The sequence below is a fragment of the Vipera ursinii genome, assembly GCF_947247035.1.
Source record: "Vipera ursinii genome assembly, chromosome: 3".
NCBI lineage: Eukaryota > Metazoa > Chordata > Lepidosauria > Squamata > Viperidae > Vipera > Vipera ursinii.
This window is the reverse complement of record NC_139516.1, coordinates 86,760,402-87,048,759: the sequence shown is the minus strand read 5'-3', so window position 1 is coordinate 87,048,759 and position 288,358 is coordinate 86,760,402. Positions and strand designations below refer to the sequence as shown.

At 39.0% G+C, this 288,358-nt stretch overlaps 5 protein-coding genes across 12 annotated transcripts; 1 reads left to right on the top strand and 4 right to left on the bottom strand.

Annotated features, from left to right (window-relative positions):
• Positions 1-25,927: 25,927 nt before the first annotated feature.
• On the bottom strand, positions 25,928-36,292 carry DNTTIP2 (deoxynucleotidyltransferase terminal interacting protein 2). Of its 4 annotated transcripts, none has more exons than XM_083358084.1 (7): positions 36,191-36,292; positions 32,292-33,928; positions 31,498-31,648; positions 30,008-30,103; positions 28,930-29,094; positions 27,185-27,294; positions 25,928-26,373 (listed from the first exon to the last, which is right to left on the bottom strand). In XM_083358084.1, exons 1-7 carry the CDS (start codon positions 36,251-36,253, stop codon positions 26,280-26,282), a joined length of 2,316 nt encoding a protein of 771 aa, XP_083214210.1. In that variant the 5' UTR covers positions 36,254-36,292; the 3' UTR covers positions 25,928-26,279. The 4 variants fall into 4 exon arrangements, with proteins under 4 accessions (XP_083214210.1, XP_083214211.1, XP_083214212.1 ...); XM_083358085.1 differs by having other exon boundaries at positions 31,498-31,633; XM_083358086.1 differs by lacking the exon at positions 36,191-36,292 and adding an exon at positions 34,646-36,003.
• Positions 36,293-36,772: 480 nt separating this feature from the next.
• Positions 36,773-50,271, bottom strand: GCLM (glutamate-cysteine ligase modifier subunit). 2 transcript variants are annotated; one of them, XM_083360382.1, is made up of 7 exons: positions 49,774-50,271; positions 44,089-44,154; positions 42,364-42,448; positions 41,767-41,823; positions 40,517-40,719; positions 40,320-40,434; positions 36,773-39,428 (listed from the first exon to the last, which is right to left on the bottom strand). In XM_083360382.1, exons 1-7 carry the CDS (start codon positions 49,897-49,899, stop codon positions 39,274-39,276), a joined length of 807 nt encoding a protein of 268 aa, XP_083216508.1. In that variant the 5' UTR covers positions 49,900-50,271; the 3' UTR covers positions 36,773-39,273. The 2 variants fall into 2 exon arrangements, with proteins under 2 accessions (XP_083216508.1, XP_083216507.1); XM_083360381.1 differs by having other exon boundaries at positions 36,773-39,446; positions 49,774-50,265.
• Positions 50,272-59,146: 8,875 nt separating this feature from the next.
• LOC310637185 (very-long-chain enoyl-CoA reductase-like) lies at positions 59,147-96,087 on the top strand. The gene is made up of 13 exons (XM_083357513.1): positions 59,147-59,735; positions 78,107-78,157; positions 78,384-78,435; positions 79,487-79,531; positions 81,173-81,276; positions 82,995-83,110; positions 83,231-83,336; positions 89,455-89,527; positions 89,602-89,645; positions 93,037-93,094; positions 94,256-94,344; positions 95,795-95,840; positions 95,930-96,087. The coding sequence occupies exons 1-13, from the start codon at positions 59,709-59,711 to the stop codon at positions 96,055-96,057; spliced, it is 939 nt and encodes a 312-aa protein (XP_083213639.1). The 5' UTR covers positions 59,147-59,708; the 3' UTR covers positions 96,058-96,087.
• A 3,189-nt stretch (positions 96,088-99,276) lies between these two features.
• ABCA4 (ATP binding cassette subfamily A member 4) lies at positions 99,277-215,795 on the bottom strand (the record flags this gene model as incomplete). Its single annotated transcript, XM_083360249.1, has 49 exons — positions 99,277-99,506; positions 100,729-100,978; positions 101,126-101,218; positions 102,808-102,911; positions 103,761-103,895; positions 105,472-105,613; positions 106,451-106,557; positions 106,651-106,713; positions 108,435-108,555; positions 108,722-108,851; positions 111,463-111,586; positions 112,285-112,432; positions 114,911-115,026; positions 115,391-115,568; positions 116,131-116,300; positions 123,938-124,012; positions 124,136-124,241; positions 126,000-126,032; positions 127,599-127,693; positions 130,259-130,448; positions 132,788-132,886; positions 134,836-134,960; positions 136,890-137,101; positions 137,648-137,696; positions 138,209-138,414; positions 139,562-139,655; positions 142,415-142,605; positions 144,386-144,523; positions 144,957-145,096; positions 146,458-146,589; positions 149,461-149,638; positions 153,206-153,418; positions 158,241-158,327; positions 162,677-162,881; positions 163,364-163,585; positions 167,216-167,438; positions 171,626-171,802; positions 173,122-173,327; positions 180,004-180,201; positions 182,096-182,212; positions 182,783-182,922; positions 185,711-185,951; positions 186,440-186,529; positions 194,230-194,427; positions 199,314-199,441; positions 202,488-202,624; positions 203,308-203,449; positions 206,694-206,787; positions 215,730-215,795. The coding sequence occupies 49 exons, from the start codon at positions 215,793-215,795 to the stop codon at positions 99,384-99,386; spliced, it is 6,951 nt and encodes a 2,316-aa protein (XP_083216375.1). The 3' UTR covers positions 99,277-99,383.
• A 14,462-nt stretch (positions 215,796-230,257) lies between these two features.
• On the bottom strand, positions 230,258-285,419 carry ARHGAP29 (Rho GTPase activating protein 29). 4 transcript variants are annotated; one of them, XM_083359050.1, is made up of 24 exons: positions 285,133-285,419; positions 281,341-281,682; positions 256,968-257,111; positions 251,572-251,668; positions 250,820-250,892; positions 250,352-250,412; positions 249,042-249,179; positions 248,744-248,808; positions 248,233-248,343; positions 248,042-248,122; positions 246,456-246,641; positions 246,139-246,276; positions 244,418-244,608; positions 242,547-242,737; positions 241,243-241,371; positions 241,039-241,140; positions 239,364-239,527; positions 238,616-238,804; positions 238,389-238,526; positions 236,832-237,064; positions 235,113-235,416; positions 234,917-235,010; positions 233,759-233,863; positions 230,258-231,918 (listed from the first exon to the last, which is right to left on the bottom strand). In XM_083359050.1, exons 2-24 carry the CDS (start codon positions 281,600-281,602, stop codon positions 231,029-231,031), a joined length of 4,086 nt encoding a protein of 1,361 aa, XP_083215176.1. In that variant the 5' UTR covers positions 281,603-281,682; positions 285,133-285,419; the 3' UTR covers positions 230,258-231,028. The 4 variants fall into 4 exon arrangements, with proteins under 4 accessions (XP_083215176.1, XP_083215177.1, XP_083215179.1 ...); XM_083359051.1 differs by having other exon boundaries at positions 241,039-241,137; XM_083359053.1 differs by having other exon boundaries at positions 241,039-241,137; positions 242,574-242,737.
• Between the last annotated feature and the right edge of the window lie 2,939 nt (positions 285,420-288,358).

The following is a 288,358-nucleotide window of genomic DNA, read 5'->3' as shown; positions in this document are numbered from 1 at the left end:
TATTGCAAGCAATAGATTAGAAAGCCAAATATATAATATACACCATATAAACCAAGCATGTTTAACACATTCTTTTATTTATTTCACTAATTTCAGTGGGATTTACTTTACACATACTTGAAATCTAGTCCCATCAATGTTTCTTGGAAATAATTCCCAGTAGGTTCAGTAAGAAGCCAAATATTCCTTGACTAGTTACAACCATACACTTAGTGATAAGTTATAACAGCACTGAAAAAATGACTTATGACCAGTCCTCACATTTATGACTGTTGTAGCATCTGTCATGTGATCAAAAATTGGGCATTTGGCAACTTGCATATATTTACAATAGATGCAGCATTCTGATTACCATTTGCAGCTTTTCCAACTGGCTTCTGACAAGCAAAATCAATGGGGGAAGCTGGATTTGCTTAATAACCTTTGTGATGCACTTAACAACCATGGCAAAAATGGTTGCAAAATCGGACACATCTCACTTAACAACCACCTTGCTTAGCAATGGAAACCTGGTTCTAATTGTGGTCATAAGTCGAGGACCACCTTTATGCTAATTTAGATTTTATATAAATTATAATGTATATATTTATGCGTCTAGTACCGGTATAGATGCATTGATTTGAGTGGAAAGAAGTCTAGCAAATGCTTAATTCTCCCATCTGAAATCAGCAAGATTAAAAGCTACATAATTACTAATTTAATCAAACCCATACACTGATGATGTTATAGTTTAGAATCTCAGATTAATTTTAAATGTCACCTGTTTATGAAAAAAAAAAATTCAGAAGAAGACTGTTTCCTTTGTGTAGTTTCCCCGGCCTAAGACATGTTAGAACGAAGCACTTTTACTAACTTGACTCAAAGCTGAATTTTCTATAGAGATAATAAAAATGGGGAGAAAGAAATTGAGTAATTTGATTTAACATGCCTCATAACTATAAAAATCCTAAAATAAGAAATTTTTCACAACCAATATTAAAAAACAACAATGAATAATTGTGTGAACCCCAACTTTTTTAAGGCTACATAGACTTTCGAATGGCAGATGAAATCTATATGCCCAAAAATAGAATGGATCTAGGAGATGTATTTAATTTTTAAACACTTAAAAATACATTGAGATGATTATTCACAAAATATTCATCATTTTCCCTTTCTGATATATTAAACTTAACAACTTAGCAGCAATTTGTGAAATTTATTCTAGGGCAGCACCCAGTGGTTTGTGGGGGGGGGGGAAGGGCAGATTCATGTGTCCCGAAGACCTCAGATTGTAGACTATCCTGATCCTAAACCTGCCAAAAAAAATGTCTCAGTAAATTGCATGTATAAAATGAATGAGATTACATGATTAAATGCTGTAATACGAATGCATTGGTTTGTATACCATTGTATTGTATTCCACTGATTGATGTAATCTGTTCAAAATCTTATACTTGATGTAGTGTACAAATTTTATAAATAATAATTGCTGTAAATAGAACAACTATGGCAAAAGAAAGCAAAGGTAATACTAATAATAATAGCCACCTTGGGTGCAATCCCAAAACATTGGCAGCACTACCTGAACACCACTGGCATTGACAAAATCACCATCAGTCAATTGCAAAAGGCAGCTTTACTCAGAACAGCTAAATCCTGCTAGGATAACATCAAACATCCACATCTGCCTATCCCAGGAGAAATGCCAAATCCAGTCTGAACGTCTGGCTAACTGTGTGAAAAATCACAATGAATAATGATAGATACAGTTACAAGTGGTTATTCTAGCTGAACAATCAGATAACTGTATATATTGTCAGTGAAATGACATGTGACAGGATTCCAACAAATGGGAATGTCAGCAAAGGTGAATATAATTCTTACTCCTCAGACTGGCAATGCCATCTCACAAAAACCCTGGTCAAGTATTCAGGAAATTGAAGCTTCCCTCACAGGGATGATTTGCTGAAACTTCACTCTTACTAAGTTCACAATCAAACATTGATTGCCTCCAGGCTTTCAACATTCAGCCTGACTGTCTGTGGGAAGAATATTTTCACAGGTATCTGCAGCTTGTCTTCCATGAAAACAAGGACTCCAGGAAGCCTGTGTGGGCTATGTGTCAAATGTGAGGGATGTATGACAGGGAGCTGATGTCATCTGAGTGATGTAAGGAGGGTGTGGCTTAAACCAGAGTGGTCACAAGGTTGTCTGAATGGGATTAATATCTTTCAAAAGGGAATAATCTCTTATTAAAGGAGACACTCCAGACAATTCTAGTAACCAAACAATCTCACTTGAACAGTGAGGACAGAAAAAACAGAAAAGTGTATGACTTGATAGATTTATACTCTATATTTTCTCCAGGTGCTTATCACAAGTTATAAACCATTCCTACCTATACTTTTATTTTCATAAAACCCTGTGAGGGACGGTGGCCTGAGGGTGGCCAGCCACTCGGGAAAAGGAGGGCCATGAACTTGGATCCCCTTGGACCAGGGGTGTCAAACTGCCGGCCCGCAGGCCGGTTTCATCATACTGAAGCCGCGCCCACTCCATTGCCGGCAATGCAAAAAGAGTCACGAAACATCGCGACATGTCAGGTGACGTGGTGAGTTTGACACCTATGCCTTGGACCATATGCACGAATGGTGATCATCACATTCAGCCAATACTGTCTTGAACGAGAGTGCCAATATTCACAAATTCACAGCTTATTCACGCTCACACATCTCCTATAATAAACACTGCACTTGACAATATCATTTGGTCATTTAAACAATGCCCATGGACTTGTAACATTTTAAAATAACAACAACAATCCAAGGAACAATGGGCCGCTTTATTCCAGGGTAATGTTACAATGTAGAAATATGACATTTTGCGAGCACATTCAAAACAAAAATAGTCCTTTCCTTTCACAAAAAGAAGCCCTTGTTGCATTGCTGTCTACACAGAGATGCTTTGAATATGTTTCTGAACTGCCTTGTATTGTTGTTTCCACAGACCAATGAATTGCAGTGATTTTTTTTTCCTGGAGGAAAATTAAGAAAAAACTTGCTCAGAATTCAACATGAATGCCTTTGTTTCAGACTGGTGGAGTGAAGCAATGACAGAATGCTCCAGATACAATCTGGAAAGTGATTTTAAAAAATATCTTCTTTTAATATAAGAGACATTTTGCCAAATCATAGAAATAATGCCTCTGTATAAAATAACTATGTACGTATTTTCATATACTTGGTATACTTTGCATGGGGCCACCAGATCCGGAATCATGCAGAACACCTCGAGATAGCCACGAAGGGTTACAGCTTTCTTTCTATTTCTCTTTGCTCCCAGCCCAGATTTTCTTCTTAACTGCGCAGAAATATTTACAGATAGTTCTCAACTTACAACAGTTCATTTAGTAACCATTCAAAGTTACAACAGCACTGAAAAAGTGACTTAGGCCCGTTTTTCACACTTACAACCATTGCAGCATCCCCATGGTCACGAGGTCAAAATTCAGACACTTGGCAACTGATTCATATTTTATGACCGTGGCAGTGTCCCGGGGTCATGTGATCACCTTTTGCGACTTATGGGGGAGCCAGGTTCACACTTAATAACAGTGTTGCTAATTTAACAACTGCAATGATTCACTGAACAACTGTGGCAAGAAAGGTAAAATGGGGCACAACTCATTTAACAAATGTATCGGAAAAATAAGTTTTGGGCTCCATTTTGGTTATAAGTTGAGGACTACCTGTACCACTTTATTATTTTTTAACCAGGTTTATACAAGTTAAGGAGTTATATACATCTCCCTAAATCTTGGGCAAGATTCACACAAGGTTGCCACTGAATTCAAATGTCTAACCAATGTAATAGATAGTGAAATGTAAAGGAAATGATAATATTGTGTCCACGTAATTAATTTAATTGTAGTTGCAAGTAATTTAAATCCAATTGAGTTTTGGATATACTTTTTGAAGTCCGCCCCACAGCAGGCCACTCAGCCACCAAGTATAGCCTTGAGGTTGGGAAAGGTTTGGGGGAAATACTAATAAATCAGAGTGTGTTCAAATGGAAATGTTCAGAGAACACTCTAAATATCTAATGAATGCAATGTTAACCAAAACAAAGGCATCTCAACCAAAATAGAAAAATAATTGTTAACTCTTTATAATAATGCAAGCTGCCTTCTTAACTGTTATAATTTCAATGCGCGCAAAATAGTGATCAAGTCTAAATAAGATAACATAGGATGGCATGGGCATACTGTATTTCAGACTTGCAAGATCAACATTGTACTTTACTAAATTTTGGAGGTCCAACAAACCAAGTCCAGATGCAAAATTGTGATGCCACCAAGCAGACATACTCTATTATTTCACTATCTGTGAACACAGGCTGAGCCCAAGAATTTTTGATTGGAACCAAAAGCAAGCTCACACATTATTCCCTACCAAAATCCAGGCCTATTTTCCCTCTGGCATTCTATTTTCAGTAGGGTAATCCAGGGAAGAAAACAAGGATTCCTTAAAACTGCGATCCTTGATGCTTTCCGAGCTTGGTTGTTTTCTTGCAGACATTTCGTTACCCAAGCAGATAACATTATCAATGTTAAAAGGGAGTGGGGTTTGAATTACTCTGCAATTTTAAGCCTATGAAATTTAGTCATAACAGCTTTACTTGGAGTTCTCTCTTCTTTGCAATGTCTTTATGCAAATTTGACTTGGGTAGTCTGCCTAGTAACATATTACTTTTATGTTCCCCTGTTTTCTTAGGGTGCTAGAATTGCTCAGACATCTCTTTCGGTTAAAAATAATATCGCCTGCTAGAAAAATGAATGTGGGTGCTTATGTTTCTGTCTCTGTTTACTCATTCTTCTCAAACAAATCTATTGTATTATCATCTGGGAAACAAAGCATGACCAAGTTTCACATAATAGATTAAGGAATTTTTGTGCTTCACGGTTTGCGGTTTTAAAATGGTTATCTCCCTATTTATTGAATTTTCAGTATTCAAATTACTGTGTAAATAGCACTTAGAACATGAGAGAGAGAGAGAGAGAGAGAGAGAGAGAGAGAGAGAGAGAGAGAGAGAGATCATATGTAAGTTGGAAGAGAAGCCATGGGAAAGACACAAAATGGTACAGCAAATAATGAAGGTTCTCACTGCTAAATTGGTGGTATCTACATAATCTTTGAGAGCTAGTTCAGTGTAGTGGTTAAGAGATTGGGCTAGAAACTGGGAGATCATGAGTTCTAGTTCTGCATTAGGCATAAAGCCAGCTGGATAACCTTGGGCCAATCAGCCATGGGAAGGAGACAATGGCAAACAACTTCTGAAAAACCTTGCGAAGGAAACTGCAGGGGCTTGTCCAGGCAGTCTGTAAGAATTGAAAAGAAGAAAAAAAACCTACCCCTTTAATTAGCAGGACTTTATACCAGCATGAAAGTTGCTGTCTGCATTATATTCTGTCTCTTTGCCTGTTTCAATTCACTGCTAGATAATGGGCAATATATAGGTGTTGTGTAGTGGGTTTCTTGCAAGTAGGAGGCGAGAGGAGAGGTCTCAAACAGGAACATTGCTTTATTGTACAACAGGAACAGAACTGAGAACAGAGGCTTCTACGCAGCTACTTATACGGTTGGCCACTAGGCGGCGACCAATAGGTTTAAAGGAACCTATTCCCACCCCAGAGCCAACCAATGATCGTCCTGGAGACTGCATGTCTGGGCAGCCAGCTACCGTTACACAGATACCCTAATTAGGCAATCTCAAGCAGCATTCAAAGACACATGAAAAAAGTTCAAGTAAAAAGGCCCAATACATTACACCGGTCGTCTTTGACTTACAACCACGATCAAGCCCTAAATTTCCATTTGCTAAGCAAGGCAGTTGTTAAGTGAGTTTTGCCCCATTTTGCGATCTTTTTGACACAGTTCTTAAGCAGATCGCTGCAGTTGTTAAATGAATTAAGTGAATCTAGCTTCCCCCATTGCCTTTGCTTGGTGGAAGCCAGCTGGGAAGGTTGCAAATAATAATAATTTAATTTCTATACCGCCCTTCTCCCGAAGGACTCAGGGCGGTGTACAGGGCAATACAATAAAATATAATATATAAAAGTTAAAAAAATATTAAATATTACAGCCCAATTCAATAAGTTAATACAATAACATTAAAATACCCCTAAACCCATCAGACCAGGCCGGCTTGTTCAAATAAATATGTTTTTAGGTCACGTCGGAAGGAGCGAAGGTCGGGAGCCATCCGGAGCTCCACCGGTAAACGGTTCCAAAGGTCTGGCGCACCCACAGAGAACGCCCTCCCCCTGGGGGCCGCCAGTCGGCACTCTTTGACCGACGGCACCCTAAGGAGGCCCTCTCTGTGGGAGCGCACTGGACGAAGGGAAGTTGATGACGGCCGCAGGTGCTCCCGTAAGTAACCCGGACCCATGCCATGCAAATGGTGATCACATGACCCTGAGACACTGCAACTGTCATAAATACCTGCCAGTTGCCAAGTTCCTAATTTTGATCACGTGTCCTTGGAAATGCTGCAATGGTCATAAGTACTGTATGAAAACTGGTTCCAAGTCACTTTTTCGGTGTCATTATAACTTGGAACAATCATTAAACAAATGATAGTAAATCAAGGACTACAGTATGCCTTAAAGCCCCCTCCCCCATGGAGGTTGTCAGAAAAAATCCTAAATAGGTAATGACTATTAGGAAGAAAACAAGTATCCTTTACTACTTGCTTACTTATTACTACTCCTCTTAAGCAGCATTAGGGATACTGATACTCAAAAGTAGGGATTTGGGAGGCATAAAAGATAAGAGGATAAGTCACGTTGGTCGAGCATCTTGAATATTAACGTCAATACATCCAGAGGAATATGGTTAGGGAAAATGGACAGAGTTGCTTGAAAAAAAATATTTTTATGAATTTATCTTTCACAAGAAACTGTCTTCTTACTCCTTTCTTCCAAAGGAGTAAGCAATACATGCAGTTTAAATGTTGTAATCTATAGCAAAAGCCTGGTGACTTGCATGGAAAACTAAACCCTTGAAACAATTTGAGAATCTCAGTATTTGCCTTGGCTGTGTATCGAACGTGTTTATGGACCAATCAATGGGGTTTTAATCAATGTAAATTTCCATCAGTGGCACTGAGAATTAAGTTTCAGATGCTTGATCAAAGGTGCCCTGTTCATAAACAGCAAATGCCAATTTTTACTAGATTGAAAATTTCTGTTGCTCAAAATTGCTCCAGTATATGATGTTCATAAAAAGATCTATCTAAATGGACGTTAGGAGTTAACACTGATCTATTGGCACATAATCAATCAACTAATCTTACACACTCAAAACACTGATATTTAGTAGTTATTACACCTCCATTTACTAACCGGAGATTAATTTACTAATTCTTTTTATTCCATGCATTAAAAAGACAGGTAAATAGCTGTTCCTACAATTTTCTACTATGACTCTGTTTTATTAAAGTTTAGGCAATAAGAATGAGGAATATTGAATTATGTTCTACTATATGTCTTTTCTTGCTTTATCTTTTAGATTGATTGATTGATTGATTGATTCAGGTCATTGTTGACTTCCAGCAACTTCATGGACTTGTCTCAGCAGTTTTCTTTTTTGGAAGTGACTTACCATTGCCTGCTTCTTAGAGACAAGAGAAAGTGACTGGCTTAACATCACCCAGTTGAGACTATAACTCATGATGCTTCCCCCTATTTTTAGCCAATTGCTTTACCTACTACAGGTAGTCCTTCACTTATAACCAATCAATTAATGACCGTTTGAAGTTACAATGTCACTGAAAAAAGTGACATGACCATTTTTCACAGATGTGAATGTTACATCATCCCCGTGGTCGCGTGATCAAACTTCAGGCACTTGGCAGCTGGCATGTATTGAAGACGGTTGCAATGTCTTGGGGTAGGGATAGGCTAACTTAGCTCTTTTATGTCTCATGGACTTCAACTCCCAGAATTCCTGACCCAGCTTGTCTGGCTGAGGAATTCTGCGAGTTGAAGTCCACAAGTCATAAAAGGGCCAAGTTTGAAGACCCCTACTTTAGCTTGTAGCTTGGAGTCATAAAAGAGCCAAGGTTGCCTACCCCTGTCTTGGGGGAATCATGTGATCCCCAATTGAGACTTTCTGACAAGCAAAGTCAATGGAGACGCAAGATTCCCTTAACAACCCTGTTATACATTAACAAATGCAGTGAGTCACCTAACAACCGTGGCAAGAAAAGTCATAAAATGGGGCAAAAATCCTTTAACAGCTGTCCTGCTTAGCGACAGAAATTTTGGGCTCCACTGTGGCCGTAAGTCAAGGACTACCTGTAAACTAAACTCACTCAAAACGTTTATTAACGTAAGCGAATTGCGTTGTCCCTAGGAAACAAAGTGTGCCTCCGGCAATAGCTTTTGATAAACTTTGAATTTCTCAGGAAGAAACTGATTTTTCTTCAGGATACTCAAAATTGGGTCTTCATTCTTGTTACTGTGCATGGGGCATCTGGGTGAGGAGAATTCCCATGCTTGAGCAATCTGACAAGTGGCGTTGGTGTTCCTCAGCAAAGCGGAGGCTGGAAAAACAAAGCTAGGAATGCATTTCATGTGTGTGGGGCGGGTTGGAAGGAGAGGCAGGGAGAGAGCGTGGGCGAGCCAGACAAAGGGAAGCATTGGAAGAAATGCTGGCAAACACCAATAGGAAGAACATACAAGGTTATAAATCCACCTCACGAAGTGAAGAATATGAATCCCAAAAGGGGTTGCTGTGTGCCCTACTTCGCAGAGGAGCTCGTATTTGATGGAGTACTAGGAGAAGATGTCTGTCTAAAGGCCTCTCTTATTTACCGTTGAAAGATGAGGAACGGTGGAGCAAGGCCTGTGAGTCCTCGGAATTGAACAGCTCTTTAAAAACAGACTGAGCAGGCACACCAGTCAGCAAGTCAGTGCTTCCTTCTAATCTGCTGTACACTGCATATAGAGCGTGTTTCTCCCTAAATTATATTCATTCAAGTTTGCATCGTATCGGAACGGCACGTGCATATTTTATGCAAGGCTCTCTCTCTCTCTTTTTGTTCTCATTCTTCTCTTGGAGGAAACATATACCAGGAGCCTCCCTGAACACTTCGACTTTTTTTGTTTGGAATGAAAGGCAATTTTTATCATTGTTACTAGCAGTGCTTTTTTTGTAAAAGAAAAAGGTGCCGGAACTCACACATGTCATACAACCCGCCTTGCCTATCCTATAAGGTTCCATCCAAAAAAGGTGCCGGAACTCCGTTCTGAGCGTTCTATGAGAAAAAAAGCCCTGGTTACTAGACAACCCTTGATGCATGCAGTAAGCCATTCTTCTTTCCAAGAATATAGGCTCTGGCTGTTTGCTCTCCCCTCACTACCACCCAGGTGAAGTTACCTCCTCCTCCTCCTCCTCCTCAGCTGACCTGCGGAACTGCCTGCCACTCTGCTGGGGAGAGGGGAACAAAGGGAGAGGAAAATTGTTATGTCCCCCAAGGCCCCCCCTCCTTCCATGGCTGCCACTACTCCTCCCATCTTCTTTTGTGCCAGGCAGTCTACAGGTTTCTGGGATGTATAGTTGGAAGGTACAGCGCTGAAATGGCCACAACTTTGCCGAGTTTCAATCTCGTCGGAGTCATGGGTTCTTGGATTAATTCTGTAAGTTAGCTCATTTGAAATACCTGGATTCAAAAAATGTTGCTCTACGATGCATCACTTTGCCCAGTTGAAGGTATTACAGGAACAAGAATTTTAGGAATATATAGATAGATGATTGTGTGGGAATTTCTTTCTGATTGCTGCCACTTCAAGCTTATCATCGTTTATTTTCAGGAGACTGAGGAACCGACAGGAAGTGCTTTGGGATCTATAAAGAATTGAAATCCCCTATGGGAGAGGAGGCTGTAGGATCCTGCATTTACGAACGGAAGAAGGAGGAGAAGAACCAAGGATTAGTTATTTATTTGTTTGTTTGTTTGTTAAATTTATATGCCCCTGATCTGGTGGTTTGAGGCAACTCAGTGGCTTACAACACAATATTGTTGATGATTTTTTAAAATCCCACTTTCTGGGACCAATGGGCTTCAGTTGACCCGCTGGAAAGTCTACCACTGCCAATTAACAAGCTCAGTTCTGTGAACTTCATTACTGTAGCTGCGCCTCACTTACTTTGGCCATGTCATCCGGGGGAATTCACTGGAGAAAGTAATTATCTTATGAAGAATTAGCGGGAAAAGGAAACCACTCTGTCAAAGATCATGGTGGATGGACATTATCAAAGCTGATACCAGCCAAAACATAGAAAAACTCGAAGATATAGTGCAGGGGTGTTCAAACTTGGCCCTTTTATGACTTGTGGACTTCAACTCCCAGAATTCCTCAGCCAGGCACGCTGGCTGAGGAATTCTGGGAGTTGAAGTCTACAAGTCATAAAAGGGCCAAGTTTGAAGACCCTTGATATAGTGAAAAATTGGAAGTTGTGGAGAGACCTGGCCCATTGAATCACCAAGAGTCAGTCAGACTCGACTGAACAGATCACATCATCATCAATTACTGTAGTTGATTAGTCCCTTCTGATGGGCATGATTGCTGCCTGAAATTGATAAGACTTGTTACGTGCTGAAGGCTTTTGTGTCCTAACCTCTCTAGCACATTCCTGCAATTGAAAAGCCAGTCTTTCTGATGCTAGAAAAAGTAATTTCATATACATGTGGGTCTAGGAATATTTTTTGTGGGTTTTGTTGTAATTTTTGTCGTGGGTGGCAAGATAGTTAAATCAGTAAGTGTGCCCTTCTCCCCCAGTTCTCCTTTTCAATTGTCTCTCTCCTCCTTTGCCTGTTCAGATATCTGATAACTTTACCTAAATAAAACTTATACCTGCAGAAGAGCTTCTGTAGAAATGCATCCTTTTTCCTATAAGTCTTTCTCCTTCCTCTGTCGTCCCTCCCCACCCCCTTCCAGGCTAATTTTAGATTGTGTAGTCGTTGGAGGTACTCATCCCCTTTTTGTACTATACTACAAAATAAAAATAGCCAACAAAAGTTTTGCTTTTTGAACTGAAGGACAAGATGACATTGCCCCTGACCAAATATAACTTCACAAGAAAAGCTGACTGTATTTAATCATCAATACTGTATGATGAACATCTTTTACAAAGACTGAGACAGCACAGGACAGTTTGCATGCCGTCCACAGGGTGTAGTTAGCTTTATACAGAGTTTCTCCACCCCAACAACTTGAAGGTTGTGGGAACATCTCCCAGAATTCTCTAGCCATCGTCCTAGGGAAACCCTGCTTTAACAGATGGGGATGGGGATGGGAATGGATAGGCAGGCAGTTGCACCTACTGCCCGGACTGTCCTCATTCTCTCCCAACTGAGATAGTGTCTCCAAGGGGAACTTCACATAGTCTTCGACATACGACCAAAATTGAGCCCAAAATTTTGGTTGTCAAGTGAGACATTTGTTAAGTGAGTTTTTGCCCCATTTTATAACCTTTCTTGCCACCGTCGTTAAGTGAATCGCTTCAGTTGATAAATTAGTAAGCCGTTTGTGACGTGAATCTGGCTTCCCCATTGAATTTTGCTTGTCGGAAGGTCACAAAAGGGGATCTCATGACCTTGCGACACAGCAACGGTCACAAATATGAACCAGTTGCCAAGCATCTGAATTTTGATTATGTGATCATGGGGATGCTGCAAAGGTAGCAACTGTGAAAAATGATCACGAGTCCTTTTTCCCAGTGCTGTTCTAACTTTCGATGGTCACTAAACGAACTCTTGTAGGTCGAGGAATACCTGTATAGCAGGGGTCCCCAACCTCCAGTCCGTGGACCAGTACTGGGCCACGGCATACCAGCAACCGGTCCGCACAAACAAGGAAAGCCCCATCTGCAGGATGCAGGCAATGCACAAAACCATGCCCCCTCCGGTCCGTGGAAAAACCTCTCTCCACGGAACCGGTCCCTGGTGTCCAAAAGGTTGGTGACCTCTGCTGTATAGAGCAGGCTGGCTCCCGGATCCTCAGAAACACTGACAGCAGTATATAGAGCAATGGATGCATGTATAAAGAAATAAACTCTCATAGATGCCTTACTTCAAACAACCAACCATATTCCTTCCTGGAGGTAAAATGTGCCCTGAAATAAATGCTGCAACTGAGTCCCATCCGTTTTATGCTGCCCTCAGTCAAGATGTAATTGAGGGAATGTAGCTGAACCAGTCTGATCGCGGACTGTTCGCTTCACCCGTTTCACATCGCTGATCCAAACGGCTCCTTTTTGCTCGCCGCACTGCACCACTCACTCCATCCCAGTCCCTGCTTAGTATGTGCCAACTGTTCACAGAGCGCATGGATGAAGGAGGGGAAGAGAGAGCCTTGCCTTGGGAAAGAAGGTAAGCGTTCGCCTCTGTTCCCAGCTGCCGTCTCTTTCTTCGCTGCTGTTTTTGCATTCTGCTGCTCATTTTGAAGGCGGGGGAAACTTTCAGCTAGCCCATTTTATGCAAGTGTGGTGTAAAAGAGGCAGGGGACCCTTTCTGCTCATTTGTTATACTCTGCAAAACATTGCCTGCCGCCCCCTGCCATTGTCCACTTGCATTTTCGCCACCACATGCTGACCTAATATAATATATTGATCAAAGTGTCAGGAGAAAGAGAGGACAGTAAGCAACCAGCTAAGAGTAATTTTTGGAAAGATTTGCCGAATGTTTCTAGAGGAAACTTGATCTCTGAGTCCCAATTCCAAGAAACGTGGTTCATCTACAAGCTGTGTATCCAATTCTGACATCCCACGAGTTTCCAGGGAGCTTTGACTGATCCTCAGCTCCTCCTTGACACTTATATAAAAGGGAAGATGACTGCAAGTGGATCTCTGGGGAGACATATCCATCTTTGTGAAGGTCTGTTAAGAATCCTTTAGTTGGGGGGAAAAACAAAATAACAACTGTTTTTAGTGGTAGAGCTATCAGACTGCATATGATGGCTTCAGCTTCAATTCATGGCACCTCCCATTTAAGAACCATTCCCTCTGACTTGGAACTGATTGCCACTTACAGTAAGCACAATCTTTTTTTTTCTTTTCTGCCAAGGCCAAAGTCTCAACCAGCATTTTATTTATTACTACGTCTCCTTTTTCCTCTCTCTTCTCTGTCCCTTTGTGTTTGGTACCTAATTGCTTACTTTTCGAACGCTCTCCCAATGCAAGAATATTGAAAATTAGCCTGAGTTGCAGCTAGCCAGAGATTTGCTGGCTATTCACCACTGGCCAAGATGGATCTAGGTAGGGCTGACCTATGCAGTGGCTTGATTTACACACTGCACTAAGTCAACTGGTTGGCTTTGCTTGGTTTGTGTTTAGCTCATATTGCAGAGAATCCAGCCATTGTGGCTTGTAAATACTGTGTTTTGGCTTAGCTTATTGAAGGAGTTCAGCCAACTGAGGTTTGTTAAATGAATTGTGGCTTACCGGGATGTATGAACTGTGTTGTTCATGTTTCTAAACACACACATACACACACACACAAACACACACACAGAGAGAGAGAGAGAGAGAGAGAGAGGGAGGGAGAGAGAGAGAGAGATTTTAAAAGTCTTCTTTTAAAGAAAAACAACCTGGCCATGGGGATCTCATACTGTTGATCTACAATTTCATGAGTGGAAAAGAGGTGGGGTTTGAATCATGATGTTGTAATGCTGCTTTCGTTAGACACACACACACACTCACGGACACAAACTCCACAGAGTTTTCTCTGGCAGACACTACTGCCCTTTGCAGAACCTTTGTTTGAAAATATCAGCTATGCAATTTTCATCAGGACTCTGATTCTGGATCAAAAGCTTCCCAAACCTGCTTTTCCTTAAAAACATAAACAGCAGTGTCAACCAAGCCTATTTTTTAAAAAAATATACAATATCTGAATACTGTTCCCCATAGTTCAGCACTAACTCTGTTAAATAGTTCCACGTGTTTCTGAGTATTTATACTGGTGTTATGTCAGGAAGTGGTTCACTAACCTGCATCTCCACAGCACATCGTAGAACTAAATTCTTGGAGCTGAGTTATCTGAAGTGAAATTCTGCCATGTGCAATTGTAAAATAAAGTAACATTGAGTGCCACTGAACTCAATGAGAATTGCACTATTCTAGTCTAGCAAAAAGGGACGCGGTAGCTCAGTGGGTTAGGATACTGAGCCTGTCGATCAGAAGGTTGGCAGTTTGGCGGGTCGAATCCCGAGTGCCGAATAGCAGAGTGAGCGCCTGTTACTCGTCCCAGCTCCTGCCAACCTAGCAGTTCGAAAGCACGTAAAAAATGCAAGTAGAAAAATAGGGACCACTACGGTGGGAAGGTAACAGTGTTCCGTGCGCCTTTGGTGTCTAGTCATGCCGGCCACATGACCACGGAGATGTCCTCGGACAAGCGCTGGCTCTTCAGCTTTCAAACGGAGATGAGCACCGGCCCCTAGAGTTGAAAACGACTAGCACGCATGTGCGGGGGAACCTTTACCTTTACCTAATCTGTTCACTCCTCAGTTCGCACCAAAACAAATACCAGGATTGCTAAAGATGAATACATTTATTAAGATGTTTCTCTGAAACCCAGCCAACTACATTGGATAAAGTGGCTTGCACGCCACAGGACTAAAGTCTTTTAACCGATTACTACCATTTTAACTACTGCTTAAATTAGTAATAATACTTGTGGCAATTAAAAACAAACTGCATAAAAATAACTCATTCTGTTTTGTTTTTTCCTTATAAAGTTATATATACTTGAAAACGTTGTGAACTAGTATGTTTTGCTGATATTTTACTTTTGCTATGAAAGTCTTGGAAATACTGTGTGGGAAATAATGTGCGGGGGAACCTTTACCTTTACCTTAGTCTAGGAATGTTCAGGAATTAAGACAGCAGCCACAATAAACAATGGAATTAGGATTATTTAAGTACTATACATTTCTTTCAATAGGACTACAGCCAGCTAAACAAAATGCTTCGCAAGCAATCGATTTTTATTGACTTGTGAAAGGGATACAAAATTTTAAACACTTCTGTAATTAATTGATCTGTCCACAACAATAAAAAGAAAGATGGTATCAGAGCTGTGCTTATACTCCAAGTGTTTATACCACAACTGGTGATCATATTCAATTGTACCTACAATGCAATATTTGAAAGACTTTTCAAATGAAGTTGCTTTAAATGTTTGAACACCTAAGTGCTATTAGCTTCCTTTTTTTAGGAACAAAATAAACTGGCATTGTCTATGACTATGTGTCAAAATACATCAGGCATACAACCTGATCAAAATTATGAGATATGTTGCCACTTTGGTTTTTCCTTTGTAGAAATGTGTCTTTGAAGCATTTGGATGTATGCTTTCTGGGCTGCAATCCTGTGCACAATCTCTGAGGAATTCAGCACCACTGAATTCCACAGGACCTATATTTGAGTAGACAAGGATCTCCCAGGGTCAAACTGACAAAATGAGAAACTTGGAATGGAAGTTAACTGCTAATAATGCTTTTGTTGTGAATGAAAGTGATTCATGGAGAAGTTCTAAGAAAGGCTGAGACAGAACAAAATTTCTGTGTTAACAACTTGCTTCCAACTGCAAGCATTCAGGTATCTTTGGATGCTCTCAAGCAAGTCATTGTAAAAACAGAAACCTGGTTTACACAACATACAACCCACATGTGCTCCCCAACATCCAGCCTGCATCAATCCCATACTCAGACATTGTGTGCTAAAATTTAGGATAATTGGTAGCCAATTTTCAAGGGGTGTGCAGATATATATTTAGGAAAAGAGTTAATTTTGAGGACAGTAGTAATTTGCCATAAGTCTGCTCACATTCATACCCTTTTAAGCTCCCCAAATGGACTGACTTTGACAGTATTTCGGATATTTTAGAGCTTTCAAAAATAAAAATAAAAAACCCTTACACCCCATTTGGGGATCTCAATCATTTCACTGGATTACCTACTAATAGTTGCACCCCGCAGCTCCTTAGAAATAATCCAGTCTGTTAAGTGATTAGATGGCAAAATCCAAATCTAGTTCATATATTTTACTTATTTAATGTATTTATTAAATCCAAGTTTAGATCATAGATTATTAAACAGTGGTTAATGTGGAATTTTTAAACCAAATGTTGTACGTATGGTTTGTTGTGGCTTTAATGACCTGATAAAAAGGCTCTTGTGTTTTATTTAAATTTGGTAATTAAGGTAATGAATTGATCTTAATGTTATCTTCTACCAGAGTTTGGCTGTAGAGATGGGAAGGTACAGCTACAAAACGGGACAACTACAATGTTTCCACCTTCTTGTCTATTTTATTCCTCTCTCTGTCCCTACTTAACATAATCATATAGGAATTAAGGAGAAATCCAACTAAGCTACTGTATTTTTCCCCCTCAAATAAATTTAAAATCCCTATTTGTCTCCATAAGAATATGAGGAGGAAGGGAGAACAGAAAAATGTATGAATCTGGGAAGGTAAAAATAAAGTAGGTTGAGCAACTTCTAATGTAATGTTTATATGCAGAGTATATATAAATAATACATTTTGGTAATATGAAATAAGGATTTTATTTCTTTCTTAAAATCATTGTGTGCCTTTCTGGAAGAAAAAGATGAATGCTTTGCTATTTATAGAAAATCAAGATACAAAAACAAATGATCACTGATCACTCATAGAGATGTTGTCTCACTGACCAGATGACAATATTAGATTTTGCTACAGTTGCGGCTCTTTGCATCCCAGTAATATAAGATGAATTTGTAGAATTTAATTTGTATTTAGCCAGACTATCAGTCGTCCTAAATGTGCATACACACACACACACACACACACATGGTGTGCACATACGCATATACATAGATATCGTGGTGACAATCCGGGATTGGATGATTAAAAAAACCACAGTTAAACAGTCCACTAAAAAATTCTCCTCTCTCTCCATTTCTGTAGCTTAATCCAGCAACAATTATTGTTATTATAAATTCTAGACTGTTCTCCTGTCTTCCATAGAAGTATTGTAAGCGAATGATGCTCTGGAAAAGACAGCAGACTAAGTATCTGGTTTCAATTAAAATTAAAAGTTCTTTCTGCAGCCAAAATGGTCACTCTGAACTTACACTTATCTCTGCTGGAAAAAAATGCACTGATGAAAAATTGTGAGGCCTGGTTTATGGTTGCCTGATTAGGCTAGACAGCTTGGAATCAGAGCTAGATAATTTCAATGTCTCTTCTAGGAAACTTGGCATCTCTTCAGGCAGAATATCAGCAATTATGAGCAATTCTTTTGAAAAGACGATGGGGTTGGAGGCCATTTATGCAGATGCTAAGAAATGTGTAGCTAAACATGAGAGAAAAATCCTACTGAAATAGGCAGGTTAGAACAGATCTAATAGAACAGACCTATTGATCCTGAAAGGTTTAGACTGCGAGCAATTTTATTGCGCCTGCAGCAGCGCCATCTCCTGGTGGGACATAAGTATTGATTTTAAAAATTAATTTATTGAAGATTTTTTTTAACAAGATAAAAACAATACAAATATTAAAAAATAAAAAGTAAATAGGAAAGAATAGTGAATAAGTATGAAAGAAAATAGAAAAGGGGATAGAAAAAGGAAAGGAAAAGGAAAAGGGAAGGGAAGGGAGGGAAAGGAAAAAGGAAAGAATATAAAGAACAACTTTTGATCTTTTTGACAGCAGTTATACATGCATTTATATTTTACCCTTTATGTATCACTTAAAATAAAGATTATTTTCCCATAAACATGATGAGACCTGAATAGATTGACTGGATAATTTGTGCATGGATATATTTATAAGCATCCTGGGCTGGAAGAACAACATTATGGTAGTTAGTGAAGCACCCTCAAACCTACATGAAAGGTGTATCTCTGGTGTGAAGCGTTTTGTTTGTTTTTGTTTAGATCAGAGAGACTTGAGGATTCTTTACTCAGTATTGGCCAGAGGTCTTCTTCATGTGACCCAGAGAAAATTGCATCAAGTAATGCATGAAAATAGGAGATGCAGCTGAAGATCCTTAGCTGACTTTATCAGACTTAACTTAAATCCCCTGCTTCTGTTAGCCTTGAGCTGAGTAACTAACTGGTCTATATAAATCTGAACTATAGTGCTCTCTGGCAGTGTTTACTGTTCCATAAAATGGATGAAGCGTTGTTGGCATCTGATTGTGGAATATGCAAAGATGCAAATTAAATAACATAAAAATAACATTTAGACACGCTCAACTATTATCACAAGAAATGCAGTTTGTAGAATGTACCTAAATGCTCACAGCCGAGTACTCCAAGCAGTTTTTAAATATTTGGGTAATATGAATCAGATCCACAGCATTTTTTGATGCAGAAACCTCCTATCTAAAGTTAGTTGTGTGGATTGACACGCAAGTTATTAATGCCTGAAAGAAAGGTCTAAAGAGCAAGTATGACATTATGTCTATATGATAAGAGTTCAACTGGAACACATGGAAACCACATTTAAGCCAACGTCTTGTTTCCATGATGTTAACAAGATGCCTAAGTGGTGTTTATAGGCAAGATTAAAAAATAATGGGATCCTTGATATGCAGGTAGTCCTCAACATAATTGATTCCAAAATTTCTGTTGCTAAGCAGGACATTTATTAAGTGAATTTTGCTCCATTTTATGACCTTTTTTACCACAGTTGTTAAGAAAATCACTGCCTTTGTTAAGTTAATAATACAGTTGTTAAGTGAATCTGGCTTCCCCATTGACTTTGCTTGTCAGAAGGTGGCAAAAGCTAATCACAGGAACCCGGGACATTCAACCATAATAAATATGAGTCTGTGCCAAGCACTTGAATTTTGATCATGTGACCATGCAGATGCTGCAACGGTTGTGTGAAAAACTTTTTTCAGTGCTGTTGTAACTTTGATCATTAAACAAACTGTTGCAAGTTAAAGACCACTTGTAGTCATATGATAATTTAGCACCTTTTTGATACTGTGTGTTACTATAGTGTATATTGGTAGATTTATGGAAAACATTTTAAATGTTAGAGATGTAATGTTGAATTATATATCAATGTTTTGGAATTTTACTGTTTATCAACAATTTTGACTGTATTGAGCATGAGGGAATAAAAAAAATAATATTAAGAAATTGGAAAAGTAATATTATTCCAGATGTCAAGGAATAGTTGTCAGAAATATGTCATCTATCTGTGATGGAAAAGACAACATTTTCTAATCAAAGGATGCAGCAATATGCCCGATTATGGCAGAGATTCTGCAATATTTTATAAGAACATCCTGCATTGTTCATATTGTAGTAATTCATTGGTAAACCAGGGTCTACGGATAAGCATAAACATAAGACATTTTTTTCCTTTTTCTGCCTAATTTGTATTTTTAATTTGCATTTATTTTTATTTACTTTTTAAATAATGGTACCATGTTTTTAAATAATGGTACCATGTTTTTCATGTTAGAAAATGAGATATACTGAAAATGAAAGTAATGAAATGAAATGAAGGTAGCATTTGTTCATGATCCAGATCTCACTAAGAGCCACATCCTTCATGTCACTAAATAGTTCATCTGCTAACAGAATTGAACAGCCAGCATGGACATCAAGGCTGAAGACTCTGGAAGCTAAACTTCACACATCTGGAAAGTGCTCAGAGATATAAACCAACTCCATTGTTGATATCAGTATCCTGGATCCAGTTTTGATAACTGTTGGCTAGTCCAAAATCTTAAATATAGTTTTTCATTCAAGGCTTTCAGGATAAGACCATTATGATACACTTAATGAGTCTAAACAGGGCTACCAGATACAGATAATCACTAGATGCCATCAAAGAGATGCAGAAAAATCTAAATCTTTGGCGTTTTCTTGGTGCTGGTGATAGCCTGGTGATCATTTGAATTTTGCAATCCAAATCTGGCACCCTTAAGTCACTTGCTCCCTATCCCCCCAAATCATTGATTTGCAGTTTATAAAATGATAATGAAAGGGATAAAAGTATTATTCAGAAATTTCTAATGTGTGTAACGGTTGAAGCAGAAGCCAACTGAAGATCAGAAATAATATAGTGCTCAAAAAAATAAAGGGAACACTTAAACAACACAATGTACTGTATTTAATAGTAGGATGTCTTATTTTCTGTTCCCTTTATTTTTTTGAGCAGTATATTTTATTTAAGTATTGACAGGTACAAATGTGAAAAGCAAAAGTTACAAATTATAAGAGGAAATATCGAAACAACTGTAGGAGACGGACTGTGGTAACAGAAAATTAGATGGTGAAAGGATATGGACAAAGGGGCTTCCTGGAACATGGGAAGGAGAGTGGTTTTAGGCGGTCCGGAAAGTTTATCGGATGATTAGGGAAGGGGCGTTGAGTGCAATAGGGGAGTGGGAATCTGCATCGGGGATAGGATATAAAAATGTGTCAAACAGCTCTGTAAGGTGTGGCTGAACTCCTGTGTGTGTTTCAGTCCACCAAGCCTTTTCAAACGCTTCTTTTGAAATAAAACTTTGTTGCTGGAATTCCAAGTGAGTTTTTTTGTTTTGGATCTTGAGCCACGTTCCAAACAATAATTCCTGCTTTTATCTTGGTATAACTAGAAGGAAGCTTTTACATTAGAAGAAAAAAAAATCTTATTCATTAGTTGGGGAAAGATTACTAAAAGCACTTTGAATAAGCAGATATGTTTATAATAAGTATTTATTACAGGTAGGCCTAATTTAACAACTGGGTCATTTAATGACTGCTCACAATTAGGTCAGTAATGATACAGTAACTTTACGACCAGTCCTCATATTAATTTACACCCTTTGCAAGTTTGTAAAGCAAAGCGACGTAAGATCATATATACAGTGAGGGTTTCACTCAGCAACCACTTCGCTTAATGACAAAGTTGCTGGTTCCAACGCTGGTTGTTAAGCGAGGACTATCTGTACTGTCTGTCATTCAGGCACAGCTAAAATATTCACTACAGTCTTGCAACTTTTTTCTGGATTCTGACCATATTTTTCCGTCCCGTTCTATGGAAGTGAAAGTTGAACTACGGAAGAAGCAGAATAGGAATTGAGTCCTTTGAACTTTGGAGAAGACTTCTGAGAATAGGGTGGACAGCCAAGAAAATAAACTGACAGATCATCGAACAAATCAATCCAGAGTTCTTATTTGGGGTACAAACGACCATGCTCAAATTATTCTACTTCAGACACATCATGGGAAGACTCGGCTCTGGAAAAAGTTCCCAGGAACAAGATGGATGGACTGGGTGACCAGTGACAACGAATGCACGATTGGGTGCCTTGTTGGAAGAGATGAAGGACCAGGTTAGGGACAGATCAACATGGAGAAAGTCTATGTTAGAGTCGAGAAACGACTTGATGGCAATAATCAGCCAACACTTGAAGAATTATTGGCAGTTCAAAACCTTGCAACTTACTATAAAATCTTAACTGGCCTAATGAAGACGCGGGCTCTTTATCGTTTTACCTTCCAATGTAGCGGTGCTTACTTACTCCAGCTGAACGTGCATAGGATTTAAAGAGGGGCGCGGCACCCCCCCTTTTTTTTCTTGCAGGGCGAGTTCACAGAACACGCTAAATAAACCGCGTTTGTGTGAATGCAACCTCCAGATTGCAATCCCTCTTTCCTAAGGAAATGAGCCTCGCAAGCAGGCCTGGGGGCGCCCTTCTAATTAAAGATGCCGAGAAAGGAAAGGAAGAGCTCGAGAGGAGTTAAAGGCGGGCGGGAATAAGCAGCGTCTCCTCTTCGCAGCTTCTGCCGGAAGCGAGTCGGAAATCTTTAGAGGGCAGCGCGCGCAGCTCTGAAGCCGAATCTTGGCAGGATCCCCTCGGCTCCTAAAACGGAGGGGAGAGTCGATCTCCGAGTCGTATAGCAAATGTGCCAAGAATCCAACAGGTGGCTCCGTGGCGCAATGGATAGCGCATTGGACTTCTAGAGGATTGTAGACATTCAAAGGTTCCGGGTTCGAGTCCCGGCGGAGTCGGGAACCCTCTTTTTTTTTTTTATTCCCCTTCCTCTTATTTTTAAAAGTGCTTCCTGGATTATCGGGATCCGGAGTCAATATTTGCCGAGTCGCCGAAAAAGCGGCGACTTTAATCGCTGCAAAGCGCGACGTGGAACTTCCCTCCTCCCCCCCCCCCACAACTCTTTTGCAAGGCCGTTCTTTCCTGCGGCGCGCGCCGCCTGCCGACTCGGCAGGGGAGGCGTCCGGGTCTCAGGGGCGGGGAGATGTCGGAGGGGGGGCGGGGCTGGGAGGGGGGGCGGGGCTGGGAGGGGGGGTGGGGCGAAGGACGACCGTGATTGATGGATCGTACTCCCCAGGGCAGGGGTCTTCAAACTCGGCCCTTTTATGACTTGTGGACTTCAACTCCCAGAATTCCTCAGCCAGCAAAGCTGGCTGAGGAATTCTGGGAGTTGAAGTCCACAAGTCATAAAAGGGCCAAGTTTGAAGACCCCTGCCCCAGGGCCTCCGAAAGCACCCGGGAGAGCGAGAAGCGTGTTTCTCAACCTTAAAGCAACTTAAAAGAGGTGTGGACTTCAACTCCCAGAATTCCTAGCTGGCGCGTTTCCCTCCCCCTCTGACTGGGAAGGCATTATGGGAATTGAAGTTTCTACAGTACGTGTTCTGGGAAGAGCGCGTGGAAACCAGTCAGGTCGGCGGGATTTAACCTGGCCTTTCTGAATGCTTCCAGGAAGGCCAAATTCCAGCGTCGGTTGCAAGCAATTTATTCCGATCTCGCTCGGAAAGACTCGTCGCAATTATTTATTTATTTATTTATTTATTTATTTATTTATTTATTTTTGGGATTTATATGCCGCCCTATCTCCCGAAGGACTCAGGGCGGCTAACAACAGTAACATATAATAAATACGATCTCGCTCGTCGCAATTATTTATTTATTTATTTATTTATTTATTTATTTATTTATTTATTTTTGGGACTTATATGCCGCCCTATCTCCCGAAGGACTCAGGGCGGCTAACAACAGTAACATATAATAAATACGATCTCGCTCGTCGCAATTATTTATTTATTTATTTATTTATTTATTTATTTATTTATTTTTGGGACTTATATGCCGCCCTATCTCCCGAAGGACTCAGGGCGGCTAACAACAGTAACATATAATAAATACAGAAGTTAAGATAAAAATTAAAATTAAAGGCCTCTGTACAATGAATCAAAATTAAAATTAAAATAAAAGTTACGAGTTAAAAATTAAAAACGTAATTAAAATCCCTGTCAGTCCAGGTCAGCCAAGCATTCTTCAATTATTTCACACCGATAATTCAACATTTTAAAAAGATTTGACAATTCACGCGAGGTTGTTTGGCTGTACGGCCTGGACACAGTATTTCATGCTTGATTGAAAGGCAGTGGCATTTTATTTCACAAGAAGTATCCAGTCGCCCCGACTCTACCCCCGAATACAGACTACAAGATCGTAAAAGGGGGATTGATATGCAATGATATTACGAGGGCAGCTTAGAATCCTCATCCTGGATAAGAAGGTACAGACAGTCCTCAATTTACGACCACAATTTCTGCTGCTAAGTGAGACATTTGTTTGACCCTGAAACGACCTTTCTTGCCACAGTTGTTAACTGAATCTGGCTTCCTGGCTGACTTGGCTTGTCACAAAGTCGCAAAAATTGGTTGTGCGCCCCCAGGACATTGGAACTGTCATGAGTCAGTTGCCAAGTGTCTGAATTTTGATCACGTGACCACGGTGAAGCTGCAACGGTCGTAAGTGTGAAAAACAGTCGTAAGTCATTTTTTTCAGTCCCTTGTAATTATGAACAGTCACTAGATGAACTGTACTTCAGCCGTGTTGTTGGGCTGGGCCCTGGGGTTTCTGAAGATCTACATTCATAAATGATTATCAGGAACACGTGGCACAACTCATTACTGCAAATAAATGATTAAGGCTGAACACACTACCACGGTGGCCTCCAACCTTTTGGGCACCAGGGACCAGTTCCATGGAGAGTGGGTTTCCTGTGGAGCGGAGGAAGCGTGGCTTCGCGAGCTGCTTGCGTCCCCCGGATGGGGCTTCCCTTGTTTGTGCAGCCCGTTTTCTGGCAAGCTGCGCAACAGTGCCAGTCCATGGACCGGGGTTTGGGGACCCCTGCACTACCAAGCAAAGTGTTCCATGTTCTAAGATGGCCTTTGTGAGTTCAGATGGATTATTAAAAGACAATGCTAGGGAGTTAAGGCTCGTTATGCAAACATCCCATCTTTGTTAATCGAAGTATTTTAAAAATAAAATCATATGATAGAAGAGGCCTTTTTTTCAGTTATGGCAGGATACATTTTATTTTGTATTCTTTGTAATCATTTGTATTTTGAATTGTTTATATTTTATGGTTTATGTAATTTATGCAGGATCTAATCTGGGTCGGCTACCAGGACCAGAGGTTTTGGACTCGTGCTGGAGCCTATCCTCAGGGAACGTCTACCTGCTTCTGCGGTTCTGATAAGATGGCATTGTTTAATTGATGGAATGCAGAACATACCAACCCTGCCAGATCAAACCAGGCAGGTAAATACTTTCGGAGACAAGTAATAGGGCCCTCTGCCACCCAGGTCTTTATAGGTAAAAACCAGCATCTTGAATCTCACTGGGAAGCAAACTGGCAACCAGTGCAGCTTGCAAAGCAGGGGTGTTACATGGGCAAACTGAGCCAGGCCCACCACTGCCTGTGCCATTGCATTCTGGACCAGCTGTAGCTTCCAGTAGTCTTCAAGGGAAAGATGTTCCAGAGATGAAGCCTATTTAACACTATTCAGCATGATAAACAAAACCTATCAATATGGTTTGTATGACTTCTACGTTTATTTTTTGCACAACACCCAAGGGGACCGTGCACAATAGTGTAGAGAAGAGCAACAAAGATGATTAGGGGACTGGAGGCTAAAACATATAGGGAACGGTTGCTGGAATTGGGTATGTCTAGTTTAATGAAGAGAAGGATGAGGGGGGACATGATAGCAGCATTCCAATATCTCAGGGGCTGCCACAAAGAAGAGGGAGTCAAGCTATTCTCCAAAGCACCTGAAGGCAGGACAAGAAGGAATGGATGGAAACTAACCAGAGAGAGAAGCAACCTAGAACTAAGGAGAAATTTCCTGACAATTAGAACAATTAATCAGTGGAACAACCTGCCTCCAGAAGCTGTGAATGCTGCAACACTGGGAGTTTTTAAGGTTAAAAGCAAGACTGGTATTTGTACATTCAGAGACACACAGTTTAAAGAACAATAGAGACTAAAGTGCTAACTTTCTCAGTTGTTTCCTAGAGTTACAGAATGTAGCTCTCAAAATAGTAATGAAACTGCTAACTAAAGAACATTTTCTGTGTCATTCTGATTTGAGCTAAAAGAGTGTTAAACTGAAAGCTTCTTTAATATACAGGTAGTCCTCGGCTTATTTACAATTGGGTCTAAAATTTCTGTTGCTAAGTGAGACAGCTGTTGAGTTTTGCCCCATTGACTTTGCTTGTCAGAAGGTTGCAAAAGGTGATCACATGACCCTGGGACACTGCAATGGTCATAAATAAGAACAAGTTGCCAAACATCTGAATTTTAATCGAGAACATGAGGATGTTGTCATATGAAACAGTCATAAATCACTTTTTCCTGGTAACTTCAAACTGTCACTAAACTAACTGTTGTAAATTGAGGACTACCCATATGCATTTTTACCCCTTACAGATGCACTGCTCCAAAAGCTTTAGACACGTGGGTGCTTCTAAAATTTAGATTTCTAAATTTTCTTAATAGTAAGATGTTCCCAGCCCACACAATCATTTAAAAAAAACCTATCTTTAAAAAACACATATATTAAAGAAAGTCTATGAATTCTTACAAAATATTTTACTAGATGTCCAGAGGGGATATACAGCAGCCATATTTCAAATATAACTTTATATGATTTTTTTTTAAAGTTACACTCATTGCTTTAAACCGACCGTTTGATTTAAAACTAGTTTGTTTCTTCTAAAAATTTTAATGTCATCCTCTCTGCTGCATGTTTTCATCAGTACTTAACATAGAGTTTCATGTTCAGTTCCAAAATCTTTTTGGAAAAAGCCCTATGCCTTTTCTTGTCTCCTTGCTGTTAATGTGATCAATCCTAGCCGACCATTTGTGCAAAACTTCAACTCATAAATTCACCACTGAAAGCTAAGTTCAAGCGTTTTCCTGTCAAAATCTATTTGTGAAATTTCTTCTTCTTCCGATTTTTCTTTCCTGCTGAAAGGGCTGCTTTCTCGGCCATTATGTCTTGGTACTTCCTTTTATTGTATCTGAAGAAAAGAAACATTTTTTGTAAAGAACAAATGGAACCAAACACAGAACCCAAACAAAACCCCCATCATGTGTACAATTGTTGTTTAAAAGATTCATCAAATTAAATTCCAACGCTGCGAAATTTAATCATGGCAATTAAATAGGGCTACTAAACGACAGCACATCTAAAATCCAGAAGCATAAAAGAACCATCAACCAAGTTTTTGGTTAAGCCATCCATTTACAGGTGGTCCATGACTTACGAGCACAATTGACTCCAAAATTTATGTTGCTAAGTGAGACATTCGTTAAGTGAGTTTTGCCCCATTTTACGACTTTTCTTGCCACATTTGTTAAGTGAATCACTGCAGTTGTTCAATTAGTAACACAGTTGTTAAGTGAATCTGACTTTCCCCATTGCTTGTCAGAAGGTTGCAAAAACAAAACATGACCCCGGGACTGTCATAAATGTGAGTTGGTTGTCAAGCATCTGAATATAAATCAAGTGACCATGGGGATGCTGCAATGGTCGTAAGTGTGAAAAATGGTCATGAGTCATTTTCCCCCCAGTGCCATTGTAAGTTCAAACTGTCACTAAATGAACTGTTGTAAGCCAAGGACTACCTGTATGTTTCTTGGCTGACCAAAACTCCCCCAAACTTATAACCCAATCAGGCCTTTAAAGGCACTGCAACATATTACAGGGACTTCCATATGGGATGAACTGTATCGTATAGGATGGAAGAACTCATTCGGCTATATCTAGCAGCAATGAAACACGTTATTTTACAACACCCAAATTACTGTATTTAAAGCAAAAGTAAATACCGTCTAAACTCTGAATCAGTCAGAAGTTCATCCACAATTGTTTTCTTCCTTTCTTTCTTGGGAATACGAGCATGATAGAAATCTGCTGGAGAATCCACAATAGTTCCAACCTGAAAAAGAAAATGGAAGATGAATTTATTTTTATTTAAAGTGTGTGTGTGTGTGGGGGGGGGGGGGTAACAGGTGAAAAATTACTCTAAGGATCCTATCTATTAATACTGAACTCATTTGGGTTGCTCATCCTCGTCTTTTAGTATACAGAACCTTAAAAATTGCCCTATTCACCTAGAAAAATTTCATCAATATTACAGGAGAACAAGAACTAATTTTAAAACAAAAATGGGGTAGGGAATCAAAAGACAGTTTATTGAGGAAATCCAGAGGCCAGGAATTCCTCATTTACTGATGAGAGGAGGAAAAAAAATCAATAAGAAAAACTAACTGACAACATACTGTTCTAAAAAGAAGTATCACTAACAAATATTTTAAGCAGGAGCACTCCATGTTGCCATGCTAAATATTATGATATATTAAAAAAAACCCTAAATACTGTATAAAGAACAGCAAAGAATTTAACATTCCAAGAAAAATGTCTACACAGAAACGAACAGAGAACAAGGCAGTTCTAAGCAGTATTAGCTAAAATAGTGATTCATAAATCTAGCGTCCATTTAAGCGTGTTGACATTTTTTTTTGTAAAAATATTAATGTGTCTAAAAATCTGCAGGGGAAAATGATGACACAACTGCGGTCCATTCTGCCCTCCTCATGAGGTCCCCTGACCTGCCTCTTACAGTATTTTGGAAGGTCTCCCAACTCTCCAGAATATATTTTCGGCAGGTACAAATGGAAAAGAACTGATTAATTAAAATCAACATCCTTATTTCTCTGCCATGTTAGTGCTTCTCCATCAATTATAGAACAAGATGCAATCCACGTGCTGCCTTCAAAAATTGAAACACTCACACAAGAAATGACTGAAGCAGCAGAGACTGTGCAGCAAATAATATAAACTAGGAAACACGTGAACAATTAACAAAAAACTAAAGGACGATCATTTTTTCCAAGCCCTTGTAAAGTATTTCCAAGACTTTCATAGCAAAAGTAAAATATTAGCAAAACATACTAGTTCACGTTTTCAAGTATATATAACTTTATAAGGAAAAAACAAAACAGAATGAGTTATTTTTATGCAGTTTGTTTTTAATTGCCACAAGTATTATTACTAATTTAAGCAGTAGTTAAAATAGTAGTAATCGGTTAAAAGACTTTAGTCCTGTGGCGTGCAAGCCACTTTATCCAATGTAGTTGGCTGGGTTTCAGAGAAACATCTTAATAAGTGTATTCATCTTTAGCAATCCTGGTATTTCTTTTGGTGCGAACTGAGGAGTGAACAGATTAGGTAAAGGTAAAGGTTCCCCCGCACATGCGTGCTAGTCGTTTCCGACTCTAGGGACCGGTGCTCATCTCCGTTTGAAAGCCGAAGAGCCAGCGCTTGTCCGAGGACATCTCCGTGGTCATGTGGCCGGCATGACTAGACACCAAAGGTGCACAGAACGCTGTTACCTTCCCACCGTAGTGGTCCCTATTTTTCTACTTGCATTTTTACGTGCTTTCGAACTGCTAGGTTGGCAGAAGCTGGGACGAGTAACAGGCGCTCACTCTGCTACGCGGCACTCGAGATTCGACCCGCCAAACTGCCAACCTTCTGATCAACAAGCTCAGCGTCCCATCAACATTCTTACCTGGAAATGCCTGGGAAGACCTTTCCTGTCGTTCTTTTTGTAGAAGCGTTTAGGATCGATGGCAGCTCTCATCTTCAGAGCCTTAAGGTCGTTTTTCAATTCCTCCGTCATTTCTGGAGCTTTCATTCCAAACCAACCATCACCCGCTGTTTTTGCTCGCTCTATCTATTTTGGAAAAAGTTACAAACACATTATTTCAAAGCTTGTCAGGGTTATTCAATTCTTATGCCGTAAAACCACTGGATCAAGAGCAAGTTTTTTTATGATCCAGCTTCCGAGGTGGAAATACCCAGCCCTCTGTAATGTGAGCCTTTACAGCTTTATGTTCGGATAATTTTCAAAGTACTTATAAATATTCTTACCATTTTAAAATGTACTTTAAGGGACCAATACCCAACTTTTCCAGCAATGCAGACCAATGCCGGGGAGGGGGGGGGAAGAAGAGGGATGGTTTTGCACATATGCACCGCTTACGAGAATGCAGCTTCACACACTTGCACTCTTGCCTGACATTTGTGCAGCCCGGTTCCCAATGGTCCATGGCCCGGTACTGGACCATGGACTAGGGGTTGGGGACCTCTGCTTTAAGGAGCTGTTCTGATTTGAATGGCCTAGATTAATTTTACCAAGGAAACTCTGAGAGATCACGAAGTCGTTATTTTGAAGTCAAGAAAAGATGTTGTCACATACTGTATCCAAATGTTATTTATAAAAGGCCCATTTTATTCTCTTCAACAGCTTCTCTGAAAGCAAGTTCATGCTAGAGAAGCAACTTCATAGGGAGAGGTGATTCTTTGTTTGGATCACTGCAATGCATTCCACATGGGGCTGCCCTTGAAGACCACCTGGAAGCTACAGCTGGTCCAGAATGTGGCAGCGCTTTCATTTCTATTATATTGCACTTTCCTTTCAAAAGACCACAAAACATAGGGCACCATGTTATCATCCCATTTTATACTCATAACTATGAATGAAGCAAGTGAGGAATACACCAATAGATACGCACCATCACAGAGAATTGTGTTAAAGGCAAACTTTAAATATGGCATGATCGGTACTGCAATGGCGTTTCACTTACCCTACGTTGCTTCTTTAGCTGATGGACTGATTGTCTTAAAGGTGGAACACATTCCTTTTTCTCAAAATCGGGCGTTATAATACTCTTCTGCAAAAGCTGCCAAGAGATATTTGATTAAGCGAGGCCACTACAAACACAATGCAAACAGGACTGTAAAGGCCTTTGGAAAACACAGAGTTGTAAAATGCCCAATGCCCAAGTAGTTCTGGAAGGGTTGCTTGCAAGCTGTGATTTTCAACTCACTCTTTATTAGACGAATGCCTGGGAAACTCAGTTAATGAGCAGTGCAGGAATAGCCATTCATATACTGGCATGTTAAAAAATGTCAATAAAGCTGCACAAATTGAATCTGTAGGTACTACACTAAGTACGGACAACTGTACTTGATTCCTAAAAAATGCTCAAAGAAAAAGATTAGAAAATATAGACTACAGAAGAGGCTCAAGTAATGGTGACATCATTTTGAGGGGGTGGGTGCATAAGGAGGTTGGGACTACTAAGAATTTAACTATGGCCTAGCACCTGAGTACCTTCAGCATTGCCTGTTCTGGCTAGATTTGACCCATCTTAAGCATCTGTTAATAGTTCCTATTTCCAGGAAGTGACAGAGACTAAGGCCTGCACTTGCTGTTTTTCCAGCCCTTAGAGCAGGCACGTCCAACCCTCAGCCCAGGGGGTCACATGCAGCCCCGGACAGTAATGCAGCCCCCAGAGGATTGTAAAAAAATAAAGGAAGTTTGTTATTTATATACATCAATTATATTATATATATTTATATGTGGCCACTCAGTGTGGCCCGTGGAAGCCGAAAGGTTGGAAACCCATTGGTTAGAGCAGGGATCTTCCAACTAAAGTGAGACTAAAATTCACATTATCCAGGTTTCTAGTCTGGTCCTACAGCAAGCTGGTTCTCTAGAAGACGGGTCTTCAAACCTGGACCTTTTATGACTTGTGGACTTCAACTCCCAGAATTCCTCAGTCAGGTACACTGAGTCATGAAAGGGCCAAGTTTGAAGACCCCTGGGTTAGAGGCAATACTGGTGCTTTCACTAAGCATCTTCCAGAAATGTGTAAAATCTGAATTATCCTAGAGAGCTTTGGATTCTTCATTAATTGTATTATATTTTAATTGATATTAATCTTAATATTTCATTTATTAAATTTATATGCCGCCCCTCTCATCAATAAGGTGACTCTGGGTGGATTACAAGCAGTACAATATAACTTAATTTTAATTTACTGGAAACTACTTTTTTTACTCTGTAACTGATGTGAACCACTAAGTGCCCCAATGTATAAATTAAATATAAGTATATAAATATTTTTTTTAAAAAAAAAACATAAATGCACTGAATTGTGGCCAAAAGAAAAACTTCAGATCTTCTTACAAAGTGTTTGCTTTTTAAATAGTCCACATATTTACAATGTTGCTACAATGACATTTAGGATTTAATTCTAGTTTTCAATTTAATTGCTATTTTGACAATTACCTCATCTCTTTTTTTCTCTTTCAGTGGTGCAACTTCATGGGATCCAGACTTCTGCTTTCCTGAATCAAAATTAATATATAAACCTCCAAACTGTTTAATGTTTAGGCCAGGATCAATACTGCTTGAAAATGATACTCTAGAAGAGAAACAGCTGATTACCTAAAATTATTGACATATAACCCAATCAACACACGTTTGTCTATCATGAGCATATTACATAAAATACTTTTTAATTAAACAGTAACAAATTTCAACACTGGGCACTTATGTTTGCATATCCACTAACTCCTTTTACAGGGGACTTAAACATATAAAAAAACAACAACTCTATAACCATTTTCTATCCAGTGACTTTATACACCAAACGTAAGCCAAACAAACCACAAATTACAGTGCCCCATGCCACACTGTAACATAATGTGATTTGTTTGGATTTGGTTTATAGTTTATTGCAATCCTGCCCATGGTTTGTAAGCAGTTTAGATTCAGCATGTAGTATGAAGCCAGCCAACTAAGCCTTGTTAGAAGTGTGATTAAATGACCTTTGGGTTAGTATAAATTTCCGCACAAGTTTTATAAAACTCTTTATCTTATTCTTTGCCAAATTCACAATCAGATGCAAGTGGCTCTTAGAAGAGAAACACTTCTAAAACCTTAGGCAGCCATCTTGCCCTTTTGTGGTAGGAACTCAGGTCTTCAGGACCTAGAGGTTTTGCACCCACTACACCTTGGTACACAACATCCACTCCAACCAAGTCATTACCAAGCATATGAAGTCCCTTCAAAGAACTTACAATCCACTGTTTGCATTTAATTCATCTTCATCCTCATCCACGAACTCTTCTTCACTTTCTTCTACCTCTGATGAGTCTTCACTTTGTTTTTCCTCAAAATAATAATCTTTGTGAGAATCTAAGCCAGGAGTTTTATCAATGACGAACAGCTCTTGACTGTTCGACTGATTTTCTCCCACGGGGCTTTCACTACTTCCTTCAAAGTCTCCAGTGACTATTTCGCTGCTTTTCAGTTTTTCTAAGTTATTATTTTCAGATTCCTCACTTGTAAGAAGAGACATAAAGAGGTCTTTCTCATCTCCCCTGGCTTTGGTTGCACATGAAGAGGATTCAGCAATTACTTCTTCTAGGCTTCCATCATTATCTCTGTTTGAAGGTCTGCAGTCATCCCTATTAACAATCTGTGATGTGATCATTTTGTTGGTGGGGCTACTTACTTCAGAAACGTCATCATTATCTATTATTTCTTCTATTTTATGTAAACAGCTCTGTCTAACATTTTGGGGTGATAACTTCTTGTTTTCACTCACTGTTGCTTTTCCTGAAGGCTCACTAGATTGTTCAAGGTTTTTTGGATCACACCGAGAGCTTCCTGAATTCTCTGAAGGCAACTGATTTTCAGATACCTGTATGGGTTTTTCTGAAGATTGATCGTGTATTTCTTCTGGACTCTGAACTATTTCAATTGTATCCACTGCTGTTTGTTTTGAATGCTCCAATTCATCATCATTGTTCTTTAATATCTCCTGCGCAGGCAAGTTTTTATTATCTTCCCTTGTTACGTCCTCAGTACTGCTTGAGAAAATCTGTTCCAGATCATTGCTGGCCACAGGTTCAGAAAGACACTTTGTTTTATTGGGGCTAAGGTGCTCTTTTATCCAGTTTGAAGAAAGAGAAGGTGCTTCTTTGGCATTTAAATCAGACACGGTGGATTCCTCCGAATCAGAGATTACTATTGTCTCAGATGCATTTATACACTCCGTATCCTTTCCTAACACATTGCTTTTTCTTTCAGCCTGGCATGTTGATTCTGCTTGCAATCTCAAACCCATACTCCTGGTCACTCGTTTAAATGGGGCAGAATTTTCAAAGGAAACACCCGAGCACCACGATTCAGCATCAGAAACCTCTTCAGCTTGAACCTCACACACTGGTGACACATTACCCTTGACCTGTTGGCGCCTAGACTTTCTCACAGTTTTTTGGATCCTTGTTCCTGATACACCAGAAGAACATGACTCTGCTTCTGAAATGTCATCCTGATCTTGGCAATTACTACTTTCATTTGTAACGTTTTTTCTGCTTGGCCTGTTTTTAGCTGAAGTCTCCGGGGTACAAGGAACTACAATTTGCCGTCTTCTGGTTATTCGTATAAATAATGGTGTCTGAAGACCAGATACCGAAGAACAGGTTGATTCTGGTTCTGAAACATCTCCATCAATTTGCGATTCTGCCAGGGGCTCAGCTTTACCTTTACTCAAGTCTGTGCACACTTCTGAAGGCTCTTCTGCATCCAATTTTGTCTCAGAAGTTTTCATATCTGCCTTCTGAGATTGAGAAATGACTTGTGTATGGGAAATCCTTCTCGTTCTGCTTCTAGTTACCCTCACAGAAGGGCTGTCTTCCATTGCAGTCTGCTGTAAGAATGAAAAAAATGTCAGGTAACAAGCAAAAAGAAAAGAAACACATAAATAAATCCATGCTCCATGAGAAACTCAGAAATTCTGAACTATTAACTATTGTAGTTAAGGAACAAAGTTATGCCGCCATTGCAATGTTTTCTAGGTGTCAGCTTCTTTATAAAACCATGTTTATTAGGAACAGTACTAGTTTCCGACATACTTGCATTGTAGATTTTATACTGCTGGACCAAAAAGTCAAGGTTAACACTTTTTCACTAATAACTACTTTTTCCTGCTTCATAGCTATAATGAGAGATGCCCTGTGCCCAGCATAGCTTACGGGGCACGGTCCAGCAGGAGTTGCCACAGACAAGGAAAAGTAAATTTGGTTTGCTATTCAATTTCCCAAACGTAACCTAAGCATTTCATTTGCTGTTCTGCATTTCTTGCCAAAACAGGAGAGAGAATACTCCTCTCTCTCCTCTAACACTTGCAGCAGATTATTAAATCAAAATGTTGTACTGAAGACAAAGTTCTTGGCTAAGAAAATCGTAACTCGTGTTTGCAGGGGAGGAAAAACTAAGGAAAGATAAAAGAAGAAATATCTTACTTAACGTTATATCCCAAGCCAACTGTCTTCCCCCCCCTCAAAAAAAAAAAACTTTTAAGAAGGGAACTTTTACTAATTCAATTTTTGCAATGAGAACAGTGCCCAATGATCAGTCTCTCTACCTAGTACTGAAATGAATGGATAAATGACCATGTCTGCTATCGGCTTTGATAAACTGATTCATCACAGAAGCACAGATAGGTGAGACGTGAGGCAGATAGCTGTTGTACTGCTGAACACCTGCAGTATGACAGAAAAACACTGCAGAAGCCCTGTGCCTTCTGAATTTTACCAGTGTGATTTCTAAGAAAGAGAACCTGTAAATAAAACGAGAAGGAGAGAAAGCAGATGATCAATCGGTCCTTTTAAAAAAAACAACACACAAAACAAAATAAGTTAATTAAAAATAGAGAAAAAATATGACAAAGCTACATACAGATTTTGTGGCTAAGGGGAGAAAGGCAGACAGATAGGAACAAAGAAAAACCTTCTCACGCTTCTTGGTAAAATGTTATTACATAAACATTGTTAATTTGACGGACGAATACTATTCCCCATTTCTTTCAGTGCGCTTTAAAATTCCCATAGAAACAACTATTCTCAGAGTTGACAGGATGAGATCCGGCCAAAATTCAAATTAGAAAAAAATGTTAATACTACAGAGAAGTCCAATGCACTGCTCTCTCTAGATCTATATAGCAATATATCTATATATTTGCTCTCTCTATCTCTATATCACATTTCCCCCACGATCATATTCCAAAAGGAATAAAGGCACTTATTTTTATTTTATTTATTTATTATTTTTAATCCCATTTATATCCCGCCCTTCTCCGAAGACTCAGGGCAGCTTACAATTTAAGCACAAACCAACGTGCTTAGCAATATTTATTTTATTTTATTTCCATTTATATCCCACCCTTCTCCGAAGACTCAGGGCGGCTTACAAGCTTAGCAGTAGCCTTCATTCTGTGTATAGGCCCGCTTGTTAGGGCTTTCACACACACACCCAAGCGGCATTATTACAAAGTCAGCTTAATTGCCCCCAACAATCTGGGTCCTCATTTTACCTACCTCAGAAGGCTGGAAGGCTGAGTCAACCCTGAGCCTGGTGGGATGCGAACCTGCACTAATTGCAGGCAGCTGGTGTTACTTAAGGAGGTGTTAACTTACTTATTCTTTAGGATTAAGACCTCTAGATTTCCACCAGGTCAGAAAACGGCGGCGACCGTGCTGTCGCCCCACCTTTTTGCCCAAGCCAGAAATGAGTTTCTAACAAAAATGCACCGTCACAAACCGACGCGCTGCATTCGGAAGCTGCCCCTCGCCCTCCCTTTTTTCCTCAGCCGACCTTAAACGTTCAGAGTGAGGCACTCTCGGCGTCGCGTCCCTTTGCCAATTGCGCCGACACGCAGCAGGCACGCTCTGGTTCCCCCCCCCGCCCCCCCACACACACGAGCGCCCCAAAGGCACAAAAGCCTCCCCGGCTCGAGGCGTCCGGCTCTTAAAAACACCGCGCGCCCCAAACGCGGCGCGCGCTCCCGAAGGGCGAGAACGTTCCAAGTTCCGAGCGCGTGCGCGGGTCCAACTCGACGGAGATGAGCTTGCGTGGGGGAGGGGAAGACGCCTCCGCGCCTCTTTTTTCCGCCGCCCCCCCCCACTCTCACCTCCTCAGCCGGGCATTCCGCCTTCGACTCACTCCGCCGCGTTACCCGCCTGGTGGCCACCATCTTTCCCGCGTGTGTAGCAGGAAGCGATTGTTCGGGTTCGCTTCCAGGTGGGGGGGGGGCATTGCGACTCCGAAAGAGGTCCGTCCGAAAAAACTTCCTGCCCTGCCTCCGCCCAGCATCTTGGGAGGGACGGCTTGCGAGCTATTGGTGGATGAAAACTCTTCGCGGAGGCGGAAGTGGGGATGAGAGGGGAAAAAAAAAATGGAAGTCTCCCGTGCAAAGTCCGCCTCAGTCTCAAGTCGGCATAGCTGCAGTTAGGGGTTATTAGCAATTAAAAGAATGCGAGGAAGCTGTATACCAGGGGTCTTCAAACTCGGCCCTTTTATGACTCGTGGACTTCAACTCCCAGAATTCCTCAGCCAGCATGCCTGGCTGAGGAATTCTGGGAGTTGAAGTCCATGAGCCATAAAAGGGCCGAGTTTGAAGACCCCTGCAATTCTTATCCGTTTCGGGTTATTTAGGAGTGCGCTCACCAGCAGCAATAAGTGACTACAATTCTTCACGCCTTCAGTTGTTGCTCGTTCTGGATGATGAATTCAGATTCATTGAAAGGGAAATAGGTTTGGGTATAGTCCTGGAATTACAGGCAAACCTTCCAGATAAAATGGCAACAGAGGTGGCCATCACTTTGTGCAAATAATAATTTTACCTAAACCTGAATATGAAAAACCCAACATTTTTAGATGATTTATGTTTCAAGGCAGTGTGCTTCCCAAGCCTTTTCCTTCATTATCCAAATCGCTTATCAGAAAGTTTTACTCAATGTAGATAAAACAGTCACTTAAATGTCCCTGTTGTGATTGTGTAAGGTGTTTGTGTGTCGTTACCTAAAGCAAAACCACTTGTACTTGATTTTGGGTAACAGGTTCACGAAGCACTGTTTTAAGGTAGTTGCTTAGTTAAAAAAGATTAAACGCAATTTTGAAAAAAGTCACAAATTTGGATTTTTATTCCCCTACAAGTACATATCTCTACATATATACTTTCCTTAGTTCTGAAATAATAATCCTAGCTCTTGTGTCAAAAATGATTAGTTTTTACTAATATTTACTTTTCAGAATAATGTTAATAGATGTTTAAAGGAAAATATTACCTCAAAAAGAAATTCTTTTTGCACCACTGGAAACATCTTTACAAAGGAGATTTGGAAACTACCAGCTATGTCCTCAATGTAAAATGAAAACCTGGTAGCCATTACAAACTTAATTTCAAATTAAACAATATGCAGTAGTTATTTTACCTATTGCATGAGACTTAACTCGAAAGGTTCTGCCTGGAAAAAGATCCCTTCTTTCCTCATTCCTTTAAAATAGATTAGAAAGATAAGTTATAATAAATTATATTTTATGTGAACTTTTTAATAGCAGAACTTAGGGAAGACTAGTGGAGAACTAGATAAAAAAATCTCCCCAACTTTCCCCCCAAATTTATTAAGATTCAAACAGTTATCTGCATTTTTTTTGGATCAAGATTTCTTTTAATCCATAACTGCAAACTAATAAAGCATTCATTCACTATAGAAATTTAAAATCTGACAAACTGCCGAAAACAGCTGCTTTCTACAGTTCAATGCACTTTATATTCCAACCCAAATTTTACAAAAACAATACTTATTTTATATATTCAATAACTATTTTTATCTGTATATTTATTTAAAGCAGCACATCAAAATTTACTCCAGAATGTTGTCAGATAAATTTTATTTCAGTTGATGTATTCAATTTTTAAGGACTCCTCCCAACTAACCTGACGCATGGCTTCAATGTATTATCACTAACACCCCAACTCAATAGCATCTAATTCCAGGTAAAAGCTGAAATTTGAATTAAGAACACTTTTTCATGCTTAATATCGTGTGGAATCCAAACATCACCACCTGCTAAAACCATCTTATGCAAAATTATTTTAATATAAAGTATAAGAGGTTTCCCTATTGGAATGTATCCAAGTATGGGAATATGGTATGAAGAACATTATAAAACATTTAGTAAAGCTACCTACAACATTATTTTCATTTATAAATTAAAAACCTAAAATCCAGGTAAAGTTTGCATCTCTTACATAACTTTCATATGTGCATTATTAACAGAAATACACATTAAAATGGCAAAATTTACATTGTTGAACTACTGAAGTCTCAATAAGCAAACCTCTTTAGAGTTAATCTAAATTATTCTTTAACTGCAGCATTTTTCAATTAAATTAAGTACTTAACAGCACTGAATCAATTTCTTTTGAAGAATCCACAAATTTCAAAGTAACTTAACTGCACCTCAGGTTATTTTTAAGAATTCCTAAAAATGCCTAAGAAGCTACACTCAGTGCAATACTGAAATTTATATATATATCTTTTTAAGACTTTCAAAATATAAGTATGTTTTAACTTCAGCAAAACAAATTTTTAAAAAGTTAATTCTACTCTTCCCTGGAGCCATATACCGGTAATTCTGAGTTAAAAACAAAATCCTGAACATATGCCAAGAGAAAAATACAACAAACATAATAAAAATTGTCCATGGCTAGTCAAATTCTGGTAAGATGTTTGAGGCATAGTGAACTGATTATAAATTCATGCCTCTATTAAATATTTTACATATTTTTTACCACTGGTGAAATTATCTGCTTATTCCACCAAAATGTGGTTTATTTTGTCTTATCAGCTCAGCAGCCACAAAGCATACCAAGTCAATTATGCCTTACAAATAAAAATATTTCAATCAAAATATAGCTAGCTAGATTTTAATTTTAATCATTAAAATATCTCAAAGATTACATACAATATCTCTAAATTAGTAAATTTTAATGAAACACAATATTGTACATGTGAGCCAATTGTTCTCAACATAGATCACCATATAGTATGTGAAAGTAGTAAATGACATTGAAAGAATGAGCTCAAGAGGGCCATCCCACTATGTAATCTGGGTTTTATGATAACTTGCCAATTAAAAAACTACTACTAGGTTCAATATGTAGTAGAGAAAGGGTCTCTCCGAAGTAGCTAGTTGTCAAGATCGGTCTTAAGAAGAAGGGATCCTTTTAGCTTGCAAGATGTAGCCCTTGGATTTGATAATTCCTCTGCTTTTAACAATGACTGAATACCGCAGAAGCCAGAGGGGGGTCCATTCGTGCCCGTGGCAATCTGGGAGGCTTTCTCGAAGAGCTTCTTGGAAACCTGTTTCACAAAGCAATTCTAAAAGTTGGACAGATCATAAGAATAGTGTTTTAATATATGGGCTACCAGTATTACTCAATAAAACAAATGTATACCCCCCCCCAAACGCACTTCATAAAACATAAGGTAGCCTCCTTGACTTAGAATCTTTTGTTTGGCGACCGTTCAAAGTGACTTTCACACTTATAAACACTAAAGCATCCCCATGATCACAAAATCAAAATTCAGGTGCTTGGCAATTTGCTTATATTAATGATGGTTATGTGATCACCTGTTGTGATCTTTTGAGAAGCAAAGTTAATGGGGAAGCCAGATTTGCTTAATAACCCTGTTACCAATTCAACAACTGCAGGGATTCACTTAGCAACGGTGGCAAGAAAGGTCATAAAAATGGGACAAAGCTCACCTAACAACTGTTTCACTTAGCAACAGAAACATCGGGGTCTATTGTCAAGGGCTATTTATAATTTAAGTGTTTAAAATTAATATCATTTCCCCCACCCCCAAATTGGGGCAGAATTTTTGATAACAGAGCTGGTATTTTCAAGATGCTACAGCTTCATCTGAGACTTCTGAGATTGGAATTCTGTAACTGAAAATAACCAGATCAGGGGAGGCATTGCTGGAGCTTTTCAATACTAAAATCCACTTCTACACTATGCATAATAGATATCATCTCATGTAATATATTACGTTTCATCTAATGTATTGGTATTTTGCCTCTATTCCTCCCAATGTAATGGAAACAGGTTTTTTCAAAAGTTCTCCAGGGGTCGTTTTCCTCCCACCAACCCACAGTCAGAACAGGTTTAGAAAGTCTTCAGGCTCATTAATAGAATTGTTCTTATTTATTCTAACAAGGCAATCCTGAGATTCTTAAGGTGATATTACCTTTTGGGTCATTATGAGTTAACAGCTGAATATCAAATTCTTTTGCAAATAAAGTCAGATCTGGTGGCATTACGCAACAAGAAGCAAGATTCACTTGGTTACTACTTGGTTTCACCTAAAACAAATGAAACATTCAATATGTAATAAAGTTTGTGTCTTAATGGATTTGAATTCATAATGAGCAACTTCTTTCTTACCTGTGCCCACCTGAAGAGCTGTTCTAGCAACGTTTTATCTAGATCAGAAGTCCCTATGGCAACAATCTTTTTGTTCTGGACTAAGTTTTCAAGTTCTGCCCAGTAAGGTTGTAAATATTCTAAAGAAAAATTAATTCCATCTTCAGTTGGAGGGGGAGAAATGATCACAGAATCTAACTGGTCAACACCAAGAGCTGAACATGCTAAAAATAAAAAATAAAAATAGACAAGGAAGAATTTTATACAGACTTTCAAAAAGCAGAAACAATTATATGTAATTCATTTACTCAGTATATTTATTTTATAGCACATGCTATGCAATGCATCTAGAAAATGTAAAACATTAAGAATAGCTATAAATTAAAACAACCTATAATGAAATTTGCTTTAAAAAGATGAGACATAAAAACAAAATCAAAAGATACAAGTATCTAACAGACTTAATAATTCAGGAACGGATCAGTCTATAAAATTCTAGAATGTTCCCTTCATATCATCCTCTGAATATGAGAGTTCAGTATGGTCTGGAAGGCAAGCAAAATGATCTGGAGCTCAAGTATAATTCACTCACAAATCAATATTTGCACATTCCTTCAGCATTCATACAGGTACAACATTTTGACAGTTGTAACAAGTATGTCATAAAATACATGGTAAAGTATTTTAGATTGCAGATGCCGACATAGAGCAGGCCTGTGAATCTATAGATCTTTAGAATTGTAAAGATCAGCAAAATCATTTTAACTTACAATGAAGTATCTTATGAAAAGAGGAGAGAAATATACTGAAGAGTAGGGAAAAAAACATACAGTTCATAAATAGGCTTTGAAATTCAGCTGTAAAATTTAACTGAAAAGTTAACATGTCACCCAGTACCTTCCCTATCCTTTATATACTTTTCCTCTTTCTACATCCACGCTTTTTTTTCTCAGTAGCCCAAAATAATTTTCAGCATGCTATAAGAAAAATAAATGCCTAATTATTGTCAAGGGGCATAGGAGACTTCTAACTTGCTTTGCAAGAGCACTCGAGTTTACGAAGTCTCTGTTTCCTTTAGTGACACAAGTTTGCCTTTATTTCTCCAGAACAAAAGGACAATCTTTGTTCTTTACCAGCTGTAGTTCAAGGACAAAGATGAAAGGACATGAAAGTCTTTAAAAAAACCCCAAAACCTTGAGATAAATCTGACGGCTGTTTTAAATGTACAAAATATAACTGGGCAGTCACTCAAATTTAGATTTTGAACTTACTCATATTGACTGCTTCTCTGATTGATGAGGAGTTTGATCTCGTGACAAAGAGTTTTGCTGAAAATGAAAACGCAATCGTTAACAAGGATGCAGGCAAAATGCAAGATCATGCTTTTCTGGCTAAACATAAAAGCTCAGGATATATTAAGGGATATTTTTCAGTGGCATATCACAATTTTTGTGAAACAAAAAAGCATCTTTGGTGAATGGTAGGGAAAAAGTTTGAATCCAACCACCTCCAAAGATATTTGGTTCCGCTGTCAAATTGCAATTACCATTAGTTATTTTATCTAACATTCTTTCTTCTTAAAGTGTGTGGCTCAGAATTACTACTTCTCATAGTTTGAAAATTATATTTGTTTTGCCACATCTAAAACTGCATCAGGATCATTTTATAACCCTAAACTTTGATTTAATGTTCTACAGAAATGCAACTGGTTTTATTAGACATAACTATGTTAAATAGAATTCCCATTCACCAAATGACCTCCATTTCAATCTCACTTTTTGATGCTCTGTAACCAAGGAGCTTACAAGTAAAGCTAATAAGGAAAGATTATTCAGTTTTGCAACATAAAGCACAAAACTGATTTTTACCTGAAACTTTCAATTCTTCTCTTTCTTCAGAATTAATCTTTTCTACTGCTTGTGGGAGAGTGCAGTCAATAATGTCAGGAATTTCCTGAAATAAATATTTAAATATAATTTGTATCATGAAATAAATAATCATGAGCAGCTTTCTTCTTGGGGCAGCTAAGCATTTCTAATACACTGTCAGCTGCAAAATGCATAATGACACTTCAAAATAAATGTTCTCTCTATGTTCAGTTTTTAAAAAACAAAGTGGGCATCAAGATAAAAGTTATGACTCCCCTTGGTCTACTCCAGGGGTAGGCAACCTCGGCTCTTTTATGACTCATGGACTTCAACTCCCAGAATTCCTGAGTCAGCATAGCATAGCTGACTCAGGAATTCTGGGAGTTGAAGTCCATGAGTCATAAAAGAGCCGAGGTTGCCTACCCCTGGTGTACTCTAAGGTTATCCCCCTGCTCCAGAGGGATAACCTCCAATTTGTTTATGCTCCTATGTGAAACTGGCATTATTTGTCAGGAAGGGCAAGACAGTGATGTGCACATCATTTACAGGTCGTACATTCATTCTCAATTCCGAAGACAGGCTTACAGTACTGTTAAATGGGCAGCAATCTCCCTTTCCAATAATTCACCTTCAAAGTACTTTTTACAGATCTGTGTTGCTGGGTATTTTTTTTTTGAACACAAAGAGAACTTGAACATCCCTAAAATCAATTTCACAAGTTTGCTTTTTTTTAAAAAAAAACAACAAATGAGGATGGGGTGGGATACCAACAGACTGGCAAACAGAGCCCACAGGAACGAAAGAATCTAACCTGCACGTATGGATACTGCAAATAATCTACAACCTCCCCATTAACTAAAATTGTAATTTTCCAAAGTTATCAAACCTCATCAGATTTTGATAATTTTGCAGCTTCTTTAGTATTATTTGTAAAACTGCCCGAATCTATTAAGATTTAACCTTTGGCCTGTTGAGATACAAGGAAAAAAAATATTCAGACTGCACAATAGTGTTATAAATAGGAAACACTGCCAGTCCTGCTCCACACAGGCTTGATGTTCTTATTGTATCTTCAATGATTTGAATATAGATGCAAAAAGCATACTGAAACAATTTTGAAACAACCTGATCAGCATACACCTGACATTTCTTGTTTTATTTTTATTTCAGGGTGCATTTTGCTGATGGGTAAAGACAGGTCTACTTTCATGCATGATTCTTAATGAGGTACTTTCTGTTTACATTTTATCATGTAAATCTCAACGGACTAGAACTGATAACAACTCAAAACTGATTTATTTTACACCACAAGCAGTTGTTTTTTTTTTAAAAAAAAAGCAAATAAATGATCTTATTCCGTGAGTGAAATATTATTTATTTAAATAATTTATTCTTATTTTATCAGTAACAATCTTTCTGCTAAGTTTGTAGAAAGCTTATTTCTAGGTCAACAATTCCTAAATCTTTTTCAGATGATTTTACTGTTTTATTTAGTGGCTCTTATATTTAATTTTTAGGTTTCATTTTTATATTATTGTGACTTCCTAGTCTTAACATTTTCTGTTTCTAATATTCTTTTCAGTTACCCTTTTATTTACATTTAATCTTACCTGTCTGGCCTTTGTAATTTGCTTTGTAATTTGCTTTGTAATTTGCTTTGTGCTGATTAATGCTTATAATGAAGACTGACGCTAATGATTAAAGAAATATGAAAGGACTGCTTACTTGCATCAGATCAGAGCTGATTTTTGAATTCCATTCATTTAAGGTTTTCTGAATGCAATCCCGCAGCTGCAAAGAACATGCCAGTATTAACATTTGGTTTCTGTTACTCAACATAAGAAATAAATTAAACAATAAACCGTGTAAAAATAACTTTCCAGTATTCATTTGTTTCTTTTGCCCCTATATATAAGTATATCAGTTATGGATGTCATAGCTTACATAGCACAACAAACATGAGAACAGATGGCACACTTCTAAACTGTTATTCATAGGCTTTATTAATGAAGTGTATGTACTCTTTTTAATGCCAAATGGGGGCAAGCACTTAGTAAAGTGACTAATCATAAAATAGGTATGGTACTTGCTTACATTAGTACTTGATGGTGAATCACTTGGGAATACCAGGGCTCTGGGTTTACCACAGGTATCTATTCTTGAGAAAGGTAATGGCAATCCACTTATGTACTGTTGCCAAGAAAATGGCATGAATATAGCTATGAAATTACAAGAGGTTGAATTTGACTGAAGACTTCAGTAAAGGAAGCAAATGAACTGTCCACTTGGGGAACTACGCTCTGAATCAAAGATAACATACTGCTTTCTATAATCTTCTTCCATTTTTATCAAGAAGTATTATCAACGTTAAGCCCTTCCTTGTGAACTTCCTGAACACATCTGGTTATTTATGGCTGTCACAGAATACTAGACTAAATTGCCCATCTGCCTGATCCATTACCACTCTTCTTACATTTCTAAAGTCCCCATCTAGATCATGAGTTTTGGTACACAGAAGATAAAAACATCCAAATTATCAAAAGGTAAACAACTAGTGAACTGAAATTATTTGATCTCTTCCTCACTGTCATACTGGAGAAACTGTAGAAGCAGAAGCTTCATTGTGTAAATCAGGGGTCTTCAAACTTGGCCCTTTTATGACCTATGGACTTCAACTCCGCACGCTGGCTGAGGAATTCTTGGAGTTGAAGTCCACAAGTCATAAAAAGGCCAAGTTTGAAAACCCTGATGTAAATCATGGTTAACCATAATGTCTGTCTCAACCATTAAGTATGTATTCCTGCTTAAAAATATAAGAAATACCTTAGCCTCATTAGCCATAGTTTACCTTTTTATATCCCACCAAACTAACTCTCCCCCCTCCCAAACTGCTGAGTATCTGAAGACAAGTTGAAGTTTATTTATTGTAGGTAAATCTATTAATTCTCTTCTCAGCTGACACAGGCCAAAATGAATTTTGACATCTCTTTTTAAGAGGGAAAGACCTGTCACCTTATCTTGCTACTAATTGGTTGTTGTAAAAGAACAGTTCACAGGTGCTATAAATACATCCAATGCGAGCTGCACTGGTTGCCAGTTTGTTTCTGAGTCCAACCCAAGGTGCTCATTTTAACTTATAAAACCCTTCATGGCATGCAATAGGGTTCCCTGGTTAAACCAGCCTGCCCCACTTGATCTGGCAGAGAAGGTATGATCTAGGTACCATTGGCCAGGGCCTTCATTTGATGGGTCCTAGAAGACCTGCCTTCTCTGATGTGGTGCCCCGCCCTATGGGACTTTCTTCCCTCCAAAATGAGACTAGCTCCCTTATAGTATTCTCCAAAGCCCTCAAGTCTTGACTATGTTGTCAGGCCTGGGGCTCACAGGTGTCCAAGGACCTTCTCAGATGGCTCTACTGTTGAGGTGGCCATTTTATCATCCCTCTCCTGTGGGTTGTATTTTCACTTTTTGATAAGATTTTTTTATATTGCAATTTTTTTTGTTTTTATTTATTGTTCCTATTAGCTCTTGATTGCTGCCCAGAGTTCCCTCTGGTGAGATAGTTATCTAATTTGATAGATAAATAAATAAAAATTCTAAGCTTCAAATTGGTAAATTGACAATAGGATGGTTTTAAACAGCACATTTGTCTATTATTTATTGATAGCACTTTGGGCTCTGTAGATTCCTTCAGTTGGAAACAAATAAACAGTACTTAAAGCCACAGCTGGTTGGGGGCTATTATTTTATTTATTCATCACATTTCTATACCACCCATCCCTCCAAAGTGACTCTGTTGTTTCGGGCCAAGATTCCATTAGATTATAAATAAATAATAAATAAATAACACCTCTGTACTTCTGAGTTATATCTCATATTACCACCCTTGTTTTAACTGAGTCTAATGGTATTTATGTTTATTTATCAATCTTATACAGCTGACCACTTTACAATGTGGCTCCAGTCTAGCAGTTCTCCACTGCCTTACAAAGTCTCTAAATAGTAATGTGGATTAATATCCACAGAATTCAATGTGTTTGTGGATAGTTCTCTTAGTTGTGGAAAATACTGCCAGCTTTGACTGGTGATTTTAAAAGTACAGAATTTGGGAGAATCTCCTGTTCATACAGTCATCTGTTGAGAAGCTTCAACAAATTAAAACAATTCCAGGATTACACTCAGCTTTTGAAGACTTGGACAAAGCATTCAGCATTGATTACTAGCTTGCACAAACTGAAAGAACACACCCAAAAAAGAGACATATCCAAAGACTGCCCATTGCAGGTCAAGATTAGAAGTGTGTAATACTCTGGCAGGTCTCAAAGAACACAAGGTGTTCTCTAAGAAATGAAAGGCCTCATTTGCATTAGCTAATGTCAATGTTCATGACACCGCCATCACACGACCAATAAACAACAATGGTTTGTATGGCAGGGTTGAATGGAGAAAGCTACTATCTTCCAAAAAGAACACTGCTGCCTGTCCACAGTTGGCAAAAGACCACGTGGATAAGCCAGGAGACTATTGGAAAAATGTTCTGTGAACAGATAAGGCCAAGATAGAACTTTTTGGCTTGAAGGTAAAGTGTTAAGGTTTATCGAAAGGTAAACATTACATTCCAGCATAAGAACCTTATCCAATCTTTGAAATATGGTAATGGCAATATCATGGTTTGCTGCCTCTGGACAAGGATACGCCTTGCTATCACTAACAGAACTATGAATTCTGAATTGTACTAGCAAATTCTACAGAAAAAAATGTCAGGGTATCTTTCTGAAGCTCAGGAGAAACTGGGTCATTTAGCATGATAGTGACCCAAAACCCACAAGATTAGTTAAAGCAGAAGAAAGTCAGTGTTTTGAAATGGCCAAATCAAAGTCCTAAGCTTAATCCTATAGTAATGCTGTGAAAGGACTTGAGGCAGGAAGTTCATGCAAGGAACTCTTCTAGCACCCCTGAGTTCTTGCTACATTTGGATCATTTTCCTCAATAAATAAATGAACAAGTATAATGGTTTTGAGACATTTAACTGAGTTTTCTTTATCTAGTTTTAGGACTTGTATGGAAAGCAGACTGTGTTTAAGGTCATAATTATGCAGAAATATTAAAAATGCGAAAGGGTTCACAACCCTTACGCATCACTACCTACTATAAAATAAGAACCTTAAAATTTCCTTGATTAGTAAGTCAAACTTTAATGAGTTTTAAATACTGGGCCAGGAGGAGGTTTGCTGTAAGTATAAGATACTTGAGCATAGTTGATGAAGTAACTTTGATCCAATTTTGTTTGCAGCTTTTGTTCTTAACTGTAACATGCCACATTTAGATTTTTTTTAAAAAAAACCCAAGTGTCTCAAATGTTAGCATCTCACAGTAGGTCATACTTCCACATATGACCTGAGGCTAGAATATGATTTCCTGCTTTAATTATATCAGGATTCCATCCTGCAATTAGAACCAGGGTGAGGCAAAGATATTTGGCTGATACATGCTGCAACAAAACTATTATACAGTTCAAGCTGCTCACATTTTATATTAAGCTAGAAGTACATTAGAACATTTTAAATGAAAAATAAAACAGTAAGGTTTATCTTTGCAGGTGTTATTTTGAGTGTAACAATCTAACCTGAGTCTTAAAAGAAGAGGGGAACTGTGTTTTCCCAAATATTATTGGAACATAACTCTCAGCAGTCAATGGGGCTTGGTACTAGGAGTTATCTTTGGCAATGTTTATAGAGCCCCAGATTCAGGCAGACTTTTTCACTTTCATAACTGCTGATCAAACTTTCAACTGTTCACATTCCTGGCTTAAAATATAAAATTCCAAAATCAACAATGTATTGGAGCTTTTTCCCCATTGCCGGGAATGGGTGGCCGTGGTTTCTTCATGACGTGTCCGCAGTTTGACACCCCTACAACTCTTCTTGCCCAGGCATCTTGCAGCAGTGCCAAAAGTCAAGCCTCTGTATTTCTCCTACAAATAGTATAGCAAAATTTAAATAATTTATTTTCAAGCTCAAATTTTTGAAAACATTCAGATTAAGGATGGCATGCTGGAGCAAAAGAGCTTCAAGTCGAGGCTGCAATATGGAATACTCCACTATGTTTTAACAAGAGATTCAGTTTTGAGACCTGAACAGGGATAAACTATTTTCAATCACACCCCATGTAATCAGCTGTACAACCATGCAAAAGAAGAGAACTGTTAAGTAAGTTTATTACTACTACTATATTCCTACTATTGCTATATTTTTTGTGATGATTTCTATCCACAAACACTGGTTTGTTCATACAAGTATATTGTCCTGTAATTGGTGCAACACTTTATGAACCTGGACTCTGTTCTTTAAATACTTATGCCATAATAAATGTTAATCTTTATGGTGCTCGAAGTCAATTATTTTGACAGTTACTACAGTCAGACCTTTGTAAAAATTCTATACATCTATTACACAACCAAGTCAACATAAATATAAATAAATGTATACAGTGTATTTTATTCATCTCTTGAAGGATGAATTTTGATTTTTTAAAAATAATTCACACCCCAAGCGTTTTAGGCTTCACAGCAATTTTGTGCTGCTCCTTACCTTTGAACTCTACTCACTTGTCCCTACAAGACTTTTCTGTGTCATAGTTAAGTCCAGAGTTCTTTCCCTTTTGACTTTTTGCTAGGGAAGGCCCAAACAAAAAATACTGTATTGCAAGGCAAAGCGTTTTATATGGATGGCTTGCTAGATCAGGCTTAAGAGACTTGAGTTAGCTGACTCCTCAGTGAGAGGTACAAACCTACATTCAGCTGCCTCTTGAAAAAAAAAAGCACCTTTGGGGCAAACCATGACCTGGATGACTTAAGGCTCTCCACGGACATTAAACTACAAACCACTTTTATCATAGGCAGTAAAGTCGGTCACAACCCGAAGGTTTGGCTTTGGCGTAGCAGTAGATGGGGAAAATCAAAACACGAGGCAAATAAGTAACACCAGCTGCCTGCAATTAGTGCAGGTTCGAGTCCCACCAGGCTCAAGGTTGACTCAGCCTTCCATCCTTCCGAGGTAGGTAAAATGAGGACCCAGATTGTTGGGGGCAATTAAGCTGACTTTGTAATAATGCCGCTTGGTGTGTGTGTGTGTGAAAGCCCTAACAAGCAGGCATATACATAGAATGAAGGCTACTGCTAAGCTTGTAAGCCGCCCTGAGTCTTCGGAGAAGGGCGGGATATCAAGGGAATAAAAATAAAAATAAATAAATAAAATAAATGCCCTTCCGCAACAAGCGGGCGTCCGCCTCCGTCCATCGTCTCGTCGGCAAAGGCATCCGCGGGACGACCCCTTAATCGCCGCCTACCACCCTCACCCCCCATACACACACACACACACACACACGAGCTCGTCTCTTCTTGGCGCTCACCTCCTCGCTGGGGGTGGCCGGACATTTCTTCCGCAAGCGGCCCCAGTTGAGCAGGTTGCCGGTTTGCAGGTTGAGGGTGCGCGCTTGTCTCAGCAGGGCGGCCGCCCGGCCGCTCTCGGTGCCCATTGCCGGCGCCCGGATCTCACGCCTCTCTCTCGGCGAGGAGGAGCCGCTGTGCCCGGTCGGAAAGGTGGAGAAGTAATATTACCGCCCTCGAGTCGCCTCCTCAGAGGGCGAGGAGCGATGACTAAGCAAATCACAGTGCTCGGTCACCCTTCCCGATCACACGGCTCGGGGACAATAGGGGCAGGTGGCCGGCTAGGGCAAGGGGAAGGAGCGGCGGAGGCGATGGCAGCGCGCTGGCAGCGGAGGAGGCGCGTTGCCGGGAAGAGCCTCCGGCGCTGAGCGCCTGGCTTAACCCCTCCCAAGAGAAAGCGCAGCCCCGCCGCCGAGCCCAACGTCTCGCCATCGGCGCATGCCTGAACATCCCGAGCATGTGCCGTGGTTGCCGCGGGTCCCGCCGCTTTCCGGGAGAAGCGCGTTGACTTGGCGGCGCCCTCTGCCGGCTGCCGGAGGTATTTACGCGTCGCCGCCACCCGTACCGCAGCGTTTCCCAACCTTAGGAACTTGAAGATGCGTGGACTTCAACTCCCAGAATTCCCCAGCCAGCTACGCTGGCTGGGGAATTCTGGGAGTTGAAGTCCACGCATCTTCAAGTTCCTAAGGTTGGGAAATGCTGCCGTACCGTACTGTGTACAGTAGGTATTGAATTTCGGTTTTTAAGTTTGAGGGGTTGTCTTGGGGCGCGGTTCCGCTTTTGCTTCTCTTCGGCGTCCGTTCTCATCCTTAAATCTTCTCTTCGGTCCCACGGGCTTTCGGCAACAGTGTGTTAACCCTAGAAGAGAAACGACACCATAAGGAGGGAAGCTTTTTGGCACACCTTTGGATGTTCTTCCAGAGTCTCGTTTCGCTACTTATTTATATCGCGCCTTGAATAATTCAACTCGGCGACCATACCTCTTTCTTTCGATGGGCTATATTTGCAAGCATGGTTTACTCCAGCTTCCCGTAATGAATGCGAATGCGAGCATCTTGAGTTTATTTATTTCCTAGCAGTTATTTGTGCTGTTTATCCGATCGAGAACCTGGAGGAGCCTGCTTTTACCAAACTCTGCATCCAGCCCCACATATCGATGGGAGTGTTTTACTTTGCGGAAATATAGTACTGTAACGTGGTATTACCAATAATTGGAAAGACAGGAGACGGTCGAAGTCCTAATTTTGCTTACTGTAATGATCAAGTCGTTGCTGAGTGTTTTTATTTCTCAGCCTTTTTGGAAAATGAGTTCTGAATAATTACAGAGTTATAAACAAATTCAAGACATTATTATTTTCTTTTTTGACAGACTAGGTTATTTATATTGCTGTGCAACCCAGGATTACTGTATATCAGCAGGGCTGACATGGTGCAGTTAATTCCCAGTGCTAGGTCTCAGCATTCCTGAAATTTGCTTCAGAATAGAAAGGACTAATCTGAAATGGTTGCCTGATGGTTGCCTGTTGCATCCCTGAATGGCGTCGTGCCCTGTCCATCTTCCAACAGATTCTGTTGGGTAAAGGATTAGCTAACAATATTCTTGCTCACCTTTAAAAATATTTTCCATTTCAACTCTGCATGAGTTATTGTTCCAATTCTCAGAGCCACACTCTTGTTTTAATTTGTTAAAATGTAATTAGGTATCAGAACTTTAGGCCATGTTCTGTAAACTGATTATATTATATGGGAATTCAAGAAGTAAAAGCACCTTCCCTGGCATAAAATTTTCCCCCACCTCTTTATTTTTGTTTTTTCTCAAACAATCTTTTTTAAAAAAAACACCTCAAAAACATACAGTATGTCTCACAGGATATACACCAATTAATCCAAAGCCAAGCCACTGTCTGACTGTCTAATCATTAACCCTCTGCTATACTATTTGTATAAATGGCACAGAAAGATCCAAGATTGCAATTCCTTCATATACTCACTTTCTACTCAAAAGTAATTACCACTGAATACAGCAGGGTTTATTCTCAACTAGAATAATACAACATTGCAGTTTTGAGTTGTATAATAAAAGCTATTATTTAATATAATAAACAGCTGAAAGAATGGGATCAATTATATAACAGCCTGTATGAAATGTAAACTGAAATATTTTTGATACTTGGGTTGTATAATCCCCCTTTTGTGTGAATTTGATACACACAGAATGCATTCTGAAGTTTGGAATTTGCTGCTGCAGGCTTTTATTTCTCACTGTCTATTGGTCTCCAATAATGGTTAACAAAATCTTGGCTGCTTCCCAGAGTGCTGCAGTAAAAATGGAGTGAATATATTAACAAGAGCACAAGGTGAGAGGATAACATCTCATTCTGATGATATACCAACTATTTGCTATTTAATATTAGCATGTCATTTCAAAATGAAGGAACATAAAAGTTACCTGGTGAACACGGAATACGGTTTTCTGTGTACATAAAAGCAAGATGTGAAACTTTTTTTGTGACCAGGAGACATAATTTTTAGATCAATTTTATCCCAGTGGTATAAAGTTATAGGAGAATTGCAGTGATATGATGTAATCAAAGGGAGCGGAGGGTTTTTTTCAATCTCATTTTGTGGTTGGCTTTTATAAATGTGGAAAGGTATATCAAGCCTTCCAGAATGAGAACAACTGAGAAGAGAGTGGAGCAAATGAGGTTTGGAAGTTGCATGCATCTCACTGATTTTTCATCCCTGCATTCAAAGTTTTATACTGGCGCATTAATATGCGTGATCAATTGCATGTTAACGCATAGGGACACCGCAGCCTCTGATAAGTTTAAGTGATTTTAAGACTTGAGATGTCAAACAGAATGTTGCTGTTAATAATGAGGCTAATAATGTAAATTGGGGCAGTACCTGGAGACAGCAGAATAGAAGGGAAAGAACTAGACAAAGTAACAAAATACAGAAACCTGCAATTATAAGTAGAACAACTGTGAGAGAAGAAAGCAAAGACAATACCAACAGTACTGTAATAGGAACCTTGGGCACAACACCACAGACATTACAAAATCACCACCAGTCAATTGCAAAAGGCAGCTTTACCTGGAACAGCTTACATCCTGTGACGATCCTTTCAACATATCCACTTCTGCCTATCCCAGGTCCTTGGGAATGTCTTGACAGTGGGACAAAAATGCCAAATCCAGTCTCAATATCTGGCTGGCTGTCCAATGAACCATAATAATGTCGGTTCAAAAGAGGTTGCAGTGTAAATAAACAATAAAAAAATCACCACAGTCCTTAGAATCTGAACATCCCAACAAACAACATCAAATCAGCAAGAGATCAACAGCAACAGAACATAGCGTCATTAGCTGGGAAAGGCCACACAGTATCTGCTCACATTAAAAGACAAAGGAAAGATGTTACATGGCATCAGAAAATCACTAAGTCTGGAATTTCAGGGTTTTTGGGGTGCTACCACTAAGAGGAAAACCCCTTTGGTGTAGTGGTTAAGACACAAGGATAGAAATGGAAAGACTTATGAGTTCTAGGCACAAAGCCAACTGAGTAACTTTGGGACAGTCATTTTCTCTCAGCCCTAGGAAGGAGGCCGTGGCAAACTTCTTCTAAAAGTGTTGCTAAGAAAACTGCAGGGATTTGTCCAGACAATTAACAGGAGTGTAACTAACTGTAAGGCCTGCACATGTGCACCCATGCATGTGCGCATACACACAGGCAGACACATCACCACAACCATCAGGAAGACTACTTCTTCCAGTAGCCACACATCTAAATCAAGAGGCAAGTCTGCCCAAATAACTAAAATGTCAGCGGTTTGGTAAAGATTCAGAAAAATCAATGCTATAATATTTACCAGTATGTATATATGTTGTAATTTTATAGGTGAGTTCCGCTGACAGATCTATAGGACCTTCTACCCTCAGAATTTGAGATACATAGTGCTGTGAGCATCTTTATTTTAATAAATAGATATTTGTAACATGCTTCCTATTTATACAATCACAAAGCAATGGCAACAATACTATAAAGCAAGGGTCCCAACCCCGGGTCTGTGGACCAGTACCAATCTGTGACCTGTTACAAACTGGGCTGAGCAAGCAAGTGAAATTTCATCTGTGCATGTATGGGATCTAGGTAGTGCATGAAACCACACACACACACACACAGGTCTGTGGAATAATTGCCTTCCAAGAAAATGGTCCCTGGTGCCAAAAGTGATGGGGACCACTGCAATAAAGCAATCTGTTTACCTAAATTCCTGGGTATAAACATGCAATTTAAACATTCCTTGAAAAATACCTAAAATACTCTACTGTACAGACTTGTGATGTCTTCACAAATAAGTGTTTTATTTGCCAAGACTTTTGGATTTCATGCAACAAACACTGGATTGACTGACAATGATTTGTGATTTGACACCACCCCTTCTATTTTAAAAAACAGAGATTTGATACCACAACACTGTTTTTACTAGTTAGCTCCGGCCAGCTGGGTGACTTTAGGCCAGTCACTCTCTCTGCACAACTCACCTCAGAGGGTTGTTGTTGAGGGAAAAATAGGATGAAGAAGATGTGTTGGATATATTCACCACCTTGAGTCATTTGTAAAAATAATAAAGCAGGATATAAATAAATAAATGGAGATGGGAATCTCTAGTTCTATCAGTTTGAAGATCTAGATCCCTGATCCTCCACTGAAGGATAATTATGACTATATTGGGCTGAGCTAATATTGGAAAAGCTGCAGTAAGCCAGATAGAGATAGGAGTACCGTAGGTAACATATTAGTATATTACCTACTCCTGTCATAATTGGATGTGACTTTCTCCTTCAAAAATTAAAGGTTAACAGAATTAAGTAAAAGACTTATTAGTGCAATTATCAAAAACTATATTTTTATTTCTAATTTTTGCTTCAAGTCTGAGACCTGCTTACTGATCCAAAACCACTATTTTATTTTTGAAAAACAAGAAAACCTGCTTGGATGCCTAGCCTTGCTTACTGAAGATGATACTCTCACTCATTTTGTGATATTTTCTTGGCTTATTCCAAAAATACATCAATTCCACAATATCAAATACTGCCTCAGCCTCAGTTACTAATGACTGGTTTAGTTTACAGTTTGAGAAACAGAAAATGTGCAGCAGATGAAGGAAAGCAGAAATGTCCAAATGTGTGTGCTGATTTAAGATAATGGATATTATGGCTATAAGCCATACCAAACTCTTGCTATGAGGAAAGGAAAACTAACACTGAAAGAGAATTAATCCTCAACAGTTAATATTTCATAGAGTATGCACTCTGCTTTTAGAGTGAAAACCTTTACAGAGCAAATATCCTCTCAAAGTAAAAATCCCAAAATATACAATCAAATCCTGAAAACAGTATTTACTACCTAATAATGTATTATTTCAAACTTTTATCTTTTACTAAAACTCTTGTGCCTGTTTGTAACCATCAACTGGACACAATAGTATGTCATTGGGCAACAATTTTTGAACCAAGGTAACTCAAATGGGCTAACTTACAGAATGCCAGGAACCATTAGTTCCATGGAAATGAAATGTGGGACAGTTGTGGCCACTCTATTGCATTGCCACACCGCTGCAGTCAGTCAGATAATTGTCATTTCCAAGGCTGCCTGACAGCTTCCCACAAGGCAATGGGAAACCTGGCAGGAAGTGTAAATCAATTGTGGTTCCCGGCGCTCCCTGACAACTTCCCACAAGCAAAGCTGTCCGGGAGCATTGGCAATAGAGAAGCTGGCAAGGAATGTTGCAAGTTTGCTTGGATTAGTCTCCCCCTTCCCAGTTTGCTGTGCTAGCGACTGGCACAATTCCCATGCCCCCTTCCTGATCTTCCTGAGTCTTCCCTGACTCATATGGCACCTCTTGCCCACCTCTATAGCACCAGTGTTCTCCAGGCAGTCTCTGAGTACCAGACAACTCTACTTAACTTCTGAGGTTAAGTGCTGCTATCAGATGAGATGAAAGTTATCTAGGTGCTACCACTAGCTGAGACTAAATGCAAATAGCAATACTTGAAGTTCATCCAAAAATAATTTCATGTAATATGATTTAACACCTAGTTCCACAAGTACTGTATGTTGGGTACTGTATCCTGGTCACAGCATTTAACTAAACAACATGGGAACTTTCCAAGGATTACAGCTAAAAGGAGAGGTGCTTCACTTGTGTTAACATGTTTTGTGCAGCACGTCTTGGGATACATTTCACTAGTCCATTGATTATTGTAATATACTTTATATGGGGCTGGCCTTAAAGACAATCCATAATAATAAAAGGGCCATAAAGGTAAAGGTAAAGGTTCCTCCGCACATGCGTGCTAGTCGTTTCCAACTCTAGGGGCCGGTGCTCATCTCCGTTTCAAAGCCGAAGAGCCAGCGCTTGTCCGAGGACGTCTCCGTGGTCATGTGGCCGGCATGACTAGACGCCAGAGGCGCACGGAACGCTGTTACCTTCCCACCATAGTGGTCCCTATTTTTCTACTTGCATTTTTTACGTGCTTTCGAACTGCTAGGTTGGCAGAAGCTGGGACGAGTAACAGGCGCTCAGTCTGTTACGCAGCACTCGGGATTCGACCCGCCAAACTGCCGACCTTCTGATCAACAAGGTCAGCGTCCTAACCCACTGAGCCACCGCGTCCCTAAAAGGGCCATACAGCCTCATAAATTCTTCAACTTAAGATATTCATCAAAGCATTGGAGGGAGCTGAAAGGGAAGGGGAGGGAGGGATTTTGTTTAAAACAACTTTTTGTGTTTCTACATTTGGGATTTTAGGGAAGCTGTTGTTGAACAAAAATTATTGTTATTTCTGCTATTTTATGCCTTAAAGTTAATTAGTGATTATTATCCAAATAATGTATGGTTATGTACACCATTTTAATAAACACTTGCACATTACAAGTAGTCCTTGACTTATTAACACAATGGGGACCAGAATTGGGCTCATAAGTTAAGTTACCACGTGACTCGATTTTACAATGATCATAAAGCAAATCACAATCATAAAGTGAATCATGTGATTGTTAAGAAAATTCACTCTCCCCAATGGGCGAAAACCAGCAAAATACTATACACTGTAAATCACAAATACTTGACATGAGACATTGCAACCGGCAGTAAATGCAAGCTGGTTGCCAAGCATCCAAATTGCAATCACATGACCCTAGGGCAGGGGTAGGCAACCTTGGCTCTTTTATGACTCATGGACTTCAACTCCCAGAATTCCTGAGTCAGCTATGACTGAGTTGAAGTCCATGAGTCATAAAAGAGCCGAGGTTGCCTACCCCTGCCCTAGGATGTATGTGTGACATTTTGCAACTTTTTGGAAGTCATTTTACACAATTTAAAGGCTGCTCCACTCTATACAACTCTGGGTGACTTTCAACTTTAAAATCAAGAAGCAATAAAATAAAACCATAGATCATACACAAGGAAATAATCCACAACATGCAAAAGTCTTATGAAGGCTCAACATCTATCTACCCTATCGCTTGGCCGGTTTTTCAATAATTTTATGAACATCATCAGGATAGAAGCCATATGGACTTCTGGAGAGATGCTGTTCCAGTGGGCAAACAATGGAATAAAGAAGGCATACAGATAGTCCTTGTTTAGTGACTGCCTCATTTAGCAATTCTTAGCAATTACAATATTGATGAAAAAGTAACTTTATGGCCAATCCTTTAATTTATGAATTACAGGTCCATGAAGCAAGGTAAGCTGAAGTAAGATCATAAGCACATGTGTGGTTTCATTTAGCAGCTGCTTTGCTTAACTGAATCGTCAGTCCCAACTTTGGTTGCTAAGTGAGGACCACTTGTACTTTATATGTACCAATAAAGTGTATTTTTTTCCTACTCCAGAGTGGGAAAATAGTTCAGTAAGCACATCTTTTATGCACATATGCAACGGGATTCAGGGGTGCTACTGTCCACACAGTTCTGCTGCATGATGATGTGATTCATGGCTTCCCTGGCTAAAATTCCAGTCTTGTCCCATGTTACTAAGCGTGGGGAAAACTGCCAACAGAATATGTCAGTGTGGTATTTTAAAGCTCAGGACTCCTGGTGTAATCAAGTTTCCCCCCCCCCCCCAAAAAAAATTTCTAAGGTTGATTTCTCTACCAATCAATGACAGCAAAAGAATTAAAATTTTATTTTTCTCTTTGTTGCCATCTAGTGGTTATCTGAATTAGTGCAGAAAAAGACAGCAGCGCTGTTAAACTAAATTTTCTAAAATGCCTGGAGAAAACCAGAGTTGATTATCCCTCCTAAACTGTAATAAGCAGGCCCTGAATCCCAGCAACAATTATTCCACCAGGAAGACTCTCCCGTGGAGCCATGCAGACATTACACTTGTTATATAGGAGGTCCCTGACTTATTTTGTTTAGTGATCGTTCAACGTTACTATGGCACTGAAAAAAGTTCACTTATGACTATTTTTCACACTTATCACAGTTGCGGCATCCCCCTAGTCATGTGATCAACATTCAGACACTTGGCAGCTGACTCCTATTTATGACAATTATAGTGTCCCAGGGTCATGGCATCCCTTTTTGTGACCTTCTGACGAGCAAAGTTAACGGAAGAAGGCCGATTCACTTCACAGCCCTGTCACTAACTTAACAACTGCAGCAATTCCCTTAACCACTGTGGCAGGCAAGGTCGTGAAATGGGGCAAAATTCACTTTAACAAATGTCTCACTCAGCAACAGAAATGTGCGGGCTCAGTTGTGGTCGCAAGGCGAGGACTACTTTTCAGCTGGACTAATAATAATAATAATATAAAAAGTTGGAAGGGACCTTAGAGGTCATCTAGTCCAACCCCCTGCTCAGGCAGGAAACCCTATACCATTTCAGGCAAATGGCTGTCCAGTCTCTTCTTAAAAACCTCCAGTGTTGGAGCATTCACCACCTCTGGAGGCAGGTTGTTCCACTGGTTAATTGTTCCAACTGTCAGGAAGTTTCTCCTTAGTTCTAGGTTGCTTCTCTCCTTGACTAGTTTCCATCCATGGCTTCTTGTCCTGCTTTCAGGTGCTTTGGAGAATAGCTTGGCTCCCTCTTCTTTGTGGCAGCCCCTGAGATATTGGAACATTGCTATCCTGTCACCCCTCACCCTTCTGTTCATTAAACTAGACATACCCAATTCCAGCAACCGTTCCCTATATGTTTTAGCCTCCAGCCCCCTAATCATCTTGGTTGCTCTTCTCTGTACCCTTTCTAGAGTCTCGACATCTTTTTTACATCGTGGTGATCCACTAACTGCTATACTGTTTTTTTGATTGTGTGGAGGTTGTGTTTGCCCGAATGCGTGCGTGAGTGCGTGCGTGCGAAGCGAACTTGGCCAAGCTGCGGGCAGCCGCTGAGAACCGAACTCGCCAGGCGGCGCCGGTCCCAGCAGGGGCGATTCTCACAGCTACTTAAAACATACGTGTTATCTGCGCGCGCGTGCCGCAAGCAGGATCCCGTCGACCCCCGCCGAGCAGCCGCCGTCCGTGCTCCGAGCCGGTCCCGGGAAGCCGCAACTGAACTCGGCGCCTCCGGTCTCCAGGCAGCCGCAGCAGCAGCAGCAGCGGCGCGCAAGGCACGGGGAGGGAATGGCGACGAGGGAAGCGAGACGGCGGAGCGCGCTTCCTCCTCCTCCTCCTCCTCCTCCATCTCCATCCCTGCAAGGCTACCTCCCGGGCGTAGGGAACCTCCTGATTGGCCGGAGGACCTGCCGAGGCCCCCAATTAAAGTGCAGCCGCGGAGCTGCGAGGAGGATCGGGGGAGAAGGAAGAAGCTGCTCCCGTCGCCCGTAGCGGTGGCATCTTCTAGATCGGCAGCCGGAGGGCGGGTCACCAGATCCCCGGCGAGATGGGAAGCAGGATCACCTTCTTTGAGGTGGGTGTCTCGGCAAGGACGGGATGAACTGATAAAACACCCCCCCACACACACACACACTCACACAAACACACTTCCGAATGGAGTGGGGAATAATATCCTCGGAGTGCCAGTGTGCCCTTCTCCGGATCCAACCATCTGAGTCAGGGGTCTTCAAACTTGGCCCTTTTATGACTTGTGGACTTCAACTCCCAGAATTCCTCAGCCAGCTTTGCTGGCTGAGGAATTCTGGGAGTTGAAGTCCACAAGTTATAAAAGGGCCAAGTTTGAAGACCCCTGATCTGAGTGATACTCGGTGGCCAATTCTCGGGAGCAGGAAAGGAAGCAAGCAGGAAATCGCCCTTTCCAACCGCTTTTCCGCCTGCCCTGAAGCTAACCGGGACAACCACCGAGGGCTGCTCCCGCCATTCCTAAGCATAAGAAGCCTTTACTTTGCTTTACTTGTCTCTTCACGGTGGAATGGGACTTCCTAGTGTGACTGCTTCGGAGCACAGCCTTCAAAACATCAACATCCTTAAAGTAGCAGGCGTCAATCTCTGATCCATCTCTTGCCCCCAGAGGGGTAGTTAAGGACAACTTCTCTAGATTAGAAGCACGCAGAAGAGAGGTAGTACTTACACAAACAGTGCCTTCTAATGATAGGGACGCTTTTGCTACCCACTTTAGGCAGGCATCTTCTGGAGGCACATGTTTCTTGGACTTGAGGTCAGGTTTGCCAGCAATTTGTGCATATCTGGAAATGTTTTTGCTATGCTGTGGAAAAAACCAGTGTGTCCCGGTTCTTCTCAATTACTAGTCAATTGCACATATGTGGGGTTTGATTTTGTTAAGGCACAGGATGGCTTATTTTCTTCCACTTCCCCTAACTAAATTTTCAAGAACTTTTCAAAGGAACAAGAAATGGGAATATTCAGTGGTATAATATATATATGTGTCTATCGTAGTTTACTTTTTTACATTTATGTTAACTGACTTGTAATATATAGTGCCTGACTAAAAACTACCAATAGTTGAAATGTCTTATTTTACAGTAAATGCTTTCTGGATGTTTTCTTACCATCATTGTACAGGTATATTGAAACTCACTTCTGAATTGCATTCAGTATTCCTGCAAGACTTTAAGCTACTAGAAACATCCTTTAGAAATAGAATACATCTGAAGCATAGTTCTGCTGTGCTTCAGAATATTTAACGTTGTATTTAACTTTAACTATTTTCCTTTTAACTATTTTCATCACTTAACACATTTATTTTTTATCTTTTTTGAGAATTTAACTAGAGAAGTTGAAATGCTTTAAATATTCCAGAGCATTAACGAGGGCTTTTCTGTTTAGAAACGTATAATTATTGCTATTTTTTTCTTGCAAGTTTTGTAAGATGGCCAAACTTCCACTTTTTGGGATATGCCTTTATAAGTGCAGGCTGTTGTTTGTAAAGGAGTTTTTGTGTGGATGAAGATGGTTAAACATTTCAGATCACTTGGGGTAGATGGTCAGTGAAATGTTTCAGGCACAAATGGCCAATTTCTTGGAAGAGTCTGAGTCCAGCAACTTTTTTTAGCTTGTGTGTTGTAAACAGTATTTAAACTTAATAGACTGAGATGATTGACAGAGCTTCCCCTGAAGTACTTGGGCCTCAGAGTTATCTAGGAAACCCAAGCCATCTATATCACAGGCCAGCAATGCAGAAATGAGGATAGAATTTATAAAAATGATTTTTTTTTCCCTGCCTTTGTAAGCAGATAGATTATCAAAATTCCCCTTTCCCGGATTTGGGGAACTTTTAGCTCCTTCCACATTATTCCAGTTACTTTTAAGAAGGCTGGCACTGAACATGCTAGCACTGAAGGTTGTCAGGGAGGTGGAGGTACAATCCAAGTTACATTCTCCTCTCTAACGTCTTGGAAATGAAGAAAGTAAGCAATCTATATATCCATGCATTATAGAATTGTATCTTTAGTTTGGTCAGTTTTGAATCAGAAGAATATTTTTATCTCCTTTTCTTATATTACACAACAGAAATTAATAGTTTTAAAACTCTGAATGGCTAAAAAATAGTAGCTTATTCCTTTTGCCAATTCCAGGCCATGGTTCAGATACAGCTGAGAAGAATTGATTATATATTTGTCCCCAAAATGGCCCATTGCTGAAAATAGTATAATTTAGTATAATAGTATAATTTAGTATAATAATAGATGTGTGTATATTTGGAGAGGTGTGTGTGAGAGAGGTAAAGTCTTCACAAAAAGTGCTCATTAAATTGTAACTCAAACTGGAATGGATTAGAGTAGATTATACTGATCAAGAGACCTTTTACAGTTAGTCTACCACGATGCGCCTAGATATTTTCTTGAACAGTATGTTCAGCAGAGTGTGTACAATAATCCAGTTTTCCTCAGAAAAAGCTCAGATGAATGTATTCATGTAGCCGCTCATCTCATTTTCATCTTGGCACATATTCACTCAACTGATCTATTATGTAATTGATCCCATGCTGTTTTGTATTGGCTGAGATTAGCATCATGTTTTTGACAAATCTCAGATGTTTTAATTGTAATTATTTTAATCATCATTTAGATCAGTTTTCATGGATTGAACCAGTGTCTTAGTTGAAGCTTGTGACTAAGCAGTATTTACAGTCTCTGACTTGCAAAATTTAGGGAAAGGGACGAAGATATTTATGAAGCATGAGTGGGATGAAAGTAATTTTGAATTTGTTGGTAAATATTTGGATGAGTTTACAGTGCAACAGAAAGACGTAATATCTCTGTTTATTGCAATGAATAAAGCTAGAAGTAATTAAGAATAGATTTTGGGGGGTAAAAAAGATTGTGAGCTTTACATCATTCATTTTGGAATCTTGAAATATACAATTTTGCAGCTATGAAGATTTACAAAATATGTCTTTTTTAATTAATCAGAGATTAGCAAAAGCATATTTACCTAGAAGTAAGTATTGGAAGTCTGAGGCAAACATAAAAAATGAATTTCTCCTAGGCCACCATGCATGATATATAGCTATGTTCTGATTTGGTCACACAATAAAGATAGAATCCAAAGGTAAGTTACTAAAAACATTACAGTACTTAAGTAAACATGAATTTATTATGTTGTGGTAAATACAGGTAGTCCTCAACTTATGACCGCAACTGAGCCCAAAATTTATGTTGTTAAGTGATAAATTTGTTACTAAGTGAGTTTTGCCCCATTTTATGACTTTTTTGCCATATTTGTTAAGTGAATTACTGCAGTTGTAAAATTAGGAACACGGTTGTTAAATGAATCTGCTTTCCTTATTGACTTTGCTTGTCAGAAGGTCGCAAAAGGGGATCATGTGACTCCGGGACACTGCAAACCGTCATAAATGTAAGTCAGTTGTTAAGCATCCAAATGTAAATCACATGAGCATGGGGATGCTACAATGGTCATAAGTGTGAAAAAATAGTCACAAGTCACTTTTTTCACTGCCATTGTAACTTCGAACAGTCACTAAATGAACTCTTGTAAGTCAAGGACTACCTTGCCTTTCAAGACAAGACCACTTTGCTGTCCACATGTAATATGTATCTTTCCCTCTAGAACAGGGATTTCAAACTCCCGGCCTGTGGCCCGGACGCATCATCTGGAAGCCACGCCCACCCCACCCCATTGCTGGCAATGGGAAAACTGTCCCGATACGTTGCGCGACATCACATGACGTCGCGAGTTTGACATGTCTGGTCTAGAAGCAAATCAAGGTGCTTAGTACCCAACAGGTTGGCCAAGCTGATTGGATGAGTGGCAGAAAATCTCATCAATATGTATCTAGCATTCAAAGTATAATAGCAATGTCAACAACAACCTACCAACTCTCAGAATCAACAGCCTGAAGGAGCCACCTGCTCATTTTACCAGCGTAAGGAAAATGGTCATTCGGTGATTTATTCTCCATTCTTCCAAACAAAAGTATTCAAATGGTTATATAAATTCAGCATTCCTTTGAATTATGCATCATTCGTGCTTGCACCTCTTCCCTTGCAACTAATATTAGCAGTCTTGTTTTCAATTTTTTTTTTTTTGCTGAGTTATTCGGAAAATCTTTTGTTGTCTTTACTAGTTTAGACTCAGTAGAGGAATGGCAGTTTTAGTAATGACAGCTTTGCTGAGTTGTGTGGCTTTTGGGAATAAATAACGTATTTTGGTTTTTACAGGGGAGAAATAAATTTGCACTTTCCACAACAACAGCTTTTAAAATGAAGATGCAGAGAAATTTATATACTATGACCTGCTTTTAAAGCATGATTATCTACCTGAAATTTACGTACTTTCAGCTGAGTTTTCTGCAGAGGACATGACATCAAAGTAAATCTAGAAAAAAAATATTTTTTTGTCCCTTGAAACTAGTTTGTATACTGGGGTAGTCAAAGGAGATGAATCAAGAGGCAGTTAAAAGACGCCCATCAGTCAGAGTTAGTTTTCAAAAACCCAGCCAGAATTAAGTCTCCCCCATGAGCCTTGTTGTTTTTCAATTATGGAAGGAGTTTGTGGATCTTAGTAGAGGCCACAATTGGCCACTCTGGGCTATGAGTTGAAGACAGATTAAAAAACTGACTCACATCAGAATGGCACAGTTCTCATGTAGAATTATCTGGCTGAGCAGAATCTTTTAGGAAATAATGACCTGTCAAATGCCAGAAAGTTAAAAGAGTTCTTAGCAGCAGGTCTCCTGCCATTTTGAAGTAGAAAACAAAAACAACCTAAATTGTGTGCTTAAGATAAATGCCATCCCTCTTCAGTCCAAAATTATTGTCTCCAATCCGAAGAAAATAATGATATTCTAGTCCCTGTCATATTGTCTGCTCCATATTCTTCTCTCTTGATACTTTTCCTCAAACATTAAAGGACAACTTCAGAAACCAAAAAGTTTCCACCTCTTATTAACATCAGTCAACGGACACCATGAACTTTAAATCAATAACTATCATTATATGATAATTTTTTGAATTGGTGTATAGGAACGGTAATATTTGCCCAAACATGCACGGTAGGCATATGACCAGTTAAAATACCTTTTGATATCTACTAATGGGCTGACAATTCTATTTATTCGAGAACTCTCTAGAACTAGAGCGTCTAATAAGCAGTCTGCAAAACAAGAAGCATGTAGCAATTAATATCAATGGTTGCTAGCCTTTACCAAATTAGATACTGAAAAGTAGAGGGAATTATGGCATAAAGAATTGTAATACCCAGGGTATGATTTTTAGGATAAGAACATCTACATTTCTGTATGTGACATTTCTGTGGATTTAGAATTATAATTTAAGGGCTGAAAAGAAAGCTCTACCTCTAATGTGTCCCAGGTTTCCTCAGAAAAATCTTGGGGCTGCTCATGGAAATCCAACTCTTTGGTGACAAAGTTTGCATCAAACCAAAGATTCTTGCACTGCAGCTGCTGGATGCGTGCAGTCGCTGGGTGTGGGGTTAGTGAATCATGATGATTCTGCATGGAATGTACTTAAGGGGAGACATATATGTAATCTTTGAGGGACATGTTGGTAAGTTTCCATTTGGGTCTTGTTATAGTGTGATATGCAGATGCTTTTAGGAGTAGACAAGTGGGTTTCTTCATAACCCAAAGCATCTGGATTTAAGCTGACCTGCATGGGTGATTCCACAGAAGATCCTCCTCTTGCCTCATGATTTGTAATTAGGGACTCTGTAGGGGATCTTAACCCAACTTTCCCTTGATTCACACTGAAGTGTCTCCTCTTCTTGCTTCATGGTGCAATCTCACCTAGAGAACTTGGTGATGATCCAGATATCAGGTTTATCTATTTGGGTGCAGGGTGTGTCTCCTGCATTCAGAGATAGAATCTCCTGTAATGTGTTGGTGCTTATTATCACATTTGGTAAACTTGATTTGATATCAGTCAAAGTCCTGAATTAAGTTCATTTGCTCCTCCCGAGAAGGCATAGTGAGAAGGTTGCGTCAAGTCCATTTTATCTTCCTCCTTCAGCCTGCTAGATTTTTCCCCCCAAAGAATGTTATGTAGAGCAATGTTATCAGAAAAGGGCCTGGATGTGTCTTCTTGTTCTGCCTTGGCAAACTTCCCGAAAGTCAGAAGGAGGCAGGCACAAGTATTTTGAAATACTCTAGTTGACACAGTTCCAAAGCTCTGTGGAAAGCGCTTAAGTCTTAAAAGCATTTGGGGTAGTAATGGTTGTTGAAATGACCGTGCAAGCCTCTTAAAGCCTTGGCAGCATGGAAGGCATCTTATCTCCATTAGTTCAGCCAGTGTTACTTCACATCTAAGTAACCGTGACTGAGATTTCCGGATGGCCTTCTTCATATTCCATCTTTGATACCGTATTTTCCAGCATATAAGACGACTTTTTAACCCATGAAAATCTTCTCAAAAGTCAGGGGTCGTCTTATATGCTGGGTGCTGAAACTTTAGGGACAGGGCTGGCTGGAAAACCTGGAGCGGATCTCCCATTTAGTCTGCGCAGGGAAAGCGGGACCAATTGGAGTAGAAGCTGCAGTCTGTGATTTTTTACAGGGTGGGATCTGGGCGTCTATCCTTCTAAAGTTTTTTCTTTCCACCCCAAACCAACTCCGTGATGCCCTCGACATGATGTCCCATTGCCTGGAGACGGTTCGGGTTTGGATGGGGGGAAACAGGCTCAGACTCAATCCTGCCAAGACTGAGTGGCTGTGCGTACAGGCATCTCGAGTGAACCATTCTATTCCATCTTTAATGATGGGGGGGGTGAGGTGTTACTCCCGTCGATAGGGCTCGCAACTTGGGTGTCCTCCTGGATTCGTGGCTCAGCCTTGAAGATCATCTAGGAGCCGTGACCAGGGGGGCTTTTGCCCAGGTTCGCCTGGTGCACCAGTTGCGGCCCTATCTGGACCGAGATGCCTTGCGCACGGTCACTCATGCGCTCGTGACCTCCCGGTTAGGCTACTGCAATGCTCTCTACATGGGGCTGCCCTTGAGCACCACTCGGAGGCTTCAACTGGTGCAGAATGCAGCCGTGCGAGTTGTGATGGGGGCCTCCCGATACTCCCATATAACACCTCTGCTCCGTGAGCTGCATTGGCTTCCGGTTGCCCTCCGGGTGAGATTCAAGGTGCTGGTGATGACCTATAAAGCCCTAAATGGCTTGGGTCCGGGATATCTGAGGGAACACCTGCTGCCGGCATCAAGTTCCCTTCGTCCTGTGCGCTCCCACAGGGAGGGCCTTCTCAGGGTACCGCCGGCAAAGGATTGCCGGTGGGCAACACCCAGGGGGAAGGCCTTCTCTGTGGGCGTGCCTGCCCTCTGGAACCAGTTACCCGTAGAATTTAGGACTGCCCCTGATTTTCGTTCGTTCCGCTGGGACCTGAAGACCTGGCTCTTTGAGGTTTCCGGCCAGGACTGAGGATTTTTTAATTTTTTTAACTTATTGTAATTGGGTTTTTAATCAGAGATATAGGGGTTTTAGATTTTAATCAAGGAAAATTTAATCTATTTTAATTGCTATTAATTTTTGTATTGTAATGTTGTTTTAATTGCCTTGTGAACCGCCCTGAGTCCTACGGGAGAAGGGCGGTATATAAGTTTAATAAATATAAATATAAATATATAAATATAAAGTTGAAGAGCAGCTGTAGTCTATCTCAACCTGAAAGGCAGGTGGGGAATGCCGCAGCCAGAGCAGCTGCTTAGCTCTAAGGACACATTTGACTCAGGAACTGGGCGGGCGGGCTGGAAAACCTAGAGCGGATCTCCCATTTGGTCTTTTTTTAAAAAATCCCATTTATATCCCGCCCTTCACCGAAGACTCAGGCCGGCTTACAATTTAAAGCACAAATCAATGTGCTTAGCAATAGCCTTCATTCTATGTATATGCCTGCTTATTAGAGCTTTCACCCCTCCCCCTCACAAGCAGCATTACTACAAAGTCAGCTTATTGCTCCCAACAATCTAGGTCCTCATTTTACCTACCTCGGAAGGATGGAAGGCTGAGTCAACCTTGAGCCTGGTGGGATGCGAACCTGCACTAATTGCAGGCAGCTGGTGTTACTTTAGGCTCAGTGCAGGGAAAGCTTTAGAGTGAATTAGGAAAAGTGAAAAAGTGAATTAGGAAAATAGGAAACGGTTGCTGGAATTGGGTATGTGTAATTTAACGAAGAGAAGGGTGAGGGGTGACATGATAGCAGTGATCCAATATCTCAGGGGCTGCCACAAAGAAGAGGGAGCCAAGCTATTCTCCAAAGCACCTGAAAGCAGGACAAGAAGCAATGGATGGAAACTAGTCAAGGAGAGAAGCAACCTAGAACTAAGGAGAAACTTCCTGACAGTTAGAACAATTAACCAGTGGAACAACCTGCCTCCAGAGGTGGTGAATGCTCCAACACTGGAGGTTTTTAAGAAGAGACTGGACAGCCATTTGTCTGAAATGGTATAGGGTTTCCTGCCTTAGCAGGGGCTTGGACTAGATGACCTCCAAGGTCCCTTCCAACTACTTCTTCTTCTTCTTCTTCTTCTTCTTCTTCTTCTTCTTCTTATTATTATTATTATTATTATTATTATTATTATTATTATTATTATTATTATTATTATTAAGTTTAATCTACTTGCACTGTTTTATGTTTACATGTTTGATGACAAACAGCCTTATGTTTATAAGTGACAGTTTTCCTACTAAGTACCTGCATGTCATAAGCATTTGAATTAAAATTACCATATTAAAATCAAATTTGATGTTGTTTAATTTTTATTTGGTGTGCGTTGGAAGAGGGGTAGTCTTATACGGCGAGTATAGCCCAAACCCTATAATTTAACAGGAAATGTAGGGGGTCGTCTTATATGCCGGAAAATACGGTAGTTTATGTGGATCATTTGTAGATATAACATGACTTTCCTCAGTTGAAGTACCTGTGTTTCACTTGGTACTTCAGTGCTAAGCTTTGAATTGTGTTAACAACTGTACTAAAATAGTGCTCACCCCCCTCTTGTGGGGGGGGGGTGAGCCCTGTATTGCCATGCTCACCAGCTGCCTCAATTTCCTTTACAAGACTAGGGAACCTTTTTCTACTAGCATTTTTATTTCCTCTAGCTGTTAGTTGACCTCCAGTAGCTGATCAAATATAGATTGCACTTGTGTGCACAGGAAGGAGACAGTTTTTTTGCAACTAAGGACAGATCTGCGTTCAGCTCTAATGAGTTCCCAGTTGGATCTGCTTCCTTGGTCTCAGATTCCGTTCCAGCTTTTCCCGCCTCTTTGTTTATTACAGTTAAATCCTGATCAGAGGATAACAGCTTATCTGGGTCCCTATCAAATAAGATACAGTTAGTCCTCAATTTACAACCATCATTAAGACCTTTTGTTGCTAAGTGATGCAGCCGATCTTACAATCTTTTTTGCTACAATTATTAAATGAATCACACCGTCGCTAAGCAACTCTGGCTTCCACCATTGACTTTGTTTGTTGGAATACACCCACCCTCGGAAGGTCGCAAATGGATGCTGCAACCATCATAAATACATGCCTGTTGCCAAGTATCCAAATTTTCATCATATGATTTGCAGAAACAATGCAATAGTTGTGAGTGCAAGGACCAGTCCATTAAAGTCACTTTTTTTTAGCGCCCTCATAACTTTGAATGGTCTGTAAGTGAATGCTCTTAAGTTGAGGACTACCTGTGTGATGCTTCTCAACTGTTTTTGGAATTTAAGAAGCAAGGTAGCCTTGAAGGCATGTAAATCTTTTTGTTGTTCAGACAGAACGGTTTTTTTCGTTTGCTTATCTTCTTCTTATGACTTAGTAACAAACTGTCTTACCTTTGTAGAAGTTTAAGGAGTCCCTGCATAAAGCTGGTTTGCCCATTTTCTCTGGAAGTGCCTAATATCACCCAAACCCTCTGACTTCTAGAGACTTTCTCACTTTGTTTTATCCTTTCTCTTTCAGCTGGACAACAGGAATAACTTGGCAATTGCAGCCCCTCAGATTTGGGAGAGGAATGTGCTGTGCTGCAGGCCTTAGCAGTGGTAGTGTAAAGCAGGGGTGTCAAACTCAATTTCATTGAGGGCCGCATCAGCATTGCGGTTGCCCTCAGGGGGCCGGGTGGGTATGGCCAGGGTGGGCGTGGCCTACTGGGTGGGCATGACTAAAGTGCGTATGGCCTACTGGGTGGGCGTGGCCAGCTCTACATCGTTCGCATCAAGGGTCCCTATGGGGGCCTGGGCAGGAGTGGGACAGATCTGAGGGTCTCTGGCAGAAGGAGGGTCTCTGGGCCAGGGCCAAGGCATTGGGGGCCGTTCCCTCACTGTTTCCAGGATGGCTTCGCGGGCCGCATGAAACCACTTTGCGGGCCGGATCCGGCCCCCGGGCCTTGTGTTTGACATGTCTGGTGTAAAGGAATAGGTGACTTCTGGTTTCTTTCATCTCCTTTTCTAAGAGGACTAACAGTAGACTAGACTAACTTGACTGACTCAGTGGAGTTCATTTAAATTCACGCATGACTAGATCAGTTTGGGATGAACTACACCCTCCTCTCCTTATCCATTCTTGCTCCTCACACAGCACTTTTCCTTCCCTTCCACTGACCCACTTAAGTTGTAATGTGAGCATAGAAACATGAGGTTAGAAACATAAAAGTGAAGAAGAAAATGTAATAAATCTCTTCTTTGATTCTCCTACGCCTGTTTCCTCACCACCACTCCCTTCCATTCTGTGTTCTGCTGCCCACAGCTGATCTTCGCTATCTTCTCCCCCCCCTAACACACACACACACACACGTTGCTGCCATCCTGGCCCTTTGCAAGACAGCTGTTGGCTGCCCAAGGCCTTCGGAGGCTGTGAGAAGGACTAGGCTGAGTTCAAGTAGAAATCATTGTGGCAAGGCTGGAGAAGGGCGAGATCCTCAGCTAAAGACGGTACCGTCCCGATCTAATGACTGCATCCAGGTGTCAGAATAATATTCTGGTCCCTTTCCCGAGCTGGGATTTGCGTACGAATGACACCGGACTCACAGCTTGAAGAGGAAAAAAGTTTATTTGAGAGCGTAAAAGACAGCAGTCGAAAGTAGATTACATTTGAATGTTGTGAGGTAGAGGGTATTTACAGAGAAAGTAGTTCTTGGTGTGAATGCATTTTGAAGGGTTTATCTTTGGCAAATTCCTTCGGTGTGTGTCTTCCTAAAAGCCCTCTTAAAGGATTTGTCTTGTTGGCTATTCTTTGAAAGGAATGCACTTTCAGTCTGTCAATAATTTAGCTCAACAGTTAAACAATCTTTGCTACATGGTTTCTTTTAGCTATTGACAGGTCAGGTTGTTGATTCAAGGAGTTTACAGGCAGTGCATGAATAAAATTATTCTTGAGTCTAAAACAACTTCCAACACAGGACTACCACATCTGCCATTGCAAAGTGGTTGTCATGGTTCCGACAGGTGAAACCCATCAAAAGAACTTCAAGGCAAAATTTTTCCTTAAAGAACATTTTATTCGGGAAACATAGTATCAGCACTACATAGTTGAACCCAAAACTAAATTCCCTTCCCCCAGATACAAAGTAACAAGGTACAATTCCCACTCTCAATAAACTGTCATAAATCACATTCCCCAATTAGTTAAAAGCACGGGCTTCCACCCCAGCTCCTCAGCCTGCCAAAGCGTTATCAGCTTGTCCTTGGGTTCCCACAGCAGTGTTATCGTTATGGCTAGTTGAGCTTTCATTCTAACCCCCTTCCCTGCTGCACCTGATTCCTAAAAGTAAGAAAAAGCATAGAAAAGGAGATGAGAAAATGGCTGCATTCTCATCAGTTGTCAAAGCGGGAACATCCAATGTTAGCAGCGTTGACATCTGGCCCCCCTTACAAAAAGGACCTGCGATAGGTTAGGGACAGCTCGATAGACACAGGCCTGGGAAAGGTGATTGTCTAGCACCTCCTTGAAGTGGTGCACTAGGCACTGTTCAAACCACCTTTCTATTCGACCTACTACCTTACGAAATTCTTGGACGTATTCCAAAGCAGGTCTGCCATCTTGTTTTATCTTATGAATTTGTTTCTTTGTTTTGAGGGTCATGGATGGGTCCTCAAACCTGGCTCTTAATCCAAGCAGGAAGAGATGGAGGTTCCCCAACTGAGGCGCTTGCTCATTGTACAAATTGTTTAGCCATTCAGACACTTCCCCTTCCAAATTGGCCGTGACCACATTAACTGTAGCAGCTGGATTCGGGTAGAAATTGACATTGCGATTCATGTGGGAATGCACTTGATTGAGGAAGAAGATCAGCTTTTCCAGGTCACCGTCAAAAGTTGCTCTAAGGGGTGGTGCCATCGTGGGTTGCTACCCTCCAGTGTGGCTGCATTCCCAGCAGTTGCTGGCCTCCCAGCTGTGGCTGTTGTGCCCCCAGTGGCTGCTGACCTCCCAGTGGTGGCTGCGGTATTCCCAGTTGATGCACATTCAGGGGCTGTGGCCAACGCCACTGCTGCTGCACTCCCAATGGCTGCTGACCTCCTGGTGGTGGCGGCTGTGGCATCCCCAGTTGCTGCAGGCTTCCCAGCGGTCCTGGCAGCGGTTGCTGCAGCATCCCAAGTTGCTGCAGGCCCCCAGAGGTTGCTGCAGATTCAGGGGCTATTGCCAGCCCCCCTGTTGCTGCGCTCCCACCTGTAGCTGACCTCCCATCGGTAGCTGCGGCATCCCCAGTTGATGCAGGTCTCTCAGTGTTTGTTGCACATTCAGGGGTTGATACCAGCCCCACTGCTGCGGCGCTCCCACCTGTGGCTGACCTCCCAGCTGCAGTGGCTGCTGCGTCCCCAATTGTTGCAGGGGCCCCAATGGCTGCGGTGCTCTCACCTGTTGCTGCCCGGCCAACAGGTCATGCAGCTGTTGCATTATACCATGTTGAACACTCACATCTGACTCTTCCCCCTGCGTGGCTTCGGGCTCGGGTGATGTCGATAGTGAAAACTGGGCTGTGTGACTGATAGTAGCAACGGTCAGGGCTTTCACAGTACCTGTGGTGGGCTGGACTTCTAGAGGAGCAACGACATCTCGGGCTACAGTGTTCAGAATGGCGGCTGGGACTGTCCCTCCTTGCAGGACTGCAGGTTAATGTTGGTGGCTTCGAGGACGGGGAAGCTGCTTGTGCTCCATAGGTGAGGCTGGGGCTTCTTTTAGGCATGGATTGGCGTCTGGTCCGCTGATCATTGTGATCACTTGCATGGGAAGAGTGAAAGGGTTGCTCCACACTCTTCACCTCTAGCCCCTCGAATCTCTCCACCAACGTCTCCACTGATTGGCTATGGGCTGCGGACAGGTACTTCCACTCTCCAGAGTCTTCGGTAGTTGTCGATTTCCTGATTCTCCAGTGGCCCAGGGAGCAGGACTCTCAAGAGGTTCCTTCTTGCAAATCAACTTTGGTCGCTTTCAAAGAACTTGCTTTTGGCAGGGTCCCCTTGAGGGGTTTGGAGTCTCCACTTAGGCAGGGTCCACTCCGATGACCAGATCAACTCCCACATTTTGGGTCTTGCCCCCAGCTGTAAGGCCTGAGAGGATTCCTTCTCCGCTGGTGTGCTGGCTTGTGCTACCTCCGCTGAGGCAGCAGCCATGCCCGGGGTGCTGGTTTCAGGCGCTTCTTCCTTCTCCATGTTGAGATCTTCCCCGTGTCTTTGCCAGCCTATCCCCCGACTTAGGAACGGTGACTGGAGCTCAGGACCCCAAGGTGGTTAAGGTAGAAAGTGTAGTTTTGGGTTAATCTCATGGTTCCGATAGAGGAAACCCATCAAAAGAACTTGAAGGCAAAATTCTTCCTTAAAGAACATTTTATTTGGGAAACAAAGTATCGGCACTACATAGTTGAACCCAAAACTAAATTGCCTTCCCCCAGATACAAAGTAACAAAGTACAATTCCCACTCTCAATAAACTGTCATAATTCACATTCCCCAATTAGTTAAAAGCACGGGCTTCCTCCCCAGCTCCTCAGCCTGCCAAAACTGCTAAGCTTGTAAGCCGCCCTGAGTCTTCGGAGAAGGGCGGGATATAAATGGAATTTAAAAAAAAACACGTTATTAGCTTGTCCTTGGGTTCCCACAGCAGTATTATCATTATGGCTAGTTGAGCTTTCATTCTAACCCCCTTCCCTGCTGCACCTGATTCCTAAAAGTAAGAAAAAGCATAGAAAAGGAGATGAGAAAATGGCTGCATTTTCATCAGTTGTCAAAGCGGGAACATCCAATGTTAGCAGCGTTGACAGCGGTGCAGTCACGTCATGTTTTCCCTAATGACTGTTTCTCTTGGCTGCAGGACATTCAGTCCCAATTAGGATTCTTAAAGTAATCCTAAAAGGGGACTATCTATGTTACAAAGCAATAATCCGGTGGCTAAAAGGTAAGGCAAGGAGAGATTACTCCCCAGTCCTAACTGAATCAAAAGAAAGCTGACTTACACAAACACAGGGCCAGAGGGATCCGTTCAATTTTGCATTTTTGCAATTCTTCCAAGTTGATGTGGAGGAATAATTTTCCTGTAAACAATTTTTTTAAAAAATCAATACTGTACTGCATTCACTTAAAACAGCTAAGCACAACAGAATAGCAATGGGAAAATGCTGTTTTAAGTAGAAGTGATAAAAATCTAGAAGCAATAAAGGGGCTCAGGAGTGTTTCTCTAAGTCATCTTACGTTGGGTACCTCCTTCAAAAGTGGAACTTCGTCAAACACGGAGTATGTAAACAGTGTTTCTCTGCAGATTAAAAGAGATAATTTTTCCTCTCAGGCTCACACAGCTACTTTGTAAGGGGCTGTTCTGCAGCCCCTAGATACCTTGAAGCTGACAGACGTACGAGGCTTATTTTTATTATGCTATTTATATTCTATCAGTGACAATATATTCTCAGGGGACCGTAGTTCATTGGTGGCACATGTATTATATGAGAAAAATACCATCCTATAAACAGTAGTCTGCGTTGACCTGATTTATAGTGATAAGGCTGACTGTCATCTATTTATTTATTCATTTATCTTATGCCTTGCCTTTATTAATTTTACAACTAAGGTGGTGAACGCATCCAACACACCTTCCTTTTTCTATTTTCCCTACAGCAACCACTTGGTGTGGTGAGTTTTGCTGAGAGAGAGTGACTGGCCCAACATTACCCATTCGGCTTTCATGGCTAAAGGAGGACTAGAATTCATGACTTCCAGCTTTCTAACCCGATGCCTTAACCCAGAGGTCCTCAACCTTTTGGGCACCAAGGACTGGTTCTGTGGAGAAGGATTTTTCCACACACCGGAGAATGCATGGTTTTGTGTGCTGCTTGAATCCCACAGATGGGGCTTTGCGGACTGGTTGCTGGCATGTTGTGGCCCAGTACCGGTCCATGGACCGGGGGTTGGGGACCCCTGCCTTAACCAAATATTTTTCTGGTGGAGTTATCTTAATATGAATCCCTTCTTGTTTCCTTATGAGTATGTGTTCACAGACATACACGCGGGCAATTAAAAATTGTGTTGATTTCATACTCTGTTTTTGTCAGGTTTCAAGAACAACACGTGTAATTGTTTAAGAGTAGTTTCCTTTATTGTTCTTCACCTTTAGACAGAGTCTTGCCAGACTAAAGCAACTATTTGCATAATTTCAGATATACTCTGTAAATCGCTAGGGAGGAACTGTTCTAATCTTCTGCCTGTTGATCAAACTTTCCAAGCCCCGCTGACTCTTTGCTCTCTACAGAGCAATCCCTCCCTCCTGGGAATCCAATCTACATTCCACCCTATTCTTTTGATATTTCAGAGTGAGATGGGTGGCATATAAATTTAATAAATAAATAAAGCATTGTTCACACTTGTATTTATTAGTGACATTAATTAAATAACCAATGCTAAGTTAATTACTGAGCCAAGATCAGAATGAGTCTATCAAGCCCATGAAAACTATTCTGACTTCCTTATGGACAAGATACTAGAAAACTAAGTTTTCAGGAAACTAAAAGCTACCAACATCAAGTTGTACCTTTACTTATCTTGTAATCCTTAAACTGGTAAACATATTTTGAGCCATTGCCTTATTCTGACTGTCTAGGCCAGGGATCCCCAACCCCCAATCCGTGAACCGGTACCGGGCTGTGGCATACTAGCAACCGGGCTGCGCAAACAAGTGAAGCTCCATCTGCTGGATGCAGGCAGCACACGAAACCATGCCCTTTCTGGTCTGCAGAAAAATCTTTCTCCATAGAACCAGTCCCTGGTGCCCAAAAGGTTGGGGGCTTCTGGTCTGGGCTATCTCAGAAGGTGATAATAGATGGGACACAATGATGCCATTATGCTGACAATTGTCACTAAGGAACAATATTATTATTATTATTATTATTATTATTATTATTATTATTATTATTATTATTATTATTATTATTATTATTATTATTATTAATTTTATTTGTATACCGCCCTTCTCCCGAAGGACTCAGGGCGGTGAACAGGGCAATACATGTTAAAAAGACAGAATACAAAAATTAAAAAAGATTAAACAAAATGCCCACAACTCTTACAATAGTTTAAAACACATTTAAAAGTAATAAAAACCCAACCCCATCCCATCAGGCCAGGCCAGCTTGTTCAAAGAGATACGTCTTTAGATCGCGCCGGAAGTAGCGAAGGTCGGGCGCCATCCGGAGCTCAACGGGAAGACGGTTCCATAAATCCGGCGCGCCCATAGAGAACGCCTTCCCCCTGGGGGCCACCAGTCGGCATTCTTTGACCGGTGGCACCCTGAGGAGGCCCTCTCTGTGGGAGCGTATTGGGCGGAGGGAAGTTGATGCCGGCCGCAGGTGCTCCCCAAGGTATTCCGGACCCATGCCATGTAGGGCTTTGTAGGTCAATACCAGCACCTTGAACCTCACCCGGAAGACAACTGGGAGCCAATGCAGCTCATGGAGCAGAGGTGTAACATGGGAGTATCGGGAGACTCCCAACACAACTCTTGCAGATGCATTCTGTACCAGTTGGAGCCTCCGAGTGGTCTTCAAGGGCAGCCCCATGTAGAGAGCGTTGCAGTAGAGGTGATGAAAATAAAATAAAATAAAACATGGGTTATTCAGCATTCTGAATTTGAAGACAAAAAGGTGCTCTGGAGTGACAGGATGTAAAAGCAGCACCTCTTACTCTCTCCAAATGCCACTTTTCTTGAAATTGTAGTGCAAACACAACTTCACCCTATCCTTTGATTGTGTTATTGCAGACCCATAGCCAAATAGAATGTACAGACAGTTTTCAATGGCATCCCATAAAAAGAGCTGTGCTGATTCCGTTCTATTTTCTTCTTGTGGTGACTTTGGAAATTGTATTTAATTTTTCTATAAATCAAAATGTACACTTGTACATGCAGAATCTGTCAGCTTATTAACTGTTGGCCTGTGCTGCTGAACATACGCTAAATTACAATGTGATTTGTTTGGCTGGCATACATAGAGACTATGGTCTGAACTCGCTCCTGGTTCTTTTCCAGTCACGATTAGAGATGTCACTTCTAAGATATAAAGGTTTTTTAGGACCTGGGACCACAGTATCTGTGATAACACATCATTCTGTACATTCCTACAAATGTCTTCAAGGTCATCCTCAAAGGACACATTGAAGTTACTCTTCTGTGTTGAGGTAAGGTCATGGTAACCCATAGGCAGTCTTTCTGAGTGGTAGCTTTTTCCAATGATTTATTATTTTGGCTTTTTTGTACTAAGCAAATGATTTTTTATTCTCCAAGGCCTTTTAATAGATTAATATTTTAACATTTTATACATATATGCCTAATTCACCTTGGCTGAATTCAAAAAGGCTAAGGCAGATCATATCCAATTAAAGGTTGGATAGGAAAACAAGAAGAAATTTCTGAGCTGAATGCTACATTTGAAAGTATAAAATAATTAACTCAGAAAAAAGAAATGGCAAATCACGTTTGCACTGTTGCCAAGAAAACTCTAGGGATATGTTTGTGTAGTTACCAAAAGTAAAGCTTGATTCTTGTATGGGGTATTGAATAGATTATTAACTAATCTACCTGCAGTTATATTTTCATATATTCGGTTTTTAAATGCTGTTTTAGTTCATAGTTTTTTTTAAAAAAAAAAATACAGTATAATTTTACTGTGAAATAAGTTGCCAGGAGGAAACCCAGTCTGCTTTTAAACAGCCTACATTTTTAGAATAAAAGTGAATAAATATATTGTATGCAGCAATTTTAGCTTGTAAAATGATTTATGTCTAACTTTGAGTGTGGTTCATTAAAAAAATGTTTAGGTATGACTTCTTTGATACTGGAGCTCAACTGTCTTGTTCTTGTAAACTGCAGCAGTTAACAGCATGAGATCATTTGAAATGGTTTATCTGCTTCTTTTGCTAGGTGGAAATTCTGGACTGGAAGACAAAACAGCAGCTCTGCTTCCTAGAAAAGGTTGGTAACCCTAATGTTATAAATCACTTTTTAAATAACCACATTTACAGATAACTTTTTGAGTGCTGGGAGTTTTGTATAATAACTTCATACTGTAGCTGGGTGTTTCCTTAATTATATCCTTTGGTCCCATCCATTCAACCATGCCCCCCCCCAAAAACAACAACAACAACAACAACAAAACAATATCTGCTTGCTTCCTGATAGAAAGTTTTCTGTTATACAGGTTGAGCCACACACTACAATAAGTGACATCCAAGTAATGTTCCACAAGATATGTAAGTATCTACATTTCAAAATTGATTTTAAAGGTGATATCAGTGCTTAACTGAACTATACCTAATTGTGAGGAGCATATAGGAACTCCTAAATGCCATAAGCTTTCTCAAAGCTGAGTTAATAATTCTACTAACTGCTGAAAGTTTTAGCCAGCCTTTTCACTGTGATGCTCTTCAGATGTGTCTCTAGCTTTTCCTTCCCATTGCCTCCTACAGGTAGATACATGGCTGTCCTATGGCTTGAGGCAGATTGGGACAACTCGCTCCAGCCTCTCACCACAGCCAACTTGCTACGCCCAACTTGCTATGACCAACTCATCGTGGCCAGCTTACTGTGGACTACTTGCTGCGGAATTTAATTATTTAAAATAAATTAAAAACTATTTTAATTTTTTTCATTCACATTTCATGTTGTCCCTCTTTTTGCATCCTTTCTTTAATGGTTTCTTTGATATTAGTGTAACTCTTGTCTCGTAGTGAGTTGTCCTGTGGCGAGTTGGCTGTGGCGTATTGGCCAAGGTGAGTTGGCCATGGTGAGTTGGCCGTGGCAGATTGTCATAGACCTGGCTAGAGGGCATCAAATTGGTGAAGACAGGCTGAGGGTTTTCTGGGTTGAGTTAGCAGTGCAGATCTTACAAAGCCTATTTGCTGAAGCAGAAGGGAGTTGCCAGAAAAATTCCAAAAAACTTTGGGAATTTATATATTTACTTTATTTTTTTAAATTTGTTTGCCACTATCTTCCTGCGAAGCGACCCTGGGAGGCTTACAACATTAAGCATATATGTTTACCATTTATATATTTTATATTTATACGTGCTTTTATTTAGAAATGTATTCATATATGATTACCATTGATATTAGATTGCCAGAAATGTTGTGTAACAATTTGGAAATCAATCCCATCAAGCCAAAATAGTAGAAAGAATGAATAAAGAAGTGATTTTGCAAGAATAGAGAGTCTTTAGAATTTGTTGAGATTAAGCTGGAAAGTGTGAGCTAACCAACATGAAAGTCGTGTTTTTAATTGTGAGTTTCCATTTTTCCCCTGTAGATCCTCAGTGGTATCCAGCAAGACAATCTATAAGGCTTGATCCTAGTAAGTATTAAGAGAGAGAGAGATAGAGTGTGTGTGTAAGAGAGATTAAACATTGCAGCTTTCGCTAAATCAAAGCAGTTCATTCAGATTACAATGTTAAAATCCTTTCAAAAATTAGTTATCTAAGTCACTGCAGAAACATATATAATTAGCATTTTAAATTCTGTAAAGTGAAGGGGCGCGGTGGCTCAGTGGGTTAGGACGCTGAGCTTGTCGATCAGAAGGTCGGCAGTTTGGCGGGTCGAATCCCAAGTGCCGCGTAACAGAGTGAGCGCCTGTTACTTGTCCCAGCTTCTGCCAACCTAGCAGTTCGAAAGCACATAAAAATGCAAGTAGAAAAATAGGGACCACTACGGTGGGAAGATAACAGCGTTCCGTGCGCCTTTGGCGTCTAGTCATGCCGGCCACATGACCACGGAGACGTCCTTGGACAAGCGCTGGCTCTTCGGCTTTGAAACGGAGATGAGCACCGGCCCCTAGAGTCGGAAACGACTAGCACGCATGTGCAGGGGAACCTTTACCTTTTAAAGTGAGATCTAGACTACTGTAGCCATAGATAGAACTGAGACTGTTTAAGAGGGAGAAGGAATCAAAATGAGAATTCTTTCCCCCTGGCTGATGTTTTTCTCTCAAGAGGCTACTCAGCAAAGGTCCAAGGCCATCTTCTTGTGAAAATGGTCCAGTTATTGAGACACAGTTCTGATAGAAAATCTCATGTATAACACTTTTTGCTGTGATTTCTTTTTAATACCCTGGTTTCCCAAAGACTAGACTGTGAGCTCACGTTTTGCACACAGAATGTTGCCAATATAGCTCAATGTAAGAGACTTCTGATAGCAAACCTGAGAAACATCAGCAAAGAATGAAGAATGGGAGAACCGATTACGTGGGACCATGATCTGCTTCAGTTTTCTGTATACAGGTAGTCCTTGACTTAATACAGTTCATTTAGCGACGGTTTGAAGTTACAATGGCACTGAAGCAAGTGATTTATGACTATTTATCACACGATCATGGCAGCATCCCCATGGTGACGTGAATTTGTCACCATGAGCAGGGACTTGGACTAGAAGACCAAGACCTCAAAAGTCCCTTCCAACTCCATTATTGTTATTGTTAGCACACTGATGATTATATAATCAAATTCAGACGTTTGGCAACTGACTCATATTTATGACGGTTGCAGTGTCCCGTGGTCACGTGATCACTTTTTGTAAACTTTGACCAGTAAAGTCTATGGGGAAGCCAGATTCACTTAACAAATGTGTTGCTAAATTAACAATTGCACTGATTCAGTTAACAACTATGGCGAGAAAGGTCGTAAAATGGGGCAAAACTCACTCAACAAATATCTCACTTATCAACAGAAACTTTGGGCTCAATTGTGGTCGTAAGTCAAGGACTATCTGTATTGACAATGACATGTAGATTCATTTGACATTTTCCCTTCACATGTCTTCAAATGCTTCGTTTCTTTTCCTTCAAATGTTCTTAAATGGAAAAAAAGGTTCTGATGCTGGTCAAGAGTCCTTGAGGTAAATAGGAAAGAAAAGCTGTAGAAAACACAAGCGCAGATGAGGAACTGTGTATTTTCACTTCTCTTTTCACAATAAATATTACAACTTCTTCTCATCCTCTCAGAAGGAAAATCTCTGAAGAATGAGGAAATCCTGCAATTGCTCCCTGTTGGCACCACTGCTACGCTCTATTTTAGAGATTTAGGGCCGCAAATTGGATGGACCATGGTGAGACTCTCAGCTTTGATATGTTTTAATTAATTGCTGCTTTGCCTCAGTAATATTTTGCATTATGATGATATTTAAGTTTTTCTCCAGTGAGAAATGGGAGAGAACACCAGCCTTTTTTTATTTTCTAAACTCAACAGTTGCTGGATGCAAAGGGAAAAATATAATAACCAAAAAAACTTGGCAAGCAAGTCCATAGCAACGCAGCACTGGTTGCTTGGCAACCAGACAAAACCCAGCTTGTGTAATGTCTATATTAGGGGATGCAACAAGAAAATAGGGAGAAAATGTAGCCCTCCAAAATTAGGGCGAGAAGGAAACAGTCATTTGATCCAATCATATGGAATAGTGCCAATTTTGGTAGAACAGAATCCATTCTTCCAACTTTTCATCTTTGGCCTGTTTTTTGAGCTTAAGTGCCAGGAGAACCTGGCCAGGTAAAGTGCTTCTTCGCACAAAGATGCAGTGACATGCCTGTTTTATGAATTGGCTTTTTGCCTGTCATATCTGCTAAAAGAACAAAACCAACATCTGAGAGGGGAAAAGAGATTTTTAAAAGAAAACGCTCAAGTGAGAACAGTAAGGTGAAGCCAGAATTGTGGGCACAGCAATTTGTGGGCACAGCAGGTTGTGTTATAATCCAGACTCCCCCCTCACTTCATTTTATTTATTAGATTTTTATCCTGCCTTTATTACTTTATAAGTAACTCAACATACCTAATGCTCTTTCCTCCTCCTATTTGCCCCATATAACAACAGCCCTGTGAGGTGGGTTGAGCTGAGAGAGAGTGATTGGCTCAAAGTCACCTAACTGGCTTTCATGCCTGAGGCAGAACTAGATCTCACAGTCTCCTGTTTTCTAGGCCAGCACTGATACATTGCTGCCCAGTCTTTCCCAGCCTGGCAAGTTTCAGACGTGTTACACAGTCCAACATGTTGCCAAGTTGGGGGCTCCTTGCATATATCATAAGATAAAATGGGAAATTGATAGTAAAGCAACAGTTCACTGCATATCTGGAATCAGTGCACAAAATACAACTCTGTTGATTTAAACTGGTTTATTTTGAGTTATACTGCTTATAATGACCAACTGGAAGAAGTATTTTAATAACCTATGTTATGCACTTGAGCCAATGCACCGGTCATTAACAGATAAACAGAAGGAATATTAATATTTCATTTGTTTATCCCACATTTATTTCCCTTCTCCCATAGGAGCTCATTTGAACTGATCAGCAGCCTCATTCTGAATTATGGGTTTAGCCTTCGGTCTTGACACTTGCAGTAGAATCCAGCCAACTAACCAGGCTGTGTTCCTTATTAAGCACTATTGTTTTCAATTGTGCTAAACAAGGCAAAAATCATCTCAGATCGCAAGATGCCACTGCAGGGTTTACACCATTTCAAAGCTAAAATGCAAGCAGCAGCAATTCTTCAACTACGAAGACAGTTGTGTAAAATAGAAAAAAGGAAAGCTCAGGGAAAATAAGCAGAGTACTTTCTAGAGCAATGTTTCTCAGTCTTGGTGATTTTAAGACAGACGGGCTTCCGAACTTGACAGAATTTGACAGCCAGCAAGTTTAAACGTTGGTTGGCAGTGTTGGATATAGCAAGTGGTCATTCAGTATCCATTCTGATTGGGAGGACTGCATGCAGTGTTGTTGTTGTTGCTAGGCAACCAAAGACAGCCTTCTAATAAGTGTCTCTCTCTTTTGCAGGTATTTTTGATAGAATATACGGGCCCATTGTTCATCTATTTTGTGTTTTATCTCCGCATGCCTTTTATCTATGGCCAGGATGACAGATTTACTTCAGGCCGACATCCAGTAGTTAAGTGAGTCTCACTTCTAGACTGGAGAAGTTTATTTTGGGGCATCACAGCTTTATTCCGAATGTCTTGCCCAATTTGTTTTTTTTTTAGTTTTCTGAAACGCTTTTATCTTGCTGTTTCTAGCTTGGCATGTATCTGCCATTCTTTCCACTACATCAAAAGGTTGATTGAAACAATATTTGTTCATCGGTTCTCCCATGGGACTATGCCACTGAGGAATATTGTTAAGGTAAATTGTCACAAAATCTACTTGCAGCCCTTGAATGCAACCTAATCTGGCCATTCCCTGTAGGAGCCCAGCCTGTGATACAACTTTGGGCCATAACGATGCTCTGCAAAATGAGGAACTGTTCTCTGTTAGCATGAACATCTGCTAATGAAATCTGCCATTCCAAATTATGGCTGCAAAACATGGGACTGCAATACCTAATCTTTTTTCTTCTAGCCAAGTGGGAAGATGCTCCTTGAGAGTGGCTTTCCTCCTGGATCCTAGGACAGCGATGGCGAACCTTTTAGAGACCAAGTGCCCGAACTGCAACCCAAAACCCACTTATTTATCGCCGGGTGCCAGGTGGGCGTGGCCCACTGGGTGGGCGTGGCTGTGGTGGTCATGGCAGATTGGGTGGGTGTGGCCAAGGTGGGCATGGTCACCTCAATGTTGCTCGTGGGGAGGGACACCTGTGGGGGGTGGGCAGGGTTGGGGGAGATCCAGGAGGTCTCTGGCAGGTGGGGCAATAGGCAGAAGACTCATCCTGTGGGGTGAAGCGAGGCAGGGCAGGGGTACCATTTCCATGGGGCAAGGCAAGGGCTGGGACAGCTGCTGCCTGACACCATCTGCCCCCACACACAGAGGCCAGCGAGCGCATGGGGGCTGATAGTGTCCGTCAGCAGCCATAGCCTGCTGGCCCCTCAACCTGGGGCTCCGCAGCCCGCTAGCAGTTCAAAGAAGGATCCTCTGAGCTGGATGGGCGGCCGACAGCTGAGGAGGTGATGCAGTGGGTCGTGCCCGGGAAAAGGAGAGCATGCGAGGCCAGGAGGGACGGGACGGGGAGGGAGAGAAACCAGCCGTGCCGGGATGCATCTGGCCACGTGGGACCTTGGCATGTTAGCAGGCGGTTGGTTGAAGACGGACAGTTGCCATCTCCAGGGCATGGTGCGTGTGCCCACAGAAAGGGCTCTGAGTGCCACCTCTGGCATGGGTGCCATAGGTTCGCCACCACTGTTCTAGGACACGCTCTCCTGATTAAGACTATTGAGTCAGTGGGTTTATTAGAATTACAGGGGCTATTCTAGACATGATACTTGACATTGGCCTGCAGCTACCTTGACAATAGCAAGGTATATTTTACAGATTTTTTTAATGTACTCCTACAGTAGACTACAGCTCCATCTGCAAAACTTAAGAGAATTTCTGCTTCATTAAAGTGTTGCAAATTTACAACTATCCTTTCGTAGGAAAAATTTTTGGACTTGGGGTTATTTGCAAAATGTAACTTCTTCTGGGACTGAACCATTCCAAATGCTTGTGGGGATTGATTTGAAACCTTTGCCATGTTAAAAATTCTTGAAGGAGGAAATAAAGTACAATAGATTGAAAATGAGGCTAAAATCCTTCTCTCTGGCATTCTGGATGTCTCTGTGTTTGTGTTATTTTAAGGAGCACAGTGATAAATCACATGATCTCTCAGTTCTGAGTTACCCTGAGCCAAAATAGGTGGTTTCTGAACTTATAATTTGATCCTTAAATTAAGGGCGCTTCTGGAGGTATTGAATGATTTAAGAACAATGTAGCTAATAAGTAGTTATTTTTTATAATGGTGGAATGTGATTTTTGTATTGTTTTGTTTTTGCATTTTACATTTTATATGTAGAGCATTAATTAGATCTGCATCTCTTATTTGCTTCTGGGATTCAGGAGAGAATACAGAATAGACCTGTAATTATTCTCATAACATCACACTGAGGATTGACTCAAATCTGGCTTTTGTTCCAAAATCTTAAGCCACTCTACCACACTGGTATAAACATTGCATTTTTAAAAAGTATAATAGAGTACCTACGATTATTGTCATCCATGTGGATTTTGGACTTTATGATTTTTTTCTATCTTTTGCTGTGGTGGGAGATGCACAGAAAATAATAGCGTAGTGACTGTCTCTCATATATAAAATATATCCAGGTCACATTGTAAATAGTTGCAAATTTTCACTTAGTTTTGTATGTAGAATTCTTGGGATGGGGATACAGTTCCAAATTAAAAATCTGTGACCCTAGCAAAGATGTAATAATTCTTTAGGGCTTTAAGTGCTCTTAGCAGGCAGCTGTTCTCATTAAGATTTTTATTTCATGATCCTGCATCTGAAGAATAAACTATTCAATGGCAGCTGGCCCGTTCTTTCATTACTTCTTTCAATCTCAGCTGAAACAAAGACCACTTACTATAGAAGCTGTTACTATTTGACCTGGATTATGTTCCTGAGATAAAATGTGCTTTGCTTGAATCTAGTCGTTTGCATTAATTAGAGCAGACATGTCAAACACAAGGCCCGGGGGCCGGATCCAGCCCACGAAGTGGTTTCATGTGGCCCACGAAGCCATCCTGGAAACAGTGAGGGAACGGCCCCCACTGCCTTGGCCCTGGCCCAGAGACCCTCCTTCTGCCAGAGACCCTCAGATCTGTCCCACTCCTGCCCAGGCCCCCATAGGCACCCTTGATGCGAACGATGTAGAGCAGGCCACGCCCACCCAGTAGGCCATACGCACTTTAGCCACGCCCACCCAGTAGGCCACGCCCACCCAGGCCATACCCACCCGGCCCCGAGGGCAACCGCAATGCTGATGCGGCCCTCAATGAAATTGAGTTTGACACCCCAGAATTAGAGCATTTGCTGCTCTGTTTTGTTCAATGCAGAGACAGTTTTTAACACACGTTTCTCTGCCATTGGAAAACATCGGGATGAATGAGGACAAACGTAGCTATTCTACCAGGATGGCCTTCTTACGGTTCAGATTATTGTCTCGGAGCACATGATGCAAGAAAGTGTGCCCTTTTGATTTCTGCCTAATTAACACTGTTAAAGAGATTCTGAACTCTGTGTAGGTGTTTATGTGTGGTCTGTAGTTATGCAGTATTTACAGGCGACATTCTTTGCAGGACCACCTTTTCCCAGATCCTTCTATCCTTAGTCCATTAGCTCCAGCAGGAGAGGCTTAGCTGTGGGTCCTGTCAGTCAGGAATGTCAACTTGTGAGACCCAGGCTTGTTTTTTATTGCCCTTTGGAACACCATTTCCCCACAAGGTTAGCTTGGCCCTGATCCTTCAGTCTTTTTGAAAAGCTCTCAAGACATGGGTCTGTTCTTAAACGTGGATTGTTAGAGCCCGTAAAGCAATTGTTATCTGCCTAGATTGGTTTGGCTTCTTGGCTGTTGTCTGCTTTATATTGCATTGTTTGTATTCTTTAAATGTTCTACTCTGCAAAGTCACTATTGCATATACATCAAAGAAAATAAGTAAGGACCTTTATTTTTTCATAAACAACTCAAGGCAGCTAACATATCTAAGCAAATACTTTAAGGATGCATTCCATTCAGCTCCAATCAACAAGCGAATTGTCTGCTGGCTCAGGATGTGAGGCCTGTAATTGAACTTCTGGATCAGCATTTCTCAACCCTGCTGGCTGGGGTATTCTGGGAGTTGAAGTCCACACATCTTAAAGTTGCCTGGGTTGAGAAACCCTTATCTAGACAACAGTTTGGGGAAGACTGAAACGACAGTAAGAAGACAGAAGGAATGATTTAAGATAAGGATGGTTTGAAAGCACTTTCACTACATCTGATGGAAGGAAGTATTTTCTGTCACTTAATAGAGCAGAATCAGGAATTGGTGTCGTACAGAGTTAGTGCAGATGAATTTAAAAGTGGGGAAATGGCTGTGTATGGCATTGGTCGGTTAAAAGTGACGTGATAAATATGCTAATAATACCAATTTTCGTCTTCTGACATGAAGAGGTGAGGAAAATAAACCAGTTTCTTTCTAAAATGTGAAGAGGCGAAAATCTTTCAGATGTAATTATTTTCACAGTAAATTCCACATTTTGATTGGCTGTACAAATGGCCAAATAGCTTCTTAACAGGGCTTCTATAATGTTAGCAATCAGCAGTGCCAGTGACTGGGGGGGAAAGCCAGTGGGGCTCAAAAGGAAGAAAGCAGCTTTACAAAGCAAACCCCTGTGCAGCATCACTGGTGCCTAAAAGGGGCAGTTCTTGCTATCTAACCCTGAAAGCTGAGAGAGAGACTGTGTTTGTGGCGTACAAAGTTAATACACACTTTGGCTTCCCACTTTTTCATTTTCCAATGGCTCCTTCTCTTTCTTTATTCACTGCAGGAGGGAAGATTTCCCACCAATATAACTTTTTTTCTAGATTGTTGTACCAGGTTTATTTTCCTTTGAGGTCACCAAGGTTCTCTAGTTGGTTGTATAAAAGGCTACATGTGCTAGATCAGGGGTAGGCAACCTTGGCTCTTTTATGACTCATGGACTTCAACTCCCAGAATTCCTGAGTCAGCATAGCTGAGTTGAAGCCCATGAGTCATAAAAGAGCCAAGGTTGCCTACCCCTGTGCTAGATGAGCCATACTATAAGAGACAATCATTTTAGATTTTAGATTTTTGTTCTATTGGAAGAAGAGGCAGTGTTATAAAAATGGGATATGAGGTCACTAAGTTGTTTTGGCTTGTGTAGGATTATGTGTTGGCAGCTTTTAATCAGCTGCACTCTAACATAAGATTCATTTCTCCGCACAATTACGATGCTGAGCTTTTAAGCTCTTTACAGTTGGGGTATTGGTATTTAGATTGCCTTATTGGTATTTAAATTATCTGCTCTTCATTTCACTCATGCATTCCACTTTCAAGGCCCAGTCTTGTGGCCCCTGAACTGTTGAACTTAAATTCTTTCCCACCTGCTTCTAAAGTGAAATTCACGGTCTCAAAATTCTCAAAGAGGTAGATGGAGCAGAGGACCTGCCCTCAGCTACATCTCTAGATACCAAAAAAATTTAGAACAACTCAGAAACTGATTTAAGTTTATCCTGTTTCATAGAAGGATTTTGTTTGTTAACGTAAACTCACAGATCCCTTTATACATTGCTAGTTAAATTGCTATCAAGTCTGTGCTACAAAAGTAAACACTTTCAAACAAGTTTTAGTTTTCATCCACCCATAGATGTCCATAGCTCCTATTGCTATTTTTTAAACAAAAAGGACAAAATTAGTGTTCCATCATAAGCTCCTCTTCTTTTGGACATTTATGTGATGTCACAACATATATACAAAAGGGATGGGGCTTACAATGCAGTGTTGTTTTTATCACACTGATCCCTTTGATCTGTATCTTGTCTTAGTGCAGGGGTCTTCAAACTTGGCCCTTTTATGACTTGTGGACTTCAACTCCCAGAATTCCTCAGCCAGGAACACTGGCTGAGGAATTCTGGGAGTTGAAATCCATAAGTCATAAAAGGGCCAAGTTTGAAGACCCCTGTCTTAGTGAAATGTTAACATTAGAAGTTCTTGATGCTTGAATTTAACAGTGCAGCTGTTATGTATAGATAACACTAGGACAGGTTGTTTTTGTCTGAAATAAGATATAAGAAATAGTATTAATTTGCTTGAGAAATTTAAAGTATAATTACGCTGAATAAAATTGCCCTACTTGCCATCATAGAGTTGAGAAGTTTGTGCCTCTAAAATATTCTGTATTAAAAATTTACCAAACTGGGGATCATATTTAGTGAGCTCACTGCCAGAATATTTATAAATATTGTATGTATATTACAGCAAGATCTATATTTTTTTAAAGTGCTGCTAAGAATGTGAGATAAGTGTTTTTAAACATTTAAATTGTATTTACTGTTTAAAAATATATTTTGTATCTAGTCATATAAACTAATTTTTGGTAGCATTAATACTGTAAATAGTTAGGAAATAATAAACTGACATTTTTGTAGACTAAAAATCATAGGGAAAACAATTTATTTCTTTGGTTCTGAGGAACAAATAGTGGGAAAGTTCTGTATCATATTTGAATCACTTAACTGGGGGAAAAAAGTCAAGTTGGGGATACTGTTATAATGGAGGAAACATAATTTCTCTGCATTTTGTTAATATAACTTGAGAATTAATTCTTCTTTGAATATGTAGTACCTGCTCACATTCTGCTTATATACATTAAGATTAGATAAAGAATTTGAACTGAGAACATTGTGCCCACATGTGTGCACACATTGTATATTTTCTGTAAATCTCTAATGTAAAATATTAACAAAAATAAAAATGATTTGTTTTACAGAATTGTTTCTATTACTGGGGATTTGCTGCTTGGCTTGCTTTTTATATCAATCACCCTCTTTACACACCACCATGTAAGTAGCAAAAAAAGTAAAAATAATTTGAATGTTTCTTTCAGCCGAAACTTCATAAATATTCTCTTCTGCAGATTATGGACAAAAACAAGTCAACTTTGCTCTGATCATGTTCCTGGTAAGTATATTGCAAATTAAAAATAATATAGTAAGAAACATTTGTAACTGTTATTGTCACATTGATAAAATACGATCCTGCCATAAAATTGGCATGTATGATGAATCCAAAATCTTGCCAGTAACAGACCAGTAGTGAGCCAGTTTGGTATAGTGATTAAGACACCAGGCTATAATCCTGAGTTCTAGTCCTGCCTTAGGCCCAAAACCAGTTTGGTGACCATGGCCCATTCACTCTCTCTCAGACCTAGGAAGAAGATAACAAAGCCACTTTCAAATCTTGCCAAGAAAACTGCAATTTTCACCAGAATCATCCAACAACAAAACAGGAGACCAAGAATTGAAGGCCAAAGATATTCTCATTACTCTGTCTTCTTTTTTCTTCTATTTCATTCTCATTGCAGCTAATGACAGGAAGTATATTTAAGGCAGTTTTAAAGATGCACATTTCCTGTATATTAGGTGTCTCGGAGATGAGACACTCTAGCTCTGGCATATCAAACTTCGCGACGTCGCACAACGTATCGCAGCTTTTTCCCCATTGCCAGCAATGGGGTGGGTGCGTTTTCGGCATGGCGCATCCGGCCCCTGGGCCGGGAGTTTGACGTGCCTACTCTGCTATTGCTTTTTGGTGCTTTCCAACATTTCCCCCCCCCAAAAGGTGGTTAGAGGCATTAGGAGATAAAATGGAAGTAGTAGTTTATTTATTTTTAGAATGTATATCTATTTATTTGCATTCTCTTCATATTTTTGCATTTTGCAATAGTTAAAGGAACAGTTATTTGAAGTTTGTCTCTGTACATCACATATGAGATTGAGTGCCATCCTGGAAAATACGTTGCGATCTTCAAATCAATTAAGAGAGTGTATTGTGAGTCAATGTGTTTGGAATTAGAAGCTTGTCTTGATAGAGAGCCAGTAGAGAGAAAAAGGGTGAAAAGAGAGGGGCAAGGTAAAATGTAAAATAGAGGGAAATAAATGAACATTCTTAATAAAACATGTTATTTACCACTATTGCAAACATGCTACTGTGTTTTTAAAGTGAATGCTTTACAAAAGAGGTTACTGTAATGTAGTTACAGAAGTGGGGAAGTTTTTCCATTTGACCTAGGAGCTTGTTGGTTGGTTTTCAGTCACTCACTTTTTCTCAGCCAAACAACATTATTGTGAGAATAAAATTAATGTGTACCACTTTCTGTGTTTCAAAGGAGTCGCCTCCAAACAATTCCTTGTGTATATGACATCTTCAGGGTTTGCCTTCTTGTGTGCCACACAATTTTCTGCATGATAGGATATACTACTTCTAGTAATTCTCTGGATGTTTATATACTATTAGTAACTTGCTGAACTAATTTACACTAATTGGTATGTAATCTGTATAGTTGGCAGAAACTAGAAACTCAGAACCCAGTATACAGTTTTAGCAAGGCTATTTGATCCCAGCCCTTTGGTTTACAAGAAAATTATCATGGTCAGATAGACCTTTTAGCATGGTATTTATTTAGTTCTATTTTTAACTCAACTCCTATCAAAAGTGATCCTTATTGGCTCTCCTGGCTTTTTCTCCTGCACAGGGCCTATTTTGTGATGTGCGTGTTTTTATCATTATCCTCAATTATGTGTTATGTCTTTGATTTTGTTGGGCTATTGTGTACTGTCTTTATAATTTTATAAGGCAATAATTTATAATTTATAAGATTACCTTTCTCATATGTTGTGAGAAGGGCAGCATTATAAATCTTTTGAATTAAAAAAACAAATATACATTAAAATTGTTAGCATAACAGGCTTAAAGCAAAAAACTGAATAGTTTCTTTCCATATCGTAGTTACACAATACAAAACAGTATAGATTATGGAAGTGTGGCTAGTAACTTGACTATTTGCAAACATTGTTGGCAGTTACCTTGCCCTTTTAGAAAGTTCCAAGGAAGAAACTTTACTTAAAATTAGTTAAATACATATGGTATTCTTATGCGCGTTTTAACAGTTTCCAAATAAGGGCAATAAAGGGTCATCTGGAGGAATATTTTGCTTCAGTGTTAATCAACAATGTATTGTTCTTGATTTTTTAAAGCAATGAAGGATTTCATTTTTATGCAGAAACATAAAAGCTGCGATGTGTTTCTAGAGCAGAAACATAAAAGCTGCGATGTGTTTCTAGAGGAATCGTCTGGGTGCATCCTATAGGAACGCACAATTCCAGTGCCCAATTGTCAGGTGGAGCTGTTGAGATACAGCACCGAGGTTGACAGAGCTAGGAAAATAACTCTTTTCTCAGATTTTTGAATAGCTATCTGAGCTGAATCCCCAGAGCCCTGAATAATTTACATGTTCTAAGATGAATCTGCCTTTACATAGATAAATCAAATCTGAACTTTTTGTCATGGCAGTTTTGGGAATGACCTAGTAGAAGGGCTGTCACCTAATAATTGTAATAATTTGTTTGTAATAATTTGTAACAACTGAAGCTTTACAGGTAGTCCTCAACTTATGACCATTCAAAGTTACAGCAGTGTTGGAAAAAAATGACTTAGGATTGATCCTTGCCCTTAAAATTGCTGCAGTGTCCTCTGTGGTCACATATTCAAAATTCAGGAGCCTGGCAATTGGCATTTATTTATGACAACTGCGACGTCCCAACCTCCGGTGATAGTTTTAACCTTCTGATCAGCAAAGTCAATGAGGACAGCTGTATTTAGTTAATGATCATGTGATTCACTGAATGACCACAGCAAAATGGGTGTAAAATCAGGCATAACACTTTGTGACCACGTGGTTTAGTGATAGAGGTTCCAGCCCCAATTGTGTTGTTAAGTCAAGGACTACCTGTATTTGAAGATTTGCCAAAAAAGCTGTAACCATGCAGTCCAGAGGTACAGTGATGTTGTAAACATAAATTAGATTTTGCTTTCAAAACAGGACAAAACAGATGAGATTTTAAGGCAGGGCTCTTCAAACTTGGCCCTTTTATGACTTGTGGACTTCAACTCCCAGAATTCTTCAGCCAGCATGCCTGTTTTAAGGAATTCTTCCCTAATTGGTTTCTTCCAGATGTGTTGGGACTCTCTGTGAATTCACACTCAGTAGGGGAGCCCAATCTATCTGAAGTGCACCAAATGGGTCTGTACAGTGCTTTTTTTGTAAAAGAAAAAGGTGCCGGAACTCACACATGTCATACAACCCACCTTGCCTACCCTACAAGGTTCCATCCAAAAAAGGTGCCGGAACTCCGTTCTGAGCGTTCTATGAGAAAAAAAGCCCTGGGTCTGTATGAGAACTAGGTCTGTTAAATTAGGAAAAAAGTATGCTCGGAACACTCTTCTCTATTTGAACTGCCTTGTCTTTCATTGTTTCTATTTTCACCCGCTTTCTCATTCTCTCTCATTGCAGACCTGTGAAGCTGGAAACTTTTCTATCCATGTTACACTTAGTAATCTGAGAAGAGATGGAAAAAGCTGAGTGTTTTGCTTCTATTTCAATACTGCTGCGGTTACTATTGACTTAACATTTGTATATGAATAAATGTATAGGTGAATAGGGGGAGCCTCAGAAAGGGCCTCGTCAATGAATCTGGCTGATCTCCACAGCCTGCTATACAAGATAAATATGTCCTGCGAAAAAATGTTATAGTGTAGAACATTTCTGCTTTGCTTTTTAGTGTCCTCCAGGGTTTTGTGATCTGTATCTCTCTATCCCCATCCCCATTTTCCCCCAAGATTCAACATCCTTTGTCCAATGAGCATGCTTACTTGTTATAAGCTCTATTTTTTTCAAGGTCATCTTCTGTCCCAGTTATGGGGGAAGAAGGCTGTCTCCCTCTTTCTTTCTGATTGAGTTATCTTTGATCAATGTACTATCATTACAGGTAGTCCTCGGCTTACAACAGTTCATTTAGTGACCGTTCAAAGTTACAGCAACACCGGAAAAAAGTGACTTGCGACCATTTTTCCCATGTACGACCGTTGCAGCATCTCCATGGTCATGTGATCAGAAATTAGATGCTTGGCAATTGGTTCATATTTATGACTGTTGTAGCATCCTAGGGTCACGTCATCAACTGTTGCGACCTTCTGACAAGCAAAGTCAATGGGCAAGACAGATTCACTTAACAGCCAGGTTACTAACTTAACGGCAGCGATTCACTTAACAACTCTGGCAAGAAAAGTCGTAAAATGGGGCAAAACTCACCTAACAAATGTCTCACTCAGCAACATAAATTTGGGGCTCAGTCGTGGTCATCAGTTGAGGACTACCTGTATTGTTGGCAACTATGAGATTCTCAGCCCTTAGAAACATAGGCATTTCTTTGAAACTGCTTCCCCTTCTTTAGCTGTTTATCTACAAAGGTTGGCAGTGGTGGGACTGCTAATAGATGCATTAATTTTACATTAATACTGTAAAATGCTTTGAGTATTGAAGTATCTCTGGTAGGGTACCACAGTGAAAAAAAGCAGGTGAACTATAAAATGATATGAGAATAATAATTACATCCACACTATAAATGTTACTTTCCAAGCTTTGTGCTAAAAGAAATATTGGATGTATTAAAAAAAAACCTACACAAAGCAGAGCAGATAGTTTTAAATTTTTTGGATCTTTCAATTGATAGGATCCAAGACCTGTAAGATTCCTTATCCAACGAAGAATCCTTTCACGTGGCTATTTTATTTTGTGTCATGCCCTAATTATACCTATGAGGTAAGCATTTTTTAATCATCAGACAATATTGCAATAATTTGGTTGTGATATATATCATTATATATATATAATGATAGAAAACTACTAAAAATGCTGATCTCCAAGACTTAAAAATATGGTACCCGCAATTCACATTTAAAAAATAATTTTAGATATATGCTTAACCTTGCCATAGGCTCACTTATTAACACTAGAAAGCTTGAATTGCACCCTAAAATATATCCTGTATATATGATAAACCACAGAAATCTGTACTCTGCAGAACAGGCTCAGAATTCAACTTGAGAAGGGAAACTAAGGGAAAAAATAAATGCAAAAACATAACCGGCATAAGCAATAGATGAAATTACTGCAAAGTATTTCTTGCAGATGAGGGATTACCTCAGATTTGCTGCAGTTTCAAGGATGCTGGAAAAAAATGAATGTTTTTTTTAAAGAACTGCAAATGGAAAGAACAACTCTAAATTAGTAATAAATTAAAAATGTATGTAAGTGGGAAGATTTGTGGAAAACAGATCATGCAGAAGCAGTTTAGACAGGTAGTTTTCTAATTTAGTTTACCTGGGCCATTTGAATATTGAAATACATCAAGCTATTTTAGTTTCATACTCTTTTTTTATATAAAACTGAAGGGGAGGGGGTAAATTTTGACATACTAGGTAGGATATCTCTAGGTGATTTTGCAAGGCTTTCCCATTCCTAGTACTATAATATAACAAAAGTAACCAGAAATTCTTCACTTTGCTATAGATTATTTATCTAAAAAGAATATTGAGCATAATGATCAGAACTGAATTTTTATGTTGAATATATGGGGAGAAGAGTGGGAATTACTAATTTTTTAAATAAATCATCAAAATTATTTTAAATTTGCTTCCAGGAAGGAGAATCCTAGCAATATGACTAAAAGCATTCTGTAGTTATTCTGTTTCTGTTCCTTAATAAACATAGGAAATTGAGGCAAAAAAAGAGTATTACAGGCAGGTAGTTGATATATAGTATTAACATTAGACCCACCCCATGAAATTATATGATTGCGAGGCATGCCAGTTGTGACAATAAAAATCTCAAAGCACTCTTTATGTCTTCTTACCATCATCTTCAATTAGTAGATATCAGTGCTTTTTTTTAAAAGGCCCTACACATCAGTTCTCTACCTAGTAATATTTAAGAACGGTATACCTTCTTTACTTTATCTTAATTATGTTAGGCAGGAAATGTTTTCACACTCTTATTTGGAGGATCTTAAACCAGAACTTCATATGTGTAGCAACGCATTTCCAAAATATTGGCTGTGTCTTTAATTATTTGCATGTTTATGTTTTATTGCTTTTGTTTTACAAACTGATACTAAAAATAGTTATGTTTGATTATTTTAATATAAAGGGACTAGTTGCATTTAGCAATTTTAATCATGTGAAATAGTTCTAAATTTTCTTGGCCATTACAGCTGGGAACGTGGATTGGTTTTACTATCATGACTCAGTGCGTTCCAGGTGAATAGCATTCTTGGTTTTAAAATTTTGAGGTATTACTCTCCATAGAATATTTTGTAATGTTAACCACCTTTCTCTCTCTCTTCCAGTGGGATTGTTCACCTTGCTGTGTTTCATTCAGATGACAGTCTGGGCAAAGGACAAACACTGCACTTATATACGAGAGTTTAAGGACTACCCTAGTTTTAGAATGTCCATCATTCCTTTCTTATTATAAGAACAATGTTTTTCCCCTTCTGAATTATGAGCAGCAAAACGGATGGGCATCCAAGAAGACCGTTGGCAATGCAGCCAAGATGTGAGGATAATTTAGGTTGATTGTTTCAGATGCATGTTACTACTGTGCTACAGTGAGAGGGGCTCAAAAGTCACACTTCCTTTTCTGATATGCAGGTTTTAGCATTGACTCCTCTTTTCTTTTCTTTTTTTTTTCATCTTATTGCCTTAAGGGTCATGAAAAGCATTCACATTTTATTGCAGTTTGTTCAGCCAGGGTAACAGATAGTAGGTGCTTTTGGAGCTTCTCTGGGTTAGGCTCCAAGAAAACAAAACCATGAGCATCCATACTGCATCCAAAAGAGAAAAAAAGGTTGCATCTACCATAGTATAAGATGCGTGCTATAGCAAGCAGTATAGGTCATTTATGGGAAATCTCTAGCCTACAGGCCTAATCTGGTTTATGAGGCCAGTATGTTACAGCCTGGGCGCTTTGGCCTTAATCTAACCTGCACTGAAACCTGTCTGATTCCCCCAAGGACCCCCCTCATCACTGCCCTGCTGATTGGAAGCACATCCAGTGCATGGCTTTCCCAGGGAATTCTCACTATAGACAGATCGTCTAAGAGTTGCCTTTTGCTTCCCCTCAAAATGGAGGACCTACAGCAACTCCAGTCAGCTTCTCCCGGTACTGCATTTCTTTTGACTGGGAAATGTGCACACTTGACATAGCCATCTGTTCCTAACCACAATGGCACCAAAGTGACTTATCAAAATAAGCATTGTGATCTCACAATAAAAGCTCCACATCTCCATGCTTGCATAGTAACATCCCACAAAGTACATAGAGAAAGAATTTACATTGCAAGGGATATTTCTTCACAGTTGTCCTGTCCTTTATAGATACCAATGTATACTGGACAATTACAAGAGCAACGTGGAGAAAACACACAGTGGAAAGTGTTCCATGGATTTAGTCCTGGATGGAGAGCGGTATGCTTCCCCAATCTTGCTCTATATAGAAAAAGAGCAATGTTTTCTCTATTTTAAAGTCCACATCCTGAAAATATAACATCCCAAAACTGGTGTAGAAGATGTTACACAGAACTAGAGTAGGAACACAACGAAAGGATGCCATCAATATGCTAAGAATAATCATCTGATGCAGCCATTTTGTGAACCTACCAATCAGCCACTCAGAATTGCTTATGACTGAGGTACAATTAAGCCTAGTAAAACAAAAACATAAAAGTCTCTGGAGATTGCACATCTAAATATCCCCAATAAAAGTAGAACTTGTGTGGACGGCAATTGGGACTGGGATTGTTGTCACTGAACAATGCAGTCATAAAGTATGACACACAGGATCTCATTGCTAAGCAATCCAGGCAATCCCTGTTGCCATCATGACTCCAATAACCGGGTAATTAAGTAGGAGTTTGAAATAAGGAGCTCGTGGTATCATGGGCTGGCACAGCCTGTCTACAAGTTGGGGGAAGTGGGTGACAACGCAGCTCAAATGCAGAGGCTGAGGTAAGGAGAGTATGACATGCCGGGGAGGATTTACCTGAGTGAATGCAACCTTCCCCTTTGTCTTTGCATGTGGGAAGATAGCAGGGAAAGGTCGCCAACGGCAATCATGTCACCGCAGGATGCTGCAACTGTCATAAATTGCTAGGTGTTTGCCAAGTGCTCAGATCATAATCATATGACCGTATGTGGACACTGCAATAGCTGCAACTTTGATGACCAATCATAAGCACATGTCTAATGCTGTCCTAGTTTGGTTGCTGGACAAATAGTCTTGGCAAGCAAAGCTACCAATAAAAAAAATGGCTAAATGTACATGGGAAATGGATTTTTATCCAATCTTTAGCACATTCTATCTTCATGAAGCCCTATTAGATAGGGGATGCATTCCCTACATTTAACTTCACCACATCCTGCAACTTGGTGCTTCCACTAATGCTATAGCATCTTATACTGCCTGCGTTTCTCATGCTTAGAAATGCTTTCTATGCACACTTATTTGAATGTAGGTCTTATTGGTGTGACTTACTTTTAAGTAAACATGCATAGCAGCAGGTTACTATAGACTGCAGTCCTCCAGTCTTATGCCTGGACGCAAGGAAATATTAAACAATCCCGTATCATATTTTTAGCTAAAATGACCAATGTATTTTAAAAAAGTGTGCAAAGTGTATCAAGAAATCAGTACAATGTTGTCTTAAATTTTTAAGAAGACTAGCAACAAAAGCACCTGGGATGTTTCCAGTTTATTTCTCTAGATATAATGTACATTTTTCAGCTATTTGTAAAGAGATAATATGTAATAAACTAAAACTTATATTTTAAACTTGGATGAAATTACTGTGCCAATAGAACACCCACTGCAGTGAGTGGCCAAATTTCAGTATTTTATTTATCAACCAGAAAAGCAATATGCTCAATCATGTCAATGATAAGGAAAAATTTTTTAAAAATACCCCACCCCCACACAGAGAAAGTCCTTGTACACCAGTCAGTACCCTTGGGAAGATAGTTTGGAGTAGCCCTTGACTTAAGAGTGGCCACTTGTACATCGTTCAAAGTTGCAACGAACACCCCCCCCCGCCCAAAACTACTTACTACTTTTATGCTTATAACTTGAGGACTACCTGTAATTATCTTTCTACTAAATATTCAAGTGATCTGTAAAACTTGTTAAATAGATATGAGGTTATGGATGCGTTGTTAGCCCAATTTAGGTCAAGAAACCTTGCGCTGCAGTGTTCCCAGCAGTGGCTGTCCTGTTTCTGAAGATCTTCTTAAGGGTAGCAAAAGTCTTAGTCCTCTTTTATATAAGAGCCCCTTCAAGGCTGTGAATATGTTCTTTTTTATTTTTATTTTATTTTTTAAAAAAATTGTTCTAGCTGCCCACTCCAGTAGACACTTGAGTGGTTGTAACCGTTGCTTTGGAATATATACCACCACAGGAGTAGCTGCTGTTTGAAAGATTTGAACTGTTCAAAGTGGGTCTTGCATAATGTTTGTGCTAAATAGAAATTGTCAGAATACCATAAACCAAGATAGTAAAAGTTAGTAAAAGTAAAAGATAGTAAAAGTAAAAGTTTTCCATTCGTCCATAACATTTCATCAGTATGTAGCAGGCAGTGTGGGCTATTCTTACCCATAAGCAATACATCTGTCAGATTAGAATACACTGCCTCCATTCTGGTTCTTACTAAGAATCTGTAATGTTATTCCACTTCCTTTAAAGTTTGGAAGATTGCTGTCTAGGTCTGGTCCTCGGCAACTGGAAATTTTGGCATGGTTGCCACACAGCTTTTATTTGCTTACATGTCGATAGACAACAGGAGTCACTTTCATCTCTCTATTAGCTCCAGCTGCACGAGGGTGTAGAGGAATCTCCTCATCCTCCATCTGCTGTTTAGCAAAATTTACAAAAACCTGTGGGAGAAAAGCAGAGAAATGTACAGCAAGAAGTACCCTAGGAAACTTAAGTTCTGATAGAAATTGGGATGACAAAAAATAAAATAAAATGACAAAACGTGTCATGATACCACAACAAACCCTGGGCTTTTGTATTTGCATCCTGATATCTGACACAATTACATTAATCATGGGGCTTGTGTTGTGATGTCATGTCATTTACTCCTCTGCAGACCTTTAGGGGAGGAGATAAATCCAGAAGCTCCAGAAAGTTAAGAAGATTTTGGTGGAAAAAAACCTGTATTTAACAATTTCATTCACTGGCTGATCTGACCAAAGTAGTAGTATGCTAAGAGGGTGATTTTGAAAGCTGACATACTTCACAAAACTTTTTTCTGCCAACAAATTTATTTATTTGTTTGTTTGTCCAAGAAAATTTATAAAGCAGCCTACTCGCTCGTGGCGACTCTAGGTGTCTTACTGAAAATGTAGAAGAAATAAAAATAATAACAAAATAAATAATAATAATAAAATAACCCCCCCTCCCCACTGTCCCCTCAACGACCACACACATCATCTCAAGCATTTAATGGGCTCCATCCAGGGGTGGGATTCAAATATGTGAACAACAGGAAGTCCATTCTGGGCCTGGACAACAAAAAAATAGCTGCTGGTTCTGCCAAACCTGTGCGGACCGGCTGAATTCCACCACTGGCTTCATCCCACTCTGGGTTCCCCAGGCCCACTGGCAAAACCAGGGCCTTCCGAAAGAGTGTCAGAGTGAGGGCCAGTCTAATTTCTGGAGGGATGACGTTCCAGAGGGAGGGAGCCACCACGGAGAAGGCTCTTCTTATGGCTACCACCAGATGTACCTTCTTAGGGGAGTGTATCCCTTCCCTTTATAAGTCCGCATTAAATCCATATAAAGGTAGTATAAGCAGCAAATGGATCGCTATTCTACAGAGACAGAAAAATCCGAAACCAAACCGAAGCATGAATATCGTGAAATGCCTTTGCAACTACAAAAAATGTTAGAAAGATAAGTGCTGCTGAAATGCCTATAAAAAGTAGTCCCACTGGACGAGACTCAGCTGCACTTGCAGATAAATGAACTTCTGCCCCAAAGTGGGAAACTGAATTACCCCAGTGTCTAATATACAGTACTGAAATAGTTTCCGTAGTTGGGCTGTTCACGTTCACTTGAGTGGAAGATTCCCATTTTCAGAATATTTTAATTTACCTGATCTAGGGTAGTTTGTGAGATAGAGTATTCTTCAAGATTTAGGTTCTCTTTGTTGGAGAGAATTAATCTAAAGATCTTGGCCAGTGAGTAGGTACATATTTGGTACTGCAGCATGTTATAGTGCTTTTCTCTCTGTATCCCTCTGGGAAAGTTCTGGCACATGAATTGTTCTGCTTGGCTGAGATCTGGAAGTAATCCAAGTTTAGGTGCCTTGATTTTCATCGTAACAATGTAGCCATCTCCATATCTGTAAGGTAGCCATGATTTATTAAGCTATATGTTTGTGCAGTAATATTCACATTTATTCTATGAGACATTCCATAAAGAGAATTATTAAATTTCATACTTTCATAAATCCTTCACCATGAACATGAGATACTGATCTTCAACTTACTTGTATTTGAGATCCTGGATGGTGCCCAGACATTTGAAGGTGCCTTTAGCCATGATAGCTATGCGTGTACAGAGCGCCTCGCATTCTTCCATGCTTATAAAATGAGAAACACATTGCACTTTACATTTAACATACAAAACAAGAATCTAATTTCAACAAATGGATCTCCTTTGGTGACCTGGTGTGGTTTTATTTACATTAATGGGGGGGGGAAACTTAAGAAGACAGGAAGTGGGGGGACTAAATCCTTTCCTAACAATAATCAGCTCCATTCCCACATCAGACTTTCAAGGGAGAGCAAGTTGCAAACCCAGGAACAGCTTGCCTTATCTTAACTCTGCTCTTAGAGCTAAGCTTTGCTATAAAAGAAGAAACTTGGTGAGCTGGGCTACATTAAACTGCAATTCTCTTGGAATTTCATTGTAGGGGACGTTTCCATTTTCTCATTGTTTTTTCTACCTATTCTATTTTCTCAAAAATAATTGATAAAGGATTGGAATGCTGTCAGTCATCAATCTACAACAGGGGTGTCAAACTCAATTTCATTGAGGGCCGCATCAGCATTGCGGTTGCCCTCAAGGGGCCGTGTGGGTATGGCCAGGGTGGGCGTGGCCCACTGGGTGGGCGTGGCAAGAGTGCATATGGCCTACTGGGTGGGCATGGCCAGCTCTACATCGTTTGCATAAAGGGTGCCTATGGGGGCCTGGGCAGGAGTGGGACAGATCTGAGGGTCTCTGGCAGAAGGATGGTCTCTGGGCCAGAGCCAAGGCAGTGGGGGCCGTTCCCTCACTGTTTCCAGGATGGCTTCGTGGGCCACATGAAACCACTTTGCGGGCAGGATCTGGCCCCCGGGCCTTGTGTTTGACATGTCTGGTCTACAATATTTACATTTACATCTTAGCATTTACGAAGCTTTTCAACAAGCTTTTGCTGTACATTCCCACTATCTCATGGAATATATATGCTGTTGACTTTCATTTGGAGCATTCTCGTGTTTAACCATGACTTTGCTTGTTCCGCAAAGCTGTTTTTTTTAAAAAAACAAACAAACATGACAAATAAAAAGCAGGTGCAAGTCACCTGCAAGACTTCTCAAGAAATTTGCGAAGACCAAAACACCTGTACTCTCCCAAGTATGAGGCAGCCATTTCCCAAAGCTTTGGGGGTTGCTACTAACTAGACCAATTTTCTGATATTCTTGCATGATATGAAGACAATCCCTTCTCGGCTGCCTCCTACAATGGATTAAAGATGAAGTGGGGAGCAGGTACATTCCAAACTTAAATAATATACCTGTCTGAAGCCATCTTAGCAAAACCTACAATCTAAAGATTTATAATGCAGGACACAAAATTGTAATTTTCAAAAAGTAAAATAAGGACAGTGTAAAGTATAATTGCAATGCATGCTGGACTGGACCCAGACAAACTGGAATTCAATTCCCCATTCCTCTATCAAGCTAATTCAATGACTTGAGCCAGTCATTATCTCCCAGCTTAATCTATCTCAGCAGGCTCGGAGTGAGGATAAAATGCCAAGAGACAGTAACTGCTTATAGGAAGGGCAGAATCAAAGGCTTGGGGATCCTCCCTTCCCAGCTGAAATCTGAAATGGAGCAAATGAATCTGAATGACTAGGATGTATGATTCAATTTAACTAGATGGGAGCATGACTTACATTACCTGTGGGAGGTAAGAACTACAGCTCTTCCATCTCTGATCACACTGAAAATTGAGTTCCATAACAAGCGTCGGGACTGAGGGTCCATTCCCGTAGTTGGTTCGTCCTATGAGAACAGGAATGTAACAAGTAGTATATTTTCTCAAGAACAAGTGGTGAAGGAGTTCCCTTGCTTGTAAAAGAAGAAATATTTTTGGAGTTCCAGTTATTTGTTTGTTTGCATCCCACCTTTATTATGTTTACAAATAACTCAAGACAGTGAACATATTTCCTCTCTTGGGGGTTTAACATGCTTACTCTTGCATGTGCCAAAAAGTAACTTTTTCAAGGTCTGGATGCTATGTGTCTCATGCTTCAGAAGAAAATGTGTACCTCAGATATCAGAATTGTGTAAGGAGGCCTAGCTTATCAAAGTTAATTGAGCAGAAGAAAGACAGCATAAAAAGACTATTAACAGAATTTGCAAAGAGCTATTTCAAACCAAAAGTAGCTATGGGGTAGAGGAAGGATAGACAAAGCCTAAGGGTGGAGTCAAGAGCAGAATTAGTCTAGCGTTGATACATTCCTACAGGAGAGCTCAGTCCAAGCACTCTTGAATTCTGTTGAACCTTATATAGTGCCAATTTTGTGCTGATAGATATGAGCAATAAATTATCCTACCTAGAACTTAATCTGTGGTCCCGATTCTTCATATCTGACACGTAGTGGGATAAAGCTTTGGATTGCAAAGGCTATTGAAGTAGATTTCTTCCTCAGTTTTTCAGAGCTTTTTTAGAAATTAATATTTAACTTAGGTGGTGGGTTTCAGCCAGTTTGCACCACTTCGGCAGAACCGGTAGCTAATTTTTGGTTGCCCAGGCCCAGAATGGACTTCTGGAAGCAGCATCCACACAGAGAACCAGTTGTTCACATATTTGAATCCCACCACTGGTTACCTTATTGCAAAGCTACTTACTAGCAGGACTAAGGGAGGGCAGCCTATCAATGCAATAGCAGTGGAAAGTTTCCGTTTGGTGCCGCCACTGTATGTTCCTGCCAACTGATCTGCATTTTGCGACAGACCAAGTTTCTGAATTCCCCACTCTGCCACCTGTGGGGAAAAGAAATAAATCAAGATCTTGACATCTATATAAAATATTATGACTTTAATCTAGTCCATTATATGGGTTTATATTTGGGACTCTCAGAAAATGGCCTAGCCCAATCTGGAACCAAAATTGCAATCATTTCCACAAGGGATAGCCATCATCTGGAGGACATCAGATTAGGCAAAGTAGGCATAAAGGATGCTTCAATGGGAAGCTCATGTCCTCTAGTATTAGTAATCTCTGGTACGTATTATATACACGTTGAATTAATATCATGTTCTGATAATATTCCAGATGAAAAGGAGCCAGAGGAAGTCATAGTTGAAGAGAACAGAATGAAGCTTGGAGCTGAAAATTAGAACTAATTTTGGAGCACTTCCAAATGATATTCATAGAGATATGCATCTCACACATGATTTTAGGGATGAGATTGCCAAAATCTAATGGGCTTTGAAACAATTTATGTCTTTATTCTGGACACCTATGATACCATGTAATGAAGAAGTTGTTGATCCACCCACCAAGCCATAAACGGTGTAAAACTTTTACGAGAGCAAGATTTGAACAGCTTGACACAATGGTCAGATATGGGAGATTTCATGCTATACCGTACAATGAGCGTCTCTGCATTTGCGGAGCGGCAGAGGTAGAGGACCTGGCTCACATCCTATTTGACTGTTGTTTGTATAAGAGGGTGAGAGACAGGTATCTTGGTCTATATACCAAACGAATGACCCATTGGGATCCCCATATCAAAATAACTTACCTTATGTCCGGCCAGAACTTGAAAATAACATCCAATGTAGCACAGTATTTGAACAAAATGATCCAGTTAAGATCTGCATATGTGGGACTGATTGGGGTAGATTCTAAGGGCGACTCCGAAATATAATGTTTCCATATTTTATCTATATCTTAAATTTGCATTTTATTACTATTTTAACTTAAATTGTATTTTAATTCCATTTTAAATTGTATTTTATCAAATTCCATTTCGGATTGCTTTTATCTAGTTTTGGTGACGGTTTGTTGCTGGAACTTTGTACTTTGATATGGCCCAAGGGCTAATCAATAAAAGTTGTTTCTCTCGGTGTAAAACTACAATGGGGAGTTTCATGATCATGCTTGGCTAAAACCAGACAAACCACATAATAGCTTAATGCAGTGGTGAACTCAGCCTCTGAGAAAGATTCTACCATCTTGCTATGGTTGTAACAGTTACTATGAATACACAGTTACTATCCCCATTGCAAGCTTAAGCAAGAAGAACTTCACTACTTTAAGTTTCACGTGTGCACATTCGATAATGTAAAGGCACTCTGTAAACTGAAGAAACTATTTTGTAGTTTGATTTCACCATGTGCAAGATTGCTGCATAGAAATAGAAACAATAGCAGCACAGTGTGCAAAGCCAAGAAGACAGTGCAATGTACATACAGACTAATGCATATTTTTTCTTTAAAAATTTAATATGAATTAATATGATCTATTGTTCTAGCAGAAGCCGTCTTTTTTTGTATAGGTATCTTTAGACGTAGCCCAAAACACACACAGAAAATAAAGAATCATTTTCCTTACCCTCTGAATTTCAGCTTCTGGGACACCACGCAGACGGGCATAGAGAAACAAATGTTCTCTTCCTGTTAGTAGTTCATCAATAGCATCAAATTGTGGGCAATAGCCCATGTTTTGGTGAACATCCCAGATTTGGGTCAATATGCTAGCAAAAGTGAAAGAGATAAAAGGAAAAAAAATCTTTACAGAGCCAGATTTAATCAGTACAGTAGCTGTAGAGAGAAAAAGTATCCAGCTACAGTATAACAATAATTTAATAAAATAGTACCTTGTAATTAAAAGATTAAGTAACACATTAAGAAATTGACTAAAATAAACCAAGCTAAATCCCTGTTAATTAAAGCTTGACTGATTATTCGACATGGCCTTACATTAAAATAAAAATACAGATTAAAATATTATCCACTTCTACCATACGATGAAATAAGACAGCTAAACATACACCTTCTAGAAATATTGTGGATAGAGCACTTTGTTCTTCTATCAGCACAGAATGATATCATTTGCAAACAATACAAAGCTGAGTGCATGGTAAATTTTAAAAAAGGTATTCCTATCCATTATAATGTTTCAAATCCTCACTATAGACTCATATCTGTGTAGACAGAACAGCCAACTTCAAGATCACATACATACATACATACATACTGTACATACATACACAACTTCAACATCACACACCGAGGCGCATGGAACGCTGTTACCTTCCCAAAGTGTACCTATTTATCTACTCGCATGTGCATGCTTTCACACTGCTAGGTGGACAGGAGCTGGGGCAAGTAATAGGAGCTCAGCCTGTTGTGCAGTGCTCAGGTCTTGAACCTGGGCCGTTATACAGAAAAATAAGTATTTTCTTCATATCCCTAACAAAAAATAAAGACCAATTGTTGAGGGCAATGTGTTGGCAATTACCAGTTAGTAGATATAAAGTAAAATCTGTGTCTCTTTGGACTCAACTCTTCTAACATTTGTCAGGACTCACCTATGACCAATCACAACAGCATCTCCTGATGTTACTTTAATATCTCCGGTCAGCATTTTGAATGTTGTTGTCTTACCAGCACCATTCACACCCAAGAGACCAAAGCACTAAATTATAATTTAAGACATGCTGGTTACTTCTAGAGTTTTACAGTAAAAGAAATAATTCAAAATGCATTGCATAACTGAGACATAACCCACCTCTCCCGGACGAACCCCAACACAGAGTCTGTCTACTGCTGGTACACGCCTTCCTGCGTATATCTGGAATAAGAATTTTTTTCAACAGGAACCCTCATGTGAAGACAGTTGAAGGACATGTATTATTGAAAGAGATAAGCGGCTTTCTCCAACTAGGCAGTCACCAGATACAGTGGACTATGACTGTTTTGCCCAGTCCCTATTGTCATGATCATGGCTAATTGACAGATAATAGAAACTATATCCCAAAGCATTTGGATTGTACCAACTGGAGAAAACCAGCACAACACAACAGAAAATAATATGTAAACAATCCAGCAAGTTAAATATTCACTATTACAGATGGTCCTTGACTTATGACCAGTTATGATGGATCTCCATAGATGTATTTATGACCCAGTACCAAAGTTCTGGCAGCTGCCCCCTCTAGTCACATTTTCAGCTGTTTGCAGTGTCCTGCAGTCACGTGACAGTGTTTTATGACTTTTTTGCCCCAAACTGGTTTTTGCTTCTAGTTTTCAGCCAAACTGGCCAATAGTGAACAATTGGTTTGTTTAACAACCATGGCATTCACTTAACAAATGCCACAAAAAAGCTTGTAAAATCAGATCTGTCACATGGGTGACTTGTTTTATAATTGCATGACTTATGATCTTAATGGGCAGGATTCACTGTCGTTGTAAGTCGAGGTCTTCCTGTAATAGCAAGTTAAGATTAAAAAAAAACACAACCTTATTTTATATATGGCTTCCATAACAAGGTATTACAGGTATGGCTTCCAGAATAGTGATTTTCATATCATACATATGCATTGATAACATTTATGTAATGATATATACAGTGCTTTTTTTGTAAAAGAAAAAGGTGCCGGAACTCACACATGTCATACAACCCGCCTTGCCTACCCTACAAGGTTTCATCCAAAAAAGGTGCCGGAACTCCGTTCTGAGCGTTCTATGACAAAAAAAGCCCTGGATATATAAATAGAAAGCCAGTTTTCTGTAGTGGTTAAAGCACCAGGATAGAAACCAGGAGACTGAATTCTAGTCCTGCCACAGATGTAAAGCCAGGCTGAGTTACCTTGGCCAGTCACTCTTTCTCAGCCCTAGGAAGGAGGCAATGGCTTTGCCAAGAAAACTGTTGGACTTCTACAGGCAGTCTCCAAGAATCAGACACAACTGAATGAAGAAATATATTAAATCCCTGCAATATATATATTGACCTGCTTTACAACTGTCACGATGTATGACCATAATGACAGGCTCCATTATGGTCATATGTTGAGGACTACCTGTAGTGCCTAATTGGATTGAGATGCTATCTGTATTTTATAAATACATACATACCAACCCTGTAATGTTAATAAGTAACAACATTACATCTCAAAAGAAAATAAAAGTAATAGGCCAGTCAGCATCAAACTCAGGAGAAAACAGATGGGGGTGAAAAGTTTGCGTTCTCCAGCAGCAAAATTTATTTTATTTATTTATTTTATTCGATTTATATACCGCCCTTTTCCCGAAGGACTCAGGCCGGTTTACAGGGCAAATTAAAAAAAAACAATATACAGATTAAAATACCATTAAATTAATAGCCCCAACACTTTAAAATTGAATTTAAAACCTCTGAAGCCTCCGAGTGGTCCTCAAGGGCAGCCCCCTGGTCATCCCTGAAGTGCCTCAAACAAGAAAGTATTTCTTAATTGCTTATTTTCTTTTCCAAGACAAAGCTAAAGGACACAAAGCTAAAGGACAGTTATTTCAGAATAACTCCTGAAAAATTACCTTAGTCAATTCCTGCAATTTCAAAATATAGTTTTGGCTCTCTCCTTTCATTATTCGCTTCCTTTCTTCTGCAACTTCCTCCTCTTCTTCCACAATAGGCCCCAGAGTATTCTGGAGAAACCTGAAGAACTCAGAATAAGTGAGTTGTAATTCAGCTTGTGCTTGAAAAGCAGCCTATGTTAATCCCATTTTCATGGTGGATGTACGCACGGGCACCTCCCACCCCAACCATATTCACTAACCCCCCCACTGCAAGACCTTTGAAGCGAAGAGATTTTCCCACGTACCATCTTGTAGATAAGAAACTATGTTGTAGAAGAAGATTCAGAATGAAATAGATCACACCCTGCACGACCAGGGCTAGCATGTGTTTCCCGGCAAAATCCCAGCGCAACGGATTCAAGACACGGTCCTCTCCTTTAGAATGAAACCAACAAAAATACGTTTGAATGACACAATGATAAAATATCGTTTTTCAGAAACAGAGAATTTTCCCCCTCGTGTTATCAGTTATTCAGATCCAATACGTGCAATTGGAGATCTCGAACCGAAAGACTTAGCCTGTCACGCACCGCTGTCTTAAGTTTATATACTTTTCTGTACCATCAAGGTGTGTCAGATAAAAGTGTTTTTTTTGTTTTTAATATGCAAATGTCAAATTGGTTTTTGAATGCGTTATTTTTTTTAAAAAAAAACAAGCGATATAAAAGCAGGAGGATGGATACATTTGAGTTGGATCTTAAAGAACCATTTCTTCTGGTTCTCCTCTTTATCTGTCTTGCCAGTCTTTTTGATGTGCGTTCAATGGTCTAGATCAGAGGTAGGCAACCTTGGCTCTTTCATGACTCGTGGACTTCAACTCCCAGAATTCCTGAGCCAGCCATGCTGGCTCAGGAATTCTGGGAGTTGAAGTCAATGACTCATGAAAGAGTCAAGGTTGCCTACCCCTGGTCTAGAACAGGCTGCCAGGAGCAAAGCAGGAGAGAAGATTGGGAAAGGAGGTGGGTGGATGACCAAGCTGTGCAACATCATCTCTGGGCATTTATCTCTAGGGCTGGATATTGCCGGGTAAAAGGGTGCTTATTCATGAGTTATCTCAGGACCAGATTTTAGGTCTGTCCATCTGTTCAAACCTCTGAGGAGCCATTTCACTCCAATGGGATGGGCCCATGTCACTTGCTCTAGCAGATGCACCAGTGGTGGGATTCAAATACCTGAACAACTGGTTCTCTGCGTGGATGCAGGTCTGGCCCAGAACGGACTTCCAGAAGTGGCATCCACACACTTCCGGTGGGCCGTTCTAAGCCTGGGAGGCGTCCTCCAGCCGGTTCTCTGAACTCAAAAAAATTTAGCTACCAGTTCTACAGAACTGGTGTGAACTTGCTGAATCCCACCACTGAGAAGCATCCTATGTTTTATCCTGTCTGCCAGAGAACTTTGGCTCCAAAAGAGTCCTTTCTGCTATGGCTTCCGCTCTCTGTAACATTCTCTTGCTGGAGCTGAGACCTGCCCCTCCCCCCCCCACACACACACTCACTCCTGGCTTTCCATAATAGCCTTAAAATCTGGTTCCACCAGCTGACCTGGGCTCCCCATAGGGGCACCCTATGTTTGGGGTGATTAATAGGGAGAAGATCCTCATCCCTATGTCACTTGTTCCCTTGGTACTTAGTTTCATATGTAATCCTATTGATTTTAATCATTTTGCATTCTCTTTTTTACCTCTTTATCATATTGTAAGTTGTCCAGAGTCACTATACCAGTGAGATGGTCAGTATATAAGTTAAATAAAAATAAAGATTCACCTCTTCTTTTAGGGAGAGCAAGTGGTTGTTGTTTTTCCTACTGACAAGGGACACTTGACAAATCAGACACTTTCTGATTTAATCCTATTGATTGTAATCATTTTGCATTCTCATTTTTTACCTCTTTATCATATTGTAAGTTGCCCAGAGTCACTATACCAGTGAGATGGGCAGTATATAAGTTTAATAAATAAAAACAAAGATTCACCTCTTTTTTTAGGGAGAGCAATTGGTTGTTGTTTTTCCTACTGACAAGGGACACTAGACAAATCAGACACTTTCTTTAAGTTATCCTGTGTGAATCTATGAAGACAGTGCCAGTTGTTGGCCTCATTACTGAGGCAAAGTCACACTCAGCAATGAAGGCAGAGAACGCCGCATAATTTTGTGCCAACTCATGGACTGCAGGAAAGGAAATTAACATGGAAAAAGAACCCTAAGACAAGGATCTTTATGTAGCTAGCTCTGAATATTTTATTTCTTGATCAAGATAGGGATTAACTTGAGGATGTTAATACGTTCTTAAGCTAAGGGGGAAAAATATTTCATTGGAGCATTGCCTTCAGCTGACAGTCTTGGGAAGAAAAATAAAACTATACTTAAGCAAGCCTCTGATATTCTACAATCTCTTTCTATTTTTAAGTATCTGATGTCAAGAATGTTTTACGTTTAGTGTTAAAGGGCTCTTGTATATGTCATGATTGCAGGTATGGAACAAGTTGTGCAAATTTGCCAGCTTAGTAACACTACAGAGCTTGCATGTCTCTGTCTCTCTAACCATTCAGGGAACATCCAAGCACAATTTTGCAATATTTCTTTCAGAGTTGCTGACCAAGTAATTTCCCACTGAGGGGAAATATTGCTATGGTCAGTTTCATCTCCCGGCTTTTCTTCCCTAACCCCTCCCTTTGGCACTATTTGCCGCGAGGGCCAACTTGGTCACACATCCTGTAAAATAGCTTGTTGTGGGGACTTCCCACTTCTGTTTTTTCTACAAGAAAAAAACAAGCACAGTTAGGGAATAATCACAACAGGATGGTGGGACTCTCTCCCAGATAGAGGCAGCAACAGGGTTCAAAACAGACAGTTCAACAAGCAAGGCCGATGGCTGGGTGAAGATGTTTTTCCTCCTTGGTCAAAGCAAAGATTCAGCCCTAGCACAAGCTCATAGCTGACTTCAATATAGTGCAACCTAGAACAATCTCGCATTGTTTGATACTTACCAAAACGTGCATAGACATCAATCACAGCTTGGTTTATGGCTAAGTCAAGGAGTCCACGACCCAAGCAGAAATGAGGAAAGATCAAAAATACTTTTTTTAATGTTTTGTTGAATTCTAGGAGAGGCTGAAAAAGAAACACAGACGCTGGTCGTGCACAGATTCACAAGGTTCCTGCCTAACGTAGAAATAAAATGATTCAGTTTCGAATGAGAGGCCAGATGTCAGGTGCAAAAGACCAGGATCACATGTGAAGTTCCAATTAAACTGATTTATTACTACTACTGCCTATGCACATGAATCTAATCAATTAACGGTTACCACTATTTTGGCACAAGATAAGGTTCAGCTGATTTTAAGAGGGGTTGGAATTAGTCCGTTTGTGGCTACATAGCGACACTGGGCAGACTCTTCTTTTAACTCTACCCCCAGGTTTTACCATTCCTTCTCCTACACCAGATTCCTGGTATACATTCTGATGAATAACATCTTTTACTATAAAGATGTGACAGTAGGAAATCAGAAGGTTGTTTTTTTTCTTGAGAAAAGGAACATTATAGTACCTATAAAAGAAATTTCCACATTTTGCAACATCTCTATATAATTTTCTAGAATACCTGATTACCTTACACTGGAACATTTAAATATAATGCAAAGGTTCATGAATACCAAATGTTTTCTGATACTTTCCATTGCACTGGCTGATCCTTTTAAACTCTCATTATCTCTTAAAGCTTAGGAAGCATATATTTAACCATACCCTAATGGAAGCATAGCTAAAGTATGGTATTTTCATTACCATCGAGCCTAAGAAAAGTCACTCACCGCGTTATTTTCAAAGAGGTCCAGAATAAATGTAATAGCACTAGTGTTAATACCAATGAAGAGATTAACACAAGATAAGAAAACATAGGCAGTGCTGGGGACGCTAAAATAGCAGGATGCAGGGTACATCATAGGAATTATGGCCCATCTGCATAGAGAACAAAGAGAAACAAAAGTGGTATGATTCAATTAATCAAAATATACAGTCAGAAGCCCCGCTCCCCAAAGATGGCATAATGAACAATAAATTGATTCAATGGTGAATGAAATATGGCCACGTTGTTACAGACCATCTTTTGATAAAACATAAAAAAGACCATTTTGTTATTTTTGTGCATAAAGATTCCTCCTTTATTATTCAGGCCAGCTGGCAAGGAACATTTGAAACCATTAAAAAAGTCAGAAACTTTACGAAAAGGGCTATATGTTCCTTTATTTATAAATTTATTCAGTTTATATGGTTGCTCATTTGCCATGTGACTTTGGGCAGCTAGCTACCAGCTAAAAACATCAACAATATAACAGAGCAATTAAAACATGTCACATGAGTCTGCTCATATATCCATAACTAATAAAACTTATAATCAACTGGCCACATAAATTACTTGAAGCCGGCTCACCTAACTTCCTGAGCCAGTGCTTAGGGCAGGGGTCAGCAACCTGAAACAGTGAAAGAGCCACTCGGAACCAGTTCCCTCACAAAAGGAAAAACTGGGAGCCGCAAAAAATATGTGCGCATGTGCGTACATGCGCGCATGTGCAGAACAGGGTTTGACTGAAGAGTGGAGCCAAGGCGAGATATGCATCTACCCTGCATATTTGAATTGATTCTTTGAACCTTTTTAGTCCCACTTTTTTTTTTGGGGGGGGGACTGTACATGGCAGAGGACCGGGAGCCGCAGGAGACGGCTGAAAGAGCCGCATGCGGCTCCGGAGCCACGGGTTGCAGACCTGTGGCTTAGGGGAAGATCACTGGTCTTCAATGCCTTATCAAAAACAGTAGAGTTGGGGTTATCTGGTTATCATGTTATTCCATAGGTTACATTGTCAAAGAATGCCCACTTCTTGGGTCCCATTGGATGACACCATTTAATAGAATGTATCCAGAGTATACCAGCTCTGGCAAATTATGTGGGATGGGCACAAATAATTGGAGACAAATAGCAAATGACCAGCATTGTGCCATGAAGGGTTTTATAGATGACAAGTAATACCTTGAACTGCCTATAGAAACTAAGAAATAGTACAGCTTGCTAAATAGTAATGCCATATGGTATAGCAAGATGCTCCCTTAACTACCTCTATCATAATATTCAGTGTAGTTTCTAAATAAACTGGAATTCGGTATTAGGCATGACTACCCAGAGAGTGCCATAAAGCATTATGGGGCAGTATGTAAGTCTAAGTGCTATTGGAGTATGCAGATTTCATTGAATAATGCAGTTGAGAGATGGCCAAGGCATGAAGCGATGCCTCCTGATCTAGAAATGGTCACAACGAATGCACAAAATGGTTTTGTGCAGGAACTAAACAGCGATGGCGAACCTTTTAGAGACCGAGTGCCCAAACTGCAACCCAAAACCCATTTATGTATCATCGGGCGCTGGGTGGGCGTGGCCTTTTGGGTGGGCGTGGCTGCAGTGGTAACGGCAGACTGGGTGAGACTAAAAAGTTCAGTCCATCAATTCCAACTTTGCGAGATCTTTTTTCCCCCCGCGAGAAGTTGAAATTGATTGATTGTTTGAACCCTTTTTTTTTGCACACGGCGGTGGAGGCCTAAAGGGAAAAGGTTTAAAAAACCCAGCTGAAGGCCTAGGACGGGGGCGACGGCACGCGTGCCCACAGAGAGGGCTCTGCGTGCCATCTGTGGCAAGCGTGCCATAGGTTTGCCACCACGGGTCTACTCTAGAGGATACCCAAGTTGCCTACCGATTTAGTATGGGGAAGTGGCAACCCAGTCAGAAGTAATGAAAAAAAGACGCCAGAGTAGGTCTTTAACAAGTGAACCTAAGCCTGTTCTTTCCCATCCAGATCTTTACAGCTTCCAGTCAATGAGAGAAAACCTTGATAGCATCATTTCTTACATCCAGGATAGAAATGTATACCTGGGTATCATCAGCATATCTAATCCCATGCTCACCCAATACCTTCACAAGGTGATTAAAAAGAAGTGGGGAGAGAGTTGAGTTCTGAGAAACTCTACAAAACACTGGAAACATGAGCAGGGGCCATATATAGTAAACACAGATAGGTAAGGAGATGATGCACTACACAATTATTACCAACTAGCTGGTTCAAAAAACCATTACGATAGTAGGATAGTACAATAGTCATGTGACTATATATACTTAATGACCTGCAGTGATTCGCTTAATGATCACAGCAGAATTGATGTAAATCGGGCACAGGCACAGAGTTGCCAGTTCCCATTGCAGAAGGTTAAGTGAGAACTATTTGTAATGTTTTTATACGTAATTAACAAAACTTTCAATAAGTAGGAAATAAGCAGGTAAACTGTAGAGTTTTGTAGAACTGATCTACTATAGTTAAAAAAAAGGTTTATTGAAACATGTACCTTAGTATTTGTTTCATTTCACATATTTAATGAGACATCTAGATAACTTACCCATATAACAATAGTAATATTACAAATGCAGGAAGATTGGTCGGTGACGTGTATGCTTTTTTTTTGAAGCTCATGAATATTGCCACCACTAAGCCAGCACTCATTATATAATTCACCTGGCACAGAGGAAAATAAAAATAAAGCATGTATCAAATTGAAGAGCTATCCAGAAAATAGCTTTTAGTAAGATAAATAAACAGAGATTAGCTTGTTCTGTCTTACTTGATTTTTTGAAAATAATGTTATATATATATTTTTTTAAAGATATATTTATTTATTTATTTATTTATATATGTTTTCTGAGGTTTTCGCGGGTGTTCTTTATTTCCTGTTTCAGCCTAACCGAAGGCCATCGACAGGCAGTAGTCACAACAGTGACAGCTCATATATATCCCATAATTGCCAACAGCATGATAATTATCCATTCTGGTGAGTACCATCCCGATGAAAAAGTATATGAAGGGAAGCAAAAGAACTCACCATGTCCCAAAGGAAGTTGGTGAACCAGTAACCAAAAAGGCTCACACCACTGACAAACTGGAGATGCTTGGCTTTTGTCACTTGTTCTTGGATCAGATATAAGACAAAGCTTGCTGGGATGAAAGACATGGCAAAAATCACGCAGATGGAAACAACAGCATCTATTGAGGTGGTCAGCCTGTAGTGAGACATGTCAAGGGCAGCCAATAAGCCAGACCCCAAAGCCACAAAAGTTATTTCTTGTTAGGTTCACATTTCACCACAAGGTTGACATTAGACATGGTTGAAGACAGCAAACCCACTTCTACTTTTCTGACAGAATCTACTAGTGCTAAACTTTTACTATGGCTGCACTATTGAGTTTTTCCTCCTGCTTCATTTTACTGGTGGAGAAAGGACTCTGACCCAGTTGTGACTTGGTAAAAGATACATTAGACTGCTGTTGCAGAGGCAACCGTACATTTCCCATCATTCATTCATTTGTTGCAAACTGTGTATAAATATAGCAGTTAATATAACTAGCTTGAGATTGTTTATTGAAAGGGGTCCAATTTTGTGTGAAGTACAATATGCATTTTAAAAGTACTGTCATTTAAATACTTTTGACTTTCAACATACATATTTTTCTAAGCTTTAAGCTGTGATGTCCAGACCTTCTAGAAGGGATGGAGCAGGAGGAATAGAATTAAAACTGCAATCGGAGTGAATTAGAAGTAGAAAAGCAAATGAATGTTACCTACACAGTGATTTCAGACAACTGATCCTTAGTGAGGTTCAGTGGATGGTTAATAGCAGTTATCCCATATTCTTCTGGATCTCTATTTCGTTGCAGATTGGCTCTCAGAATTGCATTGTTGGCTACGTTGAGAAAACTGACTATAGCATGCCAGCCTTTATTGTTAAACCACACCTGGAAGAACAATGGAGAAGATTATAAACTTCAGTCAGTCAGAATCCTTTAAAATGCTGATTTTATCAGGAACAAGCAACAGGTTGGTGCACTAAACAGTTTTCATATCTGTTTTATTTATTATTATATGCACACTAGTACTCTGGGTTTTTCCCCCATAACAAATCAGGGCTAACTTTTTCCTCTTGTTCATACTTCAGCATTGGCTTATTCTTTGGAATTACAAGGAAAGCTGGAACTTTACTCAGCTTGTTCTCATTCTCTTTATTCAATTTTTATATTTAAATGGGGAAATTGGCAGAAATCAAACTTTCTTTTTTCTCCTTCTTAGGGTTTGAATAACGACGACAATGCATTAATGTGCATGTATAGGGATGCTGAAAATGCTTTGCAGAAGTCTGAACACTGAAGTTCCGGATGTATAGTATCTTTCTTAGGATTTCTAGATTTTTTAAAATCTGGAACATATATACCGGTAGGTAGTCTTCAACCTACGACCACAATTGAGCCCAAAATTTCTGTTGCTAAGTGAAACATTTGTTAAGTAAATTATCCCCCATTTAAAGACTTTTCTTGCCAGAGTTGTTAAGTGAATCAGTGCAGTTATTAAGTTCTTCATACGGTTGTTAAGTGAATCTGGCTTCCCCATTGACTTTGCTTGTCAGAAGGTTGCAAAAGCTGATCATGTGATCCTGAGACAGCTATCTGTCATAAATATGTCAATTGCCAAGCATCTGAATTTTGATCACTTGACCATGGGAGTGCTGCCACGGTTGTAACTGCGAAAAATGGTCATAAGTCACTTTTTTCAGTGCCGTTGTAACTTTGAATGGTCACTAAATGAATTGTTGTAAGTTGAGGACTACTCGTATTGGTGTTTTGCCATCTCAAGATGGATATAAGGTATATGTTTTATATCTTGTTTCTAATATAAATTACTCCTGGCTGTTTACATCTCCTTCTAAATAGGTCTGCTAATCTGAGTGCAAATATCTAGACAAACATTACATGGAAGTAAAATGTTTTCTGTATCTCTTTGCTCCCATCTAGTGATCATCCACATATGACTGGCTTATACTAAAGAACAATTATAGAATTATAGCATATCCACTGAAGCTTTCCCTTACAGAAAGCTTCAATGGATATGCTTACACAAGTGGTACATACAAATGTAATGGAGCCAGCCCATTACAGTCATATATCATAAAGGGTCATAAAACAGGTCGATCATGTAACCAACCCGATTTTACGAACTTTTTGGGTGGTTGTTAAGTGAATGCAGCAGTTGTAAAGTGAACCAATGACTCACAATGGGCTTGGTTTTACCGAAAACCAGAAGTAAGAGCTGGTTACTAGATTATAACAAAATAATTTTAAATTTAATTTTCAGTACTATTCAATATTGCTGATTGTTGTTGGTTAATATCTGGAATAGTGTGTGTGTGTGTGTGTGTGTGTGTGCGTGTGTGTGTGTGTGTGCATGCATATGAAAGAGAGAGAGAGAGACTGCAGAAAAGCACAAAAGAAAACTGAGCAATCCAAACAGTTTGGGAGGGTTATTTTGTTTCATAGAATTGCTCACTTTCTTTTCTCTTCTCCTTTTTCAGTTGTAATGTTATATTGCATGATTTTTATTTTTGTGCCTTTGAGTCAATATTGACTCCTGGTGATTGCCTGGAAAAGTCCTGCAGTCTTCTTGGCAAAATTTTGGAAGTACTTTCCTCCTGGTTCCTTCCTAAGGCTGAGAATCACCCAGCTGACTTTGTGTCCAAGGCAAGACTAGAATTCAAAGTGTCCTGGTTTCTAGGTACCTTAATCATTATACCAGACTGGCTCTCATATTGTAAGAATATGCCTGCAAAACCAATTTTGGTAATTTGGTATCATACAGTACATTTTTTTAAAATGGTGCTCTTCAAAGTCAACAAGATATGCAATATTTTGTAATGATTGCATAAACAAAGATGTTTCTGAATCCAAGGCTGTATTGGCCCAACAATATGTTACAGGTCCCCAAACTATCTGTTAATAATTCATATGGATAATAATCCATATACTTTTATTAAACTTGTTCTATTCACTCTTCCATTTCCTTACTAAAAAGCAAACATCTCAATCAAATAATAACAAAAGTGTCAGGACCCACCCCAATCCACATCTTAGGAAAATAAAGAACTCTTGGAGCCAGGTCTTGTCCAAAAGGAGTTTTTACTAGGACATGATCGGTTGTGGAAATACAAGACAGGATCTGGCATTGTGTTACACTTTGATACTTTATAAAGAGTTTCCGGTTCAAACCCCTCCCCTCAAACCCATTTGGTCAGACTCACATCAATTAAACTTAGGTGTCAAACCCTTTTGTGGGAAAGAGGGATCTTCCCGTGCCTTTATGACTATTGCCTCCTTCCTTTTCAGATTCAAATGGAGATACAAACCAGATCTCCTTCTCCCTTCCCTCCCTTTGTTGTCCTCAGTGTTAGAGATTAAACTTGATTTGGGTGACAATATTATATAATGGAGTAAAAGCACCTTTAAGGAGTTAAACGGCCTAAGGGTGTGGCTGTAATTATTCCACATAAAAGAGAGTTAGATGTTACACATAATTGCTCTTGTATATGTGTTTGATGTTAGTGTTTGGATACCTCTTGTTCTCTTGTTTGCTAACTTGATATTTATTCTCTCAAGAATCAACTGCTTGCTACAGTGTATATTGTTTTTGATATTGGTAAGCAGTTTTTGTATTTTGATACTATGTTTTTATGGACTGACTTTTATGTGCATGATACTGGATTGATACTTGGACTATTTCTTACTGTGTTTCTTTTTGTTGTCTGAGTAAAAATAAGTTATAAAACTCGTGTTAGTGCATTACTGTTTGCCTAAAAGTCCCAGTACAACTTCCACTGTGTATTAATAATACTCTGTTAAACAAACCATTTTTTCAACAACATATTCTAACAATGGTTATGGGCCCAGATCCAGTGTGGTGCTGAGGACAGGCACAGTATTGTATTTATATTTCCTAACTGAGTTTTCAAATTCAGACAATGGCACAAGGACTATTCAATCCATTCTGCATTACCCGGCTTAATGGGTCAAACTATGTATCCTGGTCTACACAATGTAGTTTGCTATTACAAAATCAAGGTCTTTGGAAAATAGTCCATAATCCTCCTGATGTAACTGCCTGGGATCCAACTAATGAAGAAGATAACAAGAAGATTGTAGACTTCAATAAAGACAATGATAAGGCTTTATCTATCATTGGGCTAACATTAGGAGACCAACAGCTAGTCCATGTGCGTGGAGAAGAATCTGCTGCTAAATGTTGGGCTAAGTTGAAAAAGATTTTTGTTCGGGACAGTGTTGGTGCTCATATAAATCTTACCAGAAAGCTATTTAGAGCTAGACTGGAAAAGAATGGCGATATGTTAGCTCACCTTAACTTTATAAAAGCAACTTTGTTGGAACTGCAAGAAAAAGAACTTATTTTCTCAGAGCTTCACCAGGTTTACATCATTTTATCATCATTGGATGAGAGCTACGATGCCTTTGTATCGTCCTTGGAGGTTTTGTCCAAAGAAGACCTAACTGTTTCTTCAATAACTGGAAGGTTGTTGGAAGAATCAAGATGTCGTATGGAGAGAAAACAATTGAGAGAGCCATTGCAACAAGAAATAAAGAAGACTGAATCTGCTTATATTTTAAGGAAATGCTTTAATTGTGGGTTAAAGGGACATATTGCTAAGTTTTGTCAGAATAGTAATTGTCAGAGAAAGGAAAGCCATAGAAAGAATAAAAAGCTGATTAATGTAGCTGTAGCTAATAGAACTACTAATAACCACAATTGGTGGGTGGTAGATAGTGGAGCTACACACTGTATTTCAAAAATAAAAAGGGATTTTGAGAATATAAGGTCTAGTAAAAAATATATTTCTATGGCTAATGGCTGGAGAGTCAAGGTCTCTGGAGAGGGTAAGGTTTACTGTTCATTTTTAAAACAAAATTTGGAAATGCTATATGTTCCCAGATGTGATTATAATCTATTATCAGTTAAGGCATTATTGGAAGCAGGTTTTAAAGTTACTTTCCAAGGGGAGGAATGTCTTATTCAAAAGAATGAAGTGAACTTAATAGCTAATATGAAAGACGGTTTGTTTGTAATTAGCAATGATCCTATAATAATGGCTACTACTTGTACAAATCAAAAACCACATGATGAATGTATTCATTTATTACATAGAAGATTGGGTCATGTGAATTTTAATACACTAAAAAGAACTGTAGCTTTGTCTAATGGGTTTAAGTTAAAGGCTTGTAAGAAATATCTACAGTGTAACGTATGTGGTAGAGAAAAGAGCAGGGCAGCACCAGATAATAGGTTAGATGGATTTAAAACCACAACTCCATTAGAACTGGTATTTATGGATTTGATAGGTCCTATGAAACCCAGTTTAGGGGGTGCTTGCTACATATTAAATATTCTAGACCATTATAGCAGATATGGGTTCTGTTATCTCCTTACCTCAAAAACTGAAACTATACAAACAATATCTAATTGGCTCAAGTTTGTACAAAGGAAAACTCAGTTAAATGTAAAAACCATAATAACAGACATTGGAACTGAGTTTGTTAATAAACAGTTTAATGAGCTGTTAGTTTCAGAGGGAATAGAGCATAGACGTACAGCTCCTTATAGACCTCAGCATAATGCATTTGTTGAACGGAGGGGCCAAACATTGCAAGCTATGATTAGATCTATGATTGAAGATTCTGGTTTACCTGATAGCTTATGGGGAGAAGCAGCAAAATGTGCTAATCATATTTTAAACAATGTGGTTAGTTCAGCTACAGGTAAAATTCCTTATACCTTATGGTATAAGAGAAAACCAAATCTTAGTTATATTCACACATTTGGGACACCTGCTTGGGTACATATTCCAAGTTCAATAAGAAATAAAGGAGAACATAGAGCTAAACAATTTTTTTTGTTGGCTATGAGTTAAACCATAAGTCTTATCGGTTCTGGGAGAAAGGTACTAAAAACATTTATTGTAGTTCTAGCGCTGTTTTTCAAGAACAGTCAGGCTGGGAAAGGGTAGAAGATATTGTATATATTCCTCAACAAGATTTAACTAACTCCTCAAATGAAAGTGATAAAGAAGAGGAGGAACCTGCTAGAGAGATCAAACAAGAACCACTGATAGTGGAGACAGGAGAGGAAGAAGATAATAATGTAAATGTACCTATAAGTCCAATAATTCTCAGAAGGTCTAACAGGGAAAGACGACAGCCTGATCGTTTCGAGACAGGTTTAATTTGTCAAATAGACATTGAACCTTCTAATGTTGAAGAAATAAAAATGTATCCTGAGAATGAAAGAAAGAATTGGAAAGTAGCTATGGATAAAGAAATAAAGTCTTTGCAAGATCTTAATGTTTATCAAGAGGTTAAAATACCTAAAACAGAAAAGTTAATTGGATGTAAATGGGTTTTTAAACTGAAAGAAAGTGTTACAGGAGAGGTAATACATAAAGCAAGATTAGTTGCTCAAGGATTTGCACAGAATAATAGTGATTATGATGAAGTATTTTCCCCAACGTTAAGAGCTTCCACTCTTAGGGCTGCTTTAGTTTGGGCAGCAAATAAGAATTATAGTATAAAACATGTAGATATTGAAACTGCTTATTTGCATGCAACATTAAACCATGATATATATATGAAAGTTCCATCAGGAATAGAAAGTAAGGTAGGGTACTGTTGGAAACTGAATAAGAGTTTGTATGGTTTAAAACAGTCAGGTTATGAGTGGAATAGATGTTTAGTAAAAGAGTTAAATAGTTTGGGATTTAAAGCTAGTATTGCAGATCCTTGTTTATTTATAAAACAGCAAAATAGTGAATTATCATTGTTATTATTATTCACTGATGATATTGCTATTATAGCAAAAGATGAAACAGAAACTGAAAGAATAATTTCAGGGTTAAAAAGAAAATTTAGAGTAAAAGATCTAGGAGCTATTAGTCATTATCTAGGGCTGGATATTGTCAGGACTAGTAAAGGATTTAAACTGTCTCAAGCTAAGAAAATTAATGGTTTGCTGAAACGTTATAATATGGAAAACTGTAAACCAGTAAAAACACCTATGGTTCAAGGTTTTGAGAGTTCAGCAGATAACAGCAATGTCTTTGATAAAAAGATATATCAATCATTAATAGGCAGCTTGATGTATTTATGTAATTGGTCAAGACCTGACATAGCATTTACAGTTAATCATTTAGCTAGATATTGTGAGAATCCTACAACCAGATGTTGGCAAGGTGCGAAAAGAGTTTTAAGATATTTGAAACACACCATACATTATTCTCTATATCTAGAGCCAACAAAGGAATTGGAACTAAAAGCATTTGCAGATGCTAGTTTTGCATCTGATACTGTAACCAGGAAATCCACTTCAGGATTGGTTGTATTATTGGGAAACGCTTTAGTAGGATGGAGGTCTAACAGACAGAAGCATATAAGCTTATCAACAACTGAATCCGAATTTTCTTGTCTATCTTTATTATGTACTGAGCTATTGGTATGGAAACAATTATTGTTTGATATGGGTTTAAATTGTAATGAACCAATAAAAGTGTATGAAGACAATCAAGCAGCTATAAAATTAGCAACTAATGCTGCAGTGAAAACTAGATCAAAACATACGGATCTACGGTATTTAAATGTCAGACAATGTGTTAAAGATAATTTGATTAAACTGGAATATTGTGCAACTGAAGATAATATTGCTGACCAGTTTACTAAAGCTCAGGGTGCTATAAAGCATAAATCTGTTTGTGATATGTGTAATTTGAGATTGTAAAAATATATGTATAATATGCCACCCAAAAGGGGAGATTGTTAGAGATTAAACTTGATTTGGGTGACAATATTATATAATGGAGTAAAAGCACCTTTAAGGAGTTAAACGGCCTAAGGGTGTGGCTGTAATTATTCCACATAAAAGAGAGTTAGATGTTACACATAATTGCTCTTGTATATGTGTTTGATGTTAGTGTTTGGATACCTCTTGTTCTCTTGTTTGCTAACTTGATATTTATTCTCTCAAGAATCAACTGCTTGCTACAGTGTATATTGTTTTTGATATTGGTAAGCAGTTTTTGTATTTTGATACTATGTTTTTATGGATTGACTTTTATGTGCATGATACTGGATTGATACTTGGACTATTTCTTACTGTGTTTCTTTTTGTTGTCTGAGTAAAAATAAGTTATAAAACTCGTGTTAGTGCATTACTGTTTGCCTAAAAGTCCCAGTACAACTTCCACTGTGTATTAATAATACTCTGTTAAACAAACCATTTTTTCAACAACATATTCTAACACTCAGTTCAAAAGGTTTTCCCTGGTCTTTGAAGACAGCCTACAGGCAGGCTGAATAAACATCTTCTCTTCTCCCCTCTGGAAAATGGCAGAATCCAGGGAGGGGTATAATATTTTAGACATACATTTATGAATGGGATATAAATGGATTCTGAAAAAAAGTTATTGTTCTCTTTAAATTAATGTTCATTTTACTGAACTTTCTGTTCAGTGATCGAGTTATGCAAGATTTCATGAAAATAATTATTAAAATACCTTAATATTGTGTTCAGTTTCCATATATTTAAGAAAAGCTGACATTTCTTTAGCAACAGTCATTGTTGTTTCACCCTAGACAACAGAAAGGCAAAGGCTCAGAATTTCTTGTTTATATTTTAGTGTTACAAATACTAAATAAATTGTTAGATTTGGTGATACTCAGGTGACAAAGCAGATGCAAGAGTTCTTTCTTACCCCCGTTATATTCATCATTCGACCAATGTGCTTCATAAAATCAACAATTTGGTCTCCAGTAATATGCAGTATTGGAAGTTTCCCTCCAATGGAGATTCCTCCATATCTAAATACAAGATTACATAATCTTCAGTTCCATAAGGAGAACCGTACTCCACTTTTAAAAAATAATGAACACAATAAAAGTTCCCTTCAACATAATTATACAGTGCCTCTCTCACAAAAAGGAATATGTCTATGGATATCCTCAGTCTTCCAAGGTCATGGTTGTCTCAAAGATGCTTTTTCAAAAGGTAACTGGACTGTTTTTACTGAGGAAGAAGAAGTAGATATTTTAGTTCTTCTCATCCAAGAAGATTTATCTGAAGAAGCAAAATGTCATCTTCTTCCTCAATAAAAACAGTTTTGAAAAAGCACCTTTGAGACAAAAAGGAATATGATTCCCATTTTTCCACTGTTGATAGTGAATTGCACAAACAAAATAAATACAGGTAGCTCTCACCTAATGACCCTGATTGGGACTGGCAAGTCTGCCAATAAGCGAAGCAGTCACTAAGGGGGAGATCCCATGACCATGACTATGTTTTCTGGCTGGAAAGAGACAAAACTAGTCAGTACCATTGCTTTGACTTTTGTTTGCCTCCTAACCACTTCCCTGCCCTTTGGAATGCTCAAGTGCCTACAAGCAATTTATACAGCATGCATTTGGCTCCTAGGCTACAGTTGCATTGCTTTCAATGTGTTGAAGAGCAGTTTATTCTCTTGCAAACCCTTTCTCTCCAATCTCTTCTTTGCTCTGCAAGACGGGATAAACAGATTAGGGGCATAGAACAACACTGTAATGGTGATCATATGACTAAGGGATGTTGCAAAGATCATAAATTGTCATAAATGGGCTATAAAATTATTTTTTCAGCACACTGTTATATTTTTGAATGATCACTGAAGAAAGTGAGGACTATTTGTTTTCAAACCAAGCCTAGCTCTCTATTTGTATTTCAGACAAAATAATACTTAATCTTATTGTCATTTACTTGAAATCAAATTCTCCAGGCTTAAAAAAAATCAACAAAATTTAAGAGAGAATTTTTATAAAATGTTTTATAGGTGGCACTTAGACCCTAAAAAATTAGCAAGTATGTATCCAAACTGCCAGCCCAAATGTTGGAGGTGTGGCTGTGAGGATGCAACGTATTTTCATATATGGTGGACTTGTAAAAAGGTTAAAGCTTTTTGGATTAAAATTTGGTGGAATATGCAAAAGATATTTAAGAAAAGGATAAAGTTTTCTCCGCAATTGTTTTTATTGGGTATTATTACAGATACTACTGCTATAGATTTAAAGTTGATGTTGAATTTAATTACGGCAGTGAGACTTTTAGTAGCGCAGTATTGGAAGAAGGAAGAACTGCCGACTATAGAAGAGTGGACTTTGAAAGTTTCTAACTTGGCGGAAATGGCAAAGATTTTAGCATATTTGAAAGACCAATCGCAACAGAGATACATTGTGGAATGGAGAAGATGGATTGAATATATTCAGAATAAATATGGGACTAAAAAGTTTCATTTAGCATTTGAATAAGTAGTGGACTAACTAGTTAGTAGTTATTTTATTAATATTTTGACTATGGAGAGTTAAAGTGCGATAGAATTTAATGTTTTATTTTTGTTAGCATATTTTAGATTATGCTTGTTTGTATTATTATACCCTGTATTCAGCTCTGGGAAGTTGGGGGGGGAGGGGAGGGTAGGGGGGGTTGGGGAGAGGGGAAGGGGAGGAGGGAGGGGGTTGTATTCAAAATGTATTGTAAAACTTTTCAATAAAAAAAATCAGCAAAAGATATACAGCACATAGCTGTCCTACCTTTGCTCATTGACCCAATATTTACTCTTTAAGCTGCCAAAAAAATAAAAAAAACATTAAAAATGTAATAATCTTTAACATACTGCATTAATTAAAATTCTTTCAGATACAAAATTATATCTGTGCCATGAGGATCAGCTTGGGGATTTTGTGGCTATTCTGCTGACTGAGATGTCACTTTAGGAATGTATAAGCCTCTTCAGATGATTGGTGAAAAGGATGAGTCTATGCAGTCTGTACACCTAATCCCTGTTCCTGACCACTATTTGTTCATTTGACCTGCACAGAAGCTATGAATGTACAAGTTATAGAAAATAATTCTTTGATGTGTATTTTGCTCAGTACTTTTTCTGTATAAATGAGCATAATTAAACCTCACTGGGATTTTTGTTCAATAAAGAGCAGATAGATGAAAGGCAAAAGTTTGTTATGGCCAGAAGCCAGAGTAACAGACAAATAAATGTGTATACAGAGAAATACAAAAAAAAAAATAGCAAGGATTACATGGGTGGAACTTTATCACTGAGAAGTGTCTTCGATTGCACTGTTGAAGCTGAGTAGCAAAATACAGCACCGCTACAAGTGGTCTAGATGTTTTTGTTACCTAGTAGGAAAGCCACATAATAAGCTTTCCCGATTGCCCTTGAATTGTAGCATTAAGCCAAATAAAAACTGCTGTATAGTAGCACTTGTGTGATAGTTTCAACTTCCTTCATGCCTCAAAGCCAGAGGATAGTATTGTATTTCCAGTGCAATAAGTGCAGAGGGAAGGTTGTTGAAAAGTGCACTTGTGAAAGTCAAGCAATACTTAGAACAGGTCAGTTTATTGGGAATTGGTGAGAAGAGCATCACAAAAACTGCTGAGCATTGTAACAATAATCCCTTTCATTAAAAAAAAGTACTGGATTAGCTTTGATTATATTATTGTATTTATTTCATTATAGCATATAAGCTATTCTTTTCAATATCAAGGAGACGGCCGAAAAAATATACTGCTATGGCATATTTGCATGATGGTTAGATGCAACTGGAAAAACCCCACAGAAAATTGAACAGCTGATTTGTTATTCAGAAGTCTTAAAGGTAAAGGTAAAGGTTCCTCCACACATGCGTGCTAGTCGTTTCCGACTCTAGGGGCCGGTGCTCATCTCCGTTTCAAAGCCGAAGAGCCAGCGCTTGTCCGAGGACGTCTCCGTGGTCATGTGGCCGGCATGACTAGACGCCAAAGGCGCACGGAACGCTGTTACCTTCCCACCGTGGTGGTCCCTATTTTTTACTTGCATTTTTAGGTGCTTTCGAACTGCTAGGTGGGCAGAAGCTGGGACGAGTAACAGGCGCTCACTCTGTTACGCGGCACTCGGGATTCGACCTGCCAAACTGCCGACCTTCTGATCGACAAGCTCAGTGTCCTAACCCACTGAGCCACCGCGTCTTAGGGCCATACTAACAATCCATTCATACCAACTGCCACAGATTCCTAGCTAGAATCATTCATCACACAAAGCTATTGTATAATTATTTTTTTACTAGTTTTATATGGGAACCTGCCATTATAACTTCTGAATTTGAAAACACATAAATAGAAAAGTCCCAACCTACCTGCTTCTTATTAGGGTGGGGTATGTTTTCACCAAGAAATCAGAAATATTTCGGTAAGTGAGATCCTGAAGAATTTCTGTGCTATGCTGAACCCTCTATAAGATGAAGAAAATACTCATTAAATTCTTAGTGGTTATAATTTAGTATGTCAGAGATTCAGAGGCAAGAAAAGACCTCATAGGGAAGTTTTAGACTGAAAGGAATGTTATTTTACTGGCACCTGAAAGCTGCTTTGTCTTCCTTTGGGATTTTATTTGTATATTTTGATCTCAAGCCACATAAAATAACTATAAGCCACACTGGATTTGCTAAACGCTTCAAAAGATTTGTAAGCAGGGAGCTGAAAATGTTGGCAAGTGACATTTAAATCCTGACTTTTACTGTAACACAGCTATAAAAATTTAAACACACATATACATTCGTAATTTTAGTGAATAAATATACAACAGTCTTGTGGCACTGTTCAAAGTCTAATCAGTTCAATGCAACGGACTGTGAGTTACAAAAACTTACTCAATAATTGCTTAGCCTTTTAAGTGCCAGAACACTCTTCATATTTCCTGCAATTTTAAATGAATTCATGTTTTGAAATTGTGATAATTGATTAAATATACAATTCTGTACAATATACAATTTTGTAGTTAGCAAAGAATGTGAATTTAACCACTGAGAGGCAGTGTTGCCTTCCTGTAGCAAATATATGGGTTTATTTTCTTTGAAGTAATAGCAATTTTATAACCCATCCAGTAACTTTTGGCAAAGCAGTCTGGAAATAGTTCCCTAATATATCCCTGTTTTGTAGAAAGAACAATTTATGTGATTATGTATTCTTATTTTGTATTGACAAGGGGCTAAATAAAATCTCTGTGTACCCTTAAAAAGAACTTGTGATCAAAATTCTCATTACTGATGCCCTTTGATTGCAGTTTATCATCTCTTCGCAGTCTTTTCCAACCTGTACTCATTCTGGATGGAATGTGTAACAGGGCTTTGGTGAGCTTGAGTTCCCAGGCTGGGAAAGTCCCATGATACTTACATTCCTAAAATGTTCTTTGTCACTTTTGAACTAGAGCTTTGGAGAGTATTCTAAATTTTATATGATCGCAATGTACTACCGTGTTTCCCCGAAAGTAAGACTGGGTCATTTTTTTTTTGGCCTCCAAAAGAGGCACCAGGTCTTATTTTCGGGAGATGTCTTACTCTGACACCGACAGCCCCGCCCAGCAGGTCCACTTCTTCTACGGCTGAAGGAGTAGCTTCATTCTGCAGCTGCGTTCTGGTCTGCATTTTGCAGTCAGGCCTTTCCAGAGGTCTTGCAGAACCGAGCTATGGATTGAATCTATAGCTCTGTTCTTGGCTGCAGTGGCCTTCCGGAAAGTCCTGTGACTGAGAAATGCAGGCCTGGCTGCAAAAGATGCAGAAGTGGGCCAGCAAGAAGAGGCCTGGCTACAAGGTAAGTGGGTGCGGTGTGCGTGGGGGCAGCTCCACGCCCTCATCTCTGCCCTAGTTTGATTTTGGTGTGTGCCTCACCCCAAAACTAAGGTTTATTTTTGGGATAGGGCTTATATTCGGCCCACCCCCCAAAAATCAAGCTAGGGCTTATTTTCAGGGTAGGCCTTACTTTTGGGGAAACACGGTATACTACTTTAGATACAATCAGAGTAGTAGAATTAATATTATCAGGTCTTCTCTATATCTGTGCTGCCACCTAGAGGTCATCCAGATTTTGCAGCTGAGTAGCCCCTAACTTAATGTTCTATATTTCCTTAAAAAAATGCACACACTCCCCCAAATTTAAAGTTTCTAAAACTATTTCAGTAAATTACAATCAGCCCAGAGGACTTTGTTATTTTGCTTTATTGATTTATGGTCAAAGACAAAAACAAAGGAAAGCAAAACTTATAGTAATTAAGGTGCTGAATCAGAAGTAGGGAGATCCAGGTTCAAATCTACCATTAATCATTCAGTCATAACCATTAATCGGAAAAACTCACCCAGTGGTGAGGAACTTTGGGCCAGAAAGTCTATCTCAGCTCAATCAGAGGCACCATAAAGGGGGAGGGGATCAAAAAGAGGTAATGTCAAAATGAGTGTTGCTGAGATTCTTTGAACCACATATTGAACCAGAAATACAGAAGACCTGATAATATTAATTCTACTACTCTGATTGTATCTAAAGTAGTATACCATGTTTTCCCAAAAGTAAGGCCTACCCTGAAAATAAGCCCTAGCTTGATTTTTTGGGGGTGGGCCTAATATAAGCCCTATCCCAAAAATAAATATGTGGTTTTGCACCGACATGGAAAAGAAGCTGAATTTATGGCACAATTTTAAGGACAACATCACATCCTGAAGACTCCTCTGATCACAGAATGGTGGATTGTTGAGAGAAAAAAAAAGGCGAAAGAAAGCAGCATATGCCACTCTAAACTACTGAAGGAATGAGGGAATATAAACAAAACAAACTTCTGGTTATTAGGATGATTAGGGTGAACACTAATACTATATTTTTTTGCAAATATTTTTTTTAAAAAAATGGTATTCTTCCATGTCAATATATCTGCCTAGTGAATATGTTATCCCGATCTTCCCTCCCACTGTAAATCTAATTCAACAAAAGTCACAGTGCTTCGTATTAGTAGTTGATACTCAAACAGTACCTGTGGTGGAGGAAGACCACCCGCTCCCAGTGGACACTCTGGTATCATGGTGAGTTTCTTCCTAGTGCTGCATTCACACGCAGGTGAGGGGTGGTCAGGACTCCATGTGTTATTCCGAAAAAGAGCAGACACATGGTAAGGGACAGGTGGTGTCCTCCAGGCCATCGATGTAGCAATGCAAGGGTAGTTACTATGCAGGGATACAAAACCCAGTGTAAACATCAAAGTGATCACACATGAACCTGCAGAATTATTGTATTTATACTTCTCAAAAATCCAAGGGAATGCCTCCTAAATATTCTTCAAACAGAAATGAATTACATTCGGTTCTCTTCATCACAATCCTGTGGATTTTTTCCATGCAGAAGCCATATAAAAATAATTAATTTCATGTCTAATAATTAAAATTAAATGGCATTTTATTTAAATTTATATTTAAATACAATTAATATCATTACTTTCCCTTTCTGTTGCATAAAAGGTTACAAACTTTTGGCGGGAATTTTATTCAAGTTTTTCAGAGACTACATACAATCATAGAGTTTGAAGGAATCTCAGAGGTCATCTATTCCTGCTTTCTGCTCAGTGCAGATTCAATCCATCCATCTGTGATTCATAACCATACTCTGTCTGAAAACCTCTAGGGACGTAGGTTGGGCCACTCCAACTCCATTTATCAGGTGACTTTCCATATTTAAAGAGAGTAACTCAGGGAACTGCTTCCTAGAATCTTCAGACTTATTTAACTTCTTTATTAAACAGCAACATAAATAGTCAGAGAAACAGTGTCTTCCTCTTTCACCACCTCCCTAGACTAGAGTAATAGATTCCATAGAATTGCTAGTAAAACTGTTCTAATATATCTAGGCAAGACCCATCTTTTTTTAAAAAAAATACATAAATGATAATACCTGGTTTTACACATCCTTCTATCCCATAGAATAGTTTGTTTTGTGCTTAATCATAATCATAATAGTAAAGTTGGAGGTGACCTTAGAGGTCATCTAGTCCAACCCCCTGCTCAGGCAGGAAACCCTACACCATTTCAGACAAACGGCTGTCCAGTCTCTTCTTAAAAACTTCCAGTGTTGGAGCATTCACAGCTTCTGGAGGCAGGTTGTTCCACTGGTTAATTGTTCTAACTGTCAGGAAGTTTCTCCTTAGTTCTAGCTTTCTTCTCTCCTTGATTAGTTTCCATCCATTGCTTCTTGTCCTGCCTTCGGGTGCTTTGGAGAATAGCTTGCCTGCCTCTTCTTTGTGGCAGCCCCTGAGAAATATCAACAACCTAAGATATGCAGATGATACCACTCTAATGGCAGAAAGTGAAGAAGAGCTAAAGAGCCTCTTGTTGCGGGTGAAGAAGGAGAGGTGTGGCTTATAGAAAAGCATCCTGGGGAAAAAATCACGCTAGGGCTTATTTTCCAGTTGGATCTTATTTTCAGGGAAACACAGTATATTAACAACCGGTTCTTTTTCACTTCTTATTTTGTTTTATCCTTTGATGCCACTATCAACTTTGTATTTTCTTCAAATCACTACTTTTACTCAATGTTCAGAAGGCAAATCTTTCCGGGGTTATCACCCTCCTGTTTATTCCTATGTATTTTGGCTGATTGCCAAAACAAAATAACTAAAAATGAACTGTTTGCTCCTTTGGGGGTAGTATTTGTTCCAGGGAGGACATCAAAAAGTAAGATGGCTTGCACTATTTTTAATTTGTGTGGGCTGAAATTCCTTAAGTCAGATGCAGCACAAAATTCCATCTCTTAGAAGACAATGCAAGGAGAAAATGAACAGATGGAAAGAGAAGTAAAAAACAAACACTTAGACAAACCATTCCCAAGATGATGCCTTCCAGATATGTTAGCATTCAGTTTGTAGAATTTACAGCCAACATGAACATCAGTTTATTTAGATCAAATTTTGCATACATTTAATTATAAATCAAATTAAACCAAAATGGTTTTATTTCTAATAGATGCAGTAGAAGTAACTCATATGAATCTAGCCAGATTTTCTTAATGTTATTTCTTGATTCTAAACTATCTCGACAGACTGATCAATTAAAATAAAAGCTGTGTAATCTTTATTTGGTTATAAAATATTTATAACCAAGTGACTTAATCTCACCACCCTATTTCTTCCTTAATGCAGTTCTTCTATTAGGAGTCTTGCATCACACATTGGAAAAGAAACCCAGAGAGACAGTAATGCTATAGGTAAGGCAATCAGTAATCATCGGAGGATAATAATATAGCATTTAAGATAAGTTCCACATTTAGTCAGTGATAGAGATCAGTGGGACTTAATCTGGTTGTGATTAACTAAAGTCTCTTTCATTCCATTGGATGTAACTTAAAACCATCTATTGTTCATAGGCTCTTGCTTAATGTTGTGGGATGAAGGGACTTTATCTTGTTAAAAACAGAGTGTGTGTGTGTGTGTGTGTGTGTGAGAGAGAGAGAGAGAGAGAGAGAGAGAGAGAGAGAGAGAGAGAGAGAGAGAGAGAGAGAGAGAGAAAACACTTACTGAAGGGGTTCTTTCTTCAAGCAACGATTTCCAAATCCTGGTTTCTTTAAAAAGGCATCACTAAGAGAAACCATTTGTTCGCTGCCAGGCCGTTCATTGCTAATGAGATTGGTGAGATTTAGATTATAAAAAGAGATTAACTACAGAAGAATACAACTGCAAATGAAAACCATCAGAATCGCTGCAGATATTACTAATTAACTACCCAATTTTAGAAGAGTCCTGTACATTTCATAAAGATTACAAAAAAAAAATTAAAAATTTACATTGTTGTTTGCTACAAAGTTTTAATTTCTCAAAGACACAATAAGCAAAGACATGCATGCATAGTCCTGGTTAACAAATGGGAAATAGTTTTATATAAAAGGTAAGATAGTAGAGTACTTGTGACTGAACATTTGCAATTCACACAGCCTGCTCATCCAACAGTTTCCCCCCCCAATTCATTCTAATGCTGTTGTTTTTTATATGCTGTCAAGTCCGCATGGACTTTTAGTCACAACATGGAAGCCCTTCTCCAGAATTATCTGGCCCCATGTTGCACCCATTAGCACTGTAAACAACTCCGTCCACCGTGTTCCTGGTACTAGACTTAGGTCAATGCACCATCATATCTCAACAAAGTGAAAAAAAATTATCTAATTATGAGTCAGCCTTCTTTCTGGAAAACTAAATATTCATATAATTCATGGGTCTGGGATAGATTGTAATCCATCAAAACTCTAATTACTTAGTGTTTCTTTGTACATTAAAAAAAAAAGACAGCTCCTTTCTCCATATATCAAGAGATTTTTTTAAAAAAAATCCTGAGAAGTGAAAGTCTGAGGATGGAGTGGGGGCAACCTCCTGAAACTCAACATATCTAGCCTCTGCAAACTGAGATGATGAGAATCATAGGTGATATCTAGCTATGATACAAATAGGAAAATGTTGCTCATATATGTGATCTTCAACTAAATTAGTCTAGCTAATTTTATCTGATCTTGAATGCCAATCAGGGGCAGATCAGGTTAGAATATGGATAGGGATACACCGGAAAACCCCACAGATATATATATGTAAGACTACTGTTAAAGTAAAAAATAATGTAGAAAAAAGATAAGAGCAAAGAAGAGTTGCTCAGAAAGTTACATGAACTTGCCCATGAAATCACGAGGAATTAAGCTCAACTTGAATAATAAAATATATCATCTTCTCCATTTACAGAACTGTGTTATGATGTATCAGGTTAAACTATTATGTTAATGTATCGCGATAATCAGAACCGGCTCTCTGCAGCTTACAGTGCAGTTAAAATAAAAATATTTACAGAAAAACAAAAAGGAAGAGCAATAACCAATAAAAGTATAATATGTTTATGATTATAAATATGGCCATAAATAACAATTATTCCCATTTATTTAGCCATACCTTATCTACATAATTTATTTATTTATTTATTTTATTATATTTATATACCGCCCTTTCCCAAAGGACTCAGGGCGGTTTACAGGGTGATTAAAACGAAAAATACAAAAGTTAAAAACAATTAAAAAATTATATCAATCCCTGAACAAATAAAAACCCCAGTTAAAATTAAAATTAAAATTCTCAGCCTGGGCCAGAGAGCTCGAAGAGCCAGGTTTTCAGGTCCCGGCGGAATGAACGGAGGTCGGGGGCAGTCCTGAGCTCCACGGGCAGCTGGTTCCAGAGGGCAGGCACACCCACTGAGAAGGCCCTCCCCCTGGGTGTTATCCGCCGGCAATCTTTTACCAGTGGCACCCTGAGAAGACCCTCCCTGTGGGAGTGCACTGGACGAAGGGAGCTTGATGCTGGCAGCAGGTATTTAATTTAATTTAATTTCTGTATCGCACAGTTTAGCTAGTGAGAGAAATATGTTCAAGAGCAAAGCAAAGTCAGCAATAGGTATAGACTGGCTTAAAACAGAAATCTGAAAAAGAATATCTTACAGAAAGGATTGGATTAACTAGCTTCTGTGCTAGCCAGAATGTAGGAAACATCAGAGACAAGGTTACTTCAAAAATAAGCATACTAAGGAATCCTCTGACCTGAAGAAAGTAAACTGATGTCCATAGATCCAAGGGTGGAGGGTTAGACTGGGATATTCACCAAATGGAGGGATGATGACTGTAAGTATCAGAGCCAGCAACACAAAGCTAGCAGGTAGAACAATCTGCCGGCAATATGGAATATGTCAGATACCTGCTTTCAGATAGTATGCTATTAATAGCAATAGCAATAACACTTAGATTTATATACCGCTTCACAGTGCTTTACGCCCTTCTCTAAGTGGTTTACAGAGTCAGCATATTGCCCCCAAATAATCTGGCTCCTCATTTTACAGACCTCGGAAGGATTAAAGGCTGAGTCAACCTTGAGCTGGTGAGAATTGAACTGGTGGCAGTTGGCAGAATTAGCCTGCAATACTGCATTCTAACCACTGCAATACTGTATTCCAGGGGTGTCAAACTCAATTTCATTGAGGGCTGCATCAGCATTGCGGTTGCCCTCAGGGGGCCGGTGGGTATGGCCTGGGTGGGCGTGGCCTACTGGGTGGGCATGGCTAAAGTGCGTATGGCCTACTGGGTGGGTGTGGCCAGCTCTACATTGTTCGTATCGAGGGTGCCTATGGGGGCCTGGGCAGGAGTGGGACAGATCTGAGGGTCTCTGGCAGAAGGAGGGTCTCTGGGCCAGGGCCAAGGCAGTGGGGGCTGTTCCCTCACTGTTTCCAGGATGGCTTCGCGGGCCGCATGAAACCACTTCGCGGGCCGGATCCGGCTCCCGGGCCTTGTGTTTGACATGTCTGCTGTATTCTAACCATTAATGTCTATGTCTGATATAAGACACAAGAAGATTCTAACCATTAATGTCTACATCAGATATAAGACACAAAAGATCCAGAGTCAATACTTTTGTGCTGGAAATCTATCTAATCCTGTTTGTAATTCGCCCCAAGCATCAAACATGTGGTTACCCAGTAAATCTCAATTTCTACATTTCTGGGTTGTTTTTTTAAAATCCTCCCATAGTTATGGAAGAACACATAAATGAGACTTTCTTACTAATGGTTTCTCGGTTATATAAGATAAGACTAAAAAAGCCTAGGAAACTGCATTGATTAATCTAGTTTAGTATTGCTGACCAGTGGCTTTCTAAGCTTTCGGACAGGCTTTCCTGGATCTGGAACCACTGTATGAAGAATACGTGCAAACTATTGCCAAACTCTCCAGGATATAAATACCTAGCCGAAGGATTGTTCTAAGCTATGTATGTGTGGTATAAATTCTCATTCTAGGACATTTTTATTCGTTTGTTATATTTATGTCTAGCTTTTCTTCTAGGCGTTCATTTTCACAACAATAACCTTGCAAAATAGATTAGTTTCAGAGAGAATAGAAAGGGTCCGAAAGATCCTTGTGAATTCCATGTTTGAAGGAAACCTGAATTTGGATCTTTTTGATCTCAGCCCAACATCTTAATCACTGAATACTTAAAATACCGAACAGGGATAGTTGATTCTATAAAGTGGACCACGGGTGTCAAACTTGCCATGTCACGTGATGTGTCACAACGTATTGCGACTCTTTTTGCATTGCCGGCAATGGGGTGGGCGCAGCTTCGGTATGATGAAACCGGCCCGTGGGCTGGCAGTTTGATGCCCTGATGTAGACTCTGGAGACTAGAACTATAATAGACTTATTCATTAGATCAGACATGTCAAACACAAGGCCCGGGGGCCGGATCCGGCCCACAAAGTGGTTTCATGTGGCCCGCGAAGCCATCCTGGAAACAGTGAGGGAACGGCCCCCTCTGTCTTGGCCCTGGCCCAGAGACCCTCCTTCTGCCAGAGACCTTCAGATCTGTCCCACTCCTGCCCAGGCCCCCATAGGCACCCTTGATGCGAATGATGTAGAGCTGGCCATGCCCACTCAGTAGGCCATACACACTCTAGCCACGCCCACCCAGTAGGCCACGCCCACCCTGGCCATACCCACCCGGCCCCTTGAGGGCAACCGCAATGCTGATGCGGCCCTCAATGAAATTGAGTTTGACACCCCTGCATTAGATATATGTCATTTGGAAAAAAATAGTAAACATGTACCTGAGCCAAGAGGTCTTTGATACTACGGGTGGTATGATGGAAACGTTTGAAGAGAAGAGCTTTAATCTGCTGAAGTATAAGCTGGCCACCTTTATTTTGCCAAGATCCTTTTCCATCATCCTTATCTCCATCAAGAGAAGGACAACTATGTCTTGAAGCTCTTTTGGAGACGCCTTCTTTGGCCCCAGCAGAAGCATTCTCCTGTGCAGCTCCTGGATTTTGCAAATTAGAATGCCCATGCCGATTTTGTTTAGGGCACAATGAAAAATATTTTAGTCCTACAAGTCAGAGATCCATTTATTCCTTCAAGACTGAAGTTTAGACATTATAACAATAGATTTTTAAAGTTTTAACATCAGTCTGTGAACTATCTTTACAGTTTACTCTAAACCATTTGTTTAGTGACTGAGGTTACAACCACACTGAAAAAAGTGACTAACACCTGGTCCTCACACTTACAACCATGGCAGCATTCCCCACAGTCAAAATTTGGGCATATATATATACTGATCCCAATTGTCGTAAGTCAAGGAATATATATATATCAGTTTGGCAGAACCCGTAGCTAATTTTTTGTTGCCCAGGCCCAGAACAGACTTCTGGAAGCGGCATCCTCAGATTTGAGTGACCACTACTGTACTGAATGTTATAGGTAGTAAGAGGTATACTGGAATTAGCAGCTAAATTTGTAGTATTAAAATATGGGAGACTTTTCACAACAACTTTGGCTTTCGGAGACTTGATCATGGAATATATACCTGTATTGAGTATTCCAAGGTCAGCCTCAGTTGTAACCTTCAAGAAAACCTGAAAGACAGGTGCATGAGAAGATGCTGTGTTGGAAGCAAAGTAAGCGCTGGCATCTTTAGGCATATCCCACCCCCAATGCAACATAAATGAAGAAATCTTGCTCTTCTCATTTTATTTTTAATCAATGTTTTAAAAACTCCAAAAGAGTACAAAATAATCTAAAAAATAGGGTAATAGGAAGAAATATACTAACTATAGTATAAATATAAAGTTAGCATATGATTATACCAACTATCACATCTTTATCCCTCTTATCCCCTTAACCTGGTTATCTTTAGTTTGGTGTCTTCAGATGCGTTAAATTACAACTCCTATCTTCCCACCAAATAGTTCTAATTTAATAGTTATTATTACTATAGCAATACTTGTTATTACAATGCAGAAAAAAATAACTGCCTTATAAAAATGATTTCTACCTCTCCAAAAACACAAACATCTGGCATTCATCCAAAATAGGAAAGCAAGGACTGGACCAAGGTAAAGTGCTTGAATATCTGAAGATTACCAACCTCTTCAAGTGGTGTATCTGAGATCCCAAAACTGCTGAGTCCCACATCAGCCAGGGTTTCCTCCAATTCTCTGAAAAGACTGGAATAGGCTCGTTCTTTAAAATTCTTATTTGGTAGAAGATAGACAAGTTCTTGACCAATACTTTCAATTAACTGTGCCTCTGGAACATGATGGTGGATAATTTCATTCAATTCATTCACGTTACCTAGTTGAGGAAATAAAGTGAATTATTTATAGATCGGTTGTATATTATTAGATCTATAAAAGGAGGTGAGAGAACTTGGTGGTCTTCTGAACTTGATTGCTTGCTTTGCAGATGTGTCGTTATCCAAGTAACTTTGTTAGTGTGAGTGTGGGGTCTATCCAGTGATGGGATTCAAACATGTGAACAACCGGTTCTCTGTGTGGATGCTGTTCCCGGAAGTCCATTCTGGGCCTGGGCAACAAAAAATTAGCTACCGATTCTGCTGAACTGGTGCGAGCTGGCTGAATCCCACCGCTGGGTCTATCTGTTTTTTTACAGTAGCTTGCCTTTCCAGTTCTGGTAGTTTCTTGATTAGGGTATTTTTTCCTGCTCGATTGCAACCCCTCCACCCCTCAGAACTGGTAGGGTAAGTTTCTGCAGACTGTATAAAGAAGGAGCAGACCCCATACTCACTCACATGGATGATGTTATCTAGTTGGGTAATGAAATGTCTGAAAGCAAACAACCAAGCTCAGAGAGCACCAAGGTCTCCACAGTTCTAAGCTATATATATTCTTTCTTATAGGGCAGGGGTAGGCAACCTTGGCTCTTTTATGACTCATGGACTTCAACTCCCAGAATTCCTGAGTCAGCTATCATATCCCATTTTTATAACACTGCCTCTTCTTCTAATAGAACAAAAATCTAAAATCTAAAATGATTGTCTCTTATAGTATGGTTCATCTAGCACAGGGGTAGGCAACCTTGGCTCTTTTATGACTCATGGACTTCAACTCCCAGAATTCCTGAGTCAGCTATTGTACGCATTCTAATAACTATAGAAGTCCTTGATCAAGAGTCATTTGTTCAAAAGCTGGAATTGTGATAATGTTGGGATTACAAAAAGTAGTCCAAAATGACATAATGTGTGTATAATAGAAGCACAAGAATCCTGCTGAACACAAATAGCCTTTTATGCCAGAGGCCTCCAAGGAGAGTTTTATCACGGCCACTCCCCAATGGTTTTTCTAAACATCTTGTCCTCTGAAACTCTATTTACATATTATGCTGAATAACCGCTGATAGACCCATTGTTTGTGAAAGTGAATAAGCCAGTTCCATATTATAACATTGTGCAATGAACATGTGACACAAACCCTGTTCTTACCCTCTAGTTCCTCTTCAACAGTACCCCCTTTGTCCACGAATGCATGGCAGCTGGAGCAGGAACATGAACACTTGGATCCTAGGCTACAGGAGGTCTGAAAGAAGACAATATTATCTGTCTTTTCAGTATGTTCGTATTACAGAATACATATAGTCACACAGTGGGAACATTTCCAGCTTTTTCCTTAATCTTAGGGAAAACATACAGTATCTGCGTGAGCTAAGACTCAGCTCAGGACCCATGAGGTTGCCGATCTAGAATGGCACCTCACTTATAATAAGAGTAGTTTTAATAAATATATATTTATTACAGATAGTCCTCATCTTAAAACCTTTCATTTAATGACTTTTCGAAATTACAACAGTGCTGAAAAAAGGGACTTACATCTGATTCCTCACATTTACAACTGCTGCAGTATCCCCAGAATCAGGTGATCCAGGCTCAGGTGTTTGGCAACCACATATATTTACAACAGTTGCAGCATCCCATTTCCAACAAACTAAGTCAATGAGGGAAGCCAGATTCACTTAACAACTGCAATGATTCGCATAACAGACATGGCAAAAAAAAAAAAGGTTGTAAAATCAGGCATGGCTCACCGAACAACTGCCTTGCTTAGCAGCAGAAATTCTGATCCCAGTTGAGGTCGTAAGTTCGAAGACTGCCTATAGTTGACTTCTACGGAATTGCTACATATTGGCAATGGGGTATTTTATTTAAAGTCCCAAAGAGGAATATATAACCTTCATAAAGGAATAAACTATTCTTAAAAACAATAACAACAAAAACTAAACCAGTATTTTTTTTTAAAAAAAGGAATTAAAAACTTACACACTAGGTAATTTATAAGGCACTCTGATCTTAGAGTAAACTGTTATCCTACAGATTCCTGGTGAACAACACATCTCTTCAATTATTACCTAAAAAAAAAGTGGAGCTGCCCCTTTTGGAATGTTTCATTATTGGTGTCACTGACAAGACTCTGCTTCTGCCTATCAGACTATCAGTCATGATCCTGGAGATGAATAGCTCCTTCTCAGCTGCTTTTAGTTTAGATTAGGTGTTTTGGGGTGAGATGTTTAGGACTAAGCCTTTTATGATATACAGTCTAATGCAGGGGTGCCCAACCTTGGCAACTTTATGACTTGTGGACTTCAATTCCCAGAATTCCCCAGCCCAATCCTGGGAACTGAAGTCCACAAATCTTAAAATTGCCAAGGTTGGACAACCCTGGTGGGTTTGGTAGCTGAGAGGCAAACAGTGCAGGACTAGTACTACTGGTGGCTTCTCCCTTGAGATCAGCTTTAAGAAAATAGGAAGGAAGGATGTTTTATATCCCTTTGCCAAAATTTAGAAATACAGAACGCGCAAACGTTGTCCTGTCCGGAAACATAAGGCCTAGATATAGAACCATGCTATATCTAAATGTTGATGTTTTTTAAAATGTCAATTTCCCTGATGAAATCAACAAAGTCATATCTTTAGATTAAAAGGGGTTGATTAGGGGAAAGAGAATGCAAAGAAAAGCAAGGGAAGGTTACTGACACACAATGAGAATTCAAAACAATCAAATACAACCAGGCTAATCTAACTGAACTAGATATTTATCATATCCTTGAATAAGATACTGAGTTTCAACACATCCAGGCTGTTCACAAGAGGTTTACCCTCCACTTCCACTTCCTCTTCCTCTTCCCCCCGCCTCAGTTCAGAGAATATGGAGGATAATTAAAAGCCATCCTTTGGGGGGGAACAGATTGCCATTTTGCTCATAAAATACCCTGCTCTGAACTCATGAGCCTACCTAGCAAATCAGGATTTGCTAGTGTCTATAAACCACCTTCCTAGTGACTCCTGATGGAATGATAATGGGTTCCATCTCTAGATTCCACTTGTTATGCCACGCTATTAATAGGATTAAAGGGAAGCAACGTTTTGTGGACGTTTTCTGTTAATTCAACTTCCCCGATGCTTTAGGGGGCACTATTGCGCCATATCAAAAACTACAGTGGGTACTTATCGTAAGGCAATCCAAATGAAATTGAATAGGAAACTATAGAAGTGCCTGGGAGGAATGCCTTTGGAGCGGGAATAATGATAATATGGGTACCAACCATGCCTTCCTGGAAGGAGCTTCTTAAGTGGAATCCCACAACTCAGAAAGCCTCCTTACTCAGTAGCCATCCACCTCATTTCTTGAACTTTGAACTGGGCCTGGAAACATACTTGCATCATCTGATTATCTAGTCCCCGTTAGAACATGTGCAGCACAATTTTGGAGTGATTGAAGTTTTTGACCCATCTTCAGATATAAACCCAGACACAAGGTCCTGCAGTTATCCAAACATATTTAGTTTTTAATTATACTGCAGTTATACGGGCAATTAATTCTTTGTCCTTTCAATCTACCAGTTCTGTTACCCACTCTACCCTACTTTTTATGTGACTTACTCTTCCTTTCTCTTTCAACTTAAGTGTATTCCTTCCTGAGCTCCACAGCTTCAGTGTAACTCTTTAGCTATCACTTCCCACCCAACCACTATCAGCCAAGATTCCTCCATCAATGACCTGAATTAGTTATAAAAACAATAACAGTGGGATATGAATAAATACACATTCTATGGCACTTTCATTCTTTTGCTTCGCATTCATTTTTGCCACGGAAATAGCACAGAATGTAGCACAACTGATATTTAAGGGCCAGCCGAGACGTTATTTAGTAATGCCACTTGATTCTTCCCCTGAATAAAATGTATGTACGGTAATTATGATGTCACTCACAATATCTGTATTCACTGTGGGGGCAAATGCTGTTTGCAGAGGATTTGTGCAAAAACGGTGCTAACCACTTACTTCATTCTTTTGACCATTTTCAACACTTTTCATCTTGCGAACCAAGGTGAGATAAAAGCCTGATCCAAAGGAGTTCTTTAAGAAAACAGGTGATCCTGAGCAGTGCAACTTTCCTCGGGAAACGATGGCAATGCGATCTCCAAGGATATCGGCCTCGTCCATGTGATGGGTAGACAGTATGATGGTTCTGCCTGAGTGGAAGCAACAGATCTGTCAAGCATCCTTCGGGCATTCAAACCTGGGATTGATGCAGAGGAGTGTACAGATGTGCACACAGGAACCCTTTATCCTGGCCACTTCATGCTATTTCAAACACGGATAATCTGTCAGGATGAGGATGAGGATGAGGCAGAGAGAAGGATACGCAATGTTTACATCTCCCCATTTTTCAAATATCTACATTAGAAGTGGGCAATCTTTCTGTGCCACAAGGCACAAAATGTTGAGAACATATTGTTGGCAATTGACTTAGGACTGTAATTGACCCTGGAATTACAGTGGTAAGTGATCACATGACTGCACCCAGTTTTATAACCATTTTTACCTAGGATTGCTTTCCCGTGGCTTAAACACCCTATAATATTTGGATTGTACAGAGATCAAGAGAAACAACATTATTTTCTCCTGAAACACAGCAGAAAATGTTTACTGGAAGAATTTGAACATTCCATCTGGATCTGGAAAGGTTTCTGGCTTGCAGAGGTCAATAAAATAAACTTAAAATATTTATCATTCATAAACTAAAAAAGGCAGACTTATCACAATCATACAAAGATCTAAACAGTCACTGTACATCATCTGACAAAAGTCATATGACTGATTTCTAATACAGGCTGTAATTGACATAATGAAAGAAATGAAATTAATATTTTTCTGGCATTTTTCAGCTCAACATGTCTATTACTTTTTCATAATAATCCAGCATTGCTTTTATTAAATGAAATATGATTATCCATTAAATTTATTCATCCAAATAATAGCTTCCCCCATGGCTGAGTACCCAGTTAATAATGAGGAAAGGGTCAAGTGCATCTGTCAAAACACTGCCCATACATAATTAGTTATATCTTAACAGCCTTAAGTTTTAGACTACAAAGGCTTGTCAACCAACAAAGCAAGACAAAATATGTAAAGTTGCATGTTAGAGACAGGTGTTATTTCCCACCTTCCCCCTTTGTCGGAGAATGTGTGTCATCTTGTCATGTTTAGTCACAATAAACAAGCTAATGGCTCCCAGAGAGTTACTCAGTGCATTTGGAAAGATGAAGGGGCATTGACATAACACCATAAAGTCCATGAACTTTATGACTGCTACTTTTTTATTTTAATGGGAATCCTATTTTCAGAAGGAAAATATAATTATTGGTACATAGACAATGAGAGAGAGAGTCAGTTTGATGTCCCTCAGCCCAACCCACCTCAGTTTGCTGTTGTGGAGAAAATAAGAAGAGAAAGTGTGTTGGATATGCTCACTGCTTTTAGTTATGTCATAACAGCCTTAGGTTTTAGACTACAAAGGCTTGTCAACCAATAAAGCAAGACAAAATGTGTAATGTTGCATGTTTAGAGGCAGGTGTTCTTTCCCACCTTCCCCCTTTGTTAGAGAATGTGTGTCATCTTGTCATGAAAGAAAGAAAGAAAGAAAGAAAGAAAGAAAGAAAGAAAGAAAGAAAGGAAGGAAGGAAGGAAGGAAGGAAGGAAGGAAGGAAAGAAAGAGAGAGAGAGAGAAAGAAAGAAAGAAAGAAAGAAAGAAAGAAAGAAAGAAAGAAAGAAAGAAAGAAAGAAAGAAAGAAAGAAGGGAGGGAGGGAGGGAGGGAGAGGGGCTTTTGTGCAGCTGCTGTGGAATACACAACATACACTCAACACAGAATACACGTACACACCCGAACTGTTATCAAATAACTCATGATTTATATAGTGCTATATAAAGTTGTTTTAAAGCCAGAGTTACTTTAAAAAAAATAAAATTACCTGAGCGGTATTTCAGAAGGAGATCCCAAATAGAGCGTCTGGAGTATGGATCCACTCCAGATGTTGGCTCATCTAGAACTACTACTTTTGCTTCACCCACAAAAGCAATGGCAACAGAGAGTTTCCGTTGCATGCCACCTAAATAAAGGAAATAGGGGGAGAAAATTTAAAACATACATTTTTATCCAAGAAAGGGCTACTTTAATAGAGGACAGTTTGCTTTTGGGTAGCACACAAGAGAATTCACATCAAATATTTGAGTCAACTTTACAAAGTCTAGTAGAAACTCAAAGATGGTCATTTATAACATGGGTTAATATGCATAAAAGTTTAAAGCGGAGAAAGTATGCTATACTTCAAGATGCCATATGATTCTTGTTTGGGTTCTACCATCGGACAAACAAAGCATTGCTCTGAAATTGATTTCTTATTTAATATGTGTATTCAACCTTTTTCTTACAAAATGCTCAGAAAGTCTTGCAAAAATAAAGATAGAAATACAGTCTTAATACAGAGCAAGATCAGATTATTGTAGCCATTTGGACAAATTATGGTTCTCCAACTTCTACACCTGACAGGTTTTGAGCCTCCTCATTCCTTTTCTGTGGCAGGCCAATGTCTTCCAGGATCTTTTCCGTTTCCAGTTTTGCCTCTGCTTTGCTTCTTCCTTTCAACCGGGCATAGAACTGAATGTGTTCTGCAACAGTAAGGCTAAGGAAGAAGAAAAACAACATGGTAGATTTAATTGACCAAAGGAAACAAAGAATATTGCATTTGTTGCTTTTCATATTTCTTCAAAAATGTACAAACCCTGGTTTTTCAGGGGCAAAAGAGATAGGCATGCAGTATTGGAAGAAATTTTTCCAAGTGCTTTAATTGTGTGAGGGAGGGAGAGGAGAGGAGAGGAAGGGAGGGGCTTCATTAATTATGAAAGAGGAGAGAACACAATCCATTAGAAATGGTATCTGAGAGTATAGGAAAGCTCTTTGGCAGCTATGGAGAGTCCTTTCATAGGCTGAAAAGCATCTGTCTTGGTCTGTCTAGAGCAGAAGTCAGCAACCTGAAACAGTGAAAGAGCCACTCGGAACCGGTTCCCTCACAAAAGGAAAAACTGGGAGCCGCAAAAAATGTGTGCACATGAACATACATGCGCGCATGCGCAGAACAGGGTTTGACTGAAGAGTGGAGCCAAGGTGAGATATGCACCTACCCTGCATATTTGAATTGATTGGTTGAACTTTTTTACTCCCACTTTTTTGGGGGGGGGATTGCACATGGCAGAAGACTGGGAGCCGCGGGTTGCAGACCTGTGGTCTAGAGTCTAGACAGTTGGAAGGGACCTTGGAGGTCACCTAGTCCAACCCCCTGCTCAGGCAGGAAACCCTATACTATAGGGTTTCCTGCCTGAGCAGGGAGTTGGACTAGGTGACCTCCAAGGTCCCTTCCAATTTATTATTATTATTATTATTATTATTATTATTATTATTATTATTATTATTATTATTATTATTATTATTATCAATTGTTGTTTGTGACATGATTAATAATTGTAACTATGATCCGTGACCTAGTACTTGCTCTTTATATGTACACTGAGAGCTTATGCACTGGAGACAAATTCCTTGTGTGTCCAATAACATTTGGCCAATAAAGAATTCTATTCTATTCTATTCTATTCTATTCTATTCTATTCTATTCTATTCTATTCTATTCTATTCTATTCTATTCTATTCTATTCTATTCTATTCTAAGCAAGCAGTAAACTAAGCAAGCAGTAAAAACAAAGATGCATCATTTCTTAAAAACAATAACTTGAGGGGCATCCATCAGGGGGAGGGGGAGAGGATCAAAATCTGCACCACAGTAGCATGGTGTCACAGTCCAAGCCTTACCTTTTGTAAGTAAACTAATGTCTCACAAATATATAAAAAGGGCAGAACACCTATCATTATCCTGTGCCTGCTATCTTGCAGATTTTGACCTGCCCCTTATATCATGGCACCTTGTAGCATTTTACAGACAAAACCAAGGCTTCTTAGAGAACTTTGAAACACATTTCTATTAGCACTTACTGATTGAACAAGATGTTGTTTTGGGGGCACATGCCTAAACTCTGCTGGATGGAATCGATGTGTGTTTGGATGTCCATTCCATCAATCAATATTGTTCCAGCTGTAGGTGGGAATAAACCTGTAATGATAGACCTAGCCAAAAAAAAAAAAAAACAAGACCACTAAAAGGAACCAAATACTTGAATAAAGAATATTGGATTCATAATTAGTAAACACGATAATAATATAATAATTGCAAATAACAATTAAATTACAGCTATTATATAACATTAATTTCAGATTAATTGGAGACCACAGATGCCATTAACTAGTTCCCTGAGATCTCTGGAGACATTCCAGTGAACACAATACAAAAGTGGATAAATTAGTAAGTTTTTGATTAGACTTTTCATCTCTCTCCCCCCCCCTCTCCCCTTCTCCCTTTCCCTCTTCCTCCCTCTCCCTCCCTCCCTCCCTCCTGGAAAGCAAGGCAATCTTCAAAGCCATCTTCCTACTGGGTGAAGATGATATCCACATAATAAGTTCAAGATGGGATGTGCAAAAAGACCAGTTAATACTAAAGGACTTATAATTAGTTTTTTTTTTAAAATAAAAATACATATTATCTTTTCACCCTGTATTTTTAGGTCCCTGTGTTGAACTAGGGAATTAGTCTGACTTGGGCTTTAAAAAGAGGCAATGGCCTGGCATTAATTGGAAGAACTGGCAAGCAAATACAGACCTGGTTAAACATCTCATTTTTACGATGTTTTTCACTTCTTTAAGCATTTTCATTTCTTTAAGTGCTTTCCAACCTTAAATTCTCCATGGGACTAGGAGTACTTAGCTGTGTAGATGCTTAGCAAAGTCTCCAACTACAAGTCTTATTTTGGAATCCCCGAAGAATGTTTAAAGTTACTTTGTCACCCTCAAATTTTTGAAGAGCTGTCATACCAACGATGGGGAAGATTTATTCAACGTTGCAAAAAAAGATTTTGATCTAAGGCAGACATGTCAAACACAAGGCCCGGGGGCCGGATCCGGCCCGCGAAGTGGTTTCATGTGGCCCGCGAAGCCATCCTGGAAACAGTGAGGAAACGGCCCCCACTGCCTTGGCCCTGGCCCAGAGACCCTCCCCCTGCCAGACACCCTCAGATCTGTCCCACTCCTGCCCAGGCCCCCATAGGCACCCTTGATGCGAACGATGTAGAGCTGGCCACGCCCACCCAGTAGGCCACACACACACTAGCCACGCCCACCCAGTAGGCCATGCCCACCCTGGCCACACCCACCCGGCCCCCTGAGGGCAACCGCAATGCTGATGCGGCCCTCAATGAAATTGAGTTTGACACCCCTGATCTAAGGCAACAGGTTCAAATGACAAGGCAGGATTTTGATAGGACATTGGGAAGAAATGAGCAATTTCAGAGTAGCACAGACTACCTTGGAAGATGGTAAACTATTAGCAAAGACAGATGCTACTTATTAAGGACATTGCACGGGCAGATTTTTCTCTACTGTAATAGCAAGGATAGAGACTAGATGACCTATTTTCATTTCTATGTTCCTATGAAAACTGACAGATGTAGTTTTGCTGCAATGTCCAGTTTTTGCAATGTTGACTTGGCCACAGTATACCAAAATTCCTCCGGAAGAAACCTAGCGGCATTGGGAAATTAAAGCCAAAAAAATGTTTGTCCAGACTCCTGAGAAACAATGCACCTGGAACTCTCATAGGCCCAAAGGCCATATCAACATTGTGATTTCATTGCTTTTTCAGCTTTTCCAGACAAAATACATTTCTTCGAGCACAGGACTTGACCCCAGGAAAATGTTGCTCTTCCAGAGAGACATCTGCTTTTGTTTCTTCTTTTTCATATTTATTAGGCATTTCCTTCTCCCAGGACCTTGCCTATTTTAGAATAATCTTTTTTTCCCTCTTCCTTCAGATTGTAGCTGAAGTGGATAAACTGACTTCATAATTCACAATGTTTCGAGACAGGAGAACAGGATCAACTTATTCCTAGGAACAAAGGTGCTATCTGTATTGAAAAGATTTGTTCCTGGACCTAAATTCCATGTACCTGCATGAACTATCTTTATGCCTATACAAATCTGGAATACATTTGAAAATTTTAATCATCGAGCAATGTGATTAGGCTGCAATATCAAACAGGCACCAAGTCTCTTTGACTACTCTGGCCAGGTTGGGTTCAAAATTTTACATACAAAGAATCCTATCTGTTTCAATTAATTTTACAAAGCGACCAGTATTTATTTCTAGATGAAAATGTCCATTTATATCCTTCAAGCTTTATTTTAAGAGAAAAGACAGAAGACCGTCAAGGTCCCTATTTGCTTTGATGGCAACCTGCCATAAAATGTGGGGAGGAGAAAAAGGAGGATACATGGAGGGGGGATAATAGGAACCATACGCACCAACCAGAGACAATAGTTGAACAATCCAGGACACAGGCATGGGAATGGAATGCGAACGCCTATCAAAGAGGCATCAAACTTAGAACTGTTACCAAAATAACTAATTTGAATACTATTGGACACTAGCAAGATGAGCAAGGGGAAAGGCCTGGGAGAAGGGAAAAATATCGGCTTTACATGGGAATCTTCAGATCTGGCTTTTCCTACACTGTAAACACTTGGCTTTAGTACAGTATACCTTTCGCCACAAATGGACTTGAGGGTCTTTCTTTCCTAAACATCCAAGCTGTGACAGGTCCAACAGTATGTTCAGCAGATCAGATGCCCAAATATTATCATTTGTTGATCTGACATGTGTCTACCATTATTCCTGCCTATTTTGTCCTATGTTCAAAACATTATACATACAATAATGATCTCCAATTTCCCCAACAACACCACTCTAAAATAGAGTCAGATGAAAGATAAGTGGCTTGCAAAAGCCACTTACTTAACTTTCACAGCTGAGGAGCTTCCAATTCTAGTCCAATAACTTAACTGATGGCTTCGTGTCAATCTTTTTTTCTGAAAGCCAGACTGACTTACATAACAGTTGTCTTTCCAGCACCGTTGTGGCCAAGGAAAGCTGTGATTTGGCTCTCGTAGAAGGTAACAGTCATTCCATCCACTGCTGGCTTGGAACAATTGGGATAGATTTTCACCAAATTCTGGATGCTCACACCGGGTTTTAAACCAGAGGGCTCCACTTCAAAATATGGATTTGCTTGAAACAAAGAAAAATCTATTTTAAAAATGAGAGATGAGCTCCATGGTTGCAACTCTTATAGAACTATAAGAGTTGTATATATTAGCAGCAGTGGTCACATTACTTAAGTACAATGAATTACAGATTCTAAAACAGCATATATATATATATATATATATATATATATATATATATATATATATATATATATATATATATATATATATATATATGTGTGTGTGTGTGTGTGTGTGTGTGTGTGTGTGTGTGTGTGTGTGTGTATCACTAGAAGGTACTTTTAGATAAAACTTCAGAACTTCAGAAGTGGGATTAATATTAAAAATAATGGGTTGGTTTCCACACAGAATTTTAAAAAAGAGGCTATATTACTTAATTGCCAATCTTTAGAAAATTATAGGGTAATTTCATTTAGTGAAATTTTCCTTTTGTCAATGCAAACAAATTTCTACAGCTAATATATGGAAAACAGGATTGCCTCTATCACAGGGAAAACAAAGTTGCCTCAGTCAGCAGGTTTATGGACACAATTAGAGAAATTATGAAAGCGCAGTTGTTAAGTTATAGAGAGTGACTAGGCATTGGAGTTTTTTCCCCCAATATCGTGAAATTGCTTCACAGCAAGATGGCCGGCAAATAAATTAAATAATAAACCTCAATGCATAAATAAAGCTATGCAGCAATGTAGAAAGAAACATGTCGAGTTTGAACTGGATTAAGCAATTGCAAATGAATAATGGGCCATTTAACTACAGCCTCTTCATAGAGCAATTTAAAGGGGACACTATGCTGCATCAGTCTTTGAAGAAAGCAGGGGTGATCTGCAACAATCTAAGAACTTGGCATAAAAACAAGACATCTGTCCAGATGGATTTTCTTCTTTCTACAAAAGGGACTGCGTGAAAGCTCTGTAGTTTAAAATAACACTTTCCTTTTTGTCTTACTGAGAGAAAACCGTTGTTGTTCAGCAGGGTAGACCAAGGCTATGCTTTGCCTTTTGTCCCACTTCATCTTGGCTGTCCAAATGCTGAGCTCATAAAAGTGTTCTTTTGAATGTCACCCTGGGAAGTATTTTATTTTATTCAGAGCCAAAAAAATTGACTTTAAAGTAAATAATCTTCTTGGGTATATGTGAAGATGTAAATTGGTTATCCAAATTACCTCATGATTTGTAGCAAATTTTTGTAAAGGTTGTATGAGCATCAGAAGAGTCTAGAGATGCTACATCTAAGGATGTCCTACTCTACTGCTGAGCCCTTTCATTGACTCTTGCACTTTTATAACACAAAAAGCTATTTGAAGTTAAGGTCCAAGGGGATAGAATGGTCCAGGGGATGATGGAGGATGGCATATATACTATTGTTTCATAACAATGCAGTTAAAAGAGAAAGAATAGCAAAAATGATGGATTATCTATTTTTCAAGAAATAGACATTAGATGTTGAGGAGCACAGTCCAAAAGAAACTTCCAGATGTCAGAGGAAAGCATCAGCACCTTTCCCCCCCACAAAAAAAGTTTGAACAAAGAGTAGGGATTTCAATATAGCTTCAGATATAGAATTTACATTTATGTGAGGAGGAACTATGGGGCAAATTAGCAATTAGGACTGCTTTCAAATGAGACCTATGCTAATGCAATCCACTGTCCTGTTTCTTCTAACAGACATGTGATCACCCCTCTGTGCAAAAGGCAAATGGATTATCTTGTAGAAATAATTAAAGGACTAGTATTAAAATAATTTCATACTACCTATTTAATATCTGTCAAAATAATTAAGGCAAATTAAATCAAGATTTGTAACATAAATAATTTAATATCTCAATGCATAATCTCATATTAAGCTACTAGGTTATTTGCTTGGTTTTGGCTTACATTATGATGATTAATCACCATGACTAATGCAACAACAATAATTAAAACAAGTATTAGTTTGGCATGAAATTGCACTTTGCCAGTCCCTCTTTGTCCCACTAGTAGGTATTGTGCTGAATGCATCATAAATAACGTTGAAATTTCAGCAAAATTGCATGGAGCAAATGCAACAGAATAATTCAGTTTTATCAGTCATCTGTATCGATCACTTAATATACGTTAATAGTATACCTACATAAGATCCTATGTAGTTTAATGTGTATGTGTGTATAAATAAAATTCTCTAGGATTCTGCTTTTTTCAGTCTCAATAGAGGAAAATAAACAGATAAGCAAGTCAGAGAAATTTAAATGACAATATTTTTTCAGATCTCACTGAATATTTTCAGAAATTCCTTTATCGCACAAACTGTTTACAGCTCTAGGTTGAAAAAGGACAATATGAAATATTTATACCAAGGGCAAAGTAGGCCAGCTTCTGTAGCATTTTCAGAACTTGCAAGACCTTTGGAATTGATAAGAAGGTGCTAAGAGGAGATTAGGTAAAATGATCTTTGCTTTCAGACAGGGCAGATTGTTTATCCATCATCACAACTGAGATCCTGATGAACCAAAATGGATCTGGTTTATTTCAAGTCTTTCAAAGAGATTCTTCTTTGCTTGTCAAGCGTTGGATTGACCATCTTGTCACCAAGCTAAATCAGAACACCCTGAGTCATAAGCAAGGGCACACAAACCTTAAAGTTTATAATTGTAATTTCAATTTAAAGTAGAAATATACCCATGGCCCCAACCATGTCTACTGATATAGGCTGCATACAGATTTAAATTATTATGATGGTAACACAGGAAACCAGATGTTTAGACTGGGATACATATATATATATAGTGTGTGTGTGTGTGTATGTGTACATATATATGTGTGTGTGTGTATATATATATATGTGTGTGTGTGTGTATGTGTGTGTGTATGTGTGTGTATATGTGTATAAAATTTTTGTTTGCATAATCAGCCAGATGTTTAGACTGGATTATTTATTCAGCAGTATTTACCCATTGACACAATTGCCTACATCCAATAAATGCATAACAAAAATAATAATACAATAATTACTAATAATAGATAATCTTTTGAACATTTAAAGCAGGACTATGAATGCTGAGCTACTCACTAAATGGAAGAAATGATTCAGTTTTACAACCTACAGACTTTTATTACTAAAATTTATTTTCAAACCAGCTATCATCATTTTCAAAAACGTGGTCCTTTTTTCTTCCCATGCTTATACTACGTATTTTTTTTTTTAAAAATGATAAAAATAAGTAGTATGAGCATGGGAAGAAAAAAAGCACTCCCCCCACCCCGTCAGATGTAGCCAAGACCAGGAAAACTTTATTATGTGTTTCTTTCCACAATACAAAATGGCCTAGAGATATTTTCGTGCTCATAGAATTGTTTTTTTTAAAAAAAATTGGCTTGCTAACAAATATGAACTACTGAGTAATAATCTTTTTGGTGCTTGATTTGACCCTTCCACCATGCTATTTTTTTAAAAAAAAAACCTCTATTTTTCCATCACTGCCTGCAGCTATTCACACAACACAGAGTAACAAAAGGGCTAGCAAGAAAGAAATACATTAAAGTTTATGTAATGGAAATTGAGTTGTGATTATTACACTTTTCTCTCTTCTTACTAGGAATGTGGTCTTTGTCTTTTGCCTCTGTCGTCTCACGTTTCCACTGCTCCTTGCGCTCTTCTTTTCCTTTGTGTTTACATTTCTTTTCTTCACCATCCTCCTGCCTCAGGCTGTCAGTCTTGTTTCCTCCCACGACAGTCTCAGCAGCCGTGCTTTTTCTCACCTCTTCATCTTCAGCCTTTATGTTCGCGATGCCTTCTTTCTGTGGATCTTTTCCCAGGTTAATTAAGCATCAAGTTATTTAAAGGTAACCAAAGCCAAGGACTAAGGAGAAACTTCCTGACAGTTAGAACAACTAATCAGTGGAACAACCTGCCTCCAGAAGTGGTGAATGCTCTAACTGTAGTTTTTAAGAAGAGACTGGACAACCATTTGTCTGAAATGGTATAGGGCAGGGGTCTTCAAACTCGGCCCTTTTATGACTCGTGGACTTCAACTCCCAAAAGCATGCCTGGCTGAGGAATTCTGGGAGTTGAAGTCCACGAGTCATAAAAGGGCCGAGTTTGAAGACCTCCGGTATAGGGTTTCCTGCCTTAGCAGGGGGTTGGACTAGATGACCTCCAAGGTCCCTTCCAACTTATTATTATTATTATTATTATTATTATTATTATTATTATTATTATTATTAATAAAAATCAACTGGTTTTTACATTTAATTAAGAAGACTTTAACATATTACACAGTTTAAAGAAACAAAATCAAATAAAACTAAAACATGCATGAAACATACTAAAACCTTGCACGCTTGAGGCCTTTATTTTATTTATTTGTCGCATCTCCTTTAAAGTCTACCGCTGAAAACTGATGGCATCCCTCAGCAGGTATCCCTTTGGGGGTGGGATACAGATAGTCCTCAACTTACCAGGTGAGACGTTTGTTGAGTTCTGCCCCAATTTATGATCTTTCTTGCCACAGTTGTTAAGTGAATCATTGCAAATTGTTAATTTAGTAACGCCATTGTTAAGTGAGTCTGGTTTCCCCATTGACTTTGCTTTCAGAAGGTCACAAAAGATGATCACATGATCCCGGGACACTGCAACCGTCATAAATATGAGTCGGTTGCCAAGCGTCGGAATTTTGATTACATGACCATGGGGAGGCTGCAATGGTCTTGTGAAAAATAGTCATACGTCACTTTTTTTCAATGATGTTGTAACTTTGAACGTCACTAAATGAACTGTTGTAAATTGAGGACTACCTGTATAGTGCAAGTCCTATAATTTAGCAGGGATTAGTGACAACCTTCTGACTTTCCTACCAGTACAGAAAAGATTCTATCTCAGATACTGTACATACCAAACTAACTTCTGTGTAATTAAGTAAACCATGCTCAGATTAATATTTAGGAAGATATTCTTTAATGCTAGGAAATGGGAGTGGGAAATAAAAGTGAGAATCAGCAATAATTGGTATCTAAAGACCAGACCATCCAACAATCTAGACAGTACATTTTGTTCTACCTGAGTTTTCCACCACTTTTCAAGGGCAGGATACATTAACTATGTTTTTAGTCCACCTTGTAGTGCCAATCATAAAGAGAGTAAAAAAACCCAGCAACGCTTCTAAGTAATTAGCTAAGAAATAACATTACTTCATCAATGTCTCAAAGGGTCTTGCCTAAATTATTTTCAGTAATTTATAGTGTGGCAATATATATTTAATAGGCACATAAAAAGCAAAGCTAGCTGCTTGGGATGCTGAAGCAACACCAAATCCTCATTATGGAAATATCATTTTAAAAGGTTACAAAAACTTGGCAGGGTTGAGATCTGCAGAGAATATCCACTGCTTTTGTCATTCTTGCATGTCCAGTATATGTTTGGTAGGAAAACAATCAGGTGAGAATGCAATAAAATAAAAATTCCTTTGAAAAGGAAAAACTGTTCTGTTCCAGCCTATGACTGGTCCTGTTTGAATGTCAGGGACAACCCCTTTTTATAGTCAACAGGCTGGAAAAAAACCAAACCAAATGTATTTACAAAGAAACCAAAAGTTCAAACAAGAGTTAAACAGGAATAACAGACCAGGACTCTAGCAGAAGATCTTCAAACGGTTGCCTTCAGCAACCAGCACCTCCCACACCTTCCCCTTTTATTAGCAGTCCCAAGGTGTGGCTTCTCATTGCCTTCTCCTCCTCTCACCGAGTTGCCTCATTGACTTTCTCTGTTCTGCTCTGCTGGATTGCCTCCTGCTCCTAGCGTCCCTGAATAGATCCAGCTGTGAATCATCTACGTCCAATACCTCGTGCTCACATGGCTGAGTCTGATGAGGAACATGACGGGAGGGCCAAGGTGAGAGTCCTGCAGTGCATCAGAGCCTCCCTCTGACACCAAAGGCTCTCCAAACCCCTCCTCCTCCTCCTCTTCAGAATCATCAGACTCAGCTGCTGGTACCACAGGCTGACGCTGAATCACAACAAAAACAGTGCTGCCTCTTTCTATCTGATCCTAACGTGTATAAAGACTGGGAAAACACTGAGGAAAGAGGTTTCACTGTTTGCAGGGAGGATTAGCTCTCGGCTGGTCTAGAAGTATCTTTCATCTGCTAAGAATTGGATGCAAATAGCCCAGAGGGTCTGCCGAAGTACAACGTAAGAGTGATGAGCAGAATGGCCATATGAAGAACAAATATTGTCTCACCTGTTCTGTGATACAGCAGCTCCCAAAATGCTTGTGCATTTTTCCAGGCGCTGAAATAATGTCAGATTTTTCTTAATAAAAATATACTCGTTACGTTTAACTGAGAGCAGGAACAGAGTTTTATGCATGGGATGTAAATGAGCTATTCTTGGACATCTCAATGGACTGAAAAAGTACTGTGATTATTTGGTGGAGAGATAAGCTGGATTGCATCTCTGTCAAGGAGTTTGCAGCCAGACCATCCATCTAACCTGAACAGCTGTCCTCCCATCTGTTCCTGACAAGAATGGCAACTTTAACGGGACTAGGGTAACTGTGCTGCAGAAATGTGGATGGTTACTAAATGGAAGCAAAGATAGATAGAAAACCCTAAACTGCTGCTACAGTTCAGGCGCAGTAGTCCTTAACTGATCATATGCTTAACTTCATATTTTTTTCTTTCTCTTCTTCTTTTCCCCTTCTATGTCAGGTCTTTTATTATTAACTAAAATGGCACAAAATAATTATTTGATCTTAATAATATTACCCACGTGGATTTTTATTTCTTTTTAAATGAAACATTTTTATTGGGGCTTTAAAAAAAATGATATCCTATCCAAAGATCATTTCTGCACAGGATGAAAAATTGTTGGCAGAATGTCACATACCAGTGGTGGCGAACCTTTTAGAGACCGAGTGGCCAAACTGCAACCCAAAACCCACTTATTTATCACCCAGTGCCAGGTGGGCATGGCTTAGTGGGTGGGCGTGGCTGTGATGGTCATGGCAGATTGGGTGGGTGTGGCCAAGGTGGGCATGGTCATCTCAATGTTGCTTGTGGGAAGAGACACCTGTGGGGGTGGGGGGTGGGCAGGGTTGAGGGAGATCCACAGGGTCCCTGGGAGGTGGGGCGGTAGGCAGGAGGTTCATCCTGCAGGGTGAGGCAAGGCAGGACAGGGGTGCTATTGCCATGGGGCAAGGCAAGGGCTGGGGCGGCTGCTGCCTGATACCATCAGCCCCCGCATACAGAGGCCAGCGAGTGCATGGGGGCCGACGGTGTCCATCATCAGCCACAGCCTGCCGGCTTCTCGACCAGCAGTTCAAAGAAGCCACCTCTGAGCTGGATTGATGGCCGACAGCTGAGGAGGCGATGCAGTGGGTCATGCCTGGGAGAAGGAGAACATGTGAGGAGGCCAGGAGGGACAGGATGGAGGGAAACCAAACGTGCCGGGATGCATCCGGCCACGTGGGACCTCAGTGAGTTAGCAGGTGCTGGTTGAAGAGGGACAGTTGCCATCTCCAGGGCATGGCACGCATGCCCACAGAGAGGTCTCTGATTGCCGCCTCTGGCACATGTGCCATAGGTTTGCCACCACTGTCACATATTACCTTTTGCTGCTAACAAATCCAGAAATGTCTTATTTACAAATTGTTTTTATGCAGCTCCATGTAGGAAATGCCTAACCTTTGAAGCTGCTTTCAGCACAGCCCTTTGTTGCAAGCCTACTCTTTGTCCCCACCTTGTCGTGTTTTAGGAAAGCCATTAAAACCTGGCTTTAAAAAAAATCCTGGGAGAAAATGTAGTGTGAGGTTCGATTAGACTCTCCACCCTGAATTGTGTTTGGTTGTTTTTGTTTCAGGTGGCCTCACTCTCTTCTATAAAAGTAGTAGTAGAATTAGTAGAAGTTGTTGTAGGTAAGTTATACAAAACTCGATTTCATGATAGTTGTTGAAAACATAGTGACAGTAGATCTTCCCATGTATGTTTTATGTTCTACTTGTGATTGCATATTTGTTCTATTGTGTTCATGTTATAAGGTGCGCAGGTTCAAGCTGAAGTCAAGCGGCATCTAATTTGAAATAGATTTTAAAAACTGCCATACAGCTCAAAATGAGCATGACTTATGTTTTCAGTACTTGGCTTAATGCCAAGACATGAACTGCAAATAGCCAACCTGTCAGTTGAGCTAATGTAGCTCCTATGTTGAAAATGTGTGGAAATTTTGGTTCATCTCTGAGGTGTGGGGGGAAAATGTCAGAAGGTTCTTAAGATGCTAAAATTTCTGTTTCTGGCTAGCCTGGTACCAGTCGAATTAAGATCTAAGTCATGCTCACTAATTCAGCATTTGTCACAACAGTCCATAATGGTCAACTATTTCCAGACAAATCAAAAGGAAAAGCGTGATTTGCAGGCTCCTTGTTTATTTCAGCAGAATTTAGAAAGATTTGAGACAGAAGACTGACTCATTATCCAGCAGCCACTCAAGAGTTCAAAGCCACCTGCAAATGTTCCCACTAGATGCCTGCATCTAATCTTTTTTATGACTTCCAGAAATGAAGGCAAGTGTGCATTCACTTCTTAATGAGTCAGTGGCTCAAAATATTTCTGAACATCAGTTTTCCGCATAACTCACCATTGGCAGTTGTTGCTTCCTCACTCTTCCCAAACCAATAAGATCGCTGCAAAGGGAAATTCCACGACCGAGGAATTCCATAGTCTCCTGAAATAAAAACAGGTTGGTTGGTTGGTTGGTTGCAGAAGCTTCTTTCCATTTTGCTCTAGGGAGAACTCAGCAATGCAAATCATACAGTTAAATAATTATTTGATGTGTCGTTAGCATCAAACAGTGTTCACATTACAACTTTCAACAAAACATTCCCATTCCCAAAGTACTCCCAGAACCCAAGACCAATTGCAGTCCCTGAGGGGTGCTTTTTTCCCCATAAGAAGAAGAGAAGAATACATGCATTTAAATGTGGTTCAAGATTATATTTATTTCTGAAATGTATACTCTAATTAAAAATGAGACCTATGCAGTCTTTAATAAATAGGATCTAAATTCCAGAAACCCTAAGGCAAACTGTGGAATAAGGATTTCCCAGTTCACTTTATTAGTTTTTGCCTCCTGATGTCCTTTAGATCAGAGGTCCCCAACCTTTTGGGCACCAGGAACCACTTCCATGGAGAGAGGTTTTTCCACGGACCAGAGGGGGCGTGGTTTTGTGTGCTGCCTGCCTCTCATGGATGGGGCTTTGCTTGTTTGTGCGGACCAGTTGCTGGCATGCCGCAGCCTGGTACCAGTCCATAGACCGGGGGTTGGGGACCCCTGCTTTAGATATCATGAATTTGTAATTCTTCAGCCAGTGCGGGGAGTCCTTATCTTACAACCATAATTGAGCCCAAAATTTCTGTTGCTGATTTCCGTTGTTAATTTTGCCCTGTTTTATTACCTTTCTTGCCCCCGTTGTTAATTTACTAACATGACTCTTACATAACTCTGCCTTCTCCATTGACTTGCTTGTCAGAAGGTTGCAAGAGGTGATCACATGACCCCAGGACACTGTTGTTGTTAGTTGCGAAGTCGTGTCCGACCCATTGCGACCCTATGGACAATGTTCGTCCAGGCTTTCCTGTCCTCCACCATCTTCTGGAGTCCATTTAAGCTCACGCCTACTGCTTCAGTGACTCCATCCAGCCACCTCATTCTCTGACGTCCCCTTCTTCTATTGCCCTCAATCTTTCCCAGCATTAGGCTCTTCTCCAGTGAGTCCTTCCTTCTCATTAGGTGGCCAAAGTATTTGAGTTTTAGCTTCAGGATCTGGCCTTCCAAAGAGCAGTCAGGGTTGATCTCCTCTAGGACTGACCGGTTTGATCGCCTTGCAGTCCAAGGGACTCGCAGGAGTCTTCTCCAGCACCATAGTTCAAAGGCCTCAATTCTTTTGCGCTCAGCCTTTCTTATGGTCCAACTTTCACTGCCATACATTGCAACTGGGAAGACCATAGCCTTGACTATACGCACTTTTGTTGACAGGGTGTTGTCTCTGCTTTTTAGTGTACTGTCTAGATTTGCCATGGCTTTCCTCCCTAGGAGCAAGCGTCTTTTAATTTCTTGACTACAGTCCCCATCTGCAGTGATCTTGGAGCCCAGGAAAATAAAATCTGTCACTACCTCCATTTCTTCCCAATCTATTTGCCAGGAATTGAGAGGGACGGATGCCATGATCTTGGATACTACAGGACACTACAACCATCATAATTCAGTTGCCAAATGCCTGAATTTTGATTGCCTGACCATGCGACAGTGGTTGTAAGTGTGAAAAACGATCATAAGTCCCTTTTTTGAGTGTCGTTGCAACTTCAAATGGTCACTAAACAAACTGTTGTAAGTTGATGACTATCTGTACTACTAACATCAGTAAGATACAGTTGGAAGAAGTCAGCTGCAGAGTGTGCTTTAATTGGAACAGATTCCATGGGGTAGCTATAATAATTGTGGCAAAACATCATGGATATTTATGGGTAAATAAACTAATGCATTAATTTTAATACATCCCAACATTTTTTCTTCTTTAGGGAAGGAAGGAAGTTATTTGGAGTTTAGGGGACCTGTGGGGAATCAGGATAGAGAAACTTTTCCAACTTCAAATTTTAATTCAGGGGTGCATGAAACTTGAGTCACCTCTTCTTTCAGGATAGCACTTTAAGTTACTGAAGCTTATATCTGGTAATGGTGATCTTCTTCAATATCTCTACAGAAGAACATTCTCTTTACGGCTCTTTGAAGAAAAAGAAAAGCCTCTACCACAAAGACAAACAAGAGTTTCTTCAGCTGTGACAGACTGCAGTTTTTTTTTAAAAAAGAAACACTTTTTTTTTCTTTTTTACTTGTGATTCAGAAACCACCCAATGCTGGTCTTGGAAAACTGCCTAAGCTGAAAGTGAATGCGAAGGTGTGAGCTTTCATTCTACAGATAAGATCTTTTGTGGGTCTTTGTTTTGGCTCTACAACTGGAATAATATGTGACCAGACAAGTTTCTTTAACTATGGGGAAATCCAAATTTCTGTTCTTCAAAGAGACATCTTTAAGCATTGACTTAAATAGAAAGACAAGATACAAGCTGAATAAGTAAATAAAGTATATATAAGTATATTGGCTAATATAAGAGTGATCCCTGCAGCTACTCAGATGCTCTTTTGCACAACATGAAAAGAATAATTATCAGGAGAGAGATCACAACCACACCTCATTACTTCCCATAGGGGCTTCAAATTGTCTAGCCACCATTCTTTTTTGGTCAGTCCCTGTTCCTTTGGTTCATTCCTGTATTAATGTTCCAAGGAATCTCCTACATTGTATTATAATCCTCTTTTTGAGAGGTGGTAGCTTGCCAACTAAACTTTGTTTAATTGCCAATGCAATTAATGGTTTTTAAGAAGTCTACTGTGAGGCTTACATAGGTTCTTTAAATTGAAAGTGCAGGTCAAACCCACCAAATGTAGGAGATATTTCTCTTTTTGTCAGTAACTACTGATAAAAGAGAAGCAAGATTCATTTCACAGAAATGAATCTATTTTGAAAGGTTCTTCATCTTCTGGAAGACAAGATAATCAAACTTTTGTCTAATTGGGCAATGTAGAAATGGCTGCCTTGCACTTCTAGGCCCATGTGTTTTGTCAAGTGGTTCAAAGGCCATTGTATTACAACTTTCTCCCATGTACTGGATTGTCCATGCTGCCTAAGATTAGTGGAAATTATAATCCAATACATACAGTACAGAGGACATGAGATTTAGATAAGGTTTTACCATAACATCAGAGACCAAGATATTTTGCAATGTAATGTTATAAAAATCTTGATGAACTGCTTGTTGCTAACACAAACTATAAACCCTAGCATTTGCCAATATGAGATTAAACATTTCAATTAGTATCATATCTGCAAGTGTATAACACAGATATTTTATCCCAAAATACAGCATAAGCATAATGAATTAGATTCAAAGATGTCAGTCCCAGGGGGAGGGCGTTCTCTGTGGGCACGCCTGCCCTATGGAATCAACTGCCAACGGAACTCCGGACTGCCCCCGAACCTTCGTTCATTTCGCTGGGACCTAAAAACCTGGCTCTTTGAGCTATCTGGTCTGGACTGAGGGGTTTAATGTTTTTAAATTGTGATTTTAATTTTTGCGGCTAGACTTAATTTAATTTAATTTTAATTTTATATTGTATTGTTTTTAAATTTTGCCTTGTAAACTGCCCTGAGTCCTTTGGGAGTAGGGCGGTATATTTATTTTATTTATTTATTTAATTAAATTTGTATACCGCCCTTCTCCCGAATTAATAAAGAAATAATAAATAAATAAATTAGGGGAGGGGGAGAGAGGAGGACAGGATCCTACTTCCTGTTTTGATCTTCAATGCCATATCCTATATCACGGGTGTCAAATTTGATCACGTCACCTGATGTATCATGATGGATCGCAATGTTTTTTGCCTTTGCGTAGCCAGGGTGGGCGTGGCCTGCACATGACGCATCTGGCCCACAGGCCACCAGTTTGACACCCCTGAAGAAGCTATATTGTTCTCAAGGGCCCTCACTCTCTGAAGCAGCTTTTCACAAGAGGGGAAAAAAAATCTGCATTTAAAAGGAAAGACAGGCAAACCTTTTCCCATGAACAGAAGTTAGGATTTAAGGCTCTGACTGAACCTGAAATGTCAGAATAATTTCACCTTTGAAAATGTGAACTATGACATTTATATGATTCTACATATATTTAGCCCTTCTAGAGAACCCTACTGAAAATAGCCAAACCATGTTAGAAACATTCCTGACAGAATCTGAGAGCAAAGGGTGACTAGAGGAAAGAAGGAAACTAAGGAGAAGCCTATTGAATAAGCTGATATCTGTCAGATAAGTTTGCATTTGCCTTCATTGTATTTGATTAGACAAATTCTGAGACATGAGATATTTAGTCTTGTTGGTTCTCCGTTGTACTAGAGCGGCAGAGATAGGTTTTTACCCTTGAGCAGAAAAAAATGCATACAATAGACCACACTGATGGCCATACCTGGGAAGACATTATCCAAGTACCAAGCAAGCCATCCATAGACAAAGCCATCAAAAATCATTAACTCCATAGACAACAAGAAACTGTATTTATCTCCTTCCAGTGGGCTACTTTGGATATTATTCCACTGTAATCCAAGTCCTTGTTCTTCATAGCGTGATAAGTACTCTGTACCAAATCCGAATGCCACAGGTGAAAGGAAGCTCTGGAAGAAAGAGACAAATGATCTGAGTTTATTACTAACCAGTTATCTTGACTACAGGAAGGTTATGACCATTTCTTCAGTGACCGTTCAAAGTTACAACAGAACTGAACAAATAGTACTGACAAAAGTCCTTAAGAGTTTCAGTCATCAAAACATCTTCATGGCCACATGGTTACATACAATCCAGGCACTTGGCACCTAGCTCGCAATTAGGCCATCACAGCAAGCCATGACCACAACTGTGATTTCTGAAATTTCCTGTCAGCTTTCCACCAGCAAATCAATAGGGAAGCTCCAGGACGAAGTTGGAAGTCATAATCATGTAAGGTCCTCAGGTTACCACAGCAACCACGGCTGCCAAATTGCTGTCATGTGACATTGCGCTTTACAATCGCATCGGTTAGCAATGAAAATTCCAGGTTTGTTATCTATAAACCAGATCTATTGGGAGCAAGCCTTAGCGAAAGAAAAGAAATCCTTACCACCATGATCTTAATCTTAAGAGGCAGCCAATCCTGCCAAACGAAGCAGAGGACGTGGGGCAGGTAGAGAGTAAAATAGATGACTCCGCTGCAGGCAGCTGCCAGATTAGCCTTGGAGAAAAAGGTGCTGAGCAAAAAGCATTGCATGATGCTGGCTGTTGCGAAAGTTAACAGGAACAGAAAGAGAACTTGGGGGTTGCAGTACCGAAGCACTTTGCCATACTGTATAGAAAAGAAAAGAAAAATATTCTACTGCTTGACTTAGGACCCATACGAGATCAACGGTCTTCGATTTATGATATTGGTACATTCATATTTGCCTATTAACGCTAAAGATCAAGCTTCCTTCAGGAACTCAAGATGGTATACTCCTTTCTCCAATTTCTCCATAACTCTGTAAGACATGTTGGGTGAAAGACTGTGACTAATCCTAAAATCGCCATGGTTCGGAGTGGATGAACGATGTTCTAATCCAGTATCTCAAAGCCTGCTACATCATACATGCAGCCAAATGGATTTCCTGTTTTCAGAAAGTTGCATTCACACCAGATGCTAACTCAAAATTTGATTAATCACAGTGTGGAATAAACTGATTAAACCATCATTGGCTGGATTTCCACAGCTTCCTAAGACACAAATCATAAAATGTCTTGGAGAGCCTTAGAAACCCAGCCAAAACTAAACTGAAAGAAGGAATATTATGAACAGTCTTCACCAATTACCCTAAAATTTGATTATTTGTCATAGCAGAACATACAACCTAATATATGGAAAACAGGATAGCAATGACTGTCTGGAACAATCTAGCAGTGAATATGAGTTGTGGTTTGGGTAAAGGACAGTAAGGGCTCAGGAGTTAAAGTCCCCGAGTTACAAAAGAGCCAAGGTTGCCTACCCCTGGCCTAAAGTTTTAAGAATCCTGCTTGTGTTATGGATCTTGCTTGTCTACCATCCACACTGCTACAGGAAGGATCCATTCATGAGTTCCTTAGGCTCTTGTTTCAACTTACAGTGCAGTGATAAGGATTTCCTAATTGTTATATCTGTGGATCGCATCCCAGCATGCCTATTTTAGAGCAAACTATTCTCTTTATTTATTTTTATTTATTTATTTTATTTATTATGGGACTTATATGCTGCCCTATCTCCCGAAGGACTCAGGGCGGCTAACAACAATAAAATACAAAATACAAATATTTTAAAAAATTAAACTATCACAAAGCCCCACTAAAACCAATAAAAACATTAAAAACATAATTAAAACCCTTATCATCAGTCCAGGTCGGCCTGTTGGAAAAGGTATGTCTTGAGGTCACGACGAAAGGACCGGAGATCTGGGGCCATCCGGAGCTCCCGGGGGAGCTGCATTTGGAATGCAAGCTGCAGAAAGATCTCAAGAGTTGCAGCGAGTTTGTGGGGCAGGGGGTAGCATTTTGAGAATAAAATCGTGTTCCGGCCTGGATGCCACAGAGGCTAAGTCAGAAGGGATTATTCTGGTAGCATTGTGCAATTTCTGAATTCATTTTGACATCTGGTCTCTGAGGAAATCGGTTGGATGACCTGTGGGATGAATTTGCCATGTGTGCTGCAATCATGCCGGACCTGGCTGCTTCAGTAAACCAAGTTTGTGTGTGAGAGTGCAGTTAGATTTGGAAGACATCAATGCCTCTTTGATGTCCTCTGCCTTGAAAGAACATATTACCCTGGCAAAAATTTCATTTTTGATGTGTGCCGTTGTGCCCAGAGTAAAAAAAAATAGCAATAAAGCTTATCTCATCTCATCTTATCTAATCTCTTCATCACCTTTCAGATCAAGTTACTGAAGCTTGCGGTAGATGGAGCTGACTTTGAAGACCACCCAAATGGAGTAGAAAACAGTAGTGATCTATGCCATTTAATATCTATTTTGTGGGTGCTACATTGGCTTTCATTTGGCTTCTGACTATAAAAATGCTGTTTTTAACCTATAAAACCCTTTCTCACCTGGTGTTCCAGACATCTTCAAGATAATTTTCTTTAGGAAAAAAAAAAAAGACCTGTCTGGTTCACTCATTCTGAGGCTAGGGGAGGGCTACAACATCATGCCTTATGTTGTGCCTGTATTGTGTAACCACTTACCTCTGAGAATATGAATGGCACCCTTCCTAATGGTTTTCTGAATGGTGGTTAAGAATGAGTTGTTCACAGCTTTTGTGTTTTGAGGACTGCTTATTGAATGCCAGGTTTGGGCGTGCTTATGTTTTATGCTTCACAGGTTTTATATTTTATGTTGAGATTTTTCCAAGTTCATAGAAATCCTTGAAGGAATTGATGGTATAGAACCACTATAAATACATATTGGTAAAATCTAGACCTTTTATCACTGTAATTTGATCTGGGCACAAATGTTCTTTATGGATTGTCTATTAAATGTTTTTGTTTTATCATTTTCTACAACTACTGGATTTTTTTGATTCACTCATAAACAACCAAGAGTGTGCTGGGTTTTGGCTAAGCTGATATTTCAAACTCGGCCACTGTGATGGCTTACCATGATGCATTAAGCTACCAGTCCTTAATTTTGCCACTGCTTCCTCTTACCCACACATATATGCAATACAACTTTACTTCTTGTCTTAAAGAGCCGGGGTGGTGCAATGGTTAGAATGCAGTAGTGCAGGCTAACTCATGCTCCCTACCAGGAGTTTGATCCTGACTGGCTCAAGGTTGACTCAGCCTTCCATCCTTCCAAGGTCAGTAAAGACCCAGATTGTTGGAGGCAATATGCTGACTCTGTAAATTGCTTAGAGAGGGCTGTAAAGCACTATGGAGCGGTATATAAATCTAAGTGCTATGGCTGTTGCTAATCCCTGTAATATAGTGGTGTTTTAATTACAAATTCAGATGGGGAATGTCTGCCTGGATGTAAATGGTTTAAAATACAAACAATATTGAAAGATCAGAATATACATTGAAAGCCAGCATACTATACTATAGACCACATGGAGTGGGAACACTGTTATTCCACCTTAATTCAAGTACCAACACAAAGAAATTAAACAGCAAAGATATTCTGCTGGCCCTCTTCCACAACACTGTTTAAATATATTTATCCTTTAGAAGCATTAAAGAATCAGGCTTTCAGTGTTTCCTTTATCATTACCTTCAACCTGGGTGGATCTCAAAGCAACCTTTGGGTACTTACCATAAACGATAGGAGGAAGCAGAAAAAAGCAACGTGAGAACTTAGGATAACTATCACCAATCTGATATCCTCCAGAGGTGTTGGACTGCAGTCCACAACTCCTATTAACCCCCTAAATAAACAAACAACTATATCTTGAGGCATAATTATGAGAGTGTCACGGATGGGGCAGTTTAATCATAAACCCAGAGCCTCCCTCCTGAAGGACCATTTAAATGATAAGCCTTTGTGTCCCTCTAAGTTCCCCAAGTGAGAATGTATTTAAATGAAGCAACTAATGGGTTGGGAGAAATGAGTTTGAAAGGTGAACGACAGGCTTGCCATCAGACTTTCCAAAGGCGGATGGAAGGAAGCTTCCCTTTTCCAGCCCTCTTCCACCTGGCGATACTTAGAACGTGACCTGTCAATCTTAATCCAACCCGAAATGTCAGCAAAGGGAAATGCGCCCCTGAATGATGATGATAATGACTTAAGGGGGCTTCTAAAAAAGCGCGCCTACTGCTACGTGCCAAGAAGAGGCCAGGCTGTTAGCAGGCTCCTCTTTTTTTTTTTTTACGTATGGGTCTTATTGTTTCTTACTAATACCTGATCATGCGAAGGTAAAAGAGCATTGTAAACTCTGGACCTCGAGAGGTCTGGACCTCGAGAGCCCCCTCCTGCTCCTTTACCGTAATGAGAGCTGTCAGGAGAAATGTGCTCATGGTCATCATGAGGAAGCTGTCCAAAAACCACGTGAACCAAATCACCCCATTGGTGACTCCTCTGTTCTTCAAGGCCTCCTTCAACCTCATTTCTTTCTCCAACACGATGTTTTTCACGATCATGGAAGCGGAGTATATCCAAGCCAGCACCATTAAGATGGGAAAGGCACGCGTTAAAGTAATCATGAAGCTGCCAGGCAAGAAAGAAAAAGAAAAAAGTGGTGGTGGGGGAAATGTTGCTTTGAAAGGTAACAGATACACATCTTAAGAGTTCAGTTACTCGCATTAGTATCCTTCTCTCCTGGAAGGATCAGATTGGTAGTTTGAGAACAGCTGGGAAATGGATCAAAAGAAAACTCATGAAAGTGCTGGGTAAATAAGGCACCCAAGAATTGCTATTTCCTGACAGGAACATCTAAGAAAGAGCACTCCAATATTATCAACGCTTTCTTCAGCTAGTTTTTGTCCAGATATGTTGGACTACAATTTCCAGAATTCCACGTCAGGGTGGGAAAATGACACTAGGGCTTCCTAAACCGTGTTTGGATGCACGTACTCCATCCATTTCCAGTCGTTTTTCTTTTAAAAAATTTCTGCTGCTCGGCAGAGGCAACAAAAGTGTTGCAAATTTTAGGAGCAGGGGGGAATTTGAAGAGCTCAGGCAAACATTTGGGGGAGCCAATTTTAAACGCTCTTAAAGAAGCTGAGATGGGAGAAAGCAATCTGAACTGGTGAAAGGCCACCAGAACAGTGTTTCTCAAACTTGGGAAGATGTGTGAGAGTCCTCAGCTATACGGCTTAAAGTTGCCAAGTTTGCAAAACGCTGCACCAGAACATCCTAGGCTGCATGCTAGGCTGAAAAAGAAAAAAAAATCCTGAAAAAGAGAAAAGAAACAATAGCAAGCCTCTTGCATTGTTGAAAAGAAACATCATGGACGTTATCTCAGTAGTCCTAAAAAAATTGAGCTCAGTTTGAGGGAGGTATCATTTTTGAGCAAGGCTAAGAGAGCTACCCATGCATTTGGGTGAAAAAAATATCTTCTGCAAAAAAAACAAAACACAATTTGTCACTGTTGTAGAACTCCTAAGGAACATGTTTTCCATTACATTAATGGAAAACATTAATGTTCTGATTCTGTGGGCTGACCAGGCTTTACTGTCAGAGTCCTATGCCTTTCTCAAAGGACACAATCACTAGGCCTTCATGCTGATATAATCAATTCACCATATGGAGGGGGCAGCAATTGAAGAGAGACAAAAATAAATCACATCATGTGTTTATTGGATTATCTCTATTTTGGCTATCCTGGGAGGAAGCTGTGGGGCAGCATTGTATTCAGAGTTAAAGATAAGATCATAGCGGGATAGCATTAAGCAGAGACAAAGGGAACACCTTCGCTGCTAAGTCAGATTACTAAGAAATGGGGTATTCTGGAAAATAAACCAAAGTCATGTAATTCCTAGGAATTTGTTTTGCAACAAAATGGTGCCCTGGTGACATTTGTTCTGGAACTGTTTCTACAGCTGTATCTGGATTCCACTGAGTAAATCCCAGTGAGCTTAGTGGGGCTTCTTTCCAGATAGATTCCTGGGAATGGGGCTAGGGTTGTTGCTTCAGAGATGCCTTAAATAATGTGAAAGTAGGTTTCATAAAGAGAGGAAAGGACTTGTCAAACCATGAAACTGCCAATAGATTGTCTCATAAATCGTAACAAAACAGGCTTTCACATCGTGGGCTTAATCAGTGTATAGACCTTGTTCCAAAATAGTTGGGAAATAGGTCTTGCCCGATCATGCAGCTTTTGTCTAACATGTGTCCTCCTATTCTTGCTGGAATTTTGGGAACTGTAATCCCAATCTGGAAAGGAAGAGGAACGACAACCAGAAGATTTCTGTTCACCAGGATAGTAAGCCACCTCTTAAGAATAGTATCTGGAACCCCTCTTTTCCTCATCTTTATATTAAAACTGTTTTATATCAGGTCTAACTATGGAACGAGGGGAATTCTTCAGCACAGCAAAAAGTCAAGTTGTGTTATTATAACTACAGCTCCAGCTATACTACCACCATATACTTTTAAATATATGAGAGTCTTAACATGAGAATTTACAACAGAAACCCTGTGAAGTAGGTTAGTCCCAGGTCATCCAGTAAGTTTTCATGGCTAGGGATGGACTCCTGAGTTTCCCAGTCCTAGTGCAATGCCTTAAGCCCTTCCCCCCCCTTGCCACCCCCTGGAGCTTTTGCTATATATTTCTCCTTTTCACCTAAGAATTTTGGCATTATTAGCATGGAGCAAAACCAATTAAAACAACTTTGAGATCTCTTCTTGGTATGTAGAGAAGTGACCTGAGGAGGATGATTGATGACAAATCAAAGGAATGTGATGCCTTGGGAGAGAACCAGATCTCTGCCTGGATTTTACCCCTTGAACCTGATAAAATTCCACTCTGAGGACTGCTTATTGTTTGGAAATTTGAAGAAGCCATAGAATGCAACACTGCAAATTTTGAAAGACACCCCCCCTCCGCAATTCACATTATTTATTTCTTTGTGTTTCTTGATACTTTAGAGCAGCATTCCTCAGGATAATATTCAATATAATGCAAGAAAAAATAAATACAGGCCAAACAAAGCCATCCTGTATTTTCACGAGACTGAATCTCTGAGGTGAGGGTTAAATTCCCATGTCCTTGGTTTCATTCTTAACCCCTTAGTTTTGTTGCCCTAGGTGTGGTAAAACTGTAACCAAACTCAGTGGCAATTCCACCATTTCTACACATTCTGAGAGCATGAGGTTGGGTAAGGCTACCTTATTTCCTGTGTTCAGATATGCTGGCCAAAAACTGAAAAACATCAGACTCTGCCTCACTGGTTTGCAAAGGGGATTTGTAAAGCTCCGTGGCCTGTACTCCACTGCACTGTGTTGGGAAGTAGAGAAAAGCCTTTGGCAAATTAACTATTTCAGCATATCCCAAATGTTAGCCAGAAACAGAGTAAAGGACTAGTTGAGCACAACATTTGAAAAGGTTAATAAAAGGTGTGCCGGAAGAGATCAGTATTTTAATAATGGCCTCCGGTTACCTTTTAATTAGAGAGTCAATTTGGTGTAGAGGTGAAGGTGTTGGCTAGAAACCAGGATTGTGAAGTCTAGGCCTCCCTTAGAACGTGAAAGGGAGGAGGGATAAAAATCTTTATGGTTCAATGCACAGTCAGCCAGATGTTCAGACTGGATTTGGCATTTTTATTCACCTATGGAGTCCTTATCAAGGATAGGTAGATGTTGCTGCTTGATGTTATTAAAGGTATCATTACAGGATGTAAGCTAATCCAAGTAAACCTTCCTTTTGCAATTGGTGGTGATGAATATTATTTCTATTAATATTTCTCTGAAGATAGATAAATGGGCTTTATATTAAAAAAAAACCTTAACTTGCTCACATTCAGAGAATTGGTGCTGAAAAATTATCCGATCACTATCATCATGACATTGCATGAAAAACAACTTCTTGGCTTGTTTGTTCTAGCCTGACCTGAACCTTGCATCATTCAACATCACTGAATGATCCTTCGTTCCAATGTTGTGGCAGAGAGTGACAAGCCTTTTAGCACACCTGAATTCTTTTTTCATTTTTGAAAATGAACTGAATACTTTCCCTGATGAAAAGAGTTCAGAAAAACAGCTATAAGTTTGCAACTTTCCCCCCATTCTCCTGTTGCTAATGAATTAACGTTTATTTTTTGCAGTAAAGGTAGTATTAAACCAAAAGCCTTCTTATTGTTTTCTATTTTAGGTAGGTAGGGAGATGGTTATGATAGTTATTTGTTCTAAATTCCTTATTTCTGATTTAACTAAAGGTAAAGGTAAAGGTTCCCCCACACATGTGTGCTAGTCATTTCCAACTCTAGGGGCCAGTGCTCATCTCTGTTTCAAAGCCAAAGAGCCAGCGCTTGTCCGAGGATGTCTCCGTGGTCATGTGGCCAGCATGACTAGACACCAAAGGCGCATGGAATGCTGTTACCTTCCCGCCGTAGTGGTCCCTATTTTTCTACTTGCATTTTTTACATGCTTTCGAACTGCTAGGTTGGCAGAAGCTGGGACGAGTAACAGGCGCTCACTCTGTTACGAGGCACTCGGGATTCGACCCGCCAAACTGCCGACCTTCTGATCGACAAGCTCAGCGTCCTAACCCACTGAGCCACCGCGTCCCAGCTGATTTAACTAGAGTAACACAATTCTGATTCCTTGGCTGGGAAATTTGTCTAATACTTCATGTTCTAGAATCTCTAGCATCATCAAAAGCAAAAACAGTGCCATTTGTAAGACTCAGGGTGCCACCTGGCTAGCCACACAGTTTGGACACAGATCACACTCACACATCATCTACAAAGCAGGGATAGGGCATTTGTTGTAGGTATATCCCTGAAGGCACATCAACACGGGTCTGGGTTTTGATGATCCCTTGCTCGATCATATCTTGCAGATAAGCAAACCCTCCCCAGATGTAGCGCAGATCATCCACTGGGTCAGCTCTTGGGCCAGGATCCCAGTACCTGTAGAGACAAAACACAGATTTAGCCTTTAAACTAGTGGGGATTATGACAGCGGTAAAAGTGTCAGTTATCAGACTCTGAGGGACAAACTATATATGTTAATGGTTTGGTTGCCGGTCAGTTGCAGTATCTTTTCTTCCTTTCACAAAGGCCAAGAGTGGTCCAATCCTGCTTTTGATATTGTGGGAGAACCAAGAAATTTTAACTACTGGTATTTGCTTGGGCTATTTGCAATCCCAGTCTGGACTCTTAGACACTTTCTACATTGCATTTGCAGAACAAGAGACAGGCAAGAAAAAGCTTTCTGAGCATCTAACTGATATCCTAGGTTTCCCGTTAGAACAGAGACTGAGCCAAGAGTGAATTGGTTTAAAGATCAGCTCCAAATGGGGTCCTCACATTGGTTGCCTCTGATAGAAAAAACATGTCTTTAAGGAAAAACTGTCAGATTAATGGAATTGTAATCCACTTCTTCTAGGCTGAATGGTTTTTCAATTTTCCAGTTTTGTCGACCATCGAAGGATTTCCCAATGGCCTCCCAACAGAATCTCAACCAGATCTCACCCTGCTTAGCTTTTGACAAAAATAGCCAAATGCTGGCATCTTTGACTCAGTTCAAGTAGACTTAATGGACTGAAGAGTTTAGAAGCAACGGTTTAGGTGCAGTTTTCTTTTATCACTTAATAATCGCAGAATCAGTCAGTGATCTGACAATTGAAGGGACTACCATGAATCAAGTCTCACGGGTAAAATCATCAGATCGGCTTTTATTGGAGGAATCTTGTGGCAACTTAAAGACTATAAATATATCCTGTGCTAAACTTTCCCAGAGCAATTTGCATGTCTAATTATATGCTCAAGAACTTTAAACTCAATTGTTTAAACGTCAGATGGAAGCACTGAGAGTTCAAATGAGTTTATTCCCAAGTAACCCCCATGCTTAGGGTTGAATCTGTGTTAGTTCTAGTAAAAAGGCATTATGTTTTGTCATGGTACATGTGCTTTCTCTCTCTTGGAGTAATTGTATATCCACTCATGATAATATTTTACATTTACCAGCGCACCACTGTTTGAGATATTTTAAAGGTTACACTTTGGCCTGAAGTTAATTATTATATCCATAACAGTCATCCATACATTTACCAGCCTTCTTTTCTGTAAATATGATAAATTGCAATTCTCATTAGACCCCTCATCCAACAGATATGCAGGATGCCATGTTGGGAGAGCTACTCTTGGCAATTATGATTTAGTCTCTCCAGTCACTGGTATCTCATTAGACTCTGCTTGCATACCTAAAGATTAAAAACCAACCTTACCTATCTTTGATTTTGTTTGTTTTCTCCACAGCATCAATATCCATGCGTATCTTGTATTTCACGTGAGGTGGCAGTTGACTGGCCCTTGCATCCACATCAAGAAAGACAACAGCAGCCCAAAATTTGTTTTCCTCCAGAAGAGAACGAGCATGAAGAATCAACTCAGTTTCATCAGCTAGGCCTTCAAACTTATCAAGGGTCAAGCACTGTGATAACAGAGGTATAAGAGATACTTGAAGGAGATAATGGAAGCGTTGCACATATATGTAAATCAGAATTTATATATGATTTGGACACCAATACAGGAAGTTCTCTGTATACAACCACAATTGAGCCCAACATTTCTGTTGCTAAGCAAGGCAGGTCTTAAGTGAGTTTGCCCCATTTTACAACTTTTCTTGCCACAGTTGTTAAGTGAATCACTGCAGTTGTTAAGTTAGTAAAACTATTGCTAAGTGAATTCTGACTTCTCCATTGACTTTGCTTGTCAGAAGGTTGTTCAAAGGGGGATCACATGACCCCGGGACACTTCAGCTGTCATAAATATGAGTCAGTTGCCAAGTGACTGAATTTTGACTATGTGACCATGGGGATGCTGCAATGGTCATGTGAAAAACAATAATAAGTCCCTTTTGTCAGTGCTGTTGTAACTTTAAATGCTCACTAAATGAACTTGTAATTCAAGGACAATCTGTAGTGTCACTTAGTACAGAGATGGGCAGCATACAAATTTAATGAATAAATAACAAATAACCGAGAAACAACTGTTTCTGCATGGGACAGGAATTAGAGTAGATTTCCTTCAAATCTCTCTTTGGACAACAAAAAGGTAAAATTTTAAAAAAACTGGGGACGCTTTCTAGTTGCTGAGGGGCATAAGAAAGTTAAGTATTCATTCCAGCTGAATTTGACTGTTGATGACAACATGGACATTTTTTAAAACCACAATGCAGAAGTGACTTGCTACTACCACCGCTTTCTTCCAGGTTTTATTTTTAACTGTTCATTTTGGTACAGCTTTCAAATCAATGTACAATGTTTCTGTGTAATAAGAGTATGATGAAAAGATTTTTTTTTCAAGAAAAGTACTAATTCAGTAGATAAAAATATTTGGCTGGAAAACAAAGTAAGTATGCTAAACCATTTAATACCTGTAATGCTTTAAATCAGGGGTTCCCAACCTGTGGTCCATGGCCCACTACCAGGCCGTGGCCTATTGGCCACCGGGCCATGTGAGTAGCTGGTTGGTGTTCACATGTGCGCATGCGCGCACAGCCCCACTTGCGTGAGCATCACAGCAAACATTGCAGGCATTTGTGGCCCTACTATTGCGATTTTTGCCACCAACACCGAAAGGCTGGGGAACTCTGCTTTAAATATATAGATGCACAGAATTTTGTTGATTCCACTTTGATAACTTCCTGAATTAATATATAAATTGGAACGCAATCATCTCCAGAAGAGACTGTGCAATTGCCTGAATTTTGCAATGCAGGCGTATTCAAAAATCAGTATAGTTGATAAGGTTCTTTATTAAATGTGAGTGTATTTGCTTCTGTAAATTAGACCAATGGTGCGGAAACTTGCCAGATCAGACTTACTTAACACAGGAAGAGCTGAGGTAGATCAGATTTATTTTCTCAGACTTTTCCTAATCTCATTCTCAGGTTAAAATGCATTATAAAATTGTAGTTGAAAGAGGAGAAACCAAAAGCTGTCATAAGCATATTCCACATCTAAGGTTTATAATAACTACCATCCTTTAGTGCAGGGACTGAATGGAACAATTGTCTCTGGAAGATCAGTCATCAAAGAAGTGTCTCGACAGCCAGATAACAACCCCCAAAGAAAAACAAAGCTGAAACCATCTCAATAAATGAGGGTGGTGGGTAGGTGGAAATCTAATGTGAACCTATCACCTGGAAAACAAGCTTGGGAGAGCAAAACAAAATTAGCTCAAAGGAGGAGAAAGTGACTGGTCAGAAACAGCAGGGAAGAACACTGCATACATAGCTATGGGTACATAATTGTGAGAAACTGTGGGCAGACTGGGAAACCCGTTTTCTTCTTTGTTCACAGTTTACAGACCAATAAAACAAAGTTTAAAATATAGAAAACTCAAACCTAAAACAATTAAGAAGAAGTATCAACCAACTTCTGTAAGGAATGGAAGAGAATAGACACAAGGAAGCAAGAGATAGGTGACCTACAAAGAAGTCCAAATTATCTAAAGAGATCACACCTTAATTTGCACACCATAAATGGGAATTGGCAAATCCCAATTAGAGTTTCCAAAATTCTTCATTTACCTTAGACTAGCGTTAAAGTTACCTGACTGAAATTGGCGTATAGGTAATCCTCAATTTATGACCACAATTGAGCCCAAAATTTCGGTTGCTAAATGAGACGTTTGTGAAGTGAATTTTGTCCCATTTAATGACCTTTCTTGTCACATTTGTTAAGTGTATCACTGCAGTTGATAAATTAGTAACATGGCTGTTAAGTCAATATGGGCTTCCCCATTGACTTTGCTTGTCAGAAGGTTGCAAAAGGTGATCACAGGACCACACAACACTGCAACCATCATAAATATGAGTCAGTTGCCAGGAGTCTGAATTTTGATCACATGACCACGGGGAAGCCGCAACGGTCGTAAGTGTGAAAAATGATCATAAGTCACTTTTTTTTCAGTGCCGTTGTAACTTTGAACAGTCACTGTTCTAAGTCGAAAACTACCTGTGTAATTCTTTTTTTTCCTTCATCTTGCCTAACTGTGGGCCTGACAATAATTTTGCTCAACTCTGAAATCTCCCCACTCATGGGGGATTAAAAATCAGGAATTAATGGATGAAAATGAAGCTTGAGATTACCTAATTAATTTAAATATGAATATACCGAAATCAGAGAATCAGGACTGAACTGCATTGAATAAGTAAAGGCCTAAAGAAAACCAATGAAGATATACTATAATGCACTTTTACTAATTACTTTAGGCCAAGCTTTTCCAATTGGGTTCTAGAGAAGCTTAGTGTTCTGCAAGAGACCAAGGGGGGGAAAAGTTCTGTTGAATGCAACTAGGAGGGTATCCATGGTCCTTTTTCTAGACTCATATTTCTTAACATTGGCCATTTTAAGAAATGTGGACTTCAAATCTCAGATTACCCCAACCACCATGGAATTCTGGGAATTGAAGTCCACCCATCTTTAAATGGCCAAGGTTGAGAAACACTATTCTAGAAATGTAGCAGAAAGGGCGGAGCTTGTTTTCCGGTGGGGGTGGGGAGAAATCTATAGCTGCTTTTTTTCCCCGATCAGGTTCTGAGGATTTATTTATTTTTTTAACAAAATGTTCCATGACTTGAAAAAGTTTGAAAGCTCCTGCTCTAACAATTAACAATTTTTGCATCTCTGTGGTACAGTCCAGCACTTGGTGCTACCAAAGATTCAACTCCTAAAGACTGCAGGGACAAATACTCTTCACCCAGACTTATTGGTAGTACCAACCTCTAGCAGCTCAATGGACGTATAGGTAGCCCTTGACTTACAACCATTCATTTAGTGACTGTTCAAAGTTACAATGTCACTGAAAAAAGTGAGTTATGACTGTTCTTCAGGCTTATGACGGTTGCAGTATCCCCATGGTCACATGATCAAAATTCAGACTCCTGGCCACTGATTTAGGACGGTTGCAGTGTCCCGGGATCATGTGATCACCTTTTGCAACCTTTTCATAAGCAAAGTCAATGGGAAAGCCAAATACACTTAACTGTGTTACTAACTTAACCACTGCACGGATTCAATAAACAGTGGCAAGAAGGTCCTAAAATCAGGCAAAACTCACTTAAGAATGCTCCTGCTTAGAAGTGGAATTGTTGGGCTCAATTGAGTTCATAAGTCAAGACTACTTTATTAGAAGTTGCTTCAATCCTATCTTTGAACTATATATCTGCTCGCTTCCCCTTCTTCAACCTGGCTATCAGACCTGGCCAAAGTCTTCTGTCAGCATCTGTCCCCTGACACAAGCGCTATACTTTGCTTAAAGTTAGTGAAGAAGATTTCATTGGTGACATAATATTTAACCAAGTTCCAAGTTTTACTATTTTGGAATAGAGAAAAAGGTAAGTGCCAGAGCAAGGAACTGAGGAAAGGATGAAGTCACCAAATATTTCTATGTATCTTGTGCTTCCTAACTTCAGAATGAAGGAATTGTTATCAGATTCTCAATGTTGGCAACTATTGTAAGGAGATGACATTTTGTTTCTAAACTGACTGGGAAGAAATGTATTTAATTACTTCAGTTCACTGACTGCCACAAAGCTAGTTTGTTTGATCTTATCGGCTTGATGGTCTCTTGCAGGCCAACAACCAATAATTAGGTACATCAAAGTCCTCACAGGCAACATGTTATTTAAGAGACAGGTTTCTCTGAAATGTAAAGTCTCCTTTGTTTATCCTCGTCATCTGAAGAACTGTTATCTATTCTAGTAAAAGAGAAAAGAGGGGAGGTCTGCAAGAGGATCAGGTTGCTGATGATATACCAAAATAAACTCTGACATTTAAAATAACATGTCAAGTAAGAACTGCATGATTTTTGTCATGGTTGCAATAAGAGAAATGTATTTAAATTAAGAGTATGCTACCTGTAAAAAAAGTAAAGATGCCCTTAAGGTGACCTTGCTTTTTTTGTTGGCTTCATAGATACAATTGTGCAGTTTTCCCAGATTTATAGAAGTGATTTCTCCCATTGTCTTCTGGGTTTTTTTTAAAACTTCCCAGTCTAGCCTACAGCCCTAATATTCCTTAGCAGGCAGAATTCTCAAGCCCATCTATGCTTACCTTCTGAGTCTTATGTGGAAGATAGTCTTGAAGATACCTGAAGACATTTAATTATTAGGTCTAAAGGTCCAACTTTATCTAACAGTTACATGATTGTTGTCACTAAATGATGCTTTTTCTCTTTGCATTTAGTAGTCTACACCACAAAAATTAAGGAGAAAGATTGCTTATTTTAATTCCTTGAAGATTTGTTTTATGGGGGGGAAAACATGTACCCCTAAGCTGGTTTTGTTCTGCAGAGAAAATATCCTCCAGGTAAGTTTTCTAAGAAAGATATAAAATGCATAAAGCAGAGAAAGTCCTAATCTTGATATTGAAACCAGAAAGCCTTAAGTATTTTATCATCAAGTTAACTTATATTGTTTTTTCTTACTCAATGCACTCTCCATATTTAATGCTAATATACCTCCCGCCCCAGAAAAATCCATGGAGTCAATTCAGTATTCTCAAGCACTCATTTTATATACACTTGGTGGAAAAGCCAGGTTCAAATTAAATGAATAATATTTATTACTGCAGGTGTATGTATACCTAAAAGTCCAAAGATCTGAGTTTTATTTTTCCTCAGCAATACAGAATTTCATAATGTTTACAGTATATGTGCTGTGCAGTGCTTTTTTTGTTAAAGAAAAAGGTGCCGGAACTCACACATGTCATACAACCCGCCTTGCCTACCCTACAAGGTTCCATCCAAAAAAGGTGCCGGAACTCCGTTCTGAGTGTTCTATGAGAAAAAAAGCCCTGGTGCTGTGCATGTATCAAAAGGCAGTAGCTCAATGTTAGTGCATTGCCCCAATGTATTAAGGGTTACAGTTGAGATACTCAAAAAATACAAAATGCAAGTGTTAGCATTACCAGACTGTCGATTTACAAACAACTGCTCACTTTTCTCTAATTAGACATCTGGAGTCTGCCTCACCTAGAGCCCCCAGTTCAAAAGATACCAAGTCATCACTGATGCTTGTCCAACCACTCTTTAAAGCCCCCCCCGGGAAGTAATTGACCCATTGTTTCAATGAGCAATCATCCTACCCTAAGATAAAAGGTTCATGTTTGTGCTATCCTTTTGCCAAATACATAACATCACTCCACAAATCCAAGCCCAGCCAAATGTAAATATTTATCTGAAAGACTATTATGAGTCCTTCATCACATTTTGTACCTCTTCAACTGAAGTATAAAATGACACTGTTCCAAAATGTTATGAGAGGATATACTCAGGGTCATTCTGTAATTAAGATTTAGTTCAGAGTTTCCTGAGCCCTCCTACTCAAATGACACAGGCATCGTATTTTTAAAATCTAAACCAAGCTCCTAGAGAAGATGTATTTGTAGTGAGATCTTAACTCTTCACTTGTCCTTGTGTGTTCTCCTTTACTCCCACCTGTGCGCTGGAGATTTAAATCGCTTTTTATATATGGTCTCAAAACCTGGAACAACCTTTTCCAAAGAAACATGTATGGCAGGAGAGAAGAAAAAAAAACCCACTGCAACCTGAATTTGATTAAAGTAGTGAATAATGCCTGAAAAATGATAAGCATAGTTCAACATTCATTTTAAAATTAATTATTCAACTGTAACTATTGTTTTCATGATGAAGGCAGTCTGCTCTAAAATAATAAATAAAGATATTGGCACTAATACAATCCTCTACAGTACTGCATGCTGACTGGGGAGTTTGGGGAGTTGAAGTCAACACATCTTAAAATTTGGGAAACACTGATCTAAAGTAATTTGCCCCAGTCTGAACATTTTCCACATTAGTGGACTTCAATTCCCAGAATTCTCCAGCCAGAATCAGTCATTAATGGGAATTCTGGGAGCTGAAATCTAAAAATCTGAAAGAGAGGGTAGTTTATACTTTGCAGATTACCTGAAGAGCAATAACTAGTAACAGAACTAGTAGTTGTAGTTTTACTTTAGGAAAGAGAGTCTGGTTAAAAACTACTTGTTATGCATTCTGCAATAAGATAAAGACTCTGAGGATAATGGATCATAGAAAAACTGTCTATCTCACATACTGTTGTTTAAAAAAGTGAAACTTACCTCCAGGTATTGGTAAGCCATATGAAAAGTCTGATTGGCCATACTGAAGACATTCCTCCAATCAAAGTTCCTCATATCATCTTTTCTTTTCTCTGGGGGCCCATTATAGAGAAAGTTGATAGCATCTTCCACAGTTAGACCTTCACCACCAAACTGTTCATTTAAGAAACTTTTCACGGTAGGATTTTGCAAAGTGTCCTATTGGTAATATATATATATATATCAGCTGTAATTTCACAATCCAGCTGTGAAAACACACCTATTACTCTTAAGTGGGGAAACGAATAGCACCTGCCAAATATAGTTTTCCTGATTTTACTTATTATGTAAACATGAATTCAGGAGAAAATGGCATTTCCAGGGAAATGTTTGACCTTTTACCCACCTGATGGTTGCTCAGTTTAAATACTGTGCCTCAAAGCCAGTTCCCCTCCCAGTTAAGACTTCTAGTTTCAGAACAATTAAACACAGGGTAGCACATTTATTGCTAAAGGAAGCAGTAAAGATTTCCCTGCTGGCTACTTGCTTAGGCCCACCCTTCATGGATTAAGATGAATGGCAACAGTAAAGTGGCATTAATAGAATTTTGTTTCAGTCATGGAGCTGGAACTGCAACAGTTCTAAATTACCAAGTATGGGCAATAAAAATCAGTCATTAAGAACAGAAGCCCTTTTAGGAAAAAAAATTGGTTTTTTTTTAAAGCCCAGCATTTTAGATTTTAATTTATACCTCTCTGGGAACTTTTCTCACTACGTGGGTTAATAAACCTTGTCCTTAGCCACTTTTGCTGGCTGAGATAGGAGTCAAAATCCAAAACTGGACAGCCCCAATTTTGGAAGATTATTCTAGAAATTTGGTAGGTACTGTACATCCTGAGGGGTGCCTGGACTGAAAAAAAAGAGGGTGCATTTGCATCTCATTTATATCCACACAGAGAAACCTTCACTTGTTTTTTTTTTTAATGAAGATGTTCAATGCATGCAGTTTGGATTTTCTTGGTTCCTGGACATCAAATGATTTTCAAACTTAGGAAAAAAAATAAATAAAGTAGGATTGCCCATTTACCAATTGATAAAGAAGTTACTGCAAAAACAAAACAAAAAACAACAACAAAGCAGTTCAGTAATTTCTACTAGTTAATGCAGCAATTTATTCATCCCAGTATGAAATGATCTTCCATGAAATGAATGAGTTTGAACTATTATATAACCAGCTGTTTAGACTCTCTGAATTACTATATGTTTACAGAGAACGAGTCTTTCAAAATCTATTAATACTGGTAAACTAAATCTTTGCCAGTTCCAAAGCATCAACTGAATTGCAGAGACTATGGGTTCGCTAACCTTCTTTTGATTTCCAGGGATGCATCATGGAAGCAGAAAGTTGAAAACAAGGTAGAATGACCCGTTTAGTCCAGAATTTTCAATGCAGAATACAGCTACAGCATTCCTGAAACATGGATTTCCCTCTTCCATTTGAATATCTATGGTGAGCAATAATCCATCCTTCCAAAGGTGAATTCTGATCTCTTCAATTTTTAACCATTAGCTTTAAACCTGTTTTCTGTAATAGTGTTTCACAATTAGTTTTAAGATGCCTGGATTTCAACTCCCATCCCATGGCTGGCTGAGGAATTGTGGGAGTTGAAGTTCATGTATCTTAAAGTTATCAAGGTTCAGAAATACTGCTCTAGAGCAGAGGTCCCCAGGCTTTTGGGCACCAGGGACCGGTTCCATGCAAAGAGGTTTTTCCATGGACCGGAGGGTGCATTGTTTTGTATTCTGCCTGCATCCCACAGATGGGGCTTTGCTTGTCTGTGTGGACCGGTTGCTGGCATGCCGGGGCCCGGTACCAGTCCACAGACCGGAGGTTGGGGACCCCTGCCCTAGAGTAATAGAGAGCAAATCTGCTGCATCTTCTCAATTAGCATTTACTGAGAGATGATCAACCTGGAGAGCACATGGGCCAATCTTTATAGATTCTTAGATGTATTCGTATTCAAAGATGGGGTTTTTTTTTTACTTTAATGTTCCATGCTAAATTATTGTACTTTAGCTGACTTTCCAGGCTAAGCAAACTGTCCGTACTTACTCGGATCATGTTCATTTGTACACTGTCATTGAAGAAATTCCACAGTTGAGGTCCCACTTCTTTCCATGCTTTAGTCAAGAATTTCAAGCGCTCAAGTTGTTCAAATGTGAAATTTGCCTTGAGGAATTTAAAATATATTGAATGAGGAAAAGGAACATGGAGGAGGTGGTGTCTATATTTGTTGATTTTGCTAAATTTCTCAAATCAATTTTGTAAACAAAAGTGACATTCTTTGAAATGAGATGAGTTCTCTACAGCTTCCCATGTTTGGAAGTACAAGTCAATAAGTATTCTTTCAAATTTCTCCTGAAATTCTCTGAACATGATGAGGCACTGAATTAGGAAGAATGAGGAAAAAAACATGTTTTTCTTTACACCCCTAACTACTAAGGTCTCTCTCTCTCTCTCTCTCTCTCTCTCTCTCTCTCTCTCTCTCTCTCTGTGTGTGTGTGTGTGTGTGTGTGTGTGTGTGTGTATTTAAAACAACAAGAAGTAGAAAATGCTTTGAGAATGAAATATATTTCGGTGGTAATAACTTAATTGGTTTGTTGAATAGACCTTTCTGCTAAATTGCTTTAAGAGGAGAGGGAGATGGGCAGTCTAGAAACATGAAATATAAACAAACAAATAAAAATACTCTCCATTGAAATAATTAGGAAGGGATGAAAGGAGGGGAGAAATTCTTACATTCTTCAGTGTCTTCTGTACTGCAGGTGAATCAGGAGAAAAGAGGATTTTCCCCATTAGCAATGGTTTCATAGTCCTCCAAATTATTTTGGTTAAAGTGTTTGATTCCAATGTTTGTATCAACTGATTACAAAAGAGTGCTGTTAGAAGAGGATAAGGGGGGTGGGGGGAAGAAAACTTACATTATATAATGCTGAGCTAGTCTCATAGTTTAATACATCCCGCAGAGTCTATTCTCCTGAAAGGATCTTTTCATATTACTAAAAGAAAATCACCATCCCTAGGAACTGAACAGACTGAGCAGAACAACTTGTTCTGTATTTGTATAACTGCCATTGCTTCTTGGTAAAAAAAAAACCCTCCAGAGGAATAGCATTTGAATAAAAGTTAGGTAAGTGGAATAATACATTTATTGAGAGCACTGTACAGCAGACATGGCTTCAGCAGCAGACACATTTTTCTTCCCCACTCGGTTTTTCCTGTTCTTTTAATTTTTCAGGTTCTCACCTAACTCTTGACATCTTGAAAGCTGGAATAGTAAACTCAAATTGGCCATGGCCAGGGCTATTTTTGTTCAGTTTTTAAAGTAAGAGATAGAAATGAGGAAAAAAAGTTGGTTGCTTTTCCTATTTTTTATTTGTGCAAAATTTAAAAGATAGATCTGTCAGAGAATAGAATAGAATAATAGAATAGAATAGAATAGAATAGAATACTGTAGAATAGAATAGAATAGAATAGAATAGAATAGAATAGAATAGAATAGAATAGAATAGAATAGAATAGAATAGAATAATAGAATAGAATAGAATAGAATGGAATAATAGAATAGAATAGAATAGAATAGAATAGAATAGAATAGAATAGAATAGAATAGAAGAATAGAATAGAATAGAATAGAATAGAATAGAATAGAATAATAGAATAGAATAGAATAGAATAGAATAGAATAGAATAGAAGAATAGAATAGAATAGAATAGAATAGAATAGAATAGAATAGAATAGAATAGAATAGAATAGAATAGAATAGAATAGAGCTGGAAGGGACCTTGGAGGTCTTCTAGCCAAGCCCCCTGCTCAAGCAGGAGAACCTATACCAGACATGTGAAACTTGCGACGTCACATGATGTCGTGCAACTTATCGGAGCTTTTTCTCCATTGCTGGCTATGGGGTGGGCATGGTTTTGGGATGACGCGTCCGGTCCGCGGGCTGGCAGTTTGACACCCCTGACCTATACCATTTCAGACAAACCTCCAGTGATGAAGCACCCACAACCTCTGAAGGCAAGCTGTTCCACTGGTTAATTATTCTCACTGTTAGGAAGGTTCTCCTTAATTCCAAGTTGCTTCTCTCCTTGATTAGTTTCCATCCATTGCTTCTTGTCCTGTCTTCTGGTCCTTTGGTAAATAACGTGACTTCTTTGTGGCAGTCCCTCAGATACTGGAATACTGCTCTCATGTCACCCCTAGTACTTCTTTTCTCTAGACTAGCCAAACCCAAATCCTGCAACTATTCTTTATATGTTTTAGGTCTTTATTCATCTTAGTTGCTCTTCTCTGCTCTTTTTCCAAAGTCTCAACATTTTTTTTTGTAGTGTGGTGACCAAAACTTGACACAGTATTCCATGTGTGGTCTTACTAAGGCATTATAAAGTGGTACTAATATTTTGTGTGATTTTGATTCTGCGCCTTTGTTTATACAACCAAGGATTGTATTAGCTTTTTTGGCTGCTGCTGCACACTGCTGCCTCAGGTTTAAGTGATCATCCACTAGGGCTCCAAGGTCCCTCTCACAATTACTGTTTTTGATATTTATATAACATTAGAACACGTCTTACATTTCTGTAATCAAAACGTTCTGTGCTTCAAGATAAACTGGACTTCATTATAATAAAATATGTTCTTGTACAGCAATAATGTGAAGTATAACACCATCATATAACAAATGTTTTAATGATTAGCTCTGGAGTCCCCAGAAACAAAAGCAAAAACTTTTGTTCATTCCTCTATAGACCTGTATATATTTCTGTAAACATTAACAAACTGGGCATCTGCACTTTCACAACAGTTTTAGCATACTTCAAATTCTATTTTCAAATATATATTACAAACTTTGCCTTACTATTGGATCAATCCTACTTGCTCAAATTCTTTACAGAACAAGATCCTGAGAATGGGGAAAGAATTTAAGGTAAACTGCTAGCCTGCTGTATACAAAAATAAAAGTTATTCACAAATTGCTCATAATTGTGAAGGTTATTGAAAAATTATAAAATCAGATAAATTGTTGCCAACATCAAAAGCAAAAGATGCCGTTTAAAGCAACTTATTTGTAAATCCACATGTAAAGGCCATCTACACTTAATACAATACTGTGCATAAAAAGAAAGGTAGGAGGTTTACTGAAAACCAAACTACACAGATCATTCACAAGCATTAAATAGCACTTAATCTAATGACATATAGCATATTTTACTATTTTTTTGTTTGTATCCTGCCTTTATTATTTTTATAAATAACTCAGAGACTTAGGAATTCAGTTCCCAGTTATTTAAACATAGGAATGAGCTTTTTAGCGGAAGCTTTTTTTTTTAAACAAAATAATTTTCTGCAAGAACCATTTTGCCAGTTTTACAGAAATCTTTTTTTAGTGGCTGGAAGTTCCACCACTGCCCACATCTGAGTCTTTGGTAGCTTTCTTTGAAGCACCTGGTAGTTCTCAAAATATTACCAGTCTCAGACAAGACAGCAAAGATACACAGCTATCAGATCCCTACCTTAATGATTGCAGCTGCTTTTTGCCTTAACTCAGATGAAACACTAATTGTTCAGGCCAAACAGTCCAAGTGACTAATGGGGTAGGGACACTATCAACTTCTAGGCCAATCCATCAATCTCACATGAAGTCAGGATCCAAATGGCAGACTTACTGGTTGAGTTGTCATAAAAATAAACGGATTCCTTTTCTTTGGTGTCAATTCCAAGGAAGGCCCTGTAATTGTTATCTTCATACCAGTTTAGAGAGAGTATTCTGGATCCATCTCCCTCTGGGTAACCACAGAACAGGTCAGATAAAATTCTCAGCAATTGCGGTAAGGATGCTGGCTCTTCCTCTTGAAGAAATGGCTGGAGTGTTGACAAAACCACCCGAACGCTCGGCCTGCGGATTAACTGCCATGAAACAAAGCATCTTAACTAATGGTCTTCAAACAAAGAAACACTGCAGCCTTTGTGGATCAAAGAACACTACCATGAATATAGATAAGGAAATCTGCCCTTGGTTGGAGGCTAAAAAGAAAACAAACAAACAAACAAACATGGTACTCTTATGGTCCTCCACTCTGACTGACTCTACCAGGACGCAAAAGCCAGATTTCCACTCGTATTTGTATTTTCTAGAATTACCCAATTATTGTGCCAAAAACTAGTAATGATAGATTTTAAATTTTAAATTGCCTCAGTGATAACCAGGTGGAGATTTCTGTCTCCAGGGCCAGAATAACGGGGCCAGCCCTGGGTACTATGTATTCAAGATATTGGTCTTGAATAAGCCCATTTACCCTAATGACCAGATTATACCCAACACAATCGTCTTCAACCAGATGGCTTTTAGAGGAATTGGACTACAATATTTAAATTTTTAAATCATGCTCACTTACCTTTTGTATTGCTTGAGATATATTAGAAAATATTCGTCTCCAGAGCACTAGGTCAGCACCTTGTGCATTATTGTCCCAAACACTGGGAAGCTACAATGGAAAGACATACACACTGGTGAGTCATTAACAGAACTTTACTCACAATGAATCATGGAGGTTTGCTTCCAAGTCTAAAGACTCCAGCTTTGGAGTGATGGGATTATAAAACCAGTTCAAATATAGTGATGGCAGCAATATCAAAAATAGCTGAGTATGCATCCATCATCTTTGTTGTATGGAGTGAGAATTGGGTGTTATATCTGAGATGAAATATAAATGCATGTTGAATACTGTAGGAAGAAGTATTTCAAAGAAGTGTTTGTGATAATACAAGAAGAGATGTAATCAAGGATGAATGGGTGATAAGTGAATGTTGATTGAATACCAAGTGTGTAACCATTACTAGGGAAGGTCAGTGAGGTTACATAGAGAGAATGAATATTGATCCCATTGCGTATACAAAGGAAGAATGAATAGGTCAAAAGGAAGGTGAAGATCAAGAAAGTCTTCATTGTATGAAGTTGACGAGATCCTTAGGAAGAGGGAGTTGAGAAGACTAAAAGGCAATATATGAAGTGCTGTGCTGAGATTATGTACAGTATGATTCAGTGTGAATTAGTTTTAACTTTTTCTTCCCCCCCCCCGCTCTTTTCTCTCAGGACTTTAATTTTTTGACATGCTTTTTATTTCTCCTTTGTTATCCATGCATAGCATTGCTTACTCCAAAAGAGAGTATTTTGATGAATAAGTATATTGTACATGTTGTAGGCCCCATCCTGGGATTAATGTCTGTGGATGGTTTAGACAGAACCAAATCTTGATTAGAGGAAAATAAAGCTATCTTGGGTCAATGGGTCAGTAGCTTAAAGCTAACAGGGTTGTTTGAACGAAAAAATCTGGAATAGGGATCAGACAGTACCTTAACCATGTTACCTTATTCTTGTAAGAAAAGATCTTGAGGGCTCTTTCAATACATTCCTTCAGGACTAATCATACCAGTCTCCCAATTCCAAACACAGAATCCCTAGGAATAATTTATCCTACTTAAGGAGAGCACGTGATATCATACCTTTTCATGACTTATGTTTTCTAAGTCATCCTTAGAAAATTATATAACACCTAAAGGCATACAATGCTTCAGGTAACATTCTGTGACATGGTACTCTCAACATTTGTTGACACTATAAGCCACAATCGCATACTTGTTTTCAAAATCCACCCACACAGTTATCCTTTTTATGTAAAACAATAATGTTCTGGTGTAACACGGAGGGCTTGAAACAACTTTGCTGATGATCAAGCATTTGTAGAACCAGAAAGAATGCAGTTTTCTTTCCAAGATGGTGAGCTGAAATGTACAAGACAAGCTGGAATGCATGGGCTGCGCTTCAGACTGTGGGAAACATATAATTCAAGTATGAAGATGATTCACTCCCTTTACCTTTTAGGCATCATCCTTCTGGGTTGTCGAAATTATTTCAGAAAACTTCACTCAGTGGGATAACACATACCACAGATTACAGGACAGGCCTCTCTTGTTCATGGTCTGTCTGTCACTCATGAGAAAGTCCAGTGAAACAAGGAAATTATAATGTGAGTAATTTTACAAGCCAAACAAGGGATTTTAAGAAATCATCTGCATTGCTCTCTGTTCACTTCCTTGTTCTACCACAACTTTCCACCAGTGATTTGGATTAGTTGAAATATTTAGCCCTACTTTAGAATCCAGATCAGTTGAGCTGGATTCTTCATGTGACTTGCATTTTTCAGATTTTAACAGTCCTTGAGTTTTGCCCATTCCTTTGCCCAGAAAAGGCAAATATAGGTAGTCCTCGGCTTATGACCACAGTTGAACCCAAAATTTTTGTTGCTAAGTGAGATATTTTGCTCCATTTTACAACCATTCTTGCCACAGTTGTTAAGTGAATCATTGCAGTTGATAAGTTAGTCAATCTGGCTTCTTCATTTGACTTTCCTTGTTAGAAGGTTGCAAAAGGGGGTCGCAGGACCACACAACACTGCAACCATAATAAATATGAGTCAGTTGCCAGGAGTCTGAATTTTGATCACATGACCATGGGGAAGCTGCAACAGTTGTAAGTGTGAAAATGGTCATAAGTCACTTTTTTCAGTGCTGTTGTAACTTTGAAAGGTCACTAAAGGAGCTGTTGTAAGTTGAGGACTACCTGTAATAAATATATATTTATTAAAACGGCTCATATTACAAGTGAGGTGTCATTCTAGGTCTGCAACCTCATGTGTCATCAGCTGGGCTTTAATTCTGAGTCAATACGCCTAGGTTTACATCATGGTCACCACAATGTAAAAAAGATGTTGATACTCTAGAAAGAGTACAGAGAAGAGCAACAAAGATGATTAGGGGACTGGCGGCTAAAACAAGTGAGCCTTGGTGGAGCAGTGGGCTAATGCCTCCTTAAGTAACACCAGCTGCCTGCAATTAGTGCAGGTTCGCATCCCACCAGGCTCAAGGTTGACTCAGCCTTCCATCCTTCCGAGGTAGGTAAAATGAGGACCCAGATTGTTGGGGGCAATTAAGCTGACTTTGTAATAATGCCGCTTGGGGTGTGTGTGAAAGCCCTAACAAGCAGGCATATACATAGAATGAAGGCTACTGCTAAGCTTGTAAGCCGCCCTGAGTCTTCGGAGAAGGGCGGGATATAAATGGAATTAAAATAAAAAAATAAAAAAAAACATATAAAGAACGGTTGCTGGAATTAGGTATGTCTAGTTTAATGAAGAGAAGGGCGAGGGGTGACATGATAGCAGTGTTCCAATATCTCAGGAGCTGCCACAAAGAAGAGGGAGTCAAGCTATTCTCCAAAGCACCTGAAGGCAGGACAAGAAGCAATGGATGGAAACTCATCAAGGAGAGAAGCAACCTAGAACTAAGGAGAAACTTTCTGACAGTTAGAACAATTAATCAGTGGAACAACCTGCCTCCAGAAGCTGTGAATGCTCCAACATTGGAAGTTTTTAAGGAGAGATTGGACAGCCATTTGTCTGAAAGGGTATAGGGTTTCCTGCCTGAGGAGGGGGTTGGACTAGGTCATAGGTCCCTTCCAACTTTATTATTATTATTATTATTATTATTATTATTATTATTATTATTATTATTATTATTATTATTATTATTATTATTATTATTATGTTTGTCCGCTGGTAAATGAAGTGAAAGTAGTTTAAAAATTGTCCATATGGGACATTAAACCAAAAATATCAAGGAACCTTGGACATCACTGGCCTTTATTGATAAAAAGGGAACTTTGTGGCACACACTGCTATCAAGTACAGACAAAACTGATGCTTTATATTATAAGGAAAGAAGAAAAGACCATGACAAACATATGCTATTTCGGGCAAGATCCTCCAGCTAATGCCAATTTCCTCCTTAGTCTTGAACTTAATGTTATGATTGTTTCATAGAATCTAGCCAAAAGCTTTAAAGCATCCTTAGGCAAAATTTGTATTACAGATAAAGTATATGAGATTTCCATTCTGGTTATGAAAGCTGAAGTTCAAAATATCTGGAAACCAAAACAGAAGAGAAGGTTATCTGTACTTGGATGCCAGCTGGCCATAAACTGGAAGTCTCCAAGCCTTGTGTTTCCTGCTTCTCACTAAGACCTCCAAGCTAGTGAAATTTCACTCTTTCATTGCTTTTACATGCAGTTTTGGCAATACTTCCTGACATTCCCTTCACTTTAATCTCTGTCAGTCAATACAACCATTGACTGTGAAAGCTGGGGAAACAGAATTTGGAAACCAAAACCACCTAGAAGGTATCAATTTATGGACAGCTGCTCTGCAATATGAACAGATAAGGATAGGAAACCAATGCAGAGCCCATTTTGGAGTAACTATAGCAGGCTTACGATACATAGATTTTCTGTCAGACTTACATTTGTTCTTAAGAGTTTGGGACAAAACCAAAGCACATGACTCTGGGCAGCTAATAATGCTGAGAAACAAGATACAGATAGCCCTCAACTTATGACTGGCTGTTTAGCAACTGTTCAAATTTACATCCAGGCTTCCAGGCTCAGTGACAAAATCAAGTCCTTACCAAATCTCACTGGTGTCAAGACAATTCTGGGGAAATGGGGAAATGCTGAGCCAGAGGGCAGGCACCACAATGGGTTTTCCTGGGTCCTAATGGATGAGATCCGAAACATGCTTCTCCTATTGGATCTAACAGGATGGACAGATACAGTTGGGGAGAGATGATCCTTTCAAATAACATGGGCCCAATCCATGAATAGCTTTGAAGTTAACCAGCACCACATAATATTGAACCCAGAAGCAGAGTGGCAGCCAATACATCCCATGAAGCAGAGGTGTTACACGTACGGAACAACAGTGTATTTTGCAGCAGCTGAAGATTCTGAATACTCTTCAAAGTCAGCCCCGTGTAAAGCTCTTTGCAGTACTCAAGTCCAATCAGGGAGGTGATCAAAGCATGATGACCTTAAACACTGCTTACCAGTTTAGGAATGGGATAAATTGCCCTGCAACGTAGAGCTGTACAAAGGCCATTCTACCCAAGCCTGCCACCTGCTCTTCAAGTAGGAGTCACGTGTTTAAGAGAACCCCACAAATTTCTTCACAAATGAACAGATACCCTCTTTCGCATTCTCTCCCCCCCCCTGCTTTCAGCAAGCGTCCTCTTTCAATTCAGATTTCATTTCCTAAGGCAAAGTTGTAAAATGCAGCAGCTCTCAATTGGATTGCAGGTCAAAAGGCTTCTGGAGGAGCTAAGTGCCGCTAAGGGCATCATTCCATCCTGACAGCAAGTTGACATGAAAGCCAAGAAAGGCCTCTTCTGCACCAAAAATGTCTCAGCCGTCAGAAACCTAAGCAAATGACAGCTTTGTGGAAAAGGCATGTTGGTGTTTCGCACCAATTGTATACAGTAGAAGGGCCTGCAACCGAGAAAGTGCCCTGGGGCATCTAGGGTACTGCATCTGAACTTTCTACAGATACAATAGAAGAATAGAGGGACCGTGAGACTCAGTCTGGAAAATTTCCAAACATGGGATTAACTTAAAGGCAAAAGCTGATTCAAATTTATCCTGGAATACTGATTGGGGTGGTGGTGTCTCTTATAGGCCTTTCTCCTCCTCCTCCTTCATTGTACCTTGACTGAGCGAGCTTGGCTTATTGCCTCTGCCCAAATCATCCACCCCTGGAACTAGTCTCTTGGAGGAAATCTAAAGAATGTGTTGACTCTGACAAGTATAAATGGTCCCTTCCCTCCTTCAGCTCTTCTTTTCTCTGCCAGACAAAACTCTCTTATTCTCTAATGAATGTGTCATGTAGCTCATGCTCCAAATCTTCCCCCCTTTACTCCTGGTATCTTTAACAAAAAAAAAATTTTTTTTCAAGGAAACGATGGGTTAGTAATTCTCCAATCCACCCCCAACACATCTCAGTACCTTCTGATTATAAATTGCTTCTCTTTTTGACCCCCAAAGCACTTGGACTCTTGTCCATCGATCCATTTGTTCCAATGATGCAACTTTCCTTTTTTCCTTCACATCCTATGTTTTTTTTAGTGTCCAGCTCTTAAACCTATTTCATACATTCCTTCCACCTATTTTGCTGGATTTGTGAAGAAAGGAGGGAAAAATCCACATCAGGTATTGAATAATTCATCAGGTGTACTTATGGGGCGATCTGGGTGTAACAGGGTGATAAATAAACCTATAAAGCCCTACATGGCATGGGTCCAGATTACCTACGGCAGCACCTGCTCCCGGCATCAACCTCCCTCCGTCCAGTGCGCTCTCACAGAGTGGGCCTCCTCAGGGTGCCTCCGATCAGAGAATGTTGATTGGTGGCCCCCAGGGGGAGGGCGTTCTCTGTGGGCGCGCCAGACCTATGGAACCGCTTGCCGGTTGAGCTCCAGATGGGCCCCGAACTTCGCTCCTTCCGGTGCGATTTAAAAACTTATCTATTTGAACAATCTGGCCTGGTCTGATGGGTTTAGGGTTGGATCTAATTTTAACATAGTTTTAATTATTGTATTATTGGGCATAATTATTTAATTCTTTTTAACTTCTTTTTTAACTTTTGTATTTATATTCTGATATTTATTGCGGTATAAAAATTTAATAAATAATAATAATAATAAATATAGATACCTTTTCTGCATGTACCTGTAGAAATATTCTTTTAATGAAAAACAAAAAGGCAGAGGAACTAGATCGGGAATAAGCAAATGAAATCCATTCTCAAAAGCATCCAGAACACTTTATCCATCCAATTTATTTCTCCCAATAACTTGAAGACTTCAAGTCCTCCTTTGGGGCAAACCAGTGTTATACAACTCTAGTTATACAACATCTTAGATTGGGCTAAAGCATTTGGATCGTTTGTGGTTCAGCATGTTGTGGGACCAACCATTTTTTTTTCTTGGATCAAGAATATTAAGGAAACATAGGAATTATGCAGTGGAAGGTTTTTAGGCATTTCTTTTCTGGAATGGTTTAAGAAACTTTTATGTCTCTCCATTCTAAATGATCTTTGAGCTAGTCTATCATTTTATGGGAACAAGTAAATCTAATGCATCAAGTGAATCACGATTCATCTACTTAAGTCCTCTGGACTTCCTTATCCTGGTATTCTCAGGATGCTTCCATCATCCACAGCCAGCCAACATATCTGTTTGAGGAAAGCTTTTGCTCTCATCTATGCCAAAACAAAGGAAAAAGCTGCCAAGGTGGACTTTGTAGTAATACTCCCACCTCTTTCCTTGACTTCTTTAGTGAGAAGTTTCTTTCTTTTCTTTTTTTAGGAACATATGCTGTAGTTGAGATAAGCCTTTCAGCTTCCTGTACAAAGGAAGCAAATAAATATCTCTTTTATTCTACTCAAGGTCTTGGGTTAAAAGGTACCATGAATGAAGATGCAGTTTCAGCTGTTTAAACTGTATTAATAAGATTAAATCACAAATATACCAACCCAGAAACCAGAAAGAACTTGCAACAAATGCAACTATGGTGTGTTTTAGTTATGACAGCATATTTCCCTAAACACTTTTTTTAAAAACTTCAATAAACTTTGGGATTCCAAATCTGTGCTATATGCCTCTGATACATAGCCTTTCTGGCGATGCAAGGATCCAAATTCAGAGAAATGTCCACTATTAATGTTAGGAGAAAAAAGTTGCCATGCATGGCACAACTCCACCAGTCTACCAAAGCCTTTTCCTCTTATGGCTAAAATAATAATAATAATAAGTTGGAAGGGACCTTGGAGGTCATCTAGTCCAACCCCCTGCTAAGGCAGGAAACCCTATACCATTTCAGACAAATGGCTGTCCAGTCTCTTCTTAAAAACCTCCAGTGTTGGAGCATTCACCACCTCTGGAGGCAGGTTGTTCCACTGGTTAGTTGTTCTAACTGTCAGGAAGTTTCTCCTTAGTTCTAGGTTGCTTCTCTCCTTGACTATAGTAGGTAGATTCAATTTGTTTCTTTGTGAATGATGGCATAGAATGTAGTCTCATTTTTGCCTTTGTTCTTCAGTTGAAGTTTCTCCGGCATGGGTGCCAGGACTCTATAGGTGCCTGATTATGCCTCTGCTCCTGTCACACTGTAACTATATCATTATTTTATTTATTTTATTTCATCATCTAAGAAAAATGTACTTTGTTGAACATAGTTTAAACAAAAGAACCATACCCTCATTGTTATTCCCATTAGTAAAAAGATAAGCCTTTGACTGGAACTTACCAAATGGAAAAGCTTAAAGAAGTCCACATTTGCATATAAGGAGTCTTCAACCTTTTGCAAATTCTCCTGGGAAAGGGCACACATTGCACTATGCACAGCCTGAAAGCCACTTGGACTCCGGAAGATAATAAAGCGATCCAGCAAGGTCTGGCTGCAAGCTATATCTTTCAAAGTCAAGTCCGGGACACCAAAGGCAAACTGTGGACAAAACACAAATTGTAGCCACCCATCGTTTTATTATCATCTAAGAATGCCGCGGGAGGCCTCTGCGGAGCCCAGAGGCATTGTTAGAAATGCATATTATACTGGAGACCAATGTGTTCTTTTGCAACATGCTAGCTTCCCATTTTTAAAAAAATTTTAACAAAATATTTAAAAATACCTAAAAAGAGAGCTTGTATTGGCAGGTACATGGTCACAAACTGCAGCACAAGCAGGTGAGAGGAGACAGAAGTCCAATCAAGAAACAATGTTCAACTTTGTAACCTGAGGGATTGCCTTTTCCCAAGAGTCTCTGTCTGTCCAACCACATCTAGCAGATTGGCCGTGCTGCAGATCCTGTCAGCCAAAGAGTGTTGGCTGGCAGCGACCTGAAGATGGGCTTTTTCTGCAGTGGCCCCTGCTCTGTGGAACATCCTCTCTTGGGAGATTAGAATGACTCAACCCTGTTAGCCTGTCTTAAGGCCATAAAACCTGGCTATATTCCTGAGCCTGAGTGTGTTAAGGGCCCAGTTTCCTGGCTGTATTGGTAACTGGCCAAATATCTTGGCTGCTATATATATTTATTTTGGATGTTTTCATTGTTTTTATTCTTTTCAAATGTTTTAATATTTTGATTGTAATATATATTTTTAATTGTAAGCTGCCCAGAGTTTTTGACTGAGATGGGTGGTTATAGAAATTGAATATATGAGAGAGAGGGAGAGAGAGGGAGGGAGGGAGAGAGGGAGGGAGGGAGGACAACCCATAATTAAGAACAGAGCCTATTATAGCAAAATCAAGTTAGTGATTCATAGTGATTCAAGTTCATTACACAGTATTATAATATTCAGCTTATTAGAAATTTGACTTAAGGACAGAACTTGGGAACAGAACATGTTCTTAAACTGGAGAATACCTGTACCTTAGAACACCTGTTTCTCTCATATTGAAGTAGATAATACCTTACTGGTAGTTTGTTGCTGTAATTGACCCAGATTCACCTCTTTATGTGGGAGCAGTTTGTATAAATCATCACGCAATTTAAGTCAGTGTGAGAAATGGAATGTCCAATGCTGTTCATTTTTAACCTTATCAGAAACTAAGACTCTATCCTATGTCACATTTCTATAAGAATACAGAATATGTGGCAGAATTACATTGGTCAGGGAAATTAACATCCTAATATTCTCATTTCTGATAAAGAAATAAAGCTTCACATTCTTGCCAGTAGAAACAGATGCTTGAAAGAAAGCAACTAATGCAGTTATCACCAGAAGCTAAAATAGTACCTGTGTAACTGCCACAGTCTCTTGCAGGCAAGTATTTTAGATTACTATCAAGAAATAAAGTTGCAGCCAGGAAAAGATCTTTTTATTAGTTGGATCCGAGACAGCCCGGAAATCCCAGGGCAGTAGACAAGACTAGGATGTCTAAAATACTTCCCAGAAGAAGTAAGGAATCACAGTCCATATGGCTACCAAGAAAATACTGGAATAATCAAGATGTATTCAAGCAGTTATAGAATTACTAGGTTATTTTGCAAATCTTTTGTTTTGTGATCTGTAGATATTGTGATACAAAATTGGGAACAAAAGCATCAGTCTAAATACTATTCTGTGGACATTCTTCATAGAACCAGGGCCAATAGAGGATTTAATATTTTTTTTAAAAAAAAAACTCAGTGAAAGAGATTATTAATGCTGATTTGCTGAAAGAGATTACTAGTCATTAAATGTAATTTCTACATAGAATTTTAACTGAAGTCCCAATTCAAAAATGTTCTTCTTTAACTACCCATCTGTTTTTTTTTTTGCAGCCCAGCTTTTCCTATGACTCAGAAACAGCCCCGTTATCTCTCTTGTAACCTGAAAGCAGCAGTTGGGAAATAAATTCCAGTAATTTTATCGGAGTGAGTGCCATTGTTCGGCAAGCACTTTTGAGAGAAGAAACAAAATATTTTCTCAGTTAGCTGGCCTCCAGATTAGGTTGAGCTTTTTTATGTGTGAGTGTGTGTCATTTCCTGCGCTCCCAGGGTGCTTACGAGGTCAGCCCTTCAGCTGCGTGCAGTTCTCTACAGAAGACTGAAACACTTGTAAAAAAGCACTGCTGGGACGATCCATTCTTTTTCATAGTTTCCTTAGAATGACATTGGAAGAGGAAGCAGGATATATTATTAGCTGTGGCAAAGAAGCATCAGAACGTCCCACGACAATGGCAAAGTCTGTTCTGCGGAGGAGCCATGCACGCGGAGTTAACTGACCATAATAAAATATTATTTTTCAAGCAGAAAGACATTTGTAAAGCATACATGTTCCCTGATGGAATCTCAGTATATGCCAGTCAGTCGAATAAATAATCAGTAAATCAAATATCTTGATACTTTAGAATGCATAAAGAGAAATACCCTTTTATACGACACCCGACAGAGAACCCAAAGTCAGAAATTACAGGGAAAAGTTTTTGTCCAGCCACATCCTAATACGAGCATCATCTATTCCTATGAGAATTTGCCTAACCAATTATTGGATCTACCAGGAAGAAACTGCTGTATTTTGGGAAGGCTTGGAGGGCTAAGGCATTGCTTAGTGCTGCTTCTCTGTAGCAGTGCCAAGGTTGTGGAAGATATGCTGATCTAAAATCTGTATTAATAGCAGATATGGAATTTTATTCTAATGAGAACTGATGAATGCTCTTCGCGATTCAGATTCTGATATAGCACAGCACTTAAACAGGTTTCTTTAAGGATAACTAAGACTAGGTTCTTCATAAGAGGAAGTTGCATTTCAGTGAAACTGTCTTACATGCATCACTGTTTCAAAGATTTTCAATATATATTTAAAGATTATCAGTAGGACTCCATCAGTGGACTCAAATGGGTATTTTTTTCAAGGTGACTTAGCCATGTACCCACTTGTATTATTTTTTTAGAATATTATTTACTGGACCAGTTTATTCTGGCATAAACTGCTACTAACATTCATATTACACAGAACATTTTTTTCCTTCTGTACAAATAAAAGAGCTGCTAGGGAGTTTCCTACAGCACCAGTCAGAATCCAATCAGCTGAACAGTCTAACAAAAGTCACACAAACCATCTACAATTTGGGGAAAAAAATAACTATCAGAGTGAAAAGCAAGCTCATTAATTCCATCTCCTGCTGGCCGCAAATAACCACACGCATTTCCCACCTCTGAGCATTATACAACAACAACAACAAAAAAGAAAAATATATAAAGAGGAATTGTGCCATTCAGCCAGTGTCTTTCTCTTCTCCTCAGTAAGAAAGGCTTTAGTTCCACAGATCTGTTTCAGCAGACCTCAATTATTTGCACCACATTCCTTTCCCAGTTCCCCTGCCACACAAGAGCCAATGCTTGAGTCACACACAAGTCATCTATGAGGAGAAGGTGGGTGCAGAATAACCAGGGGCTGCAATTCTCTAGTAAAAGAATCAAAAAGAAGAAAACAAATAGCTATTATTTGGCATGAATTCAAGACAGGAGATCTATCTTTCAAGGGCCCAATCAATTCACCTGAGACAATGCCCCGGCAATGCCCTTTCACCTCTGCCCTGCTGACACGAAGAGCAGGGACTGTGCATTTTAGCATTTCTCCTACTGAAACATTTGGGACCTATTCAGGGTCAGCTGAAGGCATTTTACTGCTTGAGCTGAAAGACATGATAGTGCCTCCTTTCCCATTCAATTGTCCATCTGGTCAGCTCTTCCATCATACCAAATGCCAACAAGTGGTTTATGAGATCTTTCAACACCCACATAACTTTGTCCTCCAAGAGAAAGGAATGGTCTGGGCCATGATGTAATGGTATGTGGGAATGACCTTGAGAAATGGGGGGGGGGGAAGCCACAGCCCGGGGAATGGTTGGATAGGGGACAACGTAACCCACAGCAGGAATGTGGGCCTAGCAAACATCTCAAAAGGGACCCTTCCTAGTTTCCTGGCCTGCAAAGATGACTAGAAGAAATGTACCTTCTAACTTGCAAGATTCTGTTAATAAAGTAGAACTAGTTCATCTGGGCATGCTTCCTGTCTGTTCTACCTCACAAAACGGACACAAACCTGGACCATTAGATCCAAAGTTATTGTTTTATATATCTTTTTTCCCCCTGCCACTCTAGAGCTCATTTCAGTTTTTGCAGACCAAACCATGATGCCTCTAAGAATGGACATTCAATAGGCAGGGAGAGAGGTTGGAGTGCTTCTTTCTGCCCTAGTGCTTCTACACTCTATTTAAGGAACGATCTGGTTCTGGCTGCATTCAAAGTTCTGTTGAAAAACAGCAGCATACCAGAAATTTTTGCAGGGAAAAAATATTTCCACAAAACAAAATGGAAACATTAAAGTTTCCAGTAGCTTCAATGCATCTGTGAAAGCAAACTTCTCAGAACCACCTTACTCATAGGAGGAAACGAGCAGGAAACCCTGTTTCTTTGCTTTGCCATCCATCACCTTCATTAAAGAAAAGAAATTAAAAAGAGTGGGAGTAGCATCATCCCTGGCCCAGGAGAAAGTTTCTGCCCATCAAAAACGTCACTAAGGACTGACGGGAAATCCAAGATGCTAAATTACAGACTGAAGCAGGGTTTCAAAGCCTCCTGTCTTTGATTATGATTGTGTTATATTTGCTCTGAACAACTCATAGCAAAGGTGTGGCTAAAACAATTTCTCTCTGTGTTCCTCACTTAAAGCAGGTGGCACTCAATGAATGAGTTTGTTGCCTAATTTTGTTTTCTACTATTATGCTTTAAGTTCTGTTTATTAGCAAAAGTGCTGTTGGATACAAACAATGGAAAAAAGCTTTAAATATCTGAACCCGCATAACACAAAAGCTTCCCGTTTTTCGGAATCTCATCAACTCACTTGTTCAGGTCGTACAACGGCATTAATTAGGTGGTAGACCACGGTATCAGGAAGGCCTGCATCTTCAAGCAGGAACTTGGTTAAATTCTCTCCATCTTTTAAGATATCATGGATTCGTATTCCTCTTCCTAAGTGAAGAAATTGTAAGAAAGCCGTCAAGTGTTGGTACACCAAAATGCTTTTAAGCAAACCGCAAAGTCACACAAATTCACTTGCTCCTCAGCCCATTCCTACTTTTATGGAAGATGAAGTTAATGTTACTGGGCTATCTAGCGGGATTGGGAATTGTGAAACTGTGTATGAGAAAATCTTTCAACTCTATTTTAAAAAACACTGTATAAATACAAAAAAATGATTCAACCTACACCAGCATTATATATATAAAACAACGAGAAGTCACAGTTGTCAGTTCTTTAGCTGATATTGACCTTCATATGCATCGAGGTCTTTCCAAGAACCTAAGATGCCGCGATGTATTGGTGTAGCATATGTGTGGATCCAGACTGTGGGGCCTTTTGTAGTTTACAGATAGAAATTTTGTCAATGTGCAGATTTTCTAAGTGCCATCCAATATTTTGGCTATGCCCTATCAAAAAAATCTTTGTGTAGGACTTAGAACTGGATAGACAGAACATTAGCATGAAGAATTAGCCTTTTCAAATATGATGTCTCCAGAGGCATAAGCACCATTGTCGCCAGAATTCCAAGCTGTACTTGTGGAAGGGATAGTTCAAGAGACCAGAATGAGGAATGCCAGGTGGACAATCAGATTTAGGAAAATAACTCTTTCTAGCCAATAGCAGTAGCTCTAGAAACATATAGAGTTCCATATGAAAATTATTACATGCTATTAATGTGCAATAAATCCCTTTTTCGGACCTTGTGGGCTATATAAAGAAGCGATAAAAGGCAAAAAGTAGCTGGAGTTTAATACAGATAGTCCTTGATTTGCAACAGTTCATTTAGCGACCCAAAGTTATAATTGCACTGAAAAAAGTGGCTTATGACTGTTTTTCACACTTATGACTATTGCAGCATCCCCATGGTCACAGGATCAAATTTCAGATGCTTCACAACTGACACATATTTATGACGGTTGCAGTGTCCAGGGGTCATGTGATCATCTTCTAACAAGCAAAGTCGATGGGAAAGCCAGAGTCACTTAACAACTGTGGCAAGAAAGATCATAAAATGGGGCAAAATTCATTTAACCAATGTCTCACTTAGCAACAAAAATTTGGAGCTCAATTGTGGTCATAGGTTGAAGACTACCTGTAATGGAACATTCCAGAGGTTTTGGGAAACACTCTTTAAAAAGAATTGCCTTCATTTAACAGCAAGCATCACTGAAGACTTCAAGAACAATATCTGAATGCAAAATGACAGTTGTATTGCACATTACACAAGAGGCTTGGCATTTGGTACACACTTATTTATTTTTCTGCACACTGAAAAGAGTTGGCATGCTCAGAAGATGCAGACCCAGGATTTCAAAGGATGACCCAAAATTTTTCAAAGGCCTGATGCTGTGAACTTCAAAGCTCAAGTGTTTTGTTGTTACTGGTTACCAGGCTAGTGTGGGTGGGTTTCAGCCATTTAGGAATAAATAGTTTTGAAATCTCTTTCTCCAGTTTATTTACCCAAAGAAAGTTGCAGTTACTTTAGATCTTGCCTTGTAGGGAGCCTTGAATCCTTCCAATTACTTTCTCATGACCAAAGCTGGATTAATCATTATGCTAAATAAAGTAGATCTCTCATTAATCAAATGGATGTGCCTGCTGTGGCTTAATTATTTGAAGTTTCCCTATGTTTGTTCCTTTGAATAACTTACCACAATTCAAAACACTGCAGTGCTTAATCACAGGGGAAAAAGAAATGTCCTTAAACTCACATAGAAGGTGATGACTGATAAGAATCCATTCATTTCCATCATGTGCCAGTGACGGTGGTGAATGATTGCTATCATAAATTAAATACCTTGGACCAATCAATTCTTATTCTTATATTCCAGTGTTTCCCCATGATTAAAATTGACATTGTGGGAAGTACTTCTTAATTCTGAGACCGAGCCCTTGTGAGACAGTGGTTGTAGGCTCCCCTGATCAGGGAGGGGAAAGTTTGGTTTTAAGCAGGCCACATTTAATTCTGTCCCCATGCGTTTTTAGAAATCTTAGAGAAGACTTATTTTCTTTTTTCCCTTTTAATATAGATCCATATATAATTTATTTAGATGAATCAAAAGTTGGAATTAAGATTGCCAGAAGAAATATCAACAACCTAAGATACGCAGATGATACCACTCTAATGGCAGAAAGTGAAGAAGAACTAAAGAGCCTCTTGTTGCGGGTGAAGAAGGAGAGTGCAAAACTTGGGTTGAAACTTAACATTAAGAAAACCAAGATCATGGCATCTGGCCTTCTCAATTCCTGGCAAATAGATGGGGGAAAATGGAGGTAGTGACAGATTTTATTTTCCTGGGCTCCAAGATCACTGCAGATGGGGACTGTAGCCAAGAAATTAAAAGACGCTTGCTCCTTGAGAGGAGAGCCATGGCAAATCTAGACAGCAGACTAAAAAGCAGAGACATCACCCTGTCAACAAAAGTGCGCATAGTCAAGGCTATGGTCTTCCCAGTTGCAATGTATGGCAGTGAAAGCTGGACCATAAGAAAGGCTGAGCGCCAAAGAATTGAAGCCTTTGAACTATGGTGCTGGAGAAGACTCCTGCGAGTCCCTTGGACTGCAAGGCGATCAAACCGGTCAGTCCTAGAGGAGATCAACCCTGACTGCTCTTTAGAAGGCCAGATCCTGAAGCTAAAACTCAAATACTTTGGCCACCTAATGAGAAGGAAGGACTCACTGGAGAAGAGCCTAATGCTGGGAAAGATTGAGGGCAAGAGAAGAAGGGGACGACAGAGAATGAGGTGGCTGGATGGAGTCACTGAAGCAGTAGGCGTGAGCTTAAATGGACTCCAGAAGATGGTAGAGGACAGGAACATTGTCTATAGGGTCGCGATGGGTCGGACACGACTTCGCAGCTAACAACAACAACAATTTGTTGCCAGCAGGCAACATACCCAGTGTGATGTTAGTTGTCAAGGAAGTTTTCTCTCCAGTTTAATGTAACTCATGGTATTTGGGAGGGGAAATAAAAAAGAACAGAATCGACAGTTACCTGTAACCTTTTCAGGATTGGTCCTCATTGTTTCCATAAACTGGGTCATGGTTCGTAGTTCTTCCCAGAATATACCCAAATCTCTTTCATTGATTTCAAGCAATACCTCTTGAGCATCTTGATATACTCTTGCTAAACTGAAATGGACAATGGTAGAGAAGTAAAAGTTGCTTAAGGCTATTCCCCGTGGCTGTCCTCTAGAAATTAGCTTTTCTCAGTCTGCAGAGAATAAGACCAAGCGGGTAAAAATTGTTTCTTTTCCATATTTGCTTTTTGGAACTCATTGATAATTCCTATTTATTTATATTTCATATTTCTAAACCACTCATCTCCCTCTGTCAGTTTGCTCTCTGTTTATATATGGTGTTGGTGGGAGTGTAATTGATGGTTCCTTAATTAGATTATTGTTTGATGCATTTGTTAATAAGGATGACAGTGAGATGAAGAGAAGGTTTAGTAGAAAACAAGTGGATAATTTCATTGTAAATGGTAAAAAAACCACCCCAAAATCAATACACTGAAATGGATGAAGCAGAAATCCTAAAGTTGGGAAATACATTGACAGAGAAATAATATTGGATATTATATATTTAAATAATATTTAGATGAAGGACAGATCTTATATGGATGTCAGACTTCCATCTGGAAAAATAAGAATTAAAACTAAAATGCCTGTAAGGTCTATCTTTATATTTATTCCCTAACTTTTGTGGATCACAAAACTGGGTTATGGTATCTAATATTTAAAATATCAAAGTCTGCCACACATGAAGCTTTTCTCCTCCTGCCTAAAACACTAGGAGATCCTTCACTTACTTACATGGAATTATTATAGTTGGAGACAACACCTGGAGATTCCCCACGGGTGGGGCTTTTGAAACATGGGTTGTTCACATTACAAAGGATGCCCTGTAACCACGGTAGAGTTCCTGCAGAAGGCATTGCTTTGTTTGGAAAGTGACCTTCATTGTAAGAAGCAAACACATGAAATGAAAAATTAGCATTGATAATCAAAGCCACTTGAAGTGAAAATATTTTATTTATACAAACAATTTTTGGTTTTGGGAGGGGGGATAAAATATAAAAACATTTAATTTGACTTAAACTCATACTTAAATTTAACTCAGATATCCGTGGCTTAACTTTTCACTTATGAAGATAAGATAACCTTTATTGTCATATTTTACTGTGGGAACACTGGCACACATTAAAAATGAAATTCTGTTGCCTGCTCTCAAAAGTGTACACATACATAACTCACATATAGACATGCTATATATACATATGCATATGTATAGACCTACACCCTTACGTACATATAAATACATATAAATAATAACAACTGTCCATCTTGAATACATAACAGAAGGAGGAAGCTTTAGCGTTCACAAGGTTGATACAGTATGGAACAAAACTGACTGAATCTGGATGTTCTGCTTTGGATACCATGAAGCCTCCGCCCAGAAGGTAAGAAGGAAAACAGGTCATGAAGAGGATGTCTAGTTTCCCACACAATACTGCAGACCCTACTCAAGCAATACTTATATTCTATTTAGGATAAGTATAGGGTTGGGAAGTATTATGTAGTATTTGAATAACTCTTTTTTCCTTTTTTTCTTTTTCTTTTTCTCTTTCTATCTTGGGGTTTTTTTCCTTTTTTTTGTTTTTAATATATATTTAATACTATTAAGGTTTGTTTTATCCTATATAAGCTAGAGAGTGTTTCTTTTTTTCTTTTAGTTTTTTATATATATTTAATATTGCTAAGGTTTGTTTTATCCTATATAAGCTAGAGAGTGATGGATTTTAGAATTTATAGTTGTTAGTATATGGTTGTTTATGTTTGCTTTTTTTTATATATACCTTGTATTTAGCTCTGGGAAGTCGGGGGGGGGAGGGGGGGAGGTAGGGGGGGAGGAGGGAGGGGGGGAGGGGGGGAGGTAGGGGGGGGAGGAGGGAGGGGGAAGGGGGGTTTTTTAAAGGAAAATTGTATCTTAAAACTTTTCAATAAAAAAAAAGCAATACTTATATGCTATGTCCTAAACTGCCAATAACTAGTATGCAAAATTGCTTCCATAAGCTCGGGTGGGTAGAAATGGCTCAGTTTTTGGATGGGGCTGGAGTTTTGACTGTTTCACTCTTAGAAGAGCAAGCAAATCCCGAGATGGGGATGAGTGTAGATGCTGTTGAATAGAGGCTGAATGTTTTTTCAGAACAAGATTTCTCACTATCCATTCACCAGCACCCCATGTAAACTTCAACATCCTGTGCGTGCATAGTGGCTCTCTCTCATTCAGGTAGACCCCTGAATTTCGGTTGCTAAGCGAGACAGTTGTTAGGTAAGTTTTGTCTCATTTTATGACTTTTCTTGCCACAGTTGTTAAATGAATCACTGCAGTTGTTAAGTTAGTAACATGTTTGTTAAGTGAATCTCCCATCAATTTTGTTTGTCAAAAGGTGACAAAATTTGATCACAGGACCTGGAATATTACAACTGTCATAGATATGACTCTATTGCCAAGCATCTGAATTTTGATCGCGTGACTATGGGGATGCCGCTAGGGTCATAAGTGTGAAAAACAGTCATAAGTCACTTTTTTCTGTGCCGTTGCAACTTCAAACAGTCACTAAATAAATGGTTGTAAGTCAAGGACTACCTGTATTGGAGCTGCAAAAAAAAATCAAGACACCACTAGACGGCATCAAAGAGATATTTTAATTTTTTGTTGTACTCTTTCAGAGCTTTGCAGTTCAGCTATGATAATTCTAATTTGTAAACTCTTTAGACCAGGGGTCTTCAAACTTGGCCCTTTTATGACTTGTGGACTTCAACTCCCAGAATTCTTCAGCCAGCATGCCTGGCTGAGGACATCTGGGAGTTGAAGTCCACAAGTCATAAAAGGGCCAAGTTTGAAGAACCCTGCTTTAGACTGTATCATGTGGGATCCTTGGTGCTCTCTGACCATGGTTGTTTTGTTGCAGATGTTTCATTACCAAACTATGATGTGGTGACATAGTCAATGCTAGACTACATCATTCACTCGTCTCCATTCCAACTGATGCCAGCTATGTAACCATGGATTCTTGCACTGAGAAAAGTCTGTTTGATGCAAAAATGCTAACCTGCTTTCATTTCATCATCACTGCTGAGCAAGTGGTTTTATTTCTTGTATTTTTTACTATAATAAGAATGCTTGACTGTACATACATGAAGGTACCCTGTCATCTTTATTTTATTGGATTTACATGCTGAGCTCAAAAGGGTATATATGGTGCTTCCTCCAATTTTTCCTCACAACAACAAATATGTGAAATAGATTGGGCTGAGAGATAGTAACTGTTCCAAAGTTATCCTATGAGGGTGGACTAGAACCCAGATGTCCCTTACACTGGATCTCAGTTATTTTATTTTAATCATTTTATCCCCATAACAAGCCTGCGAGGAAGTCTGGGTTTAACTGCAACAGAAGAATAGTAGCCTAATGTTTTTCCAGCCATTTCTTTGTAACTGCTGCTTTTTCAGCTAAAAGAATTGTTTTTTTTCTTCAGTGTGTATTGGAAACACAAGGGCATGCACATACATGTAATAGGGGACTGGCGGTGGGTGGGATAATTTTTGGGTTTTCCATAACCTAAAGCAGCTGGTGGGAGGGGATTTCTGGAGCAATATAGTTTTTGCACTCCTCTATTTATCAGCTGAAGAAAAAACAGAAATTGAGAAGCCTAGTTTTATGTGTCTTGTTCTCTGCGTTGTGAGGAAAACAGAAGTTAAAGTTTCAAATGGACTCGTGAAGAAGTGAGTGAGGTGTGAACCATGGCATAGCCAGGTTAAGACTGGAAGAAAAGTATGACCTAAATTGGGAATATCATTATGTTAGCATCTTCATGAATTCCCAAGGCAGCAACAAATCAAGCATGGAAATGCTTTCTGGATGATGTCATCTCCTATCCTTTTTCCATCTGGAGAGTCAAAGGCTGGTCAACCCTTGATTTCCCTCCCCCCTCAAATTTAAATTTGAGATTGAGAATAGCAGAAGCTTTGATATCCTACTTCTTTCTTAAGTGAAAGTACCAGATTCTATTCAACCTGCAAAGTAGAAACCTAATATCTTCTGGATACCAAGTTACTTTTGATTTGATTTAAATTTCACCAAGCAGGAGCCTATCCTTCCTTTAAAAAAAATCATATAAATAACACACTCTTACATTCATGTTTGTGGTAGACTGGAGTAACTTTCCTCAGCCATACCAGCACAAGAAATAAAGAAACAGGCCATAGAAGTTCAACCAGCAGACGAAGCTGGAAAAAAAGAAACACAATTACATGCATCGATTCCATACACTGTTTGAGAAATGGCTTTCATTCCATCTGACTTAGGTTTAGATCATCCCCCCAAAAAGGAGGACATGTCCAGCTTTTTGTTCTCATGTTCTCCGTCTGGAAATCATAGCCTTAAAATCAAATATTGTCTGGCTTTTTAAGCATCTTATTTGGTGTTTTATTTTGGACTGTTTTCACAGTAGCAATCGTTTCAGCTTTCATGTTTTCAGTGCTAAAATTCTACATGCTTAGTAAAAAAATATTTCCAAATATATACATGTAGGACAATGATGGTGAACCCCTTGGGCGTGGCATGTCAAAAGTTCGGAAAATGCCTAACTTGACCAGTGTATCTCTCCCTCCAATTTAGGGTGAACTGTGGCACTCAGGGGCAGCAGCAAGGCTGGGCCTGAAGTAGAAGCCTGGGCCTCAACGTAAGTCCTACTACCACCGCTGCCACTCAAAAAGTACACAAGCTGTGGAGAATGGTGCCATTGCCCTCATGGCCCAGCATTCCCAAGGATCTGTTGTGCACTGGTTATCTTCAGGAGTTGTTCTCTTTTTGTTGACAGGCCCCTGAGGCCTACCTGAGGCTGTTGATTGCCTGTGGCCTTTGTTCTTCAAGTGACTTCAGAGAATGCTCTTCTGAAACCTCTGCAGCCTCCAAAAACCATGTGAAAGCACAGCCTGTTTTTGCACGATTTTCAGAGGCTCCAGAAGCCTTGCAAGAGCTGACCCTCTGAATTGAGGACAAGTATGCAGAAGATTGAGATAGAACCAGGCACATGGGCAGATCACAACCCCTTAAAAGTGACATGGAGAAGAATACCAAAAAATCCCAAGATGGACTTTGAATCAATCTATGTTAAAAGAAAGAGAATTTATAGAACTAGCAAAAAAAAAGAAATTGAATTTTTCTTCAAAGAAAACAAAAAAGAAGACACACCATTACAAAATGCATGGGATACAGTCAAAGCTGTAGAAGTATAGCTATAACATACATGGCAAAAATGTATATATTGTTAAGAGAAAAATTTGAAAAGTTATAATCAGAACTGCAAATGAATCTGCAAAAGAAGATTCTGAAAAGAGAAATGGAAACAATAAAACATAAATTAAATTTGTTGGATTCAGAAAAATTGGCACAGCAAATAAAAAGAGCAAAACAAAACTTTTTTGAAAATGCAAACAAACCAGGATGATGGCTAGCTTATAAACTTAAAAAACAGAAGGAGAAGAAACTGATAAATAATTTAGTAGATGAAAAAGGTTGCCTACAATTTAAAAATGAAGAAATAAAAAAGATAATAGTAATGTAATAGTAATGGGGGACTTTAATTACCCTGATATCAAATGGGAGACAAATTCTGCACCAAGTGGAAGATCTAACAGATTCCTGAAAAACCTAGCAGACAACTTTCTCTCCCAAAAAGTAGAGAAGGGAACTAGGGGATTAGCCATATTGGATTTAATTCTCACTAACAGAGATGAAATGATAGAAAGTGTCGAAGCCACAGGAACCTTGGGGGGAAGCGATCATGCAATATTGGAATTCAACATTATGGAAGGACAAGCAATAGAATACAGCCAAAGTAGAGTCTTGGACTTTAAAAGAGCTAATTTCAATAAACTTAGAGAGACCTTGGGAAGAATTCCATGGATGAGAATCCTAAAGGGGAAAATAACTCAGGAAGCTTGGGAAATTTTGAAAAGTGAGATAATAAAGGCCCAGTCTAGCACAATACCAACAAAGAAGAAAAATAACAGCTTTCAAAAGAAACCAGCATGGCTGCATAAAGAACTCTCTGATAAACTGAAAGATAAAAAGGACAAGTATAAGAAGTGGAAAGAGGGGCACATAACTAAGGCAGAACATCAGCAAATAGCCCGCGCCTGCAAAGATGAAGTGAGGGAAGCTAAGGCTCAAAATGAACTAAGGCTTGCAACCAAAGTCAAAAATAACAAAAAAGCTTCTTTCAACATATAAAAAACAAGAAAAAAGTTAAGGAAATGATTGGTCCATTAGTGGGGGAAAGTGGCAAGAAGGTGACAAGCAACAGGGAGAAAGCAGAACTATTTAACTCGTTTTTTGCATCTGTCTTTACACAAAGGGAAAAAACAGTCCAACCTACCAAAACCAGTGCCATAAAAAACAGAATAGAAACAAAAGTTAAGATAGGCAAGAAAATGGTAAGTGAGCACCTGTCCAGCCTAGACGAGTTCAAATCACTGGGACCAGATGGATTACACCCCAAGGTTCTCAAGGAACTGGCAGACGTGATCTCAGAACCACTGAACTATATTTTTCAAAGATCCTGGAGCACTGGAGAACTACCAGAGGACTGGAAGAGAGCTGATGTAGTTCCCATATTCAAAAAAGGGAAAAAAATAGATCCAGGAAACTACAGACCTATCAGCCTGACCTCAATACCTGGGAAGATTCTGGAAAAGATAATCAAACAACAAATCAGCTAACACCTTGATGCCAACAAAGTTATCACTAAAAGCCAACATGGGTTTGTCAAAAACAGATCATGCCAGACAAATCTTATTGCATTCTTTGACCAAGTGACAAAACTAGTGGACTAGAAGAATGCTGTAGATATAATTTACTTGGACTTCAGTAAGGCATTTGATAAAGTAGATCACAACCTACTACTTGATAAGATAGAAAAATGTTGGTTAGATAGCATCACCACCAGATGGATTCGCAGCTGGCTGACAGGCCGTACTCAGGGTGTGGTCCTCAATGGAACTGCATGTACATGGAAGGAAGTGTGTAGTGGGGTGCCCCAGGGCTCTGTTTTGGGCCCAGTGCTCTTCAACATCTTCATCAACGATTTGGATGAGGGGATAGATGGGGAACTCATCAAATTTGCAGACGACACCAAGCTGGCAGGAATAGCCAATACTCCAGAAGATAGGCTTAAGATACAGGAGGATCTGGACAGACTCAAACACTGGGCACTATCTAACAAAATGAAATTCAATGGTGAAAAAAGTAAGGTTCTACATTTAGGCAGGAAAAATCAAATGCACAGATATAGTATTGGTGGTACCTTGCTCAATAGTAGTAACTGTGAGAGAGATCTCGGAGTCCTAGTGGACAATCACTTAAATATGAGCGAGCAGTGTGCTGCAGCTACCAAAAAAGCCAACACAGTGTTAGGCTGCATTAACAGAGGGATAAAATCAAGATCACGTGAGGTACTAATACCACTTTACAATGCCTTGGTAAGGCCACATCTGGAATACTGCATCCAGTTTTGGTCACCATGATGTAAAAAAGATGTCGAGACTCTAGAAAGAGTACAGAGAAGAGCAACAAAGATTATTGGGGGACTGGAGGCTAAAACATATAGGGAACGGTTGCTGGACTTGGGTATGTGCAGTTTAATGAAGAGAAGGGTGAGGGGTGACATGATAGCAGTGTTCCAATATCTCAGGGGCTGCCACAAAGAAGAGGGAGTCAAGCTATTCTCCAAAGCACCTGAAAGCAGGACAAGTAGCAACGGATAGAAACTTGTGAAGGAGAGAAGCAACCTAGAACGAAGGAGAAACTTCCTGACAGTTAGAACAACTAACCTGCCTCCAGAAGTGGTGAATGCTCCAACACTGGAAGTTTTTAAGAAGAGACTGGCCAGCCATTTGTCTGAAATGGTATAGGGTTTCCTGCCTGAGCAGGGGGTTGGACTAGATGACCTCCAAGGTCCCTCCCTTCCTTCCTCCTCCTCCTCCTCCTCCTCCTCCTCCTCCTCCTCCTCCTCCTCCTCCTCCTCCTCTTCTTCTTCTTCTTCTTCTTCTTATTATTATTATTATTATTATTATTATTATTATTATTATTATTATTATTATTAAAGAATACTATAAGAAACTGTATGTTACAGAAGAAATTCCAAGTGAGAGAATGATTCAATATCTGGAAGAAAATAATCTTCCAAAAATTTCAGAAACTTGTAAGACTATGTTAGAGGAAAAAATAACAATGATGGAAATAACAGAGGCCATAAGAAGACAAAAAAATGAGAAAACATTGGGGCCAGATGGAATACCAGCGGACCTATATAAACCTTTACAAGATATATTAAGTGAACCATTGAAAGACGTTTGCAATGAACTTCTGTTGGAGGCTAAGCTCCCAAATACATGGATAGGAGCAAATATTACCTTAATACCAAAAGAAGATTCAGACTTGACACAGATAAAAAATTACAGACTGATATTGTTATTAAATGTGGATTATAAAATTTTTACTTCAATAATAAAAAAATTACAGACTAATATTGTTATTAAATGTGGATTATAAAATTTTTACTTCAATAATAGCAGAGAGACTGAAAAGATTCTTAACTGAATATGTACCTTCAGACCAAAATGGTTTTTATCAAAGAGACAAATCAAAAATAATTTAAGAGTGATAATGGATGTATTGGAATATTATGATTTACATCCAGGGAAACAATTGGTACTAATATCTTAGATGCCCAAAAGGCATTTAATAATGTTTCCTGGCAACTTATGATTCAGCAATTAAAAATAATGGACTTTGTACAAAACGTTATAAATATGATTAAAACCAGGGCTTTTTTGTCATAGAACACCCAGAACGGAGTTTTGGCACCTTTTTTGGGATGGAAGCTTGTAGGGTAAGCAACACGGGTTGTATGATGTGTGTGAGTTCCGGCACCTTTTTTTTTTTTTACAGAAAAAGCACTGATTAAAACAATATACAATAAACAAACACCAAAAGTGATTGTGAATGGAGATTATACAGAGAACTTTGAGATAAGAAAAGGTACATCATCATTATTATTATTATTATTATTATTATTATTATTATTATTATTATTATTATTATTAAAGAATACTATAAGAAACTGTATGTTACAGGACTGAAAATAAACAGAGAAAAAAACCAATAGTTAAAAATCTTTCAGATAAACAAAAAACAAAAACAAAACAAATATTGGAAAAAATAGAATTACAAATAGTTAAAAAGGTCAAATATCTGGGAATATACTTAACAGCAAGATGTTCAACGATAAAAGAAGATAACTATACAAAACTGTTGAATCAAATAAGAGTAGATTTGGAAAAATGGAAAAACTTCCAATTACCAATATTAGGAAGAATTGCTACAGTGAAAATGAATATATTACCGAAAATCTTATTCCTATTCCAAATAATACCTATAAAACTTGAGAAAAAATTCTTTGAAGATTTAAATTCATTAATTTTGAAATTTATTTGGCAAGGAAAGAAAGCTAGAATTAAGATGAAAATGTTACAAGATACCAAGGAAAATGGAGGTTTTGGTTTACCAGAGTGGGTTTTATATTATCAAGCATCTGTATTAACATGGGTAAAAGAATGGATAATTCTTAGAAACAAAAGATTGTTATATCTGGAGGGGCATGATTTATAATTGGGGTGGCATGCTTTCTTATGGTACGGGAAAAATAAAATTCATAAATACTTCCAAAATCACTATATAAGAAATGCATTATTAACAACATGGGAAAAAATAAAATGTAAAATATACCTGAAAATTCCAGGGTGATTGTCAACAATGAAAGAAAGCATTTGTACACCCAAATTTAATTACAGAGATATTCTAAACTCTGAAGGGAATTTAAAATCTAAACAAGAAATGGAAAATCAGGGTATCAATTTATCATGGTGGGCACATTTACAGATGCAGGCTAGATATGATAAAGATGTTAAACCGTATGGATTTTATAAGGAGCAAACTTTGTTTGATAAGATATTGTTAACTTCTGATGAGAAACTAATTAAGAAAATTTATAATTTGTTATTAACTTTGAAAATGGAAAGCGAACAAGTTAAAGAAACAATGATGAAATGGGCAAAAAATTTTTGGATATAATATAGAATTAGAAAAATGGCAAAATTTATGGAAAAGAAATCATAAACTGACAATGTCAGATAGATGTTGGAAATGCAAACATAAGTCAGGCACTTATTACCATGTTTGGTGGACATGTGCCAAAGCAAAGAGTTACTGGAAAAAGATACATGCCTGGCTAGAAAACATGTTGGGAGAACACATAGATTTTAAACCTGAACTTTTTTTATTAGGTATAATGCCAGAAAAGACAGGTAAACAAAACAAATTTGACTTTGCATGTTACAACAGCAGCAAGAATTATATTTGCGCAATATTGGGAAAATGAAGGAATACCATCAGATGAAGAAATAATTAAAAAAATATTAGAATGCGCAAGAGATGGATAGACTGACTCTGAGACTGAAAGAAAAAGAAGAAATGGAATATTATCAGACTTGGGACTTATTTTATCAATGGCTAGAGCAGGGGTCGGCAACCTCGGCTCTTTTATGACTCGTGGACTTCAACTCCCAGAATTCCTGAGCCAGCATAGCTGGCTCAGGAATTCTGGGAGTTGAAGTCCATGAGTCATAAAAGAGCCGAGGTTGCCGACCCCTGGGCTAGAGGAAAGAATAAAGGATTAGGAACTAAATATGTATTAGCGAATGCAAACTCAGACAGCACGTTTGTTGAATAAATACTATTGAATGTATGGGGAAAAAATCAATAAAAACCTTTTTTTTTAAAAAAAAAGAGCGTGACCCTTTCTGTGATTTCTGGAGGCTATGGAGGCTGCGTGAGATCACTCCCCATTTTTGCCTCTGAAAATCATGCATGTTTTTCAAGAATAGCTACAGTTGGGTGTGAGTGAATGCTGCCATATCACCTTCGACATGTGCGTCATAGGTTGGCCATCATTGGCATAGGACTAGGTTGGGCATCCAGGGCATTTTCTTTCCAGTAACCATGAAGTTGAAGACAGTGACAATAAACATGCATAAGACTACACTATTCATGTTTGGTTCCTTCAGCATTCGGTTTTTCCAGAGTTCAAAATAACAGTCTCATATTTTAAAATGTTTTGCTCTTAATTTTCAGAGTAGGGTGGTTTATTAGATTTGGCTTAAAGGAAACCTAAGAAAGAGCAGTTGGCCTCAGGCTTTAATTTTCTCCACCCAACCCTTAGAAAAGCTTCAGGATGTTTGGACTGTGGGACAGCGGTGGGGATAAATGTAGATTGATCAAAAGAGTGGAAATGTCCAGGATAATAAAACTAAAGAGCAGAGTTTTCAACTTGCCTCTCTTCAAAATCAGTTTCTCGGCTAGTGTAAATTTCATACTACAAATCCAGTAGATCAGAACATCTTCAGTAGTAGGTAAGGGTACTCTATTGGCCAGTCTTATCTATGCCAAGAAAATACAATAACTAGTGAATGAGTTATTCCGTTAGCTCCATCCCAATTTTAATCATTGTTCTGCCACCACTTTGTATTCAAAATTGAATTGAGGAGGTTTCACTGTAGCAACAAGATGTGTAAAGTTGCACTGCCTCATAGCCTCTTTTTAAAAATGAATTGGTGAGATGCTGTTTCTAAGTGAGGTATGAGTGTGTCCAAAAGTGTAGTCCCACTCTCTTCCCTCTGGCCTGCATCTGTAGTCATCATTTCTTTTCCAGGTAAGATTTGCCAGTTTTATCCTTCACTGCTTTGATTGCAGTTTAAACATTGTTATTGTTTTTAATGTTCTAATCTTTTTCATTTTATAGCTTTAATACAGTTTTATATGTTGTTTAAACTTTTGATTGGGAGCCATCTGGAGTTAGTTGGAAGATGGGCAGCTATATAAATGTTTTAAATCAATCAATCAAAAATAATATTTTGTCATTCAGTCCACAAGATAGAAATTCTTTCCCTTCTCCCAAGCCACCTTTCTCTTCCCTTCACCCCAGTAAAAGTACAATAAACCACTGTTAATGCACTTCTGTAAAGTATGAAATATATATTGAAAATATCCAATTATCCAAAGACTTTGTCAATTTCAAGATAAGTTTAATTACCCAGCTGGACCATTTACCTACTCACTCAAATCCTATGGTTTAATCTATAGCCTTCAAATGATATAGTGTGCTTTGGACTAGAGACACTTGCATAACAAACTCCTGCTCTTTGAAGAACCACAGCAGATGAAAAGATTTAAATCTTTGGACAGTTGCTTCCTGTAGGAAAAGTCCACTGGCTATTTTTATCTTCCAGCCCTGTGTTCTATTAGAGTCAGTATATAACAGGGCAACAAGAAGAAATGAATCTCTCTAGAATTTTCTACACTGATACATTGAAGTTGGGTGGATTCAGTCTTCTTTCTAGGCAAGGCCTTCTGTAACAAATTAATTTAATACATCTGAACTATTCTAAACTTCAAATTAAAATATATGATCACAAAAGCACATCTCATTTTACCTTTAAAATGTATTTTAAAGGTAAAATGAGATGTGCTTTTGTGATCATATATTTTAATTTGAAGTTTAGAATAGTTCAGATGTATTAAATTAATTTGTTACAGAAGGCCTTGCCTAGAAAGAAGACTGAATCCACCCAACTTCAATGTATCAGTGTATAAAATTCTAGAGAGATTCATTTCTTCTTGTTGCCCTGTTATATACTGACTCTAATAGAATACAGGGAAACCTCAACTTATGACCAAAATTGACCCAGAAATTTATGTTGCTAACTGAGAAATTTGTTAAGTTGGTTTTGGCCCATTTTATAACTTTCCCCCAAAATTTGTTAAGTGAATCACTGCAGTTGTTAACACTATTATGAAGTGAATCTGGTTTCCCCCTTGACTTTTCTTGTCAGGTTGCAGAAGGTGATCACATGACCCCTGGGATACTGAACCGTCATAAGTGCGGTCATAAGTCACTTTTTCCAGTGCCATTGTAATTTTGAATGATTACTAAGTGAACTGTTGTAAGTCAAGGACTAGCTGTATAAAGGGCATTTGAATCTAATTCTCTAAAAGAATTTGAAGCATACATATCTGTTTTATCTTTTGTAGAGATGCATTAAATGCTTACTTTTTGCCGTTTTCGGAGTATCCAGTTTTTCCATAGAAGAAGTCTAACCTGTCTGAAGAAACTCATTCTGAGGCAGTGAAAGCATCGCAAATTTGAAGACCAAAAATCATTTGATGTCTGGAGACCAAAAATATGTTGCTATTATCTTCTCACATAAGCCTCTGAATCCTAAAAATAAATGAATTGGTTAGCAAGCAGATGTGGGCAAGAAGCTGCTGAATTGAAATTTTTAAATCTGTACCTGAACCCAGTCACAAAACTACAGGGTTCCAGAATTGACTTACTCTTGATCTTTTTTCTAAAATAGTTTATGCTATGTTTGGGGTAGGATTTTTTTTCCATCTGTCAGATGACCCACCTGGATCACCTTCACCCTCACTTTACTTCAGACTGGTATGGAGGGTGGGAGGGTGGGAGGGTGGGAGCACTAGATTGCAGAATAATCAACTGGTTAATAGGTTAACCTACTCTTATGTTATAGTTTTCATTATGCACTAAGAAGACGACTTAAAAGGTAAAGGTAAAGGTTCCCCCGCACATGCGTGCTAGTCGTTTCCGACTCTAGGGGCCAGTGCTCATCTCCATTTCAAAGCTGAAGAGCCAGCACTTGTCCAAGGATGTCTCCGTGGTCATGTGGCCGGCATGACTAGACGCCAAAGGCGCACGGAACGCTGTTACCTTCCCACTGTAGTGGTCCCTATTGTTCTACTTGCATTTTTACGTGCTTTCGAACTGCTAGGTTGGCAGAAGCTGGGACGAGTAACAGGCGCTCACTGTTACGTGGCACTCGGGATTCAACCCGCCAAACTGCCGACCTTCTGATCGGCAAGCTCAGTGTCATAACCCACTGAGCCACCACGTCACTTTAAGAAGACGACTTACAGGTCAGCAAAAAAGGGAGACAGAAGTCCAAAATATTGCATATATTTTGCAATAATATTTTACAGGTACTGTTATACATTTGGAGATATTTGCTATAATTGAAATAGAAATACACTTATCTCACCTTGTGAGAATGACTATGGCCAAGTAGCCATATCTGCTCCATCTATTGTCAAGGTGCAAAATGCTGATGGGGCACATCAATTGCTTTGCTTTCTTGATCCCTTTAGGGTCTTTAAAGATAAACTGGACTGTTTAACGTTTGAAACTGTAGCTCTTCAAATATTATCGGCCTGCAACTTCCTGTCCAGTGAGATTGATGAAAGTTGGAGTCCAACAAAATTCAGAAGGCAAAAGATTCTCCCTCCCTAAAATTTAGGGTATATTCAATCAGGGGGCTATCCTGCGCAAAGAATATATATAACCATCTTATAACTTATCCTAAATGTGTCTCAGGAAACCAGTTGGTGTAATACAGGCATGCAGGCAACAATGCACTGATTTTCTAGGTAACCTCTAAGGATCCCAACATGCATATTTTAATGTGGTATGTTTGGAGCAAAACTTGGCACTTATCACATACTGACAAAAATATGCCAAAATGGATTGGTAGTGTCCTTGCTGATACTTGGAAATGCTGTATTTGCCATAGGTATGGCTGAAGACCCAATTTACATTCTATCTGCATTATTAGGAAATCTTATGTGAAAGTCTTGACTGACCAAAGCCATGGTGGGCAGCAAAAGGTCACAGACCACAGTGACAACCATTATGTTGTTATGGATGATTGTGATTGCTGTGTAAGTGGAGTAAATATTGAAGATCATGAAGGAATGGCTTAGGTTGACTTGGAGAAGGGAGAGGGGGACGCAGCAAGGGAGAGGAGAGGAGAGGAGAGGAGAGGAGAGGAGAGGAGAGGAAAGGAAAGGAAAGGAAAGGAAAGGAAAGGAAAGGAAAGGAAAGGAAAGGAAAGGAAAGGAAAGGAAAGGAAAGGAAAGGAAAGGAAAGGAAAGGAAAGGAAAGGAAAGGAAAGGAAAGGAGGGTGATATAACAAAGAGAAAGGGAAACAATAGATCTGAAAGAAGACAACCTTATGGAATTTATGATTGCAAAAGTTGAATTATGAGAGAAAAGGCTAAAATATATGTCAGAACTGGTCATATGTATGAAAGTAAGATCCCTTAAGTTGGTGGCATTTGAATGTCATACTCCAATGAATAGCTATAAAGGAAAAATCAGAATAGAACTTTGCGAGTATATGAATGCAGGTATGTACTAAAACCCATTTGTTCCTTGAATGTTTTTTAAACATTTTTAATCATAGCATTGCCAAACAATAAAACCATCATAATAATTGTGTAACTGATGTCCATCTATAGGGTTGCTATATTTTTAGATTTTTTTTCCTTGAAAGTTCCAAAGGCAAAATATAGATTGGACCATGGAAGAATGTATCATCTTTCTGAACTTCTTCATAAGAACTGCATATCCAACAAAGAATAAATGGCACTTTTAAAATGTAGATCTAAACAAATTAGAACATAATCTGTTGTGTAGTGAGTTCTTTGGAGGCAGTAAGCAAGACGAGAGGTTGCAAACAGGAACAGAACTGAGAACAGAGGCTTCTGCGCAGCTACTTATACAGTTGGCCACTAAGTGGCAGCCAATAGGTTTAAAGGAACCAATATCCGCCCCAAATTCTCCAAAGATCTTCTTGGAGACAGCTTGTCTGGCAAGTCAGTGATCGTTACACAGACACACCAATTGAGCAACCTTAGGCAGCTTTTAAAAGACATGTGAAAGCAGTTCAAGTAAATCCCAATACATTACACCCCTCCCCCCTAGAATGTACACACAAATTATTAAGATTATTTAAGAATAAAGTCTTGCAGATATGGTGGTGGTCTGCGTGACCTTGCAGACAGCCTGGAGGATCCAGGCAGTTCCTGGTCTACCAGCTTGCCCGCTGGGCTGGGTAGACCAGGATTCATGAGTTCACGAAAGTTGGATTTACTTGAGTCCCTTTCGCTGGCAATTCCAGGACGGCCCAAACAAAAGTCCAGTGAAGAAGCAGAGTTAGCACAGTTGCTGCCTTGTTCAGGTTGACTTTCCTGTCAGGAGACCCATGTTGCACTCCCGGACTGTGTCTGTCTATGACCACCTCCCTGTTGTACCGACTGCATGAGTCCTCAGAGCGTGTGAACTGCTCTGTTACGTTGCCAGTTTCTGGTTCTAGGAGCGGACCCATTGTGAGGTCCTTGCTCTGTGGCCATTCTGCAAAACGCTTCCGCAGCTGATCAATATGGCGGCAAACGCCCCCATCCAGAGCCACCTCATATGAAAGAGGGCCTGAGATTTTGACAATTTTTCCTGGCACCCACAAGTTCCCATGCCCATAGTTCCAGGCCCACACCCCTCACCCACTTGCAACCCTCTTGGAGCCTTTGGGTGTGAAGTGTCTGCTGCCACCCGGTCAGGATGCAACCTGTCCAGTTTTGTGATGAGTCTTCTTCCCCAGCAAAGCTCTGCTGGGCTCTTCCCTGTGGCTGAACAAGGTGTATTGTGCTGGCAAAGCAAGAAATCAGCCAGCCTATGGTGCCAATCTCCAGTCACTATACGCTTGAGTGACTCTTTTGTTGTGCGCACCATGCGTTTGGCCTGCCCGTTAGTCAAGGGGTGAAAGGGAGCCGATGTTGCATGCCTTATGAGGCTAGTCCTCAAGAAGGCTTGAAACTCTGCCACTGTGAATTGGGCCTCATTGTCCTAAACTATGACGTTTAGTAGCCCGTGTGTTGCAAACAGCTTTCTAAGCACCTGGATGGTCCTAGCAGTAGTCATGATTGAAATTGGAATTACTTCCAGCCATTTAGAGTGGCTGTCGACCACTGTCAAAAATAGCTGTCCCTGAAAGGTCCCAGCAAAGTCACTGTGAATCCTTGACCACAGTGTATGAGTTTCCTCCCATCTGTGGACAGGAGCATGTGGCATTTCTGGTCTGGACTGTTCATACGTGTAACACCCATGTACTGTACTTGGGCCTCGATAGCCTTATCTAACCCTGGCCACCATAGGTAGCTTCATGCCAATGCCTTCATCCGGATTATGCCCGGATGTCCCTCAACCAGAGACTGAAGTACACGTTGCCTTAATGAACTGGGGACAATAACCCTGCTCCCCCATAAGATGCATCCCTTGTGAGCTGAAAGCTCGTGTCTACATGTGAAGTAGCTCTGGAACTCAGGTCCAGAGCTATTTTCAAGCCACCCAGTGTGAATCCATGATGAAAACCTACTTAAAAACTTGTCTGCAGCAGTTTCTGTAGCCACATCCCCAGCATGGAGGGGAAACTCAGGCAAATCCTGAATTGACAGAATGCGAGCTGCTGGAGCCGGATCTGGCTCTACCTGTGACAATGACAACCTGCTAAGGCCGTCTGCGTGGGCCATATCTTTGCCGGGTTTGTGAACCAGCCTGTAGCTGTAGGCTGACATAAAAATGGACCATCTTAACATTCTAGGGGACGGTATTTGAGGCGCCTGCCTATCCGTAGTAAATAACCCCAACAGTGGCTTGTGGTCAGTGAAGACCGTGAATTCCCTGCCATACAAGTAATCATGGAATTTCTTCATCCCAGCCACAATGGCCAAGGCCTCTTTGTTAATCTGAGCAAAATTGCGCTCAGCTGAGGACAATGTCCTTGAATAATAGGCAATGGGGATTTGAGTCCAATTACTTGACAAGTGGCTTAGAACTGCCCCTACCCCATAAGGGGATGCGTCACACGCAATGCACACAGGCAATGTTTCATTAAAGTGCGTAAGCACTGAATTGGAGGACAGTAGTGATTTAACTGTCCTAAAGCCATTTTCGTGAACCTTGGTCCACTTCCATGGGGTGTTTTCGTCTAAGAGCCGGTGTAACGGCTCTGCCACTGCAGCCTTGTTAAGAAGGAGCACATAGTAAAAATTAAGGAGACACAGGAATGCCTGAAGTTCCCCCTTGGACCTGGGGCTTGGTGCCAGCTGAATGGCCTTCAGCTTGGATTCTGCAGGGTGGATGCCTTCAGCATCAATACGGAATCCCATGAACTCAGTGGAAGGGACCCCAATGTTACATTTGTTTCTTTTTGAGTCCTGCTTTGCAGAACCGTTGAAGGACAGCTTTGAGCCTCCTTGCAAGCACCTCAGTGGACTCACCAGCGATGAGCACATCATTGAAATAAACCCCTGGAATGCCCTTGAGCATACGCTCCATAACTCCTTGAAAAATTCCTGGGGCTATGCTAACCCTGAATTGAAGGCATTTGACTTTAAAAGCCCCTTTGTGTGTCACAATTGTTTGTGCAGCCACTGTGGCCTCGTCCACAGGTACTGTAACTGCTGATAGTCCTGTGCTAAATCTAACTTAGCAAACATGGTACCCCCTTGCAGCGATGCCAAGATGTGGCTCACGACTGGTACTGGGTATGCGTGCTGCTTAAGTGCCCTATTTATGGTGCACTTGTAATCAGCACAAATTCTGACCTCCCCGTTGGCCTTTAGTGGCGTGACAATTGGGGTTTCCTATTCACCCCCATCTACGGGCTGTAGTACCTCCTGACTGACTAGCTTGTCCAGCTCTGCATCGATTTTGTGTTTTAGTGCAAATGGCACTCTACGGAGTTTGATCCCAATAGGCGTTACAACAGGATCAAGTTTAAAGGCTATCGTAGGGCCCTCAAATACTGATGCCAAGTTTGCTGCTTGTGTCCGGTGGATCCCGGTTACTTGAATGCCCAGAGCATCAAACCAATCAAGCTCTATTAAGCTCATTCTCTGGCCCTCCACCACAATCACATCTAAGGACCTCGAAAACCCCTTGAACTTGATGGCCAAGGTGGCCTTGCCTTTGACGGCTATTCAGGAATTCAGGAAGTCAGTCAGGATGATGTCGGATGGCCTAACCTTGTCCCACATCTTGCTGTGGTTGCACACGAACTGGAAAGTCTCCAGAGTAATGATGGATACAGCTGAACCAGTGTCCAGTTCCATCCTCTAAGGAACGCCTTGCAACTCGACTTGAAGCCAAAGTTTGGGCTTAAGGGGGCGGCGAGCTCCTGTACGGCAAACACTCTGACGGCTGGAGCAAAACCCTATTCTATGCACCCCTGGGGCCCCGGTACCTCTCCTGATCGGATCGTCCAATTGGTGGTCCTTCTGGCGACCTCTACAGACTGATGCAATGTGGCCAGTTTTCCCGCAGGCCCGATACGCGGCTTTCCGGAACCAGCAGTCCACTCATTGGTGGCAGTTGCCACAGCCCAAACACCGAGGGAAAGGAACTGCCTTGTAAGGGGGCTTCAGTTACTTGTCATGGTGACGTTGGATCTTGTCAACTTTGTGGTCGAAGTCGGCGTCTTCTGGAAGCTCGGCGTCCTCATGGTGGATGGCTTCCTCATGAGGAGTGCTTTTGGCAGGCTGTAAGGCCTTCACGGCTCTGCCGGCAGCTTCGTCTGCTATGACTTCTTTTAAGGCTACCTGGAGTGAGAGAGTCTCTTTTGTAAAATGTTTCTGTTGCAGGTCTCTGCTCCTTAGTCCTCAGACAAGTCGGTCTCAAAGCCTTTCTTCCAAGTCCAAAAATTGGCACAGGTGCAAAGCTTGTCTCAACGCCGCGATGAATTCCGTGGCCGTCTCTCCAGGTTGTTGAACTCGTTCGAAGGCGTGCCTCCAAGCAATTACCAACAGCTTGGGCTGGAAATGGTCACCAAGCTGTTTCTTCAGGTCCGTGTAAGTAACGGATTCCAGCGACTAAGTTCTCCATTATGTTGAATGTTGTAGGCCCACAGACACAGAGGAGAGTTGCGGCCTTCAGGCCATCTTCAGCAACTTGGTTGGCGTGGAGGTAGTTTTCTTCTTTTGAGATGTGGGATGACCATCTTTCTGGGTGAGTAACATCAAATTCCGCAAGCTTTCCGACTTTCACCATCGTAGGGAAATCTTTGTGGCTCATGCCTCTTGTTGCCTTGTCCTGCTTCTTCTGTAGGCCATGGGACTGGTCCGCAGGGTGGTGTGGTCGCTAGCATGGCTTGCTAGGCTGACTGAGGGGCGGGAACATGGTCCCTGCCAGGCGCTTTTCTGGCCTCACCCCCTAGTGACTTTCAGCTCTTCTGAAGAAGCAGGATCCCATCCTCGTCGCCAGTGTTGTGTAGTGAGTTCTTTTGGAGGCAGTAAGCGAGACGAGAGGTTGCAAACAGGAACGTTGCTTTATTGAGGCAAACAGGAACAGAACTGAGAACAGAGGCTTCTGCACAGCCACTTATACGGTTGGCCACTAGGCGGCTGCCAATAGGTTTAAAGGAACCAATTCCCGCCCGAAATCCTTCAATGATCTTCTTAGAGACAGCTTGTCTGGCAAGTCAGTGACCATTACACAGACACACCAATTGAGCAACCTTAAGCAGCATTTAAAAGACACGTGAAAGCAGTTCAAGTAAATCCCAATACATTACATAATCCTTGCATGATCCTCCACATGACCATTCAAAAGTAAATTCCACTGAGTGATATGGTATTTACTTCTAGTAAGCGTGCATAGAATTGCAATTTTATAAGGTGCAATTTTATATATATTTACCTAGGGGTAATGCCTCTTGTATTCTATGCGGTTTAAAATTATTATACTAAGATTGTTAGTTAACTCAGAAATAAAGATTATTTAGAAAGCTTCTTTTATGATAGGCTGTACCAACATCTGACTTGTGGATTACATTAAGTATAATCTTCTCTAATTAAATTATAAATCCCATTTGAAGACATGGGAACTGACTTGTTGCTATTCTTAACTACTATTAACTGTGTTTGTGACCTACTTTTGCTTTGGGTAGGATTTCTATAATCAGCAGGCCATGGATCTTTTTAATTATCAAAACTATAAACAAAACAAAAACAAATGCACTCCATTTAAATTCTGGATATTGGTTAATTATACAAGGATAAAACATCTTGGAATTTTTAGGATGCTAATTATACTTTTGAAAGGGTATAAAATATTAATTGTATTTATATGTGCAGACTTCCAAAATATTTACTGTAGTTATCATAATCCAACAATCCTACGTCTAAATAGGAGCAGTTTGCAATATTAGTTTTTAGATCCTCAGCATGAACTAAATCTATTCAAATACAATATACAGTACAGGGACTCCAGTACATATTTTTTTCCATCACAGGGTGGGTAGATAGGCTGTATTCAGATATTATCATGATTCTTATGATTCTCCAGTTCATGAATCAGAAACGTTATTCTGTTTTTCTGTTATGTCTGTGTCCATGTTTTCTCTTTCCTGCTTTAATGTTTGCTTTATAAGAACACTTGAGATTTATCAAAATAATAGTTTGCACCATATTGTAGCCTGCATATTGTGGTGAGAAAAGAACTTTCCAGATGAGGGCAGCTTCTGATCAAGCTGGGATTGGCAATTCTCATTAGGTTTGTTCAATCTAGTTTGCCACCTCAGTAGCAAAGTTTGTTGCAGTCCAATGAATAACAAAACATTGAGATGAGGGGAAGGAAAGGGAGGAGGAGAAGGAAGGGACGCATGAGCAAAATGCTTCCTTCTGATGCTCCAAACCAGTCAGCAATGGGACCTGTTTCCTCTTATTGTATATGTCGGCCTCTTAGCTTTCATTTTGAAATGTTTATGTGGACTATGATTTGGCTAAAATAGTGGCTAAGGGAGTGAAGGGTCTTATCAGATTCATTCATTGGTTGCTGGAATTGGGTATGTGTGGTTGCTGGAATTGGGTATGTGTAGTTTAACGAAGAGAAGGGCGAGGGGTGACACGATAGCAGTGTTCCAATATCTCAGGGGCTGCCACAAAGAAGAGGGAGCCAAAGCTATTCTCCAAAGCACCTGAAAGCAGGACAAGAAGCAATGGATGGAAACTAGTCAAGGAGAGAAGCAACCTAGAACTAAGGAGAAACTTCCTGACAGTTAGAACAATTAATCAGTGGAACAACCTGCCTCCAGAAGCAGTGAATGCTCCAACACTGGAAGTTTTTAAGAAGAGACTGGACAGCCATTTGCCTGAAATGGTATAGGGTTTCCTGCGTGAGCAGGGGGTTGGACTAGATGACCTCCAAGGTCCCTTCCAACAACTTCTTCTTCTTCTTCTTCTTCTTCTTCTTCTTCTTCTTCTTCTTCTTCCTTCTTCTTCCTTCTTCTTCCTTCTTCTTCCTTCTTCTTCTTCTTCTTCTTCTTCTTCTTCTTCTTCTTCTTCTTCTTATTATTATTATTATTATTATTATTATTATTATTATTATTATTATTATTCCTGCATCCCATCTCTCTCTTAGCCAGTATCCTACACATAGCAGGAATAACCTGGACTTTAAAAGCTGCACAGTTTGCACTGATTCATCCATTCCCAACCTGATGTATTCCAGGTGCTAAAAGCACCATTCAATAAGGAGAAAGGGCACATTCTGAGAAAGTGTGTAAGTGTGCATGCTGCACATAAAAATATTGTTCCAATATGTTCTGGGATTAGTTATGGTTAGGTTTTAATAGCAGTTCTCTCGGTGGTTAAAAAATGCAATGTCTCCCTCACAAAAAAAGATAATTCTTGAGGACCTAGCTTTTTCCTGCCGAAGAAAGTTTTATATCTGATTGGACAGCTGAAGCAACAGCAGCAGCATACATGACATTTATGAACTGGAATGTAAGAGTCATTTTGTTTTCATGACCTAAGGGCACTATTTGTTGATAGATAGCTATCCTTAAGATGTAACTAAGCTACATATGCCTGAGGATATGTATATATTAAGCGTATTAACTTACTCTTCATTTAGGAGAATGGTATACATTTTTAAATGATTGGCCACCATGATTAGCACACTTAAGGTTTTTCAATAGATAAGGTATATTGACCCAGGCCATCCGTGTTTCTAAGTCTGATATGAGAAACTTTACAAGATTTCAGTAAAGAAAAGGTATTTTAAGGCCTATTGGAGGTAAATAAATATTGGAATTGTTCTTTGTATTATTCACTTGATATTTTATCAGAAATAAAAGTGTATTTGTAGAACTTCTAAACATTTCATAAGCTAGATAAGAAACCGTTTTAAAGGACTGATGAGAAACACTTTAGTAAAATCAGAGATAAGATGATGAAGAGTTTTATTGTGGAGTTATTTGGAACTACATTCCCAAAATCAAGAATTCTGTTGAACATACAGAATTACACCTCTATAGAATAGTCAGTTACCTCAAGACTATTAAATGCAATTACCAATAGTGTCTCATACCTTGCATTTTAATTTTCTACTTACATTTGTCTATGCAAGCATCATTTTACTTGGCTGCCAAAATAAATCTTATGAATGGGTTTTGAAAAGGCTGTACCTTGCTTTTACGATGATTGTGTAATGCAAAATACAATGACCTTGTTTTTATATAAATCACTGCAATTTAAGTAGAGATATCTTCGGTTTCACTGCAGTATTACAGGCTTACAATATCTTACGTTTGTACCCAAACATACTCAATCTGATACTTGCCACATTACAAAACCAGCAACATTCCCACACTAAGATATTTTTTTTAAAAAAGAGCAAAGGTTGCATCGTTTAAGAATAACACTCAAAAATATCTTTGGCTTACCTCGTTTGTAATGGTATCTGCCACAAAAACATTGCCCGGCTATGAGAATTGAAAGAGTTTCTGAAAAGAAGTCCAGAGGAATGCCTTATCTCAGGAACAGTGAACACTTACCAAGCTCAGTTGTAAGGAGATTTTTTTTTTAATCCTTCAATTTAATGTGGAGCAGCTTTGTTTTCAAAATGTAAGCCCCATCGCAAGAAGGGAAAATTCTGCATTTAATAGTCCTGGCAAGAAGTTTATCAACCGATCTGAATGTCTGAAATGGCCAGAGTTCTGAAGTCCTATAAATCATAGCAAAATCAAGACATTACAAGTAATTGGGATAGCAAGTTAAGGAGGTTTTACTAAATACATGGAAGTACTTGATGCTGCAGTTTAAACATATTGAATACATTTTAGTAATATATAAATATTTCAATGTACTTATAGAATACACATTAATAGAGGTGGAAGGGACCTTGGAGATTTTCTAGCCCAGGGCTTTTGAATCTTTTCACCCATTGTGCCACTTTTAGGGTATGACAACATCCGAATACCACCAGTCGCCTAGCAAGGTGTCAAAAACTTGATGACCCTGCCCCCCAAAAATGAAAAAAGTGATGAAGTATAGGTAGTACTCAACTTACAACAGTTCGCTTGGTGACTGTTCGAAGTTACAATGGCACTGAAAAAAGTGCCCCCCCAAGCCAAAGCCGAGCAAGACACCTGCCTGCCCGCCCAGCGGCGCTCTTCCTCCTGTCCGAGGTCTTCACTGTTGTGAGCATTTCTGTTGAGGATTGGCAGCAGGGGTGGGGTGTTTGGTTTTTATCCCCCCCCCCCTCTGCTGGGTGGTTGCAGCAGGTTTTGGTTACCTCACATGGCCCTGGGACACTGTGACCATCACAAATTGAATACTACTCGGAGGCTCCAGCTGGTGCAGAATGCGGCCGTGCGGGTTGTGATGGGGGTGTCCCGATACTCCCATGTAACACCTCTGCTCCGCGAGCTGCATTGGCTTCCAGTTGTCTTTCGGGTGAGATTTAAGGTGCTGGTGATGACCTATAAAGCCCTAAATGGCATGGGTCCGGATTATTTACGGGAGTACCTTTTGCCGGCGTTAACTTCCCATCATCCTGTGCGCTCCCACAGAGAGGGCCTCCTCAGGGTGCCGTTGGTCAGGGAATGTCGACTGGCGGCCCCCAGAGGGAGAGCATTCTCTGTGGGCGCGCCTGCCCTCTGGAATCAGCTCCCTGTTGAGCTCCGGATGGCTCCCGACCTTTGCTCTTTTCGCCGCGACCTGAAGACTTGGCTATTTGAACTTGCCAGCCTGGAGTGAGGGACTGGGGTTTTAGATCTTAAATTTTAAATTTTACATTTTAGAACGTGTTTTATTGTTTAGGGCTACTTGGTTTAATTTATTTTAATTTTTGTATATTATGTATTGTATATAGTGTTTTAATTGCCCTGTACACCGCCCCGAGTCCTTCGGGAGAGGGGCGGTATATAAATCCAAATAATAAATAAATAAATATGAATCAGTTGCCAAGCATTTGAATGTAATTCACAAGACCCTGGAGATGCTGCAACATTCCAGCTGATCGGCGCTTCTTCTGGGCTCAGCAAAAGCACCAGGATCAGCGCCGAGCTCAAGCTGGAGCCTGGCACTGATCCTGGTGCTTCCACTGAGCCCTGACAGCTCTGCAACTCCAGCTGTCTCTTGCTCAGGCTTGTGCAGTACCGCCATTGGTTCAGCTCATTCCCTTCCCCCGCTACTACTTTTCTAGGATGGTCACGTACCACCTGCCAGGTGCCAATGTACCACAGGTGGTACCCGTACCACTGGTTGAAAAGCCCTGTTGTAGCCCAACCACCTGCTCAAGGAGACCCTATAGCAGGGGTCCCCAACCCCCGGTCCGTGGACCAGTACCATGCCGTGGCATGCCGGCAACCAGTCCGCACAAGCAAAACCACATCCACGGGATGCAGACAGCACACAAAACTACGCACCCCCCAGTCTGCGGAAAAACCTCTCTCCACACAACCAGTCCCTGGTGCCCAAAAGGTTGGAGACCTCTCCCCTATACCATTTTAGGCAAGTGGCTGGACAGTTAATAGCCCCCAATGATGAAGCACCCACAATTTCTGAAGACAAGCCATTTCACTGATTGTCTGTTAGGAAATTTCTCCTTAGTTCTAAGTTCCTTCTCTCCTTGATTAGTTTCCATCCATTGTTTCTTGTCTTGCCTTCTGGTGCTTTGGAAAATAAGGTTGATTCCCTCTTTGTGGCAGTCCCTCAAATATTGGAACACTATTATCATGTCACTCCTAGACCTTCTTTTCTCTAGAATAGTCATACCCAATTCCTACAACCATTCTTCATGTTTTAGTCTCTAGGCCCCTAATCATCGTTGCCGCTCTTCTCTGAACTCTTTCCAAAGTCTCAACATCTTTTTTTTATAATATGATGATGAAAACTAGATACAATATTTCTGATATGGTCTTACTAAGGCTTTATAAAGTTTGATCTTGACTCAAACCCACTCTTTATGCAACCAAGGATTACATTTGCTTTTTTGGCTACTGCGGCACTGCTGGCTCATAGTTAAATGATTGTCCACTGGGACACCAAGACCCTTTTTAAAGTTACTACTTTTGAGCCAAGTTTCATCTACTCTGTACTTGTATGTTTGTTTGTTTTTTGCCTAAGTGTAAAACCTTACTTTTCTCTATATTACATTTCATTTTGTTGGACAGGACCCAGTATTTGAGTCTGTCAAGATCCATTTGGATCCTGAGCTATCTTTTGCGGTGTTGGCTATTCCTGCCAGCTTATTGTCATTTGCAAATTTGATGAGTTTCCCTCATCTAAGTCAGTCTATTGCTTTGAATGTACTTACCATACCAATCTGACCAGCTGTATTTTATCATTCCAGCAGTACTGGACAAAGTATATAAATACAAATACTGTACACACCCTTATTCCTGTAGTAAACAGTCTTATGACAAAATTTAAATGGCTGATCAGTTAAGATCTTGATTTTGTTTAACTTTGCATATATATTTTGACAAAGCCACCAGATAACTATAGCTACTAGTAGGTATAGAGGCAAAAAGAAAAGAAATTATAATCCAAAGAAAATAAAAACATAGAAGAAATAAGAAAACATTGCCAAATATAGTCTACAAGTCACTATACCTCTCCAGACCTTTCTGTCATTGCAACACACATATACCTCTCCATCCATTGCCTTTTGTTCTTTTAAGCTTCTCACTCCTACCTTTGAGGATCTCATCAACATCATCCAGTTACAGTATTCTTGGTTTACTCTTTCATCTTCCTTCATATATTCATTTTACAGTTTGATCTTCATTCCTTCCTTCTATATAACCAAACGTCAATGTACTTATTTTGTAATGGTCACTCAGTTTTACATTCATTCAACCCCGTTCATTCTTAACCCCGTCTTGTTTTACTACACCCAAATTCTTAAGGATCTCATTCCCATGGCATTCAACTTAGTGTGTTTCTCCTGACATAACTTTCACTTCCCTGTAACAAACTGGGCAGAAGCACTCTCTGATCCATAGTGATTGCTTCTTTTTATAAACATTCATTTCTTGCAGCAGACCCCATACTATCTACTGCCTTTCTACCATCACTTGCAAGTTTTAAAAATTCCACATTTACCCATCTTTAGTCAAACATTTTAGAAGGTCCACACACAGTTGCTCGTTCTTTTAGCTGTTTGTATATGACCATTGATATATAACTATTAACCATTGATTCCATTTTCCCTTCCAGACACAACTCTATTGGTGCTTGATACATTAAGTTTCAGATTCATATTCCTTGCTGCATTAGATGTATATTTAATATTTGCATTATTTAGGTTGCCATGCAAAAATGCAGCATTATCTACGTACATGGAAAAGTATTATACATTTATGTCTGCATCTAAAACACATCAAATGTTAGCACAAGTCTTCCTTGATCTATTAATGCATAAACAACCAAGAGGATATTGCATAACTTTGTCAAAATACTTTATTTCAGTCACTGGCCAGCATTACATATGGTAACATAAAACACAGGAATAAAAGATAAATGAAACAAAATGGAGTAAAAGAACACAACCAGCATAGGTGAAACTTTGTCAATTCATTGTGAACACTGAGATTCTTAATCTACTTCAGAAAAGAACATAATACAAGAAACAGATAGACCGGAAAGTGACACTTATTATTCCGGCTCGCTGAATACTTTCTCAGCCAAGTTGACTATTAGTGTCAAATTATGCTTTCATATCCAGTACTACTGTTTGTGACTTGTTACAGTGAACTGGAGAGCATTTATTTGTCCAGAGTAGAGAAAAAACTAAATACAGACACTTACAACAATGCTTCAAGCTTTGGTTTATTCTTAAATTAAGTATCTATATTTCATACTCTGCAGTCTTAATAAACCATTTATACTTGGATATGGACTCTTTTCACTGTTGCACTCTGACATAAGTAGGCTTCCATGAGAAAAAAAAATACAATTGAACAAATGAAGTAGATTATAAGGTTTTTTGAGTGCACTTCATATTAGCTGCTTTTACATTTGGAATGCATTTAAATACTCTTGAGAAAAATGAAATAATAATAATAATAAAAAATTAACTTCAATATTCTTCACAGCTTTTTTCATTCCATGTTTTAAAATGTCTGTACAGATATTTATAAAAATAATTTCAATATGGCACAAAGGTGAAATCCTCAAGGAAAAAAAAAAACAGTTCCAGAAGTTTTGAGTGCCCTATACAAAATGAGCTTCCCTGTGTTCCAGTTCTTGCATCCGCTTTGGCCTTAATCTCTGATAAGTGGGCTTCAAGTCTGCAGGGGACAGGGTTTCAGAACTAGGTTTTTGTTGCTTTCCATGTTGGCTAGAAGAATCCAAAGAGCCATGATCAAGGGCAGGATTCACACCCAGTTCTGGCACCTCCTCTTGGATTATTGCTGTACAGGGTTTGGATGCAGAACTCTCATCATTTGGTTTGGCCTTATTGCTGGATGGTGGTCTATAAAATGTTCCTGCTGGTGGTTGTAAGCTTCTTGGCATTCTCAAAGTAGCAATAGGACTAGAGGCTGTGGAATGAGTTTCTCCTGCAGTCTTTGCAACCCTGACTGGTCCTGTATATGGCTTACCAGGAAGTATGGCATTCATTGAATTGCTAACAAGGTTGCTAGATGCATTTAAGGCACATATATTTACAGTCTCTTGTATTAGGTTTTCCTGGGATATATTGGTCATAATCTTTGCTGTCTTTGATGTTATATCATATTGTTTATATTGCTTGTCCCAAGTCTTTTTCTGAGTTTGAGGGTCATAACAAGAGAGTCTACAGCCAGCATTAAGAGAGGGAAGTGATTGTGTCTCAGAAATCTCTTCAATAATAGGACTTTTCCCAAGCTTGTCTGGGCTCAGGCATGCATTTTGGGAGTTTCGTTCGTTTAAAATACAAGAAGGAAGCATTGATCCTAAGGGTAAACTCACAGGACGAAGGAATGGCTTTGCCTTTTGAGGGCGCAACTGAACTTTGGTTATTTGACGATTAGGTTTTATTAACCGATTGCTTTTAACACCATCCTCACTTTCAAGGTCATGCTTCCCATTGTCTTGATCTGAAACCGGAGTTGCTTTATTTTCTAGGGAGGAAAGAAATGTTTCGAGTGTCATCAAAAAGTATGAATATTGAATACTGACTAGAAAAGATACACATTTCAGAGAATCACATTTCTTATTTATGTCTCTTCTTACACTCTGTTGTTTTATAACAATTATGCCTGAAAGACAGATCAGCCAACTCCAGAATCCCATTCTATTTCTTGTATTTATTAACATTCATCTTCCTCAACATAATTTAAGAAGGAAGGAACTCTCCTACAACTGTTTTGCAAGAAGCTATCCACAATGGAATTTCATCCCCCGGTTTGTTTTTGTTAGTAGAATGAACACAAACATTTTATATTTGTTTTTTTTAACTTAAGCTTCTCCAACTTTGCATTCTCCAGATGGAATCACTTGTTGGGAATTTCAAGTGGTTGAATTCCTAACATATCTGGACAGACAGCTCATTAGATGAAAGTCAGGCTAAATAATTGCAGAATTAACATGGTAAAAAAATTCAAATGAAGGATTGCTACAACTAGGCCCTACATAAAGATGTTTTCATTGTTCAGATTTATTGCTATATTGGATAGGAATGGCCTACAGTAACCTACAATATTAGAGAACTACAATATTTAAATACTTTTTCCTATTTCATCATTATGAAAAATTGAATGTGATAACTAAACTGGCAAAAAAATCAGATTGTCTTTTAGAAAAGACAAGAAAAGAGATAGCGTTTACAGAATTAGGGAACTCTCAGAGTCTGCCAGATACCATGTTTAAGCACTATCTAGCAGCCTGTGAGCCTGCATATACTGTGCTGTCTGCACAGCCGATCCTTTTTCTGCTTGAGAAACAAGACCATTGAATAGTGCTGCCCTTACAGATTTAATCTGGGGCAGATGTAGAAAGTGATTAGTGGATCTGCCTGGCTTTCTCTTCTTTTCACCAAGTATCAGATGCCAATAGGAGAACCAATAGCTTTCCTTAAAATGTTGTAGGGAAGGACAGAATTGGATGGTGGCACTTTGAATGATGGATTTATACACCTGTTAAGTTGCCCAGCTAACAGAAGACAAGTGCTAAGGGGCCGGGGAGGGGGGGATTGAGAGACATGAGTGGGGAAAAAAAAGTTTTCACTATGCTTTTATTTGATGCAACCTTTCCTCCACACTTATGACCGTCAAGTGAGCTTTGAAGGAAGACTTAAATCCATGTTTAAAAATGGTCCAGATAAAAAGTGTGAAGAGAAGCATAAGGTGAAATGAAAAAAACAGGCAGCAGATAGAATAAATCATCAACTACTGTAATGCTGCAAGCAAATCTTAGCACTGCCACTGAGCACCCAAGGAATACACTACTGATTTTATAACCACTGATTCCTGGAAATTGTACGTATCTATGTGAGGGACGTGGTTGCTCAGTGGGTTAGGACGCTGAGCCTGTCGATCAGAAGGTCGGCAGTTTGGTGGGTCGAATCCCGAGTGCCGCGTAGCAGAGTGAGCGCCTGTTACTTGTCCCAGCTTCTGCCAACCTAGCAGTTCGAAAGCACGTAAAAAATGCAAGTAGAAAAATAGGGACCACTACGGTGGGAAGGTAACAGCGTGCCGTGCGCCTTTGGCGTCTAGTCATGCCGGCCACATGACCACGGAGATGTCCTCGGACAAGCGCTGGCTCTTCGGCTTTGAAATGGAGATGAGCACCGGCCCCTAGAGTCGGAAACGACTAGCACGCATGTGCGGGGGAACCTTTACCTTTACCTTTATGTATGTATGTATCCCACCTTTTGACATTTTTCATCAATACCTGGCACAATTGCTTTGGCTTTTAAACTTAGAATAACTCTATAAAAGCTCCACAGTTTACAAAACTAACCTGATTCTTTTATAGGTACATTTTCCAAAACCGAGACAGGAGGAGATTCTGAGAGAGAATTTTGCTTGCTAAGACTGAGTTTTGTTTCAAGATCACAGGTAGATTCTAAGAAAGAAAACAACAATGCAATCATTTACTATATATTTGCACCCAAAAATCTAATATAACGTGGAAGTCAACCGTGGAGATTGTTAGAATCTGGATGGTAGAAAACAGGTTCAAGCTGAACCACTGCAAGACTGAGCTACAGATGGACACTGGGGTACCTTGTGTTGCCTCTAGGAGTTGCACTGCCCCTGAAGGAAGAGGTCCACAAATTGGGTTCCTCCTGGACTTGCAGTTACAGCTGGACCAGCAGGTAGACTATGTCCAGAGGTGCCTTTGCCCAGCTTTGGCTGGTGTGCCAGTGGTGGCCTTACTTCGGGTGAAGTGACCTGATTACAGTGAGTCATACCCTCATCACCACTCATCTAAACTAACAGTAACCTTAACTACATGGGACTATCTTCTGGAATGGCCTTCCATATTACAAGTGGTTCCAACATAATTCAACTTCCAGAAGGGCTGAAGATGGAGCTTTTCCATATAGTCTTTTGGTATTGATTCCAGGTAGCCAATTTAGTCTAGTGGTTAGGGATTAGACTAGAAATCAGGAGATTATGAGTTCTAAGCATCAAAAGTCTCTCTCTCTCTCTGCCCAACTAACCTCATAGGGTTGTTGTTGTGGAGAAAATAGAAGGGGAAAGAGTGTTAGGCACATTTACCATCCTGAGTTATTAAAAACAATAATAAAGATGGAATAAAAGTAAATGTAAAAATAAATATTGTTTTGAAGGCTTATATGCAGCATTTTTATTGTTACGTTGTCTTTGTTAGCCATTGAGAATCTATTTATGATTGCAGTGGGATATAATAAGATTAATTCAAGCCTAAAATATTTTAATACTGTTCTTTCAATTTCACAGGGGGCATCTATATTTATCCCCACCAATTAAGAGACAGTTCTGGCTCACTGGTGTATCCATCGGTAAAATGAAAACCCAGATTGTTGGGGGCAGTATCTTGACTCTGTAATCCGCTTAGAGGGCTATAAAGAATTATAAAGCAGTATATAGGTTTAAGTGCTATTGCTATCTATTGTAACATATAAACACTTACCTTTCACTAAAGAATCAGACTGGGAGGGGGAACTTTTGCTACCATCTGGTTCTTCAAGAGATATGCTTCTTTTAGAATTGTTCCTTTGGACATTCTATCAACAATAACAAAATTTTAAATAAGAGTAAAATTCCCCCCCCTAAATGAAATAATACAAATAGAATATTATAGATATTGTTCCTCAACAGGGACTCACTTGCTTCATAGGCACAAAGAATCCTCCTTTCCTTTGTTGAGTTGCTTCTTTATCTTCTACTGATAAAATACTTTTAGTAGAAAAAGAATTTTCATCAGATTCAGACACAGCTGATGAATGTTCGTCGAAGATCTTCTCATAGTGAGTGATGAGAAGTTCTACCATCCGGGCTTGATATGGATAATCCACAAGTGAAGATAATGAAAGTGTGGCATCTGTCTGACGTGGTCTGATCAAAGTTGGACCAAATATAATGCCAAGATTGCTGGCAGACATTTTATTTTCATGAGACTGTTCACTAACTCTGTATAAAAGAACAGAAAATGCATTAAGGTTTTGAGTGTTACCAACAAATATTTGTAAAGATAAATATACTTTTAATTGCCAACTAACATTAATCAAAACGCAATGTCTAGATCAGCGGCTCCCAACCTTTTCTATACCCCGAACCCCTAAAACACTTCTGACATATTCTTGCACCCCTTACAAAAGTTCAAAATAAGGCAAATGAATTATGCATATGCACTATAATTTTGAAAACCCAAGTTTTTACACCCCCTGGAATATCGTCTCATACCCCCAGGGGGTGCAAGCACCCCTGGTTGGGAACCCCTGGTCTAGATCAGGGCTTTTCAACCTTTTCACCCATTGTACCACTTTTAGGATATGGCAACATCCGACTACAACCAGTCGCCTAGCAAGGTGTCAAAAGGAAAAAAGTGATGAAATACAGGTAGTTCTTGACTTACAACAGTTCACTTAGTGACTGTTCAAAGTTACAATGGCACTGAAAAAAGTGCCCCCCAAGCCACAGCTGAGCAAGACACCTGCCTACCCGCCCGGCGGCGCTCTTCCTCCTGTCTGAGGTTTTCATTGTTGTGAGCATTTCTGTTGAGGATCGGCAGTGGGGGTGGGGTGGGGTGTGTTTGGTTTTTATCCCCCCCCATCTGCTGGGTGGTTGCAGCAGGTTTTGGTCACTTCACATGGCCCTGGGACACTGTGACCATTATAAATATGAATCAGTTGCCAAGCATCTGAATGTAAATCACAAGACCCTGGAGATGCTGCAACATTCCAGCTGATCGGCACTTCTTCTAGGCTCAGAAGCACCAGGATCAGTGCCGAGCTCCAGCTGGAGCCTGGCGCTGATCCTAGTGCTACCTCTGTGTCCTGACAGCCTTGCAGCTCCAGCCATCTCTCGCTCAGGCTTGTGCGGTGCTGCCACTGCTTCAGCTCATTCCCCTCCCCTGCTACCACTTTTCTAGGATGGTCGCATACCACCTGTCAGGTGCCAATGTACCACAGGTGGTACCCATACCACTGGTTGAAAAGCCCTGGTCTAGATAGAGGGACCGTCTATCTCCAATTGTTTCTGGCTTCCCAGTATGTTCCAGGAGAGAAGTATGCTTTCTCTGCTACCATCATTCCCTGTCTTTTGGTACGGCAACCCCTGTCCATCCCCCCAAAAAACTGATAGTGCCTTCTGTCCTGGAGTTCTGAAAATACCTCAACACCTAGCTTTGGTCTCAGGTCTGTGATTAATCTGTTGTTGTGAGTGTCTGTTTTTATGATGATTGTTTTAGTCCATGTTTTGTTGGTTATGTTTTTTTAATGTTTTTATTCTTTAAGCCACCCTGAGCGTTACAGGTTATTTCTAGAAAAACATACAGGAAAATATATAGAAAAATCTAGTTGCTGGTTGACTTGGAATGCTCTTACCTGCAGAGATGAGCTAAAAGAAATTGCAGAGTGTTATGATTTGCTGTAGGTAGTAATTTCAGCAGATCTTTGATTTTAAGTATGATCCTATTCAATTCAATGCAAACTGACTGCCGTTTTTTTGATTTGGGACTCATCTGCTTCGTATCAAGTTCCTCATTAATATTCTGACTTTCTTTTGCTAGTCCAATGAATTCATTATAAAGTCGAAACAAAATCAAAGGTTCAGGGAGCTGAGAGAAAGAACATCAGAAAGAAATTCATCTAAAAGTTTATGTCCTTCTTTTCATTTGTGCAATCCTTTTCTGGAAAGGTTCTGAATTTTTTCTCTCGGCATAATTAGCATACTGCAAGAAATTCACGTAGTACTATTGATGAATTCCGCTTGTTATAACTTCAGATTTTAATAACACTTCTGTGGGTACTTTTAAGTTTTGCTTTGTTTAAATGACCAATTTTGTTTTATTTATTTGTAAAAAGTTTCTAAAAATAAAAAACTTGGATAGATGAGAGAGTTATTAATCTGCTTTATTACAGAACAAGAGAACGATTGCAATATCTTGAATAGAGGGACTATGTATTTGTGATTGGATTCATACATTACATTAAAGCACATGACTTAAACTCTGATCTGACAAATAATAATCTCTGTTTCCCAGAAGAAAATAAAGTATTATACAGGTGAACTCAGATATCATGTGTTTCAATCTGAGTAAGAGGAAAGGGCAAGTGAGAGCCTGTAATTCAAGAGCTAAAAAGACTGTTAATTTAAGGAAGGAGTATGGTGTATGAAATATGGACACCAATGAATTCCCCATTCAGACTCTCAGCCTGTGTTGGTATGATAAATTTGAACCTATCAGCTGTTTACTAGGGTAAACATGTGCCACAGTGCACAATCACAACTGTTCAATCAAAACAAATACTTAATATTTCCCAGTTTGTGCTAAAAAAACCCTTTCCAACTGTTACATTCAATACTGATGCTAGGATGTAATCAGACACTACTGCCAGCTGTATTATTTCAAAATGGATTTTTATAGTATTTTAGTATTATAACTCACACATTTATAGAATTGCTGTATTATTAAAAATGGCAATTCTTTTTTAAGAATACGCTGTCAGCATTAGCCTAGGCCCCAGTTCTATATTCTCACAGGTTAGGTTTCACTTTTTTGAGCCATTTATTTAATGCGTGATTAGAGAATTTTTTTCATACATCACAAGTCAAGTTATTGTTCAAATATTTTTTCCGTTTCATTTTCTTAATTTTTCCCCATTTTTTTCCAGCTTATTTCTCCTATCCACTTATACTTAAAATAGTTAATTTTAATTAACCTGACAAAAAGCGACAATGAAAAACCAGTAGCAAACTAATTTTAAGGACGATAATTTGATTGTTTTCTATCCTTCCAATACAAGCGAGAGCCAAAGGGTAAATCTCCCTGCAATCACCTCAATACTGGAATTTTCACAAAACTCTACACAAGAAACATCCACCTTAATAAATCTTCCAATATACAAATGAGAGTAAAGAAGACAACAATGTTTATTTACCTGACGAAGAAATAATTTAAGGACATTACTTATATCATGCGCATAGAGTTCAGATAATTCTACCAAATCTTTCCCATTTTCAAATGCTTGACAAAGTTTTTCAACTCTGGATTTTGCTCCATTCACACGGTATATCCCCTTAAATACGAAACAAACATAAATAATTGTGAGAGCGAAATTTTAATGGTTTTGAATGAAAGCATTTGAAAAGCAGTATGAATCTTTACCTTGACATTTAAGGCTCTGCTTTCAATTTCAGAGGCACACTTTTTTATGATGAAGGGGATACCATCTGGGCTATTTTTAGAAACTTGGGTAAATTCTATCCCAAACAAATGAAGTTTTCCATGAAGCTTTTTATGCCCACACTGGATAGCTAAAGTCTCCAAACATTTTTTGTGACAGGAAAGGGAGCACTAAAAGAAGCAGCAAAGAAATGATATATTAAAAAACAAGGGCAAGGGCATATAGCATCTACTGTTCAGCTCATCATATAATTTCATGCTTATTTAAAGCATTTAGCCTCTTTAAACCAGTTCACGATGATTTGGTACTAGTCTAAAAGCTTTTTAATAATTAACAGCTGCTTGAGTGTTCTACGAGCAAAAAGGCAGACTATAAATAGCAAAAATAAACGTATATGCCCTGTATATACAATACAAAGGCAGCCATTCCAGTATGCTGGATCCAATATAGCCCTTAAACATGAAGCATAATGAATACTTCTCCAGCAAACCTTTCTGCCAAGTGTAATAAATCACTGGAGAAGGAGAGCCATTTATATTGTCTTGGCAAATATATTGCCAAGCTTGGTAGGATAAATTGGCACCATCCTCTCTGGCACTTCAGCCTCCCCATAGTAACTTCACATCTCCAGTGCACCAGAGGGTTTTGAAATGATATGATGTGAATGCAGTAAGTTGTATCGCCCACAAGACATTATAAGGAAGCCAAAAATGTGTTTGGATTTCCAACCTCTTCACATTCTGCTCCATGGAATACCACCAGACTATCACATTCCCTGCATCTGGATGGAGACCTCAGTTTCCGAAGTTTGTGTGTTTGTGCTGCCTTAGATAGGAGAGTGTTTCGAAAAGGTCCAGGAGAACTGGCAATTTCAGCTGCCAGGTCATTTAAACCTTAGAATAAAAAGGACTATTGTTAGTTTTTCAGGGTGCAAGGAATGTACACTAATATATTCAGTTATTTATCCTATGAAATGGTATCGTAATAATAATGCATGTATGTTCACCGAAGTACATCTACCCATATATTTTTGCTTTTGCAGACATATGTAAATTGTCTGTTCAAAAAGATGATATAGCATTTAGCTTTTAGGAAAAAGCAATTGTGCAGTAATTTATTTATTTATTTATTTATTTTTGGGACTTATATGCCGCCCTATCTCCCGAAGGACTCAGGGCGGCTAACAACAATAAAAACAACAATACAAAAGTTAAAAGAAATTAAATAAACAGCCCCAAAATAAATTAACTAAACAATAAAAAAATTGCAAAACAATTATGACATACGTTTAGGCAGAGACCATATTATTAGAGGTAACAACTGTTAACCAAATTGCAGATGTACTTTATAAATCTCATGGACGTATGCATGAAACGTATGCTTAACTTTTAAGGTTAACCACAAGACCATTATTATTTTGCTTCAAGAGATTAATACTATTATACTTCTGGAAACCGTTCAAAGACCGTATAATGGGATCATTAAGAACCCTCGCTTTTAACGGGCTCAATTATTCTTGCCTCCTTAAAATTTTTATAATTTTAAAATTATAAAACTCTTAACGTTTTATTTTTTTATATACTGATTTTATATTTCTATGTTTTATTGTACACCACCAGAGTCTCTCTTTGAGGGAGTTTGGTGATTTAGAAGAGTGAACTAAAATTAAATAAAGAAATCATGAAGTATCAGAAACTAAAATCCCCACTACATAGAGGAAACAAGCATGTCAGGAAAACAGTAGCCCACAAATGTTTTCTCTCTGTGGAGTGATATACTACCACCATTTAATCATACTGTAGTATTGTAGTGAGCAACAGAAATGACCTTGCAGAAAACTATGTTGCCAGAGTTACAAAAACATGATTAAGCCTGGGACATGAAGAAAAAGAGAGAAATAAACTCCGTCTGACTCTTAACTCTTAGGGTATGAGATCCTAATTCTAGGCAATTCTGTGGAAGATAGTTGTCCCATCATTTTATCGTGTGATGGGGGGGAATTGCTCACCATTTCATATTTCTACTTTTGAAAAAGTCATACATTTCTGTATATTCACTGAACAATTATTTATTGGTTTTGAAATATCCACTAGCATATCACCCAAGCCAAAAAAACCTCCCCAAACAATAACTCCCTGCTTATTTAATTCCAGCTTCTATCGAACACATGTCTAGCAGATGTATTACCCTTTTAAGCAGAACGGCTAAAGCTTCATTTTTGCAGAATCCTTGTACGTAACTGAAATGTGCTCTTTCAGCTCAATAAATGTATTTTTTGGCTCAGGACAAATAAACATGTCCACTATCTACCCTTCTGTTTCTAACGAAGTTTAAGAATCAAAGAAAATTGGGAGTGCAAAGTGTACTTAGAACAAATGATGAACTCAGCTTAAGATTATATTACCACAGTCGGAAGGTGAATGTGGCTCTCTCTCATCAAGATCATCTGCAGATGACATGGTCCCAGTGGATGGTGTACGAGGAAGCCTTCTTTTAAAGTCACCTACTAAACAGCCAAAAAAACGGACAATTTAAGCCATTCTGTTGCATTTCTTTTGCTTCATTAAATCTCAGCAATAATACAAGCATTGAAGGGTAGCATCTGTACCAGGGCTAGCAGATGGAGAATCCACAGATCGTGACTCACTGCTTCCTCCTGCGCTTTCAGAATCGCTGCACATTCCCCCACTTTGGTTACCAACTGACCAGGATCTAAAAGGTGGTGGGCCTCGCACAGCTTTAAAGGAGAAGGAGAAATAGGTTTTAATGACTTCTGGTTCTTCAGATATAAAACAAATTTTATCCTGCTTCTCACAGCCTATATGTAATTTTTAAAATCAAAACTAGAGGCACTCTTCACTGTACTACAGTAAGAACTATACATCCTCTCTATGTCTGTACACGCCACTGTTTTGGTTGTGCATGCTCTGCAAGTGGCAGTTTTGCTGTATTCACCCAGTGGGATAGCCTGAATCATAACTATGGAAGAACAAAGTAGTCCAAGAAGCATTTGAATGCAAAAACAGAGCACTAAATCAGAAATTTAGTTGTATAAATTTTGCTGACAAGAAAGTTGACATTAATTGACATCAAGTCTAACATCTACATTCAGGTGGACCCCAATTACATACCTGCTACAAACCCATAAAAGGCCTTGAAAACATGAGCTACGAATTCTTAAACGACTAATCATTAGAAGAATAGTGCCTCTACATTATAGAGACACACTTATCCTCAATAAACAAACTGAAATGAATTAATTACATATTTAATATTATTTTATTTTATTTTATTTTAATTCCATTTATATCCCGCCCTTCTCCGAAGACTCAGGGCGGCTTACAAGCTTAGCAGTAGCCTTCATTCTATGTATATGCCTGCTTATTAGGGCTTTCCCCCTCCAAAGCGGCATTATTACAAAGTCAGCTTAATTGCCCCCAACAATCTGGGTCCTCATTTTACCTACCTCAGAAGGATGGAAGGCTGAGTCAACCTTGAGCCTGGTGGGACTCGAACCTGCACTAATTGCAGGCAGCTGGTGTTACTTAAGGAGGCATTAGCCCACTGCTCCACCAAGGCTCTATTATATTAAAATGTTATTAACTTTCACATATTTCAACATTTTTACTGTTTGGCCTTTGTTTCATTTCCTTGGAGAGGAATTGTATTGTTCAATTTCTATTTGTATTTCACTCTGGTTTGTTGGCTTATTAATATTAATTGAAAAGTTTAAAATTCTCACTTCCTTAATTAAATTATGAGTCTTAATTAGGTTTCCTTTCCATTGATATAATTGATTTATGTAAAGATATTTTGTTGGAGGCAACAAAAACACAATATACAACAAAAATAATACATTAGAACATTGGGGGTGGCCAGATCATAATCATATCTTAAAGTTGTTTACTTAACTACGTAAATGATCATCTGAAGTATTACCAGAGACATCTGTACTGCTCGAAGATCTTTTGTCTCCAATCTTTTGAGAGCAAAGATAGGCTGGGCTTGTAATATCGTCTAGTAACTGAATAGGATAATCGCCTGAGCACTGAGATATGCTTCCTTGGGATGCATGAACATGGTCTGACTGTTTACTGAAAATTCTGTGAAAGGGAACAAACTATTATTTGGAATTGCACTGTTTTCCCAATACATCAACATTTTACACTTCTCTTCAAGATTTTAAGTACTTTTGAGTACAGAGCCATAGCCGTAAATATTGAAATTTTCTTGATGGCTTTCAACAACCTGGCAAAGCAGAGATTCAATCCACAGATTATAAGACTAACCCAGCAACAAATTCCGCTCAATTCCTCAGCATCAATAGCTTCAAACTGATCCTGAGATAAGTCTCTGGCATCTCAGCTAAATTGATTTAAACAACTTCCAACTTGTAGTGAGTGACGCTATAAGAACTCGTCGTAATGGCTGGCAGGCACTCTTTCAGCCCGGCATTCTCCAATGGGTTCTAGGCAATGGTGGGATTCAAATATGTGAACAACTGGTTCTCTGGCTCTGCCGAAGTGGTGCGAACTGGCTGAATCCCACCACTGGTTCTAGATAACTTTAAACAATCCTCCTGGGCAGCTATTCACCCATTTACTGAGGTGTGTTAAATGCAGGCCTCCCACAAACCTGCATTCCCAGGGGAGCACTCCACTATGCTCTCTGCCTTTTAATTCCCTCCCCAAAATCAAACCACTCACTATGAATTCACTTCCCCGACTCTTTTGTTAATTAATTAAAATTTATTAAATAAATTTAAATGCATTTAATTAACTTAACCTATCTTGATGACATACACTCATCTTCCCTGGGGTTGCTGATTCATATGCAAAGATCAGAATAAACAGAAGAACAATCCTCCAAGCTTTAGTGGACTCTCGATAAAAAATGCTTATCAATAAAAATGTGAGGCAGATGGGTGGTTTCAAAATCAAATAGGCAGGCAGGCAGACAGATCAATAAAAGATTTACAATAAAAGTGTGGTGTAACCCAACTCTAAGAAGTACCCCTGTTTATAACGTGGATTTTTCTCCAAAAACCTACGATCCTATATATAGTAGACATCAGACAATTCATTCCACCCATTTTATGTTTCTCTGCCACTCGAAGTTCAATATTCTGCGACTAAAATGAGCATACTAAATCTTCCATTGCTACTTTTGTTTTTAAAGTGATTATGATTTTGAAATTTTTGGCAGACACTGGCTCTGTATTTAACACTGATGAGAATTATGAACTTATCCCCCTGCCCACATCTGAGAAAAAAAGTAGTAATTGTCTGAGCCACTTTGGTCATGGACGAGTAGGGAACGAAGACTCCTCTAACAGCAGAAAATAAAGACAAACATGATTTAAAATAACTACAATAAAGAAACAGAACAGTAAAGAGTGCTGTATATGACCAAGAAATCCAAATATTCCAAGGCTTTTATATAAATCATTTATATGATGACCATTTCCCTACAACATTATAAAATCAATGAATAAGACTTATTCTTCAGTGATAGTAATTAAATATGGGAAAGAACTCTCAGGTATACTGGTAAACTTTGACTATTACAGCTGACAAATGCACAATTTTGCTAAATTCAAAACATCAACTTACGTAAGAATGCTTCTCACCTGCTTTTAAGCCCCATTCCAATTTGCTTTCCCATCATTCAATAGTAATCCAACAATTCAAAGCTTTTATTTCTTTATCTACATTTTATTTCTTTATCTGAACTTTTGGTTCATATTTACGGACAAACACGGAAGAATATATCTAATGTCTCACCCTCCAGCCTGGGAACTCTGAGTTTCAAAGCAAACAGGCTCAGTAGGAGCATCGTATTTTGGCAAATTCTTCACATATTCAGAGAACTTTTTTCCTGGATCATAGAGCTTGGCACTCTCACAGAGGGACTGACAGTTGACTGGTAGGGAGACAACTTGGGCATGCTGCATCTGGAACAGGTTAACTGTTGCCTATGTGGAAGATAAAAGTTTTTCAAGTTTTCACAGTACTTTTTAGAAACAGCAAAATACAAAGAAACTACAAAATGTTAGATACATGTATTTTAATTAAAGCAAAATCCAAACTCTAGAAATAGCTCTAAGCTTACATTCTCTTTACAATTAACCTATTAAAAAAACAAAGCAGCTTTAAACCAAAGTTTAAACCACAGCTGCATTTTTCACACTTTTAATATTTTTTTCTATTTAGAAAATTTATATCACCGCGTACTCACTCCACAGGGATTCTAGGTGGTTTACAAACAATAAAAACACAGTATAGAATTTTTTTTAAAAAACCCGCCCCGCCCACCCACTTGTTGACCTTCAAATTCTCAAGGTTGTTTTAAAGGAAAGATAAACATGGCACCCTTTGCTTAGTACCAGTGTATACAAAAAACTAAAAACAAAACAACCAAGCATTGGCACTCTCATCAAATATTATGACAGAAGCTACACCATTACACAAAGAAGTAAATATGGCAAAGATAATCTGATATAATCTTACAGGAAATGAGGCTCTGGAACTGGGAGCTTTTTTCATTTGCAGAATGTTCTCTATAGAAGGAACATAAAAATATAGCTCACCAACACCCTTTTTGCAGCATTCAGAGCCCCCATAGATTTAGTAGGGCTCTCAACTTACCATGGAAAGCATGGTATGGCTTTTGAGCTAATGAAAGATGTACAACTTCTCTTCAATCAGGTGTTTCAAGTCTGAGTTTAACTCAGGTGTGGCCAATCTTTTGGGCTGTACTAAGTGAAAAGGAATTGTATGGGGCCTGCATATAGAATATATAAATAACTAACTTCCTTTATTGTTTATATTTCTATTACAACCTTGTGGGGCCACATTACTAGCTGTCAGGAGCACATGTGGCCCATGGGCTGCAGGTTGGACATGACTGGTTTAACTGAATTAACTGTGAATTTAATTATTTCATGAGCGTGTGCTTTTTTCTCATTTGATATCTGGAGTTCAACAAACAGAACAACCATCAGAAATCAGTATTTCCTATTCAAATACTAGGAGGAGATATGAAGTTTATACTTTAAAATTTTAACTGTGGTGGAGCAGTAGTTAGAATGAAGTATTGTAATGTAATGTTGTAGGCTAACTCTGTCCACTGACAGTTCAATTCTGACTGGCTCAAGGTTGACTCAGCCTTTCAGCCTTCCAAGGTTGATATAATGAGGACCCAGATTGTCAATAGGCAATAGGCTGACTCTGTAAACCACTTGGAGAGGGCTGTAAAACACTGTGAACTGGTATATAAGTCTAAATGCTATTGCTATTTTAACTACGGTAAATGCCATTTTTTTTGTACCAGGAAAACTATTTGAAAACACAATAATTGTCTTATACGAATGGCTTTCATGATAATTAAAATAATAAGGAAAGTGTGAAATCATTTTCACATTGTGGCAAAGTATCTAATGTTGCCATTTTTAAATTCACTAAAGGTTTTCGGATTTAAGATACATTAAATCATGTATTCTTACAGCTTTTAGTGTGAGATCACATTGGTAAATTTGTTCCCGTAGCTGTGTTACAACGTCACTTTTGAAATTTTCTAGATCATTTCTCTTTTCTTCAACTTCAGCCATGCTGGCTTTGAAATGTTCATTAGCTTCTTCAGCCTATAACAAATGAAGGATAAAGAAATAAGAACTGAGAGAGAAAAAATCCAGTTAACTCTAATCCCCTTCCATAAATAACCCACAATAAAAAGGCCATGTGATTCAAATAATAGATAAAAGCCAATGCTAGCCTATTTGTCAAATATTTGCACAAGACATATTTAAAGAAGATACTTTACTTTTTGGAGAGCTTCCTCTTCCAGTTTACGTTTCTTTTCTAGTTTGCTGGGATCTTTTGTAATGCCCCCATTGAAGGCCATATACTCCTCCTCAGCACGAACAGTGGTTGATCTTGCTCTCTCATACTCATCTTGCCGTTGAAGATATAAAAGTTTTGCTTTTCTGACACTGGATTCCAGTTCTTGCTGTTCATTCCAAAATATATATATATATATCTTTTACACTAAGAAGTACACCTTATACTAGAATAGTAATATGTTAAATCAATATGATTTTGTAATTTCCAAGCACATTTCTACTTATTAAAACGTAAAGGTAAAGGTAAAGGTTCCCCCGCACACGCGTGCTAGTCGTTTCCGACTCTAGGGGCCGGTGCTCATCTCCGTTTCAAAGCCGAAGAGCCAGTGCTTGTCCGAGGACGTCTCCGTGGTCATGTGGCCGGCATGACTAGATGCCAAAGGCGCACGGAACGCTGTTACCTTCCAACCGTAGTGGTCCCTATTTTTCTACTTGCATTTTTACGTGCTTTCGAACTGCTAGGTTGGCAGAAGCTGGGACGAGTAACAGGCGCTCACTCTGTTACGCGGCACTCGGGATTCAACCCGCCAAACTGCCGACCTTCTGATCGACAAGCTCAGCGTCCTAACCCACTGAGCCACCGCGTCCCTTCATTAAAACATAATGATTATGATAAAGGAAAATATGATCCTTATATCGTGAAGGGAAAAAAGAGATGTGTAAGCAATTGCTTACAGGTACTGTAATCCTCGTCTTGCAACCATATTTTAATTTTAATTTAATTTTATTAGATTTATATACCGCCCTTTCCCGAAGGACTCAGGGCGGTTTACAGGGTATTTAAAATCAGCAATACAAATACAAAAGTTAAAAAAACAATTTAAAAAGATTAAATTATCCCTTAAACTAAAAACCCCGGTTAAAAAATTCTCAGCCTGGGCCGGAAAGCTCAAAGAGCCAGGTCTTCAGGTCCCGGCGGAATGAACGAAGGTCAGGGGCGGTCCTCAGCTCCACGGGCAGCTGGTTCCAGAGGGCAGGCGCACCCACAGAGAAGGCCCTCCCCCTGGGTGTTATCCGCCGGCAATCTTTTACCGGCAGCACCATGAGAAGACCCTCCCTGTGTGAGCGCACTGGACGAAGGGAGCTTGATGTTCCCTCAAATATCCCGGACCCATAGCAGGTGTTCCCTCAAATATCCCGGACCCAAGCCATTTAGGGCTTTATAGGTCATCACCAATCATATCACACAATCCCATCCAATTTTACAACCTTTATTGGTCCTTAAGCATTATCACACTAATTATTAATCAAGACATCAATTGACCACGACTAGCAACATTTCTTGCCTGGCTTCCTCATTGATTATGCTTGTTGGAAGCCAGCTGGGAAGGTGATCATATGACCAAAGGACACAACAGCTGTTGTAAATGCACAACAGTTGCCAAGTGCCCAAATCACAATCACAAGTCCATGGGGACTCTGCACGAGACTTTTCTTTTTAACAGGATGTCACAATTTAAGCTCAGAAGGAAATTCAGAAATTCAAACCATAAACAATGATACCCACCATTTTTTTCTGCTCTCGTTGCCAGAGTTCCTTGATCTCCTTTCTTTGTTTATCCAATTCGTTTTTTCTTCCAAGCAGTGGCTAAGTAAGAAAAATGAACTGAGTAAAGAAGTACTAGTTATGTCTTAGTAGTTGACATAACAGTGAACTATTCATATAGTAATACTTCTTACAGAAGAACTTTTATTTACCTGTAAAAATTTATTAGTTTGGAGGGCTAATGCTGTCTGCTGCCAAAGTAGACTATTCTCTATATCATTTTGAAATGCATTTATGAATATTGACTGGAATGGCATGTAGTCCTATAAGCAAAAACACATAATGTAATACCAGTATTTTTTCAAACTAGTGTTAAGATTTAGATTTCCAATTATAAAAATGAAAAGTTGTTTAAACAGCTTTAATGGCAAATTAAACTGTTACCTAACACTTGTTTTAAAATGCTTATTTTTTAAAAAATACTGCTTAAATGACTGTTTAAATATCTGCACCTTTAAATATCTGTATATTACCATAATTGAATTATGGTATACTTTATTATAACAAATTATTCAAATTTTGAGACAGAAGATAAGTTACAAACTACCAAATAATTAGGAACTTATAAAGTTAAATTGTAATTCAATTAATTTTGAATATCAAAACTGTACCATAATGATTAACATAATACATTTAATATACTTTTTTTAACTGAATACATACCTGAGATACAATAATAGTCTTAGTGGTTTCTGCTATTTTTGCCAGGTTTTTAGCACACTCCATTTCTGTAGAAAGAAGTACGAGATATAATTTTTAAAAAAGACTTTTCTGTAATCTTAGATACTATTTTATTACAATATTCCAGGGACAGGAACAAGCAATTGTTCCATTCATTTTAACAAACAGTTATTAATTTAGAAGTCACAAATACTGGCAATGGGTAGCAAAATTCTGACAATATAAAATGTTCATGCTGCCTGACTCTCAATGTCTTCAGGTGCCAGAAAAAAGTACTCACCCAAATTAATCTTTTTCTCTACCCATACAACAACATCCTTTGCATACTTTGACCATGCTTTAGCATAGGACAGAGCAGATTTGATTCCATTATCATTTCTTAGGAGAGCACTATCAATCTCTTCAGCATTAAGGTGCCCTGCAAATAAAGCATCAAATACAAAACACCACGTTTGAGACATTAGGTGTGAACAGTAAATCAGCTGTAACCTTTTTAATGCTAGTTGGCCCTAAATGGATCTGACAGAGCTTTTAGAAAACATTAAAAGTTCATAGAATTGTATCTAAGCAAAAATTATGGAATCTTTGTAATGGCCTAACAGGAGAAAAATAATATGAGCAGCTTAGATTCATTCTAATAGTAACAAACATTTTTAAGATTGGGATGAGAAATATAATAATAATCAGTCCACTGCAAAAGGCAGCTTTACTTGGAACAACTTACATCCTATGATGATAGCTTTAACACTATCAAACAACATCTGTCTATCCCAGGTCCTTGGGAAGGACTCAATAGGTGGATAAAAATGCCAAATCTGGTCTAAACTTAGTGCAATCAATCCTAATAATATGTTCATCTGTGGATGATTGTTAAAACATTTAAAAACAAGGAACAATAGAAAAAATGCAAAACAGCACAAGAAAAAAAGAGCAATGATGATGAAAATAAATCTGGGTGGTGGTGGTGGGGGGAGAAGAAAGATAGAAAGGGGCATCAGTCATCCTCTCCAAAGGCCTGTGTGAAGAGCCAGATTTTTAAAGTCCTTCAAAATACCAGTAGGCTCACAACCATTTGAATTTGGGAGGGAATTTCATTCATAAATGAGCCTTGGTGGAGCAGTGGAGCAGTGGGCTAATGCCTCCTTAAGTAACACCAGCTGCCTGCAATTAGTGCAGGTTCGCATCCCACCAGGCTCAAGGTTGACTCAGCCTTCCATCCTTCCGAGGTAGGTAAAATGAGGACCCAGATTGTTGGGGGCAATTAAGCTGACTTTGTAATAATGCCGCTTGGGTGTGTGTGTGAAAGCCCTAATAAGCAGGCATATACATAGAATGAAGGCTACTGCTAAGCTTGTAAGCCGCCCTGAGTCTTCGGAGAAGGGCGGGATATAAATGGAATTAAAAATAAAATAAAAATAAATAAAAAATAATTAAATGATTATTTTAAAACACCAATGATTTTCCTCTAAATGTTTATATTAGTATTCTTATTTATGTAGAAGATCTGTTTATAACTTTTTTTACTGCCTCTACTATGATTTACCTACAAAAAATGGGATACACAGTCATCATACATTTAAAAATGCTCACCTGTTGATTGAACACCTTCATTCAATGATATTCCAGAATCCGCACAAAGATTTTCAAAAGACTGCCATACAAAAAATATAGCTTATTAATATCAGCTAAAAAAATTGAACACATTGTATGCTACTTGATGAACATGGATGGAAGTGAACATTCATCTTTCTATAAAGATTTCTATCCATTACAAAGTTGATATGACAACTCATTGCAACTTCTTACTAGAAGTCCAATACCTTAACTACTGTAGTTGAATACAATATCTCAAAAAAAGAACAAAAGAACCCCCCATTTATATTTATATTTTAGAACTAACTAGTTCCAGCTTTTTATAAATTAACTGCCATAGTTTCTACAAAAAGTTAGGTTCCTCAGCAGTTTTTAAGTTTTAGATTGTTCTTACTCAGTAGCAAGGAAATCTGTGTTATCAATCACTGCACAAAGCTAAAACTTTCAAGAACATTTTCAACATACTTGACTTTGCCGAGATATGTGAAGACCCAGTCCTGAGCCACTGTCCACATCTCCCATAAGGAAGTCTGAAACTCTGTCATGGGAGTCAGAATAAAAATTAAATTATGCTTTGGCATACCATACAGGCGCAAATGTCTAACAAATATTCAGTCCAAATATCATATGGCAACAATCAGCATCTATTTTAAGATAGTCGCAGTATAGTCGCCCTGAGTCGCCCTGAGTCCTTCGGGAGATAGGGCGGCACATAAGTCCCAAAAATAAATAAATAAATAAATAAATAAATAAATAAATAAATGGTAGCATTTTAAAAAAATATACAATGTTTAACTGCTGAAAACTGCTATGAAATTGGTGAACATCAGGTAACTTCAAAATTTGGGTAGAAGCCTAGATACAGTCTGCTCCGTTCTCAATTGTTAGAAAGCAGGACACAGAAGGCATTGCTAGAGAAAACAGGCAGAACTCCAGGATTGCTTCAGAAATCAGAAATGTTAATGGAGAGCAGCTGCAAGAAAAGACTGCCAACAGTGAAGCAAAGACCTTCAAAGTATGAGAGTATAAAAATTTACTCTTTCTTTTCAGTTGCAAGGAAAGCTGGCTATGTTAGGAGACCTAAAAAAGAGGTAGCATTAGGAAAGGAAAATTACAAACTAAATGAACAACATGGTTGAAGAAACAGACATTATTAGTGGTTCAGATACGTAGAGTCTAAAGTCTGAAAAACACAATTATATCTTTTTAAAACTTACATGTTGCCAAAAGTGAATGCCAGTAAGTCAATAGAAGAGAATATTTCACTTAATACTTCTCGCTTGTTTTCTTCATTAACTTCCTTAAAGTTCACAGCTAAAAGAGAAAACAATGAGGCTCTATAAATTAGCAGACTGAAGTTTCATAGTTAAGTAATGCTCTCATATCAGGCCATAAAGCGAGCACTATGTTGTATTTAAACCAGGGGTCTTCAAACTTGGCCCTTTTATGACTTGTGGACTTCAACTCCCAGAATTCCTCAGCCAGGCACACTGGCTGAGGAATTCTGGGAATTGAAGTCCACAATTCATAAAAGGGCCAAGTTTGAAGACCCCTGATTTAAACTAAAGAAATAGGGCTAGGGCATATTTCATTCAGTTTATGCTAGACAATCTTTTTTTTTAAAGTAAAATAACCTATAACCATATGAAGGACTAAGCCATCCAAGCATATCAAATTGATTAGGGCCAAATTATATAATATAAAAATTTGTAATTTTTCAGCATATTTAAATTTTGAACGTGTGTGTGTGTGTGTGTGTGTTGGGATATGTGTGAATCTGGTGCTGAAGATTAATTTTTGTCCTATTTTCCTGATGAAGTAATAAACTCCTACAGATAGAATTTTGCCTAGAAGTTAGAAGTGGAAAAGTATATAATTTTTTGTGAAAGAAAAGTTTAAATCCTCAGTCAAAGAAAGCAAGTCCTGAGTTGATTTTTTTAAAACCAAGAAATTCATCCACAGATCTGTAATTTCATGTAATTTGGTATAGTATACAAATATATATAGATGGTAATTGAACGAATACATCAAAAATAGGCACATGGGAAAATATTAATATATATTTATTTTTGACAAGGAGGGAAGCTAAGCACTTCCCTATTCCCCAGACCCCAGAAAACTATCTTACATAATGGTATGTGCATGTGGAATTTGGGATGTCTGAGAAGCGAAGGCTAGCAACTTCCCTGAGAAAAATCTTGCTCATGGCAGTGATTATTCACTGGCATCTATACAAGCATTTTTTGCTAAGTTTAATTAATGTTTCCCTGTCTAATGTGATCATTCAGAGTGATCATACTAGACAGAAAGAGAAACAATAGGTTTTTAGTGACTCCTTGAAAAATCATTTTGCCAACTTTTATTGGAACTCAGGATTCTGGAAACCAGACTTAGGTCGCTGGCAAAAAGAGTAAAAACTAGTCCCAGGGGTATCATTGCTCTTTATTGTCTGAATCAGTTTGTAATATAATCCAAAAATTTTGTTTCTTAGATAAGCAGAAAACAGCGTTTCCTGACTATAACTACATTTTAACCTAAACATTGGCATACGTTATCTTGGATTGTAGAAAAGCTGAACCTGCAAAAGATAAGCAAAATGAAGAATAGAAAAATTTAAATCCTCTTCAATCAGAGCAGCAGGAAGTTAACTGCAGCAGTCTTAGCATTAGGTCATGCCATTTTTCTTTCCTGAAAAGCTTTGGAGAGTATATTCAGAAATTTAGAAAACCAGGAGGCTATACCAGCTCCAGTCACTGAAAGATTGCCTCTTTCAATAATTTCCCTTCACAAAAGTGCCTTCCCCATTACTCCATCTTCATATCTCACAGGTATTTAGAAACAGCTTCCATTTAATCTTTTTAAATCTTTTACACAATACATTATTTTATTAAGAAACTAATGAAACCTAAATCATTTAAAAAAAACAAATTACAAAAAATGTAAATGAGTTTAATTAGAAGTCAGCTACATTTAGAAATTAAGAATGTCATGTGATCTTATTGACAAGTATCTAAACAAAAGCAATAAATTGAGTCTGATATTCCATCAGACTTCCTTTGTGACAAGGAAAGTTTCTAGTAGGCTGATAGAAATTAACTATCTAATAATATATATAATAATAAACTACTCAATATAGACTTCATTGCTCATGATGTAAATTAAATGTAAAGCTAGGAGTTTCATCATATACACTCTGCTCTGAAAACTCTCTTCACAAATGGTTGAAGTATTTAAAACCAATTCTATATTCTAAAATTTAACAATGCATTTTTAGTCATACTAAATACGTTTTGTAAGATAAATTAACATATATAATTTCTTTCCAGAATAAAATACTAGAAATGCAAAACTTGATAAAAGCATGCAAAACATAAATATATATTTTAATATGTATACTGAAGATATTACTGGAAATTAAGAGAGGAAATGAGGAGGAAAACAATATACGGTAGATAGCAGCAGGAAAAAGATGTGCAGTTTGAACTGTTTTGAAGAATGTTCCCCCAAGGAAATGCTATCAACCATACCAAACAAAATCTTTTCCTGTTTTAGAAGCACGTCTTTGTTTCTTGTTATGCCCAAATAGTAATGATTTGGAAAATAAGTACTTAAGTGATTTAAATATAAATTAATTTCTCCTACCTTATTTCCAAAGAACTCTAAAGCCTTCTTTCAACCATTACATACTGATATTACTTATCATCAGCTTTAAACAGTCTTTCCCCAGGACATCCTGGCTCTACACAATAGCGCTGACAACAATTAGTAATACTGTTTCCATGTCTGGAAATGGCAGCTTCTATACAGCTACTCTTTCAAGTCAGCATGCAACATAATGGAGATGGGAAAAATTAATGTAAACATTTGGTTCCAAAAGCACTATTATTAAAAACTGGAACCATCATCCCTGGATTCACAATAACATAAATTAGTAGTCTAATAAAGTATAATTGTAAACTTGAATGACACATATATATTTATTTAAAATTTTATATTTTGAATATTTATTTTTACTACCTGCTAACTATTACATCTTATTTCTCTTATTTTACAACTTTCAGAGCTGCAAATTTTGCAGTTCTAGGTATTATTACACTTTCCCTCCTGTCTCCCCCAATAAATTCATACAACAGAATGTGTTTGGGGGGAAAAGCAGGCAGAGATAGAGAATAATAAAAAGGAATATAGGAATATGTTTTTAAAACTTCAAACCTCATATTATTCCTTGAAGGCTCTTTGCCTTCAAGTTAAGGCACTGGAATTTAATTTTGTGATTTTTTAAGCCTTAAATTTTATGCCAGAATGCCGAAATGTTTACTTCCTTCTAATATGTGAAGAAAATGTTCTCAGGAATCAAACTTTTGTTCCTGACCATTAAATAATTCTTCCAGGATATGCTCCATTTTACGCAGTAATAACATGCATACCAATGTACACTTAGAAATCCAATCTGAAACACTTCCATGTCATCTACTGGTATTTATTTTTTTCTTCACCTATTTTATACATGCAAATGTTAATGATGGCAGGGAGTGCAAAATAATGAAAGTATGATGGGATAAATTAAATGCCCAATGTAGTCATTTTATCACAAATTTATGTTATAAGATCATAAGATTGATTTGATATAATTAATAATAATTAATATAACATTATAAATAAACCCAATACAATTACTCAGTCACTGGAAATGCAATGGCATATATATTTTGTAGTAATAAATAAATAAAATGAAAAGGATAGTTCTCTACAACAAATGCTCATCTGTGAATATATTGATTCTCTGCTGTCACAGAGAAATATATGAAAGCAATGAAGTCTATATTGAGCAGTTTATTATAATATATATTAGACAAGTAATAAACAGAAAGCTTGCCTCCAAAAGACTGGAGTTTAGTTTAGTAAGGTGAGTCAAGACTTTGTTGAGAGGAAAATCTGTATACTAAAGTTTTGAGCAAATAAAAAATAGTAAAGCATTTGATATAGATGGCTCTTGATTAACAACCACTCACACAACAACTGTTCAAACTTTTGACAGCACCGAACAAATGGTAAGGATAAATCCATAAAGTTCCAGCTGTTACAGTACCCTTGTGATCACAATTTGTGAACTTCTCTGCTGGCTTCCCACAAGCAAAGTCAATGGGAAAGCCAGAAGGAAGTCACGGTCATGTAAGGTTCTTACTTAATAAAATTCATTCAACAAGGTAACTGGGGACTCTTGGAACTGCCATCACTAAGCAGCACAGTCACATGGTATCATTACTTAGTAATGAAATTCTGGTCCCAATTGCCATAGTTAAGTGAGGACTGCATTGTACTGAATTACAAAGATCAGAGTTTAGTAGCTTGTACATGTAGCAATGGAAAATGTCCACTGCCTGCTTAAACCATGGAACCCTACTTCTTTTTTTTTAGTTTGCATTATTGCAATTGTAATTTTTAATTCTAATTTAATTCTTCAAATCATTATTTAAGTTACTAATATATCAATTGAATCAAATACAGTTAAGACATACTTCAAGTTAATATAATGCTGATTAAAAATTGTAGCGAAAAACATAAGTTTACTTGTTCCATTAAAGAGTTAGCTCCAGAATTTTTCCAATGGCATAATGATTACATACAGCAGCGGCTCTCAACCTTCTCTATACCCCGCTCCCCTAGAACGCGTCCCATATATTCTCGCACCCCTTACAAAAGTTTAAAAGAACGGCAATAAATTATGCATATACACTATAATTTTGAAAACCCAAGTTTTCACACCCCCTGGAATATCATCTCGCACCCCCGGTTGGGAACCCCTGACATACAGGAACAGAACTAAGACTCAGCATCAAGTCTACTTTCAGTCACGAGAGTTCATTCCGTGATTTTGGGCCAGTTATTATCTCTCATCCCATAGTGTTATTACTGTGAAGGGAAAATCTGAGAAGGAGTGCTGTATATGCTGCCTTGAGCTTACGGGGGGAAAAAAGACAGGATATAAATTTCGCAAATAATAGTGGCAGCAATCTCTGCTGCCCAAAAACTTGAGCAAGCTGTATTTTGCAATTCAAGTATAATACAGGAGTACTACAACAAAATTAAGAACATGAGCCACGAAGAAAGGTATCTGTAGAATCTGGTGGCTTTATCAGCTGCCATTCCCCTCTCCCCCACTCAGATAACTATGGCTATGGTATCCTGATTAAAAAGTAAAATCAAATATGAATATTATAATATATATCTTTGTAAGATTATTTTCCCTAAATTTCAGTTTTAAATATGCAGTATAGAAAATAATGTTGTTCTGTGTCATGGGATGGTTACTCAATTTCTGAAAAAATATTATACCTTAAATACTTTAGCTATTTCCACCCCTACATACACCAATTACTGAATTATCAAGTGGAAAGAAAACAACCACATGAGTATCTGATAAATTCAGAAGTGCACAACAGAGAATGTTAATAAATTATGCCATTATTTTTTTAAAAAATCAGCATTTAACTATTGAGGAAGATACATAGATAAAAGAATTTCAATGTGTGTTAATTGATGCTATATTTAAAAGAAACTTTTCCAATCCCAATTTACAGTCACAATAAAATAATTGCATCATTTTTCTTACCTTTGACTTTTGCAATGACTGTACCTGCAGCGCTTAGAACATCAACTGAATTAAGATTCGGGTGTTTGTTAATTATTGCCTTTAATACACGAAGCACCTCACCCAAACGTTCATGGACAACTTGATGGAGACATTCTTGGTTTTCTGGAAAGAACATTTTATAGTATAATATATAAGTTTATAATGTAATAGATAAGCAGTATCCACATAAAGTGCTGCAAATATGATTTCCCTTGTTATCTGGGCTTAGTCACATGGAAGGCTTACAGGAGCTATTTTAAGAGTATAAACTAGTTCATACTGTCAAAGAAAGTATGGTAGGAAAGTATTACGATAACTGAGAGTAAACTTCCAGGAAAAACTATCAATAAATAATTAGACCATGACCGTACTTTGCAATGGATGTTTACAAAGCCACCCTTGCCCCCATGTGGCAATGGAACAGGCCTATTGCCTGCACAAACAGGCATTCTGATGAAGCCATGGAAGCATTAAAATGTTGCCCCTTGAGCAGACAATATTCCTTCCAACTATATTAATCTTGATGTAGTTAAAACTTCAAACTACTTATCTATCCACTGTGTGTCATAGTTACTGAGACTCTGGGAAATGTCACATGTTCCACTATGGATTTTCTCTCTTCTCCAAATTAAAGGCATTTTTAGTTATAATCATTCAGCAAAAAAAGATATTCAAATGGAATCAATTTTATTCTCATTAAATCAAAGAGAATTAAAGACTTCTATTTCTTCACCTAGATTACTTTATTTCTTCAATAGGCAACCTTCTGTGATCCAAGAGCTGCACTCAAAATATGAGCTTGACCAGAAAGAAATCAGCAAGCTGTTAATCAATAAAAACACCCTACCCAAAATATAAATTAAAATTTCATGACATAAATGTATGAACAAGCAAAATATTTTTTTCTCCAGAAATGTTCAATCAAGTACTTTTAAATGATCCTAAAGCCTGGTTTACAGCTCTGGGAAGAAACAATACTACTCTTTTCATATAACTATTGCCCAATTTGCTTTTTCTGAAATTGAAATATACAGGACAATTCATTTAGTCAGACATGTCATACTCGCAACGTCACGTGACGTTGCGTAACGTATCAGAGCTTTTTTGCCATTGCCAGCAATGGGGTGGGCGTGGCTTACTGAGGACGCGTCCAGCCCGCAGGCCGGCAGTTTAACACCCCTGATTTAAGTGCTTGGACTACTTTAATATTAAGTGGAGCATTTAACAAGAAAATGGTACAATTTAACAATAGGTCAGTTTCATATTTTTCTGAAACATTTATAAAGTTTGCTTATTAAACCTTATATAGTATTCCAAATATTTTCATATGAAACTGTTTCTTACTTTAGAAGCAATAAGGACAGAATTTGGATCACATGCAGTCTGTGGGTTGTCCACCCATGATTTTATTACAACTCTACACCTATAGTACAATGTACATGTATTTACTAAAGAAATGTGTTTGCACATGGATATATATCCATTTGCAAACATTAAAACTGGATTATTGGCAAAGGGCAAAATTATATGAAATTCAAAATATCAAGATGATTCCAGGCAAGCAAGAATTGTCCATGAGAATGGCAGAAGCCAATTATTAAAACATCATCATAGACACAAATATTCTATAAAAGTACTTTATATTCAATTTCAGAGACCAATTTTATGAAATAAAAATATCCATGAATAGGTAACACTCAAAATCTTTAAATGTTTTGGGTAATCCCCAAATATCAGTCTGCATAGCCAATGGCATGGGATTAGAGGAGTTATATTTCAAAACATCTGGAAATAATGAGTTTGCTAGTTCTTAGAAGAGGCATGCAATATGACTTGCTCCTAGCCTATTACACCAAAGAGGCTCAAAGAAACATTATGCATGTTCAGTGAAAGAAATCAGCCAATAAGAGATGGTAAAACCTCTGCCTAACTGCAGAACTGCTACAAGTCCTAATTTACAATATTTATTTATTGATTTATTTTATTTGATTTATATACCGCCATTTTCCCGAAGGACTCAGGGCGGTTTACAGGGCAAAGTAAAAAAGAAATACAATATACAGATTAAAATAGTCCTTGACTTATGACCACAGTTGAACCCAAAAGTTTTGTTACTGAGACATTTAAGTGAATTTTGCCCCATTTTACGACCTTTCTTGCCACAGTTGTTAAGTGGATCGCTACAGTTATTTTATTATTATTATTATTATTATTATTATTATTATTTGGATTTATATACTGCCCCTCTCCCGAAGGACTCGGGGCGGTGTACAGGGCAATTAAAACACTATATACAACACATAATATACAAAAATTAAAATAAATTAAACCAAGTACCCTAAACAATAAAACACGTTCTAAAATGTAAAATGTAAAATTTAAAATCCCAGTCCCTCAGTCCAGGCCGGCAAGTTCAAATAGCCAAGTCTTCAGGTCGCGGCGGAAAGAGCGAAGGTCGGGAGCCATCCGGAGCTCAACAGGGTGCTGATTCCAGAGGGCAGGCGCGCCCACAGAGAATGCTCTCCCCCTGGAGACAACACAGTTGTTAAGTAAAACTAGCTTTCCCATTGACTTTGCTTGCCGCACATGACCTCAGCACACTACAACTGTCATAAACAGGAGTCAGTTGCCAAGCATCTGAATTTTGATGATGTGACCAAGGGGATGCTGCAATGGTCATAAGTTTGAAAAAATGGCCATAACTCATTTTTTTCAGCTGTAATTTTGAACACTCACTAAATGAACTGTTGCAAGTTGAGGACTGCCTGTACTAAGTTAGGCTAGGAGTCTCAGAATAAGGCAATATCAATGTCCCCATAAGATGAATAAAATATTAACCCATTTCTTATAGTGCAGAGAATGTAACTACATACATAGCACTGAAAAAGTAACTTCAGAAAGTTATTTTTCAGTACTAAAAATCTTGTTTAATTATGTCCATATATTATGTCACAAAATATTTAAACTTTATCAGAGCTCCATATATGAAAGATAAAACAATCTACATCCTGACAGAATATAACCCCACTATGTATATATATTTTTTTTCTCAGGAGCCAATGTGATTCAGTGTCTAATTTATATGTCACAAAAGACAGGAAAGGACATGATCTGTTTTACTAAAACTTTATTTCTATCAATGTAGCAGAAGCTGAAATATATTCTCATTTATTGTTTTCTACGTTTTACAGAATCTATAGATACATTCAAAATATCTAAAATGTAGCATCAAAATGATGATCACACTATGTTAAACAGGAAGAGCTCAGATGTGTTTATTTAATTTCATATAGGGTAAAGCAAAGTTAAGTACACAGATGTGTACTTATTTTTCATATAACAACAGTTCACTTGAATACTGAAGGGTTTTTACAAAAATTATCAAATTAAGCTCTCTCCTATATGTTAATCTGAAGACATGGCAGCAGTACAAACCGGTACCAAAATATTTTCAGTAGCAATCCTGGTTTAATGCTATATCCTAATCCTCACTTCATTTCATGGATATCTTTTCCTATTTTAACACACTTCCATCTTTCCTGGAATATCACTGAGAGTAGTTTTTACCCAATCATTTATTTCATGGAGGAACTGTATTTCTTTAAATGATCCAGTCCAGCTTGACCTACTCTAAAGTAGACTTATCTGACCCAGTCTCAAAAAAGGGAACTTAATCTTCCATTGTCTAGTAAAGTAAAGATTTTGTTTTTTTACCAGAATGGGATGACAGCCAGTAACAGCATTATAAACACATCAAACAATTAAAATTGATGCAGATTATTTTAAATTCCTTTAAAATCTGCTTTAAAGTGTTGTGGGATTTTAAAGAGGAAAAAGTATTACTAATTAAGCTATAGGCTTTAATCATAATTCCCCAGAACAAATGTTAACAATCAATTATAAATGTCAATTCACAGGAACTATGAACCACAGCAATACCAACTTGAGTAACAGTCTTACAACATTTATGTTCCAATTTAGTTATAACCAATACCAATTTCTTCAGTACTACCAGCTTTCCTTAAAGAAACTGTGTCCTCATTCATAAAAGAGCTATCAAGCAAACCTTACACTTGTGATAAACCACTGTTAACTCCTTTTTTATTCATCTTATGGGGACATTGATATTGCCTTATTCTGAGACTCCTAGCCTAACTTAGTACAGGTAGTCCTCAACTTACAACAGTTCATTTAATGAGTGTTCAAAATTACAACTGAAAAAAATGAGTTATGGACATTTTTTCAAACTTATGACCATTGCAGCATCCCCTTGGTCACATCATCAAAATTCAGATGCTTGGCAACTGACTCCTATTTATGACAGTTGCAATGTCCTGAGGTCATGTGCGACAAGCAAAGTCAATGGGAAAGCTAGGTTTACTTAACAACTGTGTTTCTAACTTAACTGTAATGATCCACTTAACTGTGGCAAGAAAGGTCGTAAAATGGGACAAAATTCACTTAAATGTCTCACTTAGTAACAGAACTTTGGGGTTCAATTGTGGTCATAAGTCGAGGACTACCTGTATTGTAAATTATGACTTGTAGCAGTTCTGCAGTTAAGCAGAGGTTTTATCATCTCTTATTGGCTGATTTCTTTCACTGAACATGCATAATGTTTCTTTGAGCCTCTTTGGTGTAATAGGCTAGGAGCAAGTCATATTGCATGCCTCTTTTAAGAACTAGCAAACTCATTATTTCCAGATGTTTTGAAATATAACTCCTCTAATCCCTTGCCATTGGCTATGTTGTTGTTAGTTGCAAAGTCGTGTCCGACCCATCACGACCCCATGGACAACGTTCCTCCAGGCCTTCCTGTCCTCTACCATCTTCTGGAGTCCATTTAGGCTCACACCTACTGCTTCAGGGACTCCATCCAGCCACCTCATTCTCTGTCGTCCCCTTCTTCTATTGCCTTCAACCTTTCCCAGCATTAGGTTCTTCTCCAGTGAGTCCTTCCTTCTCATTAGGTGGCCAAAGTATTTGAGTTTCAACTTCAGGATCTGGCCTTCTAAAGAGCAGTCAGGGTTGATCTCCTCTAGGACTGACCAGTTTGATCGCCTTGCAGTCCAAGGGACTCTTGGACTTCTCCAGCACCATAGTTCAAAGGCCTCAATTCTTTGGCGCTCGACCTTTCTTATGGTCCAACTTTCACAGCCATACATTGCAACTGGGAAGACCATAGCCTTGACTATAAGCACTTTTGTTGACAGGGTGATGTCTCTGCTTTTTAGTCTGCTGTCTAGATTTGCCATGGCTTTCCTCCCCAGGAGCAAGCGTCTTTTAATTTCTTGGCTGCAGTCCCCATCTGTGGTGATCTTGGAGCCCAGGAAAATAAAATCTGTCACTACCTCCATTTCTTCCCCATCTATTTGCCAGGAATTGAGAGGGCCAGATGCCATGATCTTGGTTTTCTTAATGTTTAGTGATATTTGGGGATTACCCAACACATTTAAAGATTTTGAGTGTTACCTATTCATGGATATTTTTATTTCATAAAATTGGTCTTATCAATAGCTAATAGAAACTGTTGAATGGCCCTTACGATAACTGTTTCAGACCCATTCACTTACACTCTCTCTAAAGGTGTTTTTTGTGTGTTCTGTTTTATGTATTTTTAATTATTGGTCTGAGACTGTAAATAAACAAAATAACAAATCACGTATATACAAAATCCACCAACATATTACCTTAATTTGCAAGCTCCTGCACCAGTAAACTGTTTAAGGCAAAGGTCCTAAGCCTAATGCTTTATGGTGCACCAGTCTGTCTGTATAAAGACTTAAGAGCATTAGACATTGCCCATACAAAATGTGTAAGTGATGCTTTACCTCACTTGTGTTCTAAATATTTCCACAAATTTAAAACAGGCCTCCCTTTTATAGAGCCAGTATATGGCTTTATAAATTAAGATACTGGAAATGTTTCTTGTATTCTTACCGCTTGTGGACAAGTTAACGTCCTCAGACAAAAATAACACAGAGAAAGCTTTAAATTATTATAGTTTTTTGCTCCATGTTTAATTCTACAAAATATCACTGGAATAAAGCAGTATACACCCAATTCCAATCTGCAGAGAGAATTTTGGCCCATACTTTTATAAGGATACTCTTCTCAAAAGGTTATTTATATTAGGCTGCTACTTTACTAATCTTCTGTCTATTCCACAAAAATATGTTTTTCCACAATAGACATAATGATACACTATCTATAAATCTGGAGGGCAGATATAATAATGCCACTCTGAAAGACCATATTTGTTCCTGTTTAAAAGGATCAGTCATCAATACCACATGTCTTAGTGAATTGTTTCAGGTATCAATCTTTGATTTAAAGGCTTTTCAACTGTATTTTAGAAGGAAAACATTTCAACTTCATTTTAGAAGGATTACCAAATGACAGTGGATTGTATTAAAAACCTGTCAAGAAATATTTTTTCTAGCTCCCTCCATAATGTCGAATTTGCTCTCCTTTTGCTTCTATTTTTTGTGAACAACATAGTTTAACTATTTTTTAATTTTAAACATATAATTTCTGAATGGAAGCACCAACATCTGAAGGCAGTCTGTTCCATTGGTTGATTGTTCTGTCAGGAAATTTTTCCTTATTTCCAGATTGAATCTCTCCTTGATCAGTTTCCACCCATTATTTCTTATCTGGCCTTCAGGTGCTTTGGAAAATAGGTTGAGACCCCTCCTCTCTGTGACAGCCCCTCAAATATTGGAACACTGCTATCATGTCTCCCCTGGTCCTTCTCTTCACTAGATTAGCCATGCCCAGTTCCTGTAACCGTTCTTCATATGTTTTGGCCTCCAGTCCCCTAATCATCTTTGTTGCTTTTCTCTGTACTTTTTCTGGAGTCTCAACATCTTTTTTATAGTGTGGGGACCAAAACTCGTTCCAGTATTCTAGGTTTGGTCTTACTAAGACTTTATAGAGTGGTGATCTTGATTGAATCCCTAGGATTGCATTGGATTTTTTGGCTGCTGCTGCACACTGTTGGCTCATATTTAATTGACTGTCCACTAAGACTCTCACAGTTGCTGCTATTAAGCATGGTTTCACCCAATCTATACGTGTATTTTTGGGTTTTCTTGCCTAAGAGTTTACTTTTCTCTGTGTTGAATTTCATTTTGTTAGCCAGGGCCCAGTGTTCAGGTCTGTCAAGATCCCTCTGGATCTTGAGCCTATAATCTAGGGCGTTGGCTATTCCAGCCACCTTAGTGTCATCTACAAATTTGTTAAGTTCCCCTTGTATTCCCTCATCTAGGTCGTTTATGAGCCTCATCTAGGTCGTTTATATTTTAGACTGTTTATATATTTTAAAAAATCTGAATTTTTAAATTTCCAACCATTTTTAAACAGTATCAAACAGGATGCAACACTGAAATCTATCTTATCAAGAATCCATGCAACAATTCCCAGAAATGTTACTCCCATTAATGCTATCTGAATATGCTGTATATTGGAGTTTCATTTAACAGCTTTGAACAGTTGCTTCATGGTTACTTCATTTTTCACTGTGAATGCTAAATTTCTCAGAAACACAACAGCAAGCGCAAAGAATTGATAAATATATTACAAAATACTTTGAGGCTAAAACACTAAGCCTCTAAGGCATCCCATTCCGCAATTTGAGCAAGGTGTTCTAACCTCAGTCAAAATTGAGTGATACAGCCTCACGATTGAATGAAGCACTGTTTTGTAGTGACTGGTTTTAGTTTTGAAAAGATTCAAAAGATTCATTAATCTTCCCTACTGTTTTTCAGCGATCAATGTTATGAGAATTGCAGACAGTGCAACAATACCCTTTTGTGAAATATATATTGCATTATAAAAGATTACATACAGGTATTTGGAATTAGGCTGGAAAGCATGAGTCTTTCTGACTGTTTAAAAATGAATGGCCTCTGACCTCTCTCTGCCCATACTGAAGAAACAAAATTAAAAAGTAGTGCTATATTGTAGCAGTACTCATTCCCATCAAGTTGTTTAAGGAAACTCATAACGAACGTAGATTGGATCATTTCACAGGTATCTTGCTTAATCTAATATAGCCACAGAATCAGTCTAAAGCAGACATGTCAAACACAAGGCCCGGGGGCCAGATCCGGCCCACGAAGTGGTTTCATGTGGCCCGCGAAGCCATCCTGGAAACAGTGAGGGAATGGTCCCTGCTGCCTTGGCCCTGGCCCAGAGACCCTCCTTCTGCCAGAGACCCTCAGATCTGTCCCACTCCTGCCCAGGCCCCCATAGGCACCCTTGATGCGAACGATGTAGAGCTGGCCACGCCCACCCAGTAGGCCATACGCACTCTAGTCACGCCCACCCAGTAGGCCACACCCACCCTGGCCACACCCACCCGGCCCCCTGAGGGCAACCACAATGCTGATGCGGCCCTCAATGAAATTGAGTTTGACACCCCTGGTCTAAAGCAATCAAATAAACAAACAAACTCACTCTAATTCAGAATTTGACTGACTCTACTCTTCATCCATATTGTATTTTGAGTCATTCAAATTTTGAAGATATAAAAAAATCAGAATGGACTACAACAATTAGCTATTTGGGAAACAAAATTCGTAACTGAATAATTGCAAAATATTACTATGAAAGCAAATGATAAGCCATGAACTTATCATTTTCAAAATATTATTATGGAAGCAAATAAAAGCCATGAGCTTATCATTTCAAGCCAAGATCAAAAAGAAAATTCCCATAAAATTCCAAATTAAGTGTATAATATAGAAGATAAAAAGTTTCCAATGTCATAAATGTTTATGCCAGGACTTTCTTTCCTTTTTTATTAAAATTTTTATTGAGTTTTATAGGGTTGGGGAAGGGGTAGCACCAGGGTAGGGATTAAGGTTCAGGGTGTGGTTAGGATGGGGATTGGGGTAGGGATGGGGTTGGGAATAACATTGGGGTTGCCCCCCCAATAACATTTTCAAGCTTTAGCAAACAGACTATTGTCCAGGTACATCTGTTCAGTTAACGCTAATTAGTATAACAGTAAATAATATATATGTAATATATTTGCTAAACAATAATTATAAACGGTATCAGTTTGTCAATACATATCATTCTCCTTACTAATATATATTCAAAATAATATATCAGATTCATTTCTCGCTAGTTCATTTTCCTAACCATTGGTAAAATTTATCCCATGTTTTAAAATAAATTGAATCCTCTTTCTCTTTAATCTCTAAGGTTAACCTATCCATTTCTGCACACTCTAAAATTTTCTTGATTAAAATCTCTTCAGTTGGTAAGTTTTCATTTTTCCAGTATTGGGTAAATACTATTCTCGCTGCTGTCAATACATGCAATATTAGATACTCATTCTCTTTCTCATACTTAGCTCCTAATATTCCTAACAAAAACAGTGCTGGTCTACGTTCTATCTGTATTTTAGTCATCTTTTGCAACCATGTATGTAACTTAAGCCAGAACTTTTTTCGCTTTAGGGCATACCCACCATATATGGTAGTAAGTACCTGACCTTTGTTTACATTTCCAGCCCAGGACTTACTTTCTCAACCGATGACCTGTACACTACATTCTTATTTGCTTTGAAATTATTTAATGAGCATCACAAAATTAAAACATTCCTATGAGTCATGGATAAGCAGATGTGTTCATCTACTGCAGTGGTTCACAACCTTTTCTTTACCCCGCACCCCTAGAATACTTCTGATATATTCTCACAGCCCTTATAAAAGTTCAAAATAACAGTAACGAATTATGCATACACACTATAATTTTAAAAACACAAGTTTCTCACACCCCTGGTTGGGAACCCCTGGTCTACTGCAAAGTAAAGTTCAATTTGCCTACAATTATATCACTCCTCATTTGTTATTACAGTGGTCAATTTCATTATATTGCATTTCTGCCTATCCCAATGCTACAAATGACATTTTTCATCCCTCCTATACACAGAGGATACGTTGCAAAAAAAAGAAGATAAGAGATAAGATAATCTTTATTGTCATTTATTTTACTGTGGGCACAATGGCAGACATCAAAAATGAAATTTAGTTGCCCGCTCTCAAAGTGAAACACATACATGACACACACCTGAAACATACTATAAGATTTTATGTAAAATGCATGTAATTATGTAAAATACTTTTTTTTCAGTTCAAATTTCAGTTTTAAAAATTAATCTTTTTCCATTTTTAAATATGTAATGCATCAAGCAAAGGCTCAAAAATACTAATATGAAAATGCCTTAGACAGGTCAACACACACAAACTGCAACACATCAAAATCATTACTATTTCCAAAGCGTATTATCTTCTGCTTTATTTCTAACCTTCAAAAGAAGGTATACACAATTATGTAATAAAACAAGAGCATTTAGAACATTAAAATGTAATATACGAAACATCTTTCAAAAGCAATCTAAGAACTGAAGAAATTCAGTGAGCACAATAAACTGGTTAAGGAAGAAAGCCAGAATTGCAACAAAGATTAAATGGAATAGTTAAAAAAGAAAGAGTTGAAAAAAGACAAAAATATCAGAAGTGTAGAGAGAAATATCTCATTATTTTACTAAGTCATTTCTGAAATTACACTAAAGTTACAGGTTCTATTATCCTCAAGGACAAATCCTGCTCCTAAGACCAAAGACAAAATAATTGTTCCCATTACTTCAAGATCAGTTATTTATTAAAAACGTTAAGAAAATTCCTTCAAATAAAAATCTAAAAGTAATTTAAATCTACTGTTTCCATATTGTAAAATACTAGATAAATATTAGTTATTATTTAATATATAACATATAAAAATTAAATAGTTACAAATCATGTTCATGTTTATTATTTCAGCTGTTTAGTCACAAGCTCTGGTAATAACTTGGTATCTAAGCCCACACTTGCTCCTTCTGTTGCCAAATGTGTGTGATTAAAACAAAGGAAATGCTGTATAAGAGCAAGTACTGACTAATGAAATGTATGAAATATATCGATGTACAAAGAAATGTTGGAAAAAAATGAGAAAAGACATAACCCAAAGGGAATTATAATGCTCAATAAGAAAGAAGAAAAATCAGTGGAAAAACAGAAGCAGGATGAAGAACGGAACTTAAGAAGTAAACAAGATGTGAGGAACAACCGAAGTGCATGCAAGCAAGAAACAATTATGTTGTTTAGATGTGCAACCATTTTATGATCATTTCTTAAGGATTCTCAGTTCTTATAAACTCATATAGCCAATTTGTCTTCTCTTTTTTAAATGACTTCAATTTTTCTAAACATTTTTTCGTTTTACTATTTTTGGTGCTATTGAAATTTTATTGTATTAATAAAATTTTATTTGAAATTGTTATTAAGGTCACTGGGGGAATTTTCAATAAGCTCTTTGATCCCTGGAAATGAAGAAGACTTAAGGAACCTCTTCCTGAAATAAAACTGAGTATCAACCCAGTAAAAGATACAAATTTGAGATGCAATTAACTCTACCTTTCTAGACTCAAAACGTTGGTGACATTAGCCAAGAAAAGAAATCCTTGCCAGTTAGGAAAAAGGTTATAGCAAACCTTGACAAAATATCAAAGAACAAAAACATTATGTGTATTATGAATTTATTAAGTACATAGTTTTTCCAGTTGTAACATATCGCTTTGAAACCTGGACTGTCAGAGTGAACATTTTGCTGCCGGCTCCACATATTAATCTTTCAATTACAATTTAGGGTTGTGTTCTCCATTTCTAGAAAATTTGCTAAATTTCCAAAAGGTTGCTGAATTTCCAAACTTTCTGTGGAAGCATTCTGAAGTCTGAACACTCATGACTAAACTTTACAATATGAAATACTGGGATGGTTTAACTTTAGTCTTTTGTATTATGTACAGTCTTAATTTGGTAAGGCAAACTTCCCTATGTATCAAGCTCAACTCCTAGTGACTTTATATATGTCCTATAGGTTGCTGACTTACAACACCTTTCCAAAGTTCCAATGGCTGCCCTCCCCTGAAGTCACATGACATTTCAGAAAGTTAGCAACCACCCTGCATTTACAGCCATTTGCAGCATCCTGCATTCAAGTGACTCAATTTATGCCATTTTTGCTGAAAAAGCAGTTTACTTTGGGTAAGACCACAGATTCACTTAACAACCACTACAAAAAAGATCATAAAATCAAGTCAGTCGTGTCATGAAGTGCTTTGCAATTGTCATGTCTTACAATCCTAATGGGCAGGCTCCATTACAGTCACAAGTTACCTATATATTTTGTTGGCAATAATATAAAAGTATTGTATACTGAGACTTTTTCAACCTCCCAATCCTCCCTTGGATTCACTTCTGGTCTCCCATCCAAGTACTGTCCACACAAGATCACTCAAGTGCTGCCTTCTGCTGAGACATCTTAAATCACTATTTGTAAAGACAGTGAGAGAGAAAGCACTGTTTCACAATTGTGTAGAACATCACAACAGCCTAAGTCTTAAACAAACATGTCATTGTCACACAAAAAAACTTCAGGAAGTGGACTGATCTTGCAGGAAATGTTTATGAAACTTGGCTTCTCTAATCCTTTACTTTGCTTTAAATGTTGTTTGCTGAAATATTTACTTAAGTAGTGAATGAAAATAACGTTTTTAGCCTTACACATTTTATAATGAAAATGGTTATTCATATTCTGCTGTTATATCACTGGTGCAGATGATTCTAATATTGCTAATATTTTCAACTATACTACTAGTACATTCAGCTGGAGGAAATAATTAGCTATGTATCTCTATCAAATACTATTAACTATCCAAGAGACTGTATGTAGTACTTGAAATGGAGCTGACCAGAAATTCTATGTTTATTTCTCCAAAGAAAAAGAATATTTCAGAAATCATGTAAGCATTTGCATATAGGACGCTGAGCTTGTCGATCAGAAGGTCGGCAGTTTGGCGGGTCGAATCCCGAGTGCCGTGTAACAGAGTGAGCGCCTGTTACTCGTCCCAGCTTCTGCCAACCTAGCAGTTCGAAAGCAGGTAAAAATGCAAGTAGAAAAATAGGGACCACTACGGTGGGAAGGTAACAGCGTTCCGTGCGCCTTTGGTGTCTAGTCATGCCGGCCACATGACCACGGAGACGTCCTCGGACAAGCGCTGGTTCTTCAGCTTTGAAACGGAGATGAGCACCGGCCCCTAGAGTCGGAAACGACTAGCACACATGTGCGGGGGAACCTTTACCTTTACCTTAGTGAAGTTTAGTAGCCAAATTTTTTAAAATTCTTGCTTAAAATAAATCAATTTTGGTGAGGCAAGCATTCCTCCTATGGAAAACGATGACAAATTAAAGTACACTGCATGAGAAAGGTTTTCCTTCTTTCAAACTATAGTTACTGATTGTGGATTTACCTCAAAAAGGCTTCTGAACAGCTGTTTAAGCACTTGTTATCTAAGTTCTTTTGTCTTCTACAGTGTTGTTTCTGATATTCTTGTATTTGTTAAGAAAGAATTAACTTCTAAGAAACTTCATACCATTTTGAAGGAAGCAAATTAAACTGCTACTAATTGCATATCTTTGAAATAACAAAACTGTTATTTCTAGTATTCAGCTGTTTAAAAACCTCTGGAAATTGTAATTATCTCAGTTAATTGATTTATTTCAATCAACTGAGATAACTGATCTCAAAACATGGTTAATACTACAAAACTGTTATTTTAAATATTTTAAGATCTTTTCAAAATATCCTGTAGGACAGACATGTCAAACTCATGACGTCACGTTATGTCGTGAGACGTATCGGGACTGTTTTGCCATTGCCAGCAATGGGGTGGATATGGCTTCCGGATTGTGCATCCAGCCTGTGGGCCAGCAGTTTGACACCCTTGCTGTAGGAGATACAATTAGGAAAATATCAACTGACGTGTGTTGAGTTGTCTATGATATTTTTGGTGTAAAATATAGTTAACATGAATTTAGTCGTCTCTTTGTCAAAGATTTTAGTTGTATCTCACTAGTTAGAATTTAACAAGCACGCACTATTATGGATTTTTAGGAAATGGGCATCAGTAGAATATTATATAATACAGAAATAACAAAATACACTTGATTTACAATGGATTGTGGATATAGTTTCTTTTTTAAGATTTGAATTAATCTTTCTTTCACGAAAATGTGAGGAAAAGTACTTCCATGCTATATGATCATATATCCTTTAGCTGTTTTGTCTATGATATAAATTTCCAGGCTTTTTTGTATTATTATTTTTTGTTTTGTTTGATAGAGTTGCCTGATAGACTCAAGGAAGCTTACAAACAACATTAAAGATATTACTTGTTGAAACAGTAATAAATGTTTAATACGTTTGTCTTATGTATTACTTAAATTGTTACACCGCTAAAAGCAATTGTTACATTACTAAAAGCATACCAATGAAAGATGACTCTGGGATTTTGCTTTTTCATAAAATTAAAAAGTAAAATGAAAAAAATTATCTGGAGCAAAGCTTTGGAGCTCCACAATAGAACAGGCCAGCCTCAAATGACTACCATAATTGAGCCCAGAATTATGGTTGTAAGTCATGGTGGTCATTAAGCAGGTTACTACATGACCATGACAATTTGGTGACCTTTTTTCTGGCAGCTGTTAAGCAAACATGACAATTGTTAAATGAACCCATTTTAGCCAATTTTTTTACCAGAAATTGGAAGAAAACATCAGAAAGCTCTATCCTTTATTATGTCAATCATTTTTCCCCAAGTCAATCTCATCCAACCTAACCACATTTGGGAAGAGAGCAATATAATCCAGTTTTGACATTAAAAATCTAGATTTAAAAATAGTGCTATTACCAGGAAGTGATTATTGTGTTTCAACTATTATGTTAGGAATTACAGCACAAAAGTGTTCTTTATGAAGCAAGATTCACTTTGGTTCCTGAATGAAATACTATATAGCAGGGGTTCTTAAACTTTTTGCTCTCAGGGCCCCTTTACGTTCTTACAAATTATTGAGGAACGCAAATAATCTTTATGTGGGTTACATCTATCCATATAGAATACATTATCCATATATTGTATTAGAAATTAAATGTATAGAGAGTAAGGAAGATGACCTTGATAGAGATACTAGTTTCATTATCAAAACAAGGGGGGAAAACATGGTTTAAGTCTAAAACAAGCAGAAGGTATTCAAAAGTGGCTCAGAGTTGATTTTTTTGGTCTAGTCTGCACAGTGGGGCTAACAAAAGTGAGAAATTGTTACAAGATTTATTCATTTAAAATTAATAATTAACTCATTGCATATAACAATGAGCCTTGGTGGAGCAGTGGGCTAATGCCTCCTTAACACCAGCTGCCTGCAATTAGTGCAGGTTCACATCCCACCAGGCTCAAGGTTGACTCAGCCTTCCATCCTTCCGAGGTAGGTAAAATGAGGACCCAGATTGTTGGGGGCAATTAAGCTGACTTTGTAATAATGCCGCTTGGGGTGTGTGTGAAAGCCCTAATAAGCAGGCATATACATAGAATGAAGGCTACTGCTAAGCTTGTAAGCCGCCCTGAGAAGGGCGGGATATAAATGGAATTAAAATAAAATAAAAACAATAATAATAATAAAGTTGGAAGAGACCTTGGAGACCATCTAGTCCAACCCCCTGCTCAGGTAGGAAACCCTATACCATTTCAGACAAATGACTGTTCAGTCTCTCCTTAAAAACTTCCAGTGTTGGAGCGTTCATAGCTTCTGGAGGCATTTAATTGATTTAATTGTTGATTTAATTAATTAATTAATTAATTAATTAATTAATTAAATCAATTAATTGATTTAATTGTTCTGTCAGGAAATTTCTCCTTAGTTCTAGGTTGCTCTAGGTTGCTTTTCTCTTTGGTTAGTTTCCATCCGTTGCTTCTTCTCCTGCCTTCATGTGCTTTGACTCCCTCTTCTTTGTGGAACATTGCTATCATGTCACCCCTCGTCCTTCTCTTCATTAATGTAGCCATACCCAATTCCAGCAACTGTTCCTTATATGTTTTAGCCTCCAGTCCCCTAATCATCTTGGTTGCTCTTCTTTGTACTCTTTCTAGAGTCTCAACATCTTTTTTACATCGTGGTGACCAAAGCTGGAGGCAGTATTCCAAGTGTGGCCTTACCAAGGCATTGTAAAGTGATATCAACACATCATGTGATCTTGATTCTATCCCTGTTAATACAGCCTAGCACTGTGTTGGTTTTTTTTGGCAGCCGCAGCACACTGCTGGCTCATATTTAAGTGATTGTCTGCTAGGACTCCAAGATCCCTCTCACAATTACTGCTATTGAGCAAGGTACCACCTAAGTGCATTTGGTTTTTCTTGCCTCAATGTAGAACCTTACTTTTTTCACCACTGAATTTCATTTTGTTAGATAGCGCCCAATGTTCAAGTCTGTCAAGATCCTTCTGTACCTTAAGCCTATCTTTTGGAGTGTTGGCTATTCCTGCCAGCTTTAATGAGTTCTCCCATCTATCCCCTCATCCAAGTCATTGATGAAGATGTTAGAGAGCCCTGGGGCACCCCACTGCACGCTTCCCTCCATGTAGATGCAGTTCCATTGAGGACCAAACGCTGAGTATGCCTGGTCACAAATCCATCTGGTGGTGATGCTGTCTAACCCACATTTTTCTATCTTATCAAGTAGTAGGTTGTGGTCTACTTTATCAAATGCTTTACTGAAGTCCAAGTAAATTATATCCACAGCATTCCACTGGTCCACTAATTTTGTCACCTGGTCAAAGAATGCAATAAGATTTGCCTGGCATGATCTGTTTTTGACAAACCCATGTTGGCTTTTGGTAATGATTTTGTTTTCCTCTAGGTGTTTGCTGATTAGTTGCTGGATTATCTTTTCTAGAATCTTCCCAGGTATTGAGGTCAGGCTGATAGGTCTGTAGTTTCCAGGATCCATTTTTTCCCCTTTCTTGGGAACTTCATCAGCTCTTTTCTAGTCCTCTGATAGTTCCTCAGTGCTTCAGGATATTTAAAAGATATAGTTCAGCATTCTGAGATCACATCTGCCAGTTCCTTCAGAACTTTGGAATGTAGACCATCTGGTCCTGGTGATTTGAACTCATCTAGGTGGACAGGTGCTCATTTACCATTTTCTTGCCTGCTTAACTTTTGTTTCTAATCTGTTTTTTACAGTAATATTTTTGATAGGCTGGACTGTTTTTCCCTTTGTGTAAAGACAGATGCAAGAAACAAGTTAAGTAGTTCTGCTTTCTCCCTGTTGCTTGTCACTTTCTCCCACTAATGGACCAATCATTTCAATCATGTTAACATAAATCATTTTTAATTCAAAATAACTCTTCACCCAAAATTGTGAGAAGACTGGTATTGTTTTATATTTTTGCAAATCTCTTTAATGTCTGGCTTAATAGAAAGCAGCTGGATTCTCATATCTTCAGTATTCAGTCTGTTATGTTGCTTTGGTTGAAATATATGAAAAAAATCAGGTCTTACACAAGATATATAGTTGGGAAAAAGATTATTTTAACAGGTAACTGGATACTTTTAAGGTATCTGAATATTGTTCCTCTGGTACTACACTAAAAGTCATCTAGTAGTAGTTTCTTAAAGGTTAGTTGTAATGTGAATATGAACTCATATTAATGAACTTTTCATAGTCTGTTGTATTAAAATCCACTGGTTTATCATGTGCTTTAAATGGATCTTTTATCGATGCACAATTCTGTAACATCATTCATTGGTCATCTGAAAAACACTGTTTCATTGAGTTATGCAGATCTTCCAAATGTTGGCCTGTTTCATCAAATCATACCGAAAAATTAACATTCATTAGTACCACCACTGATATGGTCAGAAAAGTCTTAAAATGTTGGGCAGCTGTCATAGTGGCCGATACAAGCTTTTGTAAATTCTATTGTTTTCTTTCAAGTGACACGCCCCTTTTGAGAAAATGTTTGCCAAATACCAAGTCTGAATAACCACAGTTTGTCAGTTGTTCTTTCAATTAAAAATGTTTCATGAAGACAGAACATGCCAGTTCAACTCACAAGGCAAATGCACAAGTGCTTTTCTTCAGGGTAAGCACTGTACTTTTGGTATGCAGCAGAAGCACTTGGTACGTACTTTCCATTCCATTGCATAGAATATTAAAAAGAAAACACATACTCAAGAGTCAAGATTTAATAAAATTAATAATTTTTACCGCTTCATCAAAGCCTTTTAAAAATGAAACTGGTTTTTTTCCCCCTGCAAGTGTGTGCTGATGAAAAATACAATGACTCTTAGTACAGTTTGGGGCCACTGCCTTGAGTTTTTCCAGGACAAATGATGATACAAAAAGTGATTCAAGTCTTAGAATACTTGAGCATCATTTTGCTTGTTGCAAGCATTCACGTGAAAGATCTTCTTTGATTATGAGTTTATGCAGATACCAGACAACTTCTCACATGGTAACTTTGTGAGAAGGGTTAATTGCCTCTTTAATTTTTAGTTTGAATTGTTTGGCTTTTAAAGAGCTCATCATGTCTATGTTTAAAATATTTGAATTCTTTTTTCCTTAAGCTCTGAATGGTCTCATAATGACACAACAATTTAACCCCATCTTAAGACTATTCAAAAAATTTTTGCCTGATACAGTAAGGTAAATTGACAGCAGCTATAAATATGAGGGAAAGATAGGTTTCATTATACTAGTTTCTTATTTACAGCTTCGCCCAGTTTCTTTGGAGTAGATTCCTTCCTTCCTTCCTTCCATGAGTCAGATATGTCAGGTTCATCTTTTTCTGTATTTTCAGATGAAGACAGTGCAGCTACAGTGCAGTGTCATTACAAGACAGTGAATCTTGAAATCTTGTTTTTTTAAGTCAATGATCCATTCTAACTACAAGAAAATATATTATAAATTTGATTTTTGACAGAATAAAACATTAAATTATAAATTATAAAAATGTTAGATAATTTTTTTTAAAATATTATTGCAAAATAAAAGAACAAGGTATATTTACTTCCTGCTGCTTTTCCGCTCAGATGCAAGGAAAACTTTAGGATTACTAAAGAATCATTTTTGGGATGATAATGAAGTTGCACAGATTATAGCAGGTATAACTGAAGGTAGCTAATAAGTGCATAGTAGGAATACTGAGAACAAACTGAATTGATTTCTGAAAATACATGTACCTATAACCTAATTTTTTTACCACCACAGAAAATTGCAGGAAACATAAGAATACAAAAAATACATGCCCCATTAGCTGTAAGAGTTGTGACACCTTTATATATCATGTAACCTTTGGAAAACTGTACACTTAAGACAATAAGAATGAAAAGGCCAAACAACATAGTATTATTGTTATGGAAATAGTTTTGACCTCAGGGAGCCTCTGAAAAGATCTCAGGGACTCTCAGGGGATCCATAGAATACACTTTTGAGAAATGGTACTGCACAGTATTAGGGTCATTCTAATATTAGTATTTATTTTGAAGGAACTTCATGACAGTCAATTATGAATACAGTATATCCAAAGTCTCAAAAGTCTTATTCACTTTCTAAAGACGACAATACAGCATAATCATTTGGAAGGCTATATCTACCTCCCACAACTTCAATTTTATGTTTTAATTATATACCACCCAGAGTCACTCTGTTAGTGAGATGGGTGATTTCCAAATTTGATATATAAATAAATAAAATATTGCTGAATGTATTCTAGCAGGCCCAGCCAACGTAGCTAATGGTAAGGGATTGTTAGCAGTTCAGAAACTTCTGAAAGATGACAGTTTGTAACATGTGCTCCAGAGAGAGGCGGCTATTAGGATAACACTATTTGTGGCAAAGAATCAAAACATAGTAAAATAACTAAGCACTGTTATGATAAACTATTTCAAATTCAACAAAGATTAAAGTTCCTTCACAGAAGTTGATTCGAGTGTCTCTATACCAGGGGTCGGCAACCTCGGCTCTTTTATGACTCATGGACTTCAACTCCCAGAATTCCTGAGCCAGCTGGCTCAGGAATTCTGGGAATTAAAGTCCATGAGTCATAAAAGAGCCGAGGTTGCCTACCCCTGCTCTATTCACTTGCTCAAGAAACATACCCCTAACCAACTGTTGATCTTTGACACTATAGCAACAAGTGAACATTTGTTCTGAAGGAATGCAAAATATGTGGTGGGGAGGGGATGTGGTCATAATTTTAAATCAGTTGGGAGACTTCATAAAGAAGTACAGATTATTATCTAAATTAAACACACTACATTTAATTTACAGGATATTGTTTTCATATACATTTACTGACCCACTGGAATACTGTACATTAGGTTTGTTTTTTTTACAATTTTGTGATAAGACTATGTAATAGTTTTTTAAATATCTGAACATGGATTATACAAAATGATTTATGTAATTGTGCAATAATGTAATAACACAGATAAGACCCCACACAAAAATCAAAACAATTTGCTGGGGTTAGGAGATAACATTTTATGATCACGAGATTCAAACTACAGTACCAGAATCCCACTGCAAGATATAGACTGATTCCATTTTGAATCAGTACTCCTTTGCTGTTTATTCTCGCTAATCAGAATTACACACACAGAAAAGCTAATATACTGAGGTTTTCTTAGTCTTAGATTTCCTGACAGTCAAGATCAACTGTAGAAAAGGCCCTGGATTCACATTTAGATTATTGCTAATAGGTAAGCCCAGTGCTTTTTTTGTAAAAGAAAAAGGTGCTGGAACTCAGACATGTCATACAACCCGCCTTGCCTGCCCTACAAGGTTCCATCCAAAAAAGGTGCCGGAACTCCATTCTGAGGGTTCTATGACAAAAAAAGCCCTGCCTCTTGGCATCCAATTAATGTCCTGCTTCACTTGACTTTAAACTTGGCGTGCTGTAAAGCAATAGTTGAGATATTATTGTATGCAAAGATTTTCTGCATGTACTGTGTGTGTATGTATGTACCTTTTGTTATTTTATTTATTTATTTATTTATTTATTTATTTATTTATTTGTTTTTATAAACCGCCCTTCTCCCGAGGGACTCAGGGCGGTGTACAGAATAAGATAGGCATACAGAATGAACCGTAATGAAAAACAAACACTAGTAAAATACAAACTGGGACCCCAATAAGAGCTATCAGGCCAGGCCGGACTGCTGGAACAGGTAAGTTTTTAATTCTCGCCGGAAGGTGCGGAGGTCGGGGGCCATCCGGATTTCGGTTGGCAAGCTGTTCCAGAGGGCTGGCGCACCCACTGAGAATGCCCTCCCCCTGGGGGCCACCAGCCGACATTCCTTGAGCGGTGGCACCCTGAGGAGGCCCTCTCTGTGGGAGCGCACAGGGCGGTGGGGATGCGTTTTAATGCGTTTTGGGAAAATGCACATATCGCTTATTTCACAATAATGTACTTAGTAGCCCCCAAAAGCTGGAAAACTTTTTACTTACAATACAGGTGGGCAAACTGCAGGCTATAGAGTGGAACTCAAGATGCCATCTCAGCAACTGCCATCAAATGTTACATTTACTGTATGTCTACCATTCAGCAGGCTGAGAAGGCTGCTTGTTTCCTGAAGAAGGTAGCATATAGTGATAATCTCTCCAAGAGATGTCAGATTATGGTACTTTAGCCTCCAATCTGTAGAACAGATGAATGGAGGGATGAATGTTTTTCCCTTCTCCATGAGTAAGTGAATTGTACGGAAAAGTAATCCTACTCACAGCTATCACCAGCCTAAACTATTCTCATCTCCAACAAAATCCATTAGTGCCATGAAAATTGATTATGGTAATATTGAATCAAATTAAAAATCAAATATCATTTATATTTTTCTTTTTTAGCAGAGGAGGTTAATATAGCGAAACACAAACACAATACTGGGAGAAATATGCTAGTTATCATAAACATTCATTGGATTAATTTGTGTATGTTCAGTAATAGGCAAGAAATCACTTATTATTTATAAAATTTATGTCACTCATCTCATACTTTGAGGCAATCTGAACAGCTTATACAGTATAAGATTAAGATTTTTAACTTGCTTCATGTATTAAAATTAAAAGCATACTAATATTTTATTTAGTGACATTAAAATGATGCTTTTTAATTTAAAACTGAATAGTTAAAGGCATTGTAACATTGTTTTTCTACCTGCATCAAATTTGATCAACTCAATCAAGATCCTAACATGCAGCACCACTGATATGCACCACCCAAAGTATCCACTGAGACAAATGAAATCAATGTTGAATTCTTAGTTTACTTATGAATTTTTCTAAGTGGCCTCAGATAAATAAAGTCACTATATTCCATGTTAAATATACCTTATAAAACCATCAAATTGTAGAACTTATTTGAGCTCCCTGAGAAAAAACTGGAAAGCCAAATTCCAAATTACTTTCTCGAGCCTGAAAAAATACTACTATTCATGAACCCGCCAAAAAGCACTTTCACAAATTGACCATTTTTTATTTGCTTTATAAAAGCAATCCTTTCCATTATATAGTAAATTCTAATTTCAATATATTATCATGTTGGTTAGTGATTTAAAAAGCACTCAATGCTCCATTAAATGTCTTTATACTTTTAAGGCAGCCATCATCAAACAAAACGATGTTACCAAAACAATACACATAAAATGTTAGTATCATCATATATATATTTGAATGTAAGCACAAAATAGGTAAATCAAGTGAAGTAGTTTTTCCTACACTTTCATTAATAGTGGATTTTACAATGCCCAAAGAAATGGTCTTCAAACTTGGCCCCTTTGTGACTTGTGGACTTCAACTCCCAGAATTCCTCAGCCAGCATGCTTGGCTGAGGAATTCTGGGAGTTGAAGTCTACAGGTTATAAAGGGCCAAATTTGAAGACCCCTGCCCCAAAGGCTCTTAATTTTCTCTAGGGAAAATTCATACTTATGATTCTCACCTCAGCATGAAGACTTTTACTCTGAAAAACAACAGCTTCCCAAATTGCAAGGTGTCTTATCAGTTACAAGCCCAAACAGAAATAAGGCATAGTTAAAATTTATTAGAACTTTTGATAGTAATTATTCTGTATTCAGTGAGGCCATTGTTTCACTAATATACAATCTCTGCAATATTTTTAAGCACAGTGTCATCAAGTTGCTTAAGGTGTACAAATTAAAATGTTAACTTAAAAGTAATCAATCTTTATCCAGTGTAATAGGCAAGAACTATAATATGGAATTTATATCAAATGCTGTGATACGAATCACATGTCATTTGAAGCCATAATGTGGATTTTACTTTGAACTCATCCACTGAGGTTTAAAAGCTACTGGTTATAACTTAATCTGTATTTTGAGATTGTATTTCTACTGGTCCATTGACAATTGTATCAATAGTTGATTTAATTGTAAGAGCTCAAAAGAAATCTACAGGTCACTGACAGTTCTTTCTTTCAAAACCACAGACGGTCTATTATATTTTTATCTGACCTTGTTATATATAACACAAGGCAGCAAACAGACCTAATTATCTTGTCTCTTTTTCCCACAACCACCCTATTAGGTCATGCTGCACAAAGTGGTTATATTCTTAGTAAATACTTACAGCTCAGTTTAAAAGATTCATTAATTACTTTGCAAAGAATATAAGGTATTTCAATCTGGAAGCCTCACCTATTGCAAGAGAGACAGATTTATTCCTAAATAGCTTGTTTTGATCTTTTCATATAAAGATTGAATTTAACTAACCACCTTTCTTCACTCATTTGATAGGAAAACTACTGTTTTATCTCAGATCCCACAGATGCATTAACACCTAAATTATTACAGCTTACATAAGACTAAGTGGAATAGAAATAACTGGTGATAAATATTTTATATTATTCAAAATTTTAAAAAAAGATATCTTCCTAACAGTACAGTCTGTAAATACTACTAAAGTACAGCTTAGCATTATGTGAAATCCTTCCTTTCTGCTTAGCAAAATAATAAGCTACTTCCCCCTAAGAAGAAGACACAACTGAAAGCCATTTGCTGTTTCCATATGCTGGCAGTAAGTGGCAAAAATGTCTCACCCAATTTTTGATTTGAAAAGGTAGTTCATTTTAAGAAAGAAAGTTCAAGTAAACTGTCAAAGCTTTGATAACAAGGGAAAGCCATTCATACATGAAAGTATTTACTAAGCTAAAGAAGCAATGAGAAATCCATTTAAATCAAAACCTTTATTGCTGACTTTCAGTTCCTATGCAATGTTTCACACAGGAAGTCAGCAAAGTAAAAGCCACAATTTCCTGCAAATGACAAAACATACCCAAGAGAAGTTTACCACTGTTCCACCTTAACATTCCTAGAGTCATATTTTACTAAATAATTCGCTACAAGTACACATATCAAATGAGAAAGTTATCAAGAAGCATCTGACACACCTTCTGAAAGAATGGCTTCTTTCAAACCAAGTAGAACATCCGCAAATTTTCTGACATCGTTCACCAGCTGCATGATATATTCTGGGTCCACAATAATGCTGCCATAGCCATCAGAGTTTGAGCTAATGCTGCTCAGAGAACTACTTTTGGTATTGCGCCCCATCCCCCAGGTTCCTGTATTAGAGATGGGGAAGAAATTGGAGGTAGACAGTTTAGTTAATCCTAAACCACGCTTGTTGCTGCCACCGTTCTGGCGCAACATCCCAGCCACTGCAGAGCTTTTGAAATCTCCAGAGCTAACATTCAGTGGTACTTAGGGTCCATCTGCCAAGCAACAGAGACCTGAGAAGAAGAAAAAACAGAAAGAAACTTGCGTCAGCTAGAAAAATCAAAATACAAATAAAACAATTTTGAACATTAAAGGCTAGATTATTGGTAAACTTTTCATATTAAAATATTTTTCAGTTTAAGACAATGGAGCAGTGCCAGTTAAAATTTTGACAAAATTGTTGGTATCCAACCTACACTCTTATAAAGTCATTTAAAACTTGCTTTCACCTCTACGCTTAAATATTTCTAAAATTACAATTTTAAAAAATATATCTCAAAGTTTAATTCTCAGTCAAGTGGTAACTTAAAGCACCTGCAAAAACCCAACATTGTAGATTTCATGAAAGAGAAAGTTATATTTAAACCATGATCCATTCCCAATGTGATTCAAGTCAATTCACTCCTATGAACACCTTCAAGCGTATAAATAGAATTTAAGATACATTATAATAATATTTTTTTGTTTTTACTATTTACAAATTTTATTTTACTTGAAGGCATTCAGTTTGGGTTATAAAAAGTAATATATTAAATGTAAGTATAATGATGCAATATGCCACTCTCTCAATTTTAAGAAGGCAGTATTTTAAGGTCTTAGTGATGGTTTTTAAGTCCCTACATGGCATGGGTCCGGAATACCTCGGGGACCACCTGCTGCCGGCGTCAACCCCCCTCCGCCCTGTGCGTTCCCACAGAGAGGGCCTCCTCAGGGTGCCTCCAGTCAGAGAATGCCGGCTGGTGGCCCCCAGGGGGAGGGCCTTCTCTGTGGGCGCCCCGGCCTTATGGAATGAACTGCCGGTGGAGCTCCGGATGGCACCGGATCTCCGCTCCTTCCGGCGCGGGTTAAAGACCCACCTGTTTGAACAAGCTGGCCTGGCCTGATGGGGAGTTAATTTGGGTTTTTAAATATTTGTATATTTTACTGTTTTATCTTGGGCATTAATTTAATTCTATTTTAACTTTTGTAGTTTTGTACTTTTATTATCTGCCCTGTTCACCGCCCTGAGTCCCTAGGGAGAAGGGCGGTATAAAAATTTAATAAAACTAAACTAAACTAAACTAAACTAAATTACAATTCAGTTAAAATACTTAGGTGATATATAATATAAAGAGGCTTAAATAGAAATGTCAAGTACTTTCCAGCTAATACTTGAATATGTGTATTTGCATTATCTGAAAAAAATTCCCAGAACCTTTTAATGTCAAGTCTTTTGCACTTATTTAATCTTAATCATATGCATATACCTTAATATATGAAAAAATGCCATGTCAAAATCATATCCTGATGCACTGAACTTTACGGAAAGATGATGGTAGAGAGCTTTCTTTAAACTATATTGTGCAAAAACTCTGCAAATTTCTTAACTTCCTAGCCAGAATAATATTCTGCAATCTTATCCTTCCACTTAACTATTTCCCTCTTTTAAAACATAATGACTACTAGCGAGACAAGCAAAACTTGCTAAACACAGACCGCTCTTGTGGCTTTGTATCTATTCTAAATACGCAGGTCATATTTAGAATCCTGCTCACGTTAAAATATATAAAATGCTTCCTCTCACACTCTTTAATTGGAACTTGCTCTCAACTCACATCATAAAAGACAACTTTCAAGATACACAAAAAAAACACACATGCCTTGGAATCTCCTGTCCAGCTGATACCTACATTACACATTAATAATATTAGATAACTTTTCCATAATTATCCAAGCAAGGACAGTAACTACAGTAAAGTACAATTTTATTTTTTACAATATAAACCCTTCCCTTAGCTTTTTAAGGCCCTAGGCCAGGGGTAGGCAACCTCGGCTCTTTTATGACTCATGGACTTCACCTCCCAGAATTCCTGAGCCAGCCAAGCTGGCTCAGGAATTCTGGGAGTTGAAGTCCATGAGTCATAAAAGAGCCGAGGTTGCCTACCCCTAGCCCTAGGCACTAATCTGTACTGTATATGGGGGGGGGAAGAATCCCACTTATATTTCATCATCCAGAAACGCAACTACTGCCTCGGGGGAGGGGGGGAAAGAAAGCCTCCATTCCTTCCAAAGCAACATAAGGTCTCTTCTCAAATTAACAGGACCCCCACCATCCTGTCTGTTCGCTTCGAATTCGCGTCCTCCCAACGGGACGACTCTTCGCCACACATATCTTAACCCGACAAAGCTAACTTCCCGATTCCCGTAATCGCAGTAACTTTGGAGAAAAGCAGAAGTTGCGGCAGATCGCCGAAGGAAACACGGTTTCTAAAAAAAAAAAAAACAACCAACCAGCCCGCTCCGTACAAGGGACAAGGAGGGGAGAATCGGACACCGAGGTCGTTGTTTATTATTATTATTATTATTATTATTATTATTATTATTATTATTATTATTATTATTATTATTATTATTATTATCATCAATTATTATTATCATTATCATTATTATCAATTATTATTATCATCATCATCATTATTATTATTATTATTATTATTATTATCATCATCAATTATTATTATCATTATCATTATCATTATCATTATTATCAATTATTATTATTATTATTATTATTATTATTATTATTATTATTATTATTATTATTATTATTATTATTATTATTATTATTATTATTATTATTATTATTATTATACCAAGGGCAAGAGAGGCAGGCAAGTTAAAAGTACCTGGCCAAAGAAGTGTTGACAAATAACACGCAGGGACGAGGAGTAAACCTCCCGGGTCGAGCGAGGGAGGAGGCGCCTGGCTACACCCGCCCCTTCAAAGAAATAGCTGGCATTCCTCGCGGGGCGGACGGGCGCGCACACACACACACACACGAAAACACACACACACGCGCGCTCTCTCCGCAATTCTCTCCCACCCCCACCCTTTTTTTTCTCTCTCTTCCTTTTCCCAGGCGCCGCGGGCCGTCTAGCCAGGGCTCCCTTCCCCGGCCTGGGCAAGTGCAAGTCAGCTGCCAAATGGCACGTTTCCTCTCCTCCCCCTGCGGTTCAAGCTCAGGGATTTTAAAATACCACCGAAAGGGGACGCTGGGGCTCCAAGCCAGGCCAGGGGAAGTGGGGAGGGGAGGGGAGGGGAGGGGAGGGGAAAGAGCAAAGAAAGCTATCAGGTCGTTTGAACAGGCGAGAGGGGAGGGGAGCGGAAAAGAGGGAACCGGGAATACGCCCCCTTTCCTCAACACGGGAAAAGGCGGTGTGTGTGTGTGTGTGTGGATTGTTAAAAAAAACAACAACCCCGAAATCCAGAGACGGAGGATTCTCCAAGACCGGACCCCCCCCGCCCGTCCCTCCCGATCCGAGAAGCGACGGACGCCCGACTCGGGAGCCCAAGAAGCCGCGCGCCGCTGAAAAGAGCCGCGGAGGGGGCAAGGGGAGGAGGAGGGGGGCGCGTTTGACAGTCAGGCGTTCGCGAACTCGCCCGACCCCAACCTCCGCCACGCTCCCACTGGGTTTTCTGCTTACCCGACAGACCGGCTGAGGCGAGGCGAGGCGTGGCGTGGCGGGGAGACGGAGGCTATAGCCGGCGGGAGGAGCGGGCTCGGGGCGCCTTCGGAACCGCGGACAAGGGAAGCAGCGTCGGGAGCCGCTGCATCCCCCCTCCGTCCATTGAACTCAGCCTTCCCTCTCTCCCTCCCTCCCTTCACGCGACGCCCTGCCGGACTGGCTAACGCCGCCGCCGCCGCCGCCACCCTCCCCAATTTCGCTTAGAGTCCCGCCCCGTCCCTCTCGAAACGCCGTCTCCCATTGGGCACCTTCCTCGCCCTGGGCGTGGCTTCTGCAAAAAGAGGCGAGCAGGTACGGGCGGGGACGTCAGACGCCTTGGTTTTGTGTTTTTTTGGTTTTTTTCGGCGAGGCGAGAGCTCGAGGCGAGCGCTTGTCGGATCTCGGAGCGCGTGAGCGGCGGCGGCGTTTCCGTTCCTGGGTTCGCGCAATTGTCAGGATCCTCGTCAGCACGCTTCGGCCCGCCAACGTGAAGAAGCGAAAACGCAGCGGGTCGGGGGTGGGTGGGTTTGTTCAATTCCTCGTCAGAAGGCAAACGCCCCTAGGCGGCGAGAGCAGGCTTCGGTGCCGCAGCTGATTCAAAACCACCCTGATTGTTTCGTGGTGCATGAACTTTTTTTTTAAAAATGTTAATGTTAAGGGTTGCTCAAGGTTTTCATCTCTTTCCCGCCTCCCCCTCCCCCCACTTCCCTCGTTTGGAAATTAAAATATCGTGGAGAGTCACTTATTATTTGAAAAATGTCGAACCACGTCTTCCAGCAGCCCTGCAGACCAGCTAGCTCGTGCAATCTCCCCACGGCTCCCCAAAATCCAGAAATACACGGGTCAGCTGTGCAGAAGAGCCCGACCATCTTTCTAGAATTGTAATCCTGCGTTTTAGTGCATGGCTGGCCTCTGTGGCAGGTCAGAAATGTCGAATTAATAAGGCATTCGAGCTCCACGTGTTCATCCTTCAATTCTCCCTTAACTGGAGAACAAACCTCCCTTAGTAACATTTTGTCTTCCTTGGCCTCATAACATTGGCTTTGACTAATCTAATCCCCTGCTGGTATCTGAGGCAGCTTAAAAGTCATCCTGAGTCGTTTTTCTTTTCTTTTCCTGTCACACTGTTGGCCTTGGGTGCAATCTGACATGGTTCACTGACCATGTGGTTGCTGACTTGGTCAGAGATTGGGATTTACACACACACACACACACACACACACACACACACACACACACACACAGCTTCCTATTTATCACTATAAACTTTTCTGAGCATGCTGCTTCTCCTTCCATGGCATCAAGATGGGACATCTATCTGGCTTTCCATAAAGAATTCTCCCTTTGCAAAGTTTGATCAGCTCTTTCCAAAGCACCTGTCAGATTGTTTTCCAAGGATTCATTATAAACACAAATATAATGCTTTTTTTGAAAGAATGCTACTTTTGATTTTTACACACAGGTTTAGCACTAAGATTGAGACATCTATTTAAAAATCAGGATTAGGACTCTTCAAAGAGTACAAGTCTTGTGCTGTACAGAAGGTTGATTTAAACCAGGAAAAAGAGCTTGGTTCTGCCAGCGGTTAGAATGCAGTATTGCAGGCTAATTCTGCCAGCTGCCAGCAGTTTGATTCTCACCAGCTCAAGGTTGACTCAGACTTCCATCCTTCTGAGGTTGGTAAAATGAGGACCCAGATGGTTGAGGGCAATGTGCTGACTGTGCAAACCGCTTAGAGAAGGCTGTAAAAGCACTGTGAAGTAATAAAAAGGTAAAGGTTCCCCCGCACATGCGTGCTAATCGTTTCCGACTCTAGGGGCCGGTGCTCATCTCCGTTTCAAAGCTGAAGAGCCAGCGCTTGTCCGAGGACGTCTCCATGGTCGTGGCCGGCATGACTAGACGCCAAAGGTGCACAGAACGCTGTTACCTTCCCACCGTAGTGGTCCCTATTTTTCTACTTGCATTTTTATGTGCTTTTGAACTGCTAGGTTGGCAGAAGCAGGGATGAGTAACAGGCGCTCACTCTGCTTCGCGGCACTCGGGATTCGACCCGCCAAACTGCTGACCTTCTGATCGACAAGCTCAGCGTCCTAACCCACTGAGCCACTACGTCCCTTTGTGAAGTAATATATAGGTCTAAATACTATTGCTATCACCACTGTTCAACATCATTTCTTAAAGACATTTACAAAATCTGAAGCTTTTATTAAAATAAAATTCTGCTTCAACATGTACCCCATTCGGAAGAATACTAAATTTGTGTTCAGAAGTAACTGCTGACAAGTCATGGGTAAAGAGCAGGGTTGTGGGAGCAGGATTTAACAAGGAGGGTTGGTGCACACAGATATCAAGGGGGTATGCTGTTCTGCAAGGTGGGTACAGTTGCTGAGAAGATGTGTTAAATCCCAGAAGAAGAAAGGGCCTTAAGTCTGGGGCCTATTTAGGTAAAGGTGAAGGTTCCCCCACACATGCGTGCTAGTTGTTTCCAACTCTAGGGGCCAGTGCTCATCTCCGTTTCAAAGCCGAAGAGCCAGCGCTTGTCCAAGGATGTCTCCGTGGTCATGTGGCCGGCATGACTAGACGCCAAAGGCACACGGAACACTGTTACCTTCCCACCGTAGTGGTCCCTATTTTTCTACTTGTATTTTTACATGCTTTCGAACTGCTAGGTTGGCAGAAGCTGGGAAGAGTAACAGGCGCTTACTCTGTTACGTGGCACTCTGGATTCGACCCGCCAAACTGCAGACCATCTGATCGACAAGCTCAGCGTCCTAACCCACTGAGCCACCATGTCGCTTGGGGCCTACTTAGCATTGGCTTAAGGAGGAAAAGGCCATTTTAAAAACTATTCTGACAGACAAAGGTATTTCACTCAGGACAGAGTTGAGTGCAATCAAAATGGTGTTCTCTGGAAATCATGCCCTCAGATTGGAGAAAGGACCTGAAACTGGATGCTTCCAAGCAGGTTGCAAATGTCTTCAACTGTTCCATTTTTTTCCCCAGGCAACGCTCAGGATATAGAAATATTCTATAGATCATGAATGAGTAAAATAAGACCCTCCAGATATTGTTGAGCAGCATATCTCAACTCTCTCACCATCAGCCATGCTGGCTAGGATTTTGAGGGATTTAGATTTGCAACATCTGGAGGGCCACAGGATCCCCACCTTTACCCTCTTATTCCACCACAGCCTCCATAGCACAG

Coding starts and splice junctions, on each gene's coding strand:
- DNTTIP2 (XM_083358084.1), bottom strand. CDS start 36,253: ATGGTGGCCACCAGGCGGGTAACGCGGCGGAGTGAGTCGAAGGCGGAA. Junction 33,929..36,190: donor CGGAATGCCCGGCTGAGGAG/GTGAGAGTGGGG, acceptor TCATTCTTACAG/CAGACTGCAATGGAAGACAG. Junction 27,295..28,929: donor GTCTTCCCAGGCATTTCCAG/GTAAGAATGTTG, acceptor TTTCTTTTTCAG/GTTGGAACTATTGTGGATTC.
- LOC310637185 (XM_083357513.1), top strand. CDS start 59,709: ATGGGAAGCAGGATCACCTTCTTTGAG. Junction 79,532..81,172: donor ATCTATAAGGCTTGATCCTA/GTAAGTATTAAG, acceptor TCATCCTCTCAG/AAGGAAAATCTCTGAAGAAT. Junction 81,277..82,994: donor CGCAAATTGGATGGACCATG/GTGAGACTCTCA, acceptor TCTCTTTTGCAG/GTATTTTTGATAGAATATAC.
- GCLM (XM_083360381.1), bottom strand. CDS start 49,899: ATGGGCACCGAGAGCGGCCGGGCGGCCGCCCTGCTGAGACAAGCGCGC. Junction 41,824..42,363: donor AGAAGAATTGAAAGTTTCAG/GTAAAAATCAGT, acceptor TTTCATTTTCAG/CAAAACTCTTTGTCACGAGA. Junction 40,720..41,766: donor CAGAGAAGCAGTCAATATGA/GTAAGTTCAAAA, acceptor TTTTATTTTTAG/CATGTTCAGCTCTTGGTGTT.
- ARHGAP29 (XM_083359050.1), bottom strand. CDS start 281,602: ATGTTGCGCCAGAACGGTGGCAGCAACAAGCGTGGTTTAGGATTAACT. Junction 250,893..251,571: donor GCATTCACTTTTGGCAACAT/GTAAGTTTTAAA, acceptor CTCCCATGACAG/AGTTTCAGACTTCCTTATGG. Junction 244,609..246,138: donor GTGATCTCACACTAAAAGCT/GTAAGAATACAT, acceptor TCTTCCACATAG/GCAACAGTTAACCTGTTCCA.